This window comes from Dreissena polymorpha, chromosome 6, assembly GCF_020536995.1.
Source record: "Dreissena polymorpha isolate Duluth1 chromosome 6, UMN_Dpol_1.0, whole genome shotgun sequence".
In the NCBI taxonomy this organism is placed as follows: domain Eukaryota; kingdom Metazoa; phylum Mollusca; class Bivalvia; order Myida; family Dreissenidae; genus Dreissena; species Dreissena polymorpha.
In genome coordinates this window covers 96,408,557-96,696,914 of record NC_068360.1, presented here as the reverse complement: position 1 = coordinate 96,696,914, position 288,358 = coordinate 96,408,557, and the positions used below count along the sequence as shown (strand labels likewise).

Below are 288,358 nucleotides of genomic sequence, written 5' to 3'. Positions count from 1 at the left end.
ATCTACAACTATTCGATTCGACGACAATCTGACCATACTTGAAGTAATATGTGCCATTGGTTTTAAGCAAAACATATATATTGCTTTATTCTTTTGTGTCATAATATTTCGTCTATGTTGTAAACCCTACGTCTAAGCGGGTTGTGAATACTATCCTTTGTTTTCATTCACCAGCACTGTCAAACAGTACTGTGTTCTTTACGCTCAAATTCAATATGTTCGATATGTGTTTAACAACAAACATCTCATGTAAATGAAAGATGCCTTGATTTTTTTGATTTTTGCATTAACAGTCGCAGTTACTTTACTGTCTGGGATTTCTGACAAATTTATGATGGCATGGGTTATCAACTGACATTTTCAACAGACATGCAATGTTAATGAACACTTACATAAAATTATGTATTGTTCAGCTGTATTAAAATAGAGGCTAGATCCCCTTCTCCACCTTCGTAACATTCATATATATGCTTCCTTCTGCTTTTCACCAGTTTCCTGTTGTTAAATGCACTTCTCGTGTTCCGTGCATTCATTCACAGTTGCCGTCACTTCGCTGACAGAGTTCTGACGCATTTCCTGTAAAAAGGCAGCAATATCGCCTTGAAAAAGCAGCTGTTGGTGAGTACCCAGTACTAGCGCTCTCTTGTTTAGCCATTTCTTAAATATATCTGCCAAAAGACGTTATTTATATCAATGGTTATAGTAATAATAATAATAATAATAATAGTAAGAAGAAGAAGAAGAAGAAGAAGAAGAATAAAGATTGATATATTTCATCCGTATGAAAAGATTGTTAATAAATGATAAAACACAGAATATGTACGTTTGCCTGTGTTAGAAATATCGTAAGCATTAGTGTCGTTAGGAATTTATATCCGGTAAACAAAACACTTTGGCCAATGCTTTAGAACTGTCAAACACAAAGAATGGGTGGTTTAATATATACTTTATGATAATATCAGTACGTTTCCGCATTACGTCGCCCGTGTATTCGTCCACACCAGTTTACTTCCAATATATAAGTTGGTGAACATATACAAAACTTGATATATTTTTATTTTAATATTGTACAATACGTAATCTCTCATTACCGACAGTACAGAAAACCATACATAAACACACGCTTACACACATATTTTTAAGATGTCAAATGCCACAATTTCTCATTATTCAATTTTGAGTATAGAAATCATCACAGAAATATGATTCATAGCAGTATACTGTTAACTATAACAAAATATACATATAGATAATAACACACGTGAAATAAATATCAAGTATGCAATCCTTATGAATATTTGATTTCACTGCAGTCTTGTGTTTTATTATCTGACGAGTTTACGATTTGCGGTATTAACGAAAACCATTATTTTAATAACTGTTTTAACTAATTGTAAAGTACCGTAATAAAGATATGTATTTTTTAAATTCAACCTGCAATACATAAAATTAAAGATATAACAGATTGTGGATAATAACGTTAAAGCATAATATTGTATCAGTAAACAACTCTATGTTACTGATATTAAAATATGATCATATACATGATTTAATTAATAAATATACACGTCAGTACTCAACATTATATAGACAGCATAGACCATAATTAAAATACAAATACATGTATCCGACCAGCTTTCAAACAGATCTTAAAATATCAATATCAAGTGTCTTTCAAATTAATAAAAAATATGCTTACTAAGTGACACTATGGGACATTTATCATGAATTAAGCTTTAAAGGGACTGTCAATCAATGACGGAAAAAAGTTCTAAAATACCGTATTTTTATACAATTATTAGTTTATATTGATTAAAAAATCACGACTAGTATATTACATTACTTAAAAAAATTTATATTTTCAGTATATTCGGTAATAAAGTTTCGCGATGTGAAATCGAAAGCACATCGCGAAAATAGGTGAAATAACGATATACACACTATAAATAACGCAAATAGATTGATCATTTTATATATATAATATATTCAATTCACTACGCATGCACCATTTGCATTCCTGGGTTAACCACGTGACAATGATGATCAATCTATTAGCGTTATTCATAGTTAACTGGCAGTTACCTGGTAGACATGCCCAGTAAAATTTATTACCGAATATACTGAAAATATAAAAACTAAACAATTTGTTTCAAGTATTGTAATATACCAGTCGTAATATTTTATTTAATATAAACTAATAATTGTAAAAAATGTCCCTTGCTCCAATACGATTCGCATTTAATTGTTTAAAGGTAAGGAACTCAGCCTCAATTTCAATGTCAAGTCGTACCGAATTCACCACTGGGAATCACTAACTCAATACTCGACAAAAAGTATTTTGTTATAAATAAATGGAATGTGTTGTGTCAAAATGTAAATCAATGCTATTACTGAAAAATGTATTGATCAAGGATCGGGAACACATTTTATCTGAGGCAACTTCTAAAAATCGATCCAAAATGTGCAATAACGTTATATACGTTTTAAAGATCGTATTCCATACACTTTACATGAAACGTACCAGTGATTTAAAAAATTATAATAGTCTTTTCCTAGGTGTAAAACTTTATTGAAGCTGGCCGATTCTTTTAGTTTCAGTGCACAATCAAGCACATCTGTTTTGCTTAATTTCGTCTTATGATCTCACGGTGTAAATGACTGAATCGCATGCTTAATTGTTATAAAAATGTGTATTCTGACATAGTCCAACATCGGCCACATTTTGACCGAACAGTCAGAAACTTTATTGTACTGATATAGTTTTCGAACAGGGAAACAATTAGGGTCTATATAGGACAAAGAACAAAAAAAAATTATATCAGCACGATATCGAAAACTTGTCACATACTTTACCAGCACGATATCGTTTCGTGATGTTTGCCCGATATTTTGCCGATATTAGTCGTTTATGGCCTGCTTGTGGTTTTAACCCGCGCTTTTTTTGGCACCAAACCTCACTCTTAGCAAAGAGCTTTATACCGTTAAGCAGATTTACAAAAGTTACAAGAGAGAATACACGTTTACTCCAGTTCAACAAGTAAATGATCGAATGCTTACCATATGTGTTACTTTCCGAGAAACGATACAAAAACCTCAAGTTCATATCGTCTTTTAGTAATAAACTTTAGAGATATATAGCATCATATGGTATTATAGTAATATCATCGTCAGGCAATGCTCAGAAATAGATGTGAGTTTTGTTTTGTTTTTAAACAAATTACAGATTTGTGTTGCATATGTTTTTTATGAACATAAATGAAAATGATATTTTCTAACTAGATTTATACAAGAAATATTAATCTTGTGCAGTCCCGGTTTACCAATTACGCAGAGTAGGCAACTACCTATGGGCCCGTGACTTTTAGGGGCCCTATGAGACCATGCCGAAATAATGTGTACGGACAGAACGGTAACAGCCTGTCGTAGATTGTGTTTGAAGTTTCATTTTTTTCTGGATAAATAGTTAAATACGTATATATACATACTACATAGATTGTTTCCTTAAACTTGTACTATTATTGTATTAAAATGACATTGTATACCTATAAAAAGATATTGTCACATGTAAGTTTTTCCAGCTTTTGTACTTTTTGGCTAATTAAAACGAGTGAAATCGACAGGGCACTGGCGTTCAAGAAGGCACTAGGCCCACGGGCCTCCAATGTGCTTAAACGACACTGATCTTTTGTCAACACATGTGTTGATTTAAAAGCAAATTAATTAGATAATGAATCTTCTAGTCAATCTGATTCGATTGTGACGTAATCTACTGAACGGGCGATGTCTATAATGAGATTGAAACGTTCGAACCTCAAGTCTTTGCGGCAGATTAACATAACGAGTGGAATGTTTAACGACTTCTTTTAAGGTACATTCCGGAACCGTTTGTCTGTAAAGGTTTATTTCGAAAGAAAGGGGATACATATCGAAAGATTTGTACCATGTTTACATCATCTGTGTTGCTGTAAAAATGACATGAAACTACAAAACAAAATAGAAAACAATTAGATGTATCGTTTGAATATGCATCGATTCTTTATACAACATTATTTGGGATTGTAGATTTGTAATCGCAGATCTAGTTGTTATTTAATTTGTAAGGTTTAATAAAAGTATGTTTGTACCTGCTATAAAACCAAACAAACAAAAGTATTAGTTCAAACTGTGTCCATTATTAACCGAAATGTTGCACTTTAGTCGGCATCATTGTAGTATTTTGTGAACAATTACTATAATTTAATGGTGTAATGCTTAATTCGTAATTTTCATCACAAACCATATTTCGACGACTTATATTTGTTATATTCTTGTTGTGATGCGAACATATGGTGATAAACAGTATAAAATGTATATTATTGACAACACTTTTGACTCTCAAATTCATGGCTGAAACAATAAGATGTTCACAACTGAATCGGTCGTTTAAAATTTATAAGAACACGATTTTTTCTAAATATTTATGTAATTTCATGCATGCATGTTTATGTTTGTTCTCATTCAATATAAATATATGAATAAGAATGGATTAACTATACCCTGTAAACTTCCAAAATGTACCAGATTTCAACTGATGTCAGTTTTGCACCAAGTAGTATTTTAGCAGTTATATTGCCTATAAAAATGAAACTGAAACATTGATTCGATAATGACGCCATCGAAGAAAATGGAAATGTACTACATCGAAATCACAATTATCGAGTTTATCATTATGACTGAGTTCAGAGACATTGCTAGCGATATTAAGGAACGCAGAATCTGTAGATTTTGAACTTAAATTGCGTTCAAAGCAAAGATTATGTTAATTCAAAAAAATTCAATGTATATACTTGTTCAAATAAACAATTTAATAAATTACAGTTTTTTATTATGTGAAATATGTATATCTCCTTCATAGCAATAAAATAAGTCAGCTATAAGCGATACACATTTAGTACACATCGGTACGCCAATAATTTATTAAAATAATATTCCTTTGAGTTTAACAAAATCAAGAACAAAGAACAAGCGGGAGACATTTGTTTTAATGGCAAGTGTAGCCCATATTTTGTTCTTTCTTACGAATGTCATGCCCTAATGTATTGGTATTTCATCTTATCATTCACAACTTCGCCTGTATTGTTTTATCTAAAAATCCCCTTAATCGCCATGTTGTTTAACATTACTTTCACTCACCTTTCTACAGGTAGGCATTCTTATATTTAAATCGTTTTCCAATTATAATGCTAAGGCTTACAACGCAAACCGTATTGATTTACCAAATGCATGCATTTAATTGCCACAATGTGCCGTCCATTTCAACTTTAGTTAACGTGGTTTTGATAATTAAATTTCCGTTTTGCAATTAATTTGTGAATACATTGTTTTCGGTATGTTTTTCGTGTCGTATAACTGTTGGAAGTGTTCTGTACATCCGGAATTTGAATGTTTGAATACCATCTCGACCGCTTAACTTATGCATCTGCTGGTAATGGACTCGATTCTTCCTGCCCTTAACTTGTTCACGAAATGTTTGAAACACAAAGCTGATAATAAGAAATTAATTCATCAAATGTTATAATTTAAAAACAAAAATATTGCATGCATTAAAATGACCCATAAACCTACGTGGTATAATTAGAAACACTTTTTCACCGGCTATTATGCTTAATTATAGATTAAACCCGCAACACGCGGTAGTATAAATATAAACCTAATACAACTCCGGTTGCATCATCTGAACATTCATCATATAATGTCGTTTATTTAAAGCAAGTGAAAAATTGTCGAACTTTCAAATACGGGATAAAACATATGACAAACACTTAAAGATAAAACTCGTGTCAATGGCTTGGAACGATCAATTAAAATCATAGCATTGTGGATTTAAAAGAAGTGTTTAAGCGACTTAACCTCACACCCGGTGCAGATTTATTCACAAAACATGTTACGTGTTTAAAACAATTGTTTAAACGTGTACTATATAAAGAGTAATGGAAAACGAAACTGCTTTTGAGTTTGGTTTCCCTAAAAAAATGATATAACCCCATCGTTGTTAGTGACAACACATGCCGATGTCAAATATACACTCTCGGGATAGTATAATCTTTACAACACAAGACATTGTAGATTTTTTATCCTATTATCAGATGAAAATCGATAGTATAATAACGATCGGCTAAATTTTAGCTTTATACTATCGCTATTTTTAGATCAGATTTCGGTTTTTCCAAAAATTGGAGAATATGTTTTTGTCAATTACGGAAGATAAAATCGTAAACAAGTGCGATATATTATATTATTATTAATGGAGAAAAGGAGAAAATAATAGGTTGAATAGAATATTATGCAAGCCTCGCGCTAACATGGTTCTAAGCCTCGCATGATAAACTTGATCTTTATCCAAAACTCATATAATATTCTCTATATAATCAGCTTCAATGTCATGTAGTATTGCAAAATGGATAATAATTCACCGCATACTGTTTTAGGTTAAGACAATCGTTGGGTGTTTACATAACTATATTGCGTTTATTGTACCATGTCGCTAAACATTTGATGTACACTATGATAACCATTTAAAAGAACGCACATTTTAATTTGAAACACATCCTCGTTTAACACGTACATCCAGGAGAACGCGACGAAACTTCCTTCAGATGCACAGGTGGTCGATCTGGTACTCCGTTGACGCGTCAGTGTATCCTTCTATGATCGAAAATACGATGACCAGGTTGCTTGTGGCGCACAGGTAGGCCAATCGATCCCAATTGTCGTCCATCACACCTAACCCTTGAATCCCAATGATCTCCTTATATCCTCGATTGTAACTGCCGATCTTGGCGTTGAAGTCACCCATTAGAATGATGATGTTTCTTTTTGGTCTGTTTTTGATGATGGTTGGAGTCTATTGTAAAAGTTATTCTTCTCATCCTCTTTACTGTCAGGGCGTAGCCTTGAATTTTGTCCTCCTTGATCCTCTGCTTCTCTGTCTTTATCCGTGGACCGTTCGCCGCCCACCCAAGAAGCGCTCTCTGTGCAGACTTGGAGAGCATCAGGGCTACTCCCTGGGTGTGTGCTGCATCCTCATGCTCATGCTCCGAGAACAACAGTAACTCACCGAATGTCAGTCACTTCTGCCCACAGCTAGTTCATCTCGACTCACTGATTACTAGGATGGTGAGGTTTTACTTCTTCATCTCTGCGGCCACTTGTGCTGTCTTCCCGTTCTTGTACATGGCCCGGACATTCCATGTGCCGATGGTTGTTGTGGTCCTGGTTGAGATGTTGGTCTTTGGCCTGATGGCTTCTAGTTACAGCTTTAGGTCCACCGTCTCCCAGAGCCGTGATGTCTGTTGTTATTTTGTGTGGCATATTCTGTAGCAATAAGGTCTCAACATGGTATATTAACTTGTCCTACGCCAAACCCTCCTCATTTTAAGCGCGGACTTGGGACCGTCCTTGACCGAGTTCATGAGAAGAAAATCCTGCATGTATATTAATGATTACTTATGATTACTTATGATTACTTATGATGCTCTTCACAAAAGCTTTCGCAGGTTAGAGCCACATAATTTAAACTTTAATCACCGAGAACTTACTTTTGCTTTTTTTACATTGTTTTAACGTTTTATTTTGTATCCATATTTATATGTTGTATGTCGTTTTGCTTCATTTTTTCTATGTGTTTGTTCCGTAATAGCCCCAAAAACATTAAATAGACTACACAATGTATTTGCTGTACTGTTGGTTTTCATATACTTTAATCATAACGTTATGACGTAGATCGTGTATACAATTAAATATATTAAACATAGTTAATATACACATTGCAAAAAATGAATTCGGTTTCGGTTATCGAAACAAAGCCGTTTGTTTAATACTCGATGTGTCTCCTGTCTTTTGTATGATAAGAAATATTGTCATTTAATGCTTATCAATCACATGGCTATGCTAAGACATTAACCATTCTTAAAACATACACACTCAACAACCTATACAATACTCAGTTAACTGTATTAATTAATATATCTATGAAGTTTCATGATCCTAGGCATAAGCGTTCTTGAGTTATCATCCGGAAACCATTTTAGTATTACCGGTCAACGTGACCTTGACCTTTGACCTAGTGGCCTGAAAATCAATAGGGGTCATCTGTGAGTCATAATTAATGTACCTATGAAGTTTCATGATCCTAGGCCTAAGCGTTATTGAGTTATCATCCGGAAACCATCTGGTGGACGGACGGACGTACGGACGGACGGACGGATGGACATACGGACGGACCGTCATGTGCAAAACAATATACCCCCTCTTCTTCGAAGGGGGGCATAATTAGTCAAAACTAGTACCTATCATGGAATTATTGAAAAACAATCCTTTATTGACATACCTTAATTATATCGCCGAATATCTGCAATGAAGATATTTCCGGTCATGTTCACGGGATTAACGCGATAGAGTTAATATAATGAGTCTTGTACTGACCGCGAACTGAACTGTATACCTTGCGAGATGGAATGCAATGCGTTAAAGTGAGGTCACGATTTCACTCCTGGAACGACGGTTTGTTTAAAGCTTTATGCTTTAACATATTATTTTCGTTGTTTCGAAAACAATTTAACATATTTTGGTCAAAACAAATATCAGGATATTGAACAACAATATTTATATCATCTAAAATATACGTGATCACAGAATGAAATACGGTAGTAATAACTAAATATGAGAACGCAGCTTTAAAAACAAACGCTATGGCGCTGACAATCCTCTGAAAGTAAAAGGTGCAAGCACAAACCGTATTGATGTCAAGAGTTGAGTGTAAAACTGTTCTATCTATCAAGCCTTTTCATAAGAGATACAATTGTTTCATGCTGAACACGCAGTAAAACAGTGTTACAAAGACGCGGACATGTTTCCAATGTTTTGGTTGTATGCTGAAATCAGCCAATGGAAAAAATGAAGTGTATTAATTTGTGCCTAGCCGCGGTCAGGTCAGGTAAGGTCAAAAGTGATGTTAAACAGCTACGCCGAAAAAAAATTAAGGGCTGAGACCTACAAGTAACTTGTATGTAAGGAACAGTACAGTGTTAAGTGCGTGCTATGTGCCTTTTATTTTTATTTTTTAATATTGAGTTGTATGTATTGTACTGAAATCGGCTAACTAAATAAGTTGCGGCTGCTTTCAAATATTTATCTTCTTATTATCGCCGGTCAATTCCAAACTACTAAAATTACTGTTGCCTTAATTCGAGAAAACTGGAGTTAAATATTTGGCTTTTAGTCATTATCAGTACCTTACAGGGTTTCAGAGCTGGCACCTTGATTAAAAGCACGAAAGTGGTATAGATAAAAAGATTGTTTCACGATAAAGAAAACGGTACCAAAAACACAATACAAAAACAAGATATTTATGGAGGTCTGGAATTTACCCGCTGTAATGTTTTGCAGATTTGAACATTTAAGGATTTTCATTAAGTAAGACTACATTCCCACGCCCATTGCCCATATTTTGTTAATAACTTATTAACTATGAGTACTGCTCTTCATTTTGTTATCATGTTTAAGTACTGCAGTATTTAAGTACTGTTTCAATCCTTTTTATAATACAAGTATGTGTCTTTATATTGCAATATTTCAGCTAAATACGCAACGAAAATAAACATTAAGCCATTGTTGATGATTTATCTTCGTGGAGATGTTGAACCAAATAAATGTTTATTTCGATTGCCTTATTGTTCAGTTATTTTCCGGACCTAGTTATCAAAGTGTTCATAAAAATAATGATGTCATGCGTATAATTCTTTAAAGTCTGTGTCCGCGATTTACTTTAAAGTGATATTATGGGCTTTTTTCACTGTTTAATTGAGCTGAAAAGAATTAACATGTCAAAAGAGTTGTTAAAATGTGATAACTGACCAATTATCTACAATTTATCTTGTTGTCAGTTGTTTATAAATAAAATATATATTATGTTCGATATTTTACATGACTCACCCAGTCCTCTAGGCCGAAATGATCCGTTAAACAAAATTGTGTCTTTATGAAAACTACATTTAAACTCACACCTTACATCGAAAACGAAAATACGGTTGATATTCCAATGGATTATTTTTTCCTTTTCCGGGATATTGTTTTAGTATGTTGACGCTGCATTAACAAATATATGTGTATATGAAGTGAAAACACCAAAAATAAACAACGGTTGCGATAGACACCTATATACTGTTAGATGCTCATAATAACACTTTAAGAGACCTTTGATGTTTCACTACATGATGTCTACTTGCTATTTGTTGCGTCCTTAATGCTTAGCTGTTTGGAGAGTGGGACTCTGCATAGGCGCAATGGTAACATCCGCTAAAAACCGCTCTTTGTGACCATTCTGACGCTCAGCCTCCATCATGGCGTGCGTCGATACATTCTTTTGGTATTAAGATTCTAACTTCATCACCGCACTCTATTCAAGTCGTCGTGTAGGTTGAACGATGTTTGTCGAAACAGTTCCCGTTCGTTGCAAAAACTAGAAATATAATAGGCGCGGCAGCAGAGAAATCGTATTGATAAAAATAAGCCAATCGTAGCCCGATCACTAAACAAGCTTGAAACAACTACACACACAATTGTTACCGGTGAATTGCTTGTATAACTTCGGTATAACTTCAGTCAAGAATTAATAAAATAGACCATAAAGGTATCGTTACAAATATCGGGGATAAACAAAGACGAAGAGCACGAAATTAAATTTAACAAATGAATATATTACGGCTATTTAGAGAAAATACTTAGCAAATAAACCGAAACAATCACGTGTTTAGTCGACGTATGAAACATTTTCCATTTTAAGGCTTATCCAATATTAAACGTACATAATATAAAATTCATAATCAAATGGTTTGTTTACATATTCAAAATTTTAGATCGCAGCCGACTTGGTTATATGTGAAATAATAAACGGCTTGCAATGTCTTATTCGTGAATTGGCCCTATTCCACAGCGAAAACAAGCCCACGATTCGCTACGATTTATCATATTTATTGAATCGGGAAGACTCGTAACAGTCTACGATTCAGTTACGACACTGGTACGATCGAGTTACACCGAATCGTAGGGCACGGTTGAAGTCTTGCATATAGGGACGCGACTTCACTACGATGTGTACGAATCTACTGCGACTGTACTACGAACGATGCAGATCGGTAACGACTAAGCTAAGTCCTCACCGAACGCACCCATGAATTAGGCGCCAATATCTATTGATATTGATCTAAGTCGCGAGAATCTTAGCGGGCTCGCAACTAACTTGGGGTGAACTCGTGTGAGTCTTGACAAAGTCGTATTTGATTCGTAGACAGATCACAAGATCACCGATTTCCCGATTGAGTCACAACTTACCTACGATTCCATAACGACGCCCAAGAACGCACTAACAACGCTGTTACGAGTCAACTACGATTACATTCAGTCTTGGAGGTACTGGCCAAATTTTAAACACGTTTAAATCTGGCCAAGATGTTTTGGGAGCTAACGAGTTGCAGGAATCACTTACGACCGGCCCACTAGCTACGAATGAGTTAGGACCTTCGCGGATTGAGCTACGAATGTTCCCGACCTTAAAATATTGGAAATCGTGACAAATCGTGGGGAATCGGGTCGTAGTGGAATACCCTTAAAGATATGCTGCTTTTTTCGGAGCACATTGGGTAAATAAATTGACTCTCAATCCGTGCCGTGTGAGTACGAACGCCAGGTCTTTCAAACAAAATTCAAAGCCATAGCTCTCGCAATTATTTATACGGCCTTTCTCCTCCCTTTGATTCTTTTTAAACGGTTCCCAAATATGCAATGGTGTTTGTCCGTTACAAGTTAATCTGCACTTAATAATGGCAAACCGATATAGAGACATATACCATTCTTTCTAAGCATTTTAAAATGATCTGATTTAACAAAAATACAAGACATATCAAGCTATGTGACACAAAAACTAGGCACTAAACGTGTCGCTCTGTAGTCTCCAATTATACAAAACTGAATGTGATTGTGCAAAACGTGCATCCAATATAGGAAACAATGAAACTGCGGGGGACAAATTCTTGTGTGCATCACTAATCAATTAACAGAGTGCCAACAAAACACATAACGTGATTAAAAGACAAAAAATAAAAAGCAATGTTTTAAAGCCAAACGTCAGCATATTATCATGGGATACCACTTTAGGAGTTTTGGGAAACCAGGTAGTATAACATTTGGTTTCCTTACAAAAATATCCCACAATTTTATAAATGTTGAATGGGAATACCTACAAAAGTTAAAATTAAAGACGGGAGTATGTTATTCTTACTCAGTGCATTTGAAAGTTTGTATCGAGATTACGTTTAACGTGTAGATGTAGAACCGCTTTGGCGAGATATTAAGCTACCGTATGAGAGGTAAAAATATATTGTGTTCAGTGATATGTTGAAATATCGTCAACTGTGATTAAATATAATGATAACTTTATACATAATCACATAACTGATTTTCTGAAAATTTTAAAAACGTACGCGTGCTTACTGCATTACAATTTATTTTCGCAAGGCGCCATATATTTAATCAAGTATACTGTTCAAACATTCACTTGCTGTTTTGTATTATGTGACATCCATCCTGATATAAATGTATCAATAATGTTAATGTATATGCGTGTATCTATGTTACACGGGTTGCCTGTACAATAGTTAAATTAAAGTCATTATTAATGTTAATTTGAAACTTAATAACACCGACTCATTTAAAAGGACGTGTTCACATGCCTTTCGTGTAAAATGTTATGAAATTTATTTACAAACACAACTATAATAGTTTACATAATTATATGTAAAACGTTATTCAATTAAATTACATATGAAGCTATGACATTTTAAATATATTTAAACAATAAAGTAATTATATTCACACGGAAACAGATAAACTTAAACCATTTGGTGGGTCAATCCCGGATTCTCTGGACGCAAAGGCTGACACTCAAACACTAAACCTCGCCGACTTCTGTATTTGATGAGTACGTTGATAAGTTATTCAAGCGCTAACTAAATAAACGTTATGATGAAAACCGTTACAAACGCTTTATTTTCTTTCCGAGTTTTATTGACGATTTTCAATATACGAATTAATATTTTAAACTGTTATTTTTCAGTTAAGGATCATTATTTTGTTTTTATTAAAAAAAAATAAATGCGTACATTCGTTTTAGAATATGTTGCATATTTTAAACAAGTCATTCTATTCAAACTTTGTAAAATCCCTTTAAAGATCTCATTCATCTGTTCTTCAGCTAGTAGAGTATCCGATTACATTCGGTCGCCCAAACGGATAAACATTGTAGCTTAAATCAGTTTACGACACCGGTTTACACTACATGTACACTGAATTTAAGTTTGGGGACAATTGTAACGTCATGCGTATTGAATTCACATTCTTCAGTTATTCGTGGAGTTGGAGCAGCTAGGACAGTAATCAGTATTTTAAGCAGGTACTTTTTCATAAATTATAATCAATTTAATTCCAAATATGACTTATAATCAATTTTAATACGCTCTTATCAGTTATTGTGTTAGTCGAAGTTAGCAAAGGTTAAATGCAGAAAATATCCTTAAATTGCCGCTAGATAACTTGCTTTAAAGTTTTAGGTATCGGTTATATCGTTAAGTTTAAGTAATTTCCAAGTGGGAAAATTTTGTCATAAAATAAAATTAGCCTCGATTACAGATATATCTTAACTGGGATACCAACATATACTATTTAGGCCATACGTTTATCCAGGTATGGCTACACACGATATGATCGCCGGTTTACATAAATGAGTCGCGCTCTGTGAAAACGGGGCTTAATGCACGTTCGAAAAGGGTCGCGCAAGATTTGCTTTGAAGTACATTTTCTTAAAAATAAAGTCTGTTTTAAACGAAAATCCAGATTAGACGGAAACTGTCGTCCGTGAGAAGCCTGTGCGAACTGAACAGGCTAATCTGAGACGACACTTCACGAACATGCATTTAATCATGCTTCCCAAACCGTGGCACAAACACCAGTGTGTGCTGTTTGTTCACTTCGTTATGATATTTTAATAGAAATACACGTTGACAAAGTTTATAAAAGTCGCATATTCATTATCTACAGCATTCATTTGTGCGTTATAGAAATTTAGAAAAAAGTAGAGCATGGTTTTGCATGTTTGTAACTTTTCATTAAACATGTACCAGCGCGCAGTGAAACTTAATGGTGGTAGTAGGTTTACGTGAACCTGAGAAAACAATTAGATATATAATATATGCACTGGATATCGTATTGCATTAGTTGAACGCCAAAGAAAGAAAATGACTTGAATGTTATTTCATTTCGTATAATCACACCCAAAGTTAAGGTAAGCACGTTTCAACTGACAAAAAACTGTTACTTTATCACACAAGTCAGTGTCGGTTAAGCTATAAAATAACGTAGCTGATCGTGAGAACAAGATTTGTTTAAAATATTGTAAATAAATACTTTTTATCTAAATACTGTTTGCAGAAACACATGTAAACAAGCAAGGACGAATCAAAGTTTTAGTTATTCGTACTTTTTAAAATAATCAAATGTTAGTTCTTACCTTACACACTTACACTTTCGCCAGATTTTTAGAAAACGATTGGTAACTATTATTGGCAAATATGCGCATATTGTGTCAGGTGATTAAACTTTTTTCAGTAGGAATACACCCGTATCAATAGGACGTCAATTACATAATAAACAGATGTGGTGGTTTACTTAATGAACAATAATAGCAGTAACTTAAGCCGAGTCATCAATGTTGATTTCTAGCATATAGCAATAGTTAAAACAAATGTAGTTTTTGCGTGTACATACTTACTGTGTAATATGACCCTCCCCGTGTATGACGATTTCTTCTTGAGAAGCATACTTTCATATAGAGTTTTTAATATAATTATGTTACATCTGTACTCGTATCTCAAAGGTGGTAAACAAGAATTCATTCGGTCAATATTTAATCTCGCTTCATTTCAGCGTGTCTCAGAAAGTTGTTATTCCGTTGATCTGTTGCATATTAAGCCATTGAGAAATAACAATACAATCCAATTGAAATTAAATATAATATAGATCCTCTGCTATTGCTTGTTTATTAAAAGAACACGTTGCTATGTCGTTAATTTATTTTTCCACTCGTATGCTAGTGATTTATTCTGGAATTGTAAGGGTTGACGTGTCATTCAATCGGATTAGATGGTCAATTACTGCATTGACAGTTCCAATGCGGTGACCTTAGTTAAAATCATTTTTTTTTATTTTATGTCGTGTTGAATATATTGCCCTGTATTGTATACGCATTTGTTCACTTGACTAGCGCGGGCTATTAAGAATTACTCTCCTAATACTCTTTTTGAAGTTTTATAAATCGTGTTTGTTGACAAGAACATGTATTTACGTGTAATATTTTCAACTAAACAATGTTCTATGGTGGTAACATACTGAATTTGACCGAAAACAGAATCAATCAGTATGGTTTACGCGTTAAATGTACTTAAATATTATTCGCGAAGCCTTATTAATGTTTCTAAATATTAATACACTTTGCTCAAGATGCCATCATACATATATAGTTTTACAGCCAATAAGCAACGTAGCCAGTTATTTATAATAATTATAATATACATGTGTTTCAGTTTATTCAGATTTGCTTCAACAAAAGTCCAGGCCTCACATCTTCACATTCCTCGCCGTGTCGTCGTTTGATATGCAATCACTTCAATTTACTCGTTATGGCGCCGTTTGATATGGCATCACATATTCGTAATCCTGCCAATGAACTCACCTCTGATTCCTGTAAGTCTGATAGATCTTACATCCTCACCTTCCAGACATTGGTATTACATCATCACATTCCTCGGAACTGCGTCAATTGATATATGTGTTCATGGCATCACATATTTGCAATCCTGCCGATGACATTTTCTATTTGAACTCAAATTCGAATCCTTGCAGTGGCGGCGTGTGATCAAATCCCACTTCATCGCCTTCCTGATAATGAAGTCGTCTGACCTGGCATCGCATCGGCCCATTCCTGGATATTTTCACATCATAACATGTCCACTATTGTCGTTATTTACCAGGCATTACAGCAAATCACAACTGTGTGTGTCTATAGTGTTCGATGAATATGGATAATGTTGCAGCTGCACCGCCGGCAGAAAGGATAACCAGATGTTTATTATTCATGAATTCTTGGTGTGCTAATGTTAATGACGATAAAGCGTGTCTACCAAATGGAAATGTTGAACAGTCAGTGTGAACCTTTTGAGTGCAGCACAGGAAATGCTTATGTCATACAGAGATACCATTGATGGTGCACGTAAACTGTTCCTGAATACTGCAGCCGGTGCTTCCCGCTTTTCAACAGTTGGTTGAAGGTTACACCAATGGATCCCTTGCCAATAGCCGTCTTGACAGTTGCAGCTTCTTCACTGGCATTGATTTGACGCATGTCATTTGGATCAGGAGACACATCATCATCGGTTATCATCTGGTATTGTTTATCCATCACCTTCACTCTGTTGTTTTAGTAGTATTTAACGATACATCATATCATACAAGAAATACCATTAATTATATTGTTTTGCAGTCTATTTTCGGTTTGGTTTAAGACTTTTGCAAGACGGGTCTTTGCGGCATGTTAAAGCCGGATATTTATTCAACTTCTATTGAACCGAGATTTTTTTATGTATCATAACAGGCATCTGAGAGATTGTGCAAAGTTTAAACAAATAATTGTTTTGTAAACTCTTTAAAAAGCACGACTACTAAGTATTAGTTAACATAATAATAGGATAAATATAGTACAAATACTTTGAAAACTTTAATGTTAAATGTGCTTGGTTAAACTATTATAATTATTCTCATTATTTATCTTAAACATGTCTTAGAAGGAAAGATCGGGTGGTGAAAAAATACCCTTGGTTTTCGTTCTCCTTTACTGCCAGGCGAAGACTATTGTGTACTTTACCCTCGAATCCGGGCAGGCGTTTAACTGCAAACGTCATGGTGTGTTAATATACACTGCCATTAATTATTTTAATCTATAGTTGTAGCTAAATATAGGTCGAGTTCCATCAGAGAATATCTTTAAATTTAATTCACTGTAACTGCGTCTACCTGCTTTTCGCCAGTTACCTGTTGATGAACGCAATACACGTTGGGTGTTCATTACAATCATTCACAGTTGCAGTTGCTTTACTGAAAGTGACATGACTAATATCATATGGAAATGCAGTCGTGAGTAAGCACCTGCTATTGCATATCCAGCAGTTTCGCTCTTTTGTGTTTACCCCTATTTGAATACAATCTGTCTCTATAAGAAGTTAAGTATGATTAGGGCTTGGAAAGAAAAGCATACGTCTATTTCCAGTTTCATATGATAACACAATACTATTATTTGGAAAAGTAAAATATGCAATGTTATTTTTAGTAACATTAGCAATATTTGTTATAATTAATAAAAGAACGGCTTTTCTAAAATCCAATGTGGTAAAGCAATACATAACACAAATAAACAATATATAGAAAATTAAGAAAAAAAATTAATATCAAAATTTTCTATCGAGACGTCCACACTTTAGGTCAGGATCGATTCAAACTGATTCAAACTGTGAAGTTTTAGCAAGCCAATATTAATGGACACTGTTCCCTATCATACGGATTGTTCTGTTCCAGCTTATATGGATATTTCGTGCTCTGTGATCTATTGGTGTATGTATACAGTGACTACAGTCCTGTGTCATCAATGCATTGTAACTGATGTTATTTCCTGACTGGAACAAGCTTACTCTGGTTGAGTGTGAAACATGTCATGTGCATAAACAATTACATGTTTTTGCCGTATGAAGGTGTAGTAAAACAATCTTTAAATTTAATTCACTCTAAACGCTGCGTCCTTTTTCTGACAGTTACATGTGTTTTCATACATTACACTTCTCGTATTCCGTTCAGTCATGGACAGTTACTTCCCCGACATTGATCTGACGCATGTCCCATGGTTAAGCAGCCATCTATTGTTGTTTGCAACGGTCAAATAACAATAAAACAAAAACAATAATAATTATAATAATAATAATAATAATAATAATAATAATAATAATAATAATAATAATAATAATAGTAATAATAATAATAATAATAATAATATAAAATAGAACGAGAAGAAAAAAATACAATATTAAAAATAATAATAATTATTATAATAATGATTTATATTCATCTTAAATCTATATAAAATAATATAGTAAATACAGTATTACACAATCAATATATAAATATTACAAAACAAAATATATAAACTATTAAACAATAATAAAATGATTCAATGAAATTTGATCACTTTAGATCAGAACAATTCAAACTGATTCATGTTGTGCTGTGTAGCATACAGTTTTGATGATGACAACTGCTCCCAATCATTCTGATACTAATGTTTCACATAACATGGACTTGTTGTGCTTTGTGGTGTATTGTATTTATTCAGTTAGTACAGCCGTTATCAATGTATTGTAACTGATGCTTCCTCCCTGGAACAAGCTTTCTCTGGTTGACTGCAAGACACATGAATAGTGTGTGCCTTCCCCTAATAAACAGTCGCTGTTTCATTACTGACTGCTATTTCTGACAAATGTTTTTTGGATCAGAACACCTGACAGTGTTTGTCTAGCATCTTCACTATTTTTAACCACTATTCGAAGAAAATCTTTCCAAAAAAGGATTAACGTATATGTTATAACGTATAACGTTTAAAAGCAAAGTATACACACTTATTTTTTTGCAGATTTTACACATTTTAAAATTATTAAAACGTTGAAGCTTTAAACATCAATAAATGCTATAAATAAAAATCAACTAATATTTTGTAAAATAAAGTTAACCAATTAAACAAACAGTGTTCCTTAAAGCAATACCTAAAATTTTAACGCTAGATGTTGTCTAGTCACATTGATTTAACCAGAAACAGAATTTTCGGTTTTATGATTTTGTGCAACATGTTCCATGGGAATTTCCCACAGCAATATCCAACCATTTACGAGCGAACGCGAGATTGGCTTCGGGCAGCGTCAGTAGCATAACGTAGTTCTCATGAATATTCAAGTACAGTCTACCCATAAACATATTACGTACGACTTTAATCTTAATTTTATTATTATTTAGACCCTATCTTACATTAAAATAGAAAAGATATTAGATAAATCTTTACACAAAATAGATAAAAAATTACAGCAATGTCTGTGTAAGTTAATACAATAAAAAGATCCATCGGAACATTTACATAATAAGCAAAGCGCAAGGCAACCTGATTTGTGTTGTGCTGTTTAAGCATGAAAGGGTAATGAACACTGTTCCAAATCAAACTGATTGTGATGTTGCAGCCTACATGAACAGATCCTGCTCTGTGACCTATAGGTTTATGTGTACGATGTTCACAGTCCTAGGTCATCAATTCATTGTTACTGGTATTTTCTCCCTGTAACAAGCTGTCTCTTATTGAATGCAAAACAAACAAAATATGTGTGCCCCTCCCTCATTGACATTCGCTGTTACTTTTCTGACTGATCTCTGACACATGTTTTATGGACAAGAAGATATAAATACATAGGTTAGCACGTGACAATTCGTGTACATCATTGTCCCTCACTTGTTAACACTTATTATAGCAACATGTAAGAAGCTTCATATGTCTATGAGTTAGACGCAAAACATATATAGTTTTAGTTTTCTACATTATAGTTTATTAAAACGTCGGTCCGTTCAAGCTGAAGTGATATTTAGGTCGCTTTGCCAATAAACTTAAACATCAAACTGTAATGTATATAATGTTCTAAAGATGATGTCCTTAGCGTTAAACTTGACATGCACCACATTTTATTACTTCATTCTATATTAAAATCAGATTGCGTAATTACAAAAGCGACATATTCCTCGTACAAAAAAGTATTTTTGTCTTGAGTTCAAGTCTTTTTATTAACCTTACGTCTCAAAATCGGGTGGTAAATACTATCATTGGATTTCATAACCCTGCAAGGTCAAACAGAAGTGTGTACTATTCCCTTAAACTAGTGCAGCTTGGATATGTGTTAAAAAACCAAACATTTTGTTTAAATTAACACTGCTAAGGCTTATTTTCTTTAACTATAGACAACTAAAGGCTACATTCCTAGAGAAGATTTCTTTGATTCAATTCACTGTAACTGATTGTTTCGTGCTATTCGCCAGTGACCTTTTGGTTTTATGCGCTCCGCTACTCGTGTTCCTTACAATCATTCATAGTTGCAGTAACTTCACTGAAAGTGATGAGACACATGTCTCATGGATTAGCAGCCATACCATTGTAAGTAGGCACCTGCTATTGAATATTCCGCATCTTAAGGCAAATGTGTTGCCACTATTCGAATACAATCTGACCATACAAGAAGTAATGTATGACTTTTATTTGGAGGCAAATATAATTCAACAAACGTACTACCAGTTCACTCTAGTTATATAATCGCATAGGGAAACTCAAACCTAGTTATGTGTCGATTCTTAGTATTCACGTACAGAACATAATGACAGCTGCGTTTGTTATTTAGTTTCAGTCTTTGTGTTCACCTAACATCACAGAATATGACATCTGATTGGGATTACTACATGTATACTTATTTTATTTTATTCCCCCGCATTGTCGAAGAATACTGTGTACTATACCTTCAAATTCGCACAGCGTGGATAGGCTTTGAACGCAAACTCGCAATGTACATGATTACTGTCATGACTTAATTCTACAGTCGTAGCCAAATATAAGCTACATAAACGCAGACAATCTCATTTAATTATCTGACGGTAACTGTTTCTTCCTTTTCGGCGGTAGTAACGTATTGCTCGAAGCAATACACTTATCATGTTCTTTACAATCATTCCCAGTTGCAGTAACTTCACTGACAGTGATCTGACGCATGTCCCATGGATTAGCAGTTATGCCGCAGTGAACTAGCACCTGCTGTTTCAGTTCCATCAACTTGGCTATCTTAGTCACGGCTATTCGAATATACATATTGATAATAACAGATTAAACGTATGGGTATGGCATGGAAGCCAAACTTCGTCTATTTCTACGTTGCTGATGTAACAAAGTACAAATCGTCTATATAATAAAATATAGAATGTTATTTGTATAATGATAACAATAATATGCATAATAAACTTGTAATTAAGTATTATCATAATTAGCAGTCTTGTTATAACAAATAATAATACATAATGAGTATGTCCTCGTAACCTTCTTGGCTAGCTGTCTCTGGTTAAATTTAACAGAAATTGTATGTGCCTCAACATTATTAACATTCGCAGTTCCTTCACTTACAGTGATCTGACGTATGTCTCATTGATCAGCAGCCATGCAGTTGTTGTTGCATATCCAACAACTTCACACTCTTGTTTTACCGTGATTTAAATACAATCGTACCATTAAAAAGTACCATATGACTATGGTTTTGAAACAGAACACAAAAGCACAAAAATATATCAATTTTTCTGAAACTTTATATTAAATAACTTTATTAAAATATTTAATTAAAACGTAAACACTCGGTAGTAGTAATTTTAACTGAATCGTATTGTTTTGTTGACGCATGCATTTTTAATCAAAACTGTTCCGTCTATTCTGAGTGTGCTCTTTCATCTCAAATGCGCATTTTCGCGCTCTATTGTTGTATGAGTATAGTCACAACAGTCCTGCGTCATCTATTCGTTGTAACTGGTGCTTCCTACCTAGAATAAGCTGGCTCTTGTTGAATGCAAATAAATCGTTTTTGCCTCTTTGCCATCGACATAATTTTTATGCTGTCACTTTACTGACTGCGATCTCTGACAAATGTTTCATATGTCCGGAAACAAACACAACTATGAGTTATCAAATGAAATTTTTCTCCATCAACATCACTCTCTTGTTTTCCAGTATTGGTCGATGCTCTGACCATAAAAGTAGAACAAATGTCTTTGGATTGAAAGCAATAAGTATTTTTTCAGGTCAGAGATTTATGATAATTGTTAATACGCTGGTCCGTTGGTGCTAAAGTAATATTTCGGTTTCTTTATATTATAAAAATAAAATATTGCGGAGAATATAATGGTCTAATTGTTCTGAAGTTTGAATCGAACTTTTAAATTACATTTACCACATTTGTGACAAAGGTAACATATACAACGTACAGAAACAAGGACATCAAAATTGATTTGTCTTGAGTATTGGTCCTGTTGTTAACTGTACGCCTCATAATCGGGTCGAGAATATTATACTTGGTTTTGTTCCCCTGCACTAACGTAGAGTACGGTGTAATACACTCTCAAATTCCGGCAGCTTGGATAGGTTTGTTAAAATAAAATGTTAATGAAAACTGCCATGGCTGTAGGAAAATATAGGCCTTATTCCTTCACAAAGTCTGTTTACATTCAATTAAATGTAACTTCTTCGTTCTGCTTTCGCAAGTTACCTGTTGCTTAATACAATACACTTCTCACTTTCCTTACAATCATTATACCCCCATTACCATTGGTAATGGGGGCTATATAGGAGTCACTTTGTCGGTCTGTCGGTCTGTCGGTCTGTCTGTCCCGAAATTTCATCCGATCTTCACTAAACTTGGTCACAAGTTGTATCTTGATGATGTATAGGTCAATTTTGAATATGGGTCATGGTGCCGGGTCAAAAACTAGGTCACGGGGTCACTTAGCGTGGTTTAAACCGAAAGTTTGCTCCGGACCATAACTATGTCATTTATCGTTATACTTTAAAATAACTTGGTACATTTGAGTTGAGTAAAAGATAGGGTATATTACCTCGGAAAAAAATCAATTGAAATCACCTTAAATGCTGCATCCTCTTCTCTGACAGTTAAATACTTTTAATACAATACACTTCTCGTTTTCATTTTAATCATTCTCAGCTGCAATTACTTCACTGAAAGTGATCTGACGCATGTCCCATGGATATCAGCCAGGCAGTTACTTCACTGACATACGCCCCATGGATACGCAAACATGCCGCGTTTAGTAGGCACCTGCTTTTTCATAACAATTAACTTCACTTTCCCAATTTCTTCTATTCGTAAAGAATTTGAACATAAAAGAAGTAATATCTATAAATTGTTTGGAATCCAATCTACGTCTATTGTTGTTAGCAGCGGTCAAATAACAATTAAGTTGAATTAACACAATAAAACAAAAACGATAACAATAATAATAATAATAATAATAATAATAATAATAATAATAATAATAATAATTAAAAAAATAAGAAGATTTTTTTACAATATTTAAAATAATAATAATGTTTATAAAAATGATTTATATGCATCTTAAATCCACATAAAATTATAGTAAATCAATTATTACACACTCAATATATAAATATTACAAAACAAAATATATGAACTATTAAACAATAATAAAATGATTCAATGAAATTTGATCAGAACAATTCAAAGTGATTCATGTTGTGCTGTTTAGCATACAGTTTTGATGATGACAATTGCTCCCAATCATTCTGATACTACTGTTTCACATAACATGGACTTATGTGCTATGTGGTGTATTGTATTTATTCAGTGAGTACAGCCGTTATCAATGTATTGTAACTGATGCTTCCTCCCTGGAACAAGCTTTCTCTGGTTGAATGATAGACAAATGAAACGTGTGTGCCTTCCCTAATAAAAAGTCGCTGTTTCATTACTGACTGCTATTTCTGACAAATGCTTTTTGGATCAGAACACACGCCACTATGGGTAACCTGACAGTGTTTGTCTAGCATCTTCACTATTTTTTAACCACTATTCGAAGAAAATCTTTCCAAAAAAGGAGTAACGTATATGTATGGTTTAAAAACAAAGTATACACACTTATTTTTTTGCAGATTTTACAGATTTTAAAATTATTAATACGTTGAAGCTTTAAACATCAATAAATGCTATAAATAAAAATCAACGAATGCTTTGTAAAATAAAGTCAACCAATTAAACAAACAGTGTTCCTTAAAGCAATACCTAAAATTTTAACGCTAGATGTTGTCTAGTAACATTGATTTAACTAGAAACAAAATGTTCGGTTTTATGTTTTTGTGCAACAACATGTTCCATGTGAATTTCCCACAGCAATATCCAAACATTTACGAGCGAACGCGAGATTGGCTTCGGGCAGCGTCAGTAGCATAACGTAGTTCTCACATGTATTCAAGTACAGTCTGCCCATAAACAAATTACGTACGACTATAATCTTAATTTAATTATTATTGAGACCTATCTTACATCAAAATAGAAAAGATAATAGGCACAATTTACACAAAATAGATACATATTACAGCATATGTCTGTGTAAGTTATACAATAAAAAGATCCATCGGAACATTTACATTATAAGCAAAGCGCAAGGCAACCTGATTTGTGTTGTGCTGTTTAAGCATGAAAGGGTTATTAACACTGTTCCAATTCAAACTGATTGTGATGTTGCAGCCTGGATGGACAGTTCATGCTCTGTGACCTATAGGTTTATGTGTACGATGTTCACAGCCCTAGGTCATCAATTCATTGTTACTGGTATTTTATCCCTGTAACAAGCTGTCTCTTATTGAATGCAAAACAAACAGAATATGTGTGCCCCTCCCTCATTGACATTCGCTGTTACTTTTCTGACTGATCTCTGACACATGTCTTATGGACAAGAAGATATAAATCCATAGGTTAGCACGTGAAATTTCGTGTATATCATTGTCCCTCTCTTGTTAACACTAATTTAAGACAAAAGCAACATGTAAGAAGCTTCATATGTCTATGATTCAGACGCAAACCATATATGTTTTATTTTTTTCTACATTATAATTTATTAAAACGTCGGTCCGTTCAAGCTGAAGTAATATTTAGGTCGCTTTGCCAATAAACTTAAACACCAAACTGTAATGTATATAATGTTCTAAAGATGATGTCCTTTGCGTAAAACTTGACATGCACCACATTTTATAACTTCATTCTATATTCAAATCAGATTGCGTTATTACAAAAGCGACATATTCCTCGTACAAAAAAAGCATTTTTGTCTTGAGTTCAAGTCTTTTTATTAACCTTACGTCTCAAAATCGGGTGGCAAATGCTATCAGTGGATTTCATAACCCTGCAAGGTCGAACAGAAGTGTGTACTATTCCCTTAAACTAGTGCAGCTTGGATAGGTGTTAAAAAACCAAACATGTTGTTTAAATTAACACTGCTAAGGCTTATTTTCTTTACTATAGTCAATTAAAGGCTACATTCCTAGAGAAGAAATCTTTGATTTAATTCACTGTAACTGATTGTTTTGTGCTGTTCGCCAGTGACCTTTTGGTTTTGTGAGCTCCGCTACTCGTGTCCCTTACAATCATTCATAGTTGCAGTAACTTCACTGACACTAACAGTGATGAGACACATGTCCCATGGATTAGCAGCCATACCATTGTAAGTAGGCACCTGCTAATGAATATTCCGCATCTTAGGGCAAATGTGTTGCCACTTTTCGAATACAATCTGACCATACAATAATTAATGTATGACTTTGATTTGGAGGCAAATATAATTCAACAAACGTATTACCAGTTCACTCTAGTTATACAAGCTGCGTTTGTTATTTAGTTTCAGTCTTTGTGTTCACCTAACATCACAGAATATGACATCTGATTGGGATTACTATATGTATACTTATTTTATTTTATTCCCCCGCATTGTCGAAGAATACTGTGTACTATACCTTGAAATTCGCACAGCTTGGATAGGCTTTGAACGCAAACATGCAATGTAAATGAACACTGTCATGACTTATTTCTACAGCCGTAGCCAAATATAAACTACATAAACGCAGACAATTTCATTTAATTATCTCACGGTAACTGTTTCTTCCTTTTCGGCGGTAGTAACGTGTTGTTCGAAGCAATACACTTATCATGTTCCTTACAATCATTTCCAGTTGCAGTAACTTCACTGACAGTGATCTGACGCATGTCCCCTTGATAAGCAGTTATGCCGCAGTGAGTTAGCACCCGCTGTTTCAATTCCATCAACTTCGCTATCTTTGTCACAGCTATTCAAATATACAAATTGATAAAAAAAGATTAAACGTATGGCCATGGCATGAAAGCAAATCTTACGTCTATTTCCACGTTTGCTGGTGTAACAAAGTACAAATCGTCTATATAATAAATTATAGAATGTTATTTGTATAATGATTGCAATAATATGTATGATAAACTTGTAATTAAGTATTATCATTATTAGCAGTCTTGTTATAATAAATAATAATACATAATGAGTATGTCCTCGTAACCTTCTTGGCTAGCTGTCTCTGGTTAAATTTAACAGAAATTGTATGTGCCTCAACATTATTAACAGTCGCAGTTCCTTCACTTACAGTGATCTGACGTATGTCTCATTGATCAGCAGCAATGCTGTCGGCAGTTAACAGTTGTTGTTGCATATCCAACAACTTCACACTCTTGTTTTACCGTGATTTAAATACAATCGTACCATTAAAAAGTATCCATATGACTATGGTTTTGAAACAGAACACAAACGCACAAAAATATATCAATATTTCTGAAACTTTATATTAGATAACTTTATTAAAATATTTAATTAACACGTAAACACTCGGTAGTAGTAATTTAAACTGAATCGTATTGTTTTGTTGACGCATGCATTTTTAATCAAAACTGTTCCGTCTATTCTGAGTGTGCTCTTTCATCTCACATGCGCATGTTCGCGCTCTATTGTTGTATGAGTATAGTCACAACAGTCCTGCGTCATCTATTCGTTGTAACTGGTGCTTCCTACCTAGAATAAGCTGGCTCTTGTTGAATGCAAATAAATCGTTTTTGCCTCTTTGTCATCGACATAATTTTTATGCTGTCACTTTACTGACTGCGATCTCTAGCAAAAGTTTCATATGTCCGGAAACACACACCACTATGAGTTATCAACTGAGATTTTTTTCTCCACCATCATCACTCTCTTGTTATCCAGTATTGGTCGATGCTGTGACAATAGAAAGTAGAAACAAATGTCTTTGGATTGAAAGCAATAAGTATTTTTTCAGGTCAGAGATTTATGATAATTGTTAATACGCTGGTCCGTTGGTGCTAAAGTAATATTTCGGTTTTTTTATATTATAAAAATAAAACATTGCGGAGAATATAATGGTCTAATTGTTCTGAAGTTTGAATTGAACTTTTAAATTACATTTACCACATTTGTTACTTCATTCTATATTGAATAAAGATTACGTTATGACAAAGGTTTCATATACCACGTACAGAAACAAGGACATCAAAATTGATTTGTCTTGAGTATTGGTCCTGTTGTTAACTGTACATCTCATTATCGGGTCGAGAATATTAAACTTGGTTTTGTTCCCCTGCACTAACGAAGAGTACTATGTAATACACTCTCAAATTCCGGCAGCTTGGATAGGTTTGTTAAAATATAATGTAAATGAAAACTGCCATGGCTGTAGGAAAATATAGGCTTTATTCCTTTACAAAATTGTTTTACTTTCAATTCAATGTAAATGCTTCGTTCTGCTTTCGCAAGTTACCTGTTGTTTAATGCAATACACTTCCCACTTTCCTTACAATCATTATACCCCCATTACCATTGGTAATGGGGGCTATATAGGAGTCACTTTGTCGGTCTGTCGGTCGATCTGTCGGTCTGTCCCGAAATTTCATCCGATCTTCACCAAACTTGGTCACAAGTTGTATCTTGATGATGTATAGGTCACTTTTGAATATGGGTCATGGTGCCGGGTCAAAAACTAGGTCACAGGGTCACTTAGTGTGTTTTAAACCGAAAGTTTGTCCGGACCATTTCTATGTCGTTTATGGTTAGATTTTATAATAACTTGGTACATTTGCTCACTATCATGGGACGGTGTGACGCATGGAAATAAGTACGTCGATATCTCCAAGGTCAATGTCACACTTGGAGTTCAAGTGTCAAATGCTTGTCCGGGTCATAACGTTATCATTTATTGTGAGATTTTATCATTTGGCAAATTTGTTCACCATCATGCGATGGTGTGTCGCACGAAAGAATTACGACGATATCTCGAAGGTCAAGCTCACACTTTGAGTTCAAAGATTAAAAATGGCCATAAATGAGCTTGTCTGGGCAATAACTATGTCGTTCATTGTGAGATTTTAAAATCATTTGGCACATTTGTTCACCATCATTGGACACACCGTTTAATAAGTCGCGCAAAAGAATTACGTCGATATCTCCAAGGTCAAGGTCACACTTTGAGTTCAAAGGTCAAAAATGGCCATAAATGAGCTTGTCCGGGCCATAACTATGTCGTTAATTGTGAGATTATAAAATCATTTGGCATATTTTTTCACCATTATTGGACGGTGTGTCGTGCGAAAGAATTACGTCGATAACTTCAAGGTCAAGGTCACACTTTGAGTTCAAAGGTCAAACATGGCCATAAATAAGCTTGTCCGGGCCATAACTATTTTGTACATTGTGAGATTTTAAAATCATTTGGCACATTTGGTCACCATTATTGGACGGTGTGTCGCGCGAAAGAATTACGTCAATATCTGCAACGTCAAGGTCACACTGTGAGTTCAAAGGTCAATATGGCCATAAATGATCTTGTCCGGGCCATAACTATGTCATTTATTGTGAGATTTTAAAAATACTGGTACATTTGTTCACAGTCATTGGACGATGTGTCATGCGAAAGAAATATGTCTATAATTCCAAGGTCTAGGTGACACTTGGAGTTCAAAAGCAAAAAAATGGCCATAAATTTGGACGGCATGTCATGCAAAAGAATTCAAGAGTTCAAAGGTCGAAATGGCCATAAATGATAATGGCATTATAATTCTTAAAATTCGCCATAAATTTGATTATCTTGTTTTGTGAAGACAGCATGCAAAACAGTCTGTGTCAATGCGGCACGTGGGGGTATACGTCACGTCTGTGACAAAGCTCTAGTCTATAGATGCAGTGACTTCTCTGACAGTGATCTGACGTTTGTCTCATGGCCGAGCAGTCATGCTGCTGTGAGTAGGCGCCTGCTATTGCCTATTCATTAACTTCACTCTTTTGTTTTACCACTTTTCAATACTATTAGCCAATCATAGATATCTAAACATAAAAGCTGTTTCAGCTCACATTAGCATTTATTGTTCTGCGCTCTATTGGTGTATGAGTACAGTGACTACAGTCCAGGGTCATTAGTTTATTGTAACTGGTGCTTCCTGCCTATCACTAGCTGTCTCTTGTTGAATACAATACATATAAACATAAAGTACATTATCGTCATTCATAAATGTCGTAACGATATTGGAACTGATCAGACACATGTCCGTTTGTTCAGCAGACACGACACCGTTGGTTATCACCTGGTATCTCTTATCATGAAGCTTCACTGTGTTGTTATATAATAAGGAAACAGAAACTCACAACATATTTTGTTTACCCTACGTCTTGAGATTCGGGTTGTAAATACTATCAAAAGCAAACTATGACTATGGTTTGGAAGCAAAAACATACGTCTGTTTCTAGTTTGCTCAGATCAAAGAGTACAAATATTTAGGATACTAAAATAAGTAGTTACAATTTGATAATGATAATAAAAATAATAATTATAGTAAAAATAATAAAAATAAAAATAATAATAATAATAATAATAACCATATGCAGGTCTTATCTCTAATCAATACAGAAAATATATGCAAATCAAAACGTAACAAAGCTAAACCATTCTTAATATAACAGCAAATGAGTAGAAACCTATTATAAAATGATCAATTACAACATAAGCACTCTACGTTAGAAATAATTCAAACTGATTCGGGTAGTCGATTCGTAGTAACGAATGCTTCCTCCTCTGGAACAAGCTGTCGCTTGGTGAATGCGAAACAAATAAATCGTGTTTGCCTCACCGATTTCCTTTCCTGTTGGTGCATGCAATGCACTCCTCTTGTTTTTAGATCATTCTCAGCTGCAGTAACATCACTGACAGTGATGAGACACATGTCCCATGGATAAGCAGCCATGCCGCAGTGATTAAGCATCTGCTAATGCTTATCCAGCAAATTCAATCTCTTGTTTTACTGCTGTTGAAGGACATCTGACCATAATACTAAACGTATAACTAAGTTTTGGAAGAAAAACATGCATTTATTTCTAGTTTGCTGAGTCGAAATAATACTTTACATCTTATAAGAATGATAATAATTATATTTATAATAATAATAATAATAATTTAAAAAAAATATTATTATTATTATTATTATTAGTTGAAGTAGTAGTAGTAGTAGTAGAAGAAGAAGATCTCGAAGTATTTATACAAGACATTTGTACCTATCAACTTTCATTAATTGAGTTGATAAAGAACTGCGTCATTACAAAGTTTAAACTATTAAGAAAATCAGTCGTTATCAATATCTCATTAATTTCTGAATATTGGTCTTTTCTAACATGTAGAAAATGTTCTCTTCTGTTAGACAGGCAAACGTATTTCATTAGGGTGTACTATGTTATATACCTCCCCAAATAAGATAATTTATTTAAATATGGTATTTCAATTAATTTCTATAATTGCTTACTAACAGCATTTCTTGTAAGGCAACTAATCTACAAAAACATCAACAGCTTCACTTTAAAAGAAAAACACTGCAATCATATATATGTACCAATTAGTTTCAAAACAAAGCACATCATAAGAAATACGAATATACACATCATTGATAATTTGATTTCAAAACAGAACCAAATACATTGTACTAAAATACAATAAAAGAAAATGTAAAACATATATATTCTTAAGTTTCACTAAGTGTCATAAGAAAACGGATGATTACAAACATCTCTTCTCCATGACGATTCCTCGATGTAGTATTGGAGATTGAGTTTCCACCATCGTGTCTCGCCTGTCACCCACTCTGGTGCAATCCGACGAATCGTTGACGGTTATATACATTAATTTAACATTGTGTAGCCTGGTGCAATCCGATATCTCGTAGACTGTTATTGTGTTACATGTTTACACATTAATGTAACATCTGGAAACAAATGAACTTCTTTCTTTATAAAACATCTTTACCAACTATTATTTTGAGAATAGATAGCTGGACTTCATTTTAAAAGTCCGTTTGTACATCTTCACCAACTGCAAATTTGAGAATAGACAGATGGATTTTTTTTACAATGTGATAAACAAACAATAATAATCTTCACCTATCTAACATCTTTAGGATGATAAACAGGACTTCAAATATCAATACTAAATTTACTACATCAAAACACTTGTATACAAACATTTACAATAGTTCTTCAGGTTCTAAACCATGACACTCTGGGCGTTGAAGGAGAGCGACCTTCTTCAATGACTACATTGTCATCCGCCTCTTGGGGCGACACCGCATCATTTCGTTTCTTAAATGCGTGTATTTATAGTTTGCTTAAGTGAAAAAAATAATAATAGAAATAATAATAATAATAATAATAATAATAATAATAATAATAATAATAATAATAATAATAATAAAAGATAGTACGATAGTAAAATAATCAATTGAAACGTAAACATTCGAGGTCAAATGTTTATTCAAACTGCTTTTGCATTTAATTTTAATGATTGTAACAGATGTTTCCTTCCTGGAACAAGCTGTCTCTGGTTGAAAGCAAATATATCCTTTGTCGTGTTCCTTACGATCATTGACAGTTGCAGGTCCTTCACTGAAAGTGATCAAACACATGTCCCATGGATTAGCAGTCATAACGTCGTGAGTATGCACCTGCCTTTTTCATATCCAGCAGTTTCACTTTACAGCGATTCAAATACAACCGATAGTATTAAATAAAAATAATATTTATTATTATAATTATAATAAGAACAAAACAACATAATTATAATTTAGATTTATCTTGAATCCATGTAGATGAATAAAGAGGTAAATCAATTATTACAGAAACGGTACATTTATATGAGTGATAATTTATAGTCATTGTTACTGATGCTTCCTACCTGGAACAGGCTGGCTCTGGTTGAAAGCGAAACAAATATGCCTTACAGTCATTTACAGTCGCTGTTACTTCACTGACAGAAAATTATGTAAAATGTCTTATAGCTCAGAAAATACACTCCATTTATTACGTGACATTGTTTGTCCATCATCTAAACCCTCTTGTTATTACTATACGATGACATTCGGACTACACAAGAAGATATATACGTACATGTATATGGTTTGGAAGCAAAATATATATTTCTTATTTCTCTTAGTCATGCAAATATTATTGTTAATGTATCGGTCGGTTGACGCTAAAGTAACTATTAGGGTTCTATTTAAATAAAACTCTCTACTGTAAATAATAATCTCGGTGTGCTGCACTTTTGAGTCGAACTTTTGTTTCTTCATTCTATATTTAAAATATATTATGTAATTATATAGGCCTCGTATAGGAAAATTGACAACTTTGTCTGTTTCGATTGCTTGTATTTTGGGTCTCACTACGTCACACAATCGATTGTTCATTTCTCTGCACTGTCCTAGAGCGCTGTGTCGAATCCGTGAAGTTTGGCAATGTTGTAAACATCAAATATGTAATGTTAATGGACACTGATATGGCTTTTGATTTTAATGTTGTTGAATACAACAGACAGTTCGTGCGCTTTACCATCATTCACATTTGCACTTACTTAATCGATAGTGCTCTGTCTTATGTCTTTTGGGTAAGCAGTCATATCGCCGTGAATAAGTACCTGCCATTGCATATCAAAACTGCATCCTCCAATGTTTCGCCAATTACCTGCCTTTCAATTGCACTACACTGTTCGTGTTCTTCACATTCGTTCTCAGTTGCAGTTACTTCACTGATAGTGATCTGACACATGTCTCATTGATAGGCAGTCATGCCGCCGTGTCACTGCTTCCAATCTAAATGATTATACGGTTTCAGCTGACATAAGAATAAAGTACTGTGTGATATATTGGTGTATTCTTAAGATAATACAGTCCTGCGTCATCATTTCGTTGTAACTGATGCTTCCTGCCTTTCACAAGCTGTCTCTGGTTGAATTGAACACAAAATGTATTAACAGTCGCAGTTCCTTCACTTACAGTGATCTGACGTATGTCTCATTGATCAGCAGCCATGCTGTCGTCAGTTAACAGTTGTTGTTGCATATCAAACAACTTCACACTCTTGTTTTACCGTGATTCAAATACAATCGTACCATTAAAAAGTACCATATGACTACGGTTTTGAAACAGAACACAAAAGCACACAAATATATCAATATTTCTAAAACTTTATATTAAATAACTTTATTAAAATAGTTAATTAAAACGTAAACACTCGGTAGTAGTAATTTTAACTGAATCGTATTGTTTTGTTGACGCATGCAGTTTTAATCAAAACTGTTCCGTCTATTCTGAGTGTGCTCTTTCATCTCACATGTGCATTTTCGCGCTCTATTGTTGTATGAGTATAGTCACAACAGTCCTGTGTCATCTATTTGCTGTAACTGGTGTTTCCTACCTGGAGCAAGCTGGCTCTTGTTGATTGCAAATAAATCGTTTTTGCCTCTTTGTCATCGACATATGCTGTCCTTTTACTGACTGCGATCTCTGAAAAATGTTTTATATATCCGGAAATACAGACCACTATGAGTAATCAACTGAGATTTTTTCTCCATCATCACTCTCTTGTTATCCAGTATTGGTCGATGCTCTGACCATTAAAGTACAAACAAATGTCTTTGGTTTGAAAGCAATAAGTATTTTTTCAGGTCAGAGATTTATGATAATTGTTAATACGCTGGTCCGTTGGTGCTAAAGTAATATTTCGCTTTCTTTATATTATAAAAATAAAACATTGCGGAGAATATAATGGTCTAATTGTTCTGAAGTTTGAATCGAACTGTTAAATTACATTTACCACATTTGTTACTTCATTCTATATTGAATAAAGATTACGTTATGACAAAGGTTACATATACCACGTAGAGAAACAAGGACATCAAAATGAATTTGTCTTGAGTATTGGTCCTGTTGTTAACTGTACGTCTCATAATCGGGTCGAGAATATTATACTTGGTTTTGTTCCCCCTGCACTAACGAAGAGTACTATGTAATACACTCTCAAATCCCGGCAGCTTGGATAGGTTTGTTAAAATATAATGTTAACGAAAACTGCCATGGCTGTAGGAAAATATAGGCTTTATTCCTTTACAAAGTCTGTTTACATTCAATTACATGTAACTGCTTTGTTCTGCTTTCGCAAGTTACCTGATGTTTAATACAATACACTTCTCACTTTCCTTACAATCATTATACCCCCATTACCATTGGTAATAAGGGCTATATAGGGGTCACTTTGTTGGTTTGTCTGTCGGTCTCCCGAAATTTCATCCGATCTTCACCAAACTTGGTCGCAAGTTGTATCTTGATAATGTATAGGTCAAGTTTGAATATGGGTCATCGTGCCGGGTCAAAAGTCAAAAGACTAGGTCACGGTGTCACTTAGTGTGTTTTAAACCGAAAGTTTGTCCGGACCATAACTATGCCATTTATCGTTAGATTTTAAAATTACTTGGTACATTTGTTCACCATCATGGGACGGTGTGTCGCGTGAAAAAAGTACGTCGATATCTACAAGGTCAAGGTCCCACTTGGAGTTCAAAGGTCAAGTGCTTGTCCGGTTCATAACTTTATCATTTATTGTAAAACTTTAAAATCATTTGGAAAATTTGTTCATCATCATGGGACGGTGTGTCGCACGAAAGAATTACATCATATCTCGATCGTCAAGGTCACACTTTGAGTTCAAATATTAAAAATGACCATAAGTGAGCTTGTCTGGCCAATAACTATGTCGTTCATTGTGAGATTTTAAAATCATTTGGCAATTTTTTCACCATCATTGGACGGTGTGTCGCGCGAAAGAATTACGTCGATATCTCCAAGGTCAAGGTCACACTTTGAGTTCAAAGGTCAAATGGCCATAATTGAGCTTGTCCGGGCCATAACTATGTTGTTCATTGTGAGATTTCAAAGTTGATAAAGAACTGCGTCATTACAAAGTTTAAACTATTAAGAAAATCAGTCGTTATCAATATCTCATTAATTTCTGAATATTGGTCTTGTCTAACATGTAGAAAATGTTCACTTCTGTTAAACAGGCAAACGTATTTCAGTAGAGTGTACGATATTATATACCTCCCCAAACAAAATAATTTATTTAAATATAGTATTTCAATTAATTTCTATAATTGCTTACTAACAGCATTTCTTGTAAGGCAACTAATCTACACAAACATCAGAAGCTTCACTTTAAAGAAAAACACTGCAATCATATATATATGTACCAATTACTTTCAAAAAAAAGCACATCATAAGAAATACGAATATACACACCATTGATAATTTGGTTTCAAAACAGAACCAAATACATTGTAATAAAATACAATAAAAGAAAATGTAAAACCTGTATATTCTTAAGTTTCACTAAAAAGTGTCATAAGAAAACGGATGATTACAAACATCTCTTCTCCATGAAGATTCATCGATGTAGTATTGGAGATTGAGTTTCCACCATCGTGTCTCGCCTGTCACCCACTCAGATGCAATCCGAAGAATCGTTGACGGTTATAGACATTAATGTAACATTTTGTAGCCTGGTGCAATCCGATATCTCGTAGACTGGTACATGTCTATTGTGTTACATGTATACACATTAATGTAACATCTGGAAACAAATGAACTTCTTTCTTTATAAAACATCTTCAAAATCCGTTTGTACATCTTCACCAACTGCTAATTTGAAAACAGACAGATGGATTTTTTACAATGTAAGATGATAAACAGGACTTCAAATATCAATACTAAATTTACTATATCTAAACACTTGTATACAAACATATACAATAGTTCTTCGGGTTCTAAACGCTGACACTCTCGGCGTTGAAGGAAAGCGACCTTCTTCAATGACAACATTGTCATCCGCCTCTTGGGGCGACACCGCATCATTTCGTTTCTTACATTTTGAGTTGTTCTTGGCAATATTTCAATATTTCAGGAAGCGCTTTTGTTATTTCCCTACCTCCATATTGTTTGATACTCTGTCTGCTAGTGTTTCCTGTTTCTGTAAAATTCTCGTTTTAAATTTTTTTATGATCCTCCAAATATATTTTGGGGGGAGCATAAAGTCGCCGCTTCGTCTGTCCGTCCGTCCGTGAGTCCGTCCGTGCACAATTTTTGCCCGGGCTATTTCTCAGCAACTAATTACCGGAATTCAATGAAACTTCATGGTAAACTTTGCTACCAAAAGGAGATGTGCATATTATCAGCGGGTTCTGGTCGGATGATTTTTCACAGAGTTATGGCCCTTTGACATTTTCCATTAACTGTACATATAGTGCAATTCTTGTCCGGGCTATTTCTCAGCAACTTATGACCGGAATTCAATGAAACTTTATAGGGAGCTTTACTACCAAAAGGAGATGTGCATATTATCAGCGGGTTCTGGTCGGATGATTTTTCACAGAGTTATGGCCCTTTGAAATTTTAAATAAAAACAATTCTTGTACCCCCAACTACTGTGCCCTCAAGACATTTCCTTTTATCTGAATATTTAGTGCAATATTGTGACAAAAAAAACATAAAGGAGCATCACCAGTCTCCGACGGTTTCTTGTTATAATTCTGCAAACGGCACCAAATATTTTCATCTGCCACATAGTCGACAGAAAAACGACACAATGCATAGTTAAAACATTCTTTATTTATTGTTCAAGTGATCGTATATTTACACGAATTGTAAGGTATCTACTAGTATGAGCCGAACCCCTCCGTCCAGTCGTGACGTCTAACCAAACTTGACTTTCTTTAATACAAGATCCCGAAGTTTTTATACAAGACATTTGTAACTATCAACTTCCATTAAATAAGTTGATAAAGAACTGCGTCATTACAAAGTCTGAACTATTAAGAAAATCAGTCTTTATCGATATCTAATTAATTTCTGAATATTGGTCTTTTCTGACATGTAGAAAATGTACACTTTTGTTGAACAGGAAAACTTATTTCAGTAGGGTGTACTATGTTATAAGTGCTCTGACGCAATGAACATGAATAAGGAATTAATTCAGTCTCGTGAAGGTACCTGCTATCACATATCGAACTATTCGATTTTTTTTTTACCAATATTCGAATAATATCTTAACATACAAACAAAAACGTAGGCCTATGATTTGGAAGCAACAGATGCGTGTATTCCTAGTTTGCTTAAGTGAAAAGTACATATATTTTGGATACGAAAATATACAGTGTTATTGTTAAAATAGCAATAATAGATCTAATTATCATGATGAAAATAATAATATTTTTATTATAATCAAAACTAATACTACTACTACTTCTAATAAAAAATAATAATAGAAATAATAATAATAATAATAATAATAATAATAATAATAATAATAAGATTGTACGATAGTAAAATTATCAATTGAAACGTAAACATTCGAGGTCAAATGTTTCTTCAAACTGCTTGTGCATTTAATTTTAATGATTGTAACTGATGTTTCTTTCCTGGAACAAGCTGTCTCTGGTTGAAAGCAAATATATCCTTTGTCGTGTTCCTTACGATCATTGACAGTTGCAGTTCCTTCACTGAAAGTAATCAGACACATGTCCCATGGATTAGCAGTCATAACATCGTGAGTATGCACCTGCCTTTTTCATATCCAGCAGTTTCACTTTACAGCGATATGAATACAATCGATAGTGCTAATTAAAAATAATATTTATTATTATAATTGTAATTATGATATGAACAAAACAACATAATTATAATTTAGATTTATCTTGAAGCCATGTAGATAAATAAAAAGGTAAATCAATTATTACAGAAACGGTACAAATATATAAGTGATAATTTATAGTCATTGTAACTGATGCTTCTTACCTGGAACAGGCTGGCTCTGGTTGAAAGCGAAACAAATATGCCTTACAGTCATTTACAGTCGCTGTTACTTCGCTGACAGAAAATTATGTCAAATGTCTTATGGCTCAAAAAATACACTCCACTTATTACGTGACATTGTTTGTCCATCATCTAAACCCTCTTGTTATCACTATACGATGACATTCTGACTACACAAGAAGATATATACGTACATGTATATGGTTTGGAAGCAAAACATATATTTCTTATTTCTCTTAGTCATGCAAATATTATTGTTAATGTATCGGTGCGTTGACGCTTAAGTAACTATTAGGGTTCTATTTAAATAAAACTCTCTACAGTAAATATTAATCTCGCTATGCTGCACTTTTGAGTCGAACTTTTGTTTCTTCATTCTATATTTAGAATATATAATGTAATTATATAGGCCTCGTATAGGAAAATTGACAACTTTGTCTGTTTCGATTGCTTGTATTTTGTGTTTCATTACGTCACACAATCGATTGTTCATTCCCCTGCTCGGTCCTAGAGCGCTGTGTCGAATCCGTGAAGTTTGGTAATGTTGTAAACATCAAATATGTAATGTTAATGGACACTGATATGGGTTTTGATTTTAATGTTGTTGAATACAATATACAGTTCGTGTGGTTTACAAACATTCGCATTTGCACTTACTTAATCGATAGTGCTCTGGCTTATGTCTTTTGGGTAAGCAGTCATATCGATGTGAATAAGTACCTGCCATTGCATATCAAAACTGCATCCTCCAATGTTTCGCCAATTACCTGCCTTTCAATTGCACTACACTTTTCGTGTTCTTCACATTCGTTCTCAGTTGCAGTTACTTCACTGATAGTGATCTGATACATGTCCCATGGATAAGCAGCCATGCGGCCATGCCACTGCTTCAAATCTAAATGATTATACGGTTTCAGCTGACATAAGTACTGTGTGATATATTGGTGTATTCTAAAGATAATACAGTCCTGCGTCATCATTTCGTTGTAACTGATGCTTCCTGCCTTTCACAAGCTGTCTCTGGTTGAATGCGAAACAAATCAATCGTTTGTTCCTTCAATTCATTGACAGTTAGCAGTTACCTTACTGATTTAGATCTTTGCCAAATGTCTTGTTGATAAAAAGGACATTACCATCGGTTATCACCTTCTCATTTACCACAGTTCGACAACAATCTGACCTTGCAAGAAAATGTGTACGGTTTATTTATTTATTTTAATCATTTATTTCTCATACATATGTCGGATAAATATTATTATTGTTCGTTTATTCGCCCGTAAAATCTTAAGTAAAATTTAGGTTTCTAGCTAATTATATAAAACTTTAACTTAATATTATGGAATGGGCTGTACTGTAAAGTCGATTTGAGAAGTACCACCGTTTTCTTCATTCTATATTCAGAACAAATTAGGTTATGACCAAACTGGCATATGACTCGTTCAGCGAAACCTCATTATATTTGTTTTTGTATCGTATTGTAGTTTTTTTATTGTTAACCCTACGTCTCGAAATCTGCTGGGGGATACTTTCTTGGTAATCGTTTCCCTGCACTGTCAAATCTTATGTGAACTGTACCCTTACATCCGGTAGCTTGGATACATTTCTAACAGCAAATATCTCATGTTCATAAACACTTCCATGATTTTTTATTCTGTATATGTAGCCAGTTGAAGGCCTCAGAATAATCTTTCAATTTAATTTAATATAAGTGCCTGTTTTGAATGCATTTTACTTGTCGTGTTCTTTACATTCATAAACAGTTGCTGCTTCTTCACTGGGTATGATCATACACATGTCCCATGGGTAAGCAGTTACTTCACTGACAGTGATGAGACACATGTCCCATGGATAAGCAGTTACTTCACTGACGGTTATCATACACATGTCCCATGGATAAGCAGCCATGCCGCCGTTAACTGCAACTATAGCGACTTTACTCTCGTTTTATTACAATGCGTACAAAATCTTACCATGAAGGAAGATAACGGATTTCGCAGTAAAACATAAGTTTATTTCTAGTTTGCTCAGGTCATATAATGAATCTACATTACATGACAATAATAGAAATAATAAGTATATAATAATAATTAAGACTCATCTCAAATCCGCTTAACAATATAGTAAATCAATACATAACACACACAAGGAAAAGTCTTTTTTCTTCTTAATCCAACGTCTCAGAATTGGATGGTAAATACTTTGCTTTGTTTCTTTACCCTGCACGGCCAACCAAGCAGCTTGTATATGTCACGTAATTGTTCATCATTCATGGTTGACATACAGTTACTAACAGTGTTCATCACTCTTAAATTGTTGGTGTGTAGCCTATCATTCGATTTCTCGACATGCGCATATTGTCATGATGACGGGATTTGCATTAACTACCATTTTAATGTATCGCGCATGGGACAAGTCCGTCCCTTTCCATTTATGTTAATGTCTATGCATAATGTGTGATGAAATATTCAACAACAATCCACAATCGTGTCTCGCCTGTCACCCACTCCGGTGCAATCCGACGAATCGTTGACGGTTATATACATTAATTTAACATTGTGTAGCCTGGTGCAATCCGGTATCTCGTAGACTGTTACATGTCTATTGTGTTACATGTATTCACATTAATGTAACATCTGGAAACAAATGAACTTCTTTCTTTATAAAAACATCTTCACCAACTATTATTTTGAGAATAGATAGCTGGACTTAATTTTCAAAATCCGTTTGTACATCTTCACCAACTGCTAATATGAGAATAGACAGATGGATTTTTTACAATGTGATAAACAAACAATAATAATCTTCACCTATCTAACATCTTTAGGATGATAAACAGGACTACAAATATCAATACTAAAGTTTCTATATCTAAACACTTGTATACAAACATATACAATAGTTCTTCAGGTTCTAAACCATGACACTCTGGGCGTTTAAGGAGAGCGACCTTCTTCAATGACAACATTGTCATCCGCCTCTTGGGGCGACACCGCATCATTTCGTTTCTTACATTTTTAGTTGTTCTTGGCAATATTTGAATATTTCAGGAAGCGCTTTTGTTATTTCCCTACCGCCATATTGTTTTATACTTAGTCTGAAAGTGTTTCCTGTTTCTGTAAATTCTCGTTTTACATTTTTTTATGATCCTCCAAAATTTATTTTGGGTGTGAGCATATAGTCGCCGCTTCGTCTGTCCGTCCGTCCGTGTGTCCGTCCGTCCGTGCACAATTTTCGCCCGGGCTATTTCTCAGCAACTAATTACCGGAATTCAATGAAACATCATGGGAAGCTTCACTACCAAGAGTAGATGTGCATATTATCAGCGGGTTCTGGTCGGATGATTTTTCACAGAGTTATGGCCCTTTGACATTTTCCATTAACTGTACATATAGTGCAATTCTTGTCCGGGCTATTTATCAGCAACTTATGACCGGAATTCAATAAAAATTTATGGGAATCTTAACTACCAAGAGGAGATGTGCCTATTATCAACGGGTTCTGGTCGGGTGATTTTTCACAGAGTTATGGCCCTTTCAAATTTTCTAAAACAAAATTATTGTCCCCCCCCCCCCCCAAACTACTGTGCCCTCAAGACGTTTCCTTTAATCTGAATATTTAGTGCAATATTGTGACAAAAAACATTAAGGAGCATCACCAGTCTCCGACGGTTTCATGTTATAATCCTGCGAACGGCACCAAATATTTTCATCCGTCACATAGTCGACAGAAAAACGACCCAATTCATAGTTAACACATTATTTATTGTTCAAGTGATCGTATATTAACACGCATTGTAAGGTATCTACTAGTATGAGCCGAGCCCCTCCGTCCAGTCGTGACGTCTAACCAAACTCGACTCTCTCTAATACAAGATCCCGTATTTTTCATACAAGACATTTGTAACTATCAACTTCCATTAAATATGTTGATAAAGAGCTTCGTCATTACAAAGTCTGAACTATTAAGAAAATCAGTCTTTATCAATATCTAATTAATTTCTGAATTTTGGTCTTTTCTAACATGTAGAAAATGTACACTTCTGTTAAACAGGCAAACGCATTTCAGTAGGGTGTACTATGTTATAAGTGCTCTGACGCAATGCCCATGAATAAGCATTCATTCAGTCTCGTGAAGGTACCTGCTATCACATATCGACCTATTCGCTTTTTTTCTTTTACCAATATTCGAATAATATCTTAACATACAAGAAAAAACGTAGGCCTGTGATTTGGAAGCAACACATGCGTGTATTCCTAGTTTGCTTAAGTGAAAAGTACATATATTTTGGATACGAAAATATACAGTGTTATTGTTAAAATAGCAATAATAGATCTAATTATCATGATGAAAATAATAATATTATTATTATAATCAAAACTAATACTACTACTACTTCTAATAAAAAATAATAATAGAAATAATAATATTAATAATAATAATAATAATTATTATTATAATAATACAAGATTGTACGATAGTAAAATTACCAATTGAAACGTAAACATTCGAGGTCAAATGTTTATTCAAACTGCTTTTGCATTTAATTTTAATGATTGTAACTGATGTTTCCTTCCTGGAACAAGCTGTCTCTGGTTGAAAGCAAATATACCCTTTGTCGTGTTCCTTACGATCATTGACAGTTGCAGTTCCTTCACTGAAAGTGATCAGACACATGTCCCATGGATTAGCAGTCATAACGTCGTGAGTATGCACCTGCCTTTTTCATATCCAGCAGTTTCACTTTACAGCGATATGAATACAACCGATAGTATTAAATAAAAATAATATTTATTATTATAATTATAATTATGATAAGAACAAAATAACATAATTATAATTTAGATTTATCTTGAATCCATGTAGATGAATAAAGAGGTAAATCAATTATTACAGAAACGGTACATATATATGAGTGATAATTTACAATCATTGTTACTCATACTTCCTACCTGGAACAGGCTGGCTCTGGTTGAAAGCGAAACAAATATGCTTTACAGTCATTTACAGTCGCTGTTACTTCACTGACAGAAAATTATGTAAAATGTCTTATGGCTCAGAAAATACACTCCATTTATTACGTGACATTGTTTGTCCATCATCAACACCCTCTTGTTATTACTATACGATGACATTCTGACTACACAAGAAGATATATACGTACATGTATATGGTTTGGAAGCAAAATATATATTTCTTATTTCTCTTAGTCATGCAAATATTATTGTTAATGTATCGGTCCGTTGACGCTAAAGTAACTATTAGAATTCTATTTAAATAAAACTCTCTACTGTAAATAATAATCTCGGTGTTCTGCACTTTTGAGTCGAACTTTTGTTTCTTCATTCTATATTTAGAATATATTATGTAATTATATAGGCCTCGTATAGGAAAATTGACAACTTTGTCTGTTTCGATTGCTTTTATTTTGGGTTTCCCTACGTCACACAATCGACTGTCCATTCCCCTGCTCGGTCCTAGAGCGCTGTGTCGAATCCGTGAAGTTTGGTAAGGTTGTAAACATCAAATATGTAATGTCAATGGACACTGATATGGGTTTTGATTTTAATGTTGTTGAAAACAATATACAGTTCGTGTGGTTTACAAACATTCGCATTTGCACTTACTTAATCGATAGTGCTCTGGCTTATGTCTTTTGGGTAAGCAGTCATATCGCCGTGAATAAGTACCTGCCATTGCATATCAAAACTGCATCCTCCAATGTTTCGCCAATTACCTGCCTTTCAATTGCACTACACTTTTCGTGTTCTTCACATTCGTTCTCAATTGCAGTTACTTCCCTGATAGTGATGTGACACATGCCCCATGGATAAGCAGCCATGCCGCCATGTCACTGCTTCCAATCTAAATGATTATACGGTTTCAGCTGACATAAGAATTAAGTACTGTGTGGTATATTGGTGTATTCTAAAAATAATACAGTCCTGCGTCATCATTCCGTTGTAACTGATGCTTCCTGCCTTTCACAAGCTGACTCTGGTTGAATGCGAAAGAAATCAATCGTTTGTGCCTTCAAATCATTGACAGTAGCAGTGACCTTACTGACTTAGATCTTTGCCAAATGTCTTGTTGATAGAAAGGACATTACCGTCGGTTATCACCTTCTTATATACCACAGTTCGACAACAATCTGACCTTGCAAGAAAATGTGTACGGTTTATTTATTTATTTTAATCATTTATTTCTCATACATATGTCGGATAAATAGTATTATTGTTCGTTTATTCGCCCGTTAAATCTTAAGTAAAATTTAGGTTTCTAGCTAATTATATAACACTTTAACTTAATATTATGGAATGGGCTGTACTGTAAAGTCGATTTGAGAAGTACCACCGTTTTCTTCATTCTTTATTCAGAACAAATTAGGTAATAACCAAACTGGCATATGACTCGTTCAGCGAAACCTCATTATAATTGTTTTTGTATCGTATTGTAGTTTTTTTTTATTGTGAACCCTACGTCTCGAAATCTGCTGGGTGATACTTTCTTTGGAATCGTTTCCCTGCACTGTCAAATATTATGTGAACTGTACCCTTACATCCGGTAGCTTGGATACGTTTTTAACAGCAAATATGTCAAGTTCATAAACACTTCCATGATTTGTTATTCTATATATGTAGCCAGTTGAAGGCCTTATAATAATCTTTAAATTTAATTTAATATAAGTGCCTGTTTTTGGATGCATTTTACTTCTCGTGTTCTTTACATTCATAAACAGTTGCTGCTTCTTCACTGGGTATGATCATACACATGTCCCATGGGTAAGCAGTTACTTCTCTGACAGTGATGAGACACATGTCCCATGGATAAGCAGCCATGCCGCCGTTAACTGCAACTCTAGCGACTTTACTCTCGTTTTATTACAATGCGTACAAAATCTTACCATGAAGGAAGTTAACGGATTTCGCAGTAAAACATAAGTTTATTTCTAGTTTGCTCAGGTCATATAATGAATCTACATTACATGACAATAATAGAAATAATAAGTATATAATAATAATTAAGACTCATCTCAAATCCACTAAACAATAGAGTAAATCAATACATAACACACACAAGGAAAACTCTTTGTTCTCCTTAATTCAACGTCTCAGAATTGGATGGTAAATACTTTGCTTTGTTTCTTTACCCTGCACGGCCAACTGAGCAGCTTGTATATGTCACGTAATCGTTCATCATTCATGGTTGACATACAGTTACTAACAGTGTTCATCACTCTTAAATTGTTGGTGTGTAGCCTATCATTCGATTTCTCGTCATGCGCATATTGTCATGATGACGGGATTTGCATTAACTACCATTTTAATGTATCGCGCATGAGACAAGTCCGTCCCTTTCTATTTATGTTAATTTCTATGCATAATGTGTGATAAAATATTCAACAACACCATATATCAGTTTCTTGTCCAATTTAATGGCTAACATACTTAATATTTTCAGTTATACAAATACAGTCTGATAACTACATGATCGTATCTTTCTCGATCCGTACGTCTCCAAGTCTAAACGCTGTGTAATCTCGTTTCCACACCAAACATCTCGTTCTATCGAACTACACATAAACATACAATAATAAAATTTCTATAACATATTTGATTGGTCGATTCTATGCGCGCTTATTGCTGGTTGGTTGAATTACAACCTAGGACTGGAGAAGTCATTATTCAAGTATGTACACGCTAATCAGCATTGTGATACAAATAAAAAATGCAAATACAGCTCAAGCCTTGTGTCAGCAGCATCGATCCCCTTTTGTTGTTAAACATACACCAGATCTAAATATTTAATCTTTCACTTTGTGACTGTCATGTATACTCGCCATTGATAAACTTGTCAATATTTCTTACATAAAGAAAACCCAAATATTTCACCTAATTTCCTATCGTTATGTGACATATACATTGTTAACAGCAAACATGTAATGTTAACGTACACTGTCTTGGCTTTTTTACAATAATTGCTGGAGCTTAATACATGCTCTTTTGTCACCGAAACTGATGTTGAATACAATACTCTTCACGTGTTTCTTTAACAGTTGTCGTTTTTGGATTATTGACGCAAAGCGGCAATAATACACAGTAGCCAATCTTCAGCCTAATTTGCATATTACTGCAAACTTCGGAGCACTTCTGTCTACGCCGCAGAACTAACTCTCTGTTAACGCAACGCAATTTGATTGGGTGTTGTGAAAATGTTAGTACATGCGCATTGCTAGTATTCTCTATATAACGATAAAAGCCGTTACCGAGAAAAAGTATCCGAATGTACAATACTCGATTCACACAGGCGATATTTTAGATTGTATGTTTCCCTTTAACTCTTTCCTATTGAAGCTGGTCCGAGACTAGTAACACACTAAACATCGCAGTGGCGAAGACAGGGTTCAGAAACTTGAATGTTTTTCTAAATGAACTTAGTTTCCTTTTGAATCAGGGCCACGTTGTGAGATTTCATGTCAATAATCCACCAGTACTTTCAGTGCTTTGATTTCACTGGCATTGACCTGACGTGTGTTTTATGTATAATCAGCCAGCTAACATGAACAGTGTGTGCCTTGTGGTCTAGTGGTGTATGACAGTGACTTCAATCCTGTGTCATCAATACATTGTAAGTGATGCTTCTTATCTGGAACAAGCTTTCTCTGGTTGAACGCGAACCACAAAAATCGTGTATGCCCTCCCGTCGTTGACAGTCGTTGTTACTTCATTGACAGCGATCGCTGACAAATGCCTTATGGATAAGAAGACATACCATTGTGGTGTATAACCTGAAATAGTTTTCTCATCATCTGCACTGATCACAAAGTGCCAAAATTGAAGTTGTTTGTGTCAGTTAGTGTCCTACTATACGACCTTTTGTATGCCCCTATCCGAATCTGACATTTCTTGAAGACCAATTACCGACCATAGCAAGATTTTACCGAATTTTAAGTTCGTAAGAATAATTTGAACAATCTTTGTTTATTTTTCCTTTAAGCAACTCGTTGTCAAAATTACAAGCCCGAGGAGCGCAGTATTTCTATATGGCTATTCATAAAACTTTAATAATCTTCTTTACAGAAACGTATCATCAATATTTTCAAGATTGTGCTTTAAGAAATACAAATTGCTTGTTATGTTAATGTATAGTTTGTTCGTTGTTGTTTTGTTCCTTCATAACTATTGTTAAATGCTTATAAATCTAATTTATTATTTGTGTATCTGTATTGTTGTGTTTTTGCCATTTCAAAGAAATACACTTTTCTGATGTTAATATACGAAATACAATTTCCTCATCATTCTCATGTTAGTATAAGAAATACACTTTTCTTATGTTAATATACGAAATACACTTTTCTCATATTAATATACGAAATACACTGTCCTCGTGTTAATATACGAAATATACTTTTCTCATGTTAATGTACATGTCTATGTTTTTGATTATCTATTTTACTTTTTCCTTAAATGCTAATAGCTAAATGTATATTTAATTTCGTTTATAATATTTGACTTTTGTTCACCGACATGTTTAAACATTGTATATCGTACTGTCTCGATTGTCAATCTGTTCTTAACCCTTTCAGTGCTGGAACCGAATTTTGAAGGACTTTGCAAACAGTTTGGATTCAGATGAGACGCCACAGACTGTGGCGTCTCATCAGGATCCAAACTGTTTGCTATTCTGATAGTATTTTTTGAAAAAAATAGAAGAAAATGCTAATTTTAGAAATTCAGCAGACGACATTTTAGCAGACGACAAATTTCCCAGCATGCAAAGGGTTAAAGTAGCATATGTCTGACGGATCACATTGCCCGTTACTGTATCTGTTGCAATAGCTTTGAATGTTTCTCATCATCTGTATTATATGTGAACATTGATTAGTATACAAATGTGTTATTAGTTTGTAACAATTAAAAAATGGAATAAATATATGTCGTAGAAGTAAAATCGTCTTTAATTATTGTTATAATATGAAGTATCAAACATTATATTATTACAGAGTGAGTATGTCTTTTAATCCAGTGCACAAATGTGTGATTACATTTTATAAAAGCGCCGAAACATCTACAATCTAATTGTATTTCATTGTTCAACGACACATTTTAGGTTGCAATCTTATTTTATTTACAGAAGTATACTGTCCAGATGTTCTGTACATAAGTATAATGGTTTCATTTAATTGTGTCTCGCTCTGGTAAAACAGGGCTAAATGCATGTCCGTAAAGTGTGGTCAAAGATTATCCTGTGTAGTCCGCGAAGGCTAATCAGGGACGATATTTTCCACCTAATCTAGATTTTCGCTAAGAAGGGACTTTCTTTAAATATCATAAACGCGGAAAGTGTCGTCTTACATTAGCCTGTGCGGACTGCACAGGCTTATGAGACAAAACATTACGCGCATGCACCTGGTCCCGTTTTCACAGAACGAGGTTCATACGGATGCTAATATGTGGTCCAAAGGCGAACTCAATCTGCGCAAGCATACAAAGAGCCAATTCGTCAATATAATAGAAACAATGAATCAAAAGATCGTAAATAACTTCTATATCACTTTATCAAACACAAATATATTAATTATTATTAGATGTTTGCTCACAGTATGATCATATGTAGTGTTGCAGTAATAGTTACGCAGTATTTCAATGTGGTTTTGCAACATGATGTAAACTGATGAAATGTGCTGATTTGATCAGCTTTCCGAGTTCATGTTAGTTATTTTCCGTATACAGTGCGCATCTAGCTATGCAAATGTTTACCTTCAGACGGCTGCACATCAGTCGTTCTATTATATTATAACGATTTGTTGAATAAATGCTATCTCAGAGTATTCAAGTCAAGTGTGGAGAGCAAGTCCTGATAACCAACGCTGAGTTCGAGACACCTTTAATTCGCCGCGACAACTGCATCACCTCGGCGGTCAACTTGTCTGTTAATCCCTGTCACGAGCTCAATTGTTTTGGACCAATGAAAACTATTATTAATGTAATTGCATCAGCACATACATGCTCTCTTTTGTGTTTATAAAACGAAGCATGCATTAACCCTTTTCCACTCAGAAGCAAAGTGAATGCTGCTTTGTGCAAACAGCATAAAGCCAGAATTAGGTTTTAGGTTTAGGTTTTATGCTGTTTGCTGCTCATCAGCATCTAATGGATGGACACGAAGCCTTTAAAACTTGAATCTAGTAAGAAAGGTCTTTAATTAAATATAACTTTCTGAGGAACTACATATAAGTAAAAATAAGTATCTAAGTGGTAAAGGGTTAACAGAATAATTGTGGACATTACAAGTTCATATGTAAATTAACACCATAAATGTCAAGTGGCAATGGCTACGACGTTGAATGTTCATTCCGAAATCAGATATAAACAACAATTTTATCACAAAAGGCTTCAATGTTGACAACGCGACCAGAACTAATCATGGGCTTCCTTTTGTTCAATTATGCCTTTTCGTTCAATGGGATTCAAAGTAAGCATTCCCTAGACGTGCGGAGATGACACACATATTATGATATTTTTACTGTCACAGCATGCGGTGTCGATGACGCTGAAGTTGCAAAAAAACTATATAGCACTACTCCGCATTTAGCCCCGTTATAACTTTAAAAGGTACACTTAATCTATCATATGAATTTATGTAAAAACCGATGTAACGTGTCAAAGGTATTTCTGGTTTATTAAAAAAATAAAGATAATTCGCTTTTAGCATTCAACTGATTGGATAGCTCGTGTAGATTTTATTCTTCAGAATACTAATACAGATTTATACATTCGTGATTGTAAAGTCGAAAACGTCATATTTAAAAGAAAAAAACATCACAGCTGATTAGAGGGCCAGATAAGATACGTATTTGCGTGAAATACGCATGAAAAAAAGAAAATACGCATGACTAAAAATTGTGTTGGGTAAAAAAACTCCTGGCTAAATTCGGATTACGCATCGTGTGCAATTTCAATGCGTTTTAGCCGTTTATACATGCATATAAATTCATGTAAACATGACTGATTCTCGTAATTGTGTCCACACCGGTATTTACGTAGTGATATCACTATCTATGTATAGAAAGTGGTTCCCGACCTAATTTACATCTCAGTCAGAACGGTATCATTAAATTTTGGCCAACGATAAAGGCCGATGCTGACACAACAGGCTCCCCGCTGCATTGTTGAGAATAGATATACGCTTATGGTGAAAACATTTGACATCACATTCGATAAAACCCGAATCGCTCAACTTCAAGCATATAATGTTTGCTATCAGTTCATTTTTCGTGTGGCACTATGGAAAAACCTTTTTCCTTCAAGCACTTTTTAAATGGCAGGTGAACTACATATATAATAAACAAGTTTTACGGATACCTCCCGCATACCATTCAGATAACGTGACTAAGCACCTGTTTAACCTGTTAGATATATTGAAATCCGGTTTGCAATCAATAAATCCACTTGAATCATAATGTAATGCGAAAAATTGCTGCTTGCTTGTTTTTCATATGACTGTCACGATCTGTGCCGCCCTGACCGGAAGACTGTCCCGAAAGCGCTTTTCTTTTTGTGATGTATGCCGCAGCATCTGCATGTGTTTGTGTTTTATTGTCATGAAAACAGAGGCTTGACAAATCAAGACGGAAAAATAGATTAATGGCTGCTTATTAGCCAATGGCAAAAAAAGAAAAACTGTCAAATAAAACAAATGTGATTGCTTTATTGTATACAAGACTGATAGTTGTAGCGAGTTAACACTAATGTACAATATATTATTAATTCTGATCCTTTGAACATAAATACTCCTTCAAATTATCGGATTTTGATTTTTACTCATCAATTAAAAATTTCATGAGTGATATACCCCTCGTCTGAAAAAATTATCTGGAGCTCTGCAGCTGACATTTGAAAATATGTTTAAGGTGTCCGCCTGTCGACTGGGAGGTCACGTCTTCGATCTCCGCTATTACTACTGTAAGAGCGGACAGGTTTGGTTTCCCCCTAGTACCGGTACTCCGATTTCGCCCCACAACATAAGACCACATACAAAATTGATAATTTTTCACAGAAAATTAAATAGCTGGAATTTACTGGAATAGCTGGAATATCCTCACATAATGCAGGCTCTGGCGCGGAATAACATTTTTAATTTCGAAATACCCACACATACACGTTACGTAAGATTTTTTATTACTTTCATTTAATGAAACAAATTAGGTTCGCATATTGTTGTGACAGCTAGTTAATATTGCTTTAACTCAGCCGAACAGATCTATGCATACATTAAATGGTTTAATTGCGTTTATTTAATGGTATTATGATTTTTGTTTGTAACATCGGCTAACCCGTAGCACAATGGTTTGTACCTCCGCTACTCGCCTCTGCGAGCGGGATCAATGACCCCACCACAACAGCACTTGACAGCAAGGTTTGTGGCCACTAATCCGGACAGGCGGGGCTCCTCCGAATACTCACCCATTCCCCCCCCCCCCCCAAACTAAATAAAACAGGTCAAAGTTGAATACATTTTAATAAAAAAGCAAACAATTGCTATACTTCAAAATTCGTCCTAACTTTCGTGAGTCTACAACAGTATTATAAACGAGTACTGTGACGACCTGCTTCTATTTATGAATCGCGTTCTGGTAAAACTGGGCTTATTGCGTGTGCATAATGACTCATCCATGTTAAGCCAGTCGGGACTACACAGTCTTGGTTAATACTTTACGCTCATGCATTAAGCCCCGTTTTCCCAGAACGAGGATCACATGATCCAGCCTCATACGCGGAAAGATAAACATAGGAATGCACGTACATGTTTGAAACATACCGGTAGGTAACAGTCGGGTTTTTCACATTGATTAACGTGTATTCTGAGGTATATCTGGGAAATCAACAATTTGCATCGCATAGGTTTTATAAATTAAAATCTAAACAAGGGACAAAATTGTCACAAAACCAGGTTTTCATTGTGAAAAAAAAATCTGATAAAGGGAGAAAACTCAAACTGAACTTTTGAAATGACCAAAAAAAAATTAAGCCCCTTTGTATTTTTTTTTTTTTTAAATCTATTTTTAGTCGTGGCGACCTTGACATTGGAGATATTGACGTGATTCTTTCGTGGGACACACCGTCCCATGATGGTGAACAAATGTGCCAAATGATTTTAAAATCTCACAATGAATGACATAGTTATGGCCAGGACAAGCTCATTTATGGCCATTTTTGACCTCTGAACTCAAAGTGTGACCTTGACCTTGGAGATATCGACGTAATTATTTCGCGCGACACACCGTCCAATGATGGTGAACAAATGTGCCAAATGATTTTAAAATCTGACGATGAACGACATAGTTATGGCTCGGACAAGCTCATTTATGTCCATTTTTGACCTTTGAACTCAAAGTGTGACCTTGACCTTGGAGATATCGACGTAATTATTTCGCGCGACACACCGTCCAATGATGGTGAACAAATGTGCCAAATGATTTTAAAATCTGACAATGAACGACATAGTTATGGCCCGGACAAGCTTATTCCGCCAGCCCGCCAGCCAGCCAGCCAGCCAGCCCGCCAGCCAGCCCGCCCGCATTCGCCAATCTAATAACCAGTTTTTTCCTTCGGAAAACCTGGTTAAATACAAGAAAATGACCACTTTTACTGTGTAAAAATATTTATTTAAAAAAATCAAAACTCGCTCAAACTATGTATTTATAATATATTGTGAAAAGCACAAATTTATACATTGTGAAAGAATAAATTTGATAACACCTTTTTTATTACTATACTTTCATTTTCATGTTGCACGTTTGCTGCAAACAATATTTAAATTTCATTACTTATCCCATTATTGTCAATTTAAAGAGCTACTATACGAATAGGGAAAATAAACACACACCAAAACATTTGGTAAATATATACTGACTGAATATTTGAAGAAAACAGAATGGTTTCATGTTAAGTTTCATACATTTTTTCATAATATGACACATAAAGCTAATGTTAATACATTTTGAGACAGTAATATACTAGTGATTTTCATACAACAGATTATGTTGGACTTCAAAATACAAGTACTTGTATACATTGACGTTACATGATTAAACATCAAACAACCAACCCAAAAACATAACAAAACATCAAATATAATAAAATTATAACAATTTATATGTGTTCTATAACAATTTTGGAGACATTAAAGCGCTATTAGACAGTTTATTGCACAAACATAAATGCATTGTCAAATAAGTTGCATTACAAAAAATATATACAATTCTTTTTTTTAAATTATAAATTATTAGTAAACAAAAACAGGTACATGCATGTTAAAATACTTAAACAGTTATCATCCACAAAATTAGACTTTGTTTTATTGTATAAAACAATTAAATAACCACCCAAACTTTATTTCGGTTGATGAAGAACACAACCATGACACTTTTCATGACGCTTGCCTTTATGGCAGTTCACGACCACACAATACACATAAAACGACAGTGCCATTTATAACTAAAATAGCAACTTAAAACACACCAATATGAGCCCCATGCTGGGAAAATGGTGCCTAATGCATGTGTTTTACATGTCTTCCCAGACTGGCTTGTGTAGTCCGCACAGGCTAATCAAGGATGACACTTTCCGCTTAGAGATGATTTGTGTTTAGAAGGTACTTCCTTTAAATGAAAATTTATGTTTACCGGAAAGTGTTGTCCCTGATTAGCCTGTGCTGACTGTACAGGCTAAACTGGGAATGATACTTAACGCACATGCATTAAGCCCCGTTTTCCCAGAGCAATTGTCAAGAGACATATAAAGTGACCATAAATTTTGGAATTACAAATAATGAAAAGCACAGTTAACATGTTGCTCACAGCAGTGACCTTCACTTTTGACCTGTTTATAGGCCTCTTCCATACCAATTACCCAATTTAGAATGTACATGATAAAAATTAAATGCATTCTCTAGACATCATTTTTTTTCTTTTTCATAAAAAAATTCTCTAGACATCATGCTGAGACAAGAGATGTGTTTGTCAGAAACACAATGCCCCCTATTGCGCCGCTTTGAAATACAATTTCAATATATCATTTGGTAGGTTTAGAAATAATCTCCCTTTTAAAGCTTATTACTTCCCTTGGATTGCATTTTTTACTATTGACCTTGAAGGATGACATTGACCTTGACCTTTCACCACCCAAAATGTGCAGCTTCATCAGATACACATGCATGCCAAATATCAAGTTGCTATCTTCTTTTTTCAAAAAGTTATGACCAAACTTAAACGAAGGGTAAAGTTTTAGGAAATAAAAATACAATGGTATTTGACCTTTGACCTTGAAGGATGACTTTGACCTTGACTTTTCACCACTCAAAATGTGCAGCTCCATGAGATACACATGCACGCCAAATATGATGTTGCTATCTTTAATATTGCAAAAGTTATCAAACTTTAACCAAGATTGAAGTTTTGAGACAGAATGACAGACAGACTAACAGACAGACAGACAGACAGACAGGCCAAAAACAATATACCCCCGATCATTCGATCCGGGGGCATAAAAATATTCCAGAAAAATGGACCAACTGACCATCGGGCAGTATAAGCAATATACCCGTTTTTCTTTGGGAGGAAATAACAAATGTATAGTTCCTATACATAATTATTATACTTTAATATATTTTAGACCAAATAACTTAAATTATACCATTGTGAATAGTCATTTAACTTAAACAATTTCTAGACAAAATAACAGTCTTGTGAGTGCTAACTATACTATAACTATATAAATATTTAATACAAATCAGTTGAATAACATTCTTATGAATAACGATTCTATTTAAGAAAAAATAGAAAACCTCCTTGACAGCCGTATGGCAGAATAGTGACCAGCCAGGAAGCTCCAAATACATATTATATTTGGGGCTGCCTGGCTGGTCACTATTCTGCCATTGGGCCTGAAGTGAGTTTTTTTATTTCTTATATTATAAGGAACATTTTTGTGCAGATAAATGTCAATAGAAATAAAAATAAATAACACAATATAAATTCCAACAAAATTTATCAGTTACTATTAATGAGATGTACTGATGTAAAACAAGAATACTTTAGTAAACAAAGGAAACAGTACTCAAAAAATCTTTGCGTTGTTAAACTTGCACAAATGTTACAAATAACTAACAATCAAGTCGCCACTTTTAGATGCGCGCGCATCCAGTCAGCCAGCGATATACTGTATAGCGCCCACTGACTAGATTCGCGCGCATCTTAACCGGTCACTATTCAAAATAATGGACAAAAAAACAACAACAAATTTATGTGAGGTATAATATTCAAATATATTGTACACCAAATAATGTGAATTGTGAATAAGTTATCTGCTTTAAAATTGCCAAGACCAAATAACTTGAAAAATATTCTTTTTAATAATCATAACACTTTACAATAGTCTGGACCAAATAATAATTTGAATAACTCTTTTGTGAATAATTATTTTACTCTTAAATATTCAAGACAAAATTACGTGAAACATACCAGTGTAAATAAGCGTTCTGCTTTAAAATATTAAAGACCAAATAACTTTAATTTAACACTTGCAAATATTCATTCTGCATCAAAATATTCACACAAAATAACTAACTTGAATAATAGTCTTTTGAATAATAATTCTACTTAAAAAATCTATACCAAATAATTTGAATAATACTGTTTCTGAATAATCATTCAGCATTAAAATATTCTCAAAAATAACTTGAATAACACTAATGTGAATAATCATTCTGCTGTAAAATCTTCTACACCAAATAACTTGAAGAACACTCTTACAAATAATTATTCTACTCTAAAATATTTGAGACTAAATCACTTGAATAACAATTGCAGTGTACAAAATGGAAGAAAATAAAGCCATCTTTACCTGTGAAGTAAAAAAAGGGTGTCCAAAGAAAATACAGAAAATATTACACACATCATTCACATTTCAGCATACAGAGCCATGTTTCACTTAGTACTTTAATACAACTATGTACTATACGGGAAAACATGACAAGTTTTTAATCGATCTTTCATGCTGGTGTTGTTTAACCCTTTCCCACTCAGAAGCAAAGTGAACATTTGTCCGGAACAGCCTGTGAGTCACTCGCAGTCTGTTTGCGTTTTATGCTGTTTGCTGCTCACAAGGTCTTTATTTAAATTTAACTTTCTGAGGGACTACAACTGCGTGAAAATACATATCTAAGTGGGAAAGGGTCAAGTTACTAGCTACTCGTATCTCTGCTTGATTGTTTTTATTGTTGCTGATACTGTACATGAACCTCGTACTGGAAAAACTAGGCTTGATACCTGCGTGTGAAGTATTGTCCCATATTTACCTGTGCAGTTTGCACGGGTTAACCCTTTCCCCCAAAAGAAGCAAAGTGAAAAAGTGGGTTTTGCAACCAGCATAAACCCAAAACAGCCTGCGAGTAACTGGCAGTCTGTTCAGGTTTTATGTGTGCTGCTCATCAGTAACTAAGGGTTGCAAATGAAGCCTTTAAAACTTGAATTTTGTAAGAAAGGTATTTAATTAAATGCAACTTTCTAAGGGACTACACACGCGTCAAAATACTTATATATGTTGTAAAGGATTTATCAAGGACAACACTTACAGCCTAGACTAGATTTTGTTTAAAGAGATGTCCCTTTAAAGAAATATTTATTTCAAGCAGATAGTGTCATCCCTAATTAGTCTGTTCAGACTGCACATGCTAATCTGTGACAATTCTTTACACACATCCATTCAGTCCCATTGTCCCAAAATGTGGATCATATGATGACGATGAGGATCGAATGCACAGGACTGTTGTTGTTGCTGCTGCTGATGATGTTGAAGATTAATATAAAATCTTATGGCCTACCAAAATGGCACACATTTCTTCATTACAAGCTATATCAAAGTACAGTTATACGTATTCATATGAAATCTGTCTCTGCTTGTTAAATTTTTCTTAGTTTATATTACATCTGTGTCAAGGATAGAGAATGAAGCAAAAATAAACAATTAAGCATGACAGTTGCACTAGTTACTTTAAAAATAAAAAATCCTTCTTGAAAGCTTGGATCTTATTTCCATACACACCTTCCACTGTCACAAGAATAACTTTTATATCTACCTGAAGTTATTAAACACAACTGTTGCTGCTGCTGAAATGATAACGCTGATAAATATTTTTATGTCAAAAGTTCATCACAATCTATCAGCTACCACTGGTTCCAGGCTGTTTATTTAAACTGGATCCTGTCTGCTTAATTGAGACTGGTTCTGAGCTGCTCATAAAGACGGGTTGCAAGCTGTATATTTTGATCGGTTCCAGTCTGTTCATTTTGAATGGCTGGTTCCAGGCTGTTTATTCTCATAATTGGATCCAGTCTGCTCTTACTGACTGGTTCCATGCTGTTTATTCTCATAGATTCCAGTCCGCTCATCTTGACAGGTTCCAGGCTGTTTATTCAGACGACTTCCCTCCTCAAAACGAAACACCACACTGAACATATCTCCGCCAAACCTTTGTGCAAGCCACCGGTTCTTTAGCACTGCGACCTTAAGGGAGTCACACGTGAACCGTGCATCAAAGTTTGTGTGTATGGCGCGTCCCATTCCCTCTATCACAACTAGATCAGTGCCTTCTGACTTCAACATGGAGACAAGGTCCTCATCTATATACCTGTACACAAAATTATTCATAACATAATATCATCACAGCAGAGTCTTATATTGCTGAGATAACAAAATCTCATGTCTTACAAGAATTAAAAATGAACTTTGTTTAAAACTTTAAAAAAAAACAGCACAAAACAGGCCTACATCTGAATTGAATATTCAAAGAAAAAATAAAAAAGTCATTTTTTAGGTATGTTCAGATTAATCACAGAGTAATTCAATACTATTCTAGTCCCAAGCAAATCCATTTCTGATTTCAGTAATCAATCTATATTTTAAACAAAATAAAAGAACTTTATCAGTCGAAGACACTAAATGAAGGATTTTCAGTTGTAAAAACAAGACAATTGTTCGATAAGTTTTCTGTTTGAAGTAACAATAAAACTGATGCATATGGAAAAATTCAATACCAAAACAACAAGACAAGTATTGAAAATAAAATCATAATGTGCTGACAAATAGGATCTTTATAATTTGTTCTCTTTTTTAACTTTTCAATTTCTTCAACAGTAACATTGGGAATTCCACCAAACAGCCTCCTACAGTATGTGAACTTGTAAATACTGAACAAAATTCATCTCACTCTAATTCAAAAACAAATCTGAAAAACATGAACCTTGCTGTTGGCAAATGAGGCTTGATATATATAGCATAGTGTCATGGCTTGATATATATAGCAAAGTGTCATGGCTTGATATATATAGCATAGTGTCATGGCTTGATATATATAGCATAGTGTCATGGCTTGATATATATATAGCATAGTGTCATGGCTTGATATATATAGCATAGTGTCATGGCTTGATATATATATAGCATAGTGTCATGGCTTGATATATATAGAATAGTGTCATGGCTTGATATATATAGCATAGTGTCATGACTTGATATATAAAGCATAGTGTCATGACTTGATATATATATAGCGTAGTGTCATGGCTTGATATATATAGCATAGTGTCATGGCTTGATATATATATGATAGTGTCATGGCTTGATATATATAGCATAGTGTCATGGCTTGATATATATAGCATAGTGTCATGGCTTGATATATATAGCATAGTGTCATGGCTTGATATATATAGCATAGTGTCATGGCTTGATATATATAGCATAGTGTCATGGCTTGATATATATAGCATAGTGTCATGGCTTGATATATATAGCATAGTGTCATGGCTTGATATATATAGCATAGTGTCATGGCTTGATATATATATAGCATAGTGTCATGGCTTGATATATATAGCATAGTGTCATGGCTTGATATATATAGCATAGTGTCATGGCTTGATATATATATAGCATAGTGTCATGGCTTGATATATATAGCATAGTGTCATGGCTTGATATATATAGCATAGTGTCATGGCTTGATATATATAGCATAGTGTCATGGCTTGATATATATAGCATAGTGTCATGGCTTGATATATATAGCATAGTGTCATGGCTTGATATATATAGCATAGTGTCATGGCTTGATATATATAGCATAGTGTCATGGCTTGATATATATAGCATAGTGTCATGGCTTGATATATATAGCATAGTGTCATGGCTTGATATATATAGCATAGTGTCATGGCTTGATATATATAGCATAGTGTCATGGCTTGATATATATAGCATAGTGTCATGGCTTGATATATATAGCATAGTGTCATGGCTTGATATATATAGCATAGTGTCATGGCTTGATATATATAGCATAGTGTCATGGCTTGATATATATAGCATAGTGTCATGGCTTGATATATATAGCATAGTGTCATCAAAGATTAGCCTGGGCAGTCCACTTTTCTTGTAATTTTTGTTTCAAGGAAGGCTTTTCAAAGAAAAAATCCAATTAAAACAGAAAGTGTCATCCCTGATTAGCATGTATGCACTGGCTTATCTGGGACTACACTTCACACACATGCATTAAGGCCCGTTTTCCAAGTGCAAGACTCGAAAATAATATAATGTTACCATGGAAACCAGAACGATACAATACACATGTTATTGACATTAAAAAAGTGCAAACAATACCTAGCGGTATCATTTATCCACATTTGATCAACATTTATCAACTAATGAACATTTGTGTCTTGTTCTGAGAAAACTGGGCTTAATTCATGTGCGTAAAGTGTCGTCCCAGATTAGCCTGTGCAGTCCGCACAGGCTAATCAGGGACGACACTTTCCGCTTTAATGGTATTTTAAGGAAGTCCCCCCTTACTAGGGCTGCAACGGGTATCCGAAATATCCGATGATATCGGATCCTACTTCAGATTCGCGGGTACGATCCACCCCTGGAAATTTCGGTTCCGAATATTTATTTTTATAGCTGTATGTAACCTAGCGCTGTTTTCACGAGTATTGTTTTTTATACTGACTGGTTTCATTTGAACAATAAAAGATACGTATAATAGTCGATATTTATTGAGTTTGACAGTCAAATAGCAGATCATTCGAGATCCTTCGGCTTTTATTGTAAATAAGAAGGTTAGTGTTATATGCAGACGCGCATAACAGTTTGAATTCAGAAAACAGATTTTTTAGGCAGATTGTGTATCACGTGATGAACAGTGGGAGGTGTATATTTTGCGGCACTAATAGAATTTGTAATGCAGATTTTTAGTGCAGATTATGATGAAAGCCTATTCGTCTGTGTCAATAACTTGTCGTAGAATTGTGGTTTATAATAGCTTTAGAAAACAAAGATTGAGTTCTGAATACAGATTTATAGTGCAGATTGTGTAACTTCTATTTGCATGTAAGCGTTAGATGTAGACGTGCACAACAGATTGAGTTCTGAATACAGATTTATAGTGCATAGTGTAACTTCTATTTACATGCTTCTATACGATCTTCGCAAGTTTTATACGCGTGGTATAGCGTTGGGGAACAAATGAGCACCTAAAAATTTGTATCCAGATAACTTTCACATCGTGCTTATACGATTTAATTCTGGATTATACGAGATTGTTGCCTATTGATCTGTGTACATTGAAATGCGCGTATACGGTCTTAAGGCCCACTCTCACTATGCTGCCGGTGGAGCCCCGGTGCGTGATCCGGGATCTACCGGGATGAACAGGGGCTCTACCGGGATGAACCGGGAACGACAGGGATGAACCGGGGACAACTGGGACTCCACGCTCCACCGGGTAAGTATTAAAATGTTGAATACCTGCGGGATGAACCGGTAGTTACTGTGAAGGACCGGCATCGACCGGCGTGGCACCGGGAACAACCGGGACGGCACCGGGAACAACCCGGATGGCACCGTTGCTCCACCGGGGCCCATACAGACCCCGGCAGAGCTACAGCAACGCCCCGGTTGTCGCCGGTGGTGCCCAAATGGAGCCCTGGTGAATGCCGGCAGAATCCCGGTATAGCCAGGTTCATTGGTAAACCGGCGCTCTGCCGGGACGCCACCGGCATTCACCGGGGCTCCGCCTGGTCATTACCGGCGACGACCGCGATTAAACCGGGGCGTTGCCGTAGCTCTGCCGGGGTCTGTTGCCAGGATAGCCCCGGTGAGACTCGGCGGAGTTACGGTAGACTGGGGCTTTGCCGGAACGCTGCCGGCTTTTACCGGGGCTCCACCTGGGCATTACCGGCGACAACCTGGGCTCTGCCGGGGCCACTGGGATAAACCGTAGCTTGTTCGGGGTTGACCGGGACTCTGCCACATTCAGGTTTAATAATGATGAGTATCTGTTGATCTGCACCCAGTTAACATTCACATGCGCATATATACGGTCTTACTTGCATTACAGAGCTAAAGGAACCCTATCAATGTGCATCGAGTCGATATATTAAGGTGGCTTATTCGCTAGTAATTGTATTCAATAACTAATGACATTATATTTATCTGCGGCCATACAATTTTCGCATGGCTTGAGACGTTTTAAAAAGCGTTGTGGAACGTATGAACGTCTATAAATCTGCGTATAGACACAATTACATCGTGCGTATACCATCAAACTAAGGTTGTTCACGGACCGTTTTACGTCACAACTGAATACATTTTACACTTACTCTTGCATGTTTAATTTCCATTACATGGATCGCGATTTTAATTAAAATAAAAATACTTTAGTCTCAATTAAAGCAGTATAAGAACGCACACGGATAAGGATTGCATTACTTATTAAATGCCATAAATTAAGATGTTCGTGTCGTATGAGCGCAAATGTATATGGAAAAATTCCGTACAATCCCCGATAGTAACCGTATACGCTCCCTGTGAGTGCTGTCGTAACGCATGCAGATTAATAGGACTTATTAGTTTTCCGTCAAATTTAAAATCTATATAAAAACCTGTGAAATAAACTGTGAAGGCTGGTGGCATGCATAAGGATTAATAGGGTATCACAAGTTCCCCGTTGAAATTAGATCCATATAAGAATCTGATAGGATGCGTTGAAACGTATGCAGATTTATAGGGTTTCATTGGTTGTTCGTCGCAAGTAAACTTTATAAGAATCTTAGAAATGCCATGTGAATGTTGTCGAAACGCCAGCAGATTTATAGGGCTTTATTATTTTTCTTTCGCAAATTAATCACATATAAAAACCTGAGATATACCTTGTAAAGTTTATCGGACGCATGCAGATTGGTCGGGCTTCAGTAGTTATCCGTCGCATGAAACCAAAATCGGAACCTGCTTAGACTTTGGACCTGGACGCAGATGATTAGGGACTCACTACGTTTTAAATGCAATTAAGAGATTATAGCACACGGGATAAAACACTTATAAATCTTCAATGCTGTCGGAACACATGCAGATTGATAGGGCTGCAATAGTTTTCCGTCGAAATCAACCACATATAATTCAAAGAATCTTCTTAGATTGTTTAGACGTAAATAAGGTGTTCATATCGCATTTAATGGAATAAAGCCCGTATAAGCATTAGTTTAATAATATCTTTTAATATAGCATAGAGACCGTATAAGAATACGGGAATGTCAACTGGGTGCAGATTATAGGGCTTCATTTGTTATCAATTGCAATTTAAAAACATATTGAAACATCTGAAGATTGTAAGGACGTGTATAAATATAGTTTATTAAATAAACATCATACCATAAGCAGACAAATAATGTTTATTAAATGTTAATTAAAATAAATTCATACAATTAATAGTTGTAGTCGGCATCTATATAGATCTGTTCCGGAGAATAAACCTGCATACAAACTGAAAATACTCAATTTCTGATGACGCATACACACTGGGATATACACTCAATGACAGTCTGCTCTATACGATCTGTTATGCACGTCTGCAGATAACATCAACCAAGAAAGTCATTTGGGACAAAGACAAAGAAAAATTAATTCGAAATCATGGAGGATTTACCTATTACAAATGCAATTCATAATGGCAATAAGTAAGTTTTCAATCCTTATTGTCTTTCTGAGTTGTATTAAAAACAACGGTAGTGGATCCAGTGTGTCTGGAATGTTATTCAGGTAAATTTTGCATAATTTCGCGATCTGTCCAATAGTTGCAATAACTCAACTCTTCAACGCTTTATAGCCCAACGGGCTGCTTATAGTTACAGTTATCAGCGAGAAAAGTGTGTTGAAACATCGTCGTGTTTTATAGGGTGCATACAAAGGATAACATCCGTAGGTTGCCATTCAGGTTAATTTAACAAACTTTATGAAGTTTATTCATTATTTTCCTCAATTTGTCTCGAACGACGTCTGTTTAGTGAAGCGTTCGGATTCGCTGCGCTGAACTGCACCCATGTTTATGAAGGGGTGCATATGGACTCCCAGAGCCGCCATAGCAAAAATTATCAAAGGCTCTGGGAGTCCGTTTATATGGACTACCTGTCCAATTGAGTTCCTGTATCATGTAAATTTTAATGCCGTGAAAGCATCATCTACTAAGTTTAAATGCTATCTTGTGATGCAAGGAACCTCAGTGCCCAGTGAGAGAATCTTCTGCACGGCAGGAGATCTCGCCAGTGCTCATAGGGCTTGCCTGGACCCGGACAATGTTGAAATGCTAATTTTTGTGAAAACAAACATCAAACTGTATGTACAGTGAAAAGCATATGTTAACAAACAAACTATTAAGTGAATAATTGTTAAGGTTTTGTTTTATTTTGACATTGCTACAATGTTAAACGAGAGCTTTGTTATGTTTTTTTTTTGTTAATAAATGTTTAATGTTTTTTAGTCAAATTCTACTTCTAAAACCATTGATTTCTTTAATTTAGACAGAAACTTCTAATTTTCTCTTATATGAGGGATCCGGATCCGAAAAACTGTAAGAAACCATATTTGGATTCGGATTCGGAATTGAACAAATTTTTTGGAATCGTTGCAGCCCTACCCCTTACCGGGTTTAGGCGGAAAGTGTCGTCCCTGATAAGCCTGTGCGGACTGCACAGGCTAATCTGGGACGACACTTTACGCACATGCATTATGACCAGCTTTCACAGAACAACACACATTTTATTCAGTTCAGAAATTGTATACACAGTATAGTGCTTAATTTATATTTTTGATATTTGTATGATATGAAGAAGTGAATGCATGAAAGATATAATGGTAGAAAAAAAGCTGTTTAGACAGTTTTCTTTTACCTGAGATCCAGGCAAGGTGACCCTTGACCTGATGCCATGACAACCAACTGGTTCGTCTCCGCAGCCTCACAGATAACTGGACAAATGGCCGCAACACGTCGAAGCAGGATCAGTAGCTCTTGGTAGGTGACGTCGTTGAGGGTTGGTCGAGAGTTCACACACAGTATCACCTTAAGAAGGTAGAAAATGTCTCGGAAAATATTATTACTATTTGGATGAAGTGGTTGATATTGCAATTAACGTTGAAGGAGGTTGCAAAAATCTCGGAAAATACTATTACTGATTGGATCAAGTGAGTGACATTGCAATGAACTATGAAGGTTGATGAAAATGTCTCGTAATATATTATCACTATTTGGATGAAGTGAGTGATATTGAAATGTGTCTTGTTCTGAGAAAACTGAGCTCAATTCATGTGCGTAAAGTGTCGTCCCAGATTAGCCTGTGCAGTTCGCACAGGCTAATCAGGGACGACACTTTCCGCTTTAATGGTATTTTTAGTTTCAAGGATGTCCCTCCTTACCGAAAATCAAGTTTATGCGGAAAGTGTCGTCCCTGATTAGCCTGTGTGGACTGCACAGGCTAATCTGGGACGACACTTTACGCACATGCATTATGACTAGCTTTCACAGAACAAGACACAAATGAACAAACTGTCAAATCATTTGACTGGCACTCTGGGGAAACAGAGCTTCCAGCATGTGCATGTATATAAAGTGCAGTCCTCACAGGCAAATTAGTGACAACACTTTCCAACAGGATTTTTGCTAACAAGAGACTTCCTATAAACGACAATTGCCATAGCAGCAGAAAGTGTCAACCCTGATTAGCCTGTGCCCACTGCTTTTGCCATTGCCCTTCTCGCGCATTCATTGAGCCTCGTTTTTCCAAAGCGAGGCTATTCATATTTGTCTGCATACAATTTCCGGTTGTTTTTCTTCTTACTTTCTAATTGACACATAAACTCACAGATTTCTGATAATGGAAAAAAAATACACAAAGATTTCTGTCGGCCATTTCCCCATACGTGCTTAAATTAAATGTGTGGATTGGTCAACCCCTGGAATTAATACAATAAAGTGATGTTTCACTAATAATAATGAGTTTTCAGTAGCTCAATAGATTTGAAAAATAATCAACTTTTTAAAAGTTTGCTTCTTGACTAGAATGTCAGAAAAGTTCTTATATGGGGTAAGTAATATTGTTTAAGTTTCTACCTTGGAGCACAATAATATAGCATTAATCAATCTTTTAAACTGTTATTATTGACAAAAACATTGCGCTGTGAACAGATAGTACAAAAATTGAAGCTTCAACTTAAATATCTGAACTACGAATATCTAACCTATGCATATCTGACTTATGCGTATCTGACCTACGTATATCTGACTTATGTATATCTGAACTAAGCATATCTGACCTATGTATATCTGAACTAAGCATATCTCACTTATGTATATCTGAACTAAGCATATCTGACCTATGTATATCTGACCTATGCATAGCTGACCTATGTATATCTGACGTATGCATATTCACAACCTATGTATATCTGACCTATTTATATCCAACCTATGCATAAGTGACCTATGTATATCTGACCTATGTATATCCACAACAAATGTATATCTGACCTATGTATATCTGACCTATGTATATCTGACCTATGTATATCTGACTTATGTTCATTATTATATCATGCTCTGAATAGAAATTTCTGTGTTATGGTTTAATATTTGTTCAAAATTTAAATCAATAATAAACATGCACTCAAATATAGAAACGCAGAAACATAATCAGGGAAGAAACTTTTTACCATCCACAGCTATTCAGCTAAACACTATTACACAAATAATAAAAATGTGCTTGTTTTATTTCTGAGAACCCTGATGTCCGCCTCTCATGTCATGCTCAGTTTAATATTTGTTCAAAATTTAAATCAATAATTTAGCACAATCATTTAATGATTAATACAATCTAGAAACATTTCAAATAAATTCATAGAATGCTTACCAAAATAGCGAACTACAGAAATAATATGTTAGATATTAATTATTTTATTGACATAATAAGAGCAAATAGTAAACATGCACTTAAATATAGAAACACCGAAAGTCCAGAAACATAATCAGAGAAGAAACTTTGTACCGTCCACAGGTGTTTCATTAAAGGAAAAATATTTGCTCATTTTAAAGAAAAAACTAAATTTACATGGTAAGTTCCAGTGACATCCTCTTGTCTTTATATTAACAAACTAAACATTTTAAAGGGAACAATTGTTGTACAGGTATAATTCAGGTCGAGTGACTAGCACAGTATGTAAATGTGTTGTTGAATATCATATCAAACATGTGACAAAAATCGCCCCCCACCCTTACCTTTGACCCAGATTAAAGCAAGCAGCCAAGCCCTTCCCCTGCCACCCTTACCTTTGACCCAGATGAAAGCAAGCCCTCCCCCTGCTACCCTTACCTTTGACCCAGATTTGAGCAAGTCTCTGACAAAAGGAAAGACCCCTAGTATGATGTCTGCTCCACTATTATCACAGAAGATGGCCGCACAGTGATAGGTGTGACCGTTCAAACGCTTTCCCAGCCAGGCGTCAAAGTCATCCAGGAGCCATGGTCGCACTAGGGTGGGAATACAAAGTTATTGCTAAGCCTATCTCTGGGAAACTGGGGCTTAATGCATGTTGGTAATGTATTGTTCCAGATTAGCCTGTGTAGTTGGTACAGGCTAATAATGGGTAATATTTTCTGAACAAGCATTATGACATATTTTCACAGAGGATTGCTCAAATAGTTTATGTTAAGTTTTAACGTTGTTCAGCGACCATCTATATAGAAAATTGACAGCAAAACAATTATAATGTTCCATAATAAAAATTACTGTAAAATCATTATTGTTTGAGGAACATTAATTGTGCTTTGATTTTTGGGTATGAACAATCCAAGAATTATACACTAATACATCAGAAAATGACCGACATAAATAATGACTTTCTTAGGTAACAAGAAATCCATGAACATACCTGTCCAGGTAAAGGAGAAAATTTTAACTCAATGCCGAAATACTGTATAAAATGTAAACAAAACACTAGAACACAAATAATACAATTGTGTTTGTTTTCTTTCTGAGAACCCTAATGTCTGCCTATCAAAGACCAAACTATGCTCCATTTGCTTTGCAGTAATCAGCCTAACAAAACCTCAGCTCTTCTCATTACATCGTAAATGCTAGATGACCAGTATATCTGAGTTTTAAACCCTGTTCAAAAGAAATTGATGTTGCTCTGGGAAAAGAGGCCTTAATATATTTGCATTAAGAGGCACCCCAAATTAGCCTGTGCAGTCTGCACCAGCAAACCAGGGATGAGACTTTCCCCTTTCATGGAATTTCATGGAATTGTTCTTAAAATTATGTCTTTTCTATAGAAAAATTTAGTCTAAGTGGAAATTGTCATCCCGGTTAAGCCTATGCGGACTTCACAGGCTAATGAGAGACAATACTTTGTGCACATACATTTAGCCCCATTTTCCCAGAACACAGTGCAAGTAATCTAAAAATATCCTGCCTAACCCTTCAGTTTTCCCTCTGCATCCTCAAACTTAATATTGGCAACATTGGTGGACACAAACACTAATTGTACATGCTAGATGGCTACAGAATACGAGATTTATACCCTGTTAAACATTAAAACAAAACATTCCTTCTCACCTTGCAGTTTCTCCTCAGCATCTTCAAACCTCAACTCTCCAGTCTCCATGATATCGGCAACCTCCTTTGCACCCCAGTCAAACACGTTGCCCGCCAGAAGTCCACGGGCAAGCTCCAGAGCCCGGTCCCCTGGGTCAGATATCCCGTCCAGGGTCTGTAGGCGGTCTGCCAGGCAGCGCAACGCCTGCTCATTCTCCAACTGCTTTTGCTGTTTGTGTACAAAATACAAGTTTGCAACTAATTTGATTACTTTTCAATACATCCGAACAATACATCCCTTCTTGTTGTTATAGTCCCTCCTGCTGGAGTTTTTGCTGTTGATAATGAAATTGCTGTTGACATCATTGTTGTTGCTGTTGTTGTTTCTGCTGATGATGTAGTTGATGTTGATTTTAGACCTGTAATTAACTCTGTGTAATGTCGCCTTATTTCATACATTTCTTTTACCCACAACAATCCATAAAGCTACAATAATTTTTCAAAATCAAATCAGGGAGCAAAACACCTGCTCATTCTCCTACTGATTTTGATTAATCCTTTGCATGCTGGGAAATTTGTCGTCTGCTAAAACGTCGTCTGCTGAATTTCTAATATAAGCATTTTCTTCGATTTTTTTCAAAGAATATTATCAGAATAGCAAACAGTTTGGATCCTGATGAGACGCCATGTTCTGTGGCGTCTCATCTGGATCCAAACTGTTTGCAAACGCCTTCAAAATTCAGTTCCCGCACTGAAAGGGTTAACGAGTATAATGTAAGGCATATGTATGTGAGTTTGCATCAACGTTGATTCATTCCAAAAACCCAACAATTCGGCAGTTGTTGTTTTTGCTGCTGCTGATCTAATTTTTGCTGCTTGTGTTGTTGTTTGTTATGCTGCTATTTGCAGTTGTTGGTGATGCAGCAGTATTAATTGTTGTTTGAAGTAGTAGCTGTTGCTGCTGTTCTTGTTACTGTTTAAGTGTTTGATGCTGTTGTTGCTTTCGTTTTTATAGATTTGGCTCAAGTGTAAGGGATTGTTTCCAGGGCCTTTTTTTATTAATTATTTATTACACTTGTAACCAAGAACGAGAAATATTTTGTATACATTTTACACAATGGTAAGAATATAAAACAATCACTTTGCAGGTGAAATGCTTAAACAAATCTGCAACTTAAAAGTCATAAGAATTTAAATATTATGTGAATTGTTCACCAACCTGTGAATACGAATCTGTGAAATTGAACTCCTTCAAAATGTGACTTCGCATGTCAAGTAGACCTCGCACATTCAGGGAACCGAAGGCACTGGAAATACAAGAGGAGTGTTTATCATAGTAAAACAATCTGGACACTCACTTTTGGAGCACAGGTTCAATGTTACTAAGTTAAGGTAATTACATTTTTGCATAGCTGTATCAGAAGCCTTAGGCATCATGAACAGCCCCTAAAAATGGTTCAAACTCAGGACTTTCCATTTGAAAGAAAGGCTACAAAACCAGGCAATTAAATTCATGAGTGACTGGACAATGTCTATAACAATCTAGTAACCAACTTACATGAATTATTGTTCTATGTCTTCTATAACAAACTGGTTACCATATTGCATAACTGTCCTTAAATATCTTTTAAAGCAGCCATGTTACTAAATTTCATGACTGTCCGGCCCATGTCTCTTACATAAGCCTGGTTAACAAATTTAATGAGTGTCCGGTAAATATCTCATACAACCACGCAACCACATTTCCTGTGTTTCCTTTAATAACCACATTTTCTCTAATCTTTGGTCATGTTTTAAACCAATCTGATTAATAAATAAATATGAATTAATTTATGTTTACAACAATCTAGTGACCTTATTGTTTCCTCTCCATCAACAAAGTAACACAGAAAGGCACCAGTATGAGCCTTGTTATGGGAAAACAGGGCTTAATGCATGTAAATAAAGTGTCGTACTTGATCAACCTGTGAAGTCCCTTGTGAAGACCGCACAGGCAAATCAGGGAGGAAAATTTCTACCTTCATGGAATATTTGTTCTAAAAGAGGTATCTTGTTAACTAAAACCAATCATAGCAGAAAGTATTGTCCCTGATTAGCAAGTGCAAATTGCACAGGCTAATCTGGAACGATACTTTATGCACGTGTGTTAAGCCCTATTTTCCCATAACAATGCTCAGTATATACCAAGGGTTCAGTTTCAATGCCTCCAGTCTGGCGAGGTATTGCTCCCTGAACATGGCCGCCCGCGTCACAGCGTCCTCCTCCTGAGACTGGGACTTGATCGCCTGCTCCTCTTGCTGAAATAGACAACACATGGGCCAAGTGTCAAGAGAATTCTTTTTTTTTTTGCTAACAAGAAGATAAGATTTTAGTATCCACTCTACTTAGTATTGAGAATTTTAATCAACTCACCAATAATCTGAAATCCCATCTTTACAAATATGCACTTATTCCACCTCAAACTCGGTGTCGAGTCAAATTCAAAACTCTAAAAAGCTTTTATGAACACATAATAGATCATAAGGGTCAATCTCATCTTAAACAAATTCACAACAAGAGATGTATTTGTCAGAAACACAATGCCCCCTATTGTGCCGCTTTGAAATAAAATTTCAATACATCATTTGGCAGGTTTAGAAATTATCTCTTAAAGCTTATTACTTCCCTTGTATTGTATTTTTTACTTTGACCTTGAAGGATGATCTTGACCTTGACCTTTCACCACTCAAAATTTGCAGCTCCATGAGATACACATGAATGCCAAATATCAAGTTGCTATCTTCAATATTGCAAAAGTTATAACCAATGTTAAAGTTTTCGGACGGACTGACGGACGGACAGACAGACAGACAGTTCAAATGCTATATGCAACCCTACCAGGGGCATAAAAACCTCAAAGTTAAGTCAGAGTATTCATATACATTTGTTTGTGATACTAAACCATTTGAGATGAGTTGGATTATCATGTTCGAATGTTCAATTTGGTGTTCACAGGAGGTTTGCTTCAGTTTTTAGACTGAATCAACCCAGAGTTGAGGAGAAATGTGTGCATATGCTTATAGGCGAGATCTGAGATTGATCATGAGTGAAAAAACATTCTAAATACTCAGCTGAGTGGGATTTCAAATGAGATCTTTTGAGTTGAGCTAAAACAATTGACAATGCTCCTGATACTGGGACTTCAAAGACTGCAGTGGTCAGTCACTAAATGCCAATAACATGAAATTCAAGCTATGATAAAAAAAAGGGCTTTGTAAGATTTTCAGTTTTGTAATAGACAGACTTGATACATTTTTTAACTGCCCAATAATCAAAAGCCCTTTACAACAATGACAAGCTTGCTTGGGAAAATTTCTTATTTTGACGACAACATTTGCCATGTTCTATACTTTCTATACTTGCATAACAGCAAAGAAACCCTCATAACCTTTGTGGATGGTAAAACACAAGCAGACATTATATAATGCCTGATCAATGGTAATATATCTGTCTTCTAGTGTTGTCAATAAAGCTTTACCCACCTATCTAGTGCCATCAATGGAACTTGATCCACCTTTAAAATGCCATCTATAAAACTTTCCTTACTTTTCTTGAGCAATCTATGAAGATTAACCTCCTTTTTAAGTAACATATTGCTACCGTTCGTGTTCTGTTAAATCGGTTTAATACACAGTACCCACCTTCCTTGTACAATTTTAATCACCTTTCTAGAAAGAACTTAAACCTTTTACCCACCTTTTTAGTCCCATCAATGAAGCACTGCAGCCAATACTGTCTGGCCTGGGTGTCCTGGGTGAGGTCCACGGTGTCAGGCTGGTAGAGGTCAGGGTCCAGCAGCAGGGGAAACGGCAGGGTGGCCTTCTCCAGACGGTCCAGCTCCAGCATATCAAACTGGCCAACACAAAATTGGGGTTAAATGCATGTGCGTAAAGTGTTGTTCCAGATTAGCCTATGCAGTCCTCACAGGCTAATCATGGACGACCGTTTCCGCTTTAATTGTATTTTTGGTGTGGCTGGTAGCAGTCAGGGTCCATCAGCAAGAGGAAGGGCAAGGTGGCTTTCTTTAAACAATCAAACTCTAACATGTCAAACAGACAACATTTTTTTTTTTATTTGAGCCTCGTTTGGAAAAACAGGGCTTAATGCATGTCTTCTACAATATGTCTTCTGGGCCTACAACCAGTACTTTGCGTCTTTGAGTAATATCTAAAAAAAACTCCCACTCGAAACCTGTGACCTCCTGATTGCTAGAAAGACACCATATCCATTACACCATGGTGACCATGTCCTCTTCTGTGTTATTATTCGTCTAAAGGAAGTTTCTTCTTCGCAAAAATTCACCTAAGGGGAAAAGTGCTGTCCTTGATTATCTTCTGCAGACTGCCTAATCTGGGACGACAATTTACACAAATGCATGAACCTCCGTTTCCCCAGAGGGCAAGGCATATATAAATCCAGGGACTCAAGGCATTGCCAGATTTGAGCACAGGGACATTATTGGAATCACCTTTTCATAGGATCACTAAACAATGTCAAGTAACACCTTGCTGTTTAAAGGTTATGAGTTTCGAAATGGTGGTGGTTTTAACATCTTTTTAGCTGTGGCAGCCTTTAAATGCAGCAGACTGAAACAACTTTTTAAGAGAGTCACCCACGAAATTTTCAAGTTTATTGATGATCTGCCACGCCATTTAGGGGCTGATGTTGCATGAATTAAAATATTATGCACCACACTTTGATTGACAAATTATGGTTCTAAAAGATTACTCAGTGTACATGTACCGGTAAGTTACTAAAAATTGATCCTTTACCATTCTAATGAGACTCACGTTTGAATTCTGTGTCTGAAGTACACGTGAAGACTGGGCAAGACCCGAGCTGCCTGCAAAGTTCTCCTCCCAGGAGTACTTCTCTGCATCTGAAAAAGGAATACAAAACACAATTAGGATATTTGTTGGATTCAATGGAATATCGATTTTATTTCACGAGTGATCATATAAAATAATATTTTCACGAGTGAAAATATGTATTTTTTATGATCAGTAGTGAATTTAACTTGATATTCCATCGAATCCAACACATTTTCTTTATATTTTATGCTTTTCTCACCATTTATTTACATTGTAAAAGAGAGTCTTACTGGATAATTTCGCTGAAATTACGATGTCATTTTGTCGAAAAAAATGATGTAATTTCACAGTAAAACAGCGAAAAATATTGGTATTTTTCACTGATATTATTCACTGTTTTGCACATAGCCAATTTCAGTATGTTTCTAAGTGGGAAAGGGTTAATGCATTTGCATTTAGTGCACCTATGTATGAAAAGCTAACCACCTGATTGGAAAAAAACAGTTGGCATGTGACCTGGCCGAGTGAATGAAAAATGAGTATTCTGTACACGTAAAAATTATATCTGCATGTAATGCCTTTACAAAAAGACAGTCTATTTACTATATGAACTCATAACACCTTACCAGAGTTGTTGGAAATAATGACAGTTTGTTTTCATTTTATTTTGTGTTGTTCAAAGGCCAAACTTTGGAATAAATCAAATTATTTAACGGTCATAGATTTATATCATATATTTGTATAAGTTTATTCTTTAGTACTTGACATAAGTAGAAAAACATTGCCAGGAACACAAACTTTATTGTCACTTTTGATATATTGCATATATATATAAGTTGAACAACAAACACCTTTTAATTAAAAATATAAATTACCCTCCCTATAGGAAAATGGTGATTAATGCATGTGCTTAATGACGTCCCAGATTCGTATGTGCAGTCTGCTTAAATGGAATTTTTCCTTAACATTTTGCATGCTGGGAAATTTGTCGTCTGCTAAAATGTTGTCTGCTGAATTTCTAAAATTAGCATTTTCTTTGATTTTTTTCAAAGAATACTATCAGAATAGCAAACAGTTTGGATCCTGAAGAGACGCCACGTTCTGTGGCGTCTCATCTGGATCCAAACTGTTTGCAAAGGCCTTCAAAAATTGGTTCCAGCACTGAAAGGGTTAAAAATCCTTTTTTTCACAAAAATCCAGTCAAGGTGGAACATGTTGTCTCAGATTAGCTTGTCAGGGGCAAAGTCTAATCTGGGATGACACTTTATGCACATGCATTAAGCCTTGCTGTCCCAAAATTTCTTGTGACTGAACAATGTAACAGGACTATATTTACTCTGTAGCGTACCATCTTCTTCAGCCCCTTTCAGGAAGGCCCCTATGGCCCCCAGGTAGCCTTCATGTCTCAGGAAAAGGGGCTGAATCTCTCCCTGCAATGGAAATAACAGTGGGTTATATTATAATCCTTTACAACTCAGAGGCAAAGTAAAAATGGCTTATTCAACCAGCATAAAACTTGAACAGCCTGTGAGTAATTTGCAGTCTGTTCAGGTTTTATGCTGTCTGCTGCTTATCAGTAATATAGAGTTGGAAATGAAGTCTTTATAAATTAAATCAAGTAAGAAAGGTTAATTCAATTAGAAAAGTTGACAAACAAATGAAAAGGCTATTGGTAAAGATATTTTTTACTCAATAATCAGATATTATTATGACATTTCACAAGCTTAACCATGCAAGCTCTTTTGTGTACATGTCATTTCCTTAACCGTTTGCATGCTGGGAAATTTGTCTTCTGCTAAAATGTCGTCTGCTTAATTTCTAAAATTAGCATTTTCTTCGATTTTTTTCAAAGAATACTATCAGATTAGCAAACAGTTTGGATCCTGATGAGACGCCACATTCTGTGGCGTCTCATCTGGATCCAAACTGTTTGCACACGCCTTCAAAATACGGTTTCAGCATTGAAAGAGTTAACAACTAGATAAAGGACACTAAGGTCAAGTATAATAATTTTATAAAATAATAGATTAATGTAAGTATAAATAAACTTTGTCAAATAATGTATGGATTCTTTATGCACTGTGGTTTGCTTTGTTTTTCAACTTGGACTTGTTTCAATGTAGAAGGCTTTACAAACTGAATTCTCGATTATTTTTAACTGAATTTATATATTTATTTATTTTCTTGACTGACACTTTTATTGTCTCCGTCAAAAGGTATAATACGGGTCAAGAGAATCTCTTTTATACCATACAGAGTTTATGTTAGTAGCATAATATGACATGGTCATTATTATATAGAAATTTCCATTAATATGTTTTAGACAAAAAAATCATTATTTACAGAATAAACAAGAATATCAGTGAAACTGATGGATGCTACCAGATGATGCGCTTTGCAATCACTGTGTTAATAACCACCTTAAAAAATCTATTATTAGCCTCTGTGACCTTGACTTTGACCCAGTGACTTCAAACCTCATCAAAAGGTAGAGGTCCATGCAAGATACCTACATGCCAAATATGTAAGAGATCAGTGAAATATTGAAGGCGCTATGAAAAACTGTAACAAAAGTGTGACGGAAGGACAAACTGGAAACTATATGCTCCCTGAAAATTTTCGGGGAGCATAAAAAGAATTTATCTTAAGATTTTGTCCATTAATTTGCCAATTGATCACAGTGATGCAGTTTTCCAGTGACCTTAAATCAGAACTTGTTGGCATATGTGATGGTATGCATGGTCAGGAAATGAACAAGTATAAAGTAGCCTCTAAAGTAGAACAAAAACAAGCCTTGCCATGGGAAAACCATGGGGACCCAATGCATGCGCGTAAATTGTTATCCCAGATTAGCCTATGCGGCAGGGCCAACAAATTCCACCTAGACTGGAAAGTTCACCAAGAAGAGACTTTCTATAAATGCAAAATACCATAAAGGGGAAAAGTGTCCTACCTGATTATCTAGTGTGGACGGCACATGTAAATCTGGAATAACCATTACCACACATGCATTTTTTAGTTTTCCACAATCCATAGACCAAAAGTTGATGGCAAAGGTGATGGTGTGCATCAGGTCAGAGTATGAACAAGGATGAAGTAGCCACCAAAGAAGATTGAAAATTAAGCCTTGCTTTTGAAAAACAGGGCTAAATGCATGTGGTTAGAGTGTCACCCAATACTAGCCTGTGCACTCTGAACAGGCTAATCAGGGAGGACACTCATCACTTGTAAGTAATTTTATGTAAAGAAAAATCTCTTCTAAAATAATTCAGTTGGAGCAGAAAGTATTGTACCTGATAAGCCTGTTGTGGGATGGATTTAACTGACCTTGGACATGGAGCTGATGGCATACGTAATGGTGTGCATGGTGAGGGGATGACCACGGATGAAGTAGCCTCCAAAGTAGATAAAACAATTTAGCCTTGCACTTGGAAAACAGGGCTTAATGCATGTGGTTAAATTGTTGACTCATATTAGCCTGGGCACTGTGCACAGGCTAATAAGGGAGAACACTAATCGCTTGTAATTTGTTAAAAGGAAATCGTTTCTAAACAAAATTCAGTTTGAGCAGAAAGTGTTGTACCCAATAAGCCTGTTAGACACATGCCTTTAACTGACCTTGGACCAATAATTGATGGCATACGTGATGGTGTGCATGGTAAGGGGATGACCACGGATGAAGTAGCCTCCAAAGTAGATCTTTTTCAGCCCGTGCAGGCGCGCATGGAGGTACGCTATCTGGCCGATATCGTTACTGATGGACAGCAGGAGACTTCTAGCTAGGTCCTCCTCCTTGAATTGTGTTTGTGTCTCCTCTAAAAAGCACTAAGAAGTTTCAATGTCTACCTTTAATTCTTGCTCTGGAAAAACAGGGCTTAATGCATGATTGTAAGGTTTCTCTGTGAAAACAGGGCTTAATGCATGATTGTAAGGTTTCTCTGTGAAAACAGGGCTTAAGGCATGATTGTAAGGTTAAGTCCACATATGCTAATCAGTTAGGACAACTAATCTGGGACAACACTTTATGCACATGCATTAAACCCCATTTTCCTGGAGCTATCATGCAGATGTGCATGGAGGTAGGTTATTTGTCGAAAGTCTCCACCTTGCTTGGTCCTGCTCTTTGAATAATGTCTCCTCTGAAAAGACACTCAGCAGTTTTAATGTAAACCTCAATTCATCATGATGGAAAGAAAAATGATGCCTTAACAAGCTTTAAGTTGACATGAGGAACACCAGACATAGATTGACCAAATAATTCTCAGTTAAGCTTAAAAGTTATGGACAATTGCTTATTCTCCAAAAAGTGTACCAATAATATAACACAAACAAGAGCTGTCAGAGGACAGCGCGCTCAACTATTCGAGTGCTTGAAAGTATAATGTAAGCTATCATGTGCAAATTGTTCGTATTCAATAATTTATAAGACAATCGTTCAAAAATAAAAAAAGGAAAACAAAAAAAAAAATTTTTTTTTTTTTTTTGGGGGGGGGGGGGGGGGGGGTAGGGGGTTGGGGGTGGGGGTCGAGAGGGGGGTATAATGTGGAGTGTGGTAATTTATGAGATGATGTTTAAAAAAAAAATTGGGGGGTAAGGGGGATTGGGGGTGGGGGGTATAATGTGGGGTGTGGTAATTTATTAGATGATGTTTAAAAAAAAATGGGGGGGAGGATGGGGGAGGAGGGATTCTGGGTAGGGGCTTGGGATATTGTTTGGGTGGAATACATTGTGGTATTCAGGTAAGTGTTGTTTTGTCAAAGTAATAATAAAATGTGATCATAAATAAAGAAGTTCTGGCAATTTAAGCAAAATGTTCAATTACCTAAGTGTAAAAGGGGCCATAATTATGTTAAAATGCTTGATAGAGTGGTCTGCTCTTGTTTATAGGTTGGGGTCATGTTGGTAAACAAGTATGCACCATATAAAAGCAATATGTCAAAGGATATAGGAAAAATGTGGGGTAGTACGCATACTTTAACATAGATTTATCAATAATATGCATATTCTAAGTATAAAAGGGGCAATAATTAAGACAAAATGCTTGATAGAGTTGTCAGCTCTTGTTTAAATTTTTGGGTCATGTTGGTAAACAAGTATGCAAAATATGAAAGCAATATGTCAAGGGACAATGAAAATAAATGGGGTAGTACAAAAACTTTAACATTTGCTGCATATTCTAAGTGAAAAAGGGGCCATAATTATGACAAAATGCTTGATAGAATTGTCTGCTCTTGTTTATAGGTTGGGGTCATGTTGGTAAACAAGTTTGCAAAATATGAAAGCAATATGTGAAGGGACAAAGAAAATATTTGGGGTAGTACGAAAACTTCAACATTTGCACGCAGACGCAGACGCTAACGCCGACGCTGGGGTGAGTAGGATAGCTCCACTATATATATTTCATATATAATAGTTCAGCTAAAAATCAACAAAATGATACTAAGAGTTTTAAGAAGAGAAACTCAAAAATAATTCTAAATTTGATGTCTTATTCTAAATTCACATAATAGAATGTTCACATATTAAAATTTACTTCCTACAATTCTCTACTTTGAAACCCAAATTTCCTACTCTTCTTTCCATGTACTCTTCCATTCCTGTTTTGTTCTGCAAGCTATTTACTTAAGCTCTAATTCATCCAAGCCAAAGGCTTACTGAAAAACTCTCGAGTCTGTTTCCTTCATACAACCAGTACTTGGTGTATTACTCTCGAGTCTGTTTCCTGAGTGCAACCAGTACTTGGTGTATTTTGGGTAGATCTAAAGAATGCTCCCACAGTGAGGATTTATTCCATGACCTCCTGGTCACTCAGCAGACAGCATACGCCACGTCAACCTTTATTAATAATACCTATATTATTATGAGAGCTCTTCCGTGGCGAGCGTGCAGCCTTCCCAAAGCTGCTAGCAATGAGGTCTGCGGGTAGACCAATTAGAGAGTACGCGCCTCCATATATGTCCTTGACCAGCATATCCACTTCACGGTGGTCCCCCTTCTCTGCTAGCAGTAGGAGGTCATCAAATGTCTGCAAACAGAAAACTGGGCTTAATATATATGCATAAAGTGTCGTCATAGATTAGCCTGTGAAGTCTGCACAGGCTTATATCTTAGACAACACTTTCTGCATAAATATTATTCAACCAGCAGTAGTAGGTCATCAAATGTCCGCAAACACTTATTAATATGCATGTGACCAACATTATATTATTGGTGTATTTCATCTTTCTGCTAGCAGTAGTAGGTATTGGTCTTTTGTTTTAAGGTAGTCTCTTCTTGAAAAAAAATCGAATCTAGGCTTAAAGTGTGAGCCCTGAGTAGCCTATGTTAACTGCACAATCTAATCTGGGACGACACTTTACAGACATTCATTAAGCCCTGTTTTCTCAGAGTGAGGCTGCAATATTTACCTTGGCTTTGGTGAGTAGAGATCCGAGGCCCCAGAATGTTCCTCCCCCTGTGGCTGTCCCTCCTATCCTGTCAAACTGGTTATCAGACTCGACCTAAAACACACAAGATTACAACATTTAAATAAACTGTACAATTATTTATATTCGTTGACATTAAAGTTTCATGTTTTTTTGGAGTTTTTTAATGATTGGGACAACACTTTATGCTCATGAATTAAGCCCAATTTCCCTAGAAGATGGCTCTTTCTGGAAGTATTTAATTCATCTTCATAATATCAGTATTCATACTAGCAGTCCTTCATTTCAAAAGAAAAGAAAACCTAATTAATGTTTGTATCATTTAATGATATAATTACCCATTTACATTGATATGGCTGATCCCTGACCCTATACTCACAAGCAGGTAGGAAAAGATGTTAAGGTCTGCACAGGCCAATCTGGGACACAATTTTACACACATGCATTAAGCCCATCTAGAGCTCACAGGACGTGGCTCAAATAATAAAAGAATGAAAGTGACCCCATACCTTGATAAGGCTCACCCCTGACCCAATGTTGACCAGCAAGTAGGGGAAAATGTTGAGGTCAACACCTTGGAACTTGTACTCTGGAGAGCCATGGCGCTGGTATATGAACGACTCGTCTGGGATGTTCTTCAGCAGGAAGTTGCAGCCTTTGATCAGACATGTGATCTCATCCTCTCGGTCAACTCTGAAAAGGGGCCAATCTTTCATGGCTAAAAATATAAAAAACGGTACAATCTTTCATGCTTAACATAATAAAAAAGGGTCCAATCTGTCATGCATAAACTACATGAAAAACAATGTGCAAGAGACCAATCATTCTTTAATACCTTATGATAAAATATATATATGACATTTCTGCAGTGAAATAAAAGCAGAGAAAATAAACAAATTGTTATTTTCACCGGTGAAAATAACACATTTTCGGAACTACTTTTTCTATATTTAGATTATCATATCAGGATTTTCTATGATCACAAGTCAATACAAATCGATATTCCACCAAATCCAACAAATTTTCTTTTTATTTTATGCTTTTTTTCACCGTTTATTTACATTGTTAGAGTTTAACTAAAGAATTCTGCTGAGATAATGATGTCATTTTGTGTTTTTAAATGCATTGAGGAACGCCACGGGAGAAAGGGTAACTTTTCAGCGAAAGGGAAACAGCTGTTAATTATTTTCTTTAAAAAAGGGGCATAAAAGAAACAGATATTTTGTTCATGTCAGTGTAAGATCGTTTGTATTTCACTCGTTATCATAGAAAAATAATATTTACACTCGTCACTGCGCCACTCGTGAAAATATATTTTCTATGATCACTTGTGAAATAACAAACGATCTTACACTGACATGAACATAAATATCCTCTTTTTCATACATGTACCTAAAATTATGAAAAAGGGTGTAACGTATCGCACCTCAATCCTTCCTAAAACGCTGCGAGCAATTTCATCATCACGATTAACAATGAAAAGTTACCAATGGTTGAGGAAAACCATAATTTCGTTGTTTTCTGTGTTATATTTTATTAATATATGTTATGGAAAATCAGGTTAAATGCAAATGTGTAGTGTGATCACAGATTAGCCAGAGCAGTCTGCACAGGCTAATCAGGAACAACACTTTTCACTGACACTTGATTTTTGCATATAAGAGATCTCCTTTAAACAAAAATTAGAATAAAGTGAAAAGTGTTGCCTGCACGGACTAATCAACAATTTTTTTTTTAACAGTCCCAAAAGAAAAGAAAATTGCGTTTTAGGAAAAGGTGGCATAATGCATGTGAAGTGAGTGTCGTCCAAGATTAGCCTGTGCAGTCTGTCTAATCTGAATTTTTGTTGAGAAGAGACTATATTTAAAGTAAAAATTCAATTAAAGCAGAAAGTATTTTCTGCGCATGCTTATATGTAACGACAATTTATGCACATGCACAAAGGTCCATTTACCCACAGCTAGGCTCAATTTGAAAGGCCTTACTTGACAGCAAGCTTCCTGCTGATCAGCTCTTCATACTTGTACCCCCCGCCCCCTGTGACCTTGAGGCACATCTCCCGCAGCGAGCTGTGCACGCCTCTGATGTGGCTCTGAATGAAGTCCAGGCATCCCTCGATAAACTTCGTCTCAAACTTTACGAAGTGCAGCCTCACCACCGTCTCGTTAGTGTCTGATACCTGGTAGATACTGTCTGCATCCTGAGTGGAAAAGTGACTCTCATGGTCAGTAAACAGTTTATTTGAGCCTTATGGAAAAACAAGACTTAACCCTTTGCATGCTGGGAAATTTGTCGTCTGCTAAAATGTCGTCTGCTGAATTTCTAAAATTAGCATTTTCTTCATTTTTTTTTAAAGAATATTATCAGAATAGCAAACAGTTTGGATCCTGATGAGACGCCACATTCTGTGGCGTCTCATCTGGATCCAAACTGTTTGCAAAGGCTTTAAAAATTCGGTTCCAGCACTAAAAGGGTTAATGCCTGTGAGTAAAGTGTCACTTTCAGCCTTAACTGGATTTTTGCAACCGTAACAGCGGAAAGTTGTGTCCCTGACTGCACAGGCTTATCTGGGATGACACTTTATGCGCAGCAATTGATCCCAGTCCTACACCTGGTAAATATTTCTGCATCCTTAACATGTTTTTAATGTATTCATTTTATGATGGTTGACTGGCCAATGTTGACTTCTGGTTTATATGCAGACCAAATGAGTATAACTCTGTGAAAACTGGGCACCATGCATGAACTGAATGTTTCATTGTAGATAAGCATGTGCAGTCTGCACAGGCTAATCATGTAAGACACTTTCCACTTTGATGGCAATTTTCCTTGAAAAAGGAAGTGTTTTTAGCACAGGCTAATCAGGGATGACACTTCCGCCTAAAGTAGATTGTTGTGTGTAATTGTATCCTGGCACAAGGGCAGCGGGAAAAAGTGACTATCATGGTCATAAATAGTAATTTTGAGCCTAATTGGTCTGAGAAAACTTGGCTTTATGCATGTTTGCAAAGTGTTGTTAAAGATTAGCCTGTGCATATTACAAACGCTTTAAGCCCCACTTTCCTAGAACATGGCTTATTTGGTCTGCACATTAGCAATGAGTCAATAAAGACTAGTCAACATTAAATAAAATGAATACAGTAAAGAAAAATGTAAATAAAAAGTTTTCATAATTGCATCCACTTTTGCAAGGTTATCCACCTTCATGCCAGGCCCTGGCAGCATCACATCTAGCTAATTATACTTACAATTATTTTAAAACCTGCACCATGCACATGTTGGACGTTTGTCCTTATGTGCAACTTTGCCCTTTGACAAAGGGGCACAGGGCTTGCTTGTGATACCCTTTCTGGAAAATGCTTAACATTTTTTGTAAAATATCCAAGAAAAAAAGGGCCATAGCATTTTTTGCTCAACTGAGACTTCAGGCAAATAAAATTAATGTCTGACCAACTTTTATGATGTTTCCAAAACCATTTTCAAACTTTGCCAGGGTATCCGTGGAAATGATCAGAACAAGTTTTATGAAGATTGAACACACTGAAAATGTGTCTGTAAGACACAGATGCTCCCACATTTTATTTTTGCCTGAAATCTCTGTATTGGTAAAAACTCAACCATAATATGGGGGTGCATTAGTTCCTTTTGTTGGTTAACCGTACGAAAAAATTCACGCATACTTAACACAGAATATGTCCGTTTTTTTTCCTTTAGGGCTTGCAGTTACAATAAAGAAATGAATGCAGCCTTAGGCGTCTCTTAGCAGAATAGAGCTCGAAATATGCTAATTTTTTCCACCTAAGTAAGGAGGAATCCTGCTTAGCAGCAGGAAAAAATCCATCTAAGAAAAAATGTTTATAAAGTATCAGCCATCTAGCAGCAATACTTTGTGAGTAATGTGCAACACAAGTTTAAATCATTTGTTTAAGTAGCAATAACTCCCGTTGTGTAGAAAATATCTTTTTCAGAATATAGTCTTGCACACCAACAAATTCTGGTTAATACAAAGTCATGTATGTTTGTAAAGTTTCAGCCCTGTAGGTACAATGCTTTTTCAGGAACAGGCGACAAATTTTCCGAATAAAGAGGGTCTACAACTCTGATTGAAAGCACATCCAAAGCAACGCCCAAGTCAACAAGCTGCTTAATATGTTTGTCAATATTAAAGCCATAACTCTAGTTTGAAAATATATAAACAAGAATATAGTCTTGCACACCATCCCATGCTGGTTGATATGTTTGTAAAGTTTCAGCTCTGTAGCAGCAATGCTTTTTCAGGAACAGGTGACACACATTAAAAAATTTAATTTTTGGAATAAAGGGGCCACAACTCTGATTGTGAAAGCAGATGCACAGCAATGCCCAAGTCAACATGCTCGTTAATATATTTGTAAATGTTTAGCCCTTGAGCAGCAACACTTTTAGCGATAAAAAAGAAAATGTATTTTTAAACAAGAGATGTGATTGTCAGAAACACAATGCCCCCTATTGCGCCGCTTTGAAACAAAATTTAAATATATCATTTGGCAGGTTTAGAAATTATGAAATTATGTCCCTTTTAAAGCTCATTACTTCCCTTGGATTTTTTTTTACTTTTGACCTTGCAGGATAACCTTGACCTTTCAAAACTATGAAACTATGAGCGGAACTATTTTGAACTCATCAAAGATATCATTAAAAATGTTCTTACCAAGTTTTATGGGGATGAACAATAAATGTGACTTTAAGAGTATGTTTTGAATATAACCATATAAGGAACAAGGGCTGTTTGTAAAACATGCATGCCCCCCCCCCCCTATATGGGCTCTCAGTTGTAGTGACAGCCATTTTGTAAATATGTTTTTTGTCACTGTGACCTTGACCTTTGACCTAGTGACCTGAAAATCAATAGGATTTATCTGCGGGTCATGATCAATGTACCTATGAAGTTTCATGATCCTAGCCATAAGCATTCTTGAGTTATCATCCAGAAACCATTTTACTATTTCTAGTCACTGTGACCTTGACCTTTGACCTAGTGACCTGAAAATCAATAGGGGTCATCTGCCAGTCATGATCAATGTACCTATCAAGTTTCATAATCCTAGGCATAAGCGTTCTTGAGTTATCATCCGGAAACCATTTTACTATTTCGGGTTACCGTGACCTTGACCTTTGACTGAGTGACCTCAAAATCAATAGGGGTCATCTGCGAGTCATGATCAATCTACCTAGTATCAAGTTTCATGATCCTAGGTATAAACATTCTTGAGTTATCATCCAGAAACCATTTTACTATTTCGGGTCACCGTGACCTTGACCTTTGACCTGAAAATCAATAAGGGTCATTTGCCAGTCATGATCAATGTACCTATGAAGTTTCATGATCCTAGGCATAAGCGTTCTTGAGTTATCATCCGAAAACCATTTTACTATTTCGGGTCACCGTGACCTTGACCTTTGACCTAGTGACCTAAAAATCAATAGGGGTCATCTGCGAGTCATGATCAATCTACCTATCAAGTTTCATGATCCTAGGCATAAGCGTTCTTGAATTATCATCCGGAAACCATTTTATTAATAGGGGTCACCTGCGAGTCATGATCAATGTACCTATGAAGTTTCATGATCCTAGGCCTAAGCGTTCTTGAGTTATCATCCGGAAACCACCTGGTGGATGGACCGACCGACCGACCGACAGACTGACATGTGCAAAGCAATATACCCCCTCTTCTTCGAAGGGGGGCATAAAAATGCTCTGCCCCTTTGAGGCAATGTTATTCAGCCAACTGGAACCATTTTGGAACTCCAAGATATCATTGGGACACATCTTCTTACCAAGTTTAATGATGATCGGACAATACATGTGGCCTCTATAATGTTGACTAGAGCTTTGTCACAGACGTGACGTATACCCCCCCCCCCCCCCCCCCCACCCCCCCCCCTATTTTGCATGCTGTCTTCACAAAACAAGAGAATCTAATTGGGGATTTTTAAGAATTATTATGCCATTATTATTCATGGCCATTTTGACCTTTGATTTGTTGAATTCTTTCGCATGAAACGCCGTCCAATGACTTTGAACAAAATTAATGTACAGAGTCATTTTAAAATCTCACAATTAATGACATAGTTATGGCCTGGACAAGCTCATTTATGGTCATAAATCACTTTTGAACTCCAGGTGTGACCTTGACCTTGAAGATATCGATATAATTCTTTCGCATGACACATTGTCCAATGATTGAGAACAAATGTATCACGTAATTTTAAAATCTCACAATGAATGACAAAGTTATGGCCCGGACAAGATCATTTACAGCCATTTTTGACCTTTGAACTCACAGTGTGACCTTGACCTTGGAGATATCGATGTAAGACTTTCGCGCGACACACGTCCAATGATGGTGAACAAATGAGCAAAATGATTTTAAAATCTCAAAATAAATTTGAATGACATAGTTATGGCCCGGACAAACTCATTTATGGCCATTTTTTATCTTTGAACTCAGAGTATGACCTTGACCTAGGAGATATCGACGTTATTCTTTCGCGCGTCACACCAGCCAATGATTGTGAATAAATTTGCCAAATGATTGTAAAATCTCACGATGAACAACATAGTAATGGCCCGGACAAACTCATTTATGACCATTTTTGACCTTTGAACTTAAAGGGTGACCTTGACCTTGAATATATAAATGTAATTCTTTCGTGTGACACACCGTCCAATGATGGTGAACAAATGTGTCAAATGATTTTAATATCTCACAATGAATGACATAGTTATTGCCTGGACAAGCTCATTTATGGCCATATTTTATCTTTAAACTCAAAGTGTTACCTTGACCTTGGAGATATCGACGTAATTCTTTCGCGCGACACACCGTCCAATGATTTCGTGCAACACACTGTCCAATGATGGTGAACACATTTGCCAAATGATTTTAAAATCTCACAATAAATGATAAAGTTATGGCCCGGACAAGCATTTGACCTTTGAACTCAACATGTGACCTTGACCTTGGAGATATTGACATATTTTTTTTCACACAACACACCAACCCATGATTGTGAACAAATGTACCAAGTTATTTTACAATCGTTACAATGCAATTTTACAAACGTTAAATGACATAGTTATGGTCCGGACAATCTTTCGGTTTAAAACACACAAAGTGACCCCGTGACCTAGTTTTTGACCCGGCATTACCCATATTCAAACTTGATTTATACACCATCTTGATACAACTTGTAACCAAGTATGGTGAAGTTTGGATGAAATTTTGGGACCGACAGACCGACAAAGTGACTCATATATAGCCCCCATTACCAATGGTAATGGGGGTATAAAAAGATTTTAACTATAGACATATAAGGACGATTCCCCGCACCCTGGTGGCAATGTTTTTCAACCAACCAGAACCATTTTCATCCTTGTCCACGATATCATTGGGACAAATATTCTGACCAAGTTTCATGAAGATTGGACAATTAATGTGGACTTGAGTTAAAACAACGCTTTACTACAGCCATATAAGGAAAAATGCCCCGCCTCCTGGTGGACATGTTTTTCAAGCAACTGAAACCATTTTTAGAACTCGTTGAAGATATAATTGGGACAAAAATTTTCTGACTAAGTTTCATGATGATTTGACAATTAATGTGACCTCTAGAGTATTAACAAGGTTTTAACACGTTATTTACTAAAGCCATATACAGAAAAATGCCCCGCCCCCTGGTGGCCATGGTTTTCAAGCAACTGAAATTGTTTTCAAAGTCGTCCAAGATATCATTGGGACAAATCTTCTGAATAAATTTCATGATGATCAGACAATAAATGTGGCCTCTAGTGTTAACAAGATATTTAAAATAGCCATATTATAAGGAAAAAAGCCCTGCAACCCTGGCAGCTATGTTTTTCAACCAGCCGGCACCATTTTGAACCTCATCCCAGACATCTTGGGACAAATCTTCTGACCATGTTTCATGAAGATTGGACGATAAATGTGGACTCAATAGTGTTAACAAGGTTTTACCATAGCCATTCATGGAAAACTGCCCTGCCCCCAGTCGGCAATTTTTTTTAAACCAACCAATACCATTTTCGAACTAAAATATCATTGGAACAAATCTTCTGACCAAATTTCATGAAGATTGGAAATAAATGTTGTCTCTAACAGTGTTAACTAGGCAAATGTTGAGGACGCACAGCACATAACGAACAATGGACATAAGTTGATCAGAAGAACTCACCATGAGCACATTGTACTAGTTGAACTAATATGAAACACGTTTTCAGAGCAGGACAAAACAAGAGCAACGCATAACGGGTGCCACGCTCGGCTGCGAAAGCTTGTCAGAATTTTTTTTTTTTTAGAGGTCACAGTGACCTTGACCTTTGACCTAGTGACCCAAAATGGGTGTGTCATGTAGAACTCATCAAGGTGCATCTACATATGAAGTTTCAAAGTTGTAGGTGAAAGCACTTTGATTTTAGAGCCAATGTAAAGGTTTTAGCACGCCGCCGGCGGACGGAGGACGGCTGACGGCGGACAACGAGCAGGCTATGACAATACCTCGGGTTTTCTCCGAAAACAGCCTCGCTAAAAAATCACCATACTTCCAAACCAAAGATTAAAACAAATTTAAAGTAATGTAATAGATACTGTCTATAAATAGATGGAGCATGAAAGTTAATCGAAAGTACACTAAGCGCAATAAGTATAGCAAAGTAAAATGCATTTAGGATGTATTGTCTGAATTTCTCCCTTTGTCCGAATTTATAAGGATTGACCCTAGTGGTTGAGAAAAGAAAAGACAATATTTGTGTATACAACAGTGTACATAGACGGCGGAGGACTACATGATACTGGTGTTGGGAACGATAACCTTTTGTTCAACTCTACAGATCTGTAGTGCGTTCAGTTACAGCTAACGTTCGCCAATGAACGTTCTTTTCCGATTCGGTCTTATTGAACAATTGGTTTCGCTAGCGAACTACCTCCAGAGAGGGTTTTCTTCGGTTCACGAGCGTTGGCGGCAAACCAAGTGTTCAATAGCAAACGTTCGCGAACTATAGAAAATGTTCACTATAACTGAACGCACTTTAATTTGGTTTGGCCTGCGAACTACCTCCCGAGAGGGATCGCTTTGGTTTGCGAACGTTCCTGGCGAACCGAGCTTTCAATAATGAACGCTTGCGAACTATAGCGAACGTTCGTGAACTATAGTGAGTGTTCGCTGTAACTGAACGCACTACTGGTAGAGTTTGGTCTACATAGGCGGTGAAGATATACAACAACAACAACAACATGGACACTGTAATTGTTTGTGTCAAATAAATCACTTTTAATAGCTTTAAATAGCTTTAAGTTTTTATTAAATAATTAACAGATCAGGAAAACACTCATACTTCCTTTGTAATGTGTATACAAAATAAAGTCTTCTCACCCTGATAAAGAACAGTGTACAGATTGTGAACTTTGTCTCACGTACAACTTTTCGTGCTCGATTTGCGCGCTCGATCTGCCCAGTGAAATATCATATCCGGTTACTTCGTCTATTACCAAGACTGATCATGAATATTTGTTGTTGTTTTTTTCAATTTCTTTTTTCTGGAATGTCTTGTTAATGCAAAATAAAATAACACTATTTTAAAATAAGTTTATAAAAACCAAATATAATGTCTTAAAAAAAAAGTCTCAGAAAAAAATTATTCTTACTGTCTCCGTAAACACTTGTATCCTTTCGGCCTAGATCAAGTGAGGAGCTCATCCTCATATGAATATGTAAACAATAAAAACTATTAGCAATTAGCAATTTTGCTTCAATAATATTTATTTACACTTTTTATGACACTGTCATGTTATTTAGTGATGTTCTGTAATCACAAGGCAGGTTATTGAGATCTGCGAAGAACTTCTTTTATTGCGCATGAATTACGTGGTAAATCGGAGTTTTGGGAATTGGTTTTTGGCAGCCAGCCAATTCGGATAGACTCAGAAATTGGTATCATTACTATGGCCAATGTAATTTGTAAAGCAAGTCATGTAAACTTTTTAAGTAAAAGAGAAATACAAACACAATTTATAAGAAGTTACAATACAATAAATTCTATAGCAGTTCTTATGTTCACAGAAACTATTTTCAATCTTTGAACTACCAGTTTTACATTATTATATTGTAAACAAAATAATTATATCTGTAATAAATTAACATTGGTGTAGTGTCATAACACAATTTTCTAATGCACAACCATGCAATTTAATGGCAATATAAATCATCAGAATCATAAATCAAGAAAAATATAAAATAAAGCTATTCCACTTTGAACACCACGATGCTGTTGTTCTCATAAAGTCCCACAATGACAGAGGAAGTGTGTCTGTTGTAGCAGACTGACAGTGGCATCACCGCTCCATCATCACTTGTAGCAAGAGTGGCCAGCTTCCTTCTGCCCTCACTGTCTACTTGGATGATAGTGCCGTCCCCTGCACACACCAGCACCTGGCCTGCAGGGGTTACATGTACAACAAACAAGTGTTCTAATGCAGGGTCAGTGAAGGTGGCCAGGACTAACCCATCCCTGGCCAGGGTAAGGAGCTTTCCACGGGCGTAGTTTGTGATGTAGAACTTGTCCCCTGAGGGACTCACAGCCAGCCTGTCTACTGCAATACAGAGTAACATCAATTATATTAATTGTAGTTCACAACAAATCTCATTGAAATTATATTTATTATGCTTGTTGAATACAAGATACAAAACAGTATTATTATCTTTATAAAATACAATGATAATGTTTTTTAAGGTTTGAAGAGGAGTTTTAGTCCAGATTTTGATTTTCTAATGTTTGACATGCTTGTATGGTGTTTGAAGAATTGAAGTCTCCCAAAACAACATAGAAAGAAATAATAACACTGCTCTATGTGCAGTAAAAAGTAAATAAGTCATACATGTATACTCGATTACAATGTTTTTGACACATTTTATGAGATATTTCACATGATTGTTATGCAAGTAATTTTTGTAACTGAAAATGAAATAGTGCATTTAATTTCTTGATCTGTTACAAAAGACAGTTGTTAAATGTACAAGTACATACTCTATTATTAAAAATTAAAGATACACCCACAACTCGATATTACACACTCAGTGTCTATTTATAGAGATGTCATACAGTGAATGTCTAAATCAAATTGACATGAAATCGTATTTTTAACTGCAGCTGAAATAATAAAATGATGGTGCCTAAGACATCTTTTTATTAAACATATACCTAACAATATGAAGCTTATTTAGAATGATTCTTACTTGTAATACGGTCTGATTTATTCTCATATATCTTGCTGACTTTTGTCCCACTCAGAGTGTACTTGTACAGAGCAGTATTAGAAGAAACATACAGGTCTCCCTGGTGACAGGCAATACCATTACACTCATGTTGTAACTGAAGCTTCCTTCCTTTCAACAGCTGTCTGTTGTTGACCGTGATAAACTGGACCTCATATTGGTAATTACATGTATCATTCACAGTCACAGCCACCTCACTGGATGTGATGGGACACATGTCCAGTGGAGAGGCAGTCACACTACAATGATTCACAACCTGGTACTGTTGGTCAAGCAGCTTGACATTATTATTATGGCGGTCAACAATCAGGACCTGTCTGTCTGGGAGTACACATATGGCTGATATAATGCAATTGCATCCATCAAAATCACTTGATACTTTCACATTGTGCAAAGACTTCCCCTGCACAATGAACACCTTGTTTGGATCCTCTTGTACCATCGATGTCTGGGTACAGTTTTCAATCCTCCCAAGACCCGAAAGCTGGGACAAGTACTGTATAATTTCATTGTTTGGCAGGAATGTTATTGAACTTTTAACCTGAAGAGAGATCTTCTTCAGAAATGTTTCAGACTGTTGTATTTTCTCCTCGCATTTCCTGGTGGCTATAAAGGATAGCTCGAGCTTGCTTTTATCACTTATGTCTTGTATGGCATCTCTAAGTTGTTTCAGTTCATTACCATGCCTGATGCATTTGTCAACATCACTTTGAGAAGAGGCTTGCAGTTTAGTGAGAATATCTTTCATTTCCTTTATAGTCTTCTGTTCAATAATGTTTAAGGCTGCATTGATTTGTTTGCGAGTTTTCTGTATCATGTTTAACTGCTCATCATATTTACTTTGCACAGACAGAAAACTAGCCTCCTTTTTCTCTTGAAGTTTCTTCATTTCTTCCAGAATATTTTGGATAGAAACTGACAGTTTTTGAAGGTCGGTGGACTGACTTTTTACTTTATCGGATATAAGAGTTACCTTTTGACAGTGTCTGAAAGAACAGGAATAAAAGAGCAACACTTTAAATTAAACACCAAAATACTGATTCTTTGAAAGCTTTTATTATTGGATTTTTGAAAAATGTTGGTATAGTCAGAATAAGATTATACAGTCCAGCTATACGTAAAAATGGTAAATACACAAATATTCATTTATTTAAATCTTAAACCTAATAGTATTGTCATCAAACAAATTATTGAATATAAAATCAGTTACCATTTTACAAAAGAAACTTAAAACTGTAGTCTTCTATTTATAGTTAGTGTACACATAAGCATTACTGTTTTTTAAATAACAAATCTTTTGCTTATATCATCAGATTAATTTCTTTATGTAATAATTATAGTTGCTTGCAAAGAAGTTGTAAAACAATAAATTTGTTCCTTAATGCAGTGTGTGTGGGTCAGGTTATAATTAAAGTATCAATATACCTGTGATTAAGGGATGCACAATTTGTGCAGCATAGCTCATGATGGTTATCACAAAACATTTGAAGGTTTTCTTCTTTATGGACATCACATTTCAGGAGAAAATCTTCTACCTTCTTGGCTACTGGCCATTTCTTCATATCACCTCTTCCAAAGGGGGCATGTTTTGTAAACAACTGGCTGTGCATTAAACTACAATTTCCGCAATAAAACATCAAACAGGATCCACAGTAGAATTCAGCCATTGTATCCAGTTTCTTGTCTTCACAGGTCGAGCACAAGAAGTCTTGGAAAATGTCAGATCCCTTGTCAATGGTTGATTGTGAAAAGGTTGCCATTTTAGTATTTTACTAAATAATTTTTACAAACAAAGCAGCTGTAGGACTCTACCTTTGATTTTACTTAAATAGTTTGGTATCACTTAATGAAGGTTGGCTTAATAAACTAGCTGAACAAATCCTGCCCATCTAGCTTTGGTACAAAGTCCGTTATCAAGTAGGGCATTACACTACCACTATCAAACAAAGATGCAATACAAAGTTTGTTTGAAGGTTCAAACTTCAATAAACAAAGTTACTATGTACATGTAATCTGTACATTAAGATAAAACCATATGATTTCCCCTGCGTTTGGGGTTTGTTCATTTGGACATGAAATAATTAATACTCACATCAAGGCTGTGTTTAACCAAACAAAACGGCCTGAAAGGCCAAAGGTCACTCATTTTATTAAACAAAGGAAGTGACCTATTCTGTGCAGCCCAAGCTATTATTCGAACAATTTTTCCGACCAAAATTCATGAAAAGTAAACAATAAATGTAATTTTTAGAGTGCTAACAAGGTTATAATATAGCCATAAATTCCCCAGCCCCTGACTGCCATGTTTTTAAACAGACCAACAATATCTTTTAACTCATCAAAAATATCATTAAAACAAAATTAATGTTTTGACCAAGTTTTATGAAGATTGGAATATACATGTACATGTGACTTTTAAAGTGTTAACAAGTTTTTACAATAGCCATATATGGAAAAATGCCCTGAACCCTGGCTGCAATGTTTTTCAACCAACAGGAACCATTTTAAAACTTGTCCAAGATATAATTGGCACAAATCTTTTGACCAAGTTTCATGAAGATGACGCAATAAATGTTGACTCTTTAATAAGGTTTTACTTAGCCATATAAGGAAAAATGCCTTGCCCCTTGGCGGCCAATTTTTTCAACCAACCGGTACCATTTTCACACTTCTAAGATATAATTGGCACAAATCTTCTGACGAAATTTCATTAAAATCAGACAAAAAAATGTGACCTTCAGTGTGTAAACAATGTTTTACTAAAGCCATATATAGCCATTTTAGGAAAAATGCCCCGCCCCCTGGCGGCCATGTTTTTCACGCAACCTAACCCATATTCCGACTCATACAAGATATTATTAGCACAAATCTTCTGACCAAGTTTCATGATATTCAGACTTTAAATGTAGACTATAAATGTGGCCTCTAGAGTGTAAACAAGGTTTTACTATTATAATAGTCATATAAGGAAAAATGCCCTTTCCCCTGGCGACCGTGTTTTTCAACCAACTAGAACCATTTACGAACACATCCAATATATGATTGGCACAAATCTTCTGACCAAATTTCATTAAGATTTGACAAAAAATGAATCCTCTAGAGTGTTAACAAGGCAAATGTAGACTCTGCACAACGCACGTCGGACATTGCACAATGGACAAAAGGCGATCACATTGCGCTCTAGTGAGCTAATAACAAGGGCTGTTTGTTAAACATGCATGCCCCCAATATGGGCTGTCAGTTGTAGTGGCAGCCATTGTGTTAATAGTATTTTTGTCACTGCGACCTTGACCTTTGACCTAGTGACCTTAATATCAACGAAGGTCATCTGCCAGTCATGATCAATGTACCTATGAAGTTTCATGATAATAAGCCTAATTATTATTGAGTTATCATCAGGAAACCATTTTACTGTTTCTAGTCACTGTGACCTTGACCTCATGACCATAAAATCAATAGGGGTCATCTGCCAGTCATTATCAATGTTCCTATGAAGTTTCATGATCCTAGGCATAAGCATTCTTGAGTTATCATCCGGAAACCATTTTACTGTTTCGAGTCACTGTGACCTTGACCTTTGGCCTAGTGACCTGAAAATCAATAGTGGTCATCTGCCAGTCATGATCAATGGGCCTATGAAGTTTCATGATCTTAGGCGTAAGTATTTTTGAGTTATCATACAGAAGCCATTTTACTGTTTTGAGTCACTGTGACCTTGACCTTTAACCTAGTAACCTGAAAATCGCTAGGGGTCATTTGCCAGTCATGATCAATGTACCTATGAAGTTTCATGATCCTAGGCATAAGCATTCTTGAGTAATCATCCGGAAACCATTTTACTGTTTTGAGTCACTGTGACCTTGACCTTTGACCCAGTAACCTGAAAATCAATAGGGGTCATCTGCCAGTCATGATCAATGTACCTATGAAGTTTCATGATCCTAGGCCTAAGTATTCTTGAGTTATCATCCGGAAACCATTTCACTACTTCTAGTAACTGTGAAACCTTTGACCTAGTGACCTTTTTAGAGTGCTAACAAGGTTTTACTTTGCCATATATAAGGAAAATAAGGATTAATTCCCCGCCCTCTGGTGGCCACGTTTTTCAACAGACAGGAACCATTTTTGAAAACATCCAAGATATCATTGAAACAAATATTTTGACCAAGTTTCATGAAGATTGGAAATAAATGTGACTTAGAGTGCTAACAAGTTTTAACTATAGCCAGATAAGGAAAAATGCCCCGCCCTCTGGTGGCAATGTTTTCCAACCAACCGGAACCATTTTCAAACTCTTCCAAGATATCATTGGGACAAATCTTTTGACCAAGTTTCATGAAGATCACACAATAAATGTGGACTCGAGAGTGTTAACAAGGTTTTACTAAAGCCATATAAAAACAAGAAACAAAATTGTCACAAAACCAGGTTTTCAATAAAAAAAGTCTGATAAAGGGAAACAACTACAACTCAAAATGTGCATTGTTACTGATTGTTCATCACAGTTACCCCCTTGTTTCAAAAGCAATCTATTTTTAGTCGTGGCAACCTTGACCTTGAAGACATCTACGTAATTCTTTTGCGCGACACACCGTCAAATGATGGTGAACAAATGTGCCAAATGATTTTAAAATCTGACAATGAATGACATAGTTATGGCGCGGACAAGCTCATTTATGGCCAATTTTGACCTTTGAACTCAAAGTGTGACCTTGACCTTGGAGATATCGACGTAATTCTTTCGCGCGACACACCGTCCAATGATGGTTAACAAATGTGCCAAATGATTTTAAAATCTGACCATGAATGGCCCGGACAAGCTTGTTCCGCCCGCCAGCCTGCCCGCATTCGCCAATCTAATAACCAGTTTTTTCCTTCTGAAAACCTGGAAAAAATGCCCTGCCCCCTGGGGGAAATGTTTTTCCACCAACCGGAACCATTTTCACACTTGTACAAGATATCATTGGGACTAATCTTCTGACCAAGTTTCATGAAGACCGGACAATAAATGTGGCCTCTAGACGGTAAACAAGGTTTCGCTATAGCAAATCAAAGTACTGACAGTACTGGCGTGACGATGCTTTTGAGAGGATGGATATAAAAGCATCAAGTTAAGTTTATCTACATCACCACAATTGTGCATGTTGGTACGAAAAAAAAAAAATTGGTACAAAAATTTTGCGAAAAAAATTTGGGTACGAAAAAATATTTGGGAACAAAAAAATTGGGACCAAAAAATTTGGGTACAAACAAAAAATTGGGGATGAAAAAAAAATTGGGTACGAAAAAAAAATTGAGTACGAAAAATTTTAGGTATGGAAAAAAAATTGGGGGAACGGGAAAGTAGTACCTGTGGGGAACTTGACCCACACTCGCACATTTTCGGCCCTTTCCGTCAAACATCAGATAAGTTCCTCGAAGGCAATAGTATGAATACACATTTCGAAAGCGGTAATGCGGTCCTACCTACGCACGTCAAAATGTAAGCTGCGCAGCTTTGAAGCCATATATTTTACCTTTGACCTTGAAAGATGACCTTGACCTTTCACCACTCAAAATGTGCAGCTCCATGACATACACATGCATGCTGAATATGGAGTTGCTATCTTCAATATTGCAAAATTTGACCTTTGACCTTGACCTTGAAGGATGACCTTGACTTTTCACCAATCAATATGTGCAGCTCTATGAGATAAGCATGCACGCCAATATTGAAAAAGTTATGGCCAATGTTAAAGTTTTCGGACAGACAGACACTTTATATTTGACATTTGACCTTGAAGGATGACCTTCACCTTCACCTTTCACAACTGAAAATGTGCAGCTCCATGAGATGCACATGTATGCCAAATATCAAGTTGCTATGTTCAATATTAAAAAAGTTATGGCCATTAAAGTTTTCTGACGGACGGACAGACTGACACACTGACTGACTGACTGACAGTTCAACTGATATAGGCCACCCTACTGGGGGCATAAAAAGCAATGGCGATATTTTTCTCAGCCACGTTATTGTTAATAGTTTGATATCACAAAATGAAAGTGAAAGTAGAACTGTCAAAAATGACAACCTGTCAACGTGTTGTTTTTGCTGGCACCAGAGGGCGATTACACTCAATGTGTTCACATTTTGACCATAGGCTTTGTCAATGACCTTTATAGTATGGGTAGCTTTGATATTATTTATTTCTATCATGTAACTGCATGATTGTGTATATGTTTACAAAACACAAAGCATAAATAATGGTATAAATATACTGATTGAGCTTATAATAATCTGAGAACTATAGCCAGGTCAATTAAGGACTTAAGATACAATTTTGTGTCCTGATTCACTAAATCATGAAGAAATGACCATGCATGTCCTAGATTTCAAATTCAAGGCCCTGGTGTGACACATTGGTAGCATTACTGTTAAACTGTTACCAGGCTTATGAAATTATTTTTTTATTGAACTATCTAAGGAAATCTAAATCAGGCACTGATTTTTCTTGTTTTAATACAGTCATAGATCAGTTGTGGCCTCTAAGTAATGACCAATTTTTGCTTACTTGTCACACCCTTAAAACTTTCCACACGTCTATAATAGCAAATCTGGATTTAGGTGATCTTCAATGGTACATTTAAACTTTAGCTCTGTTACAAGCGTGCTGGTAGAGTCCAGTCACATATTTAAATCTAGGCCATGTCAAAATCAAAGTGTCAAAGACAAATGAAAGATGCGTTCATTAATTATTGTCCAGTTGTTTACTACTACTGTAAGTTTTTATATAATATGACTGATGAACATCATGTGAGAGAAAATTCACATTATCATTGTATATCAGGTTTAGCAGCCTTTTAGATAACAAAGTATGCTTAGGTTTTCAATGTCGCTTCTGGGGATCAAACCCGTAGGGCTTTTAGGAAGATTCTGAAATTTTCGATCCCTCGAGAGCAACCAAACCAAAAATTAAGTCAAATATTGCCGACTCGATTTTTGAGTTGGTTCATGAGGGATAATGGAGCTCGATTGGTCATTGTCGGCTCTGGTACTACTTACATGTACCCTGGGTACTCTTAAGTATACTTACATGTACCCTGGGTACTCTAAGTATACTTACATGTACCCCAGGTACGGTAAATAAACGTAATTGTACTCTGTCCATATTAGACTGTAACCGAGTTGTATTCGTGCCCAAAATCCGATGTAAAACGCGCAACCGATTATCTTAAACACACTTCTCTTCAAAACATCACTGCATCAACATGCTTTTTGAGTATGTGTTTCGATAATATAGAGGCCATTCTACAGAAAATTGACATAAATGTGCAGGGCTAAACACTAAGGCACGTCCGAACAACATTCACTGCCTGTACCTTGGTCCGGGCTAGCCAATGTCCCAGGAACATGCCCGACCGGTCATGTGTATTTTGGGCGGGATTAATGTTCTATATCAATAAACTGCGTTTTAAATAAGCTTTTCAAAGATGCAAAAATCTTAATACAGTACGATCAGATGACAATTAAATCCCAGAGTGAGTTTGGAGACAACAAACGGATTGTATCTCGAAATAGATTCGGAACCCCCTGATTGCAATCAAAAAGAGGCCGACAAATCAGAAAATCCCCGGCGGTTTTCCTGGTAAAACACGTCAGTACCTATTTTTAAACAGAATGCCGCTAGACACGGTTTTTGATTGGTTTCCTCGAAGTGACGTGTTTTCTCAATGAAAATACGTTGGAAACTAAAAGCCGGGATAGCCCAGGATCGTCCGGAATGATGAAGGTATAAAACTCGACATTAACACAAATTAACTATAAAACTAATAGTTATTTATCAACTTTGAATAATTTTAATTTGTTGTCATTATGGAAAAGTTATTCCATCCTTAAGACGAATAATAAATCCATTTAGAGGAAGATAGAGACTTTATTTAGATTAGAAGTGTTTTGACAATATTTTTTACGCAATTCAATTAGCAAAACTACCGGTAATATTAATGGTCGATCCCGGCTTTTAGTAGAGAGTTAACCCTGTACAACTGTTACAACTACCGTAACACGTTATTTTGCTAAGATTCACTTACCATTTCTTGTAAGACGGTAACCCGGCAATCTATGTAAAAAAGGTTTTAACGTTCATGTCGTTGTTTAAGTTTGGCTTTACGGGTGGGCATGGGGGTTCCTCGGATAAGAAAAGAAAAGGGAAGGAGGAAAGTAAGAGAAAGTATGAGGAAATAAAAAAAAAAAAAAAATCTCCAGAAATGGCGTGAAGATTACAAATAGTTGTCTTAAATAGATGAATATTGAATTCAATAGCATTAGTAAGGCAAGCTAATAAGAATGATTTAATCATAACTGCGCATCTCCAAGCACAAGAAAATGCAAGTTGAATGATAAATATAAAGGTTTTTATAATACTTGGGTCAGGGCACATGAAAGATTGGTCAGGGCTAGTAGGTTCTGCATTTACTAGCCCGAACGGGCTAGTTGAAAAAAAGTTAGTGTTAAGCCCTGATGTGTATATATAATTATTACAAAAAAATAGTCGACAACGACTGATTTAGGGTTAAATTTCGCGGGTACATTTTAGTATATTTACCGTACCTGGGATACATGTAAGTATACTTAAGAGTATCCGGGGTACATGTACGTAGTACCCGAGCTGACAATGAACAATCGAGCAATACTGGAAGGTGCAACATCTCTCACGCCCCCTAGCATCGCCTTTAGCAGTATTCAATTCTCAACAGGAAAGTGCTGGAGTCATTGATCCCGAGGGACAAGAAAAACAATTGATTAATGTTCGATATAAATAATTTGATTAATGACAATTCTATTATTTGAGCCGGGTCACAGGAAAAGCGCAGTCAAATCAGTATCCAACTAAATTATTTGTTATTGTCAGAAAAACGCTTTGAAGCAAACAGCTTTCAAACGTCTGCAGGCTGATCTAGATCCAAACTGGTCACAATCGCCTTAATGTCTCTTTTACTGTGACACAGTTCATTTAACTTTAAAATGATAAAAAGTAGTAACACTAAGAAAGAGTATACAAACCAGTAAAGAGTTTGAAATCAATGTTGAATTTCAGGACAGCTTGGTGATCTGCAAAATTCAGCAAATCCCCGATAAAATGTTGATATCGCGTATCATAGTCATTCAATAAGTCGCAAAATGCTCGAATACAATCTATAAAGCACAATGTGACTTATATTGATAACTAAAAATACCAGTATGCCAGTTTTGTCGTGTCAAGCTGTTACGATCCAGAAAGTCCTTCATTCACATCGAGTATATATCCTTCGAATTCCAACTATTGTTGTCATAAGCGGAGATTTAGTGAATAAATAATTCATATATCCTAAACGACAGCTTCTAACTAGCGAAACAAGCCAATTTATGCAGTAAGAAAGTTTTGAATCGAGACTCTCATGGGGGCGGCCATTGTTGAATGTTGAAACACAAACGACAACTCTGCTAGGAGAATGTTATCAATGACGAGCAATCTCCTACGCAGTGGCGAATGCAAAAGGGAAGTAACCTAAAAAATCGAGTTATCTCAATCGGACTGGCTCGGTCTTTAACATAGGTCGCCATTGTGAAAATTTTTTAGGTGGTTATCAAACCTTGCCCGATGCTGTTCCAGCATCGTCAAAAAGAGCCATATAAGAAAAAAATCACATCCCCTGGCTGCCATGTTTTTCAACCCGGCGGAACCATTTTTTAACTCATCCAAGCTTTCATTGGAACAAATCTTGTGACCAAGTTTCATGAAGATAGGACAATAAATGTGGCCTCTATAGTATTAAAAAGGTTTTACTATAGCCATATAAAGCCATATAAGGAAAAATTCCCCGGCTCCTGGTGGCAATGTTTTCCAACAAAACCTTTTTTGAATTCTTCCAAGAGATCATGGGGACAAATCTTCTTACCGAGTTTCATGAAGATCGGACAATTAATTTTGCCTCTTAAGTGTTAACAAGGTTTTAATATAGCCATATCAGAATAATGTCCCGCCCCCTGGCGGCCATGTTTTTCAACCAACCGGAACCATTTTCAAATTCATCCAAGATATCATTGGCACAATTCTTCTGACCAAATTTCGTGAAGATCGGAAAATAAATGTGGGTGCTAGAGTATTAACCAGGTTTTACTATAGCCATTTAAGAAAAAATGCCCTGCACCCTGGCGGCCATGTTTTTCAACCATACGGAACCAATTTCCAACTCGTCCAAGATGTCATTAGCACAAATCTTCTGAACGAATTTCATGCAGATCGGACAATAAATAAGGTTAACAAAGCAAATGTTGACAACAAGAACAGTTGGTTTAAGTAAACTAGATAACATGGTTATCAACAAGCAGCATTGTTTACATGTAGACCACTTGATTACACAGTTAGGCCTCCAAGTTAGCTTTAAAAATACACTTTTCAAGAAAAAATAAGGCATTGACAGACACATTTATTAAATATTAAAATGAGAATTTGCACATTTATCAAACTTGTCATACCAGAAATATTCCACATTATGCCTCTGACAAAGCGGAATGATGCGGAATATGAGTGCTAGCTGTTATATTATATTAATATAATACCAATTTAGTATTATATTAGTATAATAGCTACCTCTTATAGTTTTTAAACTTGGCTCAGGATTTTTTTTAATAGAACAATAGCTCCGCTTACCACAGAAATGTTGGTTTAAACTGTTATCTGCAGATTTTGTAATGTTTGTGAAATACATGTGGTTTTTATCTGGGGTCTGTACTCTGCCAGACACAGATTTGATATGGCCTTAGATATGATTGTGATATGAGACCATTTTACAATGGTCACTATTTATATATAAAAATAGGATAAAAGCAGGGTTGCACTTATTATGAACCTGGTGATGATTTTAACAAACCTGGGTTTCTGAGCAAAAGATTTGAAAATTATTTACAATTTTATAGAATAATTCTAAGAAAAAACTAGGAGAAAAAGGAAAAACACACAATCTTACACACCAAATATTGAAACCCTGACCCTAACAGTTTCAAAGATGATTTTTGAAGCTATATACTATATACATGTAAGTCTATATAAAACATTTGACACCAGTGTCGGGCCAGTTTTAACCCCAGGGACATGATTTGAACAAATTTAGCAGAGGTTCATTAAAAGATGTGACATGTCAAATAACAAACCTCTAGGCTGCACAGTTTCAATGATATTTTTTATTTCATATTACAAATACGAAAAACGGGTAAACCTTAAGACAGAGCCAACCTTAAACCAAGGTAAATCGAACTGCAAGAATTAAGAGGCAACAACTCTTAAAATATAGGAGAAAGAGTTAAGGTTCTTGTGCACTGCACACTACAACAGTGAGATCCACCTACTTATCAAGTTCAACGTTGATGCCTCTTATAGTTTTTGACATATCAAAGAGGGTAATCACGTGAAAAACAAGATGTGGACGTCCATGCCAGATATTTTTTTTTAAGTTTATTACTTTTATTTATTATTAAAATGACACTTTCTTTCCAGCCATATCAGCAAGAAAGTGATAAGCGTTTATTTTGTTTTAATATTAGCTCTAAATCTAGACTTTACTGGCTATAAAATGTCTTAGCAGGTCACAAAATTTCAGCTCCTGCTTAGAAAATACACAGCGACTAAAGTTGACATGAATGGCAAATATTAATACCAAATAAACCCTAATCACTTTCTTGCTGCTTTTGCTGGAAAGTGAGCCATATTTAAACAATTCATACAAGTTATTAAGGGTACAAAACAGCGAAAAATACCTGCTCGGCATGGACATTGCCATCTTGTTTGTCACTTGATTACCCCGTATGGATATGTTCAGGACAAAATGTCAGTACTAAAAATTAAAAACGAGCAATAGCTCTTATAATATTGGAGCACGAGTTCTCATTCTTGGCGCTGTAAACCCTTTCAATGAGATTAACCTACCTTTAAAGTTTCAAGTTTCATCATTTGCAAGATATGCTCGGGACAAAATTTAAGTACAATAATTAACACAGGGCAATAATTCTTACATGGGGGCAAATGCCCTATGTCACTTATCTAAGACCCAAAGGAAATTTTGATCTTTTTTGAGAATCTTTTGTCGTGTTTGTGTAATTAATGTGGCTTATGATCTTGATCTTAACCAAAACCATTTTGAAAATTTTAGGCTGAGATGATATTAGAAGAAATATTAATAAGTTAATATACTTTAAGTTGAAAACATGTATAAACAAGCAAATTTGTTGAATTGATATCCCCTGCCACATACATTTTGTTTGTGACAGACAGACAAACTTCCTGACGGACTGATATATCTTATTAAAGCTTGACGGTCAATATAGAATAACTAATTATTATTTGGCGTTTTGACTTTTGCCAAACAACAACCACTTTACCAGAAAGGTTAATTTTTTGAATAGTTACTGTAAAAAACAACTAAGTTTGATAGTTTACATATAAGTAACACCTTTACAAGAAATCATGTTATAAATTTTCTTTATAGTTTACATATAAGTAACACCTTTACAAGAAATCATGTTATAAATTTTCTTTAACTTTAAATATATCTCATTTCCAGTAACATTAACTCTTAATAATTCAAGTTATTTTCAATATAGAATGTTACTGTACATATTAAAACCTTAAATCAATTTATGGGTATACATGTAACTCAGTTAGCCAGTAGCTAGTTGTCTCTCCTGCAAAAGAGGCTATCTATACAAACTTCAAAGTGTCACATGTGTATTATTAATAGATCAAATGTAGAGATTCCAAATATAGCTTCTGTCATACAAGGTACAATGTACATTGGACAAAAGGTCAAATTTGATTCACATGAAACAGTTTTTGTTTTTTTACTGGGTTTAACAGTATGTGGTTGTTTTACTAGGTTTAACAATGTAAGATTTTGTGCAAAAATGTATATAATAATATAACATAATGGTAATACTTTATTTTAGTTGTTCAATATTATTTCAAATGTGGGTCAGCTTCAGAGAGAACCAAGTTCAACCTGTGTTATTAGGTTGCACTTTAGCCAAATGTAAAAATTAATTTAAAATATCCCCTGGCAACCATATTTTTCAACAGACAGGAACCCTTTTTAAACTTAATAAATAACTGAACAAAATAAAATGAAATATCATTACCGTACAATAAACTGAACATGCGTAGATCACGTTTCGGGATGTTAACGCATCAAGCACTTTGTAATGTTTTAAAATAATGACCAATCTCGAAGCGTATTTTATTTTAGAAGCGTTTTCGTAAAATGTTTTTATAATTCATGAAAAATAGAGGAAGTAATTTTTCAATAAAAATTAAAGAGTCTGTAAGGGATATTGTACGCATTGGGTTAAAAACAAATTGATCCTTATTACAGCTAGATTTCCATGTGTTTTAATCAATTATTCTTGAGTATTAGAAGACTTTTTTTAAACTAATTATTAATAATTGTAGTACTTTTGTTTATTTTGAAATCTCGTTCTGCTACGTGACCTACTTTGCTACTTATAATCTGTATACGAATATACAATACTTTTCACGGTTGACACATGCTTATCAAAACATCGGGAGTTAAGCCACATGCCGAGCATTCAGAAATTCACCGGCGATTTTCCTAGTAATAATACCATAATAATCTGTTATTTTAATAGGTTGATGTATTTTTCAAGTTCCTCGGATATTTTTTAAGCATGATAATAATTCAATTTGCTTTAAAATTAAACCAAACACCGGTCAAACTGATTAATGGAATCATTGAATGAGAACATGTGTAATAATAAAGTTACAATAAACAGCATAAATATCTGGTGCATTTTGTATAAAATGCATTTCAAAAGGAAACAGAATACCTTTTATTACTGTTAACAGATATACAATACTGTTCACGGTTGACACATGCTTATCAAAACATCAGGAGTAAATTAAAGAAGCAGACATTGTCACTTGTTAGATTGGGCAATTAACACACAGTGGCCTTTTGTTTTGAAGCCACATGCCGACAAATCAGAAATTCATCGGCGATTGACCTAGTAATAATACGATAATAATCTGTTATTTTAATAGGCTGATGTATTTTTGAACTTGAAGTTCTTTGGATATTTTTTAAACATGATAATTATTCAACAGAATACCCTTTATTACTGTAGTCACATGCATCTGTTTTTACTAATGGAAGTAGATTTTCTGATTGTTAATAACTATTTTGGTGTTCCTGGCCAAAAAAGTCATAAAATTTATATTGACCCAGCTGGCAGTTTTTCCTTCTATGGGACCCGCGTTTCGCATGATTTTTTCCTCCAAATCTGGCATTTTAAGCCATTTTTTTCCCCTCAAAAAAGGCCAGGCCCTTTCCCCAAATTCAGATAAAAAAAACCTGTGACCTCTTCGGGCTATTGAACATGTCTTCTGGCTATTCAAAATTCCATCTGATTAGCCCGAAAGGCTATTTTGACTAAAATATCTAGCGTGAAGACTGTATGGCTTTAAAAAGAAAGAAATCATGCAGTGCATTGTTGTATCTACTAAAACTCATTTATGCTTTTGTTTTACATTTAACAGCAAGACAAAAATGCTGGTACATTCACACCAAAAATCAGGTATGTGTTATTTTAGAGTAAATTATTTAGTTCAAGGCCAGTTTCTTTGTCAAAAAAGTAAGGACTTTATAGAAACTCAAACTTGATCGGTAAGTCATGAAGGTAGACTCTCACACTAAAAATCAGGTCAATATCTGCAAGCGTCTAGGAAAAAGTAATGAAAACTTATTTCTACATAATGTTTACAACCACAGCTCCTAACTTTGCAAAAAAACAATAAAGCGTAACTTCACTGCAACATGATCTGTGAATCATTCAGGTTGACTCACACACACAAAATTAGGTAAATATCTGAATGCGTTTATTAAAAAAATCCGACAGTGCGTCTGCTATAAAAAACAATACTGGGGGCATAAAAAAAACAGTATGATAAATGACAAAGTTATATGGACGAACTGTACATGTCAATATTTAACATTTCATCTTTGTGGTAGCAAGGTTTCACATGACACATCATCTCCTCAGGATGAACATTTTTAATATGTTATTTTAAAATTGAATCATGAATGGCAAAGTTACATTCCAGACAACCTGAGACATCATAGTGCAGGCACGCACTATTGAACGCATGTACTAATGAACGCACACACTATTGAACACACAAACTAAAGTAGATATGCATGCAGTTATGAAGATATGCACGCACTAATTTAGATATGCACGCACTAACACAGATATGCCACACTTACAAAGATATGCACGCACTAACGTAGATATGCATGCACTGACGTAGACATGCACGCACAAACGTAGATATGCATGCACTAACGTAGATATGCACGCATTAACCAAGATATGCACGCACTAACGTACAAACACTCTACCATTGTGATTGCTACACTGAGCTAATTGCCAGCAGGCTTAAAAAATGGCAAATGAAGTTCTATTATTACTTTTGCTTTTAATAATATGATATAATTCGAACATAAGTCATCGACACCCATTATTTTGCTTCAAACAATAAAGGACACAATGTTGTAAAACTGCAGACTGAAGTGGCTAACCTGGGACAACACTATGCACATGCATTAAGTCAACTTTTCCCAAATCGTGGCCCATTTACACTTATTATAATCCTGGTCTTACCTTGTCATCCTCAAGAACCCTGGATGTCTTCCGTTGCACGGTCGCAGTGTATGCAAGCTTGGCCAACGATCCACCTGCAGGGACAATAAACTTTGTTTATGATATCAGGGATAGACACTTAGAAGGTTGCCCAGACGGACAACTATCAATTGTACTTAGGTAGTCTGGCCAAACTGGACAAAACCAGAACCAAGTCATAAGTATCTTACTTGATTTTTAACAATACAAAATCAGACAATATTATAAAATTGCAGTATTAACTGAGTGAATTGTATGCATTTGTATGAGCCTGAATCTTTATGCTTTAAAAAAAAGTAAACTGATAAACTGTGGGAAAACTGTTTTAAGCTTTGTAACAATCAAGCTAGTTTTCGGGATCGACTACCAAATTTTAAAATTGACTTGCCCCATCTCCCTTACTAAACTTACTTGCCTCGGGGAAAAGGCACCCACTAATTTCTATCCCTGGATATCATGAGACATCATGTGCAAATCTTCAGAACAAGCTTTAAAATACTTTCTACTTTCATGTTACAGCATAATCTGACAATAAATTAAATTGTCAATACATTCATATATGGTATAAAATCTCCGGGATAGCAGTATAAATTCTCCATTATTCGATTATTTATGACGTATGAGGTTGAATCATATTGTGAATCCAAATTTAGTTGTTGTCTTTTATTAATTCAAGTAAGAAAGTGCAAGTTTCTTTAGCCAAATTCACCTTTATATGGCAAAGTTCTGCTATATTTTGAGTTTTAATGAAGAAAAACTTGTAGCCATATAGAATTTTCTTTAGCCAAATAGGTCAATTTGTAGCCATCGTCTAATTTGGCGAATGGCAGAGTAAGCCCTGAAGTGGCTTATTGTTGGGGCATGGAACCCATAAAAAAAATCTAAAAAATGGGAAAAACAAAAATTTACCATATTACTATAATTGGTAATGATTATCAGTGTTTTCCACCAGTTTGGGGAAAAGGCCGGATCCCTTTCGATTGGAAGAATTCTAATCGTCTTGACTATAATACAACTGCGATTTGAGTCAATGCATTATTGCTTACAAATACTTAAAAATTTATATTGTAAGTGTCTTCAATATTATATTTACTTTCATGTAGATCAACTGAAAAAGCTGAATGTTGCGATTGATATTTTTTAAGAGTGTTTTTAAACCTTCCATTGGGAATTGTTTAGGAACCATTTGGGAAATATATATACTTTTTTCCAATTGGGAATGGGTCCCTGTTACAGCCCCAAATTTGAAGAAAAAACAATGGTAATATGATAATAATAATTAAATAACATAAATATTTATAATAGAAACATGAAATTTCTGCAGGTAATACCCAGGTATATGTATAATACAGCTGCTAAATGCTGAGCACATAGAAATGGCGTCTAGTTATCTGACTGTTGATGTCGTTTTTGAAAAGTGACGCAAAGGATTAACAATTACGTGCCTGTGCGCATAGCGGGTGTTAGCATGAACTATATAACTTGTGGTTTAATGCTACCAATACTAAAAATACGATACTTATACGGCTTGACTGTGCATAATAAAATATAGCGGCTTGGTACTTGAAAAGATTTTAAGATGAACTTTTAAAATATAAAATCGTATATATTCAACTTATGACATTATAATAACTATACCTATGTCGATTGCAAAACGTCGTGCAGTCTTCAGGTTCTTGAAAACATTTTCATCAGGTAACTGGATGCTTTTTACCCTGGTTTCAACCGTCTCTGAGGCAAACATGGCCAGTTGTTTGGAGTAGACCAAAATACTGACAAGGTTGTTTTTTTAATGAATCTGAAATAAAAAACATGCAACTTTAAAAAAATGTATCAACAAGAGATGTGTTTGTCAGAAACACAATGCCCCCTATTACGCTGCTTTAAAATAAAATTTCAATACATCATTTGACAGGTTTATAAATTATCTCCCTTTTAAAGGTTATTACTTCCCTTGGACTGTATTTTTTTACTTTTGACCTTGAAGGATGACCTTGACCTTTTACCACTCAAAATGTGCAGCTCCATGAGATACACATGCATGCCAAATATCAAGTTGCTATCTTCAATATTGCAAAAGTTATGGCCAATTTTAAAGTTTTTGGACGGACTGACGGACGGACAGACAGAAAGTTCAAATGCTATATGCCACCCTACTGGGGGCATAAAAAGTAAAATATAATTTGCCTCAATACAACAGAATGGTATAAGGACTGTGAAATTAATTGTGATTGTCTACTAGTTGCGGTCTTTTTAATCTGATCTTAGTATATGTGATAAACATCAAATGAAATTTTTTACAATTTCATGACTAACAATTTGTTTAAAGTTTTGCAAACATTGGAGGATTTAGATAATCAATTTATTGGCAATTCCGTTTATCTAAAAGCATTTGGAGGGATAAATGCATTATTCATCTTAGTGATTTCACATGAAATTCTTGTCTTTGGTTATTGTACCTCCAAGAGGCAAATATTGCATAACTGAGTGGCCAAATTTGCTTATAATACTCGACTATAATAGCATCCAGGAAATTTATTAACTTGACAGATTTTTTTATTAAGAATAATAAATTTTATAGTAATACATTTATTTCAGTAAACTGTGAATTAACAACTTTGAATATCATATAGATTTAAAATTATATGGTAATTTCTTTCCGTTATTGTTCCTCGACCATGATGCGGTGGTCGAGTGGTAACACACTGGTCTACCATTCCAGAGGTCCCCGGTTCAATTCCCAGCCAGGGCACTGGACACTTCAGAAATGCTTCAAGTGTTTCCCACCCAACTAGAGATGTACTGGTATGAAACCCAGGTAATTCTCGTGTGTATCCATGCTATACACTGAGCACGTAAAAGAACCAAGGGATCTATTCGCAAAGCCAAAATAGGGTATCGCAACCGGATTCCTTGTATCCCAATAATGTCTCTTCTGCTTGATGTCTCTTCAGCAAAAAGCAAAGGACCCCATTGGAAACATGTGCTTGGAATTTACATGGGTTATCCTTGACTGCAAGGTCAAAAGAAATACACATACACATGATAAAGGCTGGCATGAAGTATCCCTTGTTACGAACAGGCTTGTGTACGAACGTTAATACAATGTTTAGAGAACTTTTCGACATATATAATGCGTAAAAGAACAATACCCCATACACTTACAAATAATCAACAATACGTAAATGCTTTCGAAAGAAGTGCAATCATATAGACGACAAATTCATCAATAGGTCTAACCCAGAATGTAAACAAACATTCCGACTAAATAACAGTAAATTTTAACGATTACACATCACTATATTAACCCATGCCTTGTTTGAAGCGCAGAGCGGTATAAAAAATCTAACCACATGCGAATAAGGATTTTCAAAGTTTAGAAAGTTATAGTGACTTTATAATTTATAGTGCATTATTCCATACTGGCTTTTCTACTCATGTATTCGTGTACTATTCATGTACATTTATCCTTGGTTTATCGAGATCTATACATGTGATTGTAGATCTGGGAAAAACGGGGCTTAATGCATTTGCATAAAATGTCGTCCCAGATAAGCCTGTGCAGTCCACACATGCTAATAAGGGAGGATACTTTCCGCTTTCAGGACTCTTTCGATTAAAGAATGTTTTCCTCTAAACGATAATCTACTCTGTGCGGAACGTATCGTCTATGATTAGCCTGTGCGCACTGATCTGGCTAATCTGCGGAGACATTTTACGCCATCCATTCAGCTCTATTACTCTAGGGCGAGGCTTATTTATCAGACATACGCTAATCTGGGACGACACTTTACGCCATCCATCCAGCTCTATTACTCTAGGGCGAGGCTTATTTATCAGACATACGCTCAGAGAATGTTTCAACGTAACACTTCAGGATTCATATTTCTTTAAAACGGCTCAAGATGTCAACTAGTAATTTCGAAAAGTGATTTTTGAGAAAATTAGTTTTTTAACGAAACTATACGATTTTGTCGAATATTTATGAATTTATATCAAATGTGTAAAAAACTTATTATACGTATATTTCAATATAAATTAAAATAAAAGTTATGAAGAAGATATGTCGAAAAATGCGAAATAAGCCAGATATTTAATTTTGAAATCGAAAATGTATGTACAATCGAATTCGCCAGCATGTAAATAATGCATTAACGATGTGAATCTAAATTTAGTTTAACGGTTCATTTTAAATTCCTGCAACGATATCTATTCACCCGACCCACGAACACTAACTAAAAAGACGAATACTTTGGTTATTGTAGGAAAATATGTACGAAGTATCTTCGTCACAATTGTCTCGGGGCGCTAATTTGTCTTTGCTGCATTCAGGTATGTTAATACACATACCTGCTGCATTTTATGAAATTCGTCAATGTATAATTTTTCTCATTTTATGAAATTCGTCAATGTATATTTTTTCTTGTCTATTTTGTGTTAGTGTACCATATTTTTATAAATATATTACAATTTAACACATACAAAAATCGCATAGTCTCGCTTTAAAATTATTCATTAATACATCTTTTACACTTCTGGATTTCGCGTGGGGGTATTGTTTTTCTCGTGATACACTTGCATATGTATGTATGCGGAAACTCATTTGATTTTTGCATATATCTTTTTCACTTTGCATTTGATTAAAATGAACGAAACATAAAAGCTGTTCTTATATTGATTTAAAAAAGGATTTGTTTGTGCAACGTGACGTTTGTCTCGTGGTTGTTCGTTAAAAGTGTAGTGCATGTGATTAAAAGCTTGCAAAAGCAACACATCGGTTGCTCAAGTATTACATCACAAACCAAGAATGTTTGATATACCATCAAAATTACGCCATCCTAAAATTATAGAACATGTATGTGAGGCATTAAACATGGGGTAAGGAGACGAGCTTCAACGCTTTGTAGTTTTCGAGAACTAGAATGGACCCGTAAGTGTCATTGTGTCATCTAAGCAATAAGGTGACCTGAAAGATACTGAGCAATCAGGAATGGATTCTCTTTTCATGCATGTTCGATTAAGATTACCGGTATGACTTTTAAATATGGAATTCGGATAGTGCCATCTATGATCTCGCACTTTTTCATCAAGGACGACACACGAAGCGATACACGAAATGTTGCGCGACACACGAAGTGACACACGATATTTTGCGCGATACACGAAGCGACGCGCGAGAATGTACCACGAAATATCGCCCCTGTGTAGGTTGTCCAAGTGGCGATATATCGTGGTAAATATCGCGTGTCGCTTCGTGTATCGCGCAAAATATCGTGTGTCGCTTCGTGTTTCGCGCAAAATATCGTGTGTCGCTTTGAGTATCGCGCAAAATATCGTGTCTCGCATTCAAAGATCGACAAGCAAAACACAAAGCGACACACGATATTTTTCGCGACACACTAAGCGATATTTCGTGGTACATTCTCGCGCGTCGGTTCGTGTATCGCGAAAAATATCGTGTGTCGATTCGCGTGTCGCGCAAAATATCGTGTATCGCTTCGTGTGTCGTCCTTGATGAAAAAGTGCGATATTATAGATGGCACTATCCGAATTCCGCAATTAAATGATTTTCAATGATTGTCAATATTTGAAGATTATGGCATTTAGCGACGTTTTATTTCAAGCGATATAAGTAGTTTAATGATATGTCATCGATTCGTCGATCTAAAAGAATAAAAATAAAATGAGATATTTAAATATGCGTGTTTTGTCAAATTTTCAAATTTTGAACAAATCCGGTGAAGGTGTTTTTTCTACAGATGTTTCATTCACTTACGTAAATACACATTTAAAACTCATTCCAAAGTTCTTTACTTTGTGTAAATACTTCTTTCAAGCCATTCCACATTTTATATTGATTTAATTCTCCGTGTGTCTATATAAATTGGATAATGCACGCTATTCATAAAAGGACTGTAACTTGATATGTAGTGATCGACGAAAATACTTCCAAAGTCCTCCTTAAAATGACACATGAGATGTTTAGCAATATAGCTGCAATCATTATGTTTTGTAAATTTATTAATACCTGCAAGGGACGATTGTGCATTAATTATAAGAACGGTTTGTGTATGCATTAAACATTGTGATTTGAAAACACTTGGGCGAGCGTTTATAGCAACAGCCTTTAAACTTAGATGAATTAATATTTTCATCATAAAGCTATATGTCATTCGCATTAACATGAACTGGAAATTATATACATTAACCATAATCGTGCACGTGCTGATCGTACCGAAAGTGATGACGTCACGGGAATTTGTGACACCGGGACTTCCGGCGTGCTACGTGTCGTTGTCGAAGGAAGAAGCCGTGGAGGGTTTGTCAACTTCCTGCAATATGTTAGTATATAAACATTATTTATTTCTGATTTTCTTAAAAAACAATATGAGTAGTAGTCGTTAAAGCATCGTCGCAAAGTGAATTAAAATGTAAATATAATTGATCTCTGTATAGATTCATTTATGTTGTTGTTATTTTCAGTTCGGCTGCACAATGTTCGCAGAATGGACTGGCCTATTATCTATATTGTGGCGCGGATCACTACTGCTGTAACCAGGACGACGGATGTCAGGCATGTTGTCCCAAGTAAGTAGTGGTGTATGTTTGGCCTGTACTTTATATTGTGGCGCGGAGCACTACTGCTACTGTAATTCAATGTTCTGATCCATGTTGACATTCATCAGATCCAAATTGGTAGATACAAGGTCTTTTAGTTCTCCATTTCGATATCAGGAAGCGGGATCAACGGTGTGTTAAGGGGTTTAAAACGGGCTGGAAGGAATGTAAACGCACCGTTAAGAACTTTATTTTTGCAAATATCTCAAGTTATTGAAACACATTTTCAAAAACCTTTAGAGCATTAAAGACTATTTTTCTTGCAGTTGGTTCCAATATTTTAAGATTTAAGAATTAATCTTTGAATACGTCTGAAATCGGTGCCAAAATGTATCGCTGCGTGCTGCATAACCGTGTACGTGAGTGCTGTATAAATCGAATTTTTAGCCAAGAACGCATGTTTATTAAATAAAGTAATTCTGATGTATTTCGCATTGCCATAAGCAGCATAAAAACTGTCTTTTATGCACTAGTTTAATTTCTTAAAAAAATATTTTAAAAAGTTATTCGAAATAAAGCACCACTTACCGTTGTGTTTACATCTGTTAAAGTTTATTTGTTAACCCCCACACAGTCAGGTGATCCTGCACGCTGGATATGTAAATTGACAGATAAAACTTTGCATAAACCATAAATATATCATAAATTTTTTTTAAATAATTTGGCACAATCTCATCAGGAACTACATTCCCCGCCTAAAATAGATTTACGTGTACAATAGTCTTCATATAAACGAAAAATTCCATAGAAGCGGAAAGTTTCGTCCCTAATTAGCCTGTGCGAACTGTGTATTCTAATCTTAGATGACACTTTGCGAACGTGCATTAAGCGCAGACTTCACAGAAAGAGACTTTATTACTCGGAAAAAGCACATGCTTATCTGGGACAAACACTTTACGCACATGCTTATCTGGGACAACACTTTACGCACATGCTTATCTGGGACAACACTTTACGCACATGCTTATCTGGGACAACACTTTACGCAAATGCTTATAAATCTGGGACAACACTTTACGCACATGCATTAAGCCCAGTTTTCACAGAATGCGGTTCGATAAATAAAGCAGTGCATAAAACTGTCATATTCTTCATATTTACAGTCGGTCGTCTCTGAACAAGAATGAAGTGGCTGGAATTGTAATCGGCTGCGTCATTCTGACAAGCATCATCATGGTGGCCACCTACGTCATTTCCGGGAAGTTCTGCAAGCTGAGTACGTCATAACATAGTGTTACGGAATTGCTATCATAAAACATGGCGCCTATCGTCCTAATTGATTTAAAGCAACTTATCTTATTAATTCAACCTTTAGAGCTAAACAACCAGTTTAAAGAAAAACCACTTGAATAGAATTACAACAATACTTATGTGCATTCTATTATTTGTGTGTTTTTTTTTCGCGCATCTTATATTAACGACTGCAATCGACACACATGACAAATGTCAAAAATGATGTCATCTAGGCGCGCTCAAAGGTATTGAACATGAAACAATCGTCTTCTTAATGAAGTCAGCGATGGAATAAACATCATATAAAGGTGTTCAATCTATAAAGGCGTCAATTTATACGCCTCGCTATGGGGAAATGGGGTTTAATTAATGTGCGCAAAGTGTTGTCCCAGGTTACCCGCAGTCCGCACAGGCTAATCCGGGACGAACATTTCCGCATGCATAAACTGGAGTTTCGCTATAAAGAGACTTCTCTTAAAATACCATACCAACGGACATTATATCCTGATAAGCATGTGCAGACTACATAGGCTAATCTAGGGCGACACCTGACGCACATGGCTTAAACCCAATATTCCCAGATCAAGGCTATGTTGAAGCACCTCTAACTTCGGGGAACGCGTCTACCGACAAACAACTTCATAGTGATGGTCATATTTTGTGTTGTTACCACTATGTTCAAAATGAAAGTGTACTTTCTTTAATTGGCGACAGTAACGAATATGTGAAAGTGATAATAAGAGTCCGATTGAGATTTGGTTTTAATAGCAAATTTTTGTTGTGTAGCTTCTCTGAGTAGATGTAATTCGGCAAAAAAACTGTAATATAAACCTTCTATTTATTACAGAATCTTCGGCAATGAGCGATGGTTGATCACGGTAAATAACAACCGGATATGATGTCAAATGCTGTGATGTCATATGCCAAACAGTGAAGCCATAAGCATTTAAAATGTCAAAGTGTGTAATGAAACGTGAAGCAATAAGCATGATAATTTTTAAACTGTGTGCTTCGAAAAGTGTATAGACAGTCCTTATTGTTCACATTGAACCGGACTTATGCCCCTCAATGCAATACTTCCAAAATACGAAACTCTAGTTAGAAATTCTAGCCGATGTGTTCCAAGCGCATAACGAACAGTCGGCAATCAATACGCATTTATTATATTCCTGCTTGTGAATGTAAACTTTTCAGGGACCTTACTTAAACTGATCTTTCGATAATAAACATGCGCCTCGCTCTGGGAAAAGGGAGCTGTGTGCTGTCCGCACAGGCTAATCAGAGCCGACACTGTCCGCATGTATTTGTTTAAAGAAAGTCTGTTCTAAACGAAAATAAAATCAAGGCGAAAAGTGTCATCTCTGATAAGCCTGTTTAGTTTACACAGGCTAATATTGGACGTTACTATAACGAACTTGCATTTAAGCAAGTTTCCCCAGAACGTGGTTCATACTTTTGTTACAGTGGTGCACAAACCATTTAACTGAATCAACATATAGAGCTTCGCATTTACACTGCTTTTGCTCGATTTTCGTTTGCGGTGAAGATGTTTGCCCTCATGTTAAATTGTTATATACATTTTTGCGTATTAGCCCACTTTCTGAACTGAACTGATATTAAAGTGTAGTTGATCATTTGCTCTTCGATATTTTTTCTTTATTCAAAATGTATTGTCTTGAGCGCAATATTGAACCAGAATTTTGAAACGATGTTTCTCGAGTTCGCTTTCGTTCAAAGGACTTAAAGGATTCGTGTGTTTTGAATCTCTCACAGTAACTAACCAGGGATCTGGTATTACCTAGACATGCTTATTCAGAATCCAGCATTACTTTATTTCCATCGCTGATTGATTTTCTATGGTATATGGAATATGGTGTAATGTATTGAATACGGTGCAATTTATTGATTGCGGTGTAATTTAAGGACCTTTTTAAATTCAAGTTTATATGAATATTTCATTTCACACTATCACGTATTGAACCCAAATTTATTTACAACAATTAAAACTTCTAATTTCAAAATAGGACAACCCCTGTAAAGATAAGTTAACTATCTAATACCAGAAGAAGATTGGACAGCCCCTGTAATGATAAGTTAACTATCTAATACCAGGAAAACGATACTTAACTATTGATTTTTCCTTCAGGATGAAAGCGCTTAAATATTTATACCAACTGATCAAGCTGAACAATTGCTATCGACTGATCTTTGAATGAATGAGTTTACAAATATCGCGTTTACGATACACGCATAAGGTATAAGCTATGGATTTCGGTTTGTGGTATATTTATATCCGTTTCTTAAAATGATATTAGCAGTCATGCGAAAATGGGTCCATCTGTAGCCAACCGCGCAATATGTTAAGGAGCTATAATGTCTGGTTTGGATTTACATTGACAGTTGCCCGCTACGCACGATGCATATGGTATAAGACCCAGTTTCGCATGACGCGGGTCATATTGTTACTTAAATTAGAATGTGAAACTATTAATTAGAAAAAGAACAATGTTTACCACATGTTGTGACATTTGCGCTCGCGAAGCATTCCCTTGTTAGGAACACAGCACTGATGACCTTTCACCTCGAATTTTGACATAAACCTTTGACTGGGTAACAATTTGTTTATGCAGCATATTGTCTGGGTAACGGGAAAAGCCTTTATCGGAAATATTATTAAAACTCGTCCAGCCATTAAGATGTATAAGACCTGACACGGAAGTATATTGTCCTTTGAACTTGAATTGTGATCTTGACTTTTCACCGAGGAAGAACTGCTGTACGCTTCGCATCGTCTATTTATAAAAAGTAACAATCTGAATTAAAATCGTTCCATGCAGTTTAAACGTTACAGAGCGCAAACGCAACTTACTGACCTTTAATATTGAACTTTGTCCTTTACCTTACATGGAAGACAATAGGAGTATTATACGACATTTTCTGGTCCGATGGAATAATAATCTTCAGAAATATTACATTCTGCCAAGACATTAAACACGAAAATTAATTACACTTTAAGGGCCGACAGCACGGGTTTATATGGAATGATACTTTGCGCACATGCATTACGACAGTTTTCCCAGAGTGCAACCCATATAAATGATAAATGCGAATGTTCTCTTATATTATAAGGGTGTCAAATGGCCAACATCTAAAATTCTGAAAATAAGCCTAGCATTTGGGGGTCAAGAGCCAAAAGTGGGTTAATAATTAATGTAATCATGTTTACATTGTTTACAATATGTCAAAGTAAAATAATTTGTGTTTAAGATGACCTTTTGTGACAAGAATCTTTAAATACCAGATCAAAAAATTCTCTGACTTATATCAATATCAAAAGCGGCCCTAGAGGGCCTCAATCCTGAATTCAGGAAATATCATGAACGTTGACAGCTCAGAAATCCAGGAATGGATAGATGGATACCTCATCAAAGTGCGCTATGTTTGTTGACATACAAGGAAACAACACTATTTAAACAAAGGAAAACACACAAAAAAACGTCTGTATTTACACATGTGAACAGAGGCGATTTGTACATGTTTAAAATTATTCTTATATCCTTTTTACCCGGTTGAAGATAAACGAAAAAAGTTTCGATATTTTAAAGACACAATCAGAGCACCATACATAAATGTTCGTAAACGTTCTATACTAGGATTGATAAATATTTTGTTACAGTTTTTAATGATCAGTGTATGGAAAATCAATACTAGATAAGACAAAACTCAAAACTACAAATCGCAAAAGTTAACAAAAGAACGCCTGCATAATATACTATCGGATTAACGATCTGACTCTACAAACAATTATTATTATATTTGAAAATGTTAACTCGTATATAGCATGTGTATATAATAAAACAAGAGTGCGTGCCCCTTACATTTACATTTATAGTATGCACACATTACCCGGGACAATGAAAAACGGATGAGAATTGTGACAACTAAGCATAAATATTGTTATTATTAAATATATAACTATTTTTTTGTTCAAAAATGATTTGCCACAATGGAAGTTTATTATTTTCAATCGCCGTCCTCTTGAACGTGGTACGCGTGAACTTTGCTCGGACGGACTGCGCTCAAAAGCAGTACGCGGACTTTGAAGATATCAGCTCAAGCCACGGGAAAGTCTACTGTGGGTTCGGATACCACGAGTGCGGTAACAATGGCAACGCGTGTTGTAGCAAGTAGGTCAATCTGTTTATTTATATATCAAATGATATTAAATTATATTAATCCTTAACAAGTACATTGTAACATGTCTCTTGCGAAGTATCAAACTCACAATTAACTCTGGCGTATGGAATAAATACGTTCTGTTGTTTAATTCAATCATAATATATAACAAATACAATTAAATTTAATTCCGAACCGATATATTTATTTATTGAACGACAATGCATATGAGCTTCGCTGTTAGAAAAAAGCTTTAATGCATGTGCGCTAAGTATCGACAGAGATTAGACTGTGCAGTCCTGATAGGCTTATCACGGACCGGGTTTTCGCTACGAAGAGACTTTCTTTAAATAATTTATTATAACACCAGCAAGTGCCGTCCGTGAAAAGACTGTGCGGATTACACAGGCTAATATAAGACGACACCAAACGCACATACATTAAGCCCCGTTTTCCTAAAGCGCTACTAATATTACTATTTCAGCGTAAATATTTACACCATCCAGCTGGTTCTGATAATTCTCGGCCCATCTACCCTCGTGGTCGCTGTTACATTCTTGATTGTTATCCTGACAAAGTTCAAAGCGAGGCTTTCCAAGGACCCGACGCATCCTTCGCCGGCGGTAAGTTCAACCATTTGCAATGAGCTCTGAAATACTGAAATATCATGTATATACGTCGGAATCATATGTCTTGATCTTTCAAAAATGACTTTTTCGTGGAAACGTAAATTCGTGTACTTCTTATTTTGGTAAAAAAAGAGGAATTGGATCGTTTATTTTCCGACGTGTTTGCTTAAAATTTGTATATCGGTAAACCAAAGCAATGAACGAAAATTGATATTCCATGAGTATAAATGGGCCTTGATTTGTGAAAAGGAGGTTTAATGCATGTTCTTAAAGTGTCGTCCCATATTAGGATGTGTAGTCTAACCAGGGATGACACTTCGCCAAAACTGGATTTTTGCTAAGAAGAGACTTTCTTAAAACGAAAAATATCATAAAAGCGGAAAGTGTCGTCCCTGATTAGCCTGCGCGGACTGCACAGGTTAATCTGGAAATGCATTAGACCCTCTTTTCAAAGAGCACGGTTCCAATGACTGTACAATATCACACAAGTTTTTTGTGCAGTTATGTTTAAATTTAGTTGGCAATTTGCCGCAAGCAGTTTATATCGAGTACGTACACATAATCATACATAGCGTTCAAAGTAACATTAACACTCAAAATCAACGAGTATTTCGCAAAATATTTCGAAAACAAAACTAACACAAGAAAATCATTGTTCCTTTTAGAAATAGCCAAAAATTTAACACCTAGATGTGGTACGGTAACATAGATTTAACGAGAAACACAAAATGAAATAAAAAAACGATCATTTTGTATTGAGTTAAATTTCTGTTACCAGACCTGATTTAGTGTTGAAAGTTTGCTATCAGTAACATTATGTATTATTGTGTTAACTTTATTTTTTGGAAAAATTGTACGAAATATTTGTTGATTATGGGTGTATATGTTGTTGTTGTTTTTACAGGAAATGGATACCTAAGGATGGGGCCGTCAAGAGGTTTGGCGTTCCAACGATGTTGGAATTAAGAATTTCAATTACAATTGAAGTTATGTTGATGTTAAACTGCAATGCTTACCTTTTACAGAACTCTTCATAAGTGCATCAAACGTCAGAAAACTATCCACATGTGAATACCAGTTATGCGTGACTATATAGCTTGGATAGAGATAATGGATGTTACCGAATTTACTGGAGGAAAACATAAGAAGGCAGCCAACCTGGTAGAAACAAGCACCCTATGAAAGACAAAGTGGATCGATTTGTGATGCGCCGGTGTTTGTAAAAAGTGATGCGTTTCGGTTCATGTACATACAATTGTCATTTTCATTGTACGACGTGATAATAACATGTTTTGCATACACAATTTGTTCACATTATATGTCAAGAAAATTATGTGTTTTATTAACGAAGCGCTTAACATTTTATTATAAGTTTAAAGTTAAAGTCCATATTTAACATGTACACGTAAAAGAAAAATTCAGTTGATAATAGAAAACCAGAAATAAATATATTTCATAATTAAAAATACATCTCGTAAAATGCCCTGATTTAACAAAAAATACGGTAAAATCAATTGTTAGTGAAATATTAATTTCGATTACTTTGCGGTCTTATCTACGAATTCAACACACGAGTATATCATACAATGACGGACGCCAATCTCCCATTTTGTCCAAAATCAGAACACCCGAATAAACTTGTCTATGAAAGACTTCTTCATTAAAAACCACGAAAATGTCTGCCGACAAATACATCAACATTTTGCAGTATGTTTTTATGTTCTTATTTTGACCGCCAGTTCAAACTGCCACAAGAAAATGTAAGCAATGAATCGAAGGTAAGGATAGTCTGATATTATCATAAGTTATATATGGTGCATTTAGGCAAAATAAAATAAAAATCATTTACTGCTCTCCCGACTGACGATTGTAATCGTGTTGTAGATTTAGGTCCAACAATGTTGTCTTATTGCTTGCCACAAAGCCGAGAAATGTCATTTAATTAACACACGTTATTTAATCGATTAGACGTTACCATTTCAGTTTTGATTTTTATACCGGGAGAAGAGGTTGCCCAATCTATCGAAGCACATGATTGTTTGATTTATCTAATTCGCGCTCTGGGAAAACAGAACTTAAAGCATTCAGTAGCGATCCAGATTAGCCTGTGCGGTCAAAACAGAGTAAACATAGCCGACACTCTCCGCCTTTTCTTGATTTTCGTTTACATGCGCTTTCCTTTTAAAGAAACAATCAATTACAGCGGAAAATGTCGTCCCTGATTACCTATTTGGACTGCAAATGCTTATCCGGTTAGACATTTTACGGACATGCATTAAGTTCCGTTTTCCCAGAGCAAGGCTCATTAGTATTTGATTTGACGTGTCCTGTCATGTACACGGACCCCTTCCGACCATCACTCACACCTGCCCATGCTGCTGTTTGTGTTGTTGATGTTGTTCTTGGACACACGCCCGGACACATTTCTGTTAATTTTTTTGGATAATATCTAATGAAAAACATAGCATTAAGTTTAAGAGCAGGTAAATATACCTCTTGTACTTCAGTCTAAAACTACGAGAAAATTGATAGTCGCTTTGGGAAAACTCTATTTAACTTATGTTCGTAAAGTGTCGACCCAGATTAGCCTCTGTAGTTCACACAGGCTAATCAGGGACGGCAATTTCCGCTGTATGATATTTTCCGTTTGAATGGAATTCTCTTTTTAGCGAAAAGTAAGTTTAGAAGGAAAATGTTGTTCCTATGTAAGCATGCGCGGACTGCACAGTCCAATCTAGGATGAAAATTTAAGTACACACATTACTCCCCGTTTTCCCACGACGAGGGTCCTTTGACCATTCTGTAGTTAACAATCGCACGGATGACCCTTAATGCAATACTTTTTGAATGTACGGGAAATAAATTCGTGTGATGTACACATTGCATATGTGTTTGATTTTATTAGACCACATGGAAAACAGTTGAACAAAGTATACCGGTATATACAATGTGTGCTGCAAAAACTGAAAACAAAGTAACTCAATATTGAATTAAAACGCATTTACATTTAACAAACAATCATATACAATATTTACACGAATTTAGCTGTGACGAATTTATTACGCTCGAGTAATCGCAGGTTTCGAGTAATCCATGGTATTATTTGTTTTCACTGTTTGGTGATGGTGATGCTTAACTTCTGATCGCAATCGTTTTACATGTAAGACGGTGCTTGGAAAAGAAAAGGCTTTTTAAAACTCGCTATACTAAACTAAACAATAAGCATGATCATTCATTCATTTAATTTAATCAACATACACATATATAATCAAAAATATTCAAACAATATACAATGTAGATGTAGCTTTTTTTAAATAACACACAAGGTACGTACATACGTCTGAAAAAAAAACACGAAAAGCAACATGGTCACTACACAGTTTGTATTTAATTTACATATACTCAAACTTGTGTTGTTTAAAGTCTAAGATTGAAGACTGTCGCAACCTATTAGCCTCCCGGAACTGATGGCGTAAGATGTTTTGCGAAAGAGAGCATGGCATATGTAGTTCCCGGTCTGTGCATCTAAAAGGATGACAATTTGCAGTGTTTCTTAAACGGCGACTTACTTAACACCTAATAAAGCGGTTTTTTGTCTGCTTGATTGCTCTGTTTTCACAACTCGAATTTCTTAAGTGTTGTTCTAAACAAATTTCGGCGATGTTTGGTTGATGCTAAACATTTTTTGCGTTTTAAATATCAACACGTACCTTGTTTTCATATACACGTATGCTAATATAATAACCATCACCTCTCTGCCAGTCGCTTAGTTCGACAAAGTAAGTTTTAAATTGGTATAGTTTGTACAAGATAAAATTCAGTTAAATGAATAATTGACGTAGTTTTGAACAATAATAGCGTCATTATTATAGTATGACGTCGTATTTAACCGACTTTGTTTAAACATTAGCCAGGAATGAAAATGTGCTGTGCGTTTTGATCTGTAGTTCAATTAACTTGCAAAAATCACTGCTGTACCGCCCCCACCACTTACGAAGATAGTTTTCCTAAATTGTTATGGTAAGCAATTTCTTCATTTAAACTATAAGACATTATCTCTAAATATAAACATTGAGACTAAATATAATAGGGAAATACGTTTCTTATTTAATTTGTATAAGTAATTATAATTAATACAAAGAAAGATTCTGTAAAAATGATCAGTTCGTTTTTTCCGTATTCTGTTTTTGTTTGGTTCATATTTGACAATCTTAATACGATCTATTATGAGTTGATTATCGTGTTTCGTTTTGGCGAATGCAATGCATATAAAAGTAAAAGTAGACAATACATGTACATGGATCTCTCTCTCTGTTGATCTCCTGAGAGATAAGGAGAGAGGAGAGCAGAGAGAGAGAGAGAGAGAGAGAGAGAGAGGAGAGAGAGAGAGAGAGAGAGAGAGGAGAGAGAGAGAAGAGAGAGAAGAGCGCGAGAGGGAGAGGCGGAGAAGAGAGAAGCGAGAGAGAGAGAGAGAGAGATCGAGAGAGAGAGAGCGAGAGAAGAGAGAGAGAGAGAGAGAGAAGTAGAGAGAGAGAGAGAGAGAGAGAGCAGAGGAGAGAGAGAGAGAGAGAGAGAGAGAGAGAGAGAGAGAGAGAGAGAGAGAGAGAGAAAGAAAGAAAGAAAGAAAGAAAAGAAAGAAAGAAAAGAGAGAGGAGAGAGAGAGAGAGAGAGAGAGAGAGAGAGAGAGAGAGAGAGAGAGAGAGAGAAGAAAGAAAGATCTCTCTCTCTCTCTCTCTCTCTCTCTCTATCTCTCTCTCTCTCTCTCTCTCTCTCTCTCTCTCTCTCTCTCTCCCTCCCTCCCTCTCTGTCTCCCTCTCTCCCTCTCTCTTTCTCTCACTCTCTCCCTCTCTTTATGGCTTAAATTAACTCTCCATGTAAGTTGAGTACACATATTTCGCTAATCCATGCATGTCATATGAAAATCTTCACTAGTTAAATTGTTATTTGTAATCTTCACTACAAATTGTGCTGTCATTCTGAATTTTTCGCCATCTTGAAAATCTGGGTTGTGGGTAATTTGTGCATGGCAACACAATAGTGTGTTTTCATTTTCTCACATGTCTATTTTTTTAGGTTTTTTGTAAAAACTTAAGCTATTTTTAGCAGGAAGGGTGTAAATGTGGCTATTTTTATAGGATGTTATATAGATTTTTGACTCAGTGAAGTCTACTTCATTGTTGAAGTTGGTATCAAAGGGGTGTTCAAGAATTGTCCACACTCAGTTGTTTAGACCAATGGGATTGCAGTGGCGGGCAGTTTTTGTCCACAGTGGTGGACAGTTTTGTCCACCAGTGGGTAGGATCTGTCCACCGGTGGACAGGATTTGACCACAAGAAGAACGCCGGGTATATAAGGGTGGACAGTTCTTGGCTACAAAGCTCAAGCCAGTCAAAACACTCAGACAAGCAAAATCTAGGTCGATTTTTCGATTTTTCCCTAAATAAATAACTTCCATAGTAATGAAAAGTGGCTTTCAAGTGTTAATTTACTGAATATGAAATATGTATAGAGCTTCAAAATAGTAATTTTGTTATATTCAACTAGTCTAGTGAAATTCAAGTGTTTCATTGTTCTTCTCAAATTCCATATAGACGAATGCTTTTAAAACATACTATTAAACTTCTTTATAACAATTGTTACGCTATAAAATTGACGAATACAACTCGAAGAAAATGTTAATTGGACATTATGTTGTGAATTTCGACCTAAGCGTAGTGCGTAACCGGATAATAGCAAAAGAAAAGTTACAAATATTCTTGATCATTCTGGTTTAAATTACGCGACATTTACGTACGATTATTTCAATTCAAATCAACATTATTTACTTTATTGTTGAAGTGTTAAATTAGAACGTTTAGTTTGGACTTGCAATCGAACATCGATCAATTTATGGTAATACGTGTATCTGTTCATTATGTGTCATTTATAATTGTCAGATTAAATCATAATTCAATAGTTAAAACAATCAAGATACCTCGTGATGTGTGTGTACTGAGAAAATCTTCGATATATATTTCGACCTTTACAATGACAACAGCTGATACCGATTCTTTTGTAATGACTTCAAGCAAGTGGTGTTTGAATACATCACTTCCGGTTTGAAAAAAATGTCGACTCGATCGCGAAGTGCGAAAATGTGGCATAGTTATCGGCTGTATACTCGCTGTATACGATGGTTTTAATAGAATAATGGAAAGGATATGCATTAAAACATTATAATCTCACATAAAATTGGTATATTTAAGGATTTAAAACCGGGACCGGTGATCTTTAATGTATTAAATAGTCTGAACTATTTTTATAGTATGAAAACATGTTGAACAAAAACGTCGCCGGGATCCGAACCCGCGTCTTCGTCAGTCGAATGCACTACCTCTGCGCCACGCAACTTTTTGTTAACTGTTGCGAAACATAATTACTATTGTAAACGTTATATATATCGTCTGCCAACATCCGGGTATCAAAGTATTTTAATAAGACACGCACCTGACTGCGATACGTGTTTCGGATTTGCTGTTTGCAATAGTCCATTGGCTAAAGTTTATAGACGAAATGTATAAGAAATTGAAGAAAATACAAGTTGAACGATAGTGTTATGGACTGGTTAACATGGTGAGTTATGAAGGGGAAAAATATTGAATCTCATATTGCAACTTCTTATATTTATTTATTTACTTACAAGACATACGATTGGAAGAAATTGCAGTAGTGCAGTGCCTCTTAACGCAAATAAACCATTGTAACCACTTGGTAATCCATGCTTATGCAGTGATTGGTGAATTTTATTCAATATAAAAACAATCCTCGTAATTTCACAAAATATAAGGATAAACAAGAGCTCTCCAAATTATGCAGTTGTTTCCCATTTGTAACGCTTTATAATGGTTTTTAAATCGTCAAACGATCGATGCATAAAGTGGATATTTTAGGGATTGTTAAATATTCAGTATTACTGTTTCCTTGCAAATATCATAACTACAACGAAACTGTGCCGATCTAAAACAATATATTTCAATTTTATCAATTTACAAAAACGTGAAAAGGTCATTTAATATGAGCTAATAAGTTACGCGGCGGATAAAGATATCATACAAAGAAATCGTTCGACATAGGTAGAGCTTAGTTTTTATAACTTGTATTCGGATGATCGAAGAAAGTATTAATTTTGACCAGCTTTCTTCACAAGCTTTTTATCGCGTTTGTTTATTAATTTTCAATGTTTTTATGTCGATTAAGTTGTTACCCTTTTAAAGGTGAATGTGACTGCCTTACGTGCCAACAATTTGCTAGTCCATTGTTCTCTCGTGTTACACAGCTTTCATTAAGTCCTTCATTCCCATACCACTTTAGATGTATTTAAACTTGAGAATAATGTGAAGTATGAAAAAAGTTAACTCCAAACTTGAGAGTAATGTGAAGTATGAAAAATATATTAATTGTAGACAGAGGCATCAAGAAGCATACGCGTGTCGTCCACAAATTGATAGTGTTTATTCAGTATCATCTTCCGGTATTGTGTTTCCTTTTATTTAGGATCTGATGTGCGGTTTACGGAAACAATTGCAATATTAAGTATTTAAAAAAGGATAAACAAACTAAGTACATCTGCTGCGTTTATGATTTCGTGCCACACAAACGGAACACAAAATCAGTATTCTGTCTTGACCAAAGTGAAAACATGAGAGTCTTATTAACCGATTACCAGAATAACAGTCCGTGGCCTTATCAAGTTCAGTTAAAACAGTTGGCAGTTCTAATCAATTTGCTCACTGTAATTGCGTCATAAATAAGCCAAAAGTTCTCTTACATAAATATTCCTTTGCAAACAATTGAAATACCTTTAGTTGGCGAGAACAAAACCCGAACTGTATCAACAACTTCTGTTGACAGACAACATGGACGACATTTAATGGCCTATCAGACCTCATCACAAACGGTTATACAAATAATACACAGATAAATAAAAACAACAAATTGATCGATCATCAATCCGCAAAAAGGTAAATTGGAAAACGCATATCTGCAATTCGATCACCGTCGGCATTAATATCGTAATAGAGGTAACAACGTGACAATCGTAATTACATCTACTTTCTTCGCAAGACGATGACTAAGACAATCCAGACCGCCCCAATAGCCATGCTGTGGATGATGAGGTTCCGGGCATGCTCCGAGTATCGGTTGGCTTTCACCATGTTACCATTAGCAACCATTTTTCTTGACTGTTACAATAGAAAATGTAAATGGCGTCTAAGCAATAACGTATAATAAAGCATGCTATGCAATTCATATTATTAAATTGTATGGGATTATGGGATAGAGAGACCCAACATAAAATTATATCAATAGTGTACCAAAACGTTTTGTGTCTCATGCGTATTCATTGAGTTTAAATTTTGTGTCCGACCTGAATTAATGGCTCGAAAACCTCAACATATTTGAAAGTTGTTGATGGTCAAGCGCTTGATAATATCATATTAGTGAAACACGTAATCAGCTTGTAATTTTTTAAGTAATGCATTAACATCAACAGCAGAAGCAGAAGTGTCAGCGATTGTTTTTACAGAAAATGTTAGTAATTTACAAACGACATATTAAATTCGCAATCAGACGTGTAGTCTATCATGTCTTACGGCATTTACCTTTTTTTCAAACACCGATATGAATTACTTAAAAAAATACCTCTATTGAGAAATGAATAGCGGCGATTGCAGTGGGAAAGAAGCAACACAAACACGCAATCGAGAGCACCATATAGTCTGTACATGTAGGTACTGTCTCTATTGGCACTATCACCGCTGCTGGCTGGGGTTGGGATAAAACCTAAATGTGAATATAATCGGAGCCTTCTAAAACATAAAACAGTGGATACTACAAACAGAAGGCATTCTTCACCAACAATTAAAAACATTGAAATCTGCAATGTTATGAGGAAAGGAAATGACACATTTATAAGCATTGGAATACGTATGAGTATGTGAAACTATTCAAAAGTATGATAATTTGACTCTACACAATTATGAGTATTTCCAATTTGTCACAATTTGATATGAGATACTATATTGAGCAAAACAAAGGCATATTTGTAAATAGTATCAATTAAACATGTATTATGTTCAGCTCATTAATTTCCGAACATATAGAGAATACATGGTTGGTACCGAGATGGAGAAAGTTTATCCGGTGAGGCTTAAAGAAAGAAAATAGGGCGGGCTTTTGCTTTATTTTTATTTTTCGGGCCGAACTGGATAAACTTTCTCCATCTCGGCACCAACCATGTATTCTATTTATCCTGCTTCATGCCGTTGAAACATTTTATCAAAGACAAATAATAAATTGACATAACAATATAATTATTATTGCCGAGCCTCCTACATGTTCACAATATTCCAGACAACCGAAATAACAACCGATTGTGTTACGTAAAAAATAGTTCCATAGTTCCACTTTAAACTGTTCCTTTAAATACTTTCCTATTGAAAATATGAGAAGAAATAAAAAACGAATCGAGAATGTGATATTTTCCTTGGTAAAAATGAACAAAAATGAAGCAGCAAAACAAAAACTAAATTTTATTTACCATAATGACAGCATTAATCCATTGCTTATAATCATGCTTAACAAAATAAATTTACAACGATATACACATCCATTTCCTGTTCGTCCATCCCTTTGTTGAAATCCATTTTCTGTTTTTTAATCCCTATTATCGAAATGTACTTTAAACCACACTATATTTTTATAGCGTTTGTATCGAATGCTAACCACTCTAACCAAATACCCGATTTACGAAATCTTAATCCTGCCGTAGCGAGTTATTTTATTCCTATCGAAGCTAACAATTATGAATGACAAACACACAACGATGTCAATCCGAAATACGTTTAAAAATATTTTTTAAAAATACTGTTAAAACCACCATGTCAAAATTGTTGTCCCTAAAACCCTGAGAGAAACTAGATAGTATGTTTCGTCTGAGAAATGACGTCACACTAGATACGTCATAAATTGCGTAATCATGTAAATGAAAATGATAAGTACGGAAAGCTGGTTTGGTAATATATTTTAAGAAGAAAAAAAAAGGATGATATATAATATAACGATAACATTCATGATGCGTCCCAATACATTGCAAAGGTCAAATATTAGAACATGTAAATGAAAATGATAAGTACGGAAAGCTGGTTTGGTAATATATTTTAAGAAGAAAAAAAAAGGATGATATATAATATAACGATAACATTCATGATGCGTCCCAATAAATTGCAAAGGTCAAATATTAGAACATGTTAATCGTCACAGCGTGCGTAGGAATACACTACTTCCTGTTGACCGGTGATGTGAACATTTATTCGACCCTGCTTTATTTGGTCAATGTTTGCAACAGAGGCAGGATAAAACTAATTCGTTAACTATATTTGGGTATAGTCGTCATTAAGTTCATTATTTTCAAAACAAAACAAGCAACTTTTCGTCGAATTTTGTAATTTGCATAAGCAGTGAGCTTCTTCAATAACGCAGATCAACATGTACATATTTATAATAGATCATTAAACTAAAATAAGTTACAGTTTCTGTAAAATATAGCTCGCAACTTTAAGCTGATCCCCTGAAACACTGCGATGAAGGAAAAAATCATGTGTTAAAGGCTTCGGTGATATTTGACCAACCAGCTAAAACGTTCCGCAACGTCTAGCGATATGAAATATATGTAAGATATGCAGCATTGATGTTTAGACAGAAACCTAGTTACAAAATAAATTAAATAATATCTTAAATGTAGCGTTCTTTGAAAAACATCTTGGAACAATATAATACAGTTGCATTCTTTTCTTACTCAACACTTTTCAAAGTTAAATACCTCAGGAATGAGACAAACAATTTGAATTAAAATTGTATATCCTTTAGGCACCTGGTCGATTTTTGCAGCGAAACGCTGTAGCGTATTGAAACGTTTACAATGTTTCTCTCCTCAGAACCGGGGCTTTTTTTTAAAGGTAACAACTACAACGTTGTTAAACGTGCACGTTTTTCTCAATTTTCAATACTGTAACGGATTTTCGCGTTTAAAAAAATACATTTTACGGTTTACAACGAAAACCGGGCCTATAATACGTTTTGACCCGTCACAGTTGTTTATCATCAAACAATTATCTGCTTGAATACGGTATAATTTGTTTTTGAAAGGGATGCCCCATAGCGGATTCTACCGTATTTGTACGCTTTTATACAACTGAAAACTGAAGTGCATGAGAATACTAAGTAGAACTGTAGCGTATTTTTACGAACTTTGTCAATAGCAAATAAACCTCTGTAGCGTACAAAATATGTATTAAATTTTTTTTTAATACAGATCAATAAACAATATTACACATGATCCGTTGGATGATTTGATCGTCTTTGCCAAATCGTTGTAATATAAACATCCGAAATACAGAATTTTCTTAGTAATAAGTTTATTTCACACACGACAGAAAATCATTGTTTTCCAAATACCACTCATTTGCTTTTTTAAGATGAATTTTGAGCATTTAAATATTTATTGATTTTAACTCTCAATTATTTACCATAAATGGTCGAAACTTAATTTGACAAGTTTATAGTCAACATACTGTATATTGAACAATAGAACGTCGCAGTCTTTATTCAATTTTTGTTTTTGATGAAGTTTCAGTTCATTTGCAAACATTGATAATAGAATTATATAAGAAAAAACGTTTCAGGGTTCCTACGCTTAATTGGGGTCAGGTGTTGAAACAACGAAATTTGTATGCGTTCTATAACGTTGTAGTCGTTCTCTGTAAAAATCGCCCCTGTTTTGAGGAGCCAAAAAACGTGTACGTTCTAATACGTTACAGGTGTGCAAAGGATATGTGATCAGTTGACTGCCATCTATTCCAGCCCACGATACAATTATTCAAGCGTGACAATCTGACGCTTAAGCACGTGGGTAGGTACATGTATGGTTTCATTACTTACGCACTGAATGGTGAAACGCGGTATACTTCTAATATTATTTCAATGTCATCATTATTTGTGCGTTCTTACCACCAGGACAACATATAATTCGTTCAAAAAGCAATATGGCTCTTATTAATACTCAGAAGCGCAACCGCGAAATTGGCATGTTGAAGGCTACCTTCCGCACGTGCTAGAGCGTCCGAGCGTCACGGACGAATGGTTTTATCATGAGCTTGCACATAAGTAGTACAACACTCACATATACAATTTTAAATAAAAATCTTATCTCATTACTGAATTATTTAAGTTTTAAAAGCTTTGCGTTAGAAAAGTCTCCATTTCTACATTACACTCATGGTTCAACGTATTTAGTGTCACGACCCATCGTGTGAAAAGAAACGTAATTTCCATGACCTGCCCTGTGTAAAGCATGTTTAACTTACAACAACATGTCCAGGTTCTCCGACATAGCCTGGCTGTATGTAGCCAGCTTGCTCCTTTCTGTCTGGCTGTCCGTAATTAACTGCCTGCTGAGTGAAGGCCGTTGGTAGCTGCTGCTGAGTGAAGGCCGGTGGTTGCTGCTGCTGAGTGAAGGCCGGTGGTTGCTGCTGCTGAGTGAAGGCCGGTGGTTGCTGCTGCTGAGTGAAGGCCGTTGGTTGCTGCTGCTGAGTTTGAAACTTCTGCTGAGACACCGGATAATCGCTCGGTGGGTTTCCATTTGCTGAGAAAACATTTATTCACAGAAATAATGTTGCGGGAAAACGATGATATCAAGATACAATTTACGAGATTTAGGCTGGTATCGATTGGAATATTGACAATACATATATTTGTTACTTCAAACTGCCTTTTTAAGCCAGGCTTTGTTAAAAATTGCACACAATACTGTAGTTCTCATCAGAAATAATTACTTAAATAAGATTCGAATGTTTTGTATCCGTTATTAATTAGAGGTCGACATAACACAATATGAATTATATCACTTTTAATTAACACCGTTAAACTCTGAATTCTTAAATTTTGAATAAACCATTTACCATATATCAGCCTACTTGTTTAACAAATATGTTAACGATAAGAAACATATTAGAATCCGAACATCAATAAAACTGTTTATCCGCAATTTCACAAGTAAAACGAAATAAAAAGAAAGCAACTGTCTCATTTTTTACATTTTATTGACTGTCAGGTTTTGTATACGTAACAAACCTTACCGGATTTTTCCATCATGAAAGTTTGTTACCATATGCTAATTACACAGTATTACAAGTAAAATAAGGGCAATGGTTTTTACACTTTATGGTAAACAGGAAACGATTTTGATGTATTGATTTGAAAGCTACGTGCATACACTCAAGAGGGTCGAACTTTTGTGTAAACAACGTTCACGTTTATTAATGAACAAGTAAACATGCTGTATACTACCTCAGTCGGTAATGCACATTTGGACGAGATGAATTTGGACTTCGATTATTAATCAAACCACACCGAAAACATACATGGGAGCATTTTACTTACATACCGTTAAATTTGGCGACACATACAAAAACGCCGATATAAATCTAGACGTGTTTGTATCTTGGAGATTTTATCGCTTTATGTTAAATAAATTTTTCAAAATTAAACATATGATTTGGCGACAAAAAATATAAAAGCAGTTATAAATCTAGACTTGTTTCTCTCTTGTTTTTTATCGGTAAATGTAAAATAAATTTACTAAAGTTAAATATATAATTGTTATTAATTATTTCTTTTTAAAAAGCAACATACGACGCAAACAAATACACATATACACTATTGCACTGTTAATAACTGTAAAAAACCGACGTCAGAGAAACATTCCGGATATCCTTACCACTTATGTTCATATTATATCAGATAAAAATCGAGATTAAGACAGAATGTATCCTAGTTCAAACTTTTCCAAAAACGATTTGCTACGTGACAACTTATCTTTTAACAAACACATGTTTATAACAATAAAATATATGTTCGAAGATATAAAATCATTATTGAAAATTGGTACAATAATGTAGCGTTTGTAACGCCTTTCATAGAGTATTTGATATATTCAATACTTTTGTAACTAACATAGTGTTAAACATATGCAGTTAATTGCTAGAGCCTCATTTGTTTATGTGTAGGTGTTGGATTGTACATCCAGAGGTTCTCGGTTCGAATGCAAGTTAAGGCCATAGTTATTTTACTATTCTTTATACGTATTTTACACTATTCCAAAAATGAAATATGTAATGACATTTTTAATAAGTCTACGAACAATTGTTAATAAAATATGAATACAGACACTTTGAGAATGAACAAGTAATACAGTTTCTACAATATATAGTAATCGGTTGAATATGAAGAACTCCGGAATCTATGTTTCGCACAGACGACAATTGTTTCAACTATAACCTGTACATACGGATACTTGGAAATTGCTGCCATGCGCTATACAAACGTACATGAAGTGTGGAACCTTATATGAAGGAACCTGTGGCGTATATGACTGATACTGTGATCAAACATAATACAGAACTGTATGGGTTAACGCTAACGTGTTCGCCTCGGTATTTGGTGAATTGCAATCGACAGAAAAATCCGTAGGGGGGGGGGGCGTTTTATGTCAATATACGCATTTAAGTGTGAATAGATATGAACGTTTTTCGTTTCTTGTGACTCCTTTAAAGTTGTATACTTTAGTCTGCCATTCGAATATTCCATTCCCGAAGATGTTTTATTCTTTTATTTGATAATATTTTGCGTTTTCTGTAGTTTGCCTTTTGTGACAGACTTTAGACACGAGAATAACGTCCCTACGTTTATTTGTTTTATTGGTGTCTGATGCCTGGTAGATACTGTCTGCATCCTGAGTGAAAAAGTGACTATCAATGATAAAAATGTACGTCGGTTGATTCCCCCTTATTTCCGCAATACTGAATCACCACTTATTTGCTACAAATATAGTAAACCTGTAAGAAGTATCGTTTTTAATTATAATTCTATTTCCACAGATTTAAATGTAATAAGAAATTGTCCTACATTATGTGACTGTACTAGTTCTAAATATATATATGGTCCAGTTGGACATGTTATTACTGGGGACCTTAATTTCATTCAAAATAAAAACCTTAGAAATTTGCTACGCAGAGGCCCTAAGTACAGACTGCCTATTCCTGTTGATTTTGATGACTGCATTAAGAATATCGTAACTTCCTTACATGATTATTGCACTAAATGGTGCAGGAAGGAAATGCTGAAATTACTGCACTCAATGATTGGAAAACAAAAATATTTAGTATGGCCATGAATAAAATACGTTTTATGATACACATCCTTTGGCCCTACAACATTCACCTAAATTTAATAAACAAAATCTCTGTAAATTGCTTGAAGACTTAAAATCTAAATTCGTCTTAGTTCCTGCTGATAAGGCTGCTAATAATGTTATCATAATATGACGAGTGTTTTATGTTCAAACTATTTCACAAGAACTTTCACAAGTGACCGATTGCCCAAACAGTACAAAACAGCACAATACAGCACAATACAACCAACATAAACACAAAATATGAATAAAGCTGGGGTCACCGCCTTGGAACGGTCAATGCAAAGCATTGGGGGTTTAAACCTGGTTATAGAGCGCTCAACCTCACACTTGGCCCAGCAATATTCATAATACATTCAAGTGTAAATAAAATTTAACGTCATAGCATTGTAACTCAAATTAAACAATAATAAAAGGCAATTAAAACGCATTCAATTTAATTACTATTTAATAACTCAATTGCATTGAAGATACAAGTGTAACAGAATTACAACTTTTTGACGAACGATCAAATAAAACTATTAACAATTGTCAACTACATTCCTTCTTTATAGAAAAGATTTGAGAATGTAGAATCATAGAGTTAATATCTCAGATAATCATCGCGCAAATACAGGAAGAAGCAGCAATAATGGGTGTAAAAATTCCATATTACATAGCTTGGTTGTTTATGTGACTGCTAAACAAATTAAAAATAATTAAATCAAACAAGAAACGCCTATCAGAGAGAAAATATAAATAAAATGGAACGTTATAAACCCAATGACCTATGCATGTAGATTACAACTGGGAACGTCGGTCGTATGACGTCACAAAAATCCATAATGACATAATGACGTGAACAAATTCCAAGGGCAGTACTAAATAAAAATATTAATCGGGCTGTGCTACTAATAAAACAAGTTTACGTGATTTAATATTAAGAAGCAAATGAATACAAATGGTAATTCCATTAAAGCGACATTATTGGAATCAAACAGTATATAGGTGTTTTGACAACTGAAGACAGAAATGATTTGATGTACGATTTGAGTCCAAATGTAGTTTACATGCAGATTTGTTCATACGACACAATGACACAATTTTATTCAACAGTGACAAATGCCTATAATGTAGTATTCATGCAGATTTGTTCATACGACACAATGGCACAATTTTATTCAACAGTGAAAAATGCCTATAATATCACTAATGATTCCAAATTTTAAGGGAAGAAAGATATAGTGAATCGAAAACCATCAAACACGTGTTTTTAAGTACATAAGCATCGTATCCTTTTGATAAAAACAAGTTAATTAAATTGAAAAGTTTAATATGAACATTTGGTTTAACATATTTTAATTTGCGGACACGCTTCAAAACATCTCCGTAAAATGATGGATGGGAGATTCCATTATTTAAATGCCATTTTAAAGAAACATTATATTTTGAAATTAAATCACCATACTTAGAGTAAAATCTAGCAAATTTATTTCTTAAGTTATGATACAAAAAGCCTTGTTTTAGCAATCTTTTAGTTAATATTAGATTACGATCATTAAAATCATTAATACACGAACATGCTCTGGCATAACGTACCAACTGCGAAATGTAAATACCATAGGAAAGTCCTTTAGGGATGTTGCCATCTAGAAACGGAAAATTCACAATTTCAAAGTTAAAATCGTCCCGTTTGTCGTATAAACTAGTTTTGATCAAATTATTATTAATAGTTCAATGTAAGTCTAAATACGCAGCGTCTGTATTGGATATACACGATCTATTTAAGACTAGTTCTTTTGGGTAGATTTTGTGAATATATTGTTCAAATAATGGATTATCTAAATTAAGTATGTCATCAATATACCTACTAGTAAGGTTAAAACAATTAATCAAATCTACTTGCTTAGTTTTAGATAATTCTAACATAAATTCGCTTTCATAACAATATAAACAAGAAATATCTTTAAAAAAGATATACGGCGTAAATAGTTTAATGAATGAGATCAAGGATAGCGAATGTCTTTTTCTGTGCAGTTCTTAGCTGCATCACACGCAGTACGGGATGTTACGGGGAGTTTTCGCGGCTTATTTTACATTATAACATATTGCTGGTCATAAACCTATAGATACAAAACAGAAAACCAAAAGAAGAATGGAAGTGAAATTTAAACATATGAGTCAACCGGCCACACGAGAACAAACCTGTTTTAGTGGTCTGTCGGGCATTGCTATTTGATTCGATTATTAACAGTATCGAGAATCATCGTGCTCATGCTTAAAGTGATATTATGGGCATTTTGCACTGTTGAATTGAGCTGAAAAGAATTAACAGGTCAAAATAGTTAGTTAAAATGTGGTTACTGATCAATTATCTGCAACTCACCTTGCTACCAGTTGTTTATAAAAATATATTTAATAATAAGTTTCATAGACTCACTGAACACCATCACATGTAAAATCAATTAAAAGTTCCAGAAACAATTGAGCAATTTAGAATTTCATTTTTTTTAAAGAGAAACCAGTTCCTCATGATTATTGCTTATGTCCCTCTGAATGGCATATCTTTCCTTTGACGCCATCAACATCTCCCGAGTTTTATTACGCTGTTGCTTCATTCTTCACATGTTGCTGCAGGCAGATAAGTTTACTAGTTTATACATTTAACAGAACTAAATATTAAAAACACAACATATGACACTATGGTCATAATAAGTTAGCATGCCTACATGACCTGGTTTTGTTTCTGAAAGTTGGTTTTTGTATTGCAAAATTAACCTAGCTTTCTGAACTTAAACTCAACATTTGTGTGTGACACTAATGCTCTACATTCCAATTTCTTTTTTAAGTACATTGATGTCGAAAGAATTAAATAAAAAAATACCTTGACACACAAGTTCATACCCTGGTAAATAGGTTACCGGTAATAAGTTAAATGAAAAAATGCAGCAATACTTTATCCCCATAAAACAGAGTACAATGAAAAACAAGAGCACCGAATAACAGGTGTGAGCGCTCGGCTACGGGTGTATTTTTTAACGAATAAAAGCTTGTCAGAATTATTTTAAGGTCACAGTGACCTTCACCTTTGACCTAGTGACCCAAATATAGGTGAGGCGTGTAGAACTCGTCAAAGTGGAGCTGCATTTGAAGTCTCAAAGTTATAGGTGGAAGCACTTTGATTTTATGGCCAAAGTTCAATACATTGACAAAATGTTAAGGTTTGAGCATGACGCGGACGACACGACACGCTGGCTATGACAAAACCTTGGGTTTTCTCCGAAAACAGCGCAGCTTTAAATTGAAAACATAAATTGTTACATTTTCATTGTAGGAAATAATTAGCAGTCAGCTTTACTATAATCTATAGGAAAAACAAATAATTACTATTTGTTGCTTCTGCCTTCAGTTTTATGTTTTAATGTAGCTGAGTGACACAACTTCTGTTTGAGTTTTGACAACCGTGTTCTCTGTCCATTCAATTTTGGTCCTTCAGCTAGTAATAACATTTTGTTTTCTGGAAAAACAAAGAAATGAAAACTGCATTTGTGATCTTTACATGTAACACAGTTTTGCAGAGAAAGCAATATAAATCAATGTTGATTATTTACATCTTGTGAATCAACACTATACTAAATTATTGTGGACAATGATATTTATTTAATGCTTTCCGGTGGTTTATAGAGAAATATCGGTGGATTAAAACGGATAATTTCACTGTTTCAACAATGAAAATTATCAGTGAGAATTATCGATAATTTTCATTGTTTACTGTGAAATGAGGTCATTTATTTGACAAAATGGCACCATAATCCCAACGACATTCTTAAGTAAAACTCTTTAACAATGTATATAAACTGCTAAAAAAACATAAAATAAAAAGAAAATTTGTTGGATTCAGTGGAATATTGATTTTAATTCACTCGTGATCATAGAAAATATATATTTTCACTCGTGGCTGCGCCACTTGTAAAAATATCATTGTCTATGATCACTCGTGAATTAAAAACGATAATCCACCGAATCCAACAAATATCCTCTATATAATAGACAAACAAATAGCATTCTCAATGATATGACATTTGTAATTACTAAACATGTTGTGTCATGTGAATCTAATACCTTATTGAAATAAAATATTTGATAATTGAACACAAAAATGCTGACATGACAAACTTTCAATCCATGATGTCTTGTTATTGTCAGCCTGAATTCTGATTGGTCTCTATTAAATTATATTATTAAACTGTTAATTGATCTACACCACAGTCACATTTCTGCATAGAAAGAACAAAACAATTAATCTTACCAATACATTTTTATTCATGGATAAAGAAAATAAGCAAAAAATAATCTTCATTCTTGTCAATATCAATTGCCGCCTTAGAGTCTTTTGATGATTTTTGCTTTGGCAGACACTTGGCTGAAATAATTCGCGTTCAGATTTATCCTGAACGCGAATTATTTCAGCTGTCTTCATTCATGACCAACAAGTTCTCAACTCTCATTTCAACCGTCTCCATCCAAAATAACTTCTTTTTGCGTTTAGTAACGGAAGGAGAGTGTCGGCCAAACAGCAATCGGTAGCCTTCCACACCGGTCCACACGTCGTTTTTCAGTGTTTGTTTTTGTTTCGATTTACAACTAGCATTGTTTTTGTTAGTCCAAATAATTAGACGTAAATCGACCTCATATTTATAGGAGTATGTTTTTTGTGCAATGTTTGCCTTAGCTGACAGAACGCGCGAAAATTACGTCATGCAATTTTTCAGACTGTGTCACTTTTTTTTTCGGTTACAAAATACGTATATTTAAGTAGTCGTATTTTATGTATGTTGCATTTACGATTTCGTTGATGAAACGGAGTTTATGTAAAATCGTAAACGACTACATTAATCTCGATACATAATTTACGATCGTATAAAAATACGTAATTATTGATGAAACGGCCCCCAGCTTTCCGTATTTTATATTCATCACTTGATTGCGCAATTTATGACGTACTCGTGTGACGTCATTTCGGTGACGAAACATTTTGGGACAACAATAATGACGTGGTGGTTTTTTAACAGTAAAATATTTATTTAAAGCATCGAACGAATCCAAAACGTATTACGGATTGTGTCCCGGGGAGGGGGGGGGGTAACTTCCCAAATTTTAGGGTAGGGGTGTCCCGCTGAGACTTCCGAATTGTGACCCATTTTTATACCGGAACTCTGATAAAATAGACCCATTTTAATACAATATTATTTTTCAGCATAACCATATGTATACGATACCATTGAGAAAGTGGACCCATTTCAATACAAGAATTTTGATAAACTGGACCCATTTAAATACTAGAATTTAATAAGTGGACACAGTCAAGTTTCTGCAATTTCCCGTTACTGAAATTTACTGTTGATACCAATTTATATACAATAATGACATTTATCATACCCATTTTGATAATGATACTTTCAAATCTATATGCATTTTATATACAAGCACATTTCTGATTTCAATACCCTTATCTATACTTAGATGCTCAAAACCATACCCATATCTATAATTTCAGTCGAAAAACACACCCCATAAAATCGGCACACCCGTATAAACCCGTACATAGGAAGTTATCCCGTCGAATTAGGGCTGCGTCGTTTCGGGTCGCTCGACGATAAATTGACTTTTTTATGACTTCTGTTAAAGCTTAAATAATGGCATTAATCTATTCTACAGCACAGTTTCAGCTGCAATCGATATTTTTATTATCCAAATACAACGGAAATGCAAAACAGCTCACTACGCATGCGCGAATGGGACAGTATAATTTTTTACCATTCCGCACGTGATTGCTTAGGTAGCGGACGACAGTATTTTTTTTGGACAGTATTTTTTTCCGCTAGTGGCACGTGATTGCTAAGGTAGAGGGCGACAGTATTTTTTGGACAGTATTTTTTCCCGCCGGGTCTTACAGTATTTCTATGTCACGATCGCCTATGGGAGTTTAGCATTGTGAATACAATTGAGGTATAATAATACGTTATTTCACTCCTGGAGCGTAGGTCATGTTATAAAGATATTTTAAAATTATATAAACAGTATCATCATAAACAATGGCAATCTTAATTTATTAATTTGGTAAAGTAGAAGGTGCTCATTAAGAATGTTTGCTGTTTCCTTCCTTATTTAAGTTTTGAAATACTAGCAAATCATGTGAATGCTAACAAATATACTAAGAACAAAAGCTGTCTCCATAGGAAGACATATGCCCCCGACAAACGCTTTTTCAAAACCTAAAAGCATATTTCGAAACCTATAGCGGACCCTAAGTTCATGGTCAGGGTCAAAGGTGTCAAACTTTGTGTGTGTATGGAAAGGCCTTGTCCATAACCATATACATACTAAATATGAAGGTTACCTCTGAAGCGACATAGAAGTTATGAGCATTTTTGGAAACCTAAACGCAAAGGTGTGACAGACAGACGGACGGACGGACGGACGGACGGACGGACGGACGGACAGACAGACAGACAGACAGACAAACAGACAGACAGACAGACAGACAGAAATCCGATCACTATATGCCCACCTTTGGGGGCATAAAAAATAGTGAACACGCAATTAAACAAGCATTATTTGAAGTTGAGGACTTGACCTCATCAGATCAAATTTTTCAGTTGTAGGAGATTAATTTAAAACTTCACATCTAAATCTAAAACTGAAACAATTAATTGTATGTGAGTATCTGATGGGGAAAACAATGGTAAGAATACTTTTTTCTAGTCAAGATTTCTTAAAATCAATATTTAGAATTGTATAATGCTTAAACAAATGGAAACATATTTTTTTAAATAAATACAATAATGTTTAAATTTGTAAAGTATAATAAAGCTATTAGAGGCCTTATTCAAAAACATTGCTTACTGTTTTATACTTTAAAGCAACTTGGTGTTTTTGTAATACAAAGAGTAAAAAAAGAGTAAAGAAAGAAAATAAATGTGTTGAAATATATTTGTGCTTAGTGAAACGTTAAGAACAAATATAATAGTTGAAATAATAATACTCTTATATTTAACACTTTTGTACAAAACCACAAAGATATAACAAATTAACAATAAATACGTTTTTTCTTGGTTGACTAGTTTAACCATGGTAAAACACATGGAGCAATATCGGGATTATTAAACAATTTCATACTCGGCCCTGTAGTGAAACACAATATCGACATAACATTAACCCTAATGAATATATTCCCCACAAAGTTGGCATGGCACTCGTCTGTCTATACGTCCGTAGGTACACATGTTATCCCGAATTTCGTGTGCTAAATTCCTGTTCAATTTGCCCAACATTTCACAGCTAGTCACCTTAATGTGTTGAGTCCAGTTAAGCCGAACCTAGTTTGTAGATTATTAATTTTTATATATAACTGCAGCATCCTCTTAAGGTCGAGAGCGCCTTGCCTCATTCTTAGAAAATGTTATATGCATTGTTACTATTGTTTTTACTGAATTCGTGAGATTAATACAAAATTTGGTCAGAATGTTTTTCTTGATAAAATCTGGGTTGGGATTTATTTGGGTCATCTAGGGTCAAAAACTAGGTCAATATGTCAAATAATAGTAAAACGTTGTGTAGAAATAGAGGTCACAGTTTTCATCCAATCTTTATGAAATTTGAGCAGAATATGTATCTTGATGAAATCTGGGTTGGGATTGTATTTGTGTCATCTGGGGTCAAAAACTAGGTCACTAGGTCAAATAATAGAAAAGCCTTGTGTAGACAATAGAGGTCACAGTTTTCATCCAATCTTTTTGAAATTTGATCAGAATGTTTATCTTTATGAAATCTGGGTTGGGATTGTATTTGGGTCATCTGGGGTCAAACACTAAGTTACGAGGTCAAATAATAGAAAAACCTTGTGTAGACAATAGAGGTCACAGTTTTCATTCAATCTTTATGAAATTTGGTCAGAATATTTATCTTGATAAAATCTGGATTGGGATTGTATTTGGGTCATCTAGGGTCAGAAACTAGGTCACTAGGTCAAATCATTGTGTAGACAATGGAGGACACAGTTTCATCAGATCTTAATGAAATGTGGTCAGAATGAGTGTCTTGTTAAAATCTGGGTTGGGTTTAAATTAAGGTCATCTTGTGTCAACAGCTAGGTCACTAGGTTAAAGTTAAAAAAATCGTATAGACAGTAGAGGTCACAGTTTTCATCCAAACTAAATAAAACTTGGCCAGAATGTTAATCTTGATGAAATATGGTTTGGGATTGTATTTGGGTCATCTGGGGTCCAACACTAGGTCACTAGGTCAAATCATAGAAAAACCTTGTGTAGACAATAGAGTTCATAGTTTTCATCTGATCTTAATGAAATATGGTCAGAATGTTTATCTTGATAATATCTGATTTTGGATCGTATATGGGTCATCTGGGGTCAAAAATTAGGTCACCAAGCCAATTCTAGTAAAACCTTGTGTAGATGAAAGAGGTCACAGTTTTCATCACGTCTTAATGAAATTTTGTTATAATGTATTAATTGATGAAATCTGGCTTGGGATTGTATATGGGTCTGATATAATTTAATTTGATTTAGCAAGGTTAGTCAGGTGAGCGATTCAGGGCCATCACGACCCTATTGTTTTCAGATATCAGCTACCCAGCTATTGTTGTGCCGTTTGTAGAAGACATGGACCAGTTGGACTCACCCATAAAGCATGTGGTCATAAATATTTAGGATTGGATGAATGTATAAAATCTAGGGATGGCAACGAATACCGATATTGGTATTCGGATATTCGGTCATCCTTCCGAACGAATATTCGGATATTCGGTCAACATCTGTTAGAAAAAATTCAACTTTGTTTACCGTACCATTACTCCATGAATTCTACTTTCGTTTTTACCGGAAGTTCCCCGGAAGTGACTAAATATTTACACAGCATTGCCGTCGCAAATTGTTAAAATTGAACGACGAAAACTGTTTTTAAACTTTTAATATTGTACATCAACAATAGAACGAGAAACATAATATTTACATGACGACAAAACAATTACATAACAAAACAGTTAGATCTATAAATAATTTAAGCTGAACTTAAACGTAGTATTTACATAGCGAACACGTGCTTTAATATTGTACATCAACAATAGAACGAGAAACATTATATTTACATGACGACAAAATAATTACAAGACAAAACAGTTAGATCTATAAATAATTTAAACTGAACTTAAACGTATTATTTACATAGCGAACACATGCAAATAAAACATCGTTGCCACATTTAAAAGTCACTCGGATCGGCGTCACTGGGCACATGAACATTGTTCTTATTTAAAAACACGATTGCGTCGACCAAATCACTGGAGAGTCTATTTCTCCGCAATAGCACATGTAAGCCGTTCACTTTCGGAAACACACTTTCTTAGGAGTACTCAAAAACGATGACATTGACGACTGTTTCTTAGAGTCCCCAGCATCATTCGAAGATGCAGAAGATGGATGTTTGTTACTAATATGATTGAGAAGATTGGACGTCGTACCGGCCTGGATGTACTTAAGATTAACTCCACACAAGTTACACGTTGCCGACTTCTTATCGGATGATCTCGTGAAATACTTCCAAGCAGCGGAAGGTGTAGGTGGCATTTTGATTGGACAGAGATTTACTTTATGCGTGTAGCAATGATAATACAAATGTATTTTCAATTAAATGAGGGCGAAATACCAAAAACATTTCTTTAAATATAATACCTGATTGAATATTGAGTAATTAATTAAAGTTTGGACCATACGATACGCAAATACTCATTAGAGGTTGAGTAAATTATTTTCTAAAAGCTTTTGGACAACGTGATTATAACCATACGATCTTTTTTGTTTTTCACACCAAGTCGGCACTGCCGTTACTTATTTAATCGTTGATCATGTTAAATGTAATTCGAGTTATTAGATCAAGACGGGTCGGTGTTTAAATTTCCATACGGTCTTATTTGTTTTTTTACACCAAGTCGGCTTTTCCTTTACTCATTTAATCTTTGATAATTTTAAATGTAATTCGAGTCATTGGATCAATTGCAGGTCGGTGTTTTGATTGCCGATGCGATTTGAACCTATCATAATTTTGACACATAGTGACTGTCTTTGTTCGGCAATTAGCGGGATTTATGACCGGGATACTGTCATCACCATAGCGACGAATTATCCGGACTAAACATTATGACACGAGGAACTACTTTTTTACAATGTTTGAAGCAAATTTCACGAATACAAAGTCTTTGAAATTACTCGATGTTATTTGATTTTTTTCTTCCGAATATTCGATTCGGAAAATAGTATCCGAATATTCGGTCCGGGACCGAATATTCGGATATTCGGATATTCGTTGACATCCTTAATAAAATCTGTACTTATATTTGTATGAGGAATATTTTTGTTATAGATCTGATTTCATTTGCAGATCTTGGGTATTCCGCACACCTTGCAGCATTTTCTGGAGATCTGGGGTACCTGGCATCCCTCATCGAGTAAGGCGTCAGTAATATCAACGAGCAGGATGAGAAGGGGTCTACTGCTGCACATAAAGTTTAATAGGCCACACTACTAAATTACTTTTATTATAAAGCAAGCCAACGTTTACATGAGTTGATTTTGATGCACAAATATATTAAAAAATCAGTTAATCTTATCTAAAGGCGGTTTTATAAGTAAATATGCATGTACAGCTGCAGCTTAATGTCATGCCCACATTCTAAAATTTATTTTGTTGCATTTATTGTGGAATATACAGTTTGGTTAGGGGCATTTAGATAATATTTTCCATTATTAATTCGGCGAGTTTGATTTACGCGTGTTACAACTATTATCCCACCCTTTACAGATGACTAACAACACCTGGAGGAGTGGTCTGACGAGGAAGCAGGAGGAACAGAGAGAAACACAGACGGGGCCTGCATCTCTTTTAGCGATAAACAGAAGAAAGAATCTCGAGGAAACGGAAAATCTGTCTAATTTGTTTTTTTCAGGACTAAACAGGTCTGCCCACTGATGTTGTGGTGAAGACGCATCTTACCTGTAAATAAACTGAAATTCACACACTAATTTTAGGACTAATCAGCCTGTGTTTTTGCAACCAGAGGCTATTGCGATGAGTCATCTCAATTAAAATATTAAGATTCGTTAGGTCCTTCTGAACATTTAGCCTCAATGTCCTTTCTCTTGCAGTTGTCCTGGGTTACGTTTCTAATGAAGTGTATATCATAAAGCAATATAGGAAATTGGGAGTAATGAGTAGGACATTGCTCACGCCAGTTTCTTTTATGGAATGTTTCAGTTATGGTTGATAGCCTATTCTTGTGTGCAGGTCTTCAATTCCAGATGGCATTTGCACTGACAATCTGGAGAGTCTGTAAGATACTTTTATTCTGGAAGACTTCTAATTGCTTCTGAATAATAATGGAATTAATTGAGCTTCCGGAGCAATATTGAAGAACATTACTGATAAAGATCTCCATCTTTGTGCGAGTGCTTAATTCTGTGGATACCCAAACGGGCCTATTGTAAAGTGCTTAATTGGCCTTTTCAATGGTTAACCATGTTCAGTATGGTGTTTATATTTTTATTGGCATTTATTACAAAGACCTGCGTGAGTCAAATAAAAATCCTGATCATAGGTGTTGGGCGCGTGGCAAATTCACAGAAACACTATCCAAATGTCTTAAAACAACATTTGTCATCACTTATATGAATGTATGTATATATTTTATCAGATATTTTTTCTTTAAAGTGATAAAAAATGTTGTTTTATGACATAATGATAGTGTTTCAGTGAATTGGCCATGGGCCCTGATGGCTTATATGTAGAGGCATTTAGTTATTTTAATGCCCCTGTTCGAAGAAGAAGGGGTATATTGTTTTGCTAGATGTCGGTCGGTTTGTCTGTAGGTAGACCATGTCTTTAGACCAGTCTGAATGAAGGTAGACCAGTTTGTTTCCGATCCATAATTCGTCAACGAATTGTTCGATTGGCTTGAAATCTCACATGTGCATTTGCAATGGACAGTAGATGAATCTTATTGAAATTTGGGTCACTAGGTCAAAGATCAAGATCACTATTACACTAAGTGTGAAAATCTTTTCCGATCAATAGATCGTCAAAGAATCGATCAATTGGCTTGATAATTCACATATGCATTGAGCTTGGGCAGAAGATTAGCCCTAATGAAATTGAGATCACTAGTTCAAAGATCAAGGTCACTGTTACACATTAAGAGTACAATCGTTTCTGATCAATAACTCGTCAACTGCTTCACCGATCGGCTTGATACTGTGAATTTGCCTTGGACAGTAGATGACGCCTTTTGAAATTCGGCGTTACTAGCTAGGTCATATGTCAAGGTCACTGTTACGCACTAAGTGTAAAATTGTTTCGGATCAATAACACGTTATCTCATTCACGAGGTCAAAGGTCATGGTCACTGAAACAATAAGTGGGAAAAGCGTTTCTGATTAATAACTTTTCAACGAATCAAACGATTGGCTTGATACTTCCCATGCACATTTGCATTGGACAGTAGATGACCCCTATCGAAATTGGGGACCACGATCTCTTGATAGAAGTCTTTATAATGTTTTGAAAAGTCTACAAATCTTTGCGTTTAGCAACCATCTGTGTTTCATCAGTTTTTATCTGTGAATCAGCCAAAATTTCGTCTTGCAGAAGTCTTTACTTCGTTATACTTCTCTCTATACAAAGTTGCAGCATTTTCCTTTGACCTTGGTGACATGGAATCTGCGAGGCTTTTCTTCTGCCATTTCATCTTAAAGATGTTCTTTCAGATTTGGTACGTCTTTTATGGCGCATTACCCTAACCCATAGTGATTTCTGACTCATGTTGGAGGATACTGAATCTGTTTTGTAGCCAGATGTTGATACCTTTATTAAACTCTAGTCCCCACGTCTTACATCTGCTCGCAAAAATATCATAAAAAGTTGTGGCACTTGTTTTTAATGAGATTTGTCTTATTATGAATAGTTAGATTAACCTATCATGTAAAGACGTTGTACGCAACTACTCTACGTTAAGACACTTAAGGTAGCGCACCTCTAATGATTCCCCGCGATTTATTTTACGATCATTGCCGATCTACAATGATCGGTTATTTCCGAGAGATGCATTTTATTTTTTTTCAAACTTCGAATTTTGATATGTGTTTACCTAATCTATTTAGAATACATTATTTTCACTATAAATATTGAGTTTGATCCAATTATCATCTGAAAAAAACGATTTCGCGATTTCTTCAAAGATCGACGAGCCTTTTTACCTGTCCACTTATGGATATCTAATTTAAGGTTGCACTGACGTGAAGTTGTCGTGGCCGAGTGGTTAAGGCGATGGACTAGAAATCTTTTGGGATCTTCCCACGCAGGTTCGAATCCTGCCGACATCGCATACTTTTTGCGACGCGTTTTATTTCTTTTCTAACGTAATTTGATTTAATATAACATATAAGCTATGTTTATTCTTAAATATATTGAAAATTGTATGCACATCCTTCAATTTTTAAAATTTAAACAACGTTATGGCTAAATTGGGTAATTTACTGCTGAAAATACAAATGATGCATGTTGCATTTTATTTTTATTTCAAAAAGTAAACTGTAAATCTGTCTATTTCTTGGTATTTTTGCTGTATATAGTGTTGCTATAAAAAATTACTTTAAAATATAACTTAAATGATACTAAGTTTAACTTAATGACACTTTGTTTTTAACCAACCCAATTTTTACTTGGCTGAAATCACTTACATTCTATGGCGCTATTCCATAGATAAAATTTGTAAGAAATAAATGTCTGTAAAAGAATACTTATTTCATGATGTTTAAATTGTAAACACCTTTACTGCATCTGTACACACCAACTGCATGCCCATATTTGGAAATTTGGAGGAATTATGGAACTTTTATATACCCCAGGGGTGAAAATAAACTGGACAAAAGCCGAGCGTGAGGATGGTTTTGAAAAAATCGGTATATTTTTTTTAAAAAGCATGGAAAGCCTTCCTACAAATTTGCATTTAGTTCAGTGAAATGATGCTGATTAGGAAAATAATCAATTAAATTATATTTGGATATGTGCCCATTAGGGTTGCGCTACCTTAAACATGAATAAAATATCTCAGAAGAGGCTTACATATGTATAAGAGTATACATGGACATAAATTATAATCCGCCTATCATCAATTGCTCAACAATAATACCTTTTACATGGTTTATTACCTTGAATAACAAACATTAATACTGTATTCCTCATACCCATTGACTATCATTATCAGTAGTGTTCCCACGGGTCAAAAAATGCCTTCGGGTCGGGTCAACGGGTCAAAATTTCAAATTACGGGTAATTTCGGGTCGGGTATATAAAATCTTAATTAAAAAAAAATCGTAAACTACAATAACATATGTGTTTTCTTTTAAGTTGAACATAACCGGTGTGACATAAGACTAAATTACTGCACAGAAATATATTATTTTTGTAGAATTACCAACGTCTTCTTAGTAATAAATGAATTTAATATAAACTGTGCTTGATAAAACCTCAAATACTATAAAAAAACAAAACGAATAGAGCAGATAGAGAATATCAGATTCATGGGAATAGAGGTCTATCTTATTTCGATATGTAATAACCGAAGTAAACATATTATTTTCTTTAAATTAGGCACCCACATCAACAGGCTAAAATGCACAATATAGTCTGCTTAAGAACAAATCTTTCATAACTTTGTTTACAATAATTTTGAAAAAATGTTAACAACATGTATCAAATTGTAAACACAATCTAATATCACAATATCAAGACAGAATTAAGATGTCTATAGCTTGGGAAATGACTAGAGTCTAGAAAACTGGGGAAAGTAAACACTTTAACCGTTTTAAACCGTTCTTAAGCGTTTGTTTTGCGTTTGTTTGCGCTTATTTAATTGCGCATGCGTTGCGATGAAAACCGATGAAAAGGCGGGGCCTATGTGCACTATATGTAGATATGTCCTATTTATAGATTTACAGCACGCCGTATAGACAATCCCAGAAATCGATAAATCCCGGATAACCGCCCCTGAATTCTCCCGTGCGACGACTAATGGTACTGAAGAACAATACAGGGACCTGTGTTTGAATAGGTCCCTGAACAATAAAAGGAGGCAGAGCCAATTTATCTAATATATTTGAAGATTTAAATAGTTTCTGTTATCGATATGATCATCACATAATAGTTCGTATTTGTTTTTAAATAAATATTTTTATCAGTTATTTGGTGATTTAAAGAAACAAGGTTCGTATGCATGCGAAAACAACGCTAGTTTTTTAATCAAATGCGCGTTAGACAAATTTTGTGTAAACGTATAAGTCTGTGATGTTGTTTTTAAGTAATAGTGTTAGTTATCCTTACGTTCAAGGTTTGGTACTGTATTCTACTATTCCGGAAATTCAGTCATTGCGAAAATTTCGGCGTTCATTGTTTCATTATTGTCAATAAATACGTTAATTATAAATTTATTTTGATTTGCGGTTCACGTTTTTACGTTGGTTAATGTAAGTGAATGGACAACAGACACAAAACAGAATTCCAATTTTGAGCTGTTAAAGAAGACCTGACATGCCTATACATGCACAATCAGTATTAAAGGAAGCTGTATAAATATAAATAATATATTTGTATTTGTTTTCACGGACCATTCCGAGAACATTATGCCACCTTAAAACTACGAGAAATAAGAGATCAATTTTTTTTCCGTTATTACTAACATATGGAGAATCTTCTTAAAAAACATACTAGCTTAATATGAGGAGAAAATGATAAAACTAATCACTGAATTTGTTTGTGAATACAGGCAAAACTAAGACAATAAAAAATAAGAACCTCAGATTCGCAATGATTGCAACTTTTATAAATACATTAAATTAATTTCTTTACATTGGTTATGTTTTGACAGAGGCCGTGAGACCCCTTATTAATACAGGATAGAATCGATTGATCAATAATGTTTTAATGTTTAGATAAGTAATGATAACCTCCTTTTCAATTATTTTCAAAGTTTCATTTATGTTATATATATTTTTGTAGCTATGTCTTAAATGAAATGAAACTAATGCCTTAGGCATCCAGCTTTAACTAATCGTCATTAATTTCATTGGTGGGCGCGCCGTACTGAAATATCAGATTGAGACGTTTGTGTTTTTTTAAGTTGTCATTTGTATTTTCTGGGCGGAGCTTTTGTTATGTTATGTCTTCAAGAATCATTAAACAATTTAGAAACCTACTGCGATAAGTGGAATTTAACGGTAAACATTGAAAAAACAAAGGTCATGGTATTCCGAAAAGCTGGCACAATTAGTAAAACATTAAAATGGACATATAAAGGTCAAGAAATAGAAATTGTTATCAACGTACCTATACATATCATGTTAAATTTATTTAACGCATATGTATCATCAATTTTAAACTATAACTGTGAGGTATGGGGATTTATGAAAGCGGAAAACATTGAGCACGTCCATCGTAAATTTTGTAAAAGAATATTGAATGTTAAGATGTCAACAAACTCATTATCGCTATATGCCGAAGTTGGTCGATTCCCCTTGTATTTAGACAGATATGTCAGGATCGTGAAATACTTTTTTGAAATTATATACTGTAAAAGAGGGTAATTGTATTCTTAAACATATTTTATTATCACAGAGATTAAAAATTGAACGCAAAAATAACACAAGCAATTGGTCATCGAAAGTACGGGACATTCTAAACCAAACCGGTTTTAACGATGTATGGCTATTCCCCGAATCTGTGAACTCTAATCAATTAATACCTCTACTTAAAACCAGATTACGAGACCAGTATATCACTAACTGAAATACAAGTGTCACATCATCTAGTTCAATGATTTTATATAAAGAATTGAAACCAATATTCGAAAGATCTGCGTATCTTGATATTGTTGAAAATAAAAAACATAGGAATATTATTGCTAAATTACGTTTGTCGTCTCACAAATTATTAATTGAAACGGGTAGACACCAGAACATTGTCAGAGATCAACGCAAATGTGTTTTATGCAACCTCAATGATATCGAGGATGAATACCACTTTGTTATTAAATGTCCTTATTGTGCCGATATTAGGAATACATTAATTCCAACGTATTACAGATCACGACCTAGTATGTTCAAGTTTATCGAACTACTTAATTGTTCAAAAAAATAGTGTTAAGAAAACTTGCCATTTTTTGTTTAAAATACTTTAAGTTACGAGAAGATGTGCTATATGTGTAGTATAAATGATATATCTTCCACAAAGACAATAAGCTTAGAATAATGTTATATTTGTAACAATTATTAAATTTCGTGTTAACATAACATGATCACATTGTATTAACCCCATCCATGTGACATTCTCACTAAAACATGTTGTATGTCATTACTTTTTAAATTGATCTTTCCTCAAAAGGATGTATGTTTTATATATAATTGTCACGCATGCTGTTATTGCATATGAATGTTTATGGCGATGAGCTGTATGCTTAAGCTAAAATAAAATAATCTGTTCTGTTCTGTTATGCCAGAATTAGAACTTCAATTTGTTGATTGGGTCGCCGTTTGTTGGGGCTTAGCCGTTTGTCAAATCTCGTCAAATACACATGATTACTGACGAGTCGGTATATGTAATATCGAGGAAAGCGTTTTTCACGAAGAGTTAGGGTATCAGTACACGTGTGAATATACGTCGCAGGTGCTTAACGACCAGTGAAGCGCAAATTATAACAGGTTGTAAAACAATACTGAGACAATTCTCAGTTAAATAGATTTAGTTTGATTCATAATTGTGTGCAAGTTGTTAAATCAGGATATTTTTTATTCAATGAATATTTAGATTAATTACAACCGATATTTTTTAGCTTGATTGCATAGAAATCCTGGGGCTTATTGGGACTCTCCCGAGTCCGTTTCCTGCGAAGAATCCCTATTATAACTGTTTCAACTCGATATTGCCACTGCCTTATATTCGTGTATTTTAGTTTGTGCGTGACATGTGTTTATCTGTTTTAGCACAATCAATGTTCATATGCTTATATGCTTATAAATATTGTTGTCTTACTTTATGTACACTAAATTGTCTTGTAAGAAATGAAAATTAAGAGCGAGTATTGTGTTGTTCGGTTTGAAATTGCGAAAAATATTCATTTTTTAATGTGAAGGTACCTTTAACGGGTAAAAAAAAGAATATGAAAAAAATCACATGCAGACAGACTCCGCCCAATGGTTGGCAAAAGGTGGTTGGTATAACGCTGATCTATACAGATAATGTTGAAAATTACTGTAATTTCCTCAATCATTTAAATCTTCAAAACACACTGAAACTCAATTGTATTATTTATAATAAATATTATTAAAAAAACATGTATTTTTGTTTTCGCTTAAAGAGCATTTGAAGTTATGAAATCAATGTGTCCAACATGAATATACACACACACGTTTTAGATGAATTACTACTCGTTAAAACAAGTTAACAACGTTTGATTATCATTGGTTTACCGTTTAAAGTAACCCAACACGGGTGTCATAAACATAAGTGTTCCAAAGTGCCCCCAAGTTCCCAACAGGTGGCGGATGTTTGTCCATCGTATTGAAGCACTGTCGCCATCGTACTATTGCATTGTCGCCATTGTACGATCGCGTTGTCGCATTGTCGCCATCGTACTATCGCATTGTCGCCATCGTATTATCGCATTGTCGCCATCGTACTATCGCGTTGTCGCATTGTCGCCATCGTACTATCGCACAATCGCACTGTCGCCCTCTGATTTTTAATGTGAACCACGATGGCATTAACGGTATTCCATAAGCTCGAGTAGATTATTTTATACATTGAGCTTTAAGTTAATGTATTCGGTTTTCTCAATAGAGTTTGCCGTTAACACTTTTTAGAGCTGTTTTGCCGGAGTTATGTAAACTTTATTACGATCTTGCCCTTTTTTGCGTGATTATGAAACAGGTATTCGGCCTGAAAGCTGAGGTTTTATTTAAGAAGACCTCGGATTAACATTGACCTCAACTGTGATTATTGGAAATCAAAATAATGGAATATATTGTACCACACACATTTGAAAACGAGCATTTTGTGTCTCGAATAATCAATGTTACCATACCACAGTTTTGCTATTACAATAAGGAACACTGATTGTTTATGGGTTAAATTTATTGTACGAAGTATTTCGGGAAATATATGCTGATTTTGAGTGTTTATGTTACTTTAAGACGGCATTATGCGATTAAATATTACCAATTTGCTCATTTAAATACATGTACAATATTGTCTGCGTATGGGAAGCTAAGTTTTTGTTGTGAAAAATAAATTTAATCGCCATTGTTTTTACATGAGTGAACACACTTAATCTAACTTGATATTGGCAAAGAATTCTAATCTAAACTTGTATTTAATCTACATATAAACTAGTCTGCTTCATACGCCGTGTACCCGTGGAATCTTTGTGGTATCTTGACAATCCCTGCGCGTATTGCGTTTCATTGGTTTTATCCTCCACGTAGTGTACAACCCATGAAATGAATAGCTTTAGCAGTGATCTGTTTTAAACCATGATAAGTTCGCGAATTCGAGATGTGTTAACTATCATGTTCTTTTAATCATGGGTGTAAAAATGCTTCACCTTGCAACACGTACAATGTGTCATTAAAACAATAAGGGACGCAACGTGCATCGATTTGTTTTAACATTTAATATGCATTTTACAGCTTACGGTGTATATTTGCATACCGGTAAAAATAAAATGAGTCATTCGCTTGCAAATTGTGCTGCATCCTCAGATTTATCTAAGTTGTCATACGCACTTAGAACATGATTCAAACGACATAGTTGACATAGTTGATATAATACTATATGCAAAATACACCTTGGGTGACCCTTCATCCATTGATTATGCAGCCATATTTTTGGCATATGGTATTATTTAAGTCTTCACATTTTAGCCGGCTGTCTAAACGTGCTCTACGATGATTACGACGCTAGTTGTTATATATTTTCTTACGTTTACTAATAGTATTTCATCAATAAATAGTGTTCTGCACACGGCTCAGTCATGAATAAAAGAACAGTCATAAACACAAACAAACGAACAATTTTTACGTATGTTTATTAATAAACCAGTTAAAGCAAGACATTAGCACACATATACTTTTTTTTTAACTTAAAATAAAATATAAAATATAAATTAGAGGTATGCAATATGTCGTTAATTATGATGTGTTTGATTACTGTACAAACATGTTTTTTTTATTGAATATAGTGCTTTTAGTCTTTCTATTTTAATAAACAATTTCTAAAAATAGTATTTCAAAACATAATCGTTATCTACTTTGCCCTTGGGAACCTAACGGTTTCCCTTTTAGACTCAAAGGTATCCTCATGAGTTTTCAATATACTTAATTGCAAAAGGAAACCGTGTATTGCAAAACGTTTAAAGTTGTTCACCATTTTTGAAGTGTAGTGGAAGATAACTGAGGCATATTATATACATCATATTTAAGGAACATAGACACAGAACATAAATATATACAACATAAAATGAAATCTTAAGGTTGATACGGGAGAAGCTAGGTTTTACTATTTGCTAACAATAGTTTCTACAATTATATTTTTAAAACACTCAAAATCATCAACAAAGTATTAAACAAGTGAGTTTGCACATGCGTAGAGTTTTGTTTATGTGAACATATTTTTCAAAATATCATAATTCACTAATTACTTCTTCGGGCCTTATTAAACTGACATTTAAAACTGTGTGAACGTACTAAATGATATTTCCGTTCTGACAATTATTTAGTTTATAGTATAATAAACCTGTACAACGAAGAACACATACATATATGTAGCGATAGAATGATACATGTTTACTCTTAATACTATTTTATTAGACACTGTAATTAACTAATATTTTTCAGTATGTGTAACAAATGAGTGCAGTGTGTACAGTATATTATTAACGTGGTTTTACAATACCATATATAAATAAAATTTTACAAACAAACTATCATTAAACTAGTGTATAGTACAAAAACGAAAACAATGCAGCATTAGTACAAAAACAACACAATGCAACCATATAGTAAACACTCAAAAGCAAACACATCTATCAAACAAACTAAAATACAAATACACAATTCAGACACAACACAATACAAAAAAGCTTTATATCGGAATAATAAAACACATACTATATACACATATAACCAGAACTTACGAGCCGGTGTATGCAACAGAAATGTTTCAATCGGATTTCCGTGTTTTTAATGACAAGTATAGTTTCTCAATGTACAAAAACTTTTTCGATCAAAACATCGATTACATTTTGTAAGATAGACAATTTGAATTGATTTCCCTACTTTTTGTATGCAGTCTTGAGTAGCTAAAGGTGGTATTCATTCGATTTATGATGCAATGAGTTGAGGCATTATATCTTCATTTAAAAACAACATCATTTAATGCCTTGTACTATTTAAATACAATTAATATTATATCACTCGCATTCATTTTATTATACATATACGTATATATTCAATAAATTGAACACATTCATAACATAGTTCTACCTTCAGAATATAGTTCAATAGTGTTATAATAAATTGCTTTTAATATCTTAGGTAAACATTTAGCTGACAACATACATTGTTGCAATAGAAAGCGATACATTCTTAATGGCGTTACAGATTAATAATAATTGCATGGTATGGTGGATATAATTTAGGCCATAACATATACATGCAGATAAAGATTATAATAGGTTCTCTATGATTCGTCAATTAAAACAGTAATTAAGGTCGCTGTGGTGTAAAGGATATGGTGTCCGCCTAGCGACCGGGAGGTCACGGGTTCGATACCCACCGTGGGAGCGTTCTTTAGATTTCCCCAAAAGGCACCAAGTACTGGTTCTAGGCCCAGGAAACGGACTCGAGAGCGTTTATATAAGCGTTAGGCTTTCGATGCAATCAAGCTAAAATGAATAGGTTTAAACGAAAAAAGTAATTGCCATACAATCTCTAGTATTAACGACAAGTGACACAAACTTAAACACCGCGGTACAATATAAATTCAGATTACAGAAACAACGATCTTAAACAACTATAAGGAAAATATAATTGTTAAAGACACATTTAAAACAGAAAACAAACTACTTAGACAAGACTACAAACGGGGGACATGTAAATGCATCTTCTCATCATGGGGTTTCTAAAGGAGCAGTACAAACGTGATTATATCATAAAATGTAAGTATGTAAATAAGATAATTTGCATTAAACCCGTTTTAATCGGCATGTTTCCTGATCTTAATACGCAACACACATATAGTAAGATGATTACAAATAACGTTTATTCTCAAATATATTCCATTAGTTATAAGCGTTTATGAACCACTCTTAGCGAACAACTCTTGTATTGAAAGGACAACGTATATGCTGTAAGAGTTTATAACCGTTACGATCATAAACAATGCATGTTTCATATGCATCTTAAGATACTGAACTAGAAATATATTATTTACATTGTAGAATGTTAACGAAACATTACTAAACACATACATGTACATGTATGACAGGCATATGAATGAGACTACGTGAGAAGAAAACGGTATGCATAAATACGCATATGAAATCGAATCTATTAATAGACACGATGCAGCAGTTATAATACAAGCATACATATGCAACAGTGTACATTTGCTTGAAGTTACTGCTATCATACTAGTTTGCGATTTACATTCGCAATGCATGGATTTTTAAAATTGTCTGATTTCAACAAAATAGTTTTATTTTGAGTATTTTTTTACACAAACATGTCAATACTTACAAAATAATTCACCATCATTATAAGTTTAATGGTATTTTTGATTTTGATAAAACGTTCTTCAACTCTTCTTTGTTAAACACATAATTGCTTTGTTTCAGAGCTGTTCGTATTAAATGTATTTGTCGGTGTCCATCATATCATAGTTGAATAGGAACACACTGTGTCTATTGTTCATTCTCGAAAACTGTTTGGAATTTACTGGTTGGGGAAACATCATACCACTGCGATAGATCCCCACTCCGATCATGAACTTATGTGCTTCTCTATCTGGCTGTGTTAGGACGAATTTCTTGAATTGCGCTTATGAGCCGTTGTCCATTCAAAATTCTTAACAAGGGTGTTTTGCTGTGTTAAGGTATAATGAATGATAAAATATTAGATGACCAACACTCATATTTAAATAGAAATGTTATCTGTCTATGTTTCATTCTCGCAAACTGTTTGGACTTTAATGTTCGGGAACACGTCAATCCACTGCCATTGAAAAACACCACCTACAACAGCTATAAACTTTTCATTTTCATTACTTGGCTCGCCGTTGCCCCATTTTGTGAATTGCACTTCCAATGATTGGTTGTCCATTCGAAATACTTGCTTTCCCGTGTTGTAGAAGTCCAAAAAGAAGCCGTCATATTCTTGATTTTGAAATAAGAAAACAGACAGTTATTCACCTTGCCACTCAAAGAATTGTATAATTGGGGATAAATTATCTTTCACGTGTCGTCCATGAAGATTTTTAAAAAAGCATTTAATTTTTAATATTTAATTTATTCACAAATGTACAAACATAAAATCATTAAAGAGGGTCCATAGCACGAGTAAGTACGTTTGTAATACTCAATAAGTAGCAAGTAATATGCGCATATGCCTATTAAACGATGACTCGTTAATGATGCGAACGTTTATATTACTTCACGTAGTTTGGTAAACAAATGCGAAATTGAGTAAAAGCTATAAAAGGAATCAATCTTTTAATGCCCTGTCAATCATATAGTGACAAATAGAGTTGACTTGTACGAAGTTCATTTTCATAAAGGATATTTTGTAAAACAAATACGCTACTGCCTTTGTTAATATGGTCGAAGACAACAAGTATGACGTCATACGTAACAGCAAGTAACTGTTGTTTAACATTACTGTACATTTGTGACTATCAAATCGTACATTCTGCAGACAATTTTGATATTTTAAAGTTAAATTTTTCATACTCGTGTTACTGAGTTCATACTTAAGGACACACTTATAATAGAATATTATCAAAATGAGACTAGTTATACAAAACAAATGGGAGAGTAAAAAACTGTATAATACATGTGTAAAAGCTGTTTAAAAATAGCGAACATAATCAAATTTATCAAACATATCTCAAACGTTAACGCTTATTTAGAAGAATCGATATTTAATAACGTTTTATAATAAATAAAAATAAAACTGTCGAAACACACAAAAAAGATAGTGGTCGCTGCATTACAAATAGGCTCTCTAATGTTTGTTGACACACATATTTAGAGTTGTTGTTATTTAAAAATACAGTGTTATTCATAAGTTTTTCGTTAGCCCATGCACGTATACAAGTATGCCGCATCGAAACGTACACGTGTTATGTTCTAGAAAACATCATTCCGATGTATAACAGCAAAAACACATCTGCATACGACAAACTACAGCTTCACATCGATATAGCGCATTAAGCACTGGTAGATAGCTCTAGGCTGCTCTTTTCTTTTAAAATTACGGTTTTAAGTTTGATCATAAACGGTGTTTTTAAGTGATACTACGCTAAACAACTCGTATAATCAAAACTACTATTACCCAGTTTCGCACAACCACTTATTTTTAACATTTGCGGATACATGCAGCTATAATTGTGCCATTATTTTCGCTTTTTAGAATGAGAGGTCAGAATAGCATAACATGAAGACATATATGTATCGATACTAACTGAAGATTTTGCATTTGCATCAGCCCGTCTATTACAAGTAAAAATGCATTCACCTTTCAGCTTCGAGTTACTTGTCGGGGATGGAAAGAATTCTCTCATTTTGTTCGTCAAATATTCGTTTTCACCATCGGACTCAATCGTCACAACACGGTAGCCACAGTGTTTACAAAATGCCTAAAACGGAGAGCACTTTTTTTTGCAATGTTCTATATTTAAAATTGGACAATGTTTAGAAGTAAAATATGATTCAATACTGTAATACACAATCCCTCAACTGAATACAGATAAACATTGCATACCGTTAAGTTTTATAATACGAATAGCTTACGGTTTTGTTGAACGCGTAACGCATTGATAACCCTTGTATGTCCAAACAGTGTCACTCATATGTTTATGGATTTTGTATCATAATCATTTGATAAAATGAACAAGTGCTCGCAATAGTGTTATATATATCAGACACATTAAAAATATATATTTATACATAAACATGTACCACACTATCGTTATAACTTCGGTGGCTCCTCATTGCGAAGGTGTAAATGGATCCTCCAAACGTACCCTGATTGAGAACGCATTCCTCTGAAATCATGATAACTGAATGAGCGATACAATATGATGATGATGATGATAATGATGATAATGACGACGACGACGACGATGACGATGGCGATGACGTGAAGATGACAATGATGATGATGATAATAATCATGATGATGATGATGGTGATTGTGATAATGATGATGATGACGACGACGACGACGATGCTGCTGCTGTTAATGATGATGATGATGATGGTGATTATGATGGTGATGATGATGCTGCTGTTGCTGCTGCTTTTGATGCTGGTGATGATGACGACGACGGCGACGACGATGGTGATGATGATGGTGATGATGATGATGATGATGATGATAATGATGATGATGATGATGATTATGGTGATGATGATGATGATGATGATGATGATGATGATGATGATGATGATGATGATGATGATGATGATAATGATGATGATGATGATGATGATGATGATGATGATGATGATGATGATGATGATGATGATGATGATGATGATGATGATGATGATGATGATACTAACCTTGTACACACTGTGTGATGTTGGTCCATCGTCTGTCCTTACACACGCTTTGCACTTTGGTTCTGTCCTTTGGAACGTAACCATTGTCGCATTTCAGTAACCGTTTTGTTCCGTCAAAATGAAGATTCCCTAACATTGTGCCATTCGGAACTTTTTCGAACGGTTGACATTCTGATATCAATATAAATATATTAAATAAGATGTTGTCTAAAACATTTGTTATGATATAGACATGATAAAATGGTTAGCAAAGCATATAGCATTTTTGATTGACGCTGTACATAGATTCATATCTCAATAAACAAATATGATTTCAATTTATTTGCGCCAACTGGATAATTATTACGAATTTGTATGCCTTTATTTTCCAATAAATTGCTCGTACATCTGTGGCAACATGATGGTATGTGTACGTTGAAGTAAACTTGAGATACGAAAATATGGACAGTTCAATTGTGGCAACATGATGGTATGTGTACGTTGGAGTCTACTTGAGATACGAAAATATGGACAGTTCAATTGCAATCTTAAAATTTATGCCATGAATAAAATATAACAGAAACAAAGTTTTACTTATTAGTGAATTGTAAACAAAAAGAGAGAACAGAATATAGATGTACAATGAGAGTGTTTTTAGAGTGTGTCATTTATGTACGTTCATCTGGAACGCATGGTATTGTACCTTTTCTGAGCATTGCTCTTAAAATAATGTTTTTTTTATAAAACATATACAACTTTATTATTTTATTATTTGAGGTTTAATTCTTTTTGTATGTCTTTATTATTCGTATTATTACTGTAATTATTATTGTTCTTCTTCTTCTTCTCATAATAATAATAATAATAATAATAATAATAATAATAATAATAATAATAATAATAATAGGAAGAAGAAGAAGAAGAACAAGACGAAAAAGAAGAAGAATAAGAAGATGAAGAAGAAGAAGAAGAAGAAAAAGAAGACGACGGAAAACTAGAAAACATAATAATAATAACCGTTATTACACAATGGCCACCTTTTTCATCGTTAGCGCCGCATGTCTCTACATCCTGTAAGGAATAATATACTCGGCTTTCTTAAAGGTATTTAACACTTTGAAACAGTAAACAATTATTTGTTTTCATCTGCGTTTGAAAACTTTGACAAGAATAGTCGGAAGTTGTGACATTTAAATAAGACGACACTATGAACAATACATTTGTAAATATCATAAAGAAACCCACAATTATTTCACTTCCATGATGTTTTCACTCGACATGTTTGATTTCAGATCAGTATATTACGTTGAATAATAATATTACTCGTTACTTTCTAACTATATGAGCCGTGTTCTGGGAAAACTGGGCATAATGCATGTGCGTAAAGTGCCGTCCCAGATTAGCCTGTGCAGTCCGCACAGGCTTATAAGGGACGACACTTTCCGCTTTTATGACATTTTTCGTTAAAATGAAGTCTCTTCTTAGTAAAAATCAAATTTTGGCGGAAAGTGTCGTCCCTGATTAGCTTGTGTGGACTGCACAGGCTAATCTGGGACGGCACTTTACTCACATGCATTATGCCCAGTTTTCTCAGAACACGACTCATATGAACATGCATTTAAGAACGATGCGTCAGGATATTTCATATCATTTTTCTTATCTTATTAAAATGTGGCATTAATTTGTAAAGGCTTAACATACTTAAATAGCCAATAATTTTTTCATTAATTGAATCAGAGTTAGGAAGAGAATACGCGTAAAACAGGATTTCATAACCAACCCCACACAAGTGAAAAGGACAGGCACGGAATAAAATCGTCACTCCTCCAATGTCTAGTCCAGCGCTCAATCAAACTGATGTAGCCTGCTCAAGATATTGTCGTTGTATAGGCTATTAACATGTTTACGAAACAATTAAACATTGCTGCAAAACTCCACAATCAATTCAAAATTTATCCCATAATTGACCGTAATGAAACCAGTATACAGTAGAAGGCAGTTCGATTAAATAAAAATATCTATTGGGAATAACGTTGAACCGCTTTTAGACGTTATACTAGTTTTTCTCTAATAATGCTATATTTCTCTCGTTTCTACTGTCATCGTTGAAACGATTTACAATACAATTATATAAAGAATTACCTTAAGTAGTATGTCACTGCGTTGGACATACACCATCACATGTGGTCCGTTTTCGTTAGAATCAAGGGACTCCCAAAAAAGCTTGAAGAAATGCAATTCACATAACAATGCCGCTCTGAAGTAACCCATTACTTCACACGACCATCTCAGAACACATTGCTTGAGGCATTCCTTGAATGACAAGTTTGGTAGCATCACCCTCTCGATTGATTCATCTTGCCTTGGACCGAACCGAATATTTCTGTATTCCGCTGCTTCTATCGCCAGGTCCCGGACAGAGAAAACACATACAACACTCAAAAAGTAACGAAGACGTTTCATCACGTCTACTTGCTTCTCGAAAGTTTAAGGAGCAATTTACTTATGATCTCTTCGATGCAAAATCTTCAGCGGTTCTCACAATCACGACTGACGATCATCCAAACGATTATCAAATATGCATGTACTCAGCTTATTCAAGCAAAAAGCTAACCTAGGACGGCAACATATTGATTAATATTGCAAAAGATTATATGATAAACAAAGACATTTAGTAAAATACAATATTAACACTAGTGCTAGTGATGGTATCGTATGTAGTATACGGGCACAAGTTATAGGTTGTAAAATTAAAGGACACAGAACAGCACAGAACAGAACATAATTTTATTACACATAAACTTTACAGTTTCTAGTGTTAAACAAAAACGATATTACAAAATACAGGAATATAGTAAGTGGATTTAGCAGAAATGTTATAAATAGTTATGGATGAACTTTACAGATACTTGAACAAAACTCGTTTTAAATCACACGTTAACAGTGTATATTGCCACATATGAAAGCTTTGTGCTACTTTTATAATCATTAAGGTAAAACATCAAATGTTATTTGAAGGAGCATAGAATATAACAGTGCGAATCCAGACCATATAGAATTTAAGTAGCAACGGCACAATTACAAATTATAGTTGAACATTAATAATATACATCAGCATAGTCTGTAATCAGTAAAATATAAAAATAATTTTAATTTCGAAATATAACAATAATTATACTTTCGAAGGAGCACACATTATACATTCGAATCACAATCACAAAATCAGGTATCGAAACAGTACCGGATAATACATATATTTAATATGAATGCAATATCTATATCATCATATACTAAAAACAATACATGTTCAAATATAGCATATCACATGATGTCATATAGTATTCAATATACATTTTTAACTATAAAACAAATACATTAAATAAATCATACAATATTATTGGTTTAACGACTGCGAACCTTGAGTGCTTCTGAAATGAATTCCTAACTTTAGCATTTCATTGTTATTTTCTGTAGTTAATAATTTAGTGAGTTTGTACATGCTAGGTCTGACTCAATAATATGTTTTAATGTAGTTGTCTCTAATTTGGGCAAATTTAGAACACTTCAACAAAAAGTGGTATTCATCTTCTATTTCATTACTGTCACATAATTGACAGAGTCGCAAGTTTCGTTCTAATCGATCATATCTGCCAGTCTGTATTCTCATGTTATGTGCACAGATGCGTATTTTCGTAATCGCTGTTCTTAAATTTCTTGAAACAATCGTCTCTAAATATGGTTAAAACGCAAATGTTGTTTTTATTGCTTTGTATACAATTAGTACCCTATTATCATTAATATCTCGATTCCACTTGTGTAAGTATTCGTCGATAATTCTGTGTTTAAACAAAGACAAAAAATAACCTAATAGACCAAACATAATTAAATCCGTATTTAGATAGTAAGTCCCTAACCTTCCCAAACCAGTTCAATTTATTATCATTTACGGCAATTAAACCGTCTTCCAATATGTATCGTAATATAATGTTTTTGCTTCTAGTTATTTTAAACCAATATTTTAAAATACGTACATATCTGTTAATATACAACGGGTATTTACCAAGTTCACCGTAAACGGCTACACTTGAAGTTGTTTTTCTGACACCAAGAACAGCTTTGCAAAATTTAAGGTGCAATTTTTCCAACTCGCTACACTTTGAGAAACCCCATATTTCACACGAGTATATGATAATTGAAGACACAAAAGCATCAACTAACTGCAAAGCTACCTTTGGTTTACAACTATAAGTTTTCATGTTGGATAACAATACGTTGAGTGCTTTTAAGCCCTTACCACGCAAGGTATTAGTATTGAGATTAAAGTTCCCCGTATAATTAAGTTTTACACCGAGATATATAAAGTCGTTTACAATGTCTATGTTTTCGTTACCATATACCCACCGCACATTATGTTTGATAGTTCCTCGTTTGCGGAAAACAAACATTTTGGTTTTTGAATTGTTAACTTGCGAACCCCAAGTATTACACTATTCATATAAACGGTGGATAGACTGTTGTAGATCTTCCGGCGTTTCACCTATGACAACCATATTGTCTGCAAACAGAAGTAGAATTAAACATATGTCTTGTATATTTATTCCAGCATTATGTCTATTTTGTAGAAGCATTTCGAGATCGTCCACGAAAAGAGAAAAAAGGATCGGCGATGTTATCCCCCCTGTCTTAGTCCGATTGCTATATTAAAATACTCCGAGTATGTGTTACAATGTCTTACAAATGCTTTGACCGACTGGTATATACTGCGTATTATGCGCAATATTTTGCCGTCCAAATTGGACTAGTATAACTTTAACCATAGTGCATTTAAATATATAGAATCAAAGCAACGTTTCATATCTATGAAACAACATTACAATCGTTTATTCATATTAGCATATGTTTGAATAATTGAATGGAGTATGAAAACTGCATCTAATGTTGACCGGCCTTTTCTAAACCCAAACTGCGCGTCAGATATAACACACACTGGGTCGGATGATAACAAGAATACATTACAATAATTGCTTACTTATAAAGCTTAGTATGTCTTTGGCTGAAATGGTCAATTTTTTGCACTTTTGCTCTCATTGTAGTGTATAGCTCCAGTTTACATATTTAATCCTGCCCGATATGTGGAACTACTGTTGAATTTGATGTGTCCGCTTCGGTGTTTAGAGAGGTCTATATACCATGAAATAAAATGATTCCCTAAAGATAACTGTTAAAGGTATAATTGGTAAAGTTACCATTCCGGAACGGTATGATATCCGATCAGGGGAAAGTGTTAAGGTGAATATTTTAAAACATCATGACATGTACAATAGACTAGGAGTAAAACACGGGGTTCGTCTTCCAACATTGTTTTGAAGTAAAAATTAGTTCGTTGTTCTGAAATTTTTTCTTGATAACGGCCAGTTTCAATTTAGCCGTACTTAACAGGTTTAAGAAAGGTTTAAACAGTATACGCACATTTATTAAAAACTATATTTGGGTAGATATGTATTAATACATGATGAAAACAATTAATCAGTATTTTTATGGCCGTTTAATTGAGGAACAATGCATATGTTTATACACACAACTGGCTCATCCAAATATGGGAGATCAAATTACGCACATGCACAGTTATACAAAACATGACTGTCAAATAAACAGTATTCAAATATCACTGTTCTGACAATTGCTTAACTGACACATACTCAGGAAATTCACAACATAACTCTGCATATTTTAAGGGGCCTTTTCACAGATTTTGGAATGTTTGGAAGTTTGTCATTAAATGCTTTATATTGATAAATGTAAACATTGGATCTAAAAAGCTCTAGTAACAAATCAAGAATAAACTTATAAAATAGAAAAAGGTAACTCACAGCAGGACTCGAACCACTTATCCCTGGAGTCCTAGAGTATAAAGTCTGCGCATTAGACCACTCGGCCATCCTTCCTTACACGAAGAAGAATTTTATACTACATATAAGCGATCCTAGTAGTTTCACAAAATATAACAACAACAACAGAACTCTCCAAATTATTAAATCGTTTCGCGTTGCAACGCCTTATAGTTTACAGGTTTTTACATCGTCAAAAGATGCATATAAAGGCTATTTTAGAGCATGGTAAATGTTCAGTATTACTGTTTTCTCACAAATATCATAACTAAAACGAAAATGTGCGAATCTTAAACAACTTTTTTCAATTTTGTAAATTTACCAAAGCGTGAATAGGCCCCTTTAGCATCACACGTCTACTTTTACTTCAAAATTAATACAATACAATAGAATCTAGTTAATGCAGGTATGGTAACTTCAGATAATTTATAAATACATACAGAAAGATGATCAGTTTTATGCTGTAAAATAAAAACTTGTTTACTTTTAAATTAACATTTTATCTGTACATTTTGAAGGAATGGGTGTTATGTAAAAGCACCCAATAATACTCTAAGTACTATGTCATTAGATTTGTAAATGAGATAATGAATAATGTGTTTATGATGCAACTATACTTGTCGTGAATTATTTTACATATTATAAAAAGTGTGTGATGTTTTGTTGAAAATGCTGAAATTAGGCTAAATCGGAACCACTTCGAACAAGCGGACTGTAAGTGGAGGCTTCCATTTACTGATCACATTTTATGTATTGTACTTGCCTATGGGATCCCACGTCTTGACGTCGGAAAATGGGGGATACCTAGTAAATGCTGTTTGATAGGACACCTATAGATATGATAGATATGATAAAAACCTAAACTTATAGAAGCCCTCTGAGGCTTTATAAATGCTCGGAAGTCGACCATTTTGAATGTTTCTCAACCAAATATTATGTCAACCTAAATAACAAAAGTTTTCTAAAACTCCACTTAGTCTTATGCAAATCTTTGAGAAATATTACCACCGGTGAGAAATCATAAGTCAAACAATATCAAATGTATAATATAACGGACTGCATAGCTAGTATGATTCGCGAGATGTTTCATCATAAGTGAAACATTAGAGAAGAAGTTCGAATAACGTACTTTTATACAAAAGGGCCGAATTTTAGTCATTTAGTCATTTGTTTAAGCATTTATTGTGTTAAACCGATTTATGAATCATACTCCATAGGTTTTTCAAAGTTGGAGAAAACCACTGCTTTAACTTTAATAATCAGAGTTTCAAAAATAATTTGCCGACATATATAACTTCGATCTGTTGGAGTAAAGGTATGCATTATTTTTAAAACAGTAACTTATAAAAAAAAATTAATAAGATGTATAATTAATTTATTGTTTGGTTTGCTAAAATGACCTTCAGACATTTGTTATATATAATAAGCAACATGCAATTTAATGTTTGTAATTTTTTATAACACTATAGAAATGTCAACATGGAAAAATAAAGTCGGATAGGTTTGTCATACCCATAAATTGTTTTGCATATTAAGTATCTTTTTACATGATGTCATTGTAAAACATTAACATAACGGTCTAAATATTTCCTCAATGACACAATATATCAGGGAGATTGGTAATAAATGCTGAAGATGTAAATGTGAGGTGCTGTGTCTGTTTGAGGACAACAATCGACGAAGTATGCATTATTCATTTACCATCTTTGAAATGGAACACTCTCGTCATTCATTTACCACAATTTTTCTAAGGTAATAAGCAAGTTTGACAAAACGGTATGCTTTTATCTAGACTTTATACAGTTTGCTTAGGGTATTTAGTGTATATTTATGTCAATTTATTTATTGCACTGGTACTGCTAAGAAAACGAACTGCAATAAAGTATTATTGCTTTAAATAAAGTTAATTTGTTCATAAAATTGTGCGAATATTTGCATGATTTACCAGAAGTGTAATGCATTATCAGCCATCTATGGCAAGCGACAAACGTCGGAATATATATTTAAAGTTATGTTTGCATTACATTTAGAAAACTAACGTGGCTACAACCACTGTTATACTCGTAGCACCGTGCAAACACACATCCTTTCTGACAAACATCAAAACTCGTGTTTTCAATACAAAACAATCGGTTATTTGAGCGCCAAAACATCAATTACTTTGCACTCAGATCCCAAATCTTTAATATATTTAATAGAATCTAATTTTCAATTAACCACTTTTATTTATGCTTTCCGGTGGTTTATAGAGAAATATCAGTGAATTAAAACTGATAATTTGACTGTTTCAAACAGTGAAAATTATCAGTGAAAATTATCGATAATTTTCACTGTTTACTGTGAAATGAGGCCATTTTTTGACGAAAAGACGTCATTATCTCAGCACAATTCTTTAGTTAAACTCTTAACCAATGGATATAAACGGTGAAAAAAGCATAAAATAAAAAGAAAATTTCTCGGATTTGGTGGAATATCGATTTTAATTCACTCGTGATCATATAAAATATTTATTTTCTATAATCACTTGTGGATTAAAATCGATAATCCACCGAAACCAACAAATATCCTCTATAAAATTATATTAATTATGTCGGTAAAACTCGAATGATTTAATCTCTCATATCATCAGTTTTTGTTTGGAGTATTTTATTTGGTTTTACTTCAATTCGAATATAACTCTTACTTATGTTTATTCAATCATCTTTGAATCTTAAATCTGCTTACTATAAAATAAGGCTACTTCAGAATCACACGCACATAAAGAACAGTTATTCATGCATCATATATATTTTCATAGTCTTTCGTTATGTTTAGAAACGGCATATACAGGTACTAAAATGGAATTAAACTTGACATGAACATATAAATATTTTTCAATCCAAATGCGCAAAAGGTGTTATGGACTTATGGCTACTGCTAGAACAGCTATTTCAAAGACGCATGTTTAGTTTGCCTGATAACAAGAGTCGATTTCGTTTAATTGTTGTATTTTATTGACCTTTCGATCTTTATAAAGAACGTAGCTGCCTTGACGCTGGTATATGTAATTTATATGAACTTAATACAGTCAACGCTTAGAACCATTATTAGTTTTCATTATTATCAAATGATAAATATCAGCGAATTATGACTGTGCTTTCATAAACTAGTACTCATGCAGAAATTTAAATCATAAGGTACACCTCTTATTTTATAATGTTTAATGCGACTGTTAATAAAACATATCATATCATAGCAGAAAACCCAAACCAATCCATATACTATGAAATAAATATTCAACAAAACGGTCGGTAAAAGAGAATCGATTGATTGAACAGGCTCTGAAATGGACACACTCGTCATATCATTAATAAAATATGTACTTCAGCTTCACCTTTGATCAGCAATGCAGCCAATTCTAAACACTAGCAACCAGATGAAAACAGTGATATACTCTGTTTGATGTTCGCTCTGGCATATCATGTTCATGGATATGCTATAGCAACTTTGTAAAAGTCGTAATGGTTTAGTCCGCGTGAATAAGACTACACAGACATTTTTAAACTTTCTATACCGGAATTTTCTACATGCTTGGAAATGTGTGACGTGCGACGCGGTGACGAATGGGTAAATGAGTAAACATAGCCGAACATTCATAACTATACTGTATATTAACGGCCACCAGAAAAACTTTGCGAAACCAAAATTTCGCAAACTTAAGTACCCTTTTTCTTGAAGATTTACTACTTTGAGACATAGAATGCGATAAAAGTCTTATCTTTGATTAAAAATTGGTTATTTCCACTCAAAAAAAAATAGTTGAGCAAATTGTATTGATGGAGACTACATGTGACGAGGGAACTTCAAAAGCAACGGTGTGTATAAGCAACGCTGTTCTATACGGTGATGCGATAAATACCACGTGACCCACATTCTAAGAACAAATAAAACAACTGTTGTTTTTTTTTGTTGACATAATAGCATAATATTGTTAATGCATTTTTTGTATGTTGAAAACATAGGGTTGACGATTGAGGACTGTTATCGTTTGTGTCACTTTTGAAAAAAGCAATAGTAAGCTATTTATTTAAGGTCCCAGTCCGGTTAAAGTTCGTTAATATTGCCTACATATTTGAATAGTTCAAGCCTTTTATACTGAGAAGTATTTAAACGTTTGATGTCGTAGAAATAATATGTAATACCATTATTTTGTATGCGTGCATCATACATTTTTGTTACTTTCGTTACCAGTGACTTAATAATCCAATTCTAATTTATACACATCAATTGTTGGCATTTACATTCAAGCTATATAAAGCGACGTTTTAACCGACATGTTTACATCTACACTTTGTATTATCAAGCTGCAAGTTGTCGTGAGTTTTGGAGACAATTGCCATCTTCTGTTGCTTGGCATCATATGTTCTGTTTTGTACTTTTAGTTTTCACCATTATTTTTTGCATCACTACGTTGTTCTGAAGAGTAGATAATGAAGTCGGTTGCATGCCATGGAATATATGAAGTGTAGTTTATAATATCGATTTAATTTTTTCGGAGTTATTTTATGAAGTTCATATTAATGGAGTTTATGTTATTTTGGTTTATAGTGTTTATATATTAATCTATGCATCGATCGAAAGGACGTTGGCATTTGTAGATGTAGTCAAAAACATTGATGTTTATGAATTCGGAGTTATGTAGTTCAGTTCACCTTCTTGAATCTTGACTCAAATGTATGTTCATAACAACGTAATAAATTTAGCAGCAACTGACATTCTTTTTTTTATAAGTTCTTAAGTGTATTTCAGATAATTAATATAATGAATTCATAGATCAGATGTATAGTGGTTTGCATATCTTTACATTCTTGGAAATCATTGTTTTATAGTGTTCGCTTTAAATCATTGCAACCCTACTTTAATTGTATGGACATAAAGAAATACTCAGATCCATTTTATGTTGATGTTTACACACATAGATATATGTTAGATATATGTAAGTGTTTATAAATGTCCGTATGTAAGACGTACTACTTCATGAATTGTCCGCAAGTATAATGTGTATAACTCAACTTAAATTTACTCGGCCTGTGTGTATTAAAGGATAACATAATATAATATCAAATTTTAGAAGCTTCCAGTGTCACTGACGCCGTGCACATTTGCACATCACAGATAAGCATAATGTCTTCGATGGTCCTATTTTTCGAATTTACACCGCTATCTTATTCTCATGGGCACTTTTCTAAAACAAAATGATTTTTATGGAAACATAACGTTACTCATTCCGATGTAACAGTGTAATTTAGGAAGTCCGGAAATGAATAAATGTTGTGGTTGTCGTTCACACAAAGTAGTGTATACACCGCTATCAAAGCGCTATTATATAGATGAGCGCCTTTCGTTGCGAATGTCTTACAATGATTGCAGACGCAACGTGCACCAATTTGATTCAAAATTGGATTGGCATTATACGCATGCCTTTGTGTGTTTGCATAGCGGCACTAATCAAATGCCGCATGCACTTATTAAGTGCATAGCAATATTAGAATCTAATGCGTTGTAATGGGCAGATTAAACATAACGGAACCGAATAAGTTGATATCATACTTTTTACAAAAATGAACCTCGAATACCCTTTATTCATTTCATTTCGCAGCGACGATATTATGGCCTATGAAATGTGTTTTGTCTGCAAACTTAGCTAAGGCAGCGGCCACCTCGTGCCGTCCGGTGATGAAGACGCTGGATAAACATTTTTCCTAACGCGAACAAATAATATTCCATCAATAAATATTGTTCCTCGAACGTGTTAGTCATGAAAGATAGAACATTCATAAATACAATTCAACGAATCATTTTAAAGAGTTTTTATTCACACACTCATAGAAGTAATTAACACACACATACATTTATAAACTAAACTCAAAAAGAGCTTAACAAATATAGTTAAACAAAATGTATCGACATATGTCGTTTTGGAGTAGTGTAAACATGTTTTGGAAGTATTATCTAGTGCTTCTAGTCTCGTGCTTGATTTACGATGCCAGACTAATTGTCTAAACTGTTTTTAAAGACATAATCATTATCTACTTTCCTTTGGGAAACTTACAGCTTGTATTGCAACATAGCTGGATGAAACTTTAAACAGTTTTCAAACTTTCTCTATTTGTAGTAAACAATTGATGAGGAATAATTATATACAGCAATATAAAGAAACGTAGACACATATACATAATATAAATACACGAAACATATTAATTCTAAGTTCTACTCTTCACTTAATAATTGTCTACAATACATTCCAAACACATTGTAGAAATAATAACACGTTTATTTAAATTTCATCTGTCAAATGAATGCTTCTTTGTATCTTTTGAGGCTAAAATTATAGTCTTTTAAAGTAAACCGGTGACATTCCCTATATTTTCTATATAAAACAAAAACAAACGTCTGACAAAGTTCACATAATACTATGTAGCTTTTTTTTTCGACAGGATTACATATGTGTGCTGGTTCTAGTATTTTACTAGACAATGTAATTGAATCATATTTATTAGTAAATATATTGTATATGTAACACATTAGTGCCTTGCAAACATTATATAATTAGCGAGGTCTTACAATACATAAAGTAAACTAAAACATTACGTATCATTCGTTGCAAAATAATGTTTAATTATTTAAATACAGCACTCGCTGTTCTGCAAACTTGTAATTTTGTACATATCTCAGTGCTTGCGGGATATAATCCAGGACAGAATCAAATTGCATCATTTGAAGACTAAGCGTTTTTAAAGTGCAATGTTCTTTATGCACATATAATTAAACATTGTCGAATATAAACAACAACATAACGCTATAAATTTACATTGTAACAAACACACTTCAATACATATTATATTAAGGGCAAAAATACAACAATTAAATACAAGTCAACACAATTGAATCACAAAATATGAGACACATTTATAAAGCACAACACAATACCAATACATACTACAAACACAATACAATAAAAACACATTATAATCAGTTGTAAGTTATCATTTATGAATACAAAACAATGCAAACACATATTACAAAAACAACACCACACAAACAATTGCTCACACACACATAAATACAAACACATATTTTTAACACAAACCAATCCAGTTACCTATACAAAACACCACATAATAGAAACACATATTAAAAACACGATACAAAACAAACACGAAATCCAAAGCTATATAAAACATGTAATACACTAGTCGCATCAGAAGTGGGTCATGCTTATCGTCATTCTGATTTTCATTTTTGTCAAGTGAAAAACCGATACTAGACACCAGAAAATCTCATGAGACATAACATCAATTGATAAAATATGGGTCATCGCGTGGTTACGGTTAATACGAATCATAGACACACAGTCATATGAACAACAGTGAATCACAGAAATAGGAACTGACAATTCATTACATAGTTAATTATAGGTAACAATCCATACATAAACTAAAGAGAAAATAAAATCAATATGTTTTTATATTTATTTTTATAGACAAACAGTCCAACACGGATATCCTCGTGATATGTACATCATGCAGAACAGCATAAAAGGTTTGTATTTTTATTTCTACAGACTGTTTTAATCTAGATTATTTAATAATATAATTTGAATTATAAATATGTACTGTGTACCAGTGGGATATGTAAAAGGATGATAGAAAGTTTATGTTGTATGGAAATTAAGTGAATAAAAAACACTATTCCAAACGAATGCAGATGAAAATACAAATTTTGCTTTTAAAAATATAGTTAAAACTTTTAGAAATTTAAATTTAAAGTGCATCATAAGATACTGGGGAGAAAGGATACTTAACAAGAGATGTGTTTGTCAGAAACACAATGCACCCTTCTGCGCCGCTTTGAAGCCATATATTTGACCTTTGACCTTGAAAAATGACTTTGACCTTTCACCACTCAAAATGTGCAGCTCTATGAGATGCACATGCATGCCAAATATAAAGTTGCTATCTGAAGCGACAAAGAAGTTATGAGCATTTTTCGAAACCTAAACGCGAAACCTAAACGCAAAGTGTAACGGAATGACAGACAGACGGACGGACGATCTGATCACTACATGCCCTCCTTCGGGGTCATAAAAAACATTTCAGGCTACATCATAGGACGGGGAGAAAGGACTGATATAATATGTTCAGTAATAATATCCTTACTTTTCAATAACAACAATCAATGCATATGTCCTGTTGTCCGGGCCAGAAAAAAATATTTAGTTTGGTCAAACAGTTATCTTTATTTCAGTTGTCCCTTACGAATATTATAATACTGATAAACTTTTCTTATGTTTTTCATGAAATACTGCTACTGTCTTGGTATATACACTTTTGACGATTTTTGTTATTGTAACAAATCAGGACAATAATAATTAATATAAATATATGATGAACATGTTAGAATGTGGATTGTCTTGCTACTTGCTGTTTCAATCTAGCCAATGTTTGCACCATAATCATTTTGCTGCACCCTGAAACTATTGCTGGTGTTACATGTTTTTTATTTCCATAGGTTTAGTTGCGGCAAATTCCTGCAGTGTAATCTTCTGCACCCAGAAGTATAAATTTGAGAAAATTTAATTGTACCAAAACATTTATTCAGAATCTCTCTTATTTATGCTTAATGTTTGTTACATTTTTATTATATCCGAAATGATTGTTCAGCTTATTTTATATTATTTATTTTTTTTAAACATAAAGGCAGACTGCAACAGCTGAGACAGCACACAAGCAGACATTGTAGAAACCAACATCAGTACGGCTTACATATGGTTTAGTGGAAGCCAATAAGTTATAAACATGGAGTCTCCACCCTGCAGTGGCTTGCAGTTGAACCACTGTGATCAAAGTCTGCAAGGGACTAATCATTGGAAGGAATGTGTAACGTAAAACAACAAGCAGCACATAATATTTTAAAAAACCGTTAACTGAAAATCGTCGTATGAAATTGATCTTATATGTTAAAATACCATTTCAAATCTGACTTTCTTTTTTATTTTGTTGTTTTCTGTAGCACATTGATTTGATGTTACGCGTTATTTAGAAATTATTGTTATTTCAGTGGTATTATTTTTTTTTTCAGAGCTCTGGTGTTATAACGGTTCGCCTCCATCTAGAGTACTAAGTGTATGCCACTCAAGGACAACTTTCCCAAATAGGGCATACTAGAGCCAATCCGAGAAAGTTGACCATTGCACTGATGGCTGCCTTTTCAGCAGGGAACAACTCGCTAAATCAAGCGCCAAAGGTTCAAGGAAGGGCCATAATGCCACAACATCAACAACATATTTGACCAGTGTTGCCACACTGGCATTGAATATTTTGTATTGAATACTTTCAAAAAAGACAAAGGTGAACCCTGCCTATCTGCTCCATCGTTTAATGACAATATAAATAGCAAATGTGCTACGGCTAGAAGAGCTTACTCATTGAAATGTACTTTTTATGTAGATATGTATATACTATAATAACTTTTTTCAGATTGGAAGGTTATTAACAAATTTGACACTAATACTCTATGGAAACAGTAAGCTCGCGCAAGCTTGCTGCAAGGCTCCAATTCTAAGCTTGCGCAAGCTTCGTGAAATGCAAGCTTGCTGCGAGGTTCCAATTCTAATCTTGCAAAATAGAATCATCCGCAAGCTTGCGCGAGCTTGCTGCAAGATTCCTATTCTAAGATTACGACAAGCGTGCCTCAAGCTTGCGACAGGCTTGCAGCAAGCATGTTAAAAAATCATGCGATTTTGGTTTGGGAATTATTGAATATCTTAAATTTTTAACCTGAAGAGAGATCTTCTCCAGAAAGGTTTCAGACTGTTGTATTTTCTTCTCACATTTCCTGGTTGCTATAAAAGATAGTTCCCTATTGTTTTTATCACTTATGTCTTGTATGGCGTCTCTAAGTTGTTTCAATCCATCTCGAAGCCTGATGCACTCGTCAACATCACTTTTATAAGAGGCTTGCAGTTTGGTGTGAATATCTTTCATTTCCGTCCGTGTGTTCCGTTCAATCATGTTTAAGGCTGCATCTATTTTATTGCGAGTTTCCTGTATCATGTTTAACTGCTCATCATATGAACTTTGCACAGACCAAAATCTAGCCTCCTGTTTGTCTTGAAGTTTCTTCATTTCTTCCAGAATTATTTGGATAGACACTGATAGGTCTGCGGACTGACTTTTTACTTGAGATATTAAAGTTACATTATCGCACTTTCTGAAAGAACAGGGATTTAAAAGCAACACTTTAAATATATTTAATACTAAAATACCTATTCTTTGAAAGCTTTTATAATCTGAATCTTGAAAAAAATATATGATAAGAATAAGATATATATATAGTCCAGCTTTACGTAAAAATGGTATATACCCAAATATTTATTAATTTAAATCTAAAACCAAAGTATTAATTTTATCAAACAATTTACTGAATATAAAATCAGTGACCCACTTACAAAGGAAGCTTAAAACTGCAGTCTCCTACTATAATTATTGTACATTTAAACATTTGTTTTTTAAATAACAAATCTTTAGCTGATTTTATCAAATTAATTTCTTTGCTTAATACGTGTAATTATATTTGCATGCAAAGAAGTTTAAAAACCCTACATTTGCTTCTTAATTAAGTGTACTTTTTAAATAAAAGTAAAAATGTACCTGTGAAAAAGGAGTACACAATATGAGCAGCACAGCTCGCGGTGGTCATTACAAAACATTTTAAGATTTTCTTCTTTATGGACATCACATTTCAGAAGAATATCTTCTACCTTCTTGGCCACTGGCCATTTCTTCATATCACCTCTTCCAACGGGGGCATGTTTTATAAACAACTGGCTATGAATGAAAATACAATTTCCGCAATAAAACTTCACGCAGGATCCGCAGTAGAATTCAGCCATTTTTTTGTATTCACAGGTCGAGCACAGGAAGTCTTGGAAAACGTCAGATCCTTTGTTTATGGTTGATTCTGAAAAAGTTGCCATTTTACTGAAAGCTTTATTACAAAACACACCAGCAGTAATATTCTTAACCTTTGATTTAACTTGAATATTTAGGTCTCTCTTAATACTGATTGGTTACATTAATGAGCAAAACAAACCCAGCCAATCTAGATTGGGTACATAGTCTGTTAAAAAGTAACATATAACACTACCACTATCAAACTAAAATGCAAATCCAGTTTGTTCGACGGTTACAACTTCAATAAACATAGAAACTATGTAATCTTTAGCGTAATATAAAACCATGCGACTTCACATGATCGGTCGGTTGGTTTATTTTGACACACAAAAGAAAATAGTTCAACTCAAGGATGGTTTAAGTAAACTATATAATATGGGTATCAACAACCAGCATGTTTACATGTAGACAACTGGAATGCGAAGTTAGACTACCAAGTTAGCTTCAATGAAATATGACTCCTCATGTCGCTTTGTCAAAGAGAATTTAGTTTGGTTTTATTTTCATATATCATAACAGCTACCACTTATAGTTTTCAAGATTGGCTAAAGGTGAAACTTTAAATCGAACAAGAGTGCAGCTTACCACATAAATGTAGGTAAAAGCCGTTATCTGCAGACTTTGTAATGTTTGTGAAATAACTGTAGTTATAAGTTTTTACTCTTTCTGTCACAGATTTCATATTGTCTGATACAATAGTAGAAACAATAAATGGTTCCCTTAATTCATTAAAAAAACAAGTTAAAAGTAAATAGTGAAGTGGCACGAATTGTAACCCCAGTGATTTTTTCAAACTTAGGAACGGACCACCATATGATGTTGTAAACAGTAACTGAATATTGTATGGGCCGTCCAACAGTTTTTGCTATGTATTGAAGATTGTCATCAAATGCTTTACATTGATAAATATAAACATTTGAACTAAAAATTTCCAGTAAACAAGAGGGCCTTAAAGACAAAAGGTCGCTCACCTGAGATTCAAAGGAACTGATCTGTTCTGCGCAGCCCAAGATGTCATTAGAACAAATGTTCTAACCAAATTTCATGACTAGTGAGCACCCTGGCAGCCACGTTTTTCAACAGACCAGAACCATTTTCATACAAATCCAAGATATCATTTAAACAAATGTTCTGACAAAGTTCCATGAAGATTCATGAAGCCATATAAGGACAAATGCCCCGTTCCCAGATGGCCATGTTTTTCAAGCAACTGGAACCATTTTCAAACTCGTCAGAGATATCATTGAGACAAATCTTCTGACTAAGTTTCATGAAGATCGGAAAATAAATGTGGCCTCTAGATTGCTAACAAGGTTTTACTATAGCCATATAAGAAAAAATGCCCCGCCCCCTGGCGGCCATGTTTTTCAACCAACCGGCATTATTTTTAAACTCGTCTAAGATACTATTAAGATGAATCTTCTGACCAAGTTTCATGAAGATTGGACAATAAATGTGGCCTCTATAGTGTTTACAAGATTTTACTATAGCCATATAAAGCCATAATGAAAAATGCCACGCCCCTTGGCAGCTATGTTTTTCAAGCAAACGTAACTATTTTCGAACTCAATCAAGATATTATAGATACCAATCTTCTGACCAAATTTCATGCAGATTGGTCAATAAATGTGACCTCTAGAGTGTTAACGATGTTTTACAATAGCTATATAAGGAAAAATGCCCCGCTCCCTGGCGGCCATGTTCTTCAACCAACCAGCATCATTTTTGATCTCGTCCAGATATTATTGGGATGTATCTTCTGACAAAGTTTTATCAAGATCGGACAATAAATGTGGCCTCTAGAGTGTTAACAAGGTTTTACTATAGCCTTATAAGGAATATAAGCTTCCCCTTGGCAGCCATGTTTTTCAAGCAAACATAGACCAATCTTCTGATGAAATTTCATGAAGATTGGACATTAAATGTGGCCTCTAGAGTGTTAACAAGGCAAATGTTGACACCGCACAACGCACGACAAACAAGGGACAAAATTGTCACAAAACCAGGTGTTCAGTTGAAAAAAGTCTGATAAAGGGAGACAATTCAAAATGCGTTTTGCTAACTCCCTTGTGTAAAATTTACCTTGATTTCAATTAGAAAAAAAACAAGCGATGTGTTTGTCAGAAACACAATTCCCCCTATCGCGCCGCTTTGAAATATTTTTTTTTACCTTTGACCTTAAAGGATGACCTTGACCTTGAACTACCACCACTCAAAATGTGCAGCTTCATGAGAACCCCGCTTTTAAATTTTTTTTTTTTACCTTTGACCGTGAAGGATGACCTTGACCTTGAACTTCCACCACTCAAACTGTGCAGCTTCATGAGAACGCCGCATTGATTTTTTTTTATTTTTTCACATTTGACCTTGAAGGATGACCTTGACCTTGAACTTCCACCACTCATAATGTGCAGCTTCATGAGATACACATGCATGCCAAATATCAAGTTTCTATCTTCAATAATGCAGAAGTTGTCGCGAACGTTAAAGTTTTTTTTTTCGATCGGACGGACGGACAGACTGACATACACACATACTGACATACTGACGGACAGTTCAACTGATATATGCCACCCTATCGGGGGCATAAAAAGTCTGATAAAGAGAGACAGCTCAAAATCAAAATGTGCATTGTTTCTGATTGTTCATATTTGCATAGCTGTTTCAAAATCAATCTATTTTTGGTTGTGGCGACCTTGACCTTGGAGATATTGACGTAATTCTTTCGCACAACACACCGTCCAATAATGGTGAACAAATGTGTCAAATGATGTTAAAATGTCACAATGAATGACATAGTAATGGCCAAGACAGGCTCATTTGTGGCCATGTTTTTACCTTCAAACTCGAATGGTGACCTTGACCTTGGAGATTTCGACGTGATTCTTTCGCGCGACACACCGTCTAATGTTGGTAAACAAATGTGCCATATTATTTTAAAATCTCACAATGAATCACAAAGTAATGGCCCGGACTCATTTATGGCCATTTTTTACCTTCAAACTCAAATTGTGACCTTGACCTTGGAGATATCGACGTAGTTCTTTTTAATGATTTTAAAATCTGATAATGAACGACAAAGTTATGGCCCGGACAAGCTTGTCCCGCCCGCCAGCCCGCCAGCCCACCAGCCCGCCCGCCAGCCCGCCCGCCGACATCGCCAATCTAATAACCAGTATTTTCCTTCGGAAAACCTGGTTAACAAAAGGCGATCACAAAAGCTCACCATGAGCACGTTGTGAGCTTAAAAAACAATAATACAATTTAAAACAAGAGCTGTCAGAGGACAGCGCGCTCGACTATTCGAGTGCTTGACAGTATAACGTAAGCCATCATGGGGAAATTGTTCAAATTAATCAATAAGGTCAGGGTAATAGTTGAGGTATATTTTCCACAATCTATTGAACATTTGTAAAGACATAAAACAAACTATTAAGATTTTATTTCAAGTTTGATAGCAATAGCTTGGGTGGGAAGTTTGGACGGTCCTTCAAAAGTGAATAATTATTTGTTTGTTTTTTCAAACCATGTTTCAAAGAAAAAAATAATCAAAGTAATCAGGTAAGTGTTGTTTTGTCAAAGTATTAATAAAATCTGATTATAAATAAAGAAGTTATGGCAATTTAACTAAAATTTATTCTTTTGACCTTAAGAGTCAATGTCATTCAAAGGTCAAAGTCAAATTGAACTTGCCAGGTACAGTACCATCATGATAGTAAGAAAATATATTAAGTTTGAAAGCAATAGCTTTGATACTTTAGAAGTCAAGTGGATCTAAACACAAAATTTAACAAAATATTCAGTTACTAAGAAAAAAAGGGCAATTATTCTTACAAAATGCTTGATACAGTTGTCTGCTCTTGTTTATAGTTTGCGATCATGTTGGTAAAGAAGTTTGCAAAATAGGAAAGCAATATATCAAGCGACATTGACAATATTTGAGGTGATACGCAAACTTTAACAAAGATGTATCATTAATATGCATATTCTAAATGGAAACAGGGCCATAATTTTTACAAAATGCTTTACACAGTTGTCTGCTCTTGTTTATAGATGTGGATTATGTTGGTAAAGAAGTTTGCAAAATATGAAAGCAATATGTCACGGGACATTGAAATTATTTGAGGTGGTACACAAACTATAACATAGATTTCTCAATAATATGCATATTCTAAGTGAAAAAAGGGTCATAATTCTTACAGAATACAATGTGGTACGCAAACTTTAACATTTGCACGCACACGCCGACGCCGGATAGCTCCACTAAAAATATATTTTACAATATATATATATATATATATATATATATATATATATATATATATATATATATATATATATATATATATATATATTATTAGAGGGTTAAATGAAATACTAGGAGTAATATCATAAAAAATCTTGATGTTCAAAACATAGTTCCATTAGTAGTAGTAGTAGTAGTAGTAGTAGTAGTAGTAGTAGTAGTAGTAGTAGTAGTTGAAGTAGTAGTAGAAGTATTAGTAGTAGTAGTAGTAGTAGTAGTAGTAGTAGTAGTAGTAGTAGTAGTAGTAGTAGTAGTAGTAGTAGTAGTAGTAGTAGTAGTAGTTGTAGTAGTAGTAGTAGTAGTAGTAGTAGTAGTAGTAGTAGTAGTAGTAGTAGTAGTAGTAGTAGTAGTAGTAGTAGTAGTAGTAGCAGTAGTAGTGGTACTTACGCTTGTTACGCTTGTAAGACGGAAGCCGGTTTGTTCTTTCTTGTGCGTAAAACTCGTCAGCAAAAACTTCACTCTCTACTCGATTTTCTTGTGCGTAAAACTCGTCAGCAAAAACTTCACTCTCTACTCGATGCGGGGTTTCTTCATGACTATTACAAATGTCTATAATGGTAAAATAAAACAAATACGTTTACTAGAGACTAATCGACAGTAATTGAGGCGCGACAAATTAAGAAATATGACTGTTGTAAAACTACAAAACCTTCTGGTTTAAAAATGCTACCATGCGCAGAACAAATACATAAACTATATAATGTATTAAGATAAAATTTTCGTTTACTTTCCGAATAACCTTCATTTGCCAGTTTTAATATCAGTGCATGAATAAATCAAGAAGGGTACATCCTATTAAATAACAGATAAGCATGATTTAGATATTAATCTTTAATATAATAGTGTCTGCGTTCGTCTTACTGTCCATTTGAGTTTCAACGTGTTCTGTGAACGTGGCAACATCCGTTAATTGTGCGTCCAACTGAAAGGCTAAACAAGATAGAATAAAATGACATCATATCATGCATGACAAATACAACATCGAACATTATTGTATTTCATTCAGATAAATATGGTATAATATGGTCGGGTTGGCTAGCTCTGCTAGTAGAGCGCTGGAGTACAAATACATGACAAATACAACGTCGGAAGTGAAATTGGTTGCTAGCTTTCATGTATATCGTTAATAAGAAGATTATAATTTGCAAGAACGTCAGGCGTTTGGTGCAACTTTAGGCTTCTTATTCGAGGGTCGCGGGTTTGATCCCCGGCACGTCCAAATAGCATGCGCGGTGATTGTTACGTAATCCTTTCAACAGTCGTTCTCCCCTATATCTTATTCGAAAAGGTCAGTTGTTACTTACAGGCACAAATATGTGCAATTAGTAACGGTTAATCACTAGCCAAAGAAAAGTTTGAGTCGCTGGATTGACCTTCATGATATGAATAAAATATTCATTCAAACGGCGAAAAGAACCTACTAAAAAGTATACGTTTGATATAATTACCTATCGACTGTACAGATATCGTGAAATCTTCTTCATAGATCACCACATTCAACTCCAGATCATCGTATCCGATGTAGGCCCTCAAATGATTTTCAACCGATAAAAATATTCGGTCAAATTCTCTGTTCATATATTTGTGTATAAATGTTAACCAACTCTTCAAATTCAGATATCCAAAATATATCGCCATGCACTCATTCTTGACACAATTAATGTTAACTCCATCTGAAAAGACATAATCGAATATTTTCATTTTTATCGTCTGACAACTATGTTCGTATGTACAACTATTTTTAAGTACCTCAATTTAAATAAACATTTCATGAGCTTCATCGGTTATAATCAATAATTGCGTGCTGTGAAAACACTCATATCAGGATGGATGTTGCAATATTTATCGATTATATGTAAAACAAAATATATTTCGAAAGTATATGCACAACCAACCTTTGCATATTTGCCTCAGAGCTGTTTGGATACATTTTTGCAATTCTGTAAGTACTCTATCACGTCCGATTCCGTTCGTAGATTCCACTAAGAACTCTGATAATTCTTCGGTGCCACTGGATGTTTTAAGTTCGACCAAAAGTTTCATACCTACATAACATGTAGAAGCAATACGTTATTCACAACCTTATGAATATGAATCATTTTAATACCTAATATCAAGAAATAAAATATTCAGTTCTACCAGAAGGAAGAAAATCTTATTAACCGTAGGAGGTAATGAATTGTTGGCATATATGCAAACAATACGATTCAGCATAAAAGCACACGGTAAACACAAGCGAAACCTGCTTCTGCCACTGCATCAGAATGGGCATAGTCAAGCCATTTCAGCAAGTTAAAACCAATATTAGAAATTTGCGATATTTATGTTGGTTTTTTGTTTTTACCTGGAACATCCACCCTGTTTAGCTTGCTTCCAAACTCGTCAAATTTCCGTTCCAATCTTTCCAAAACTGTAATTGGAATATACAGGCATACACTATGGTTTTGATTAACCGTGTAGGAAACATTTAATGTGTATTGGTATTTCAGCAATAATGGTTACATATAGATATGAACTACCTTCATAGTTCCCTGCAATTTTTTGTAGAACTGGTTTTATATCCGTTGTTAGACTTGCAACACCCTTAAAAAGAAAAATTGCATATCCAGTACTATGGCATTTGTTTATAACTCAGACATGACGGAAGTATTTATAGTGTACTTCATTGTAAATTTTAAATTATTATACCTCACTTTTATTGACAATGCTAAACTCCAATAGGCCATCGTGACAAAGAAATACTGTCAGACCCAGCGGGAATACATTTACTGTCCAAAATATACTGTATCCCGCTGCCATAGCAATCACGTGCCACCAGCGGGAAAAAATTTACTGTACAAAAAAATACTGTATCCCGCTGCCTAAGCAACCACGTGCGGACTGTTCGAAAATTATACTGTCCCATTCGCGCATGCGCAGTATGCAGTTTTGCCTTTCCGCTGTAAACATACGACAACATGGCAAGTAAACGTTTTTCAACGATAAGCGAGGTAGTTTTGAAGGCATTGGATCGTGACAAGGACTCTAAAAACACTAAACGTGTAGTTAAACATGGTATGAACTTGTACGACGAATATCTTCGTTCAAATTACATGGATCTTTGTGATCTCGTGGAAAATCCAGCGGAACTTCACAACCAGTTATTGGGTTACGCTTTTTCTATGCACCTGTACGTCAGAAAAACGGCGAGGAACTAAAGAATAAAACTTTGGACAGTCTGAAGTAGGGAATATCCAAACATCTGTTAAGCACGTAGAACATTAATTTGAAAGACCAGCAATTTTCACCAAGTAATGAAGCCTACAAGTCAAAAGTTAAGCAGCTTAAACAAAGTGGACATGGGAGTGTCGACCACAAACCTGTAATATCCGACAGCGATCTGGAAAAATTAAGTGGCAACAGTGTACCGTTTAATATTAACACTCAATGTGGTTTTCAAAACAGGATGTGGTTTAACTTAATGCACTTCCTTCTGAGGAGAGGTCAAGAGAATTTAGGGTCGATGACGATTCAACCGGGAGAAAGTTTATACACCAGGTCATCGCAGAATCAACAAAAAATCAAGGTTCAATTAAAAAAAAAAAATTATGCCAACCTTTCAAATGGTAGTAATTTTACTAAAAGCTGGCAGTTACTGCAAAGAATTATAACTATAAAAGATGGCTGTTAATTTGTTTGACAGAGGGAAAATAAACATGAATTACATGGAATTTTAGTGGTGAAGCCACCTGGGTGAAACCGCATAATCTTTAAGCAAAAATATCTATTTTCGGTTTCAGGCAATTTTAAATGTCAGACCAATGTTTTCAATTAAATGAATTCATCTTTTTAGGATTGACGATACGCCTGATGATACCACAGGAGAAGGAAAGATCTACGAGCAGCCTGGCAGTACGTTTTGTCCAGTCCGATACTTTGAGAAGTACCTATCTAAACTGAACCCTAAACTCGAAGCATTATGGCAAAGACCGTTAGAATCATTTCAAGAGACCAGTGACATTTGGTATTGTGCTGCATCATTAGGAAAGAATACTTTGACTGTGTTAGCCAGTGAACTTTTATTTTTGTTATCAAAATATAAATAGTTATTCATTGCTGAAATTAACTACAATAATTGAATCTTAAAATTGTTCATGGTTCTTATAAATTGTTCATGTTTGAAAAGTTTGTTCGTTATAATAAAATAAATATTACATGTCTGACAGGGTGACCCCTATCAGACATGTAATATTTACTTTATTATACCGAACAAGTGATAAGAAATTGAATGTGTTAACCTTCATATCCTCCTTGCTTATCGTTGAAAAACGTTTGCTGGCAATATTGCTTGCCATTTTGTCGTCAGTTTACAACGTCATAAATTGCGTAATCAAGTGATGAGAAATTGACTTTGTTAACCAGTGTACTTTTATTTTTGTTATTAAAATATAAATGGTTATTCATTGCTGTATGTAATTACTATTATTGAATATTAAAATTGTTCATGGTTCTAATAAATTGTTCATGTCTGACAAGTTTGTTCGGTATAATAAAATAAATATTACATGTCTGACAGGGTGACAGTAAATTTGTCAACTTTCGGAAAAATACTGTCAACCTCGGCTTCGCCTTGGTTGACAGTATTTTCTCAAGTTGACAAATTTACTGTCACCCTGTCAGCCATGTAATATTTATATACTGTGAAAGCGGTTATGTTTCATACAAAAACATAGAAGCAATGAATAATATATTTATGGAACGGTCACTATTTTCCTGTTAATTTACATGCTATTTTGACGAATAACGTAACTCCATGGTTACACGAAGCTAAGTTGTACTATGCTGTAGAATTTTATTGTATACAGAATTCAACTATTGACGACTGTTACCAATTGCCATTGGCATTGGGTATTAATGTAATTCGATGGTTACACGCAGCTTAGTTGCGCTGTGTAGAAGAGCTTTACTGTATACTATAGCAGTCAAGCATTTACCACCGTCAGTATTTGATAAAGGCATTGGCGATTATTAAACACTGAAAAAGATTGATTATAAATTACTATTAAGGAATAAAACAACATAAGGAAAACTGCACCACCCCATTGCGGCCATGGTTTTCCATTCTCGGAACCATTTTCGAACTCGGCATATGATTTCTAGAGTGTTTTGCTATAGCCAAAATAAGAAAAACTGCCCCGTCTCATGGCGGACATGTTTTTTCTCGAACCGGAACCATTTACAAACGAAGCCGAAAACAATTTACAAAGGCAACCGAGATATCGTTTGAACAAATGTTCCGAACAAGTTTCATAAAGACTGGACTTTAAATTTGACTTCTAGAGTGTTAACAAGGTTTAAATATAGCTATATAAGGAAAACTGCCCAGTTCCCTAGCGGCTTTTTTCCGCCAACCGGAACCTTATCCGAACTCAGCTGAGGTATCATAAGAACAAATGTTCAAAAGCTTTTTTTAGATTTGACCCACTGACCTAGTAACCCAGTTTAAAACTTTAATATAATTCTATTGGGACGAATGTTCGACTAAGTTTCATAATATAACCGATAATAAATATGGCCTGTAGAGGCTTAACGAGGTACATGTTGACGTAGCACGAGGGGCCAAAGTCGATCACAAAAGCTCGCCATGAGCACGTTGTGATTAAGTGAGTTAAATAAGTACAACATTTGTGTTGGTTTAATTGAGTTACAGGATGATGAATGTAATTTGGTCACTTGATATTGTAGAGCACGTCACTTACAGACTTACCATGGGAAATGTGTATGACTTAAATGCGGTCAATACTCAAACTTCATGATTCGTTTCATTAAAATGTAATTTATCATATGCTTGTCATGATACGACCCAATTATGTTGGCCATTTCGACATATCAACGATAAACTTTCTTATTACTTGTAAATTGTGTGAAGAGTATTATTGAATGTACATACGCCTATAGTTACACGTGCAAATCCAGATGTACACGCTGTACAGCGCAAACAAACTTATATCTATAATACACATATTCTTATGTCAAATTGACTTAAAACAAATGTGAAGGCAGATTGCTCTTACAAACATTTATGTGTGAAGGTACACATATACATAAATATCTATCGAAATAAACTAATTAAATGTACCTTTGAAATATTGCTTAATTCCGTCGTGTGCAATTCCAATGTCCATTCTATGCAATCTAATTTCGATTTGTGCTTACTTAATTTCTCTTTTGTCTTCATGTACTCGTTTTGTATGTTTTTCAAATGTCCTTCAATTTGATTAAATCGTTCACGTAATTGTCGAAAATGCTGCCCTTCAATACTTGTTAACAGTGCTATTTCCTCTTTGATGTCTTCTGTACTCGCTTTTGAATTTGCATCATTAAGCGTCTGAATCTGTTCAAGCTGCTCCTCTAATGAGATTATAAGTTCTTTGACTGCGACAAGTGTTTCTTCTCTGGCTCCTATTTCGTCTTCTACAGTTATTGTCTGTTCGTCTTTTTCTAACTAAAATGAAGAATATATCTTTACCATAAAGATAGTTTTTACCATAAAGATAGTTTTTGTTCACGCTTGCATAGAAATGATAGAATATATACCAGTGCTTCACAGAGTTATCTTTATTTCATTTTTCCGTTTTTATTACTCATCTTCAGTAATTAAGTATTAAGGTTATCATGTTATAAAATAATAGCATACCAGTGATACTTATATTGTATTTTAATCCATGTTATTACTATTTTTGAAAAAAAAAATCGATTTATTGCATAGCCTGCATTGCATGCATTGCAATGACTAATGTTTTACAACTGTTTTTAACCTATATCATACATACTTAATAAGTTGTTTCTTGATTTAAAATTGTGGTCGAACTTTGATACTATTATTAATCATCCAGTTTAATACCTCTTTTTAATTATAAGAGAATTAATTTACTTATGATCAACTATTATTTCGAAACAAAAGGAATGTTAGTCTTACACTGTCCAAGTACTCTAGCTGATCAGTTGATCGATACTGATCAAAACATTGCAGCAGAAGAGCATTCTTTACATCTAAAATGTATTCTTTGAATGAACAAGTTTGGATCTTAAGGCTACTTGCATGTGAAACTTCGTTTCTTATGCTTCGAATCTGAAACAAATAAAATAAATTCAGTGGTATTGAGGCATAAACACGACGGCAATATTACAGAACAATGTACAATGTTCATGAATGTCTAAATTTTTTATCAGACGAAAATCACATACCGTATTATTCTATAAATCTTGGTTTACTTAAACAGTGTGAAATATAGTTTGTGCTACAAATAGGTATATCAAATATATAAAGTCCTCTTATACAAAATATTAAAGTATATTAGTACAGTTTTAAATAATGATATACTATCTAAAAATATTTGAAAAAGAATCAGATAGATTAATACATTTTATTATACACGTGCAAGTTCTCAATCCTAATGGCTGTAGAAAAGTTTAATGACAAAACAGTCGGTTATTATTAATATCTCTAGTAAGCATAATTATGTTACAAAGTGAGGATTATATTATATATGATGATGATTAAGTCGAAAACGAAAAAAAGATATGTTGTGTTTACAATTTTCAATAAAAGAGGTATTTCGTAATTTCTGTTACATATATACTCCTATCAACACGCCTTCGTGGAGAAATATTTACTTGTGATAAACTTAGATGTGTTTATATTTCTAAGTTTAGACAATATGAAACAACAATTGCAAAACGCGCTTCATAGTAATGTCATATTGTTCCTGTAAACTTGTGTCTCCGCTGTTTTAAAATGTATTTAGTGATATAATTTTGTTTATTTTCAAACATACGATAAAACGATTTAACTTATAGAAACAACGTATTATGTAATTAATAGTCTTTATTTCGGACCGAAAACAAAACCCAAAAATGTATCCTTTATAGGCTTCGCAAAAAATCACAATAAAATATATCCTCCAAAAAAGTTATATGCATTTTATTTTCTTAATAAAACCTAACATCATAATTATATATTCAGATTTAATTCATAAATATTGCATAGAATTTATACTTCAGATGAAAACACAAACCTTATGTAGATATTTTATGTAAGCTCCGAATTCCCGCTGCATATTTGCGTTGTTTGTGCAAATTTGTACTAATGCTGTGATGTCTGCCAGTGATATGTCTGATTTTTTTTTGTACCCATGTGTATCAATAAAGCACTTCATCCTTTCCCAAGGCCCGCGTTGCTTATCGGACCACAGTTCCGATTTTGAGTTCAACCAGTTCGGGTTGTTTTCTACATGTTCATCCTTAATAAGATCATATAGCTTTCCACACGTTTTTTCTGGACATTGTTGTTTTCCTGAAGCACTACACGCACATTTATACTTAACATGTGAATATTTACAAGGCTTTCTCTGAGAGTGATACGGTTCCAATGTTTCCAGATTACAGATCGAACAACTATAGTCAGTGACACCAACAAATTTCTTCAAAAATGTCACGTTACTAGAGTGCTGTTCTTCACTTTTCTTTTGTACAAAAGTAATAAGGCTCTTTGTCAGACACCGTAGAGCGAGGCAGATCTTAACCCAATTCCGGGTCTCCTCATCTTCTAATTCCTTATCCATTTCATCTATATAAGCCTAATACGATGCACATATTCACGTTGATAGTTATTGATTAATTATTGAATATCACATTTTTTAACTTTAAATTAAATTATGTACAATAATTAAATATGTATTGCGGTTAGTGTCATATCACATGTTCATCCGTATGTGGATCGCAGATATTTATTAGAACTGCTTTCAAATGTAGACAAGACATGTCCGGCAATGAACGCGTATAGTATGTCTACTGCAACGTTTCTGACCAATGTTTGTTTTCCTGTATGTGTATGGTGAAAATAGAACGATCCACACGATAGGATTGCCCAGGCAAGTCCGACGTTGGTTTGTTGAGTTTCGCATACAACCTGAATAAAACATCGTGCACACAAAAAAACTTGCATATTTCAATGAATCATATTTTATTACACAATTACAAAGAACGGACAAGAATGGCATTTTTTTTTAAATTTTGCCCATTCCCAGACAGTTACGGGCACATTTTATTTTTCAGTAATTCAATTACAATATACTCAAAACGAGATACGTGCCCATAGGGAACGGATGCCCTCTGGTTGTCTCAAAACGCCAAAAACATAACAAAAACCAAGCCTTGATCTTTAAGTCATGTAGGTAGACTTACACACCAAAAATCAGCTAAGTATCTAGAAGCGTTTCTAAAAAAAATGTAATTTTTTAGAAAAATGTTTAGTCCAAGGCCACTTCGTCAAATTCAGTGGACAGAAACAATCTCGAACTTGATCTGTAAGTCATATAGGTAGACTCACACACCAAACATAAGGTCAGTACCTTGCAGCGTTTCGGAACAAAAATCCAGGAAAGTGATATTCTAAAGAAAATGCCTAAGTTGTGACGTAATAGCCTTATGTTAGTTAACATTTGAGAAAAGCATTTTACAATTTCGTGGTGTTGCCCGGCCTTATTAAAAATTATTAATTAATTCACCCAGCCGTCCTGTCAATTTGATTTTCCAAAGTGTCAATTATTTATCAAACTCTTTCCTTTATAGGCTGGACTTTTCCTTATATTACATACTACTTTTCCTTATATTACATACCCGGTCCAGGGTAAATGACCAATTCTTGAGTCAGATAGACTTCAGCCCTTATCAGCAATACAATAATGGTCTGTAGCTGTTAATGAGATAACATGCTGGGATGCTGACCCTTTGAGAAGGTTAACCCGAGAAAGTGATGTATTACTGCTGACCACAAGTCTTCCAGATAACCCAAACATCTGCATCATTTTGTGAGTAAGTGGTTGTGTGTGTAGTGAGATGTGTTGAGTCCATAACAACCAACCTACTCTTCAGATATGTAAGTAATAGTTCACTATTACAGCTTTTAAATATTAATTATATTTAATAAACCTTTTCCTTCATGCACATGCAAACATCATCAATTTGAATGATAAATTTTGACATTTTAGCTCATAAACATTCATAAAGTATCCAAATCTTATAACAATTTTCAGGACTGAATGAGTAAAAACCTGGATTGATAGAATTAAACTAAAATCTAAGATTTTGGGACCTGAAGAAATGTTATAGCTAATGACCCATATGAGACCATAATCATTTTTGTTTGCCATATTTTATATTTAAAACTTGTTGACCCATTTTGCAACAAAATCTGTTTGTCGTAAAAAATACAAACTGGATATATATTTGAGGATGTATGTTATAACAAACAGGGTAGACCGTAGAAGCCATCTGATAAGTATCTACACTATTTGCCTTGATCGTGGCAGCAAACGGGTTAATTTGAAGATGACAAATTAAATCATGCAGCTTGCCTATTTTTAGCTCACCTGAGCACAACGTGCTCATGATGAGCTTTTGGGATCACGTTTTGTCCGTCGTGCGTCGTCAACATTTTGCATTGTGAACACTCTAATGGCCACATATATTGTCTGATCTGCATGAAACTTGGTCAGAAGATTTTTCCAATGATATCTTGCCCGAGTTCGAAACTGGGTCAAAAACTAGGTCACTAGGTCAAAAAAAGAAAAACCTTGTGAACACTGTAGAACTCACATTTGATGTATGTCTTCATGTAACTTTAATGTCATAAACATTACCTTTTAAGAGATTCTCTTTTCTCATATATTATATGCTATTCATTTTCAGAAAATCTTCAGCAATAAACTAGAAGTGGGCTTGGATTCATTATAAAATGTAGACAGACATGTACATGTGTAGCTGATAATAAGTTCATCTATCAGTATCTATATCTATCTATCCATATAAAGGTCCCTGTATTAGTGTTTGTTACTTGCATAAATTGAGAGTGTTTGCTAAACTTTATAACATTTTTTGTTAATGAGAAAATGAAAGTTATTTGTGAAGTATTATGAGTGGACAATAATGGATTAAGCAAATACCGTATTGAGTGTGTAAATAAAGTGTACATAGGATTTTTTTTTAATAACTAACCTTATATAACCTAAATATTCAAAGATGATAATACCTTATGAATATATATTTGCTTAAGGTAGCGCACCCGTAATGATTTCCCGCGATTTCTTTAAAGATCAAAGAGCCTTTTTACCTGTTTACTTATGGATATCTAATTTAAGCAGATACTAATGTGAAGTTGTCGTGGTCGAGTGATTACGGCGACAGACTAGAAATCTTTTGGGGCGCCCAGGTTTGAATTCTGCCAATAACGCATACTTTTTGCGACGCGTTTTATTTCTTTTCTAACGTAATTTGATTTAATATAGCATAGAAGCTATGCGTATTGTTAAATATGTTGCAATTTTAATGCACATTCTTCAATTTTTAAAATTAAAGCAACTTAATGGCTAAATTGGGTGATTTTTTGCTGAAAATACGAATCTTGCATGTTGCATTTTTATTTTTATTTCAAAAAGTAAACGGTAAATCGGTCTATTTCTTGATATTTTGCTGTATATAGTGTATCTATAACAACTAAGTTAAAAATAATACTAAAATGATACTATCTAGAATTGTATGACACTTTGTTTTTAACCAACCCAATTTCTTCTACTTGCTAAAACCATTTACATGTCACGGCAATCTTCCATAGATAACAAGTTATACAAAATAAATGTATGTAAAATAATACTTATTTCATCTTGTTTAAAGCCTCTATACATGTAACGCTCAAATTCAATGAAAATTTCGTGAAGTATTTCGTAAAATGAAGTTAACACCTAAACAATCAGTGCTCCTTATAGCAACAATTTCAACGCTAGATGTGGTATGATTACATAGATTTTTGTAGATACAAAATGCTCGTTTATCTACAAACATCTACAAACAACTATTTTACCGGATCATATTTGGCGCTGAAATTTCGGCAAGTGTCATAAAGAACACTGATTTTTAATTGGTTAAGTTTATTTTACGAAAGAGTGCACTAGATTTTAATTGATTTTGAGTAGTAATGTTACTTAAAACTTTACTGCATCTGTACACACCAACTGCATGCCCATGTTTGGCAATCTGGATGAATTATGGAACTGTCATATATCCCAGGGGTGCAAATAAACTGGACAAAAGCCGAGCGTGGGGTGGTTTTGAAAAAAAATCAGTATATGTTTTTTTAAGCATGGAAAGCCTACCTAAAAATTTTACATGTAGTTAAGTGAAATGATGCTGATTAAGAAAATAATACATAAGATTATAAATGTATTTGGAAAGGTGCTAATTGCGGGTGTGCTACCTTAAATATTCATTTTACTCATTTAATGTGATTGATTTTGATTTGACACAAAATAAATGTCAATCAGATTATTTGCAAATTTGATAAAAGTAATAAAATAGTTTCAAGTTATCCATGCCCATTCCATTCCAGTTGTCAATTTAAAGTTGCATCCCTGAACGTGTGGCTTTTAAAGATTTGTCAAATAATAAGCAAATACGCAAGAATATTGCTTGGTTTGTGCACTTTTATCAAAAGCTCAGTAGTGAGAAGCAATTGACAACACTGACCATCCAATTCCTAGTCTGCACCATCTGTGCGATTAGATAAGGCTCAGCAGTTTACAGCTACCTTGATTGACCGCGGTAATGATAATAAACACTCAACGGCTAGCCAGATTCTCCAGAAACCCAGAGTTTCTGGGCATTAACCCTGGACTGTACCAGCGTCTAGTGTTAAATGGATATATAAACTGTCACTTTTTGCATTAAAAAGGGGTACCGCGCACACAGGCAAAGATGTAATTACGCTATTTCTTGCTGTATTGGGCGAAGCCCCGCTTAGGGGTTCGCTTGTATCTTGTGGAATAACTATTGGATTTGGATCTGGACTTTGTAAAATTTATGGAGCAAAATAAAATGGAAACTTTATCTATGTGTTAGCGTCATTGTTCAGATCGAATAACGCTACACATACTTTAATGAATAACGCTTCAAAGTCTAAGGCCTGTAACTACGTCAAATATCAATGGACCGAAACGAGACTCGAACCTTACCTGTAAGTCATGTAGATTAATTCACACACCAAATATCAGGTAAATATCTGCAAGCGTTTAGTTAAAAGGTGCGGAAAACTGTTATTCTACAGATTATTTCTAAGCATAAAGCCCGTAACTCCGCAAGCAATCGATGGACCGGAACGACATTCAAACTTTCGGTATAAGTCATGCAGATAGACTAACACACAAATAATCGGATAACAATCTCAACGCGTATAGGAAATAAATCCTGAAACGGAAAGCCAGACGGATGGACCTACGGATTGAACGACGGACAGTCCGACTGCTATATGTCACCCTAACGGGGGCATTATTAATCAAAGCGCTGAAGGCACTGAATTTGTTCGCTCGCTGTTGTATAATCTTAGACGCAACTCAGTTTTCAAAATTATGTTACAGCTTTTTATATCGCAAGTTTGAAATGATCACAATACATTCAAATTTATGAAGAGTGTGTCTTAAAACACAGGTCAAGATGTGTGGGTTTTTTGTTCAAATCATTGATACAGCTAATCAGTGTGCACAGGATAATCTTATTTTATATGCATTAAGCTCCGTTTTCCCTGAAAGCAGCAAATATGTACAGATTTAAATGATAAACACTAGACAGGCCAACGTTGTCTTACTACAAGTTGCTAAATACACTCTATGTACTGTACCAGTGAGAACAGGTAGATGCGGTTACCCTTGAAGATAAAGTAAAGCGTACCGACGCAAGCGTGTTGGCACTTGAGGAAAAGGTGGAGTTGGTTGATGTTGGGGCAACGATAGTGGCAGACAGGCTAGTTCAGTTAGAAAAGGAGCGAAACGAGCTCCGGGATGACGTTGTTTATTTGAAATCGCAGTAAAATCGTAATAACTTAGTGTTTATGAATATCCCGGAAGACAACTCAACAGGAAATGAGCCGCCCGAAGTCACAGAGCGGAAGCTCCGCGATCACATAGAGGAAACACTTAAGGTCGCCAAAGAAACCGCTGACACCATACGTTTTGAGCGTGTACATCGCGCGCCAGGATATCCGGTTCACGGCAAAGTGCGAAATATAGTCGCAAAATTTACCTTCTTCAGGGACAGGGAACTAGTGAGGAAACAATGGAAACACCTTACAGGTACAAACTACCAAATGCACGAGCAGTTTCCACCCACCGGAAGCGGCGCAAACTGGTTCCCCACATGAAAGATGCCAGAAAGGAAGGTAAACGTGCGTGGATCGCATACGATACTTTGTACGTCGACGGCAAACCGGTACGTCCCTAGGAACACTACGAGGGTGAACTGTCTATACTGTCGTGGAACGTGCACGGACTCACAAAAGACAAAAAAGAATCTAGTGATTTTGTAAATATCCTTAAAAAATATGATATATGTTTTCTTTATGAATCTTGGTGTGACTCAAATAGTAATATCCAGTTGAACGGATATGTATCCCACAATTTTTATCGCAAATTCAAGCATAACAATGCAAAACGTAGTAGCGGTGGAATTGTGTTACTTTACAAAGAACATTTAAAGAATGGAATGCATGTAATAAAAAACCATTACGACACTGTAATTTGGTTGAAACTAGATCATTCCTTTTTTAATACTCCAGAAGATATTTATCTATGTGGATCATATATATGGGGCGATGATTCCCCAATATACAATATTTTTAACGTTAATTTGTTCCATATTTTAGAAATCTTTTAAGAAGAAATTTATCATACACGTCTAAATGGAATACTACTACGAGCACGTGCACAGCATGTTGAACATAATGAAAAAAATACAAAATACTTCGCAAACATCGAAAAACGCAGAAGTGAACAAAAAACTATACACAAATTAGTAGTCAATGGCGAAGATATAACAAACAGAACCGAAATACTAGAAGAACAAGGTTTATATTTCGAAACCCTCTATAAACGAAAACATGTTGAAAATAACACCCTTTTTAAAAATACACATCATGCTTTAAATGACGAGGAAAAAATACTGTGCGACGGATTACTTAATGAATATGAATGTGGATTTGCTCTAAAAGAAATGCAAAATAACAAATGTCCAGGGTCTGATGGCATCACAGTCGAATTTTATATAATATTCTGGAATGATATTAAAATATATTTAATGTATTCACTTAACTATTCATTTAACAACGAAAAGTTAACTACGCTACAAAAACAAGGTGTAATATCACTCATTCCAAAACCTGGAAAACACTTAGAATCCTTATCAAACTGGTGCCCGATTAGTTTACTCAACAATGATTATAAAATTGCAACTAAAAGTATATCAAACAGAATTTAAAAAAATATTACCATCAATTATTTCAAGATCTCAATCTGGTTTCATTTAAGGACGTTACATTGGTGTAAACAATAATACAAGAATGCATACATTATTTCAACCAACCAAACAATTGTGGCATCATTTCTTTGCACACTTAAAAAGGCTTTCGATTCACTAGACCATTCGTTCATGTTCTCTTGTTTAGAAAATATGAATTTCGGTGAAAGTCTTATTTAATGGGTTAAACTATTTTATACCGATAGTAACAGTATAATAATTAGCAATGGCTTTTTCTCAATCAGTTTTAACATCGAACGAGGGGTACGACAAGGATGTCCACTTTCATCCTCGCTATTTATTATATGCATCGAATATCAATCACACTATATACAATCAAATGAACATATAAATGGAATATCGCTAGAACCCGACGAAGAAATTAAACTATCCCTATTTGCTGACGGTGCAACTTATTTTTTTAAACGACAGTAGCGACTCATTCAATAATCTTATAGAATCGCTTACCCTTTTTAAAATGGCATCGGGTCTTAAATTAAACAAAAATAAATGTACTGTGCTAAGAGTAGGTAAATTTAAACAAAGTAATATGCATCTTAAAAAAGAAATGAAATTCATCTGGACATCAGATGAAGCAACAACGTTAGGAATAACCTTTACAAACAATGAAAATGAAACAATTCTTAAAAACATATTGCCTAAACTACAAAAATTTAAAAATTGTTTAAAATCATGGCAACACCATAAACTTACACTTATCGGAAAAAACACCGTGTTAAAAACATTTGCACTCCCTAAATTAATTTATACACTAAATGTTCTCCCATATCCACCAAATGATATTATTAACGATATAAAATCAGCAATATTTAATTTTATATGGAACGGTAAGCCTGATAAAATAAAACGAACTCAGTTAATTCAATCTGCAGAAAATGGAGGTATCCAATTAACAGACATCGACTCATTCTTGAATGCAATCAAATGCAGCTGGGTTACAAGATACCTAGATAATACCAATACGAGTAAATGGAAATTATTCTACCAGAAATTCATAAAAAATATGGTGACTCCTTACTTTTTGAATGTAACATCAACAATACCATTTTGCATAAACTTGCAAACGAAAACATATTTCTATCTAGTGTTTTATCAGCATGGACTAATGTAACTCATAATCTAGACACCCAAATCACCAGTAAAACTATTTTATGGAACAATAAAGACAAAACTTCAAACAATAAGACTTTTTTCTATCAACACTGGTTTGAACAAAACATTAAATATGTCGACCAATTGTACGATTACAGAATAAAAGACTTCTATTCTTTTGAGAATATATGTTATATATACGGAATACCTTCAGACAATTTCCTAATGTATTACACATTAATTAAAAGCATACCCATACATATTAAATCTACGAATAATACAAATAACACACCATGTACTCAAACATCATTCACGGAAAACATACTTGCAAAACAAAACAAAACAAGCAAAATATTTTACAAACTACAAATTAAACACCCAGCAGAAAACTCCACGATTCAAAATAAATGGCAAAGCCTTCTTCGAGAACAAGAATTTAATTGGAAACACATATTTATCATGCCATATAAAACAACTATAGATAGCACACTGAACATTTTTCAATATAAATATGTCCATAGAATCATAGCTACAAATAAATATCTTTTTAAATGCAACCTATCCAACACAAATGTATGTGATATATGCAGCGAACACATTGAAACAATAGAACACCTTTTATGGGAGTGCAAACATATTGAAAGTCTATGGAACCAGTTAACAGCATTTCTAGAGAAACAACAATTACAGTTAAAACTGTCTCTCTTAAATATAAGTGTCGGTGTGAATACTTTAAAAATACCAGAATTATCATATTAATGAAATATTGTATATTCAGCATCAAATACAAAAAAAAATACCTACTTTCAACTGTTTTATAAACTACTTAAAACTTAAGATCCAAATTGAAAAACAAATTGCCCTTAACAATGATAAACTTCATATATTTGAGCAAAAATGGAAACACATTAAACTTTTATAAACAAGTCCAGAATGCTTTCTACCAATTTTATGCAACTCATTCATATTCATAACTATTCTGTAGATTTTTTTTTGGGGGAAAAAACTATATATTAGCATATCTTGTATAACATGTTTGAACAATATTGCTGCTACATGATTTAACTTTTTTGTGTGATCATATGCATGTATGCAATGTATGTCTTATATTGAATAAATAAAACATAAACAAACCCATTTCATCTGAGAGTACTGTATGTTTAATCTCCGTCCGTCGTGTCTATTCGTAAGTCCGTCGGTTCACCAGTCCGTCCGTCGGTCCATTTAAACTGTTCATGAGATGTATCAAAATTGTCTTAATATACGGACATTATTCCCAAAACCGTTCATGCAAGATTTTTCACGAATCCTTTTTCCAAGGTCATGTAAAAAGGTAAGGTCGCTGTTACTAAAAAAGAATACACATTTATAGTTTTAATAACTTAAAATGTATTGTTTATTATTGTTGGAAGATATAATTTGGATCAAACGTGATTTAAACATTAAACTATAGGTTTTCCATATTTCGGTCGGCCAATGTCGTACTTTGTTTTTTCCTTCCGACGTTTGCCGTCCGTAAACAGCCGCAAAGTACTTCAATTTATTGTATCGTGAAGTCAAAACTTCCCACAACAAAGGTTAGCTTACTGTACCTTAATAATACTTTTCTTTTGTGGCATATACAATAATGAAACTTAAGACTGACATATAAATAGCGAGGATATTAAAGGGACCGTCAACCATATTGACGAAAAAATAATGTTCTAAAATACCGTATTTTTTTTTACAATTATTAGATTATATTGATTAAAATATCACGACTGGTATATTACATTACTTAAAAAATATATATTCGGTAATAAACGTTCGCGATGTCAAATCGAAAGTACATCGCGAAAACATAACGATATACACACTATAAATAACGCAAGTAGATTGCTCATTGTATATATAAAATATATTCAATTCACAACGCATGCACAATTTGCATTCCTGTGTGTACCACGTGACGATGATGATCAATCTACTTGCGTTATTTATAGTAAACTGGTAGTTACTTGGTAGACATACTCAGTAACAATTTATTACCGAATATACTGAAAATATGAGAACTTAACAACTTTTTTTAAGAAATGTAATTCCGGTATACCAGTCGTGATATTTTAATCCTTATTAACTAATAATTGTAAAAAATACGTTAATTCAAAACTTTTTTTTCGTCAATCTGGTTGACGGTCCCTTTAAATAGCGCCTTAAATGATCTGTTTACACATGCAAGTCAAAATACAAATATGGAATTTAAATCATGGAAACCGTATAATATAACTATCAATCAAACTACAAAAACTATATTAAGAGAGAAATCGAAATGTGCAAATTCGATTAGGGAATAGGTTTTTTAAGTTATATGTATACAAATAAATATGGCCAATATTTAAAATATTTTATACTATCAAGTTACCGACCAATCTACAGAAATTTGTCAAACAAAACAATGTTTAAGAAAATACATAGATATGCTTCAACAACATAACAAAAATAGCTGTACCAAGTACTCAATCGCTTTTAAATCAAAGATACTAACAGCGACTATTAATCATGAGAGACCTATTTCCTAATGAAAGGGCAAAACCGTAGACTTCTTCAGTATTCACAAGGTTTTACTTAAAAAAAATCATAATAGAAAAACGCCAAGCCAATTGACATCAATGTTCGTAAACAGACAGGAAACAATTTAGAATTCGGTATCATCATATCTTAATAATATATGTTATGAGCAAGATGAATGTTTATCGGACGAAAACTTGTCTTCAACAGTATTTAAATGTTTTGACTATAGTCATTTAAGGCGGCCATGTTTTCATCGGACCGGAACCATTTTAGGACTTTCTCGAGATGTCATTGAACCAAATGTTCTTTTTAAGCTTTAGGATGAATGGGCTAAATGTGTGGGTGTTGAAAAGGCTCAACTTGTCATTTAAAGAAAAACTATCCCTTCCCTGGCGGTCGTGTTTGTTTTGCAATGGACCGGCACCATATTCAATATGAAGAAACACAACATCTCAAGTAATCACAAATGCGAACGACCACAGGTATTTTGATAATTTAATGTCAAGAGGAATGTGTAAATGTTGTCTACATTGCACAATTTAAAATGAAAAACGAACCGCTTTCTATTGTTATATATTGTTCGAATAATGCTCTTTAAAAAATAAAAAAAAATGCCCATTTGACTATATAAACGACCAACGCTATTTGTTTAAATGCGTTGTTTTTATATACACGTCAAGTTAAAGTTTATTTGATAACGAGTAAATTATCTAAAAGAACATGATAAATAATGAAGGTATTTTAAGGACACGATCGGAACGACGCACATACACTCAATTCGTGCCACAGCAAAACCTAAAGCGAGCTAGATTAAAACAGTTCGTATTGAAAGTTGATATGAGACATTGAAGGTAATGGAAACTTTAAAAGGCCGTTACGAAAATGCAAATCTAACTTGTAAAAGATTGTACAATATTATTAAAATTATTATTAATCATAAAATCAGTTTAACAACACTATTTAAATGAAAATCAAACCTTTTTAGTCGACAGTCACTTTTTTATTATTCACTATCACTTCCTATTACGCACATTTCTGAATTTCGCGTAAGTCAGACAATCTACCTGTTAAATCAATATGGCTGTCAAGTGCGTTAATCTGTTTACGCATTTGAACTGTTACCAGCAATGCTCGTAAACATAGCATATCAAATTACGTAAAACGCAGGGAAATACGAGACTTTAATAACCATTGACTAACTAAGACCATCAAAGCGCTGTAAACTTAGCAGGTATTCGATATGGTAAACACAACTCAGTTTTCAAACATAAATAATTCCGTTTTAAATCGAAAGTATATATATATATATATATATATATATATATATATATATAGTCGAGCTAAAAAGGAAAAAAAGAAACCCTCAACAGCGCTCGAACCACTGACCCCTGGAGTCCTGGAGAAAAAAGTCTCCCGCCTAGTCCACTTGACCATCCACGCTCATGTTTAGAGAGAATGTATTTTATAGCTATATAAGCAATCCTCGTAGTTTCCCAAAATATCGTTTCGCGTCGCACGACGCTTTATCTGTTGGACGGCTTCTTTAAACCCCTTACCCTTGGGTTTTCGAGCAAAATATTTGACAATTATTTACTATTATAAAGTATAAGTGAACGAAAAAAATAGAGGAAAACACACAATGTTACACACCAAATATTGAAACCCTGACCCTAACAGTTTCAGATATGAATTTTAAAGCTATATAAGTCTATATCAACCATTTCGTATTAATATTCTTTCTATATCTCAACTTTACTCGCTATGAATTTTCTCTGCGGGAGCTGTAATTTGGTGACCCGTTAAGACATTTTGCAGCTAGTAAAGTGTATTTTTTATTCATATTTGCTCTTTATCTCAACTTTACTCGCTATGCATTTGTTTGCGGGAGCTGTAATTGTGTGACCCGTTAAGAAATTTTGCAGCTAGTAAAGTCGAGATATTATACAAAATATTAATACAAAATAAACGTTAATAACGGTCTTGCTATTATGGCTGGATATTGAACGGTATTGAACAATTAATACAAGTAATTAAGGGTATAAAACGGTGAACATACCTGTCTCGGCTTGGACACCGCCATCTTGTTTGTCACGTGATTACTTTGTCTGGATATTTTCAGGACAAAATTTCAGTACAATAATTGTGTTACAAACAAGCTGTTTAAAGGCAAATTTACCTCTGATCTTACAGTGTGACTTTCACCGTTTAGGTAAGGAGAAGGATATTACGACTGACACATCTGATCATATATTTAGTAATAATTATAATACCGGTATATAATTAGTGGCAAATAATACGACCATGGGCAAATTATTTGAGAATACTTCAAAATTAGAATTATTGTTGAGACATGAAACTTTGCACATCAGGACAGATGGACATACAGACTGACGGACAGCAACAGCAATATGCTGCCTTCTTCAAAGGTAAGCATTGTATTCACATAAGCAAAATAACCCTCCTAACGCAGAGAAAAATGATACAAAAATTGATATGTTCATGAATAATCATTAAAAGAAATCAGCGAACAATAGTATATCTAACAATATGTTCAAAATAAGCTGCGGTGGATTATAATTGCATAATTGGTGCAGTGGCAGCCAGCAGGCTTTGGCTAATTTCAGTACACTTTCCGTTTTGAATCTTTGGGAAAACAAAGTTTTACATGTCAATGTGCACCTAAAATGTATAGCCCCAGCAAGATGCTATAACAATGTCTATAGGACTATACATTGTTGCCCTGGTCTTAGTCTGACCAGGCTATAAAACTTTGCCTTAATTTCCAAATCCTTTTCATTACAAGCTTAAACAATATTACAATGTACTTTAACATTATATTGCAATAATGGCATCCGCTAGCTGCTGATTCCTACGATAAATACTGTATAGTTCATAGTTCTTGCAGACCAAATGTCAGCCAAGTAGTTCTCATATGTATGCAGATTTATGGCGTTCAACTTCCCAGAACAGTTAGAGTTTCCTGTTTGTAAAAATGAAAACATTCTATAGTGTGGATATTTTACGTTTGACACTTGTGTTATTGAACTTGTTGTACGTCATGAAGTTAGACTCTCACATCAAAAATTAGGTAAATATCTGAGAGAGTTTAGGAAAGAAAATCCCGAAACACAGAATGCCTGATAGACGGAAAGAGAGACAGACAGACGCTCGGAGAGAAGCACGGACAGTGCGTCTGCTATATATATGCAACCCTACTGGGGGCTTTAAATTCAGCATGATCAATGACAAAGTTACATCGACAAACTATACACGCCAAAATATATCATTGAATCTTTGTGGCAGCAAGACCATTGTTTAACATTACATGTCGTCTCCTCAGGATAAACATATTTGATAAGTCCAGTGTTCGACACTTAATAATCTGAGTAAGGAGTCTTTTGGACTTCTTACTTTTGAAATTGAGGAGTCCGAACAGATTTCAGGGAGTCCAACAATTCAGACACTTTTTTATATCGTATTTTCCGGGTCTTAGCACATGTCAATTCATGAAATATTCAGATCAAAGTTCTAAGTGACTGTTGTTCAATACTTTGTATATCACATTGTAAAATGATTGAACAAATTCCGGTATTATTTAAGTAAATAATTAACTTAAATATTGTAAGGGTAAGATTATTATCTGAAAATTCTGTTTTGTTAGTGTCATAGTTAATAGGCAAGAGAACCGCATAACGGGTGCCACGCTCGGTTACGGATGCAGTTTTGAATAAATGAAAGCTTGTCAGAATTATTTTTGTAAAGGTCACAGTGACCTTGGCCTTTGACCCAAAAATGGGTGTGGCGTGTAGAACTAATCAAGGTGCATCTACATATTAAGTTTAAGGTTGTAGGTGGAAGCAATTTGATTTAAGATCCAATGTTCAAAACATTAACAAAATGTTAAGGTTTTAGCAAGACGCGGACGTCGGACGACAAGCTGGCAATGACAATACCTCGGGTTTTCTCCAAAAAACGCCGAGCTAAAAATAAATTATATAATAACACCCAAAGGGTGTAACAGCCCTATATGTCTCATTGCATTATATATATTCTCCAAAATATTTCTAAGAACTTGGAAATGGGAAAATGAAATATAAATCTAATTTTATTTCAATTTCTTCATTGGGTTCTTGTATCATGAATACATAAAATTAATTAAAAAAAATAACATGGCTCAGATAGATATTCAAGAGCGCAACCGCGCACTTGGCAAAGTGCAGGCCGGTCAGCCATTGAGACGTTTCAACACTACCACTCGCGAAAGATGAAACAATATCTTTCCGACATGCGAGTCGGAGTCTCATTGTAAGGAGTCCCAGACTCCTGGACTCCCGTTAGTGTCGAACGCTGAAGTCATTTTAAAATTGCATCATGAATGGAAAGTTACATTTCAAATAACTTTAGACATCATAGCGCAGGCACTAATGTACACTCCACCTCCACCATTGTGATTGCTCCAACGAGCTAATTGCGTTAGCCTTGAAAAAAAATGGCCAATAATTTCTTTTATAACTTTGCTTTTAACATTAAATAATTCTAACAGTTACACGAGTCATTGACACCAATTTCTTTCAAACAATAAGGACACAATGTTGTAAAACTGCAGACTGCAGAGACTAATCTTGGACAACACTACGCACATGCATTGAGTCAAGCCTTCCAAATCATGGCTCATTCACACTGTTGTTTCACTAACTATTATCCTGGTCTTACCTTGTCATCCTCGAGAACCCTGGATGTCTTTCGTTGCACAGTCGCAGTGTATGCAAGCTTGGCCAACGATCCACCTGCATGGACAATAAACTATGTTAATGATATCAGGGATAGAAAGTAAGGAGGTTGCCCGGACGTACTTTGGTAGTCCGGCCATAGAGTTCAAAGCCAAAACAAGAATCTAACTTGTACCGTATTAAACAATACAAAATCAGACAATATTATAAAATTGCTGTTATAACTGAGTGAATTGTATGCACTTTTATTAGCCTGAATCTTTATGCTAAATTTAAAATTGAACCGATAAACTGCCGAAAAATGTTTAAAGCTTCTTTACAATTTTGCTAGTTGCCATGATGGACTACCAAATTTTAAAATTGACTTGCCCCCTCTCCCTAAATAAATCTACTTGTCCCCGGAGAAAAGGCGACCACTGGCACTACTTTCTATCCCTGAATATCATGGGAAATCATGTGAAAATCTTCAGAACAAGCTTTGAAATTCTTTTTACTTTTATGTTACGACATAATCTGACAATTAATTTAATTGTCAAACTATTCATATGTGGTATGAAGTCTCCAGGACAGCAGTCTAAGGTCTCCGTTATTTGATTATTTATGAGGTACATGTGTATGAGGTTTAATCATATTGTGAATCCAACTTTAGTTTGTTTTTTATTAATTCAACTAAAAAGTGGCTTATTGTTGGGGCATTGCATCCATCAAACATAAAATCTAAAAAATTGGGAAAAAAAATATACCATATTACTATCATTGGTAATGATACTCAGTGTTTTCCACCATTTTGGGAATAAGGCCGGATTCCTTTCCATTAGGAGCATTCTAATCGTTTTGGCTACAATTGAGAATTTGAGTCAATGTATTATTGCTAACAAATACTTAACAAGGGCACGGCATAACGGATGACACGCTCGGCTGCGAAAGCTTGTCAGAATTTTTTTTTAGAGGTCACAGTGACCTTGACCTTTGACCTAGTGACCCAACAAGAGATGTGTTTGTCAGAAACACAATGCCCCTTAATGCCTTTGAAAAAAAATATATATTTATCATTTGGCAGGTATAGACATCATCTCCCTTAAAAGCTTTATTAATTCCCTTGGGGGGGAGGTCTGTAGACAGTCAAAAATGACCAAGTCAGACATCACTAACAACCAAGGCCTGTGGTTTATCAAAGAGATCATAGCCAGAGTTCATCATGTATGTATGGACATAAGTCCACTGGTATTTAATGAAAACTAGCATTCACAAATTAAAACAGGTAAGAAATGATAATTATATCAAGAGATGTGTTCGTCAGAAACACAATGCCCCCTTGCGCCGCTTTGAAATAAAATTGCTATTTATCATTTGGCATGTATAGAAATCATCTCCCTTTAAAGCTTATTACTTCCCTTGAATTTTGTCCAATCCAACCGGGGGGGGTGGGAGGGTCTCACAGTCAATTATGACCATGTCAGACATCACTGACAACCAAGGCCTGTGGTTTAAAAGAGATCATAGCCAGGGTTGATCATGTATCTATGGACATAAGTCCACAGGTATGTACATGTTGTAATGAACATCAAAGACATTTTATCATTTAAAAAAAGAGACAAATCAATCATTTGAGTAATAAATAATCAAAATAATGAATCTGTACAGTAACTGTGAAAAGAACTTCAATTATTGGTAAGAAAATATATAATATGAGATTTATAATTATATAAATAACTTCCCTTGAAAATAATTGCCTCTAACAAATCTCTATTTTTAGTAGCAAATAATTAAAAGCCACTACCGTGACTGTAAGTGACCACTCGAAATGTGCAGCTCCATGAGATACACATGCATGCCAAATATATAAAGTGGCTATGTTAAATATTGAACAGTTTTCTCCATTTTTAAAGCTTATTACTTCCCTTAAATTTGTATTTTTACCGTAGACCGTAAAGGATGACCATTTAAAGCTTATTACTTCCCTTGACTTTGTTTTTTTGACCCTAGACCTTGAAGGATGATGTTCACCTCAAAATTTGCATCTCCATGAGATACACATGCATGCCAAATATTAAGATGCTATCTTCAATATTTAAAAAGTTATGGCCAATGTTAAGGTTTTAGCACGACGCCTACGGCGGACGGCGAGCTGGCTATGACAAAAGCTCAGGTTTTCTCCAGCCTGGCTTAAAATTAATATTTTAAGTGTCTTCAATTTATATTTTATAAGATCAACTGAAAAAGCTGAATGTTGAGATTGATATTTTTAAGTGTTTTTTAAATCTTTAATTGGGAATTGTTTAGGAATCATTTGGGAAATATATACTTTTTTACAATTGGGAATGGGTCCCTGTAACAGCCCCAAATTTGAAGAAAAAACACTGGCAATATGATAATAATAATTAAACAAGAGCACCGCATAATGGGTGCCACGCTCGGCTACGGGTGCAGTTTTGAATAAATGAAAGCTTGTCAGAATTTATTTATTGTTTAATGGTCACAGTGACCTTGACCTTTGACCTTGTGACCCCAAAATGGGTGTGGCGTGTAGAACTCATCAAGGTGCATCTACATATGAAGTTTCAAAGTTGTAGGTGGAAGCACTTTGATTTTAGAGATAATGTTTAGGTTTTATCATGAGGCGGACGGCGGACGTCAGACGGCCGCCGTCAGACGGCGGACTACGAGCTGGCTGTGACAATACCTCAGGTTTTCTCCGAAAACGCCGAGCTAATAACAAAAATAACTATAATAGTAACATGAAATTTCTGCCGGTATACATAATTACAGCTGCTAAATGCTGAGCACATAAAAATGGGGTCTAGCTATCTGACTGTCCGTGTTGATGTCCTTTTTAAAAAGTGACGCAAATGATTAACAACCATGTGCCTGTGCACATAGAGGGTGTTAGCATGAACTGTAACACTTATGGTTTGATGCTACCAATACTAAAAATACAACTTATAAGTTATACGGCTTGACTGTGCATAATAAAATATAGTGGCTTGGTACTAAGAAAGTTTTTTAAGATGTACTTTTAAAATATAAAATCGTATATATTCATCCTATGACATTATTATTACTATACCTAGGTCGATTGCAAAACGTCGCACAGTCTTCAGGTTCTTGAACACATTTTCATAGGGTAACTGGATGCTTTTTACACTGGTTTCTACCGTCTCTGAGGCGAACATGGCAGTTCTTTGGAGTAGACCTAAATACTGACAAGGTTGGTTTTTTAATGAATCTGAAATAAAAAACATTCAACTTTCAAAAAATGTATCATCAAGAGATGTGTTTGTCAGAAACACAATGCCCCCTATTATGCCGCTTAAAAATAAAATTTCAAAACATCATTTGGTAGGTTAAGAAATTATCTCCCTTTTAAAGCTTATTACTTCCCTTGGGTTGTATTTTTTTACTTTTGACCTTTGAGGATGACCTTGACCTTTCACCGCTCAAAATGTGCAGCTCCATGAGATACACATGCATGCCAAATATAAAGTTGCTATCTTCAATATTGCAAAAGTTATCAATTTTACAGTTTTCGGACGGACTGACGGACAGTTCAAATGCTATATGCCACTCTACCGGGGGCATAAAAAGTAAAATATAATCTGTCTCAACACAAAAGAATGGTATAAGGACAGTGAAATTAATTGTGATTATCTACTGGTCGAGTTCTAGCCAAAGAAGAGCAAAACCTGAAGATAGCTTTTCGATCAAAGCTGTGAGTTTTCTTTAGAACCCCTTTATAGACAACACGAACTGGTTCTACCCAGGATATAGACTGGGGGCGTTTGAATAAGCCTTAGACTTTTAATGCAATCAACATAAAATAAACAGGTTTTAAACCAAATAACCAGTTAAAAATATTTGTTAACGAAATAATTGTACAATTAATTGCAACAACACCTTAAAAATGATTTCAATACATGTCAAACTGTTTCTAATAAGAATTTTAAAGAATACAGCATTACTAATACTATTTTTAATTTACATGTCTAGAGTTGAACGCAAACCTTCTTTATCTTAGAAATATGAAGAAGATTCCACAGATTCAAGCTGAACCCTGGATGTGTCAAGCTTGGCTGCATATTACTATTAAGATGTGTACATGTGCAGAAATGCATTACAGGTGAAAGACTTGTGTGGGTTCAAAATGTTGTTGTTATTAATTCAAGTTAAAAGCCATTAGTTTATCCTGGTAATTATTATGTATTTCATATTTTTTTATTTTAATATGCTCTTAGTATATGTGATAAACACCAAATGCATTTTTTTACAAAATCATGACTTAGTAACAATTTGTTTAAAGATTTGCAAATATTTGAGCATTTAGGTAATCAATTTATTGGCAATTCCGTTTATCTAAAATCATTTGGAGGGATAAATGCATTATTCATCTTAGTGATTTCACATGAAATATCTTGTCTTTGGTTATTGTACCTCCAAGAGGCAAATAGTACATAACTAAGTGGCCACATTTGCTTAGAATATTCGACAATAATAGCATCCAGGAAATTTATTAACTTGAAAGATTTTTTTATTAAGAATAATAAATTTTATAGTAACACATTTATTTCAGTAAACTGTGAATTAACAACTTTGAATATCATATAGACATAAAATTATGTGGTAATTTCTTTCGGTTATTGTTCCTCGACCATGATGCCGTGGTCGAGTGGTAAGACTCTGGTCTACAGGGTTGGAATATTGACCGGTCAATTGAGTATTGACCGGGCCGGCGGTCAATACCCGGTTAAAACCGGTCATTACTGGTCAATAATGGTCATTACTGGTCAATACTGGTCGATTAAAAATTGTAGCATTAAAACATCACAAAGGAGCTATTTTATATTAAATCAATAATTATTTTGTAATTGATACTAGTAAACTTTTTTTTGAGTCATTTATTGTAAAAACAAATCTTTAAAGCTGTAAAAAAATTACTTCTTTATTATTTATGGAAATGGCCTCAAATACATAAGGACTCAGGCAATATCTTTATCTCAGTGTATCGCATCTGTTACTAAAGTATTATTACTTTTGTAGTCACCATTATATTTCACTTATTTATTGATATATCTATTTGATAAGCAGATGGACAAAAAGAACTCATGAGCTTTCTAGGGTCATAAATCTGGCCCCTACGCCTTAATTGGTAATAAAATGCATAAAGTGTTATGTCTCTGATATTGACAACGAAGCAAATCTGCCCTTAGGCTATTTTATAACACTCACAGAAAAGGATGTTACTTGCTAATAATTAAAAGTAACTTCTAACTGTTCTCCTTTCTGTATTAAGAGGGTTTTTTTCCTTTCATATTAAAAAGTTCAATTGGTATTCAAATGAATAAGCAATCAAAGCTCTTGATTTTGACAACAAGATGTTTTCCAATTGTGGGTGTACTCTAGACTCTTCTTTACAATTTTTTTTTCTTTTACTAATTATTTCTTATTATGTTTTTCACTTTTATATCAATGGAAAATAAAAGATTTTTCACTATTTTGTTTAAAAATTATTTAAAGAAATCTAGCCAAGAAAACATGACAAGTAAGGGTCGTGTCATAAAGGTGCCATTTAAGGCCCTATTATCAGTTTTGGGTGCCCCATCCTGTATAGGTGAGAAGACTGTGGGGACAGTGGGGCATGGGGAACAACTCATACACAGTAGTTGACAGGTTCTTGTTGAATCAAGCACAGAATTCTCTGAGCATTCATAATTCATTAGAATTGAAAAAAAGTTCAATCAACCAGAACAATCCAATTGACCAACTTTGACTAATTTGCAAAATTTTGAGAGATTGGCCTACAAATCGATGAATAGGTATAAAATATTGGGTATCAATAGCTTAAGACATTATTGGCAACATGTCTGTTTAATTTATATTATCAATATTGTTTAATTAGGCATGGAATATTAATCAAAATTGGGGGTTAAGTTCAATTGACCAGTATTGACCAGTAATGACCACTTCGGGAGTATTGACCGGGGCTTTTTTAACCGGGGCGGAGAATTGGTGCCAACCCTGCTCTACCATTCCAGAGGTCCCCGGTTCAATTCCCAGTCAGGGCACTGGAAACTTCAAAAATGCTTCAAGTGTTTCCCAACCAACTAGAGATGTACTGTTATGAAACCCTAGTAATTCTCGTGTGTATCGGTGCTATAAACTGAGCACGTGACGTTAAAGAACCAAGGGATCTATTCGCAAAGCCAATATTGGGTATCGCACCCGGATTCCTTGTATCCCAATAATGACTCTTCTGCTTGATGTCTCTTCAGCAAAAAGCAAAGGACCCCATTGGAAACAAGTGCTTGGAATTTACATGGGTTATCCTTGACTGCAAGGTCAAAAGAAATACACATACACATGATAAAGGCTGGCATCAAGAAACCCTTGTTACGAACAGGCTTGTGTACGAACGTTCATACAATGTTTAGAGAACTTTTCGACATATATAATGCGTAAAAGAACAAATACTCCATACACTTACAAATAATCAACAATACGTAAATGCTTTCGAAAGAAGTGCAATCAAATAGACGATGAAATCATCAAAAGGTTTCGGTGTGTAGAAATACCGAAATCCCCGTAATTACCGAAATCCCCCGAAATCCCCAGAAATCCCCCGAAATCCCCCGATATCCCCAGAAATCCCCCGAAATCCCCAGAAATCCCCCGAAATCCCCAATAATATTTATTATTTATCAAAATACTGCGGATATTAAGATAGAACATTGCAAAATACAATCATTTCACTGATGAAAAATTGTTATTATCCATGTTTGGAAGTAAAAAACTAAAATATATACATAATTGTTGGGATTCCGAGCCAGAAATCCACAGAAATCCCCAGAAATCCCCAATAATCCCCAATACTATTTATTAATTATCAAAATACTGCGGATATTAAGATAGAATATTGCAAAATACAATCAATTCACTGACGAAAAATTGTTTTTATCCATGTTTGGTAGTGAAAAACTAAAATATATACATAATTATTGGGATTCCGAGCCAGAAATCCCCAGAAATCCCCAATACTATTTATTAATTATCAAAATACTGCGGATATTAAGATAGAATATTGCAAAATACAATCAATTCACTGATGAAAAATTGTTTTTATCCATGTTTGGTAGTGAAAAACTAAAATATATACATAATTATTGGGATTCCGAGTATGAATCCATAGTGCATGTTTTCACAAGCACGATCAGGAACAGAAATCCCCGCTGTAAAGCTCTTCAAGTGTCAAAAAATCATCTGGGTGGCTTTTTGATATTAGAAAGAAGAGGTACAGACAAAAACTTAACAACAATATCTCACTTCTTTCGAAAAATATGGACTTGTAGCGGGGATTTCGGTAATTCTACATTCGCCCACAGAGTACCGAAATCCCCCATATTTACATCTGAAAGTGTCAAAAATATCATTTGTATTCTTGGTTTTTGGCTTTGCTTGAATGTTTACGTGCAAAAAAATAATATAAATGTAAATTATTAAGCACACTTGACAGCATAAGTTGCCTCTTATGGGGGTCTTACCCAGAATGTAAACAAACATTCCGACTAAATAACAGTAAATTTTAACGATTACACATCACTATACTAACTCATGCCTTGTTCGAAGCGCAGAGCGGTATAAAAAATCTTACCACCTCCGAATAAGGATTTTGAAAGTTTAGAAAGTTATAGTAACTTTATAATTTGTAGTAAATTATTCCATACTAGCTTTTCTAGTCATGCATTCGTGTATTCATGTAAATTTATTCTTGGTCAATCGAGATCTATATATACATGTGATTCTCAACCGTGATTCTCGATCTGGGAAAAACGGGGCTTAATGCATGTGCATAAAATGTCGTCCCAGATTATCATGTGCACTCCACACATGCTAATAAGGGAGGATACTTTCCGCTTTAAGGACTCTTTCGATTAAAGAATGTTTCCTCTAAACGATAATCTATACTGAGCGGAACGTATCGTCACTGATTAACCTGTGCGCACTGCGCTGGCTAATCTGCATCGACATTTTACGCCATGCATCCAGCTCTATTACTCTAGGCCGAGGCTTACTTATCAGACATACTCTCAGAGATTGTTTCAACGTAACACTTCAGCATTCATATTTCTTAAAAACGGCTCAAGATGTCAACTAGTAATTTCGAAAAGTGATTTTTGAGAACATTATCTACAAAGTTTTTTAGCGAGACTATACGATTTTGTCAAACATTTATGAATTTATATAAAATGTGTAAAAAAACTTAATATGCGTATATTTTAATATAAAATAAAATATAAGTTATGAAGAACATATGTCGAAAAATGCGAAATAAGCCAGATATTTAATTCTGAAATCGAAAATGTCTGTAAAGTCGAATTCGCCAGCATGTGCATCATGCATTTACGATGTTAATCTAAATTTAGTTTAACGGTTCATTTTAAATTCCTGCAACGATATCTATTCATCCAACCCACGAACACTTACTAAAAAGACGAATACCGGGTACTTTGGTTATTGTACGAAAATATGTACGAAGTATCTTCGTCACAATTGGCTCGGGGCGCTAATTTGTCTTTGCTGCATTTTATGAAATTCGTCCATGTATAATTTTTCTTGCCTATTTGGTGTTATTGTACCATATTTTTATCAATATATTACAATTTAACACATACAAAAATCGTATAGTCTCGCTTTAAAATTATTCATTAATACATCTTTTGCACTTCTGGATTTCGCGTGGGGTATGGTTTTTCTCGTGATACACTTGCATATGTATGTATGCGGACACTCATTTGATTTTTTGCATACTAGAGTATATCTTTTTCACTTTGTATTTGATTAAAATGAACGAAGCATAAAAGCTGTTCTTACATTGATTTTAAAAGGATTTCTTTGTGAACTATATGACGATTGTCTCGTGGTTGTTCATGAAAGTTGTAGTGCAGGGGAAAAAAGGATTGCAAAGGCAACACATCTGTTGCTCAAGTCTTTCATCACAAACCAAGAATGTTTCATTTACCATCCAAATTACGCCATCCTAAAATTATAGAACATGTATGTGAGGCATTGAACATGGGGGCAAGGAGACGAGCTTCAACGCTTTGTAGTTTTCGAGAACTTGAATGGACCCCTACGTGTCTTTGTGTCATCTGAGCAATACGGTGACCTGAAAGATACGTAGCAATCAGGAATGGATTCTCTTTTTATGCATGTTCGATTAAGATTACCGGTATAACTTTTAAATACGGAATCCGGATATAGCCATCTATAATCTCGCCCTTCTTTCATTAAGGGCGACACACGAATCGATACACGATATGTTGCGCGACAAACGAAGCGACACACGATATTTTGCGCGATACACGAAGCGACGCGAGAGAATGTACCACGAAATATCACCCCTGTGTAGGTTGTCCAAAAGGCGATATATCGTGGTAAATATCGCGTGTCGCTTCGTGTATCGCGCAAAATATCATGTGTCGCTTCGTGTTTCGCGCAAAATATCGTGTGTCGCTTTCAGTATAGCGCAAAATATCGTGTCTCGCATTTAAAGAGCGACGCGCAAAACACGAAGCGGCACACGATATTTTGCGCGACACACTAATCGATATTTCCTGGAAAATTCTCGCGCGTCGGTTCGTGTATCGCGAAAAAATATCGTGTGTCGATTCGCGTGTCGCGCAAAATATCGTGTATCGCTTCGTGTTCCGTCCTTGATGAAAAAGTGCGAGATTAAAGATGGCACTATCCGAATGCCGCAATTAAATGATCTTCACTGAGGGTCAATATTTGAAGATTATGGCATTTAGCGACGTTTTATTTCAAGCGATATAAGTCGTTTAATTATATGTCATCGAATCGTCGATCTATAAGAATAAAAATAAAATGAGATATTTAAATATGAGTGTTTTGTCAAATTTTCAAATTTTGAACAAATCCGGTGAAGGTGGTTTTGACAGTTTTTTTATTCACTAACGTAAATACACCTTTAAAACTCATTTAAAAGATCTTTACATTGTGTAAATACTTCTTTATACCCATTCCACATTTTATATTGATTCAATCCTCTGTTTGTCTATATAAATTGGATAATACACGCTATTCATAAAAGGACTGTAACTTGTTATGTAGTGATCGACGAAAATACTTCCAAAGTCCTTAAAATGACACACGAGATGTTTAGCAATATAGCTGCAATGCTTATGTTTTGTAAATTAATTAATACCTGCAAGGCACGATTGTGCATTGATTATGAAAACGGTTTGTGTATATATATGGATTAATCATTTTGATGTGAAAAAACTTAGCCGAGCGTTTATTGCAACAGCCTTTAAACTTGGATATTTTAATATTTTCGTCATAAAGCTATATGTCATTCGCATTACTATGAACTGGAAATCATATACATTAACCCTTATCGTCCACGTGCTGCTTGTACCGGAGGTGATGACGTCGCGGGAATATGTGACACCGGGACTTCCGGCGTGCTATGTGTCGTTGTCGCAGTACGAAGCCGTGGAGGGCTTGTCAACTTCCTGCAATATGTTAGTATATAAACATTATTTATTTCGGATTGTCATAATCAAACAATGTGAGCAGTGGTTGTTAAAGCATCGTCGTAAAGTGAATTAAAAATGTAAATATAATTTATCTCTGTATAGATTCATTTATTTTTTATATTTTCCAGTGCGGCAGCACAATGTTCGCAGAATGGCTTGGCCTATACTCTATATTGTGGCGCGGATCACTATTGCTGTAACCAGGACGACGGTTGCCAGGCCTATTGTCCCAAGTGAGTAGTTGTGTAATTGAATGTTCGGATCCATCTTGACATGCCTAAGATTCAAGTTGGTAGATTAAAGAAATGATTTTGTTTAGTTCTCCTTCTCGATGTAAATGGACAGATAAAACTTTGCATTAATCATAAGTGTATCAAAATTTATTTTAATGACAATATGGCACAAGCTCATCAGGAACGACACTCCCCGCCTAAACTAGATTTTCGTTTACAATAGCCTTCCAATTAACACACAATTTCATTAAAGCGGAAAGTGTCGTCCCTAATTAGCATGTGCGGACTGTATATGCTAATCTTAGATGACACTTTGCGAACATGCATAAAGCGCAGTGTTCACACAAAGAAGCTGCATTAGTCTTAAACGTACAGGCTTATATTCGACAACACTTTACGCACATGCATTTACACCAGTTTTCACAGAACGCGATTCGATAAAAACCGAGCGTTTTACTGTCTAATGCTTCATATTTACAGTCGGTCGTCTCTGAACAAGAAGGAAGTGGCTGGGATTGTAATCGGCTGCGTTATTCTGACAGGCATCATCATGGTGGCCACCTATGTCATATCCGGGAAGTTCTGCAAGCTGAGTACGTCATAGCATACGTCATAAGTTACATAGTGCCACGGCATTGCTCTCATACAAAATGGCGCCTATCGGTAAAAGCAATGTGTCTTATTAATTCAACTTTTAGAGCTAAACAACCAGTTTAAAGAAAAACCATCAAATAGATATAAAACAACACTCTTGTGCAGTATATTAGGGTTGTGAGTTCTCTTCCCGCATCTTAAATAAACGACTGCATTCGACACCCATGAAAACAATACAAAAATGATGTCATCAAAACGCTTTCAAAGTACCGAACATGAAACGATCGTCTTCTTAATAAGTTCAGCGATGGTTTAAACATCAAAAGTGTACCATCTATATAGGCGTCAACTCATCAGCCTCGTTATAGGGAAATGGGGCTTAATGAATGTGCATGAAGTGTTGTCCCAGATTACGCGAAGTCCACACAGGCTTATCCGGGACAAATATTTCCGCATGAACTGGAGATTCGCCAAAAAGATGTTTCTTTTAAACGAAACATACCATACCTACGGACAGTGTCGTTCCTGATAAGCAAGTGCGGACTACATAGACTATTCTAGGGCGACACTTGAAGCACGTGTCTTAGGCCCCTATTTCCCATAACAAGGCATATATTTTGAGGAACCTCTAAATTTGGGGAATACGTCTACCGACAAACAACTTGATATTTTTTGTATTTTTGTGTTGTTACCACTATGTTCACATTAAAAAAAAAAATTCGTTAATTTGCGACAGTAAAGAACACGTCAGAGTGGAGACAAAACTAGATTTCTTTTTTAATTAAACACGAAAATGAAATTTTGTAATGCTATACGTACTGTACATATGGTCACCATACCACTTTATACTGGCGAGAAAAACGCTGACGACGCCAACGCACCTGTTTATTGGTGTCGCTCTGGAGAGCGGCGACTAGTATGTAATGCATTTTTTTCGCTTATGGGAGAAGTTATTTTACGGATCAATGTTTATATTTTTGTTTTAAGAATATCTTGCATAGTAGTGATTTTTTGTGTAAATTAGTGTAAATAAGTACTGCATTTGTGCCTATTACATTTATTACAACATTTATTGCCAATAATGCAAATCTAAATGTTTTAATTAATAACTGATCCACAACTGATCACAGGGGAAAGATCACAGGGACTGGGCAAATACGCGAAACTTTCTGGTTTTGTATGAAAACAAAACATAATCAAAATATATTTATTTTGTGGTTTTTCTAACTTGCTTATTTAGTGGAGAATAAATGTAGTACGATATTTGACGACCTATCGCGCAAGCAAGTTAATTGAAGGCGTAGTGGTACGAAAACGTACAATGTATTAGTTTATTAATAGACATATAATAACGATCGCTGTACACAATTTAAACAAAAAGCAGTACATAAATGATGTCAGCCGAATAGCTCAGTTGGGAGAGCGTCAGACTGAAGTTGTTTACGCAACATTCAACCACGGCACATAACTTGTTTTCTATATACAAAGAAGGAAAACTACCGTGGGTTATTACCCCGATATACCAACGGAGATAATTATGACGTCACTTTGATTGTCCGCGCACTGTTTATGAATGAAGACGACGTCATTTGATTGCCATTGTTGTGGTGACGTCACGTTTTCGCGGAAAAGTGGAGGACGCTCGGTTAATAGAATTCATATTTATAACCGCGGATAACTCGTGAAATCGTGTTAGAATCGAAATAATCGACGTGTAAGCGTTGGTTATTGCGGTAATAACCAACGGTATATCGTTTCGATGCTTGTTATCAAACTACTCGGGCTACGCCCTCGTGGTTTAATTCCTATGCATCGGAACTCCATACCTTTGGTAATTACCGCAATAACCAACGGCTACCCGTCGATTATTTCTTAAATCATCAAAAGGCCCCCGCTGCAATCCCGGGTTCCGGCACGAACGGAACAGTTCGGTGGCTGACAATTTTTTTCAGTCAGGTTAATAAATATAATAAAGCTTTATTTTATGTAGACATTTTAAAATCAATTTAAATACAATTGGACATTTTTATAAAAATTAATGGATGCCGCGTGGTGACAACGTTAATTAAAATTTCTTACATCATTTTAATATCTTATAAAAAAATACACGTGTTTTTTATATAACAAATAAATGCAAACAAAACATCTATTATCTAGTATTTTTATGGTTGTCTATCATAGGCCCTAAGTACTATCCCTACCACATATAGAGCGCAAAGCGCGACACGTATTATTGATTGGAACTATGAGTTGCGATAAAGGAAGCAGCCGCTTATCAAGGAGGAGCTGTGTCCCAGCAACCCGTTTCCCTAGAGTCAAGCACTCCTCGGAGTTTGTTTTTTTTAAGAACCACATATAGAGCGCGAAGCGCGAAACGTATTACTATCCAGGTGGTATGGGCCCTTTAGCATTATCCGACCATTAGTCCATAGTTATCTTCCAAAGAATTTGAGAAATTTTGAAATTGATGTTCGAAATCCAAAATTTTCATCCGATTATTCCCAAACTTGCACAGGTGTTTTTTATCAATGAGGACCCAACCCAAACTCTTTATGAGCAATATCGGACCATAAGTCCAGAATTATGTCTCTTTGAATTTCAAAATAAAAGTGAAAAACTGCTTGGTTATGTGATTATGTCAACATTTTTCATCAGATTCTTTCCAAACTTACAGTGTCTTCATATCTATGAGCATTTTTACCTCATTTAAAATGAGAAACATCGGGACAATAAGTCCAGATTTTTTTCTATTAAATCTGACATAATAAAAAGTTTCCACTTGTTAAAAAGATTTCACAACTTTCGTCTGAATTTTTCCAAACGTGTTAAGTGTTTTTATATCAGTATTACTCGAACCCTATTGAAAATGATGAATATCGATCAATAAATCTATTATGATCTTTTACTGAATTTCAAAGTATTGTGAAATGCAGCTTCTTTATGCAATTTACAGTTTTCATTCATTTTTTTCAAACTTTTACAGTGTTTTCATATCAATGAGTACTCAACCCCTAACGTAAATGAGCTACGTAAGAATAAGTTCAGAATCATCTCCCCTTCAAGTTGAAAAAAATATGAAATTACGCTTACAAGATGACGCAGATTTTTTAAAACCTACACAGTTCTGTTCCATTAATGAAAACTGCACACGGATGCCAGTAAAAAAAAAAGAAAACCAATGTAAATAAAGTGAACTATAAAATATTTGGGGATTACAACACAAAATCATAGATTATGGTTATTTGGGGGTTATAACACAACATCATAAATAATGGTAATTTGGGGGTTATAATAAAAAATTATAGATAATGGTTATACCAGTATCTTTTTCTATTTTGTTTAAAATAATCTGCCAATATATTAATATTTAGATCTACAGTAAAAAAAATTCGTTCCATTAAACTTCATTGAGTGACGTTTACACTGAAATTCCCGACGCCCTTTGATGCTTTGCATCAACACTTATCTTGTTGATAATGTGCATCCGATTGAGATTTGGTTTGAGCAAATTTTTGTTTTGTACCTTCTGTGAGTATATTTAATTCGTCAAAAACTGTAATATAAACCTTCTATCTATTACAGAATCTTCGGCGATGAACGATGGTTGATCACGGAAAATGACAAGCGGATGTGATGTCATATGATGTGATGTCATATGCCAAACAGTGAAGCCATAAGCATTTTAAATGTCAAACTATGCATAATGAAACGTGAAGCCATAAGCATTTACCATTTCAAATTGTGTGTTATGAAAAGTGTATAGACATTCCTTATTGTTCACATTGAACCGGACTTATGCCCCTTAAGGCAAAACTGCCAAAATACGAAGCTCTAGTCAGAAATTCTAGCCGATGTGTTCCAAGCGCAATACAAAAAGTCGGCGATACGCATTTATTACAGTTCTGCTTATGTATGTAAACTTTTCAGGCACCTTTCGTTGGCTTAGCTTTCGATATGAAATATGAGCCTCGCTCTGGTAATAGGCAGCCGTGTGCTAACCGCACAGGCTTATCAGAGACGACACTTTCCGCTTGTATTCGTTTAAAGGAAGTCCCCTCCAAACGAACATCTAATCTATGCGTAAAGTGTCGTCCTTGATAAGCCTATGCACACTGCTCAGGCTAATATGGGCAGATACTCTACGCACCTGCATTAAGCCCAGTTTACCCAGACCGTAATTCATACTTTTGTTACAGTGATGCACAAAATATTTAACTGAATCAACATATAGAGCTACGCATTTACACTGATTTTGCTCGATTGTTGTGTGCGTTTAAGATGTTTACCCTCATTTTAAATGTTCATATATTTTTGTATTAATTAAAGTCTATATAACGCTCAAACTCAACGACAATTTCGTAAAGTATTTCGTAAAATAAAGTTAAAACCTTAACAATCAGTATTCCTTATAGTATTAGCCAAAATGTCAACGCTAGATGTGGTATGATTACATAGATTTTTGTAGATACAAAATGCTCGTTTTTATTTTATTGTGGCCACAATTAATTTCCGCGAATACTAGTATATCTATTCATACGACACACGAACACCATTGGAGTGTTTATGTGTCGTTTGAATATATATGCAAAACAATAATAAAAAAGAGCATTTTGTATCTACAAACATCTATTTTACCAGACCACATCTGACCTTGAAATTTCGGCAATTGCATAAGGTAACACTGATTTTTAATTGGTTAAGTTTATTTTACGAGCAATTGTACGAAATTTTCGTTGATTTTGAATAGTAATGTTACTTTAACGCACTTTCTGAACTGAACTGATATTAAGGTGTAGTCCATCATTTGACCTTCGATGATTTTTCTTAATTCAAAATGTATTTTCGTGAGCTCGCGCAATATTGAAAATATTGAACCAGAATTTGAAACGATGTTTCTCGAGTGCGCTTTCGTTTAAAGGACTTTAAAGGGTTCACGTATTTTGAATCTATCACAGAACTTACAATCGCTCTGGTCTTATCTAGACATGATTATTTAGAATCCAGCTTTACTTTATTTCCATCGCGGATTGACTTTCTATGGTATATGGAATACTGTGTCATGTATGGAATACGGTGCAATTTATGGATTACGTTGTACTTTAAAGGGGGCTGTTTCGCGTTTTGATAAATTGACATCATATAAAAAAAATTGTTTCAGATTCGCAAATTTTCGTTTTAGTTATGATATGTGTGAGGAAACAGTAATACTGAACATTTATCATGCTCTAAAATATCCATTATATGCATCATTTTACGATTAAAAAACCAAAAAATGATAAAGCGTTGCAACGCAAAACGATTGAATAATTTGAAGACTTCTGTTGTTGTCCTTATATTTTGTGATACTTCGCGAATTACTTAGATAAAGTATAAAAGACATCTTTATTGTATGATCACGGATGGCCGAGATGTCTAAGCGATAGACTTTTACTAAAGGGGTCAGTTGTTCGAGCCCAGTAAAGTTGTTTTTTTCTTTCTTTAATTTTATTTAGATTTTTACTGGAGCTTTTTAGATCCAATGTTTACATATTTCAATGTAAAGCATTTAATGACAAACTTCAATTTATGTCAGCATCTGTGAGAAGGCCCCTTTAAGGATATTTTTAAATTCCAGTTGGTGTGAATATTTCATTTCACACTATGAAGTATTGAACCAATATTTATAAACAACAAATAAAAATTACTTATTCCAAAATAGGACCGCCCCTGTACAGATAAGTTAACTGTCTTATACCAGGAAGACGATACTTAAATATTGATTTTCTTTCAAAATATTGTAAGAAGAACCGCTTAAATATCAAAACCAGCTGAACAATTGCTATCGACTGATCTTTGAATGAATTAGTTTACAACAAACGCGTTTACGATACACGCATAAGGTGTAAGCTATGGAGTTCGGTTTTAAGCATATTTATATCCATTTCTTAAAATAATATTAGCAATATCATGCGAAAATGGGTCCATTGGTAGCCAACCGCGCAATCTGTTCAGGAGCTATATTGCCTGCTTTAGAATTAAATTGACATTTGTCCGCTACGCTCGCCGCATATAGTTTAAGACCCAGTTTCGCATGTCGCAGGTCATATTGTTACTTAAATAAGAATGTTATACATTTAATTAGAAATCGAACAATGTTTGTAACATGTTGTGACATTTGCGCTCGCGAAGCACGCGCTTGTTAGAAGTACGGCAAGGATGACCTTTTACCTCGAATTTGGACATTAACCTTTGATTGGGACATTATGCGACATTTTCTGGTCCGATGAAAAAAATCATCTTCAGAAATATATCAATCTGTAAACACAATAAAAACAAAAATAAATTACACTTTAATGTCGACTGCACAGGCTTATATGGAATGATACTTTTGCTCACGCATAACGCCCCGTTTACCGAAAAGGCAGACTGAACAGGCTTAAATGGAATGATACTTTTGCACACGCATTACGCCCCGTTTACCGAAAAGGCAGACTGAACAGGCTTAAATGGAATGATACTTTTGCACACGCATTACGCCCCGTTTACCGAAAAGGCAGACTGAACAGGCTTAAATGGAATGATACTTTTGCACACGCATTACGCCCCGTTTACCGAAAAGGCAGACTGAACAGGCTTAAATGGAATGATACTTTCGCGTACGCATTACGCCCCGTTTACCGAAAAGGCAGACTGAACAGGTTTAAATGGAATGATACTTTTTGCACACGCATTACGCCCAGTTTTCCGAAAAGGCAGACTGAACAGGTTACAATGGAATGATACTTTTTGCACTTGCATTACGCCCAGTTTTCCGAAAAGGCAGACTGAACAGGTTTAAATGGTATGATACTTTTTGCACACGCATTACGCCCAGTTTTCCGAAAAGGCAGACTAAACAGGCTTAAATGGAATGATACATTTTGCACATGCATTACGCCCAGTTTTCCGAAAAGGCAGACTGAACAGGCTTAAATGGAATGATACTTTTCGCACACGCATTACGCCCAGTTTTTCCAAAGGGCCGACCCATATAAATGCGCATGTTCTCTTATATTATAAGGGTGTCAAATGGCCAAAATCTAAAATCCTGAAAAAGCCTAGAATTTGGAGAAAAGAGCCAAAAGAGGGTTAGTAATTCATTTAATTATGTCAACAGTGTTAACAATATGTCAAAGTAAAATAATTTGTGTTTAAGATAACATTTTATGAAAAGAATCTTTAAATACCACAACATACAATCCTCTGACTTATATCAATATCAAAAGCAGTCCTTGAGGACCTAAATCCTGAATTCAGGAATAATCCTGAACGTTGACAACTTTTAAATTAGTGAATGAATGCCTCGTCAAAGTACGCCTTGTTTGTTGTCATACGAAAAATTAACACTATTTTAGCAAAGAACAACATCAACTGTTTGTATTTACATGTACACATTTGAGCAGAGGCGATTTGCCCATGTTTTAAATGTGTCTTATTTCCTTTTTCCCGGTTGAAGGTAAACACACAAAAAAATCCAAAAATGTTCGATATTGTAAAGACACAAATAGAGCACCATATATCAAATGTTCGTAAACGTCCTATACAAGTTGATAAATATTGGGTAATAATTTTTTAATGACCAGTGTATGGAAAATCAATACTAGATAAGACAAAACTCAAAACTACAAATCTAAAAAGTTTACAATAGAACGTCTGCATAATAGACTATCGGATTAAAGATCGGACTCTGGAAACAAGAGCTATTATATTTGAAAATGTTAACTCGTATATAACATGTGTTTATAATAAAACCAGAGTACGTGACACCTTCATTTACATTTAAAGTATGCAAACATTACCCGGGACAATGCCAATCGGATAAGAATTGTGCCAAATAAGCATTTATATTGTTATTATTAAAAATAAAACTATTTTTTGTTCAAAAAAATGATTTGCCACAATGGAAGTTTATTATTTTCAATCGCCGTCATCTTGAACGTGATACGCGTGAACTTTGCTCGGACGGACTGCGCTCAAAAGCAGTACACGGACTTTGAAGATATCAGCTCAAGCCACGGGAAAGTCTACTGTGGGTTCGGATACCACGAGTGCGGTAACAATGGCAACGCGTGTTGCAGCAAGTAGGTCAACCTGTTTATTTAAATATCAAATGATATGTATCCGAAACAAGTACATTGTAACATGTCTCTTACGAAGTATCGAACTCACAATTAACTCTGGCGTATGAAATAAATACGTCATGTTGTTTAATACAATCATAATATATTACAAATAAAAATCACATACAATTCTGAACCAATATATTTATTTATTGAACTACAATATATATGAGCCTCGCTCTGAGAACTTTTTTATTGTTTATGCGCCAAATATCGACATAGATTAGCCTGTGCAGTCCTGATAGGATTATCACGGACCGGGTTTTCGCTAAGAACAGGCCTTCTTCATACAATTTATTATAACACCAGAAAGTGTCGTCTCTGAAAAGACTATGCGGACTACACAGGCTAATCTGGGACGACACCTAACGCCCATGCATTAAGCCCCATTTTCCTAAAGCGCGGCTCATAATACGTTTTCAGCGTCAATATTTTCCCCATCCAGCTGGTTCTGATTATTCTCGGCCCCTCTACCCTCGTGGTCGCTGTTACATTCTTGGCTTTCATTTTGAGAAAATTCAAAGCGAGGCTTTCCAAGGACCTGACGCATCCTTCGCCGGCGGTAAGTTGAACCATTAACAATAAGCTCTGAAATACTGTAAAATCATGTATATACGTCGGAATTAAAGTTCGTGATCTTTTAAAAATGACTTTGTCGCGGAAACGTAGATTCGTGGTTTTCTGATTTTGGAAAAAATTAGGAATTTTCGTCGTTTTTTTTCTGACTTGTTTGCTTTAAATTCTTTGATCGGTCAACCCAAGCAATCACCGAAAATTGATATCCCACGAGTATAAATGGGCCTTGCTCTGTGAAAAAGGGGTTTAATGCATGCTCGTTAAGTGTCGTCCCATACTAGGCTGTGCAGTCTAACCAGGGAGGACACTTTTCGGTCAAACTGGATTTTTGCTAAGAAGAGACTTTCTTAAAACGAAAAAAATCATGAAAAGCGAAAAATGTCGTCCCTGATTAGCCTGTGCGGACTGCACTAGCTAATCTTGAATGACACTTTACGTAAATGCATTAGACCCCCTTTTCAAAGAGCACGGTCCAAATGATTTTACAATAGCACATAAGTTTTTTGGGCAGTTATGTTTAAATATAGTTGGCAAATTGCCATTAGCAGTTTGTATCGAGTACGTACACATAATCCTACATAAAGTTTAAAGTAACATTAACACTCAAAATCAACGAATATTGCGCAAAATATTTCATTAAAAAATATAACAAGAAAATCAGTGTTCCTTATAGCAATAGCCAAACATTCAACTTCTAAATGTGGCGTGGTAACATAGATTTAAAGAGAAACACTTAAATAAAATAAACAAGGGACAAAATTGTCACAAAACCAGGTTTTCAATTTGATAAAAGTCTGATAAAGGGAGGCAACTCAAACTGAACTGATTTTTTATAATTAACCCCCTTGGTTTCAAAATAAATCTATTTTTAGTCGTGGCGACCTTGACCTTGGAGATATTGACATAATTCTTTTGCGCGGCACACCGTCTATATAATGATGGTGAACAAATGATTTTAAAATCTCACAATGAACGACAAAGTTATGGCCCGGACAAGCTTGTTCCGCCCGCCGGCATTCGCCAATCTAATAACCAGTTTTTTCCTTCGGAAAACCTGGTTAAAAACGATCATTTTGTACTGCGTTAAATCTATGTTACCAGACCACATTTAGTGTTCAAAGTTTGGCTATTGCTATCATGCACATTATTGTGTTAACTTTATTTTACGAAATATTTTTTGATTACGAGTGTATATGTAGTTGTTTTTTTTTTTTTATTAATTTCCGTTTTCTACAGGAAATGGTAATCTTAGAATGGGACCGTCAGACGGTTTAGCGTTTCAACAATGTTGGAATTAAGAATTGCAATTACCGTAAGAGTTGCATGTATGTTGATTTAAAATGCAATACTTACCTTTACAGAACTCTTCATAAGTGCATCAACCGTCAAATATCCAAAGGCGATTGCCAGATATGCGAGATTATATAGTTTCGATAGAGATAATGATGTGACGGAATTTACGGGAAGAAATCATTGAAAAGCAGCCAACCTTGTAGAAACAAACACCTGAGTATAGACAAAGTGGACCGATTTGTGTTGCACAAATCAACATTTAAAAATATTAATATAAAAACATCAAAAATATTTGTGTTATTAGTGAACAGTTTTGCTGTTTTTTTCCGACGACGTTATAATAACATGTATGCATACATATAGGATCTGGCACGAGTTGTCATATCATACCATATTTTATTAAACGAGTTCAGGAATTTTGTTAGTAAGCGAGCCTTTGGCGAGCTGTTAGTAAGCGAACCTTTGGCGAGCTTCCTAACGAATTTCCTCGACGAGTTTAATAAAATATGGTATGATATGAAAACGAGTGTCAGATCTTTTTTATCACATGCTTTTAAATGAGAAAATTAAATAAATATTTACGCAAACATAATGATAAATCCCGAATGTTGTTTACATTTCGTGACGTCATTTGACGTTGCAAGGTCATTTCAGCAAAATAACAAAATGCGATTGGTCAATAAACGAAAACTAAGCCAATGAAAACGCTTAAAAATGTTTTATTACACATGTGTAATATAAAAAAAATATGTAATGGTTGTATTACATGGAAAACAGGGCATAGAATGTAATAAAATATTTATTCACATTATATGTCCAGTAAATTATGTGTATTACTAACTCAGCGGTTTATGTTTTATTATGCTTATTAAAGAAAAGTCAATGTTAACAGCGTCGTAGCCACGCTGAGGCACGCCGAGGCAGTTGCCTCGGCTAAAATTTGCAGAGCAATGGTGAGATTACAAGAAAAAAAGGACATTTATGTCAACGAATAAAATCTATATAAGAAATTGAGGCAATTTAATGAATTTTAGGCACTATAGTATTCACAAACAAATATTATCATTAAGTACAATTGGTTCATGTTGAGGCAGATAATTATTTCAATTTAATAACTTCAATTGATGCCAAAATGGCACAGCAAAATGATTGGGAAAATCCGTATATTAAACAAAGCGTCGCACTGTACACTTCGATGCTATACGCATGGTGGACATCGGAATGTACCGAGCTAGAATAGGGTGTTTTACGGCAAGGTCTGGGTCTATTTTGGACCTAGACACACTTAGGGTGGTTGGCGTTTTCGGCTTAATTGGTATTCTCATCTTTATGGCCGGAGTCGAGTTAAATTCGGGACCGTTTCAGCTGGTAAGAATCTTTGTTTACATTAGAATTTTCAAATTACGATATCACGCGTATTAATTTTTTTTATATAAAGAAGTTCAAGTCTTTTCTTTTTAATAGTCAATGTAGTTGATGATAGAACTGACAGAAAATTATGACGCAGTGCTAAAACAAAATTTGAATGACAATATTTGTTTAGTTCCTGTGCAAAATGAATTAATGTATGCATGCACGCAAAAAAACAGACGTACGAAATAACCTTACGGGTCGAAAGTTTCATTGAATTTAAACCCCACCGAACAAAAAGTAACATTCTGGAGCCGGACTTGTTTTTCATACACTAAACTACTGTATTTGATGTAAGGAGTCTGCTCTGCAAACACGAATGGCCACGTTTGCCCTACACCAGAGATCGTGGTACCGGGTTCTCGAACACTTTACCTTAATGTGAAGGGACAACAAATATCACTTGACCGCAAATGCGAACGACCACTGATATTTTGACAGAAACATCGAGCACCCCGGTAAATTGGTATTTATCGATGCTTTCTACATCGAACTATTTTAACCTTAAAAATGGACTTTTGCACCGTAGGCACGGATATTTCCACTTTCTACAGGGATTTTTCCGGTTTCTATATTGTTTGAATCCCGAGGAACTATACTTTCTGAGATCATTCAAAGACGAATTTCCATTCGACGATGTAAACGACCACACTTTTTGTTAAAATGTTGATGCTTTGTTAATCAAATGTCCATTTCCAATTGATTGATTACACGCATACCCGGTTTATTTCCATCGCGTTAAAATGTCGATTTTGAGATTAAAGGAGGTTTAAATTTGTGCAACGATTGCCAACAATTGCAAACTCGAACTTTTTAATACGCGAATGACCACACTCGAAAAGTTTTGCAAACGTTTAACAACAAATGTAGCAAAAGAATAAATTAAAACAATAACAGAAAACTTTTTGTTTCAGATTGACCATTCCAATCCGGACAAAGCCACATTATTCGTATGCAGTTATTGTGACAATTCGGCTCAGGTAAATAAGTCACCGCGCCAGCATGAAATAAATTACACAGGGACAATGATGAGGTACACTTGCAGTCACAGCAGGGCGAGTCAATCTTGATACATCAGCAATCTCCGGTGTCCTCCGTAAGATGTAAAAACCATTCACATGATCCAGAGTGCAGCGCAAATCAAATACCGATAGGTAAAGGTACACTAATTCTGAAACGGTTAAGTATAGAATTTTCGCAAAGAAAAAGAAATCGTGATTAATTCTGAATAATCTGTACCAAATACTATTAATAACTTACTGATTAAATGATTATTTGTACGGTGATGCACATGGCTGAATAATCGATATTCTACTGAAATCTTGAAACTAATAATATATTTTTCGACGGTGATATAACTGTACACAAATTAATCTTAATAAATAGATATCCAAACAATATATAACCACGTTAAACACGTATTTATAAACGTTTACGACGTGTTTGAAGTACGTCTATTTAGCAAGTTTAGTACATAGGTTGAATCATGCATCCCAGCAAACACCCGACGTTGAATAGACGTCGAATATTGGTTGAATTTCGGTCGCGACGTCGGCAACCAAAAAACAACGCTGATTCAACGTTAGAATGGCGACATTTAAACAACGTCGGGAAAAGACGTCTATACGACGCTGTTTTTTGGTTATAAAATAACTATGTTGAAGAAATGTCTACCCAACTGGCACGTAACGTTCAAATAACGTAACGCTTAGGTTCTATTTAGGTTATGATCACACAGAACGCTCCCAGAACGTTTTCAGAACGTTGTAACAAAAATCAAAATATCACTCATTCCATACTTGTGTTGTGAATATTATCGGGAAACCAAATTTTAACGTTTCGTACATCCCTAAAGTTCCCAGAATGTTATAAGAACGTGTAAAAATCACACAATATAAACATGTACATTAAAAATGTTTTCATAAAGAATTTGACGGGTTTTTTTTGTTTTTTTTTTCACAAAATACGCTTATAAGTAGATTTGCATTTTGACCCGTTTGTGTATCTTCGAATGTTTGCAAGCGCAATTCTCTTGTTATCTAAAAATAGACAAGCAGATCTCCCGCGTGCGCGCCACACGTTATCTTTGTTCACTGACCTACTGGCTAATTGGATTTTCAAACTGTGCTGTTATTGAATGTAAACATTTTGTTCAATAATAAGAGAAGTTGGAACCTTCAATCGACGATAAACAAGAGTTTGCGAAGTAGGTCTTTATTGTTATTTCACTTAGTCATTTTGGGTAGTAATTTGTTGTTGAAAACATTCTTGAAAACACATGTTATTTCGTGAAACACCGTTATTTTGAACACCGATAATCCGAATTCAACGTTAATTGAAAAATAAATACAATTCAAAATTTTATCTTAAACTCAATTATTAATTTTATTAAAATCTAAAATTGAAATATATAATTATGTAAAATGTAGTTTATATAAAACGTTTGTTGGGCATGACATGATTAAAATATTAATCTTGTAGGTTAATTTCAAAATTAGTTATGAATACATACAGTCACAAAATACATTATTAAATTTAAAGATGTTGTAACGCTTGATTATTTTACCATGTATGCTAGTCAATATAAATTGCCGCCATAGAGTTTTTTGATGATTTTTGCTTTGGCAGACTCTTGGCAGACTCAGATTTATTGTTAACGCGAATTATTTCAGCTACCATGTATGCTAGAAAATTCGGTTTCATATATATGTGTGTTTTCTAGGTGTTATTCATGCGGTACATGTATGTCTTGTCATTTTTTCTCCGTTTTATTTAAAAAAAAGAACAGTCGGTCATTCTGACATTTTTTGTACTTCCAGGACAACTGGGAAGACACCCGAAAAGATCCGGATTCAAGACAAAAAAGAACAACAATGCGATAATATGTATTTTTATAAATTACATTCATGCAATAAACTTGTGTATAAGAGAGATTTGTTCGTTTTTAACCTCAATATGAAAATTAGATTTAGGTTCGTTTTAGGTTAAATTATAACGTTATTCCGCAACGTTTCGGGAACGTTAAGCGAACCATACATTTTAACGTTGCAAAGTGGTTGAATTTTGGGTGCAAAGTGGTTGAAGTTTGGTAGCAAAGTGGTTGTAGAATGGTTGGGTTTTGGTCGAAAAATGGTTGAATTTTGGTTGTAACATGACGTTGAATCAACGTCAGAAAATGACGTCTAAAAAACTTTCATTTACAACCAAAATTCAACGGTCATTCAACGTCATGGTACAACGTCTTTTCAAAATCTATTTAACGTCATATGTTTGCTGGGATCGTATTTAGTCTTTTTAGCACCCTTTTTAGCCTATTTAGACAATTTAACACGTTCAGTACATAGGTTTGAACATACATGATGCTTAAGCATATTAAGAAGCCTTTCAACAAGTGTATTAAATAGGTTGAAACAAACATCCTATTTAGGCTATTTAGAAACCTATTCAGCCTGTGCAGTCTATTTAGCTTTTTAGCAATCTTATTGAATAGGTTGAACCATCCATCATATTATTAAATTTAAGCCTATTTAGCAAGCCATTTGTACGGTGGCACTATGGTGACATCACCGCTTAAAAAAAGTCGGGAAAACACAAGTTATGTTTTCCCGTCGCCAAAAAAAATAACTCGGGGAAACACAAAATAAGTCTGTTTTCAGGAGTTGTTGTTTTTTTGGCGACGGGAAAACAAAAGTTCTATTTTCACGTCTTTTTTTTTTCTTTGGAGCGGGAAATACAAGTTCTGTTTTCCCGTCTCTTTTTTTTTTTAGACTTGAAAGCACAATCGCTATATTGTCCGCACAAGATAATCGGCCAATCACAGACGCGGATTATATGGAGGAAACATTTGAAAACGTCCTAAAGGCAAGTTCTGATATAACAAAACATACTACTACTACTACTACGACTACGACTACGACTACTACTCGTGTTTTCCCGACTTTTTTTTGGAGCGGTGATGTCACCTTAGTGCCACCGTACATTTGCATTATTTACACAACCAGTTTGTATGAACCGTTCAGTGCCCCTTTCGAACAAACAAGACTTATCCCAAGGAAATGACATAGCGCACGCTGATTTACCTGCGGCTGACCTAGTTTCGGCCCACGGTTTTTGTTAGGGTTGTCGTCAGGAGGACGTTCATCAAGCCTATTAAGCGTAGTATACGCAATATCTACGGCAAGTCGATATGCAACTTTAAGGGCCCCTTTCGGAAAAAAAGGGCCCTCTTTGAACAAACAAAAGTTATCCCCCGGCAGTGACCGATTGCAAGCATATTTCCCGTCGGCTGCGTGTCGGGCTGACCTAGTTTCGGCGCGGGGTTTTAATTAGGGTCGGCGTCAGGGACACGTTGATACAGCCTATTAAGCGTAGTATGCGATATATCCACGACGAGTGGGTATGTACCTTTAAGGGCCCCTTTCGGACAAACAATAGTTATCCCCCGGAATCGACCTAGTTCGCGCTGATCTCCCGTCGGTTGCCTGTCGGACTGACTTACTTTCGGCTCGGAGGTTCAATTAGGGTCAGCGTCAGAGGGATGTCGTTCATGCAGCCTATTTATTGTATTATGCGCTTTATACAAAGCGAGTGAGTATGCACTTTTAAGGGCCCCTTCGAAAACACACGAGAATTATCCCCCGGCAGCGACCTATTTCAAGCATATCTCCCGTCGGCGCGTGTCGGGCTGACCTAGTTTCGGCTCGGGTTTTTAATAAGGGTCGTCGTCAGGTGGACGTACATACAGCCTATTTAGCGTTGTATGCGATATATCGACGACGAGTGGGTATGCATCTTTAAGTTGTTCGGACAAACAAGAAATTTCCCCCGGAATCGACCTAGTGAAGGCAGGGTCCGGTTTAATGAGAGCGACCATGGTCGGGCGACTATGGTTGTACCAGCGAATAATCGTCGTGCGACGATAGCCGTGTTAAATGGAGAGCGACGGTCGTCAATCGACCGCGCGTTGTTCGACATATTGTCGAGCGACCGCAGTCTACCCCTCACACCACGACTGCTCGTCGCTTGGCGCTTTGTCGGCATTGAAAACCCGTGCAAAATGAACGCGGATAGTTTCGAGTTTAATCATGGCGGCCTCCATGCGACTTGTTCATCGAATGCGAAGACATTTTCTAAGAGAGCGAGTTTTTAGAGATAGGTTGAATCCATTAGACATGTACAATGATGATGAACTTTTCCGTCGATTTCGCTTACCAAAGAGAGAGCTATTGGAGCTCATAGACACCTTTGCTGTAGATCTAGAATACGTTTCCGAAATTTATACAATATTGTATCATCAATATGCGTATTTCCCATCCAATACACGGATGTCTCGAGCAAGGGAAAGTAATACATATCAGTAGTTTAGAAGAAATGCACTTAATTGATTTACCTTAATAACAATGGGATAAATATGTTTTATGATGCTAAACGTCGCGTCATTTATTTTTCTCCCGGCTTATAAAGAGTAGTATTAATACAAGAGAGGAGTGCAAACTGTTCACTGAAAGTTAAAGGTTAGTCCCACAGGAAGGCAATGCGCAAATAATCCCGGTTTTATGTGCACCAATATCATTCAATAAACTGCTCATTAAGGGCAACTTTCTTTGGAACTTATCTTGGCCTATAATTCGCAAATTGTACACGTACGTTGAGATGAATTCAGTTGAAGGCACTGATTTTACATTCAACGTGTCTCGTTGACGCATTACTCTACATATGGTCCGTGCTCTGTAAAAAGGGGGTTTAATCCATGTGCGTAAAGTAGCTTCCACTATTAGCCTGTGTAGTCCGCACAGGCTAATAAGGGACGACACTGTGTGCCTAAAATAAACTTTTGTTAAGGAGGCACTTTCTTTAAACAAACAATATCATAAAATCGGAAAATATCGTCCTTAATTAGCCTGTGCGGACTGCCTAGGCTAATCTGGGACGACACTTTACGCACATGCATTTAACCCACTTTTGACAGAGTACGGCTCATATATTTGCTGAACTATATGGAATGACAACATACATGTATATTGATAGCATTCTTTTAAAATTGTAAAAATACACCATGGTATATAAAACGGCAATACTTATACCATACGCAAAAATGATTTATACATGCAGTAAAGTGTAAAGTAAAATGGTGTTGATACTTAGTTACATGTGCACAACTTTAATGTTACTCCAACAATAGCTTCATCACTTCGTGTTTATATATAAAAAACAGTACCAATTTAATTTTGTAATAACAATATTGAATGAGTCATATAAACTACATCAATATTAATAATGAATAATGGCTTTTAGAAAATAAGAATTTGTGGTTACAACGAATGAAGGGAAAAACAGAAACATATATCAACAAATAAAGGATAAGTATTTTCCCTCATTAATCATTACGTCATTTTTGTAGGTTGAGAAAATGATATATTGATAAAGACATCAATAATAAAATTAAATCACAAAAATAATGCTAAAAAACACTCGGATTACTAGATCAGTTTCGAGCCATCAATAACCAGACTAATATCTTAAATACAGACAAGATAAGTGTAAGTAAACTTTTTTGTAATACTGACAGATGCTTCAAATATTCATTTCATTAATCGACAGTACGAATTCATGACGTTTTTTTTTCAGATCAGATGTGAAATATATCCCGTATAAAAATACCGTTTACTTTAGACAAAACAGCATGGTATCAATAAAGCAAATCTCAGATATGTTGACAGTATTATAAAATATGCAGGAACGAACTCCCCGAAATACAATTTTCTCAGCACCATGTACCTAGATATATTTAGAAGAGTCCCATACATATTATTCGAGTATGTGTATCAAGTTGAAGTGAAATTTACAATGGAATATGAATAATTAACAAAACGATCATTGCCCAGATAAAGTGTCATAAGTTCAATCCTATAAAATAGAAATATCAACATTATTTAGATAGATTCTCATTATTATGGATTTTGCAGACGATAATGCAATGTATCAAACCTTTAAGTGAAATAATTATTGGGCAGATTTTGAAGCCAGATATAAAAGAACATTTTAACAAAAATGTCTCAGCAGTATGTCCATTATCATTAGTGAATTCCAGAGCTGATTGCAAACCCTTTATTTGGTTTTAAAGACTTCCGTAGACATCCAGACTCCACAATGCAGTTTTTACACGCGTTTTCCTCGATCTACGAGCATTATTTATTCGATCCTTCCTTCCGTCCGATTTGTCGAGCGCACTAATTCATATTGGTATATGGTGAATATTCATATAAATGTACGGTCTTTAGTACCAACATCTTGAAACTGCGTTGGCAAGTATGTTTTAGGTTCTGCAATTTTGACACGCGAAAGGACATTGTCCAGAGACGCGTGAACCATAGTAGTAGATTTTATTTCATTGCGTCAGATTTTGTATTTTAACTTAATGAATATTATTACAAACACTTAATGAATATTATTACAAACACACCTTTGACGAAGAATCCGCAAGCGAATTCTGTTTAAACAAATAATATCATATTATTTTAACAAATTTAAGATTTACTTTTCGTGGTATGAGTTTTCGCACAATAAATAAAAAAATGTTGATGGCGGAAGTGATAATTTTCTAAAAATAGCGTCTACAACGACCGCAGTCGACTGACCACACAGTCATGCGACCACAGTCGCGGCAAATTTCTCCGTGAACGCGACAATTTGTCAGTTGGCGGCCGACAACCGTCGGTCGACCGCACAGTCGCGCGACTACAGTCGTGTTTTGTAGTTTTTTATTAAACCGGACCCAGATCTCCGGTCAGCTGCCTATCGGGCTGACCTTATTTCGGCCCGTGTTTTAATTAGGGTCGGTGTCAGGGGGGCGTATTAACAGCCTATTTAGCATATTATGCGCTATATCTAGGGCCCCTTTCGGACACACAAGAGTTATCACCGGAAGTGACCTAGTGCACGCTGATCTCCAGTTGACTGCCTGTCGGGCTGACCTAGTTTCGACCCAGGGTTTTATTAAGGGTGGGCTTCAGGGGGACGTACATACAGCCTATTAAGCGTAGTGTGCGCTATATATACGGCGAGAGGATATGCACCTTTAAGGGCCCGTTTCGGACAAATAACAGTTATCCCCTGGAAGTGACTTGTGCACGCTGATCTCCTGTCGGCTGCTTGTCGGGCTGACATAGTTTCTTCCCTGGATTTAAATGAGGGTCGGCGTCAGGGTGGGGGGGGGGGAGTACGTACGTACAGCCTATTTAGCATATTGTGCGCTATATCCACGACGAGTGGGTATGACTTTTTATGGAACCCTTTCGGATAATCAAAAGTTATCCCCCGGAAGCGACCTTGTGGAGACTGATCTCCCGCGTTGATCATTACAAACACCATCATTACCACCATCACCTTCACAACCACCTTCACCACCAGCATCATCACCAACACCAGCAACATCATCATTTCCACTACCGCCATCGCCACCACCATCAACATCATTATAACCACGACCACCACCATCAGCAACACCATCACAACCACCGTCACCAAACCATTACCTTCAACACCACCATCACCTCCAATATCACCACCACCAACACCACCATCATCACCACCACCATCACAACCATCACCACCACCACCACCAGCACCACCACCAGCGGCTAAATTGAAGAATCTTCATGGCATCCGAAAACGTTGCGCCATCCTTCTCCAGCAGTGGAACCGGATCGTGAAAGAGTCCCACGTGACACGAACTAGTAACTGAAATAAAAATAAATTAAACACTACTTTATTGAAAATATACACTTTCGTATCATTTTAACCAACGATAAGGGGCGATAACAGATAAATCAAATAAACACGTATTAGCATTTATACCGGTAGGTAAATTAGAATACGTCCTTTTGCAAGAAAATGTCAGAGTTTACGTTAAACAGCTGCACTGAAAAAAGGGATAAGATTATGTAAGACCTTACTAACTGCCTTTAGTTAACCGTAATGCTGTTGGAAAACAGAACGAAAACGCTATCGAGTAGACTTGCTTTTTAGAGCTAATTATTAAGGCGTTTTAACAATGCTTACGCTGACTCGGACGACTCGGACTCGCTGTACCAGCACCGTCGACCCGCGTCAGTGTTTACGCTAGCGGGCAAAAAAGTGTGTCCCTCGCAATAAAAACTGAGGAGCCTTGCCAGAGTTTTAGCAGACAGACACAGACAGAGCGTCAACAACATTAAAACGTCCTAGCTCTACAAATCAAGTCGAATGAACAGTGTTGTCTTTCTGCGTACCAACAGCAGTACTGCTTACCATAGGAACACAACGACAATCGCACATCACAATTGTTTCTTTATCACAATTGTTTCTTTAATCACACCTGCCTAACGTCAATTTCAAAAAGATATATTATCACTTATCTTTGTATTTACAGCAGTGGCAGAGATGACATTTCAACGATCCATACTTCGGTCTTTTTACTGTGACCTCCAGCAGTTGGTCATGGTGTATCCGATCCCATAGCGAGTTACTGTCTGTATCCAAATAAACGGAAAGCTGTTCGAAAAAGATGTAAGAGATGACACCCATTTACGTCTATGAAATACAGACAAAGGACATGTCGCCAATATGTTTTGTCGAAATCTATTGATTAAAGTTTTAAAGTGTTCCAAATCACAATGTGATTTAATTTTTCCAAATTAGTTGCAGCGCGACAACCTTTAAGTTACGATAAAAACTGTCAGTTTAGAAAGTTCAAAATGAGTGGATTCCGTAAAAGTATTCATCCACTTTTAGGCGCACAAGTGCATTGTTAAATGGCTATCGCTTTCATGTGGAAAACAACATACATATAAATGTGTGTTCATGTTCTGCTTAAATTCGTTAATATACTCGTTGTTTTCAATTCTTTTAGCGGTCTTTTAGTCAACAAAATATGTGTTCGTTCTTTTTCGTTTTACGTGATACATGTGTATTTTTTTTCATTTTTCTCAACCAAACTTTTTAACACTTATCACACTTACAAGCACTTTCACAATTGCAAAGCATACGCAAATAAGTAATAAGTACATGTAGTAAACATTTATATTTACCTTATCAGGCGAACTGCACATCCATTCATTTCAATATCCCAACAACCATTGATCAACCCGATCAAGTTTCACACCTTGATAAACCACCTGATCACATCTCAGGAAGGTGTAACGTCCCACTAGCTCAAATAACACAAAGTAGTGGTGCAAAGATGGGCACTGTCAATTGTATTTAATACAGCAATTATCAGCTTATTCACACAACTGAAGCATTGTGTCGAACTGTAAATGTATGATTAAAAAAAGAATACTTTACATATTTTGTGATTTTAAATCTGCATTAACTGTTGTCCTATGATCTAACCCTAGGCTTGAAAGCGTATATAACGTATAATAATTATATAAACAGAATCGCTGAATGATATTTGGATGGCAAAAGTCGAAGTTTAACGAATCCTTTAAACGTTAACACACACCTAGTGATATATATTTTTTAGTTTGGCCGCACACCGTCAGATCGTCGATGGTATTTTTTTACTTGATCGGACGTAGGTTATATACTGTTAAAATATCGTCCAATTTCGAATAAGATCGTGGCGACAAATTACGCAACGAAAGGCACTGAGTTATGTTCAATAGACTGATGAAAAGCAAGAGTTTAGAAAACCCCACTAATCACCCCGGTACAAACAACGCTGGTCCATTATATCAACCAATTAAACAAAGATAGCTTACTTTAAAAAATAACCATTCATACGGTGTGTGACTTAAAAAGGATTATAAATGGGTCAGCTTTATTTGTACCTGCAGATTAGTGTGTTTTTCCAAAAAGTTTTTTTTCCGGGATACATATATTATTGTCAAGGTATCGGACGGCCACCAGTACAGTCATCCAAAGGCCCTTATTTTACGGGCGGCGGCGTAAACTCGATTCATCTTTTAGTGAATTTCCTATGCAAAAATCATGCATGCGCGACGACCCTCACATTCACATCGACCACGACCGGTACATTTTTACTTTTATTAAGATTGAAATGCATGCCCCATTAGTAGTTCATTACATGTATACATGTAAGCGTAAAATATATATAAATAGTATACAGTACTCCAGCTAGGATTTAAATAGGCCAGCTTTTTTGTCAAAAGGGCACTCTCGACGCGCCTGTATTTTGTCAAAAGGGCACTTTCGAGCGCGCGGGCGTTTCTGGAATGCTTCCTGTTGCATGTTAATTTATATGTTTTTAATAATTGTTAGAATATATTTTTCCCATTATTATTAAACAATTCAAATATAATGTGTACATTGAGGTATAAATTAATTACAATGTAATAAGAGATAAATTAAGGATCATATGTAAAAAAATATAATTTAAGGGCAGGGGGGGGGGACAGGGCGGAGGTTCGGGAGGGCAGGGCGCCCTTCAATTTAGGCCTAGCTGGAGGCTGGAGCACTGTTTAATTATAAACGTGACATTGACCTACCGGTCGCGATCCGTTTCGTCACAACCCACTTATCAGACCCGCAGACTAGACGCACGCAAGAACGCAGAGCAATTACATACATTTGATGAAACTTTGTGAAGTCACCTCGGACACCGTTAGGCTGACGCAAGGGTACATCACTTTTGACGAACGTTTATTAATTTAAATAACGACAGAAGTGGATCTGCAAATGATGCGGTTGACATGCTGCATCGTACGTCAGTCGGTTGTTGTGAACTATGAAGTTTATTGTAAACAACCCCGAAAATACTACCAGAAAAGAAAACAAAAAATGTTTTTTAAAAGATATTAGGCGTTTATCCTGACTTTGAAATAAAGGTAGAAAATTGACGTTTAAAAACAAAGGTTTTAGTATTGATGTGCTCTTTTTTCACTGAATAGTCGCATATCCACCGCATGAGCTGTTTGTTATGAAGTGCACGAATATTAAACCACACAACAGTGTTCGTAGATATAAACAAATTTTACTACGTGTTGATATTTAATTAAGACGCAGATTTCTTTGCACACATTCAAATCACACGGTTACATCCGCGTCATGCGAAAATGGGTCTTATGGCATTTGCGGAAAGCGTAAATTAAGCCCAGCCTGTGCACTTACGCAGTCTGGCCAGGGGCTACGCTTTCCGCTATAAAAAGCACACAATGTATCGTGGTATCTCCAGAGAAGCCTATTTAGTATGCATGTCCTGACAAGACTGCGCGGATGCACAGGCTGTGCTGGAGCCACGCTGGCAGCATATTGCGTAAGACCCATTTTCCAATGACGCGGATCTTTAAAAATCATTGCGTCTTGTAAATGGAACATCAAACCAAGATATATTCCGATAGAAAATTGAAGTCACACTGCCTTATTTATAGCAAACTGGCACTTGTCGGTAGCCTATTTTGGCATTCATACGTCACACATGTGTGGCTAGATAATTAAACGATTTCCCTTTTATCATGGATACTAATATTTCTTTTTTTTTCTCACAATACAAGACTCATGTCATTTACCGATAGGTTTTCACAATATAAAAGAACATGATACTATTTTTCATAATAAAATACTAAAACAAGAACATAAATAAAATCCTTCCAGATCTCAGCGTCGTAGCCACGCTGAGGCACGCCGAGGCAGTTGCCGAAGCTATTTGCAGAGCAATGTTGAGATTACAGGGAAAAAATGAAACTTTATGTAAAAGAATAAAATCTATATAAGAAATTGAGGCAATTTAATGAATTTTAGGCACTGATATTCACAAACAAATATTATCATTAATAACAATTGGTTCATGTTGAGGCAGATAATTATTTCAATTCAATAACTTCAACTGATGCCAAAATGGCTCAGCAAAATGATTTGGAAAATCCGTATATTAAACAAAGCGTCGCACTGTACACTTCGATGCTGTAATCATGGTGGACATCGGAACGTACCGAGCTAGAATCGGGTGTTTTACGGCAAGGTCTACTTCGGGTGGTTGGCGTTTTCGGCTTTAATGGTATTCTCCTCTTTACTGATTTAAGTTAAATATTTGTACTCCTCATACTAATCAATATGTCCATGTGACGCAATCGGTAACGCGTCCGACTCTGGACCCATTGACCACTATTATATTGTCACTGCGTTAGTTCTAACCCCAGTAGGTCCTGTTGTTGTTTCAAATAACTTACATCAATGATCCTTTTTATGAGTGCTTATGATTGAAAACGCTTTTGATTTAATGTATTATGTAGCGTCCACGATTCCGATAATTTAGGTATAAAATGTGGTTTAAATGGCCTTTAAAACGCACCAGAGACGTTCTAGGTATAAACAAAAATTCCGGGGGGGGGGACATGCCCGGACCCCTTAGAATGACCCAATATACTGCCTCGGCTAAAATTTGGGTCTGGCTACGCCACTGGTTCAATATGCACACGTAAACGAATCAATATATTGATAATAGAAATGAAAACCATAACATTAATTTTCAGGGCTGATCAAGATACCTCGTGTACTTCAGTCGGAAAATGCGAGAAAATAGATACCTTGTGTACTTAAGTCGGACAATACCAGAAATTTAACATCGTTCTGGGAAAACTTGATTGAATGATTCTGATCAGTTCACACTGGCTGATAAAATGACCTCTTGTATTTCAGTCGGAAAAATACAAGAAAATTGAAAATCGTTATGGTAAAACTGTATTCAACTTATATTCGTAAAGTTTCGACCAATATAAGCCCCTGTAGTTCACACTTGCTTATCAATGACGGTACATTACGCTTCATGATATTTTTCGTTCGAAGGAATTCTCTTCTTAGCGGAAAGCAAGTTAAGAAAGAAAAGGGGACTGCACAGTTTAATCTAGGACGAATTTTTACGTTCATACATTAAGCCCCGTTATCGCAAAACGTTTAAAATACCCTGAATTTAACAGACCCACGAACGATAACGGCCATTAATTCACGATTCTTTGAACGTGAGAGAAAGAAATTCGTTTGATATACACGACACATGCGCGTTTGTTTTTTTATTAAACAACATGAACAATAGTTGAACAAAGTGTATATACAATGCGTGCAAAAACTGAAAACAAGGTAAATAAATATTTTACTGAAACGCAATTACATTTATCAAACACTCATATACTATACATACAAATTTAGATATGACGAGTAATATTGCAATATGGTTCGTCAATTAAACAATTTAAATAAATAATAGTGTATGCACAATGTGAGTTGTGTGAACACAATATAGTTATTCAATGTTTTAAATTTCATAACCGACATATAAAACAGTCCATGTATTATGTACACGATCAAACAACACATTAAGTTCACATGAATTCATATTGTCAACAAACTGTCTATATTTAACGCTCGAAAATGACCCATGCAGAAACCCATGGAGTTAACAACCAAAACACGAAACTCGTTGGCGTTAACGAATCCGGGAGCTCTTTAGCATGATTGTTTCCGGTTGCCCCGTCGGCTTAACGGAAGAAGATTTCTTGCGCTTGTCGACGGCGAAGCAGTTCCAGATCCGGATTGTCTCGTCTGCGGCGGCGGACGCCACCATGGTGCAGTCTGGAGACATGGCGAGGTTCAGTACTCGAGCCTTGTGGCCTGTGGGGAGGAGTTGAAACATATTTATTTAGGCTAAATTTAATAGAATGCCATAAGCTAATTGAAACGCTCTCGAGTCCATTCTATGGTAGAACCATTACTTGGTGTCTTCGGGGGAAATCTCAAGAAAGCTCTTGTAGAAGGAATCAAACCATGACATGTAATCAAGAAAATAACTTGATGGCATTAAGCACTGTTTTCCCACAGCGATGCGCATTAACATTATGTGTATCCATGGCAACATACTTGTTACCCAGAAAATTACTTCATCGGCTCATTAATAGAAACCTGTCCAGAGAATTAAAGATACGAGTTATATAAAAGTCCAGTTACATTGAACAATAGTTATACGGTTTAAAACGTTCAGTCAAGTCAACCGTGTGGAATGGAACGACAGACTGACGGACATTGCGACTGATGTATGCCTCCCTACCGGAGGCATAACAAATGTGACCGCATAAACTACCAGGCTTCATTACAAGTAATTGATGAATTAATTGGTTCGTTTCTGTAAAGTAATTATAATCAATAGTTGTGAAACTGAGTGTCATGGAGCACGATATTTAACAATATGCACTATAAACTATGATTTCAGATCTGCTCTCTCTTATATACATCGAGCTTCTGTGTTCACAAAAAGAAAAAAAGACTCCGGGTTAGGTAAGAAAGACATCAAGACAAGACCTCACGTAAAGTTGACGAGACTTCGGGCAGGTAATCAATACCTCGAGTCATGTACCGGTAGATACGAATCTCGGTCTGTATTATAACATTGAACCCTACGCAAGAAAAATCCGTAGATACCGTATTCTTTAATGTAACACATCGTTCAGATTGGCGCTAAAATGGTGACTCATAATCAGTTGTGTTTGTGCACGTGTTAAACGTGATAAATTAAGTAAGTTGGGTATTCTTTTTTATATGTTAAACCCTATCGAGGCAGGAAAACTAATGTTTTCATCATTACGATACTTCAATATGACAATTGTCGTGCAAAAATGTGCTTTATGTCAGATGCGCCAAGCGTAGCTCTTGCGCAGTCTGGTCAAAAGCGCAATATCTTAGGGAAATACCTTTTCTGCTTTAACCCATTCATGCCTAGCGTCCTGAAAAAGGGACGTTGCAAACAGCGTAGACCCAGATGAGACGCCGCATGATGCGGCGTCTCATCTGGGTCTACGCTGTTTGCTTAAAGGAATTGTAGTAAGTAATATTCTAAATATAGAAATAAATATACCTGACATCCCTAATTTTGGAAATAAATTGATCCAATGTAAAAGGATGGGAGAGTCCACTGGGCATAAATGGGTTAAAGGCACGTAATGTTTCGTGGTCTCGTAGGCTGTAAGGGTAGCTTCTGACCAGACTGCGCGAATGCCGCACAAGTCATAAGAAATATGTCCGCATGACGATGCTCAAGTATTTTCATGTATGACAGTCAGTGTCAGGTAACTCTTGTCGAGCTTGACAGGGCTGGTTTCCGTTTTTGCAAAGCGGCCTTTGGCCCATAAGTGTGTTACAAATATGGTAGACAGCTTTTCATAATTTTGTAAAATGCGTCGAGAACATTTCAAATTTGTGAAAATATGATATGCAAACTTCTAAAAATTTGTCTGTGTATATATATATATATATATATATATTAGTATGCTAAAAGCCACACACCTTGAAATTAAGTACATGTTAATCAATACATATGGGTGCAATTTGAAAGTGTGCAAAATTGTCATGAAATCTATAGCCTAGTTAGCAAGTAATTTTTTTGTATTTGAAAACCGAAAGTTGGATTTCTATACGTATACGTACATTTCGACAAACGCGATTATTTGTAAGTTTTAAAGCGCAAAAAGACGGATTTCTATGTTGTAACCACCAGATATATTCTTATCGAGATAGATAAAATTAAATCTATATCTTCGTAAGCAAGTAATTTATTTATTTTTCAAACGGTACCGATTTTAAAACTGAAATTAGGATTTTTAGACGTATAAGTCCATTTCGACATACGCGATTATTTTAAAGTTTTAAAGCGCAAAAGAGGCGGATTTCTAACTTTTAACCACCAGATATATTCTAATTGGCATAGATAAAAAATGTTTCTTATTTATTCCTAAATTTACTATGCCATGTATTTCATTTCAAGGTGTGTGGCTTTAAGTATATTTAAAAGCCTTATGTATCTATTTAAATACTCTGGTCAATTACTTTTAATAAGGATTTTGATTTTTAGCAATCAATTTTATATGTCTTTAAATTATATGTGATAATCGGCATTTTTTTTTATCTAGGTGCTTGTTATTATGTTGTTGTTAAGGCTTTGTTTTTGTCTTAATAGCTTTGATTGCTAATGTTAACTGTTTATAAAAACCGACTTTAAATAAAGTGTCTTGTATCTTGTGTACAAATTGTGACTACTGTAATGACCATTATCTACGAAAGAAACAAAATGGCTGCAATACCTTCTAAGTCGGTTATCTTGCTCAGGTCCGGGTAGCGCCATATGGTGAGCTGATTCTGCGAGAACCCGTGACCGGAAATGAGCTCATTATGATGTTGGTTGAAGAGTACTGAGCAAACCTAGACCGGCAAACAGGAATTAGGCAGTAAGAAATTCATAAAAGCCTCGCTCTTGGAAAATGCGAATTAGCCAGTGAAGTCCGCACAGGCTTATTAGGAACGACACTTTCCGGCTAAATTCGTTTTTCGTTAAGAAGAAATTTTGTTGAAACACAGAAATTAATAAAAGCCGAGAATGTCATTAATGATAAGCCCATCAGGACAATACTTAACGCACACGCATTAAGCCCGCTTTTCCAGGAGCGAAGCTCGTATGTACATGTTTAAGAGTAGACAGAAAAGAATATGACCGATCGGCCAAAATCGTGGGTACAGAGGATGAACAGACGTTGAGTACTGTATACTTGCACTGTAGATGTAGCTATTTTCTCCAAAGAGTTGCATGTAGTTACTTCGAAACCCGCCGACAAATTACGCTGAATATAGACACAACAGAGGAATAACGCTATCAAAACATGACGAATTCAACGGTTAATGACTGTCTCGCATTATAAATTCGATGAGGTAATAGTTATATTTAATTTTATATATAGTCTATCTTATGCACGGAATCGAAAGCTTTCTAGCTGTATCTCTGATGTCACATGATAAATGGTAACATCCTACATTTTGAAAATACTTTATTAACAATCTTTATTCTGATTTGTGTTCAATGTCAATATATGACTCCCTAGCTATTATGATGGCTAAAATTTTCGAAATAAAATTTCGCCGCAAATGTAAACAAGAGCTGTGTTTGTGAAACACAATGCCCCCTATTGCGCCGCGTTGAAGCCATATATTTGACCATGGACCTTGAAGGATGACCTTGACCTTCCACCACTCAAAATATGCAGCTCCTTGAGATACACATGCACGCCAAATGTCAAGTTGCTATCTTCAATATTGCAAAAGTTATGAATTTGGTTAAAGCTTTGGGACAAAATGACATAATAGCATGTGCAAGTGAACATCTCCTACCTGCGACTTGGCGTCAATACATGTGAGTGGACATCCGCTCTGTGCGTTCCACAGTCGGATATGACGGTCCGCAGTGCCGCCTCCACTCGCCATGATGTTGTGTTGCCATGGACACCAGGCCAGGGCCTGCAAAAAACGGGATTTAATGTATATGTAAATTGTCATCCTAGATCAACTTGTAGAGTCCGCAAAAGCAAAATTAGTGACGACACTTGAGACGTTTATGGAATTTTTCGTTTAAAGAAAGTCTCTTCTAAGCAAAAACCCAGTTTAAGCGGGAAAGTGTCGTCCCTGATTTGCCAATGTGGAATGCACAGACTAACCGGGGACGGCACTTTACGCACTCGCATTAAGCCATGTTTCACCCGAGCGAGGCTCATATATTTGTTCCGTTTATTAGACCTCAGTGATTTGTCTTATCAATTGTAACGAATTTTTACCAGATAATATGCACACAATAATTTAAATCTTGATTCGTGCGGATATGGAAAGTGATTAGTTCTTCTTGAATGCTCTGAGCTTTTTATAGTACATATGTTCAGCCCAGAGGAGGGTCAATAGCTGGGAATTTGATTATTGCAACTAGGAAAGTGTTTGGCTGTTAGAGCTTAATCTTAATCCGCCATCACTTTACCTTAATTCCAGGACCATAATGCCATAGTTATTGTAGTTATACAGCTGATTATCGACTCGGTACATTATTTGCATTATGACGATACAGTATAGCAAAAATGGAACAAACAAGAGATGTCACCATAGGATGACTTGTGCCCCCTATAAACGCTTGATAGAAGTTATGAGCTTTTTTTCGAAACCTAAACGCAGATTTCGAAACCTAAACGCGGACCCTAAGTTCAAGGTCAAGGTCACAGGGGTAAAAATGTGTGTGCGTATGGAAAGGCCTTGTCCATATACACATGCATGCCAAATATGTAATTGCTATATGAAGCGACAAAAATAGAAGTTATGAGCATTTTTCGAAACCTAAACGCAAAGAGTGACGGACAGACAGAAGGACGGACAGTCCGATCGCTATATGCCCTCATTCGGAGGTATAAAAATATGATTTTTGAGACCGACTTTAGACAGGAGAATAAAGTCCCTACGTTTATTGTTACTTCACTTAGTTTTGTCGAATAAGCTTTTATCCCTTAAAATATGATTTTTTTTATAGCATATGCGATTGCAAAAACGATTTAGATTTTTTTTTAAATATGTCAGTCGTAAAAACAATCAAGAAATTCAACTGAACATAATATAAAGCTTTAAAATACTCACGTGCACAATTTAACATTTTCAGAAATACCAAAATATCGGATTTTAATTTTTCGCCTATAAATATGAGACTCAAATGTCGTCCTAGATTATCCTGTGTGGTCTGTTGTCGTCCTAGATTATCCTGTGCGGTCTGCTGTCGTCCTAGATTATCCTGTGCGGTCTGATGTCGTCCTAGATTATCCTGTGGGGTCTGCTGTCGTCCTAGATAATCCTGTGCGGTCTGCTGTCGTCCTAGATTATCCTGTACGGTCTGCAATCGTCCTAGATTATCCTGTGCGGTCTGCTGTCGTCCTAGATTATCCTGTGCGGTCTGCTGTCGTCCTAGATTATCCTGTGCGGTCTGCTGTCGTCCTAGATTATCCTGTGCGGTCTGCTGTCGTCCTAGATTATCCTGTGAGGTCTGCTGTCGTCCTAGATTATCATGTGGGTCTGCTGTCGTCTGAGATTATCCTGTGCGGTCTGCTGTCGTCCTAGATTATCCTGTGCGGTCTGCTGTCGTCCTAGATTATCCTGTGCGGTCTGCTGTCGTCCTAGATTATCCTGTGAGGTCTGCTGTGGTCCTAGATTATCATGTGGGTCTGCTGTCGTCCTAGATTATCCTGTGCGGTCTGCTGTCGTCCTAGATTATCATGTGCGGTCTTCACAGGATAGTAAGGGCGACACTTTCCGCTTCTATTGTATTTTTCGTTTCAAGATAGAATCTTCTGGAGGAAAATCTAGTTAAGGTGGAAACTGTCGGCCCTGATTAGCCTGTGCGGACTGTACAAGCTAATCTAGAACGACACTTTACGCACATGAATTTAACCCCTTTTTTTATTAAGCGAGGTTATATTTACTCGCACCTTCACTGCGGCCTGGTGGTGGGTCAGTGTCAGTAGAGGACTGACGTCGCTTCCGAGCACGTTACTCCAGATGTTCAGGACATTGTCGTTACCGCCGCTCGCTGGAGGTAAGAAACCAGTAAATCAAATCAGCAACTGATTGATAATAGCGAGTAAGTCTAGCTTGTTAGTCATCCCAAGTAACGCCCAGCCAGTTAAGATGTGATTTTAACAACATTAGTACACAATTGCTATACACGCGGATTCCATGGATTTTTGTGTAAAGCGTTACTACGCGAACACGTTCTTTGGTTCTAAACACAGAAACAACCCATACCATTTTTCTGCGTCGACCAGACAAGCTACTGTAATCATTTAGAGGAATTCCCCATGCCTAACCAATGCTTAATATAGTTGCTCGCCTAGCTACTGTAAGGTTATCGAGGAGTCTGCAGTCCCACATTATTTTATAATACGGTTGCTTGACTAGTTCTGCTTGCTTACCGAGCATTTTCCCGTCCGGTGACCAGGCTAGCCCGCACACATCTTGCGTGTGATTGTTCAGAATTCCCACGTTGTGATTGGCCACCCTGACGTCATGGTGATGTATGGCGCCAGAGCGAGACCCACTAGAGTAAGAACAAAATGAGCCGCGTTCTGGGAAACTGGGCTTAATGCATCAGCGAAAAATGTCATCCCATATTAGCCTGTGCGATACACACTGGCTAAAAAGGGACGACACTTGTCGTCAAGACTGGATTTTCAAAGACAAGAGGCTTCTTTTAGTAGATGAATTCCTTAAACGCAATACATGTTCTCCCTTTATTAGCCTTTAGGCCTACGGACTGCACAGGCCAATCTGGGACGGAACTTTAGGCACATGCGTTTAACCTACATTTTCCAGAACGAGGCTCAAGTAATGAAGTTGTATTAAAGTAACTATTTAGTACCGTTCTTGTTTTATTTCTTTAAACGTAGGACCTGTTTCAATGAAATCAATCTCCAATGGGTAAAGTACAAATTTGAGGATCTCGAGCTTACATAAAAAGGGAAAACGTTTTAGTTCAAGGTCAGAAATGCGATTAAATAATAGTATTCTTGGTATGTGTTGTATTTAAGGTCTGTATGTAGGGGCTTCTCAAAATCACGTTTGTCTCAATAGATTTAAGCATCTTAAGCACGTCGCGTGTTTTCATTTAGAGACCTTAAAAGCCGTTGACGCATATATAAGGGCCGTGCTCGGTAAAAAGGAGGTTTAATGCATGTGCGTAAAGTGTAGTCCCTAATTAGCCTGTGCAGTCCAGCGCGCTAGTGCGGACTACAAATCCGAGACGCCACTTTACGTACATGCGATAACCCCTATTCTCCCAGAGCGGGACTTGTTTTCAAGAGTTTTGCCTGTTGACTGTTGACAGCATGACATAAGAACCCCAACCACAGGCGGATATAGACTACCTGACTACAAGGCAACGATTAGTGAATCTCTTAACAACTAATCAAGCACAAAATCATCGTTATTTCCGCCCTAATGTCGCTCACTCGGTCATTTTAGGCCCAGGTACAACTTTAAAGTACCCCGGGTTTTCTTAAGTATACCACATGGTACGGAAACAAATGCTTTAAGGCAGCCGGCCATACCACTGGGTACTTTGTAGTATACTTACGGTGTACTTTTAAGTAGCACCTGAGCCTATTAAGACCAAATTAGCGCCTGAGTAACCACGCCAATGTTCTGACCTGGTGAGGATGTGCGAGTTCCATGACAGCGACCCCACGCGGGCGGCGTGACCTCCCATGGACCGGATCTTCTTCTCCGTCGGCACATCCCACAGCTAGGGAGATAAACAGATGGTACTGCGCACACTTTAACTTGTTGAGCATTACTAGACACATGTAATGCAGTTCGCACAAACTATTCAGAGACGGCATTTACCGCTTTAATGGAATTTGTCGTTTAAAGGCAGTCTCTTCTTAACGAAAGTTCAGCTCAGGCCGATATTTTGTCCCTGATCAGCATGTGCGGACTGCAAAGGCTAATATTGGGTGTCACTTTACGAAAATGCATAAAAGCCCAGAATGAGTCTCGTTCGGTTATATCGTTGTATAATTATTAAAGGACAAGGATTAATAAACTTAAACAAACAGAGCTTGATCTTAAATCATGCAGGCTGACCGAGACTCACACACCAAACATCAGGTTTCTAAACGCGTTTTTGAAAAAGTCCGTAAAAGTGTTTTTTATTATAAAAAATTGTAAGTCTAAGGCCTTTTACTTCATTAAACATCAATGGGCAAGAGCAAAAATCAAACTTGATCTGTAGATCATGTGGGTAGACTCGCACATTCAAAATAAGGTACATATTTGCAAGCCTTTAGCAAGATGTCCGGAAAACTGTAAAACTCACATACAAAAACATCAGGTAAATAATAAATATCAGATTGACAGATTGACTAACGGACAGACGGACTGACGGACAGCCCGACTGCTAAATGCAAATCTACCGGAGGCATACACAATATGGCTAGTACTAATTTCGTATATAAACAGTTTACTTCTAAAGATGATACATTTGTGCGGGTCATGTATTTGCGCATCGTTAACATCGTAAAATGAAGATCACACAAATGTAATGCTTTGTCTGACGTCCAGAAAGATACACGAAACTAATGAGAAAATACCGTCCTTTAGCTCGTACACTTTATAAATCGCTCCTACCAAATCCAGGAAGTAACGTTATCCGTACCTCCACATATCCCTGACTGGTCCCCACTCCCAAACATACCAAACACAGGATGTGACGTCAGTCATACCTCCACTTCTCCTTGACTGGTCCCCACGCCCAGGATTGTCCCCTGCTGAATCCACTTGACGGCCGACATGTACTCGTTGGGGACTGCGGTGGACATGAGCTGCACGATGCGACCGGAAGAGGCGTCCCAGATATAGATAGCCGGCCCGAGCGCCACGGACATCTGGTTAGTGGACGACCAGTCCAGCAGATTCAGGTCTGAAAACCAGTCACGGCGTAAAGTGTTGACCCAGATTAGCCTGTGCAGTCCACACATGCTTATCTGAAACGACACTTCACGCACATGCATTAAACCCCGAGAAGACACTTGACGGGTTCTAGAAAAACACTCGGTGGCCATTTTAGTTTAAATCTGTGTATGTAAGATCAATAGCATCGTAGGTCACACGAGTTGTGTATCGTATCATTTCTTAAAATTTGACCCCGCATTTGTAAAAATATTTCAAGATATGTACATTTCCAGCAAGGAAATTTATTTCTGCGTTGAAAAGAACCGAGTCCATGGAAATCGCTGCACAATTGATGAAGTTATAATTGTTGAAAGCGCTGCACCCCGATTTCGGGTCATTTTGAGTTGAATACCTTGTTATATATATTTGATAGTGAAAATTGTTTTTTCCAGAAAAGTTGGTTTTTCGTTATGTGATTATTTGTTCTTCATAATTATTTTTGTACCACTTAACCCATTTATGCCTAGCGTCTAGAAAAAAGGCATTGGCAAACAGCGTAGACCCAGATGAGACGCTATATATTCTAAATATAGCAATAAATATACTAGACATCCCTAACTTTGGAAATAAATTGATAAAATTTAGAAGGATGGGGGAGTCCACTAGTCATAAATGGATTAATATCATAGCCACACGCTAACCAACTGCGGTTCGTGCATACCTTAGTTTACGTTGACGTGCTACTTGCAGTAAATATTGATCAAAATGAATATTCGTTAGCCGTAAATACAAACAAAACCGGATTTCGCTTAAATAGAGCTTAAACGTCCACTTAAGTTTAGATTTTCATAAGAATATATACGAATGATGGCGATGGACACATTTTCAATCAGCTCTAGTTAGAGAGTTACGTCTAGTGCGGTAGTTGCGTTGCTAGGAATCTAACATTAATCCTTTTAAATTAAATAATATCACTGTAACTTCCTTAAGACTCGTCACACACGTCCGATGACTATTTGCCTCTACACCCGAAGCCACTAATACCCGTTTATCCCAAACCCATCGTGCCCTAGAAACGCGACCCCCTCCCCCCTGATCAGAATAATCCCCTACCCGCGACCCCAAACTGCGACCCCCGGACCCGCGAACCAACCACACAGTCCCACGACCCTTTCCCACAAAGCCGCGACGCCTGAGAACCGCGACCGCCTCCCACTCACAGTAGTCGTCGAGCAGTTCCGGTGCGTCAAGGATGCGTTCCGGCACCTTGGGTATGATCCTCTTGTGCACCTGGTTGGGTCCCAGCGCCTTCGTCTTGCTGTAGATCACCTGCAGATTGTTTGCATGACCTGCGCAAACAAGAACACACATAAATACAACGGTTGACATAAGTGTAGTGTACTATGCTAAGACTACATAGAGTAAAACAGAAAGGGCTGCGTTCTGGGAAAAAGCGGGCTTAATGCTTGTGTGTAAAGTGTCGTCTCAGATAAGTGTGTGCAGTTCACACATGCTTATAATATTTGGAACGACAATATCCGCCTTATACTTACTTTCGCTTAAACAAATTACGGAAAGTGTCGTTCCTGATAAGCCGGTGTGGACTGGACAGCCTAATATGGGACGACACCTTTACGCTCATGCATTAGCCCAGTTTCTCACAAACGCGGCTCAAATACGTTGGGTCATTGCATAAAATGGGATAACTCTTAGTCATATACGGACAAACTATTCATATAACACTGTTCCTTACCTCATCACCGACCGTTCCCCAACACAAACATAATCACACAGTTATTTCCGCAAAGGCTTATCAGGGAAGACCCTCTTGCATTTATGGACTTTTTCGTTTAAAGGAAGTCTCTTCTCAACGAAAATGCACAAATATTAATCGTCTGGATCTTTTGATTTTAAAGCAAATGGTTTTTGACGCTACTCAGCTATAAAAGTCTTATTAACTGTGATACCGGGGACGTCGCCGGTGTTTACCCCGAGCGTCATAATTTAACTTAACTTTGAAGAATGTACTATACGATGTTACACTCCAATATTAAATAAAAGCAGTTCATTTCGTGAGAAGCTATATTTATATACTTAAATTTAATTAATATTAATAATCACGAATTTATAGAAGTCAGACAAGAGATGTGTTTGTCAGAAACACAATGCCCCCTATTGCGCTGCTTTGAAATAAAATTTCAATATATCATTTGGCAGGTTTAGAAATTATCTGCCTTTTAAAGCTAATTACTTCCCTTGGATTGTATTTTTTTAGTTTTGACCTTGAAGGATGACCTTGACTTTTCACCATTCAAAATGTGCAACTATATGAGATACACATGCATGCCAATTATCAAGTCGCTATCTTCAATACTGCAAAAGTTATGGCCAATGTTAAAGTTTTCGGACGGACGCACAGACTGACAGACAGTTCAACTGCTATATGCCACCCTACCGGGGGCATAAAAAGTTGCGACACTCGAAATTTTTACGGTAGGATTATAAAAATCGCACATTTATTACTGAATACTTCACACATTATAAAATCCATGAAAGCTTAGACGTAGTACGTTAAAGAATACTGGAACGCCTATTCAAGGGACGATACTCTTCGCTTTTATTTGTTTTTTTTATATTAAAGACAGTCCATTCTAAACGAAAATCCAGTAAGGCGTGAATGGTCGTCCCTGATTTGCGTGTGCGGATTGCAAAGGCTTATCTTTGATGACACTTTACGCATATTCGTTAAGGCCAGCTTCCCAGTGTGATTGTTCACTTGAACAGAGGGTGGCTTGGTAAAAATGTTTGGAAATATTTGGAAAAGAACTAACAACATTATCCAAACAAATAGATATTAGAAAATCAAAGTAGAAATTCTGGACGGCCGGTAGAAGGTATTGCGACACGTACCAACGGCGGATTTGGGCTTTTTTTCTTTGTATTAGAAGATATTGGTGTTTTCGGAAAAACGGGGTTTAATGCATATACGTAAAGTGTCAGCCCAGATAAGCCAAAGCATTCCGCTTAAACGGGATTTTTCGTTAATTGATTTTCATATGAACCGAACCCGTTACAAAAGAGACGTCGTTATTACGTGTCACATTATTGCGTCACAGGGTAAGAACGCTGTTCAGCTCCCCAACCCATCCCCTCCAGATTTTGTACTTCCGTAAGAGAAAGGAGGAGCAATGTGTTACACACTTTACGAAGAACAGTGAATACACGTACCGACAGCGGGCTTCGGTTTGTTCTCCTTGTACGAGAGGATCTTGGCGTTTTCGGGAATGTTCATGGCGGCTCCCAGCTGTTTCTGGTACTCGACCTTCGTCGGCGACTGCACTTCTTCATCCTCCTCTCCTTCCGGTCGCGTGAGGGTGAAGCCCGCCATGTCGAAGTCGCTGTTGGTGCGGTTGGGGATGAACCTAAACATTAGGGAAGTTCAAATGACCCGAATGAAACGCTCTCGAGTCCGGTATTGAAACGTTCCGTTTCCTGAGTAGAAACAGGACTTGGTGTCCTGGGGGGGGGGGGGGTTAAAGAACGCTACCACGATGGGGATCGAATCCGTTACCTTTCCCACGCTAGGCTGACACCATATCCACTACGCCACGGCGTTCTTAATGGTAAAGAATATAATGCACTCAGCAGCAGGGACATTAGGAAAGTTCATTAAAGCGACTGAAGTAAGAGTGCCAGAAAGTTAATGGTAGTGAAAGAAGTTCATAGCAAAAAAATGAGTGAAGTTAATGGTACTTAGTTAAGTGAGTTATTGAAAATGTGGGGCATTTAAGTAAGGAAAGTAAGTGAACGTGAAAGAAGTTCATCAGAGTGTGGGAAATTCATGAGAGAGGAAGTACATAAAATAGTGTGATGTTAATGAAAATGATGAAAGTTAATCAGAGTTAGGGAAGTTCATAAAAGTTAGGGAAGTTCATCAAAGTGAGGGAAGTTCATGAGAGTGGGTGTAATTCATTCGAGTGATGTAAAATTCATCATACTGAGCGTAGTTGAGGGGGAAGTGAGGGGAGTTCATAAAAAGCGACAGGAGGTAGTTCTTTAGAGTAAACGAAGTTTATGAATGTAACGGAAATTATTGAGAGCAAGAAGAACGTCACGGTCGTGAGGGAAGCTAATGAAAGCAAAGAAAGTTCTTGAGAGTGATACAAATTTATGATTGTTGGGGAAGTTTGTGAGAGTCGGGGAAGATCATGAAAGCCAAGGAATGTTAGGAAATAAAAGTGTTTTGTTTTGCCTGTTACACTGAGTTTGAAGCTCGCGGTGTAAAAGTAGCAGTATATGTCATTGGGAATGAACTTTGAAGCATAGAACATCCCTGTAAAATGACGGACAGCAAAACTAACAGCTTAACCTTGATCAAAATAAGTCTGCAACGTTGCAATAACGAAGTGACCATTTCAATTCATTTTCTTTTAATTGCCTTGATTATTATACATGCTGTCAGATACAAATATAAAATGTTTATGAACGGTTCATTTATATTCCAATATTGAAACTTTCTAAATGTTTTATCAATAAAATGTTGATTCACGTATTTCAGTACATAATTAGGTCGATCTGTTTATATTTCACATGGCTAGTAAATTAAGCCAGCCTTATAAAAGTTGTTTGCTTCAACTTACCCGACCGTTTTTGATTTTTTGTGCTGACCTAAGAAAGATATGTTGAAAAATAAAATGAGATTTGCTAGATTTGTAATAGAAATTTGTTAATTAAGTGAGATTTCTTGTGTATTGTAAACAAAAGTCAATAATAACGTATGGCCAACCTACCTAGCCTATTTGTATCATATGTTTGTAAATACTTTTTTGCATACCATGACGCAAAACGCGTCATTGGTTTTTAGAAAATGTGTTGATAACTTTGACACACATAATATAAGTTCACAAATTAGATCTAACATACACATTGGTAATTAATGTTTTGGTAACAACAATTGAATACAAATACGCACATTCAATCAAATAACTTGAAATCGGAACTAGTAGATAAGCCAAAGTTTGTTAGTTAATATGTTTTGAATTCCTACCATAACGTATTCTAAAATACACACAATTCATTATGTAGAATTGTGTCGCCTTCAATTTTGTATCCCTTAGATAATCGTATTGTATAGAATATTCGTGCATGGTAATGGTATCGTTTTTTTAGTCATATAGCTTTATAAACCTGCGAGGCGCCTTTGTGACATCAAAAATTAAATAAAATAAGAATAGTCTCGTTCAAGCATTCAAACTGATTTGAACCAAGGCTAGATAATTTGTTTGTTTTTCGACTGTAACTTATTTATTTTCCGACCCTTGCATTTTTTTTCTATTCCACGATGAGTAAACAATCATTTTGATACATTCGATTATTCTTGTTGAATTGATTCTATTTAACGAAAGAGGAGATTTTGCAGATGTCTTTATGCCATCGCGCATTCATATTAAACTACAAATAACACGTGAATCAACGAAATCATGAAACACTGTAAGTAAACCTTCCTATATATCTTTTTTAGGATGTTAGTGGAAAGCTCGAAACATACATTTTATCATTGGCCTAATCATTCTGTAAGGCAATATGTTTGCAGTTATGTATATTACAACTTTAAATTCGTCCCTTTTTGTATGTGCACAGTTTGTTGACAATTAAAACAAATTCTCATAGTGTTAATTGAAATAGAAAATACAACGAACTCGATATATTTGATTTTTTATTGCACTTCGAATAACTACACATTACACGGAAAATATTGCACAACTTCAAGCATACACATTGCACATATCCAAAGGCCAACATATCAACAAAAAACAAAAGCGTTTCATATACATGTATTGCACATTCGCCCGTCGTCGTTTATTGCATCTTGACCGTTACTGTTTTCCCGCATAAATATGCTATAGTGTCAAACTGCGCTTTCACAAAATTCAAAGCTGGAAAATTCCTCACAATTCAAGTGACTTTCTCCTCCACGCCTAGTTAGCACTTCAATAGGAGTTGTTCATTTTGCATAACTTTCTGTGTTGTTATGCCGGTATTCAAAGTGTCAATTTCACTTACAACGGTGTGCTTTCTCTGACACACACAAAACAAAGTGTCCATATCACAACAGACAGTGTGCTTTCGCACACAAAGAAATTGTCCATTTCACAAAAGATAGCCTGCTTCCACACACAAAAGACAGAGTGTTGGCATACACTAAAAATAAGTGTACTTGTCGACTTTGTAAATAAAACAAAGTTTCGAATAGACATTGTACGTTCAAACACAAAAAGAAAAAGACAGCGTTCATTGACACACAAAAGAACAAAGTGTGCTGTCACACAAAAGAAAGAAAAGACTGTGTGCTTTCCCACAAAAGAAAGAAAATAATGTGTGCTTTCACACAAAAGAAAGAAAAGACATTGTGCTATCACACAAAAGAAAGAAAAGACAGTGTGCTTTCACACAGAAGAAAGAAAGACAGCGTGCTTTCACACAAAAGAAAGAAAAAACTGTGTGATTTGGCACAAAAGAAAGAAAATACAGTGTGCTTTCACACAAAAAAGAAAAGACAGTGTGCTTTCACACAAAAGAAAGAAAAGACAGTGTGCTTTCAACCAAAGAAAAGAAAAAACAGCGTGCTTTCACACAAAAGAAAGAAAAGACAGTGTGCTTTCACACTAAAGAAAGAAAAGACAGTGTGCTTTCACACAAAAGAAAGTAAAGACAGTGTGTTTATACACACAAAAAACAGTGTCCATTTCACTTTAAAGAGTGTGCTTTTTAACACAAAACAGTGTCCATTTCACTAAAAACATTGTGCTTTTACATGCAAAAAACGGTGTCTATTTCACTTTATAAGTGTGTTTTCACACACAAAAGAACAGTGCCCTTTTCACTTCAACATTGTGCTTTTACACACAAACACAGTGTATATTTCACTAAACACACTGTGTTTTTAAACAGTGACCATTTCAGTTAAAACCGTGTTCTTTACACACAAAAACAGTGTCTATTTCACTTAATTCAGTGTGTTTTAACACACAAGACAGTGTCCATTTCACTTAAAACAGTGTGCTTACACACAAAAACAGTGTCCATTTCCCTTAAAACAGTGTGCGTTTACACACAAAAACAGTGTCCATTTCATCTAAAACAGTGTGCTTTTTATACAAAAACAGTGTCCATTTCACTTAAAACAGTGTTCTTTCACACACCAAAAAATTGTCAAATTCACTTAAAACTGTGTGTTTTTACACACAAAAACAGTGTCAATTTCACTTTAAAGAGTGTGCTTTTACACACAAAACAGTGTCCATTTCACTTAAAAAACAGTGTGTTCATACACACAAAAACAGTGTCCATTTCACTTAAAAATGTGTGATTTGACCCACAAAAACAGTGTCCATTTCACTTAAAACAGTGCTTTTAAACACAAAAAAACAGTGTCTATTTCACTTAAAACAGTGTGCTTTTACACACAAAAACAGTGTCCATTTAACAAAACAAATTTTCAATTCACACACATTTTCATCAATTTTCTGGTCTGAAGATATAAAAAGATGCTTCAAAGTTGAGATGATTCCAATACAATTTCAGTTTCAAAAGGGTTCTTCAAAAACATTGAAAGAAAACTTTGTTTTTCTTCTGACGATTTCCCAAAAAGTGTAAAATAAAATAAATATAAAATATAAATAGATAAAATAAAAATAAAAATAAATAAAAATAAAATATTCAATCTAATCTTCTCTTTTCTTCAGCTTTTTCCCTCCCTTTTTCTCCCCCTTCCTCCCTTTCACTTTCCTCTCTTGCTCCCTCTTGTCAGCCATTTCCTGTCGGCGGCGGTCTAACTCCTCCTCCCTCGCCGCGTCCGACAAGTTGCCAAAACCGAACACGTTGTCCAAAGACGCGCTCCTCATATTGCAAGTCGCCAAACCTGGCGGCGTCGAGGACCGGAAGTGACCCTCCGACGGCACCATCAGTTTCCCGTGGTCGATAATCTCGGCCTTGATCTCGCTGATGATGTTCCCCAGATGGATTCTGTTAGCCGCCTGCTTCTCTTTGATGATTTTCTCCGTTTTCCAGATGTCCGCACCGTCGGCGGCGTTCGTCATCTGGGGCTTGTGATGGATTGGCGGCATCACCAGCGCCGACGGCCTGTTGATATGTTCGGCCATCTTGACGTACTTCTGCTTGGTTCTGTCAGCCGCCTCCTTCTGCTTCTCGAGCCATGCTGCAGCGCCATCTGAAATATGGCGGGAATATAGAGACAATCAATCAAAGGATCATGTTAAGGGAAAACTGGGCTTTATGCATGTATGTAAAGTGTGGTATCAGATAAGCCTGTGCAGTCCGCACTGGAAAATCATAGACGACAGTTTCCACTTAGACTTGCTTTTTGTTTAGAAGAGTAACCTTTTCAACACAAATTTTCATAACGTGGAAAGTGTTTTCCATGACAAGCCTGTGCGGACTACGCAGGCTAATCTGGGATGAAAATTCACGCACATGCATTTAGCCCAGTTTTCAAGTGGGAGGCTAAACCCACCCAACCTCATAATTGTGTGTTGATCTCGATCAGCAAATTGGACATATCAATGTTTACACATACAAAATAAGTTTAAGTGTTCGACTACTTCGTGCTTTTAATGACGTTTTTGTTTTAACATCAAACTGTTTTTATCCTTACATAAAAATAATAATATAAACAATACAGATATTATGGGTTTTTTCATTTTTAAGTATCATTTTGATATTCAATTTTATACAGATCTCATATAAAATATTATTAAAAGTACAATTGAAGTTAAGAAATCTCTTTGGAGTTGGTGAATATTTGTTTATCTTCTGTTTATCTTTACTCTTCACGTGTACAACACAACGCAAATAGATAATACAAATTCTAAACTGTACCTGCAGTTTTCTGTCTGTGGTCGTGTCCCACGATCCCGAATCCCTCAATGCCCCCAAGTAGGGGCAGGTAAGTTGGCACCTGGCCAGACGCGGCCCCGCTCACTCGGTCACGTGCTGGTCTCGCGAGACTGTCACGTGACTTGGTAGCGACCGCTGGCAAGTGCACAGTGGTTCGGTATTCTGTAAACAAACGGAATAAAAGTTAGCCTTGTTCTGTGAAAAGCTTTTTAAAAAAGCATGTGCCTAAAGCAGGGTTTTTTTTCGGTCGACTTTGGGACCTGTAGTGGGACCCATTCCCAATTTACAAAGGTGTATACAGTCCAACCCCTACTTCCGGTCACCCCTCATCGCCGGTCGCCCCGTGTAGGCGGCCGGTCTGTGCCGCGACCGTCGATAAACACTATATAATGCACCCCTCTTTAGCGGCAACCCCATTTCTCCGGCCAGCGGCCAGCAATTTTGCATCCCAAATGTTAAATTCCCCCAATATGAGTGGTATGCGCGAGTAAGTCAGTCATGTACACTTGCAAAATTACACCGACGCAACGGCGAAAAAATCGATACGTACTTCTAGTCTGCGGCTTAGGCTCTTGCCACAAATGGGACCTAATAATTCACAATGGTCCTTTGATGGTTTAAAAAATATACTTAAAAAAATATAGAGTTTATCGTCCGTCAAGCTCTTTAAGTTAAACCTTAGTTAATTTATTTAAATCACGTTTATTCTCATTTTTTAGTATTTTTAAGCAATACACGTGTATTCCCAAATTTTAGTTAAAACGATGTGATTTTCCCACTTCAGAGGGACCTTGATGCATTCCCAAAATGGTGAAAAACAAACACTGTAAAGTGTCCTCCGGGATAAGTATGTGAAGTCAATCAAACTTTCCATCACAATCACGATCACCACCACCCCCATCATCATTAATTATCTGATTAAATCGTCAATAAATTTTTTTTTATTACAATTTAACCTACGGTTGTCAATCTATAATTTTAAATTTTAAATAATTGTTTTTATAAATATCAGTTTTATTTGTTTTATAATGAATATAAGTGTCATTACTAATATGGTTATTTCTACTACTAGTACTACTACTACTTATAATAATAATGCTAATAATAAAAATAATAATGCTAATAATAATAATAATAATAACAATAATAATAATAATAATAATAATAAAACTAATAATAATAATAATACAAATAATAATAATAATGATTATAATAATGACAATAATAATAATAATAATAATAATAATAATAATAATAATAATAATAATAATAATAATAATAATAATAATAATTATTATAATAATAATACTAATAATGGTAATTTTCATATCATTATTTCATCAAATATGTACCGGTATTAATTAAATTATTAAATTATTAATAATGCACTCTAATTAATATAGAATAGAATAATGCTCTTGTGATATGATCTTTTTTAATAATTATCAGCTGATGCAGTAGCAAATACTTTTTTAGAATGAGTCGGTATTGAAATATCATCATCAATTTCGTCTTAAACATAAACATGATAATTAATTATTAACAACTTTTAAATGATGAACCTTTCATATACATGATAAGTCAATTATAAACAACAATGTATAGAAATTGTTTTGATTTATTAAATTTATTAACTTTAAAAAAATGAAACTAAGTAAGATAGTTATTATTAATTATTGTACGATACTATACAGCTCTTCTTATTATGCATATCTAGTATAAGAACTTACCTAGCCTAGAATCCGAAGCATCACTTCTATCAGAACATGGGGTTCTAAAATAATAATATTCTAATTATATTATATGTTAATTATTGTTGTCGATATCTTCTTTTATTACTTTATATTATTAGTTTATAGCAGAACATGGGGTTCTAAAATAATAATATTTTAATTATATTCTATGTTAAATGTTGTCGATATCTTCTTAGTTTATAGCAAACGGTAACTTAGTCTAATAATCTGTGAAAAAATATCATTTAATAAAATGACGACATAATTATTAATTATTAATTATTAATGCAATGTCGATGTACTATAGTTTTTTTATTCTGAAAATAAAAAGACTAAAATTCAATATTGGACATAGAATTGCATAGATTTTTTTCTCAAAACATTAAAATATGTTGATCTTGTTGGTGAATTTAATGTTAAAAAGTAATTTGGTTTAAATATACTAGTAAAGTGAATTAAACTATCAACTTTACCTGTTCATACTACGTTATAACCGCTATAAAACTTGATTATTTAGCTGATCGATCGAGTAATGCTGTTTGCGTTTCCCGCATCAGGTTTGTTGTGAAGTATGACGTCATAGTACACGACGTTAACAACCGATTTCTTCAGAACGACGCTCGAATGTTCCCGTGAGATATTTTATCCAATAGTTGTTCTAATATAAATCAAATGATTTCGTTCGCGATTTGTCGGCGTATCCCGTAATACTTCGTCTTGGAAACCAAAACTATCCGAAACTGAACCGTACATCTTCGTTATTCTCCGGATGTTTTGTTGTGGTTTTTTTAATCAAAATCTAATCTAAATCTTTATGAACCCGAGATAGCACAGTCAACTGTTTATAACGTTGCACAAAAAAATTATTGAAAGAAAAATATTTCTAACTGATTTTCGACATTTGCATGGAAATAAGTGATGACATGTTACCATTTATATAATGAGTAAAAATAAGACCTAGTCATCAATAAAAAGCAGAGAAACAAACCTGTCATGTTGATGCTGACTCGACTTGTTTGGTGTTTTTGACGGCGTCTTCCAACGACCTCTGTGCTGGGGTACCGGTAGTCGCGCCGGGGATTTCCCGGGAGTGCGCGCGCTCGTCGGGGATTTGACCGCATGACCCGAATCTGGGAAAGTAGGGGTCAAGCCTGGCGTCCGAACGGGACGCGGCGAAAGGCCTAAAAGAGATAACAGAGTAAAACGCCCCGTAAACATGTTCCTTCCGTATTCACCGTGTTCCGGAAAACATCATAAATTAAACGCCGATAATAAAAGCAAACTTAGAAGAAACTGAGACTAGTGTGGTACTCGAATCGACAACCGCTTGAAAAGTGATGCAGATAAATTTACTGCAAAATCATCTGAGTGGTAAACTGCTTCAGCTTTTCACACACTCTTGAAATCACTTCATCTGCTTGTAATCCACTTACCAAACTGCAGGCTTTGACACTAACATTTTTGACATGGTTCCCGGAGGGAACCCTACTTTTGGTGGCCCTCACCCAAACTAGGATTCCGTCCTGTTTCGACGCACAGCGCATAAAGGGCAAATAACTGCAAAATGCATACTAGTTCACATGTTTATTTCTAGTATAATGTATTTTATTTAGTTGCCATTGTCGATCTAAAATGTTACATGTACCACCTTCCAGAAAAGTTTGCGAAAGTCAAAGTGAATTTCTGAGAATAAAAACTCGTCTTTCTTTAAATTTCACCGTGTACAATTCATTCCGAATCATGCTATAACTTGTCAGAACATTCATGCATGTAGACCTATATTATAGTATGCATAGTTTGGCAATCTCAAAACACGTTATTTATCTATTTATTGCATTATCAGTGTTGACCAATCCATGTTTATAACAACAACAAAAAATGCATCATTCAAGTGTAGTATCAATCAATATGAAGTGGCTCTATAAATTTAGGGTTCTCGGAGGATCACCCAGCTTGAAAGAACTGGCGACCCTCGCCGAAATCTGGTGTCCTAGGGTTCCAGGGACACCGTTAGTGTCGAGGCATGTAACTATTGACTTCGGTACTTTAAATTAAGATCTAACCTTCTTTTTGGAATTGAATATATTCGTTTGATACAGTAAGCTTTTTAACGAAATCATAATTTCTTAAAGCGGGTATATACGATTTTTATATGTGCTGAATTGTAAAATATTGATACAAATATGTTATAATAACACACAATATGCAAGAAAAATGATACATTTAAGACGAATTTTATATAATACAGCAAATACAAATTAGCGCCCCGAGCCGATTGTGACGAAGATAATTCGTAATTATTTTCCTACAATAACCGATGCATTCGTCTTTTTAGTAAGTGTTCGTGTGTCGTATGAATCGATATCGCTGCAGGAATTTCAAATGAACCGTTAAACTAAATTTAGATTCACATCGTACATGCATGATATACATGCTGGCGAATTCGGCTGTACAGCCTTTTTCGATTTCAGAATTTAATATCTGGCTTATTTAGCATTTTTCGACACATGTTCTTCTTTACTTTTATTTTAGTTTATATTGAAATATATGTATAATAAGTTTTTACACATTTTATATTAATAAATAAATATTTTACAAGATCGTATATACCCGCTTTAAGAGAAACATACGTATAATAAAATCCATCTACTCGTACTTACATTGTATTTCAGTTAAATTGTATTTCTGTGTTTCATGTTAGCTATAAGACAAAAATCACATCTTTATAAATTATTGATCTTTGTTTATTCCGACATCACTTCGGCCACCGGGGTGAATATCCTTCACTCTGCATATATACACAGTAACGAATAGATTTAGTTAAAAAACTGTTTAATCCATATAAGTTTAAGAACACCGAGTTCTATACAGAAAAACACACACACTTTTTGCTGAGATAATCCATAAAAAAGTTGTCCACGTCACTGATCTGATGACACTCTCAGAATGACGTCATATTAGGCTATGATGTAACATATTCAAATGAACGATAGGCAAATTCCAGGAAAATAATTATAATCATTTATAATCCTATATCTATTCTAAATCATCAGTTAAGATGTCCAGTGAATGAACCTTGATTTTTCTAGGTAATTATCCCGAACATCAAAAATATTCCAAAAACGTTGTTTGGATTCCTTTCAAGCAAAATAATGTTCCTATAAGCTCTATAGACGAGTCTTGATCTAGATTTATAAAGAGACATTGACTTTTATCTCCTGAGTGAAGGACGTATTCATTGTATAAATTTATGTTCACCACGGTTTTATGCTAATGAAATGCAAAAGTGTACAGTTTTCAAAAACACGAAAATCATGTGTTTATCTGGATTATGTTTACGAAATGTTAGGTTACAAAAGTACACCTAAAAACAACAACACCATGAAATAATGAAAAAGCGAACACAAATGGAAAACGACCGTGCAATGATATAGAGCTAATGGTAGATCTATTCGAGTCGGACATGTCCACCACCAGTACGTCGATAAACGAAACATACAGCAGAGAATCCAAGCTGTAGACAAAAAGCGGTGTACGATTTTTTTTATATAAAATGACAATAGATCTTTGTAGTTTAAACAAAAATACTTCTTCAATTTCTTCAACAGAGTTGACAATTTTTGTTAACATAGTCTAGATGACGAAAATCAAATGATATCACGCATTTTTGAAAAGAGTGCATTAAAAATATGTTACAGACATCTACAAAAAACATGCATGAATTGCAACTCATGTAAATCATAAAATACAATGGTAAATTACTGATGTTAGTGCAGTCTTCAAAAAACAGGAAATAAAAAGAAGAAGCACTCCTGACTGAATATGCTAGTAGTTTCTGTCGCGTCCGTGCTGCAGGTTTTGTGTATCGACGAACAAAAGCTTATGTTTATATGTTAAGAATTGTTCCACATCCTCTACTCACCCAGCCCTGACGATTATTACCGGTCTACTCACCCAGCCCTGACGATGATTACCGGTCTACTCACCCAGCCCTGAAGATGATTACCGGTCTGCTCACCCAACCCTGACGATGATTACCGGTCTACTCACCCAGCCCTGACGATGATTACCGGTCTACTCACCCAGCCCTGACGATGATTACCGGTCTACTCACCCAACCCTGACGATGATTACCGGTCTGCTCACCCAACCCTGACGATGATTACCGGTCTACTCACCCAGCCCTGACGATGATTACCGGTCTACTCACCCAGCCCTGACGATGATTACCGGTCTACTCACCCAACCCTGACGATGATTACCGGTCTACTCACCCAACCCTGACGATGATTTCCGGTTGAAGCGCATTGGCGGCCCGCTGGTCAGTGGAGCGTCGAGACGAGTCATTTCCGTCAACAGGTTGTCGAACTTAAAGTGGGCCATCCTGGTGCGCAGAAATGAGCGAAAAAAGACCGGAAATGGTTCGATTTGTTTTGCTAAAAACGCTACGTCGAAGGATATAATAGAAATATCTAAGCAACAAATTTAAACATTGTTTTTACTTTTTATAAAAAGATGCGTAGAATCAAGAAAATAAGACATGTGTTAATGAAACACAATGCCACCTACTGCGTTTTGAAGCCGCACAACAGCTATTTTAAAGGAAAAGTCCGATGTCCAAAATTTCGAAAAATCTATGCTGGGGAACGAAACTCACACTTTATCTGTATGTCAATCATGTATGTACACTCAAATACCAAAAATAAACTCAATATCTGAAAGCATTTTGTAAAAAAAACGGAAAAATATTTTTTTAGTCCATGGCCCATAACTTCGCCAAAATAATCAAATTACCGTGGAACGAAACTCACACTTCATCTGAAAATCATGAAGGTAGACTCGCATACCAAAATTTAGCCAAATATCTGAAACCGTTGCGTTAAACATCCTTCTGAAAACGGAATGCAGGACGGACTGACGCACAGACAGACGATGCGACTGCTATATCCCCACCCCCCTTTCGGAGGCATACAAAAGCAGCGTCTCAATTCGACACAAAACGTGTCTTAAAAAAATTGATTTCAGACAAACACATTTGTTGAATTGTTATACCCGTCAAATAAATGTTGTTTATAGATGGGTGCAAATCCCTTGGTGTTAAGTATAATCCTATAACAATTAAAAAGTGTAAGGTGATACATTTCTTGCATTTCAATGCTCCTCATCGACGTATATACACCCATGAAGTTTCATGTTGAATTCTTGTAGTGTATGTGTGATATAGCGCTAAAAATGTAAATCATACGAAACAAAAAATGGCAACAAGGGACAAATTGTCACGAAACCAGGTTTTCAACTCAAAGTGTGACATTAACCTTGGAGATATCAACGTAATTCTTTCGCGCGACACACCGTCCAATGATGGTGAACACATGTGCCAATTGATTTTTTTTTAATCTCACAATGAACGACATAGTTATGGCCCGGACAAGCTCATTTATGTCCATTTTTGACCTTTGAACTCAAAGTGTGACCTTGACCTTGGTGATATCGACGTAATGTTTTCGCGCGACACACCATTCAATGATGGTTAACAAATGTTCCAATTGATTTTAAAATGTCACAATGAACGACATAGTTATGGCCCGGACAAGCTTGTTCCGCCCGCCCGCCTGCCCGTCATCCCACCAGCCCGCCCGCCCACCCGCCGACATTCGCCAATCTACAGGCCAGTTTTTTCCTTCGGAAAACCTGGTTAGAAACTCTTAATGAATATATTGTAGGTTTATGGTTCTTCAGCATGGCACTTCTCCGCATTGAAATCAATATACACTTGAAGTTCCATGTTTACATCTTGTATCGTATCTGAGATATAGCCCTGAAAAGATACATTATACAAAAAAACTAAGAGCAATAACTGTTGTTGAAGAAAATGAAGGGTAATGTCTTTTAGCACGGCACTTCTCCAAAACGCAAAGAAGTTCCATGTTTAAAACTAGTATTGAATATGATAAATAGCCAGGAAAAGTTACATATTCCAAAAACAACAAATGGCAATTACTCTTCTTGAAGAAAGTGTAGGGTTATGGTTCTTGTGCACGGTGCTTCTTTTTTTTATATCTAGACACCTATGACGTATTATGTTGATTTATTATATAGTTTATTAGATAAGGCCCTAAAAAGTGTGTTACAGACGGACGGTCGGACTCAAGGACGGGCGGACTGATGGAATGATGGACGGACAACGCCAAAACTATATTCCTCCGCCTTTTGCGAGGGATAAATTATGTCTATCTTATGTTTATACTATGATTATATTATTATTTTGATACTTATTATACCATTGAACGCGACTAGCATATCTTACTACCACATGTTTAGCATACCGCGAATTTATATAAAATACAATAACAACTTATTTTGGTTTTGCTCTGCATATATTAAACATTTTCTTTCTTAAAGAACATCAATTCAATTGCTGAAGGCATCATAATATAATAATAATTTATTTTATTTATGAGTAACACGGAAAGATAATTGTTGATTTTAAAAACATACTTCTATAAGTAACATTTTATAAGTAATTATTTAAAATATTGTGCTTGCTTAAATTCTTTGGAAATTTATAACAGTGTAGTAGATTTGAGTGAAAAATTATTTCATGTTCCCCTTTTATTAACTGAAAATCAATCGCATTCAGTTATACAAATAATACATATATTTATTTGTTATATTACATGTCTATTCAATAAATAAGTATTGCAATGTCGTGTTCTTGAAATAACACTAAAAACACACACAAAAAACAATAAACTTACCTGCTTAACCTTACAATACTCCTTTTAGAAACACGCGTGGTTCAAACACATCGACCACATCTCCACTATGGAAATTGCGTCACTGTACACTGACCCGAGTTTCCCGTGCTCACTGATTGTTTTTACGCGATAGAGTATCTCACGTACACACTTGAGTATCATGTCTCGAGTTTGACGCTTTGTATAAATTGAATGCACGGAAAATAAGCCGATTATATTTTCAACAAATAGCTATAGTCGAATTTGTCATTCCCGATGATTTACAAGAGGTAAAAATACACAATTACCGATATCAATCTTGTAACATATTGAGTTGTCATTTAAAGTAGTTGCCCTAAATCAGCAATAACGCTTATGGGTCTCACAAGGAAATGAGTGTCCCATCAATATATGTATCCCGGAAAAAGTAACTTTTCCGAGATCAGTCTGTAGGAACCACTGTGTGAAATTGAAGGAAACCAAGCTAACATTTTAATAGAACTTTTTTGTTTTGCCACGTAATGATGTGCACAGACGCCTCTTATGAGTCATCGTATATCAGACACGAGGACGAGTCGACTTCCTTCACCATGACACTCAACATTGTTGTTTGTTTTTTTCGAAATATATACAGCCCTACCGCCCTAGAGGCTGCATCATGTGTGGACCGGGAGTGTGTCCTTGAAAAACTTCTAATTAACTTCAATAGAATCACAACAAATGGACGAATTGTGATGTATAGCTGCAATTTCCAGCTATTTAGTTGGTTTTTAACTATTTTTAATCAGCAGATTGTAAAAAATATTTTATCACATAGATAATAACATCACGAATATGCCATTATTTTTTTTAAATAGGAATGTCAGTTATCGGTATGTACAATATGTACACGTATTTCAGTGATCATTTCGAAACAACCGCACACTATTTGTATTGTAAGATGCCATACGGTGTGCATAAGATGATTTTAGATCCAACTTATATTGCATTTAGTTTTTCATGCCATGAATACATTTAGCTGCGCAGTAGGAAAATTGCTTAATGCATGTGCGTAAAGTACCGCCCAAGGTAGGTCCTTGAAGACCGCACTGGCCAATCAGGGGTGATATTTACCGCTTTGATGGAAATATCCGCTTAAAAGGAGTCTCTTCTAAATGAAAATCAAGTATGTGCGGAAAGTTTCGTCCCTGATTAGCCTATGCTGCAAAGACTTATCTGGGACGATACTTTACGCGCATGCATTAAGCCCGGTTTTCACAGAGCGCGGCTCTCTTTGAACAGAACCAGAAAACGGATAGCTTTCATCTTGAACATTCAGTTCCGGGAAGTTGTTTGTAGTCATAGATGTCGTAAACGTAACTTATGTATCCATGCAAACTGTTAACTTAAATTGCTAAATGTCAAGTTGCTAATGTAAAGAGAAAAAAAATCATTCATATGACATTTAACTGAAGTCATATTCTTGTACATGGCCGGAATATTTTTCAAGATGGGGGATAATATGATACACTAATATCAATTTATATTGCTTAAATATACGTTGACCATTTACACCATAAATGATCCAAACACAAATACTAATACATTATCTATTATATACAGTACGAATAGCCCCTTTACACACATATAGTCTAGCCATAGATGATGCAATTGATCATGATATCCATGCTTATATACTCTCACTTTCAGTTTATATTCTTATACATTCTAACAAAATAATAAGATTTATTTCAGCAGATTTTCATAATAATCCTGAATAGTATTGTATTATTTTAATTGAAATATTGTGATTTATTTCTCAACAATTTAACAACATCAAACAATTAACAAAATTAACTACAATCACGATTTCAGCCGCTTTGTTTTTGACCACATTGCACCTAATTATTCTAAGTGTAACGTCAATAAATGTACCATACATGCGCGAAAAACCTACTAGTTTGACCCTTACCAACCATATCTATTGCTTTGCAATTTATCCATCAATTACTGTGCCTATAAATTCGAAGTCAAACAATAAAACTAATGTGTGTGTACAACCATACTGTAGACATTAATTGAGAAGACACTGTGCCTCATTCTTTAGATTAAGTCAGAAACAATTGTAATTCCAAGTTTCTTGGTGCTAAACTGTTTTCCGATATTTCACATAACCATCACGCGATTAAGAAATGACGCATAGATATCAATTACGGGTTGTAAAAAAAGGAGTCAAACATACGGTTTGACCATCAAAATATAGAATGCCGGAATATTGACCCAACTGAAAGTCTCGGCGTTTCGTAATAAGTTGTAATGCAAATTTTGATACAACACAACCGTACCGCGAGGAAATGTACCTCTTGAATGTACCGCGGTTTACCGATATGCCGATGTATCCTGCTCGTAGCTGTCTATGAATGTGCAAAGTTTCCAATGTCTACTGGGTATCGATCAAGAGGCCTATGAGTTATTTTCCCTTTGTTCTGCCATTACCTCTTCGTAGCTTGGTGGCGCTTCACGGTAACTAGGTGGCGCCAAAGTGAGTCTGAAATTAGGATTCTCAAAACCACGTTCATTATTGGAAACCGTAAAAATGTCACTTTCCCTTTCGTTCTGCGATGCGGATCTGCATTTTCTCGCACAACGTAATATAATGTAGGTGAAGAGAGTTCCTAAAATAATAGGAAATACAACGAACAACAGTATGTAAACATATGCGCGTGGTGTGGACGATATGTGTACTGTGGAGTCGAAATCGCCCTGTTCGGTCATTTCGATAATGACGCTTTTTGATTCGTAACTTAATTCAACGTTACATAAAGATATATTGGTGCACACTTCGACGCCTTTGCTGACGTCATAACGTGTTTCTGTCATTATGAATTCTGTGTCTACGTGTTTTGTGCTTTCGTCTATTGCCCCATTTATGATAACGTAATAATAATCACCTGATTCCGCGACGTTGACGTAAAAATGTTGATATTGACTTCCGGTGTCACATTGCCTTAAGTAGTACTCATGTTTTGTGCAAGTCCCACAATCTTCGGTCTCAATCCAATCTTGGAAGTTGTCTGCCCCTTTTATAATGACGAATTTCAGTCCCAACTCTCCGCATACATACACGTTTGCAATAGTACCGGACAAATGAAAGTACTTCCATTTGGTGAAATACTGGTATTGTATGTTATTGGACATTGTCTTTGAAAAAGTAAACGTGCCCGATATTTTCGGTTGCGTCGAAAGTGAATACACACTGAAATTTGACGGCGCTCTGATGTAAACAGACGAACACAGTTCCATTGATATCGAATCCAGCAGTCTCATGTCAGTTGGGGAAACGGACAGCGAAATATCGTCGTAGTGGCGATACACGAAAACTCCAGCGAGAACTGAAGCGGACATGACGTAAAACCACATGAGACCGATGCGCGTGCGTGGCTTCATTTTCAGCAGACATGATAAAAACATGAACAACATCAGAATGGCATAGCAGAAGTTGATTGGTGTATCTTGGTCGTCACTTTCGCTCGATCGGTGACGTCGTCTCGTTGGATGATCAGTTAACATTTCGCAGACCGGAAGTGTAAATTGTTCGTTGATGACGTCAAGATAAGATTGGAGTGACTGTAATTAAGAAATACGAGGAAACATTTTAGTGTGTTAAATGGTTTTAATCTGCAGCGCTTCATTTTCTATTTCTGCACACAAAGTCGGTGAATGAACTGAAAAAGGTAAAACAAACACCAAACAAACACTATCACAGTGATAAATTCAGAAACAATAGATTGAGATAAAATAGTTGCCATCAATATTCAATGTTCCATAAGCATTAATAGAGGAACGGTTAATTTCCATCTACAATCCACGATGTTTACAAAATATGTATATATATATATATACACTCGTGGATTAATCTATCGTAGTTCTCAGTGCAATAACTACTAGTCATTACATTTGCTGATCAATTAATACTAAAACCGATTTAAAGCCTCTGACCTTGAAATGACATACATGTTAATCAATACATATAGATGCAATTTGAAAGTGTGCACAATTGTCATTAAATCTATAGCCTAGTAAGCAAGTAATTTATTATTTTTTTAAAGGGTACCGCTTTTAAAACCGAAAGTAGGATTTCAATACGTATACGTCCATTTCGACAAACGCGATTATTTAAAAGTTTTAAAGCGCAAAAGACGAATTTCTACCTTGTAACCACCAAATATATTATAATGGCATAGATAAAATTAAATATTTAGCCTAGTTAGCAAGTAATTTATTATTTTTCAAACGGTACCGCTTTTAAAACCGAAAGTAGGATTCTATACGTTTACGTCCATTTTGACAAACGCGATTTTTTTTTAAGTTTTAAAGCGCAAAAAAGACGGATTTCTACCTTGTAACCACCAGATATATTCTAATTGGCATAGATAAAATTAAATCTATAGCCTAGTTGGCAAGTAATTTATTTTTAGAACCGAAAGTAGGATTTATAGACGTCTACGTCCATTTCGACAACGCGATTATTTTAAAGTTTTACAGCGCAAAAAAGACGGATTTTTACCTTGTAACCACCAGATATATCTAATTGGCATAAGCAAAATATGTTCTTATTTATACTAAAATTTACTTTGCCAAATAAGTTGTGAGGCTTTAAGAAATAACACAAAACACAACAATCTTACCGTTTGCTACATTCCTCTTGCATTTAACGACCACACTCGCACAGATATAACGTTGTTATTGTTTATCTCTGGATAGCAATCAATGGCAAATAGTGGATAGGATGATAGCGTCGTCCCTGCCCGTTACAGGACAATATAGATATACGTATTATATCAGTAGATAACACGAACGTGGTGGACGCAACGTAAATAATCGTAGTTTCTATCATTATCATTACAAGGCTTTGACGTACATGTATTGTACGCTCTGCTGTACGTCCCATTAACCTATTTATGCCTTGTGGACTTTGACATCCTTCTAAATTTGGAACAATTTATTTCAAAAATTAGGGATGTCTAGTATATTTATTTCTATATTTAGAATATTTCTTAAAGAAATTCCTTTAAGCAAACAGCGCAGACCCTGATGAGACGCCGCATCATGCGTCGTCTCATCTGGGTCTACGCTATTTGCCAAAGGCCTTTTTTCTAGACGCTAAGCATAAATGGGTTAATCTCTTTTCGTAAACGGTTTCGTGTATAGCTCTCAACCTCCGAGCAAAGATTTTACCTTAACCAGCAAAGCTGGGTCAAATTCCTGCCAACATATACGACCACGTGATGATAGCCAAGCCACGTGGTACAGTAAATTTACAGTTAATTTACCGTTGTTATTTTTGCTTTTTTAAATTTAGTTCTTTTTATGAACCTTAACATGAACACTATTTTTAACATATAAAAGAAAATCATTCAACTTTTCATAATACATGTATAATACTCAAACAATTTTTTTATATATCCTACCAAATCTGGTTGGATTTTTACTGTTATAGCAGAGATTGACAACTCTTCGTGGAGATTGGTACAGCCTGTCAACGCCCGGCCGCCATTACAGATCACGTTGTAATGGTCGCTTTAAAATCGTTCTTTAAATTATGATTGTTATCACTATTTTCTATTTCGTTTGACATTCGTTAAAGTAAATAAAATAGTGTGCACACAAAAGTGCAATGATTTGTATTTATTCATAAAAGTAATTAAAACCGATAATCTTCTAGCTGAAGGTGTTTTTTTAACTGTAGATGCAGAAGCTCCAGGTTATCCGTAGGGGAGGTAACCGCTGAGAGAAGTTTCGAGTTCCCTCCCGCATTACTATCAAAAGCTGATGCAACAAAAGCGAACGTTTCAAGATCATTTTTTTAAATGTTGGTTATACTAGTATTTCCATTATTTCTTAACGTATTCATAATTTACACGTCAATCTAAAGTTGTGTTCGACATAAACATTTTCTTACGTCAATCGCCTGACAAATACTTGTACCATGCTCTGTGAAAAGGGGGTTTAATGCATGTGCGTAAAGTGTCGTCACAGATAAGCCTGTGCAATCCGCACAGGCTAATCAGGGACGACACTTTTCGCCTAGACTGGGTATTTGCTAAGAAGAGATTTTTTTGTAAACGAAAAATGCCATAAAGCGATAAGTGTCAATAAACGAGGTCAATAATAGAACTAGCGTAGGCTAAACATATTGGGTTTGGAGAAATGCTGAATGAAAATAATTATATGTGTCTTGTTCTGTGAAAATTGGGCATAATGCATGTGCGTAAAGTGTCGTCCCAGATTAGCCTGTGCAGTCCGCACAGGCTAATCAGGGACGACACTTTCCGCTTTAATGGTATTTTTCGTTTAAAGGAAGTCCCTTTTTACCGAAAATCTAGTTTAAGCGGAAAGTGTCGTCCCAGATAAGCATGTGCGGACTGCACAGGCTTATCTTGGACGACACTTTATGCACATGCATTAAGCCCAATTTTCTCAGAACAATACACATATGTACATTTTATAATCCATACAAATTAAATTACAATCTGTAGTGTAGATGCTCGAATATGGAATGTGCGACGACGTAAGACCTCAATTGTCATTCGAATTATCAGACCAGAGACATAATTACATACAGCTTTCACTGTACGCGTGTAAACTAGATTGCTTTAAAGTGTGTTGACATCATTTTAGATTAAAACTGTTTAACATTGGACTTTTGATTGAGAATGCAATAGTAACACGAAGGCACGTTATCTTTTTGTATCATCAAACACAAAGAAACAAATACACTTTAAACTTATAAAAAAAAATAACGTTGACACATAACTACATTATTAAGATCAATATATTTATGGCGTAAGCATGATGCCTCACTAACGATTTGGTTTTTCGTTCGTTGTTTTTTGCCCTATTGTGCCTGAGACAGCACGTGCAATTTGATTGATGCTTAAGGGTTTAGCGTCGAATTGCGACTCAGACTGCACGTGCAATTTCGAATTTCATGATTCACATTAATTTCTGCAAGCTATGAATCGAAGCGCTCCAATCGTTTTGTTTGTCTTTTTGGCTGTTAGTAATAACAAAAAAGTTATAGAAAAGACATTATAGCGTTTAAATAAGGTAGTTTGAATAACATATATGTTACCAAGTAAGGACAATCATATTACGCTACAAATAGAGCTGTGGTAGAAAATAATAAGCTTGTATGTTAGAGTTTGTCGTTGAATATTGCTTCATATAAACGCGCACTTCAAAGCACCTCATTAACGTCAAACGTCGCATTTATAAGGCTAGGATACAACAAAGAGAATATCGAGTCATTTCCTAAGAAAACAAACATTGCATACGGGTTTTTAATACAAAGTAGCTAACTCTTGACTTATGACCATGTAACTTGATTTTGGGTAAGTACAGTATCTTACTAACAGTTGTATACGCTATCAACATTTTGTTGCACCGTATATACGAGCCTCGCGAAGGGAAAACGTGGTTTAATTCATCCCAAATTAGCCTGTGCAGTCATATGGCGACATTTTATGCATATGTATTAAACCCGTTACAAACTAGCAAGCGAGGCGATATTTTACGCACATGCATTAAACCCCGTTTTTTCCAAAAGGATATTTCGAAATATTCACCAATTGACTATTACGAAGTGTAGTGTATCTACACGATAAACCCGATTTCGAAATCTTTTATCAGCTCAGATGATGTCCTTCCGTCCTAGTGTGTCATTCACGATGAACCTCGTGCCTTGCTATTTATAGTTAGGTAAGGAAAAGCAATTTGTGTATAAATACCGAAATTCGATGACATCGGTTTAACAATAATAGTTTGCGAACAGTTGGATACTACGATACAAGCGATAGGTATGATATTTTATATTTATCTTATTATTATTATTGTTAATAATAATAATAATAATAATAATAATAATAATAATAATAATAATAATAATTATAAAAATAATAATGATAATAATAATAATAATAATAATAATAATAATAATAATAATAATAATAATAATAATTATAAAATAATAATGATAATAATAATAATAATAATAATAATAATTATTATTATTATAATAATAATTATTATAATAATAATAATAACAATAATAATAATAATAATAATAATAATAATAATAATAATAATAATAATAATAATAATAATATTATTATTATATTATTATATTATTATTATTATTATTATTATTATTATTATTATAGCCATAACTTCAACGCTAGATGTGGTCTGGTAACAAAGATATAACAAGATACACAATGCTCGTTTTTGTATTTTGTGGAGCAATGATTTCATCATATGTTCATGGACCAAGTAGGTGTCCGTGTGCCGTATGTATGGATATCGTTGCGGGAAATTCTCATGGAATATATTGTGCCACACAATATAAACGAGCATGTATCTCGTTAAATCTATGCTACCACACCACATCTAGCGTGAACATTTTGGCTATTACAATAAGAAACACTGAATTTTTATTGGTTAACTTTATTTTACGAAGTTTTTCGAGAAATATTCGTTGATATTGAGTCGTATTTATGTTGCTTTAAAACTTAAAGTTAACCTAAGTTAAATTGAACTTAAAAAGTTCCCTACTCGCCCTTATATCAAAAAGATAGTGAAGAAAAAATAATTACAATTGCAAAAATATTTTTTAGAAAAATAATAATACAGTGGCGACAAGTAAGAGTCGTTGATTTTCTAATGCGGACTGCACAGGCAGATCTAGAACGTAACGTTACGCAAATGCATTAAGCCCCGTTTTCCCGGATTGCGACTCAAATACAATTTAATATCCTCTTGCTATTATTCAGCGATGACTCACGGTGTCGGCTCAATATCCACTGGAGGAGGAGGTGGATTTAGTGGCGGCGGCTTCAGCAGCACGGGATTCAACGCGGGCGTGTTTGCCGGCGCCGCTAGTTCCAGTAGCCGACGACGAAACAATAACAACGACACCGACGGCGGCGAATGTTGCTGCCTCTTTTGCAGCCTGATCCTGTTTTTCACCTGTCTCATGAAAATGAAGACCCGAACGCGCATCATCCTCACGTGGTTCTACGTCATACTTGGGGCCGTTCTAGCGATTGTCCTCACCCTGAGGCATAATGCGAGCGCCGAGGTTCCGATCTCACCATCCGATATGAAAATTCTGAACCAGCCCTCGACTATGTTTTGCCAGCGTGCTCAGCTTGATTGTTCATCTTTAATCGATTATTACGTCATGAAAAACGAGCCCAGCATTGACGAGAGTAAAGTGGTCAACTATACGGAAAACGTATACGGCAACATTGAAAGAAACACATATGAATACTGGGGATTTTACTTGCTGAAAGGGTCAAAAGTCAAGATGTCTTACGCAATATCAGACAGTATAGGATTCTACATTTTTAAAGGGGACGACGGTTTCAATAAATGGAAAAAAGATGCAAGATGCAATAATTGCTACTGGACACAAAGGTATCTGTTTTACAGTGGTACTACAGGGGAGTATAATATCACTGAAACGGACCAGTATTATTTCCTGTTTTCCTATGATAATCAGTTTGTTTTCCCGTCCGTAAACGTTGATGTCACATTCCACCTGTCACGAACCCGATATGTTCTCGATGACGTAAACATTCGGTGTCCAAATAACTTTGATTGCACCGTTGACCTTTATGGTGAGTCGCGAGTGATAGTTGTACGTATGCCGGAACACTCCTCATTCGACTCTCCTGTTAACGTATACTGCCGACCTCGTGTTTACATGTATTTTTTGTTGTACGCGCTTGCGCCGTGCGTCGTAGGAATCTGTGTCACAGTTGCTATTTGTATATTCGCGCGGAAGAAAAATAGTACCCAGAGAGATCGGCGCGGAAGCACAGTCCACATCGTTTCGAACGATGATCGTTTGTCTGGTTTCGCAAACGAAAGCGGACAGCATGGGCTCAGTTATCCTTCCGACGCAGTCATACGTCCTCCTAATTATTCGGCAGCACAAAAAGTAGTCCAATCCAACAGCGGGGCGCCCCCATCTTACGAACAAGCAACAAAAAAGGAACACGTGTAATTATTTCGGAAAACACCGACTTTTGATTCATAATACCGGCTATCGACTCAAATAAAATTCGAATATATTTGTGTATGGATTCTTACATTGTGTTATGTTACATAAATAATTTGGAAAATTTATATTACAATTTTATTGTTATTATATACTTTTTAGCATCTCAATTTAATTGAATTAAAAACAAATGTGTGTGTAGAAGTAAAATGTGTTTCATTCGTAAGAGGAACGCGAACACGCGTACTCTTCATAGTTTGGCGCCAGTTAATTCCCCGCATAGTTGGAAGGGGTTATACATCACGCCGGGTATGCGAATACTTCGTTGACGGATGGCACTTCACTAACAGAGAACAACAAACGCCACGCGCGAGAGGTAAGTTCCTCTGTTTTATTTAAAGTTATATCCTAAAGATTAGTTTTTAAGACAAGACACATGGTTGAGTTGATAAATGGTGTATCCTTTTGTATTGGGAATACACAATTTCACGGAAGAATGGTACAGTTTTGCCCAAAAAATAGAAAATTCGATCGGAAAACAGCATAAACTGGATGAACAGTAAACATTTTAACAAAATAAAACTACTTAGAATTATTGCAAGAAATTGTTTGCTATTTCAGCATGTAGAGTAATCACTGTGCTTCAAATACTGAAATTTTGATAGTATTCAATGAAATATAAACAAAGATAGTGCATGTTGTAATAGGTGGCATACATAAAGTTGCAGGCACTTTGTTTACCGATAAAGGGCACTTCAGATTACGGTGACTTTCAACAAAGCGGGCACTCTAATAACTGAGTTTTATCTTCTACCGTAAATGCATTTATTTATATTATGGCTATTCATACGAAACATTTTGAAAATATATTTATCAAAAATCACATTACTATTAATGTATAGTTTTATACTATGTTTATTATAATTGCAATTTTCAAATAAGATAATATTTATTATTAAATAAATGTGTACATAATGAACTTGTTTTTTATTGGTACCTTGAGATTCAGAGAAATGAAAATACAACGGATAATGCGGATCAACACAATCGAGATTAATTTTACTTATAGCAGGGCTCTAGATAACGGTAGTGAAGGGGTCTTTATGAGGCAAATACACTTTTGTTCTTCATAAAATCCTATGTCGGATGTGCTTATTTGAATCGCATCATCAAGACGATACTTATGCGTAGCAACAAAATTTAAAAGAGAATGGTAAAACTCCCTTAATTTTGAGCCCTGCTTAAAGGGAGCACTTCCCTTTACGCAACGCTAACGTTTGCTCGAAATGCGATTCACCTGACCCTAAATCACTGTATTGGTTGAATTTAAAGAAACACGGGTAAAATTAAATCGTAAAAACAACTGATTCTGGAAAAAAGGAATGCGTACATAAAATGTTTAAATGTCATATTATGGAGTCAGTACTTAGTATAACTCCACAAACGAAGTTAAGGGTGCTATATAGGATAGAACTTGTCTGTCTGTCGGTCGGTCGGTCGGACCGTATTTAGTGTCCGCTCTCTCGGTTTTCATCCGATCTTCACAAAACTTGGTCAGAAGTGGTATCTGGATGATGTCTATGTCAAGTTTCAATATTGGTCATGACGGGTCAAAAACTAGGTCACGGGGTCACTTAGTGCGTTTTAAACATTCAGCATGGTGTCCGCTCTCTAGTTCAAGTAGTGTTCATCCAATATTTGCCATACTTGGTCAGAAGTTGTATTAAGATGATGTCTAGGCCAAGTTTGAACATGGGCCATGCCGGGCCAAAAACTTGGTCACGGGGTCACTTGGTGCGTTTTTTAACATTCAGCATGGTGTCCGCTCTCTAATTCAAGTAGTAGTCATCAGATATTCACCAAACTTGGTCAGAAGTTGTATATTGATGATGTTTAGGCAAAGTTCAAACATGTGCCATGCGGGGTCAAAACTAAGTCACGGGTCACTTAGTGCGTTTTAAACATTGAGCATGGTGTCCGCTGTTTTTGTGTGAAGACAACATGTAAAATATTCTGTGTCAATGCGGCATGTGGGGGTATTCGGCACGTCTGTCCTTTCAAATGTTTCTTGTTTTGTCTTTTCACAGGATCTGAACCCATGGATAAGAAGACTCTTTCGAAGTATAGGTGCTTCTATTGTACATCACCTACATACAAAACAGATGAATATTCGGAAATTGTGGAGCATTGTGTAAAAGGCCACAAGTGCCAGACTTTAAAATACAGAGAGCTTATTCTTCAAAGCGAAACTGGATTGCTTAAGTACCAGTCGAAGTCCCACGAAGGGATAATTCCCATTAGATTGGAGAATGAGGGGAAAACTATTGAAGTAAGGGGTTCGCAAACCTTCATCACCCGCACAACTCCAAAACGCAAAAAGCTCAACACTCCTGTTAAAGACAAGTTGGCATCGTGCAGATATCTTCCATTTGAGTGTGAAGATGATGAGCTTCCCGATGAAGTAGACATTATGGGTTCATCATCTGTAAAAAACTCACACAAGGAATTGTTGTGTATTTTACCAAGTGTTTTAGAAGGGTTAGAAAAAGATGGACACATGGAAAGCTTTTTGAAATACACGCGGTTACTGTCAGAGGGTAGATTGCCAACAAATAACATTTGCTATTTATTATTTTTAGATTTGGTTGAATGGTTTTCATGTGATCAAACTTCAAGCATGAGATACAGACCGGAAACTGTTAAATTTTGGCAGATTGGTTATCGGTTATTTCTCGGGAAATTTCTCCGGTTTATGTCCGGCCCTAAGCACACAGGTACCAGCGCACTGTCGGAGAAGGGCCGCTGCTATGATCCAAGCACATCACAAATAAACTTTCCAGTGCCAAGCAAACCGAATTTGTATGGACATGACAAAATCAAACCAATATTACCTGGAATATGCATTGATGCAATCAAGGCAGTGGGGCAAGTTTGCAATAATAGACCAATGAAACTTGCAGTTGACGGTAAGAAAATATGTCGCGGTAAAGGCAAAATAGGAGATGTAGACTGCTGGGGTTTTGAAGCCAAACCCTCGCTCCAAGATAGAAAGACAAAAATCGTTTAGACATTGAAGTTGTGGATAAAGCAAAGTCAAATCTGAACATTTTAGAGGAGAAAGGGTTGTGTTCTCTGAAAACAATACCAGCATCAACAAGGGAAGAATTGTTAAAGTCAGTGAAAGACACTATTCAAAATATTGCTTTTAGGAATCACAGTCTTCGTGACACAAACACTTCTCTCCTGCGCTCAGAGAATAAGTTTATGGAACTCGCTGGGGAGAAATGGAGGGAGTCAAAGTTGTACCCGGTTATATGTTCAATCAGAGTTCAGAAGAGTGAGAAAAAGAAACATTTTCAAGACGGACTTGCACTGACTGACGATCTATGTTGTAATGGAGCTACAATAAACAAAATGGAAAATACGTTCTGCAAATCTACAAGTGTAGTTATGGATGAGCAACCAAACTATAATGCTTTAGTGGAGAACTTTCCCACGAATGATACACGTTTTGTTCAGCAGAAAACAGAAAAATGGTTCGACATTCGAAAAGAAGCAAAGGTTACTGGAAGCACATGCAATTCAGCCTTAGGCTTGGGAAAACTGAAGCAGCAACGGAAACACTTTGATCAAGTTATGAAAGGCGTCGAAATAAATGAAGAAGATACACGTGCTATATCCCAACGACTTATTTATGGCAATGAACACGAGATAGATGCCATTGCTACGTTGACAAGCAAGGTATTGCCATTGTACTATCCTGATTTGAAATATTTTGAAGAGGGTTGCATGAGGATTCCAAGCACGTCCAGTGAATCATTTATGGTAGTTAGTCCCGATGGCAGTTTAAGACAGTCAAAAGACGAACTTCCAGAATTCATGTATGAAAATAAGTGTAAAGCCCCGGATTCCTACGACCCAACGTCATACTATTCTATTCCGAACTACTATGTAGTACAACTTATAAGCGAAATGAATGCCTACAACTGCCAGAAGCTTATTTTCACCTGTTGGTCGGAACAATCTATGACGACATTCCTAGTTCAAAACGACCGTGAATTATGGTCAAAATGTTGGGAGGAGCTCGTTAATGTCTATGGGAGTACAGAGACTAAAGCACCCACAAAATTTTCGTTGGTTGCAAAAGAGTTAAAGGATGACATAAGGGTGTTCACACAAAGCCATGTGACACTTATAGGAGAGTTCAGAGCTTGTAGCGCTATTAAGCTAAGCAATACAGAGTGTATCGAAGAGGGAGCATACAAAAAAGGAGCACGTTCTAGAAACAATGGACGAAAAGTAACAGGCATTGATAAACTACGAGATTGCTTGCAATGCGTACGTAAGTGGTTTGAGGAGGCTTACGAACTTTTGCGAGTAGTCGCATCTGAAATATTAGTCTTCATGGTGAATGACTTGGACAGGATATATCATTCAGATTTGAATAACGCTCATCCAATTGCCTACGCTTTAAAAGGTCCTAGTATGAGTACTGAAGTGCTCAGGAATATGACAGAAGAAGTGATCAAAACATGTGAGGAAAATGGTGTTGAAATAGTTGCTACAGCTAGTGACGGCCAGTGGCATCAGAATGGCGTGCGAGATAATTGGAAACAGCCATTGACACTACACCAACTACACAGGGACCACTGGTCATCAGTGACAAGTAGAGACAAGTCAAAACTATTAACAGAAATCAAGAATTTGTATTGTTTTAATTCCCTCGAAGATATTTTGTATGTAAAACGAATGGGGTGTATCGATGTGTTGGGACATGGGCAAGACACTCCGATCGGTATGAAGTCTATCTCGGTGAGCAACGTTGGCGTGTGTGACAATGACAGCACAAATTGTTCTGATGAAGGAAAAGATGACTCTTATAGTTCATACTGTGGTTACGAAGGTTGCTTGGGGGGATCGTTTGTAGATGATGTCGATGAAGAAACACTGAGAAACGTAGATGAGGTGATAAGCGAGACACTGTCTTCCAAACAAGAACATAATAAAATAGATATGTGTCAAATTGACCAAAGCTGCGAATTTGATATCGGCAAAACGTGTTTATATAACAGTAATTATGAGTATCAATATACTGAAAATCCAAATGGACATCAAGACCATGACACACCAATTTCGCTTTTAGAACAGGCACATTCGGTTTTGTTTGATGACACACACTATTGGGATAGTCTTGGCTATGATTATATCTTGAATGATGTCTCGGAAAGTACGATTGAGGATAATTATGTACCCATTGCTCCAATGGAGGTCCAGTCAATGGAATTTATAGAAGAAACGACTAACTTTGAAATAGACGACAACATATGTATCACTAATTCATGTATAGGTGATGCCTTAACGGTACGTTATGAGACAGAAACAGGTAAAATCGATGACTCTGTTTTACGTCAGCTGCTTGACGCGTTGTGCAAAGACGACGTGGCAATGAAGAAACATGATTGGTCGTCCATTGAACTTGTTGAATTTAGCCGCCGCTTTGCGAGTAAAGATGAGATGAAAAAGTATTTCTTGCGTCATGAACTGTTTATCATGGCAAATTATCTCGAATGTCGACTTACATCCCAAGGCGCATCAGTAAGCCGTAGTTGGCCGAAGGATAAATTAAACGACTATCTGCATCAGCTGATAATGACAGGTATTACACCTTTGCCAAGCATATCGAGCAAATCAAAGAAAAGACACATATTGTCATTGAAAAAAATGGCTTATCGTGCTGTCTCAAAGATGCCCAAGATATATTTAGGAATCAAAATGGCCGAATATACGTGGGCTAAAACGGCCTCTGAATGGCGCTGCAAAAACAAAATTCCTTCAGAGATCTGCTTTGAGGATACTAACGAATGTGTCGATTGGTTCACACAGCCATCCATAGGAGAAGATGGAAATATCAGGTTTCACTTCACAGATGCCTGTCATATTCTTACATGTCTAAGAACAAAGATTTGTACCACCGGAATATCAGGTTTACGGAAGGAGGCGTGGGAAATGGCTGCGTTATCCAAGGATACCATGCTTAACGTGTCAATAGTGCTCGATTGCATTGACAAACAAGACGTTGCTCTGGCTCGGCGAATGTTTGATAAAGACGTAGAGGAATGCATGGAGCGAAATGGCAGTTTTTTCTCTGAAGCAAAATTGGTAGGCTTATTAGGAACTGGTTCGACGCCGAAGATGAACCGTCTATTCCTGCTTTGACCAGATGCCACCATAGATTGAAGTTAAGACACTGGCTCCTTTCTGGATATCCCGTTGGACATTTTCCACCACCTACCCAGTATGTACGTGGAATACCAATTGTCACGTATGAAGGACTTCTTGCGCATGTCGAGCGTAAACTGCAACTGCATGCTTTTGTCCCGGAGTACAACGCTCGAGCAACCGGCTCACAAGAAGTCGAGCAGTTTTTTTCGACATTCAGAGATATGGATCCGGCTGGCAATGGAACCCCTAAACCAGACAGTATACATGGAATGATGGCAGCGGTGGTTGAGATAGACAGCTTCAGATTGGATCCTAACAAGTAAATATATTAGACGTGTTATGAAAATTCGGTTAGTATAAGCGTACATTTTCATCTCCGAGCAACTCGTGCATACTGCACTAGTTTACGCAGGTTTACACGGGACGTCTTCATCCGCATTTATTTTGCTCAACGATTGTACACAAAAAGCCACTGAGAGTTGAATGTCTCGTCCCGAATGTGCCTATGTGATCCGAGATGAGATTTTATGCTGATGCTTTACAATCGATTACCATGGAAATGTTTCTTAAAATGATTCCAATTATTTTTCATGAACACACACACACACGCACGCACGCACGCGCACGCACACACAAACAAACACACACACACACATACATGTTTATATATAAGCCTCGCACTGTAAAAAGGGGGTTAAATGCATGGGCGTAAAGTATCGTCCCAGATTAGCCTGTGCAATACACACAGGCTTATCAGGGACGACACTTTGCGCCGTTATTGTACTTTTCTTTTAGAGGAAGACTCTTCTTGACGAAAATCCAGTTTAGGCGGAAAGTGTCGTCGCTGATTAGCCTGTGCGAACTGTAAAGGCTAATCTGGGACGAAATTTTACGCACATGTATTTAACCCCCTTTTCACAGACCGAGGCCCAATTATGTTCAAAGGCTTCGTAAATTTATTGAATCTGATATCAGCACTGATGCGCATGAATGATGATCGCTATCTTTGTGTGGTGTTCTGTACGAATGCACATTAATTATTGTTTCTGGGATTAGGCAGAGAGGACAGGATCTCATATATTAACCTATATTTTTTATTTTACAGACCCTTTTATATAAAGACATCTCGTGCCGCAGTGTACCCCTCAGTGATATGCATGGCCGCAACTGATACCGCGAGCAACCACACTAAATCAAACTTCTCAAGGAAGTATGAGGATGTTAGTTCTCTGCGATACATCAAGCCAAGGTAATATGCGTATGTTTTTTTCTTGGTGTCAATAGAATTTCAGTGAAATTACGGATACAGTTTGATCGTATTCTTGCTTAACAAAAACACCATCATGATTTTCGTACAGTTTAGGACGTCGTTGCATCTCAATAATGTAGACACATTATACCCCAAATAGATCTCAAACTCGCCATTTCTTGGATGGTCTTATTTTGGCTTCTCAGTTTTAAATTTGTATGGTCAAGATCATGACTCGCTTTCTTTGAATGTGTTCAATTTTACTACAGGGATCACGCTTTCGATCATCCAAATCGAGCCTCTAGAAAGAAGAGACGCAAAAAAGGACTAATAAGTAAGCCTGGGCAGCCAGCACACGGCGAAAAGGGGGTGCGTCAGTATCACTCAAGAGATGACTCGAAAATACCAGCACATCGACGCCTTGGACTAAAAGACCTACCCGAATTAATATGTAAAATGCTTTATACATCCAATGAGAAGAAATTAAAAAAAATGTTACAGTGATTTTTGCTTTTATTTAACATTGAACACTTTTAACGGATAACAATTAAAAATTGACGACATCCAATGACCCTGATTAATCTTTTCATTTAAATATACACAGGTGCTGTATGCGCAACTTTCAAAACGAACCAGCTAACACCAATCAGTGAATGTTGATTACAAACAGTAACATACAATTATGAAATAAAATGCCCAATGATCATCGTCTACCGAGCAATTTAACAAATAGATCGCAATATAAATCACAATATAAATCACAATATAGTCTGTAAAACAAAGGTAAACAACATTAAATAACCCGAGACTGCACTTTTAACTTTGAATATACATGTACTTCAATGCTCTATGGGTAAACATCATGAAAAAACTAAACTTTCGCTTTTTATATATAAAAAATGAACATTTATTAATTACGTTGACTAACTATAAACACTGATGAAAAAAGCGATTGAGAATTAAGAATGCGGAATACATGTGTCTTCGTGATTGTCACATCTTGTTTTGAAAATAAATATAAAATGAAAAAAGCAGAAACAATACAATCATGCTTAGTAACATTTGAACCTTATCACAATAAAATCATATGCAGCTGACTAAATAAAAAATTAAAACAAAGAGTTAAATGTTATGAACTCCTGGATTCGTCATTTGAAGAAAGAAACGAAAACAAAATAACAAAACTTGTACAATACGATGACATGAAACGGACTAAACGTGATCAGAGGAGTTCTTGTGGCGAACAAGGCCACTCATGTACTTATACGTCGCGCCACAAGTACAGATGAACTTCTGCTGACTATGCTCCGCGACCATGTGGTTTCTCAAACTGGCTCTATGATTGTACACTGTATCACATACATGGCACTTGAACACTTTTTCTTTCGAGCAAACGAGAACATGTTCACGTTGGGCAGACCGGCAGGTGAAGGTCTTGCGACAATGCACACACGCATATGGTTTTGCTCCTGTGTGCGTGTTCAGGTGGTCTTGAAATGTAGAATTCTGCCAATATATCTTCCCACAGTTTGGAAATGGACATTTCTTGTCATAGTTCACAACCTCTACCTCATGGGTTTTCTTGTGGAATTCCATGTAGTTACGAGTGGAAAAAACCTTTCCACAACTTTCGCACATGATTGGCCTATGTTTGTCCTCGACGTGTTTCCTTTTATCTTCCTCAGTTTTAAAGAACTGAGTGCACACTGAGCACTTTATGCAGCCATCCTCGTGTGTCTTCAAATGACGCTTCAAGTAGGCTTTCCTAGCATAACTTGCCTCACAAATTCCACACGAGAACCGTTCGCTTGTACACAATTCTTCCTCTAAACTAATGTCCAACAACGAACCGTCGGCGGCATTCATAAGCTCCGATTCACTCATCCTGTAATAAATAATTGTGTCACTTTTATGCAACTTCATATGCAGCATATGTTGTGTTTATATAAAAAACAAAGACGGATATGCACGACTTTTTACACCACTGTCGTGTGATTAAATCGACCCCGCCCGTTCTTTTTATTGCTATTTTCGTTTACTGGCATTGAGCCAATAAGTTCCAATAGAATTTCGGACCTGCATCGCTGCTGATATTAATCTCTGAGAGGCAGTTGAAGCAGAGTGATTATTCATGACATGCTATCTAATATATAAGTAAATAGCCTTAGTACCTTCATTTGGACATAAAGATAAATGCTTTAGATCAACCGTTTAGAACGTAATTTAAAGTATATGGTCATATAGATTTTACTCATTAGACATATCAGATTTGTTTAACATTTATCTTTCACATTTATACCA

At 35.3% G+C, this 288,358-nt stretch overlaps 11 protein-coding genes, 3 long non-coding RNA genes and 1 other non-coding gene across 22 annotated transcripts; 8 read left to right on the top strand and 7 right to left on the bottom strand.

Annotated features, from left to right (window-relative positions):
- Positions 1–12,304: 12,304 nt before the first annotated feature.
- Positions 12,305–16,955, top strand: LOC127834941 (uncharacterized). Its single transcript, XR_008028290.1, has 2 exons — positions 12,305–12,404; positions 15,672–16,955. It is a non-coding gene; the product is annotated as an uncharacterized LOC127834941 (long non-coding RNA).
- A 20,583-nt stretch (positions 16,956–37,538) lies between these two features.
- Positions 37,539–47,984, top strand: LOC127834617 (uncharacterized). Its single transcript, XR_008028027.1, has 2 exons — positions 37,539–37,579; positions 42,547–47,984. It is a non-coding gene; the product is annotated as an uncharacterized LOC127834617 (long non-coding RNA).
- Positions 47,985–54,954: 6,970 nt separating this feature from the next.
- LOC127833795 (4'-phosphopantetheine phosphatase-like) lies at positions 54,955–109,595 on the bottom strand. 2 transcript variants are annotated; one of them, XM_052359239.1, is made up of 17 exons: positions 109,488–109,595; positions 107,961–108,120; positions 106,305–106,378; positions 81,271–81,485; positions 79,795–79,978; positions 79,268–79,360; positions 78,711–78,885; positions 76,479–76,675; positions 74,197–74,290; positions 72,840–72,928; positions 71,746–71,901; positions 70,195–70,307; positions 69,230–69,317; positions 68,032–68,239; positions 66,787–66,944; positions 64,315–64,484; positions 54,955–57,725 (listed from the first exon to the last, which is right to left on the bottom strand). In XM_052359239.1, the coding sequence occupies exons 2-17, from the start codon at positions 108,064–108,066 to the stop codon at positions 57,437–57,439; spliced, it is 2,409 nt and encodes an 802-aa protein (XP_052215199.1). In that variant the 5' UTR covers positions 108,067–108,120; positions 109,488–109,595; the 3' UTR covers positions 54,955–57,436. The 2 variants fall into 2 exon arrangements, with proteins under 2 accessions (XP_052215199.1, XP_052215200.1); XM_052359240.1 differs by having other exon boundaries at positions 74,209–74,290.
- Positions 88,584–92,559, bottom strand: LOC127833797 (uncharacterized). The gene is made up of 3 exons (XM_052359241.1): positions 92,042–92,559; positions 90,578–91,602; positions 88,584–89,934 (listed from the first exon to the last, which is right to left on the bottom strand). Exons 1-3 carry the CDS (start codon positions 92,374–92,376, stop codon positions 89,585–89,587), a joined length of 1,710 nt encoding a protein of 569 aa, XP_052215201.1. The 5' UTR covers positions 92,377–92,559; the 3' UTR covers positions 88,584–89,584.
- A 2,543-nt stretch (positions 109,596–112,138) lies between the features above and the next one.
- Positions 112,139–220,833, top strand: LOC127833799 (uncharacterized). Of its 4 annotated transcripts, none has more exons than XM_052359247.1 (4): positions 112,139–112,663; positions 215,820–215,924; positions 216,405–216,517; positions 220,101–220,833. In XM_052359247.1, exons 1-4 carry the CDS (start codon positions 112,506–112,508, stop codon positions 220,124–220,126), a joined length of 402 nt encoding a protein of 133 aa, XP_052215207.1. In that variant the 5' UTR covers positions 112,139–112,505; the 3' UTR covers positions 220,127–220,833. The 4 variants fall into 4 exon arrangements, with proteins under 4 accessions (XP_052215207.1, XP_052215205.1, XP_052215206.1 ...); XM_052359245.1 differs by lacking the exons at positions 215,820–215,924; positions 216,405–216,517 and adding exons at positions 112,806–112,910; positions 114,044–114,156 and having other exon boundaries at positions 220,101–220,827; XM_052359246.1 differs by lacking the exons at positions 215,820–215,924; positions 216,405–216,517; positions 220,101–220,833 and adding exons at positions 112,806–112,910; positions 114,044–114,156; positions 115,021–115,762.
- LOC127833800 (uncharacterized) lies at positions 117,814–120,595 on the top strand. 2 transcript variants are annotated; one of them, XM_052359249.1, is made up of 3 exons: positions 117,814–118,360; positions 118,834–118,972; positions 120,004–120,595. In XM_052359249.1, exons 1-3 carry the CDS (start codon positions 118,167–118,169, stop codon positions 120,013–120,015), a joined length of 345 nt encoding a protein of 114 aa, XP_052215209.1. In that variant the 5' UTR covers positions 117,814–118,166; the 3' UTR covers positions 120,016–120,595. The 2 variants fall into 2 exon arrangements, with proteins under 2 accessions (XP_052215209.1, XP_052215208.1); XM_052359248.1 differs by having other exon boundaries at positions 119,883–120,023.
- LOC127833798 (uncharacterized) lies at positions 125,740–132,353 on the bottom strand. Its single transcript, XM_052359242.1, has 4 exons — positions 132,154–132,353; positions 131,383–131,660; positions 127,661–127,801; positions 125,740–127,200 (listed from the first exon to the last, which is right to left on the bottom strand). Exons 1-4 carry the CDS (start codon positions 132,167–132,169, stop codon positions 127,066–127,068), a joined length of 570 nt encoding a protein of 189 aa, XP_052215202.1. The 5' UTR covers positions 132,170–132,353; the 3' UTR covers positions 125,740–127,065.
- Trnas-aga (transfer RNA serine (anticodon AGA)) lies at positions 147,613–147,694 on the top strand. The gene has a single exon. It is a non-coding gene; the product is annotated as a tRNA-Ser (tRNA).
- Positions 171,905–177,459, bottom strand: LOC127833802 (uncharacterized). The gene is made up of 2 exons (XR_008027608.1): positions 176,762–177,459; positions 171,905–176,321 (listed from the first exon to the last, which is right to left on the bottom strand). It is a non-coding gene; the product is annotated as an uncharacterized LOC127833802 (long non-coding RNA).
- Positions 220,834–224,101: 3,268 nt separating the features above from the next.
- Positions 224,102–227,336, top strand: LOC127833801 (uncharacterized). 2 transcript variants are annotated; one of them, XM_052359251.1, is made up of 3 exons: positions 224,102–224,617; positions 225,102–225,218; positions 226,594–227,336. In XM_052359251.1, the coding sequence occupies exons 1-3, from the start codon at positions 224,596–224,598 to the stop codon at positions 226,707–226,709; spliced, it is 255 nt and encodes an 84-aa protein (XP_052215211.1). In that variant the 5' UTR covers positions 224,102–224,595; the 3' UTR covers positions 226,710–227,336. The 2 variants fall into 2 exon arrangements, with proteins under 2 accessions (XP_052215211.1, XP_052215210.1); XM_052359250.1 differs by having other exon boundaries at positions 224,103–224,617; positions 225,080–225,218.
- A 14,595-nt stretch (positions 227,337–241,931) lies between these two features.
- On the bottom strand, positions 241,932–269,916 carry LOC127834044 (cell division cycle protein 20 homolog). 2 transcript variants are annotated; one of them, XM_052359610.1, is made up of 12 exons: positions 268,566–269,916; positions 266,082–266,252; positions 262,796–262,988; positions 254,387–254,580; positions 252,379–252,507; positions 250,990–251,186; positions 249,916–250,010; positions 248,683–248,807; positions 248,200–248,300; positions 246,080–246,205; positions 245,002–245,119; positions 241,932–242,542 (listed from the first exon to the last, which is right to left on the bottom strand). In XM_052359610.1, exons 2-12 carry the CDS (start codon positions 266,188–266,190, stop codon positions 242,358–242,360), a joined length of 1,572 nt encoding a protein of 523 aa, XP_052215570.1. In that variant the 5' UTR covers positions 266,191–266,252; positions 268,566–269,916; the 3' UTR covers positions 241,932–242,357. The 2 variants fall into 2 exon arrangements, with proteins under 2 accessions (XP_052215570.1, XP_052215569.1); XM_052359609.1 differs by having other exon boundaries at positions 266,082–266,191; positions 268,566–269,354.
- LOC127834046 (uncharacterized) lies at positions 256,733–262,734 on the bottom strand. Its single transcript, XM_052359613.1, has 4 exons — positions 262,281–262,734; positions 261,805–261,848; positions 260,057–260,236; positions 256,733–259,388 (listed from the first exon to the last, which is right to left on the bottom strand). The coding sequence occupies exons 1-4, from the start codon at positions 262,286–262,288 to the stop codon at positions 258,883–258,885; spliced, it is 738 nt and encodes a 245-aa protein (XP_052215573.1). The 5' UTR covers positions 262,289–262,734; the 3' UTR covers positions 256,733–258,882.
- Positions 269,917–270,049: 133 nt separating the features above from the next.
- LOC127834045 (uncharacterized) lies at positions 270,050–273,340 on the bottom strand. The gene is made up of 2 exons (XM_052359611.1): positions 273,212–273,340; positions 270,050–272,150 (listed from the first exon to the last, which is right to left on the bottom strand). Exon 2 carries the CDS (start codon positions 272,091–272,093, stop codon positions 270,987–270,989), a length of 1,107 nt encoding a protein of 368 aa, XP_052215571.1. The 5' UTR covers positions 272,094–272,150; positions 273,212–273,340; the 3' UTR covers positions 270,050–270,986.
- A 2,901-nt stretch (positions 273,341–276,241) lies between these two features.
- LOC127834358 (uncharacterized) lies at positions 276,242–278,714 on the top strand. The gene is made up of 2 exons (XM_052360119.1): positions 276,242–276,382; positions 277,355–278,714. Exon 2 carries the CDS (start codon positions 277,357–277,359, stop codon positions 278,590–278,592), a length of 1,236 nt encoding a protein of 411 aa, XP_052216079.1. The 5' UTR covers positions 276,242–276,382; positions 277,355–277,356; the 3' UTR covers positions 278,593–278,714.
- A 5,165-nt stretch (positions 278,715–283,879) lies between these two features.
- LOC127833280 (uncharacterized) lies at positions 283,880–286,682 on the top strand. Its single transcript, XM_052358447.1, has 3 exons — positions 283,880–285,127; positions 285,914–286,057; positions 286,327–286,682. Exons 1-3 carry the CDS (start codon positions 285,030–285,032, stop codon positions 286,559–286,561), a joined length of 477 nt encoding a protein of 158 aa, XP_052214407.1. The 5' UTR covers positions 283,880–285,029; the 3' UTR covers positions 286,562–286,682.
- Positions 286,683–288,358: the final 1,676 nt, after the last annotated feature.

Coding starts and splice junctions, on each gene's coding strand:
- LOC127833797 (XM_052359241.1), bottom strand. CDS start 92,376: ATGGCAACCTTTTCACAATCAACCATTGACAAGGGATCTGACATTTTC. Junction 91,603..92,041: donor TGTGCATCCCTTAATCACAG/GTATATTGATAC, acceptor CTGTTCTTTCAG/ACACTGTCAAAAGGTAACTC. Junction 89,935..90,577: donor TAAATCAGACCGTATTACAA/GTAAGAATCATT, acceptor TCTGTATTGCAG/TAGACAGGCTGGCTGTGAGT.
- LOC127833795 (XM_052359239.1), bottom strand. CDS start 108,066: ATGTTTGCCTCAGAGACGGTTGAAACCAGGGTAAAAAGCATCCAGTTA. Junction 72,929..74,196: donor AGAAGATGGTACGCTACAGA/GTAAATATAGTC, acceptor TTCCTTTTTCAG/ATGCAGAGAAGTACTCCTGG. Junction 71,902..72,839: donor TTCAGACACAGAATTCAAAC/GTGAGTCTCATT, acceptor TGTGTTGGCCAG/TTTGATATGCTGGAGCTGGA.
- LOC127833800 (XM_052359248.1), top strand. CDS start 118,167: ATGATTTGCCACAATGGAAGTTTATTATTTTCAATCGCCGTCCTCTTG. Junction 118,361..118,833: donor GGCAACGCGTGTTGTAGCAA/GTAGGTCAATCT, acceptor TTACTATTTCAG/CGTAAATATTTACACCATCC.
- LOC127833798 (XM_052359242.1), bottom strand. Junction 127,802..131,382: donor GAGAACCTGGACATGTTGTT/GTAAGTTAAACA, acceptor ATTCACATTTAG/GTTTTATCCCAACCCCAGCC. Junction 127,201..127,660: donor CTATTCATTTCTCAATAGAG/GTATTTTTTTAA, acceptor CTATTGTAACAG/TCAAGAAAAATGGTTGCTAA.
- LOC127833799 (XM_052359244.1), top strand. CDS start 215,384: ATGAAAACGGTTTGTGTATATATATGGATTAATCATTTTGATGTGAAA. Junction 215,677..215,819: donor TTGTCAACTTCCTGCAATAT/GTTAGTATATAA, acceptor TATATTTTCCAG/TGCGGCAGCACAATGTTCGC. Junction 216,518..220,100: donor CGGGAAGTTCTGCAAGCTGA/GTACGTCATAGC, acceptor TATCTATTACAG/AATCTTCGGCGATGAACGAT.
- LOC127833801 (XM_052359250.1), top strand. CDS start 224,424: ATGATTTGCCACAATGGAAGTTTATTATTTTCAATCGCCGTCATCTTG. Junction 224,618..225,079: donor GGCAACGCGTGTTGCAGCAA/GTAGGTCAACCT, acceptor ATACGTTTTCAG/CGTCAATATTTTCCCCATCC.
- LOC127834046 (XM_052359613.1), bottom strand. Junction 260,237..261,804: donor TGCTTCGGATTCTAGGCTAG/GTAAGTTCTTAT, acceptor GTTTGTTTACAG/AATACCGAACCACTGTGCAC. Junction 259,389..260,056: donor CCACAGACAGAAAACTGCAG/GTACAGTTTAGA, acceptor GCCATATTTCAG/ATGGCGCTGCAGCATGGCTC.
- LOC127834044 (XM_052359610.1), bottom strand. CDS start 266,190: ATGGCCCACTTTAAGTTCGACAACCTGTTGACGGAAATGACTCGTCTC. Junction 254,581..262,795: donor AGTCAGCATCAACATGACAG/GTTTGTTTCTCT, acceptor CCTAATGTTTAG/GTTCATCCCCAACCGCACCA. Junction 251,187..252,378: donor GGAACTGCTCGACGACTACT/GTGAGTGGGAGG, acceptor ACTGGTTTTCAG/ACCTGAATCTGCTGGACTGG.
- LOC127834045 (XM_052359611.1), bottom strand. CDS start 272,093: ATGTTAACTGATCATCCAACGAGACGACGTCACCGATCGAGCGAAAGT.
- LOC127834358 (XM_052360119.1), top strand. CDS start 277,357: ATGACTCACGGTGTCGGCTCAATATCCACTGGAGGAGGAGGTGGATTT.
- LOC127833280 (XM_052358447.1), top strand. CDS start 285,030: ATGGATCCGGCTGGCAATGGAACCCCTAAACCAGACAGTATACATGGA. Junction 285,128..285,913: donor TTCAGATTGGATCCTAACAA/GTAAATATATTA, acceptor TTTATTTTACAG/ACCCTTTTATATAAAGACAT. Junction 286,058..286,326: donor CTGCGATACATCAAGCCAAG/GTAATATGCGTA, acceptor ATTTTACTACAG/GGATCACGCTTTCGATCATC.